General features: G+C 44.4%; 5 protein-coding genes and 1 long non-coding RNA gene across 55 annotated transcripts; 3 read left to right on the forward strand and 3 right to left on the reverse strand.

The window, feature by feature from the left end:
• Positions 1 to 5,322: 5,322 nt before the first annotated feature.
• Positions 5,323 to 43,835, forward strand: PISD (phosphatidylserine decarboxylase). Of its 9 annotated transcripts, XM_070628474.1 has the most exons (11): positions 5,323 to 5,452; positions 11,746 to 11,825; positions 15,435 to 15,610; positions 20,356 to 20,446; positions 36,933 to 37,182; positions 38,947 to 39,112; positions 40,504 to 40,740; positions 40,944 to 41,082; positions 41,347 to 41,493; positions 41,782 to 41,942; positions 42,537 to 43,835. In XM_070628474.1, the coding sequence occupies exons 1-11, from the start codon at positions 5,388 to 5,390 to the stop codon at positions 42,759 to 42,761; spliced, it is 1,737 nt and encodes a 578-aa protein (XP_070484575.1). In that variant the 5' UTR covers positions 5,323 to 5,387; the 3' UTR covers positions 42,762 to 43,835. The 9 variants fall into 9 exon arrangements, with proteins under 9 accessions (XP_070484575.1, XP_008532791.1, XP_070484578.1 ...); XM_070628477.1 differs by lacking the exon at positions 20,356 to 20,446 and having other exon boundaries at positions 5,347 to 5,452; XM_070628476.1 differs by lacking the exons at positions 20,356 to 20,446; positions 36,933 to 37,182 and having other exon boundaries at positions 5,347 to 5,452.
• Positions 43,781 to 133,964, reverse strand: SFI1 (SFI1 centrin binding protein). Of its 24 annotated transcripts, none has more exons than XM_070628441.1 (32): positions 133,655 to 133,964; positions 120,932 to 121,057; positions 113,283 to 113,456; positions 111,735 to 111,806; positions 103,655 to 103,765; positions 102,200 to 102,294; positions 93,561 to 93,678; positions 91,517 to 91,619; positions 81,612 to 81,768; positions 80,157 to 80,318; positions 78,235 to 78,305; positions 77,107 to 77,199; positions 74,986 to 75,083; positions 73,565 to 73,631; positions 68,057 to 68,187; positions 57,659 to 57,740; positions 57,157 to 57,335; positions 56,289 to 56,364; positions 55,700 to 55,795; positions 55,152 to 55,228; positions 53,914 to 54,016; positions 52,565 to 52,661; positions 49,647 to 49,807; positions 49,118 to 49,192; positions 48,455 to 48,529; positions 48,138 to 48,314; positions 47,798 to 48,060; positions 46,894 to 46,998; positions 46,505 to 46,736; positions 44,830 to 45,167; positions 44,091 to 44,202; positions 43,781 to 44,001 (listed from the first exon to the last, which is right to left on the reverse strand). In XM_070628441.1, exons 2-32 carry the CDS (start codon positions 120,952 to 120,954, stop codon positions 43,909 to 43,911), a joined length of 3,816 nt encoding a protein of 1,271 aa, XP_070484542.1. In that variant the 5' UTR covers positions 120,955 to 121,057; positions 133,655 to 133,964; the 3' UTR covers positions 43,781 to 43,908. The 24 variants fall into 24 exon arrangements, with proteins under 24 accessions (XP_070484542.1, XP_070484539.1, XP_070484558.1 ...); XM_070628438.1 differs by having other exon boundaries at positions 43,781 to 44,013; XM_070628457.1 differs by having other exon boundaries at positions 43,781 to 44,013; positions 93,561 to 93,617; positions 133,655 to 133,944.
• Positions 132,795 to 177,519, forward strand: EIF4ENIF1 (eukaryotic translation initiation factor 4E nuclear import factor 1). Of its 13 annotated transcripts, none has more exons than XM_070628463.1 (19): positions 132,795 to 133,195; positions 134,329 to 134,451; positions 147,336 to 147,409; positions 149,495 to 149,622; positions 152,203 to 152,489; positions 152,765 to 152,966; positions 157,239 to 157,414; positions 162,888 to 163,023; positions 163,230 to 163,409; positions 164,163 to 164,395; positions 167,166 to 167,237; positions 167,701 to 167,884; positions 168,840 to 168,919; positions 169,262 to 169,404; positions 171,988 to 172,072; positions 173,893 to 174,025; positions 175,373 to 175,717; positions 176,002 to 176,166; positions 176,776 to 177,519. In XM_070628463.1, exons 2-19 carry the CDS (start codon positions 134,356 to 134,358, stop codon positions 177,015 to 177,017), a joined length of 2,961 nt encoding a protein of 986 aa, XP_070484564.1. In that variant the 5' UTR covers positions 132,795 to 133,195; positions 134,329 to 134,355; the 3' UTR covers positions 177,018 to 177,519. The 13 variants fall into 13 exon arrangements, with proteins under 13 accessions (XP_070484564.1, XP_070484567.1, XP_070484573.1 ...); XM_070628466.1 differs by having other exon boundaries at positions 169,265 to 169,404; XM_070628473.1 differs by having other exon boundaries at positions 133,180 to 133,376.
• Positions 177,520 to 187,876: 10,357 nt separating this feature from the next.
• DRG1 (developmentally regulated GTP binding protein 1) lies at positions 187,877 to 208,674 on the reverse strand. Of its 2 annotated transcripts, none has more exons than XM_008542186.2 (9): positions 208,334 to 208,674; positions 207,446 to 207,569; positions 205,822 to 205,997; positions 199,979 to 200,048; positions 197,234 to 197,403; positions 194,318 to 194,448; positions 192,997 to 193,164; positions 192,393 to 192,515; positions 187,877 to 188,171 (listed from the first exon to the last, which is right to left on the reverse strand). In XM_008542186.2, exons 1-9 carry the CDS (start codon positions 208,373 to 208,375, stop codon positions 188,072 to 188,074), a joined length of 1,104 nt encoding a protein of 367 aa, XP_008540408.1. In that variant the 5' UTR covers positions 208,376 to 208,674; the 3' UTR covers positions 187,877 to 188,071. The 2 variants fall into 2 exon arrangements, with proteins under 2 accessions (XP_008540408.1, XP_008540410.1); XM_008542188.2 differs by having other exon boundaries at positions 208,180 to 208,493.
• Positions 208,675 to 237,786: 29,112 nt separating this feature from the next.
• On the forward strand, positions 237,787 to 255,323 carry PATZ1 (POZ/BTB and AT hook containing zinc finger 1). 6 transcript variants are annotated; one of them, XM_070628482.1, is made up of 5 exons: positions 237,787 to 239,066; positions 240,445 to 240,508; positions 246,199 to 246,370; positions 252,221 to 252,358; positions 253,812 to 255,323. In XM_070628482.1, exons 1-5 carry the CDS (start codon positions 237,796 to 237,798, stop codon positions 254,228 to 254,230), a joined length of 2,064 nt encoding a protein of 687 aa, XP_070484583.1. In that variant the 5' UTR covers positions 237,787 to 237,795; the 3' UTR covers positions 254,231 to 255,323. The 6 variants fall into 6 exon arrangements, with proteins under 6 accessions (XP_070484583.1, XP_070484584.1, XP_008540407.2 ...); XM_070628483.1 differs by having other exon boundaries at positions 253,815 to 255,323; XM_008542185.2 differs by having other exon boundaries at positions 252,286 to 252,358.
• Positions 255,066 to 266,311, reverse strand: LOC139084682 (uncharacterized). The gene is made up of 3 exons (XR_011542248.1): positions 266,226 to 266,311; positions 263,560 to 263,701; positions 255,066 to 258,563 (listed from the first exon to the last, which is right to left on the reverse strand). It is a non-coding gene; the product is annotated as an uncharacterized lncRNA (long non-coding RNA).
• Positions 266,312 to 278,422: the final 12,111 nt, after the last annotated feature.

A 278,422-nucleotide genomic window follows, 5' to 3' on the forward strand; every position in this document is an offset into this window, starting at 1 on the left:
GAAAAAATAGATAAATTAGACTTCATCAAAATTCAAAATCTTTGTGCTTCAAGGACACCATCAAAAACTAAAAGATAACCCACAGAATGGAAGAAAATATTTGCAAACCATATATCTGATAAGAGAATTGTATTTAGAATATATAAAAAACTCTCACAACTCAATAATAAGAAGACAAATAATCCAAGGTAAAAATGGCAAAGAATTCAAATAGACATTTCTCCAAGGTAGATAATGTAAATGGCCAATGAGCATAAGAAAAGATGCTTGGCATCCTTAGTCATGAGAGAAATGTAAACCAAAATCACAATGATATACCACTTCACATCCATTAGGATGGCTATTGTAGGGGCCAGCCCAGTGGCGTAGCGGTGAAGTTCACACGCTCTGCTTAGGCGGCAGGGGGTTTGCCAGTTCAGATCCTGGGCATGGACCTATGCACTGCTTATTGAGCCATGCTGTGGCAGGCGTCCCGTGTATAAAGTAGAGGAAAATGGCCACAGATGTTAGCTCAGGGTCAATCTTCCTCAGCAAAAAGAGGAGGATTGGTGGCAGATGTTAGCCCAGGGCTAATCTTTCTCAAAAAAAAAAAAAAGAAAAGGGTGACTATTCTAATAATAATTTTCAAAAGACAGAAGATAACAAGAGATGGTGAGGATGTGGAGAAATTGGAACCCTCACACGCTGCTAGTGGGAATGTATGTAAAATGGTGCAGCCACTTTGGAAAACAATCTGCCAATTCCTCAAACAAACACAGAGTTACCAAACAACCCAGCAATTCCTCTCCTAGGTATATATACAAGAAAAATGAAAGTATACGTCCATAGAATAATTTGCATATGAATGTTTATAGCAGCATTATTCATAATTGCCAAAAAGTAGAAATGACCCAAATGTCCATCAACTACGAATGAATAAACCACATGTGGTATATCCACACAGTGGAATATTGTTTGGCCATAAAAAGGAATGAAGATACGTGTTACAACATGGATGAACCTTGAAAACATTATGCTAGGTGAAAGAAGCCAATTCCAAAAGTCTACATATTATATGATTCCATCATATGAAAATCCAGAATAGGGAAATCTATGGAGACAGAAGGTAGATTACTCATTGCTTAGGGCTGGGGAGGTGGGAATGGGGGACGCAGAGTGATAGCTAAAGGGTATGGGCTTTCTTTTTGGGGAGATGAAAATGTTCTAAAATTCATTATGGTGATGGTTGCACAATACCTGTGGATATACCAAAAACCATTGGATTGTACACTTAAAATGAGTGAAATATATGGTATGTGAATTATATCTCAATAAAGTTGTTTTAAAAAAGGAAAGTAAATCAATGTAATTCTCCATTAATGAGAAAAAGACCCAATAATATATGCTCACCTTAATAGATGCCAAAACAAACACTTGATATACACTCACACATGATAAAAATTTTATACATGGGGGAATAGAAGAGAAACCTGTTAATTAGAAAGGGGACATCTGCTATAAACACCTACACCAAACATCTTATTAGATATAAGATCAAATGCAAATATCAAGCGTATTTCTTTATTCCAGCCACAAATAGAAATGAAAAACTTTAAACAGCTATATTCAGATATAGTTCACATACTATATAATTCACTCATTTTAAGTTGACAATTCCATGGTTGTTTGTAGCTTTACAGATACGTGCAATCACCACAATTTTAGAACATTTTCATTACCCCCAAAAAAGTCCTGTACTCTTTATTTATCCCTCTATTATCTCATTCCTTCTTCCTCAGCCCTAGGCAACCACTAATCTGCTTTCTGTCTGCAGATTTCTCTGTTCTGGATATTTCATGTCAATGAAATAATACAATATGTGGTCTTTTGTGACTGGTTCCCTTCACTTAGTGTAATGTTTTCAAGGTTCATCAATGTTGTAACATGTATCAGTATTTCATTTTTTACAGCGGAATAATATTCCACTGTATGGTTATACCACATTTTGTTTATCCATTCATCAGTTGATGGACATTTGTGTTGTTTCCACCTTTTGGCTTTTGTGAATAATGCTGCCACAAACATTCATGTACAGACTTTTGTGTGGACATATGTTTTCACTTCTCCTGGGTAGATACCTACAAGTGGAATTGCTGGGTAGTATGGTGGTAACTCAACGTTTAAGTGATGAGGAACTACCAGTTTGTCTTCCAAAGAGGCTGTACCTTTTCACATTCCCACCAGCAGAGTATGAGGATTCCAATTTCTCCACATCCTTATCAACACTTGTTATTAACTCACTTTTTTCTTTTTTAAAGATTGGCACCTGAGGGGGCTGGCCCCGTGGCCAAGTGGTTAAGTTCGCGCACTCCGCTGCAGGCGAGCCAGTGTTTCATTGGTTCGAATCCTGGGCACGGACATGGCACTGCTCATCAAACCACGCTGAGGCGGTGTCCCACATGCCACAACTAGAAGGACCCACAACAAAGAATATACAACTATGTACCAGGGGGCTTGGGGAGAAAAAGGAAAAAATAAAATCTTTAAAGATTGGCACCTGAGCTAACTGTTGCCAATCTTTTTTTTTTCTGCTTTATCTCCCCAAATGCCCCCGGTACATAGTTGTATATATCATAGTTGCAGGTCCTTCTAGTTGTGGCATGTGGGATGCCGCCTCAACGTGGCCTCATGAGTGGTGCCATGTCCGCGCCCAGGATCCGAACCGGCGAAACCCTGAGCCGCTGCAGCGGAGTGCGCGAACTTAACCACTTGGCCACGGGCCAGCCCCTGACTTTTTTTTTTAAATTGAGGTCATAATGGTTTATAACATTGTGAAATTTCAGGTTTATATTATTATTTGTCAGTATTCTGTATAGACCACATCGTGCTCACCACCAATAATCAAATTTTTATCCATCGCCATATATATGTGCCCCTTTACTCCTTTCACCCACTCACCACACCCCTTCCCCTCTGGTAACCACTAATCTGTTCTCTTTTTCCATGTGTTTGTTTATCTTCCATATGAGTGAAATCATACAGTGTTTGTTTTCATCTGGCTTATTTTGTTTAACATAATACCCTCAAGGTCCATCCGCGTTGTCGCAAATGAGATAATTTTGTCTTTTTTTTTTTGCCAAGTAATATTCCATTATTTATATATACACCACATCTTGTTTATTCATTTATCAGTTGATCGGCACTTGGGTTGCTTCCACGTGGTGGGTATTGTGAAGAATGCTGCAATGAACACAGGGGTGCATAAGTCTCTTTGAATTGTTGATTTTGAGTTCTTTGGATAGATACACAGTAGTGGGATAGCTGGGTCATATGGTATTTCTATTTTTAATTTTTTGAGAAATCTCCATACTGTTTTCCATAGTAGCTGCACCAGTTTGCATTCCCACCAGCAGTGTATGAGGGTGCCCTTTTCTCCACATCCTTGCCAACGTTTGTTATTTCTTTACCTGACTTTTTAAAAAATTGTGGTAAAATATACATAAAATTTACCATTTTAACCCCTTTTAATTGTGTAATTCAGGAACATTCATTAAATTCACAATGTTAGACAACCACTGCCACTGTCAATTTCCGGAACTTTTTCATCATTCCAAATAGAAACTCTGTACCCATTAAACAATAACCCCCATTCTCCCCTTCTCCCAGCCTCTGGTAACTTCTCTTCTACTTTCCATTTATGAATTTGCCTATTCTAGGTACTTCATGTATGTAGAACCATACAATATTTGTCATTTTGTGTCTAATTTTACTTACCATAATGTTTTCAAAGTTTATCCATGTTGTAGCATGTGTCAGTACTTCTTTCCTTTTCATAGCTAAATAATATTCCATTATATGGATATATCATTTTTTGTTTATCCATTCATCTGTTAATCCACTTTTTCACTATTGTGAATACTGCTGCTATGAACCTTGGTGTACAAGTATCTCTTTGAGTCTCTGCTTTCAATTCTTTTGGGTATATAACTATGAGTAAAACTGCTGGATCATATGATAATTCTATGTTTAACTTTTCGAGGAACCACCAAATTATTTTCCACAGCAGCTATACCATTTACATTCCCACCAGCAATGCACAAGGGTTCCAATTTTTCCACTTCCTTGCCAACACTTATCTTTCAGTTTTTTAAATAATAGCCATTCTAATGGGTGTGAAGTTGGTATCTCATTGTGGTTTTGATGTGCATTTCCCTAATGACTAGTGATGTTGAGCATCTTATTGGCTATTTGCATGCTTTCTTTGGAGAAATATCTGTTCAAGTCCTTTGCCCATCTTTGAATTGGGTTTTCTGTTGTTGAGTTTTAGGAATTCTCTATGTAATCCAAATACTAGACCCTTACCAGATAAGTGATTTGTAAATATTCCCTCCCATTCTGTGAGTTGTCTTTTTACTCTCTTGATAGTGTCCTTTGATGCACAAAATTTTTAATTTTGAGTAAGACCAATTTATCTTATTTTGTTCTTGCTGGTGCCTTTGCTTTTGGTGTAATAACCAACAAATCATTGCCAAATTCAATGTCATGAAGATTTCCCTTATGTTTTCTTTTAAGAGTTTTATTGCTTTAGTTCTTAAGTTTAGGTCTTTGATCCATTTTGAGTTAATTTTTGTATATGTTGTAAGGTGAGGGTCCATTTCATTCTTTTGCATGCGAATATTCAGTTTTCCCAAATGCACTTCATTTTGAAATAACATCCCCGCATGGTTTTGAGTTACTACTCTCAATTGAATAGTAAAATCAATTCTATACTTTTTTCCCTCAGATTTTTAAAAATCATAGAAGGAGGTTTCTCCCCTCCAATAGGAAACCTGACGCTTGTCAGGCTCCCCATAGGGGCTGGTTATGCCCTAGTTGAGCTTAAATAACCACACAAATAATTGCAGGCATCAGGCAACCTGGAGCTGCGTTCCTTCAGCTTGGGAAGGTAAGAATGAGACACCATGCATGCAAAGTGCTCAGAAGAGAGCCTGGCATTTAGAAAGCACTTAGTAAGTAGTAGCTGGGTTGTGGATGCTCTTCGTTTCCCCATCCGTAAAATGAGCGAATTAGCTCAGGTGATACAGTCTCAAATCTCGAATGACTCAGGTTTTCCAGGCGCACGAGGAAATGCACGTCAGAGGGAAGGCGGAACACTGGCAACGCTGGGCCCAGGCCCAGCTTCACCATAGCATGTGCCGCCACCTCCCAGGCCTACCTAACCCGGCTCTGCAGCTGCCGGAAACTTCAAGCTGGTGGGGCGGAGAGCAGCCTGAAGGAGTACCTTAGTCGGCTCCTCCCACAGCCCTCTCGCGTTCCTCATTGGCCCCGTGAACTCGAGGCTCGTGACGTCACACGCGTGCGCCCCGCGTGTGAAAGGGGGCGTGGCCCACCGGGAAGGAGGAGACAAGATGGCGGCGTCCGTGGGACGTCGGTGTCCGAGATTGCTGCGCGGGGTCGCGTCGTGTCGGAACAGGTACAGCTGCTTGGGGAGGCTGCCCCGGGGTGGGGCGCGGGGGGCGGCCTGGGCCAAACCGGGGTCGGGAGAGAGAAATAGTATTTCCATCGCGGGCTCGCTCTGAAGAGAGGTCGGGTGGAGACGGAGCCACCCACCTTCACCTCGAGCTCCGGAGCAGGTGCGACTGCCGCCGTGTAGGGCTGTTCAGGTTTAGTTAGCGTCAGGCCTAAGCGCTCAAGCTTTGCTCTGTCCAGGTAGGTGGAAGTGCACAAGGGGCACGCACACACAAAACAGATGGAACGTGTGCTCCCTAGTAGAATCGAGGCGGGACTGGACGCCTCTTTCTCGGGGATTCTGTTCCTGAGAGGGGCGGTGTGATGTGGGAAGAGCACTGGACTGGGAGTCGGGCGGCTTTCACATCGGATTCTTGGTTTTGAAGCGAGGGGGTTGGATTCGGTAGTTTCAAAATAGTCTGTTGTGGAATTGGGGTCTTGGTTACTCTGGTGACTTCCAACTCTTAGGTTCTTAGAGCTGGAAGAGACCTGAGAGGTCATTTAAATGCAGCTTTTTTGGAGTTGGCGAAATTGTGGCCCTGTGAGATGAAGGAGCTTGCTCAATGTCACCCAGCCAGTTAGTAGCAGAGCCAGGACCACACCCGGGTACCTCTCTCTCACGCAGGGACCTTTCCTTCGGGCTTCCCACCATGAGGGCATTTATTATTTAGAAATAATGTGGGAGCATTTGGACTCTCGGAAAATGGATTAAAATGTTGGTAGCTATGACTCAGAGTTGGTTGCTCCGTGTCATTTCAGAGTTAAGGTTTGACAGACCCACAATACTTTTGTGTTTCCGGCAGGGATCATTTTGTCCGCATTGACCAAAGCTTGCGCTGTGCCTGGAGGTGACTTATCATTGTAACTTTGAGAAGTAAAAGGGCACTGAATTTGTACGGTGAGGGAAAAGAAACTGTCACTGGCTTTGCCGTGAAAGCTTCACTCTTCCATCGTTAAGTGTTCAGAAATGGTGTAGCTCTCTCAGGAGGCCGCTCTGCGATGTGGTGGTAACTGTTAGTATTTGGACAGGAAGGTCTCTGTGGTTTCAATGTTATTACCAGGTGTGCTGCTTGTGAGTCAGCCATGAATTCATCTAAACTGTGTCACGAGATGGAGAGACTAAAAAATGACACTCCTAAAATATACTTTTTAAAATGGTGGTGAGGATATGTACCTCACTCACCATCATTAAAAAAGGAAAAGGAAAAACAAGTCATACTTTAGTACCAGTGTAGGTAGATAAGACTGGATTTAGGTGCAGTGGGTGGAAGGAATGAGGATTTGGGTACAATAAGAACTTGTAGTTTTCAAAGGTATTACATATCAAGATAGAAACTGTATCAATACACAAAAAAAACCAAAAAGATAACATTCCCATGAGTTTTGAGTAAAGTAGTGTCTGTGAGACGTATAGATGAAAGCCTTGTATTGCAGGAAAGTTTTTCAATAACTGGATGACGTGGGGCAGGTGATAGATCAAAGAGAAAGGACCATCTTGGGTGATAATTTAGGGCCGTGTTTCCCAAACTTGTTTAATCAGAGAATGGGGTGGGATAGTTATTAGAAATAGAGATTCGCTGATATACCCCCACCCTGCTGCCAAATTCAGGTTAGTAGTTGGAGCTCTGGCAACTATGCTTTTAACAAGTGCTGCAGGTGATTCATAGGTTCAGGCAAGTGTGGACATAGTGTCTAGGGAATGGTTGCTTGTGGAAGACTCATTCAGAAATGTTTATGACATCGTGCCAGGGACCATGGGGGAAATAGAAGAAAAGAGAGGAACTAAAAGATATATTTGAAATAGGCCTTGTGTTTAAGGAACTTTACAGTTTAGTAAAAAAGAGGAAACACTCTACTAAATATTCTAATACAAGATAGAATGTGGAAAAAGGTCTTGAAGAGGGAGAACTTTGACAGGTTTAGAAAGCAGGAGAGATATAAGGATTCTAGTTAAAATGTTACCGCCAGGGGTGATGTTAAAAATTTTATAACCAGGACAGTGTGGGCACAGACCAATCAGAGTGGACACTAGTCATAGATAGTTGATGTGGCCATCCCAGTATGATGAGCTGAATATCAGCTCTGTTACTTTTAATAATAGTAATAAGTAACTAGGTGCCAAGCCCTGGGCTTAGGGTTTCACATAATTGTCTCAGTCCTAATGTGGTAGATCCTGTTCTTAGAGATGGAGAAACTGAGGCTTAGAATTAGTTAAGGAATTTCCTAAGGTCCCACAGCTAATAAGTGGCAGAACTGAGATTTGAACCACACAGTCAGACTTGAGTTTTAATCATGCACTGTAATTGCCTCCTTGCAGAATGCCCATTTGAGTTCACCATGTGGAAGAGATGTCTGATTGAGCCTCTCCTTTCATCTCCCTGGGGCTTAATCTCACTGTTGAGGTTGAAGTCCACTGAGAAGACAGACAAACCGCTGTGTTCGTGGAGACATACAGACAGTAAACGAGTGAACATATGTAGCATGTCTTCATTTCAGGTAGTGAGATGTACTGTGAAGAAAAATAAAGGAAGGCAATTAAAGGTTGGAGAGTGCTTGAGAGGGGCCACTCTTGGGCATATGGTGGTCAGGAAGAACCAAACTGAAGAGCAATCATTTGAGCAGAGAACTGAATGATGAGGGAGTGAGCCACATAGAGGGGTGTGCCCAGTAGTGTAGACAGCACATGCAAACGTATGGAAGGGGGCAGAGGTGTGGTATGTAGCAGGAGACATGAGTGACGAGGAGAGGGAAAGCAGCAGGACATCTCATAGGTCAGCAGGGACCAATTACATAGGATCTCATCTTTCTGTTTTGAAAAGATCACTTGGCTGTTTTGAGGCGAATAGAATATGAGAAGGCCAAGAGTGGAAACAGGGAGAACAGGCTATTGCAGTCCTCCGGTCAGAGATCGAGTGGCTTGGGCTAGGGTGAGAGTGGTGGCCATGATGAGAAATAGGCAGATTAGGATATATTTTGAAGGTAGAGTCTTCATGCCCTGCCAGTGGGTTGAATGTGGCTGGTGAGAAAGAAAGGACTTAGGAATGAGTCCTAGGGTTTTGACTTGTGTAGCTGGGTGAATGGTGGTCCCTTTTTCTGAAATGGTATATTAATTATAGTAACAGTGCCGTCATAACAGGTAAACGCGAGCGTCTCAGTGAATTAATACAGTAAAAGTTTACGTCTTGATCTTGTAAAGTCCCAGTGGGTGCTCCTGATCTGTGGGGCAGCAGTGATTCGGGAACCTGGTCTCCTGCCATCTTTAATACATGGCTTCCCAAGGTCTGCATGTTTGCATCAAGCAGGCTGAAAGGGGAAAGCCTGAAGGGTCCTCACATTGGCTAGAACTCAGTTCTGTGGCCACACCCTACTTCAAGGGAGGCTGAGAAATGTAGTCTGTTGAGTGCCCAGGAAGAAGAGGCAGCTTTGGTAAACATCTGGCTAGTCGCTGCCGTAGATGGACAACTCTAGGGGAAGAGCAGGTTGAAGGGGGGTTCGGGAGGGTAAGGAATTCTGTTTTGGACAAACTCAGCTGGAGAGGACTCACAGTGGGGATGCTGAGTCGCCAGTTGGAAATACGGATCTGCAGGTCCCTGAAGGAAGGAATCATCAGTATCTGGCTATTTAAAGCCATGCGACTGGATGAGCGTTTCTAGGGAGAGAGTGTAGACAGAGAAGAGGTCTGAATCCTGGGCTTGGCAACAGTTTGACGTTAGACAGAGACCAGAGAAGTAGGAGGAAAATCAGGGTCCCAGAAGCCAAGCGAGGAATGTATTTCAAGCAGGAGAAAGGGTAAAGGGGGTCAAAAGGTTCAAACTTCCAGTTATAAAATGAGTCTTGGGGATGTAACATACAGCATGGTGACTATATTAATAATACTGTATTGCATATTTGAAAGTAGCTAAGAGAGTAGATCTTAAAAGTTCTCAGCACAAGAAAAAAGATTTTTGTAGCTATGTATGGTGATGGGTGTTAACTAGACTATTGTGGTGATCATTTTGCAATATATACAGATATTGAATCATGTTGTATACCAAAACTAATGTAATGTTATATGTTAGTTATACCTCAATTTAAAAAAAAAAGAAAGGGATCAACTGTGGCAAATGCTGCTGAGAGGCTAAATAACGTGATGGCCAAGAAATGTGTGTTGGTGTTGACAACATGGGGCTTGTTGGTGACGTTGACAAGAGGTGACATGATAGGAACAAAAGCCTGGTTGAGTGGGATTAAGAGAGAGTGGGAGGTGAGGAAGTGGCGACAGTGAACATAGCTCTAGAGCTTATTATGAAGGAGAGCAGAAAAGTTGGGTGGAAACTAGAGAAGGATATGTGGTGGACGGTAAGATCACTAAGATTGGAGAAAGTACAGCATTTGAGGATGGGAATGATAGAGTAATAAAAGACAAACTGTTGTGATGAGGCATTTGTTCCAGGAGCCGGCGCTCCAGCAGAGAGCCGAGCTCTGGGTTCTTGCGCGGGGCTGTGAGGGGGAACAACCATGTGCAAAACCAACCACCTGAGAGCTGTGCATCGGTTATGGTGGATAAACGATTATCTCCCGTTCGTCCCTCCCCCAGCCAAAAAAAGAAAAAGAAAAAAGCCTTATTCAACAGTCTGCAAACATTCTTTTAGTTAGGAGATTCAGCATTAATTCTGGAACACACAGTACAGCAGTGTGCAGAACATAACAATGCCCCCTTTAGTAAGTTTCTACACTTCTTATTCTGATTCTGTTTGGAAAGCAGGGTTTTAGGCTTTTAGCTTCTGTGGTGGGAGTATCCACTCTAAGAGATGAGCATTGTTCAATGCTGAAAGAATGTTCATATTCTGAAACACACCCTTCTTTGTGTTAATAGCTGTGCTGTCTATCTGTCTGGCCTTAGGGGTGGGGATTGTCATGGTCCCATGCTTTTTCTCTGTACAAACCTTTTTGCTTATTGGAGACTCAGATTCATCATATTAGCTGTGTTAGCACCATGCTGTGAGGGTGTTTTTAAGTCAAGGAAATTTCATGTGAAAAAATGAAGGTCCTAAATCTGGTAATGTTTACAGGATATCTTTATAAGACATAACCACTAAATATCCATGGAAGTAAGTATTATTGTATGAAAGTCATAAATGCAGTTGTATTTTCCACAAGAATAGCAATTTAGACATTTATAATAGAGTAAATCATTACATCATTAAAGGGTTCCAAGTTAAAAAGAAGTGCTTACTGACAAGGATATGGTCTCTTTACTTTAGATTTCAGGCCAATATTTGGGGAAGCTGAAGTGCTATCTGAATTCAAAGTGGGATGTTTGCTCCTTGATTAAGGGGAGATCTAGCCGCTAACTAAAAGTTCACTGATGCCTTTCTTGCTGGCATCATCGTCTCTTATGCCACTGGGATATGTCGAGTTTCCCTGGGTGAAGACGGAACAAAGAAGAGAACCAAACTGAATCAGATATAATATTTTTCTTAGAGCTCAAAAGCTGTGAAAATAATTGGTAATTTTTTCTCGGAACACTTGAAACCTCTTCACTCTGTTGAAGTAGCTTTTGTGGCAAAATAGCCATGAAAGATAACTCAAAAATTCTAAACCAGTTGAGCCTTCCAGACTTGAAGTAGATTAGAATAATTCAACATGGTTTGTTTGTGTCATTTTTTTCCAGGATAAACATTTAAAATTTAAAATTTCAGCCACCTGCACTATTAGATTCTTTAATGAGTAGGGGTTAGATATTTACAAGGCTTCCTACAACTCTTTTGTGGTACAGAAATATCTGGCTTTGTGTAAGAGTACTGGCTTTGTTGCTCGTTATGATCTTAGGTTTAATTAAGAAAAAGGTAACTTTTTATTGTGAAATCATTTCAGACTTACAGAATAGTTATGAAAATAGTACATAGAATTCTCAAATACCCTTTACCCAGATTCCCCACATGTCGACTCTGTTTGTTTTTTCATTCTCTCTCCCTCCCTCTCCCTCTCTCCCCCTCTCTTTCTCTCTTTATGTGTGCGTGTGTAAATATGTTTTTTTCTTAAATATTGGAGAGCAAGTTAGACTTGATACCCTTTTACCTTTAAATATTTCAGCTCTTTTCCTACAAGAACATTTTCTTACATAATCACGGTACAGTGGTCAAAACCAGGAAATTAATATTGATATAATACTGTTATTGAATCTATAGACTGTATTTAGATTTTGCCAGTTGATCCAGTAAGTTTGTTCTTAATTTTAAGAACAATGTTTAATGTTTCATTTTTGCTTGGTTATAGCCTTCTTCACTGTGAAAACACTACCCTGAGCCATTTCCTACAACCCATAAGGAAGCTGCCTCTCAGAGCCTTTTGCACAAGTAAGTAGCAATTAGAGTGATGCTGGCCTCTCTGTGTTTCACTTTGCTCATCAGTAAATTGGGATAAACTTAGCACCTATGTCATAGGATTGTTGTTAGAATTAAATGAAATTGTGCCTGCGAAGTGCTTAGAGTGCCTGGCATGTAGTTATCACTGAAGCGTTAGCTATTAACTCATCATTTTTACTGGCTGTATAGTATTCCATTGCATGGCTGTACCATTTGGTGTTGGACATTTAAGTTGTTTCTAGTCTTTTTCTTCTACAGACAATTCTGTTGTAATGTATCTTTGTGCATCTTCAGGATAAATTTGTAGAGGTAGAATTGCTGGATGGAAGAGTTTACATATTTTACAATTTGGTATTTAGACCAAATTGCTCTTCAAGGAGAGTTGGCCCAGTTTACACTCATAGGAGCAGGAAGTGCTCGTGAGTGCCTCACTTTCCCACACCCTCACCAACACTGTGGATTATGAACTTTTTTGATCTTGTAAACAGCTGTTTGAACCCATACAAAAATGTGTATTATCTTTATTATCTAAATATCCTTTTTATTCTAGCATACCAAAAGCTATTTTTAACTGCCTAGTAAGTGTACTTTGGGAATAAAATGAGATGGTTAATGAGGACACAAACAAAAAGCTTATTATGGTAGTTAATAGGAGCACATCTGGGTTTTACTTATTTAATGAGGACTTGCATGCTGGAACACGTAGCAATAACAAGAAGGATGGAGGAGGAGCCTCGGACATTGAGTCATAATCTGGATCTGCAGGAAAGCTGTGCTCTTGTGAAGTGACAGACCTAGCAGAGAGGTGGTCAGGAGTGGAAGGTTCACTCTACTTACTCCTTCCGCTTGGAGGGTGAAGTGAGCCTTTGAGAAGGCAAGAGAAAGAGCCCTGTGATCGAAGAAAGGACCAGTGTCCCAGACAGCATTCAGTAGAGGGTGACCAGTCAGTCTAGGATGCTGACTCAGTGCAGGGAGGGTACACCAGTTCTCTTGTCACCAAATATTTCAGAAAGAGAAAAAAAATGTTTTTTGCTTTTTGACAAGTCTTTCTTGGTCAGAGGTTGACTATTTAGTTGTTAAGTAGTAGGGTTCATTAGGAATAATTAGAAGATGGAAGAGATTAATGACATCTACACTTGCTCATTAAAAAAAAAGAAACAGTAGGGGGCTGGCCTGATAGCATAGTGGTTAAATTTGCCTGCTTTGCTTTGGCAGCCCAGGGTTCATAGGTTCGGATCTTGGGTGCAGACCTATGCACTGCTTATCAAGCCATGCTGTGGTGGCATCCCACATGCAAAATAAAGGAGCATTGGCACAGATTTTGGCTTAGTGACAGTCTTCCTCAAACAGAAAGAGGATGATTGGCAACAGATGTTAGCTCAGGGTCGATCTTCCTCACCAAAAGAAAGAAAAAAAAGAAAGAAACAGCAACAACTAAAACATGGAGGAGGGACAGTGATGTCAGAAGCAGGATGATTTCCTTCCTTTGGAAGTTAGGCATTGCTAAGGTTATGCTCTTTGGTTTTGCACAGGCTACTGAGAATTCAGCTCTTGAGATTTTAATAAGAGCTTTGTTGAGATAGAATTCGTGTACCGTAAATTCAGCCTTTTAATTATGCAATTCAGTGCTTTTTGATATATTCGCAGAGTTGTGCAACTGTCACCACTATCTAATTTTAGAACATTTTATTCCCTCCTTGTGCTGCCCTTGCTTTGCCCGCATAACAGCACTTGACCTATTAAACTGTCACTGTCCGTTTCTCCCTACCCCAGGACACTGGCAACCACTAATCTACTTTATGTCTCTATAGTATGTTTCCTGTACTGGACACTTTATTTGAATGGAATCATACAATGTGCAGTCTTTTGTGGCTGGCTTTTTTTACTTAATGTTTTCAAGGTTCATGTTGTAGCATGTGTCAATATTTCATTCCTTTTTATTATCAAATAATATTCCATTGTGTGGATGTATCACATTTTGTTTATCCATTCATGAGTTGATGGACATTTGGATTGTTTCCACTTTTTGGCTATTATGAATAATCCTGCTGTTGAACATTCTTTTGCGGAGTGGGGGGAAGATTAGCCTTGAGCTAACATCTGCTGCCAATCCTGCTCTTTTTGCTGAGGAAGACTGGCCCTGAGCTAACATCTGTGCCCATCTTCCTCTACTTTATATGTGGGACATCTACCACATCATGGCGTGCCGAGCGGTGCCGTGTCTGCACCCAGGATCCGAACTGACAAACCCCAGGTCGCCAAAGCGGAACGTGCACACTCAACCGCTGCAGCACCGGGCCGGCCTCTTGAACATTCTTGTACAAGTTTTTGTGTAGATGTATGTTTCACTTCTCTTAGGTATATATCTAAGAGCAGAATTGCTGGGTCATATGGTAATTTTACATTTTAACATTTTTGGGGGAACTGACAGTCTTTTCCAAGTGGCTGCCCCATTTTACAGTCCCACCCGGAGTATGTGAGGGTTCCAGTTTCTCCACGTCCTTGCCAACATTTCTTTGTCTTTTTGATTATAACTATCTTAGTGGGTAGGAAGAGGTGTCGCGTTGCTGTTTTGATTTGTTTCCCTGATTACTAATGATACTGTGTTGGTTTGCTAGAGCTGCTGTAACAAAGTACCACAAACTGAGTGGCTTAAACCGTAGAAATTTATTCTCTCCCAGTTCTGGAGACTAGAGGTCCGAGATCAAGGTGTCACAGGATTGCTTCCTTCTGAGGGGTGTGAGGCAGAATCTGCCGCATGCCTCTGTTTAGCTTCTAGTGGTTTGCTGGCAATCTTTGTCTCCTTCAGCTTACAGCGGCGTCGCCTAGTCTCTGCCTTCATTTTCACCTAGCACTCTCCCTGTGTGCGTGTCTGCCTCCCAATTTTCCCTTTTCATAGGGACACCAGTCATATTGGATTAGGGCCCACCAATGATGCCCTTATTTTAACTTGAGCACCTCTGGAGAGACCCTGTATCCAAGTAAACTCACCTTCTGAGCTACTTGGGCGGGCACAATTCAGCCCATAACAGATGTTAAGCATCTTTTCATGTGCTTATTGGCCATTCAGATATCCTCTTTGGAGAAGTGCCTATTCAAATCCTTTGTACATTTTTAAATTGGGTTATTTGTCTTTTTTGTTGTTGAATTGTAAGAGCTTATGAGATTTTGCATTTGAGAATACTAGTGTCCAATGAGAACTGGGCCTGGATTGTAAAAGTTAGAGAGCCTTGGGTGAGAAATGGTACCTGGCTCGCAGTCATGGACTGGTTGGTGGCCCGCTGGGCAACCTTGATTAGTTTTTTGACCTCTTTGTGATTCAGTGTTTTCATCTTAAATTCTGTGACTATGGTGGCAATTGAGGTGCACTGTAGTTTCACAGGAAAGATCCTTGTCCCTTACTTCTTGATAAAATTTGGTGACAGAAGGATCTTAGTAGTGACTTAGGGTTGCACCTGCTTGTCAGATTCCTTCAGGCTCCGGTCATCTTTACCGAGGGCTTCTAAGATGCGTTGACTCTTCTGGGCTCTCCTGTTGATGCTGTGTTTGTATGACTCGTCCCTTCTCCCAGGCTCAGAATTTTTCTGTTTTTTGTTACAGGTGCCAGAAAAGTCCACACTGCCCCTGCTCGAAGCTTGTTCCTGCTGCGCCCCCTGCCTGTTCTTTTTGTGACAGGCACCGGGTATGCAGGTTACCGGCAGTATGAGAGGTACAGGGAGCGAGAGCTGGAGAAGCTGGGATTGGAGATTCCACTCAAACTTGCTGGTCCCTGGGAGGTAGGATTAAGGTGGAACCACCTTGAGTTCTCATCCAGCACAACTGTCTGTCACTTTTTAAATTGCCCCAAAGTTGAAATGTTTGAGGAAGTGAAATGTGCTTTTATTGGAGCTCAGGTCTCTGGTGGGTTTTTGGCAAGATACAGTTGTTCTACCTTTGGCGTCACGTCAGGGTTCCCTTCTGTCTCCAAACCTACCTATGGTCTCCCCAAGGGCTCTGAGTAGAAGTTTCCTGATGTTGAAATCCTGAGTGTTCATGCCTTGTGTTGGGGCTGGCATCCTGGCAGTTCATGCCCTTCTCAGTGTGAGGATGAGCTGAAACAGTCGGACTTTTGTGATGTGGATTAGTTCTCACCACGAACCAGACTGAAATAATCAAATTCCTTTATTGTTATTACTCAAAATGCTCTCCCCATGATAGGGCCACACAATAGGGACATGAGGTATAATGCACTGTCTTATTCATCTGTGCTTCCGTTGGCCAAGGCGATACCTAATTCAGAGCAGACATTCAGTAAATATTGAAATTAAATATAAAGGGGTAAGTTTGAAAATTACTTTCTTTTCAGCCATAATTTAGCAAATGAAAAATCTGAAATATCAGTATACTCTGCTAGCTGGGGCAAAAGAGGGGGTGAAAGTAGAGATGCTATGGTATTTGGAATGATGCGTTTGGGTTTCTTCAGGAGCCACTCCATATTGGTAATCCAGCTCAGCTGAATCCAGTAGCCAGAGTGTCTGGGTCCTGAAGGCGAGTCCCAACCCTGCCCCTCGCTAGCTGTGTGAACTTGGACATGTCACTTTTCGTCTGGTCCTCTGTGTCTTCAGCACAGTGGGTTGGATTGGAACATGACTCTGCGATTCCTTCCTGCTCTAACGTGTACATAGGAATCTTTGTTGGCACTGGCATTACATGCTACATTATAGGTTTCCTCCCAAAATCCTGTTTTGTTTTGGTTTTGACTTTCTTCCTCCAATAGAATCCAGTGTAAGGATTTCACTTGATTTCCAAAAGTCCTATAAAACTGTGACTTAGTCAGCTGGCCATACAGATCCAGATGTGTCTGTTACCCTGAGAGGTGTCTGTCTGCGTGCCCATGTGTCTGCTCTTTGGCCTGTCCTTTTGGCTTGGACTTCATAATAACCTGGTAGTATATCACAGCATCCTTTTGGTGATTGGTAATTGTGTCATGTATGAGACACACTTTCAAAGTATGTTGTACTCCTTTATTTCCCTTGACGGTGGTGGTTTCCTCTGTAAACATATCCTCCTCTAGATTAGTAGAGTACTTGTAAGACTGTGATCATGTGACTCCACTGAAGCGTTAGACCTAAGCTGACTTCCCTCTGACCCCAGACATTTGTCAGGCTGACTCATCTTGTGACCAGCTCACATACTTTCAGGAAATTCCTACTCATTTCAAAGGTATCCCAAGAGAATCTATATTTGAAAGAAATCTGCTGCTTCCAAAATCATGAAAGACCGATGTCAGAAGTTTTTTTTAGCATCCACCATTTGTAGAACTGGTATTACCAGCATGAATGAGTCAAATACCTGAAAGATGATTGTTTGTAAAGAGGACGGGGTTGATTAGCTCAGAAGTTCTAGGGCCAGGACAGTGACAGGACACTGAGCAGAGTGTCCTAGTGCAGCATGAGATCTGAAGCCCCTGCTGGTAGAGAACTGAGCTTAAGTTAGATCCTGGTGTTTTGGTTGAGTAACATGGCCACAGGACGGCTCCTGGATTTCTAAGTTGGGCTCCGTCATTTCTGTCTGTGAAGAGGAAGTGGTCTGGACTCAGAGTAGACATTGTAAGGTTTCAGAAGAGGCAGCAGGCTGTGAGACGGAGAGTCCTGAACTGGCAGTCGGGGGCTGGGTCCCAGTCAGGCCCCTGGCCCCACCTAATCACCGTCATCTCATATGAAAACGAGTGAGGACCCCCGTCTGGCTGATCATCAGAATTATTGGGGCGCTTTAAAAATTGTGGATTCTCTGGTCTCTCTCCTGGAGATTTAGAAAGATTGGACAAGGCTCATGATCTTTGTTTTAAAAAAGCCCCTGGGTGATTCTGATGACAGCCAGATTTAGGAACCATGGACAGATGAGCTGTAAGGTTCCTTTCAGGGCTCCATTTTTAAGTGGCAAGTGAAAATTTCTGGTGGTGATTTGCTGGACTGTAATCCCTTGATATCCCTGAGGTCAGGTCTGGCATTTCCAGAGCTGAGAGAGAACACAGGCTGGTAGTTACTGCTGAGATGAGCCCCTGGGGTCAGGATGATTTCGTTTTACCAAATAGCATCTTCTGGGTTTCCGGAGATCGACATGGGTTGAGGGGCGAGGTAGCCTTCCCCACGCATGAAGCATTCCTGTTAGCTCCTACTGGTCAGTGTGCCAGCAGGAAGCCTTTGTTCCCCTTTCCCATCTTGTAAATTTCTCTTGTGCCAGAGAAACATCTGCTTATCCCTCTGATTCAGAACTCTTAAGAGAGTGGTTGTAATACGTTATGTTGAACAGCACTTCACAATTTGTTGAACCCTTTTCGTTACAACAGCTTACTGAGGTGGTCAGGGCAGATGTTAGAGTCATTTTATAAATGGAAAGACTAGTTGGTAGCAGAGTGGGTTTCAGAACAGAGATCTTTTTTTTTCTTTATGAGGAAGATTCACCCTGCGCTAAGATCTGCTGCCAACCCTCCTTTTTTCTTTCTTTCTTTCTTTTTTTTTGCTTGAGGAAGATTAGCCCTGAGCTAACATCTGTGCCAGTCCCCATGTACTTTGTATGTGGGATGCCTCCACAGCATGGCTGATGAGCAGAGCAGGTCCGCACCTGGGATCTGAACCCACAAACCAGGACTGCCGAAGCGGAGTGCATAGAATCTTAACCACTTGGCCACAGGGCTGGCTCCCAGAACAGAGATCTTTTGATGCCAGATCCCATATTCTTTGAACAATACCATGTGGCTAGTAAGAGGTGTTCTTAATACGGAAGTCAGACACTGATTGCAAGAGATGGAGGTGAGCTCCCTGTCCACTGGGGCTTGCTGTGTCCTTGTGGTACCTCCATTCTCTCAGGGCTCTGACTGTTTAAAATGTGAGTGAATGTGAGCGTACTGACTTGAGAAGTTGTCTGCCGTGTTGTAGGTGAACATTCATGTTAGACCTCCCTCCCCTAGCATAGCGCTCTTCAAGAATTTATACCCAGATCTTTCCTTTATTTTACTAGAATTTCTTTTTGTTTTTGGTAACAGTATGGAAGAAACCGTAACTCCAAAATCTATGCCACCTGCTTACTACCAGCTGTGCTCTGGGGTGTGGGGGCAGGGCTCTCACAGAGGGGCATGGAGGGCAGAGTGTTGGACAAGGTCTAAAGAGACTTGAGCTCTGGGCGCCATCAGCTGCGAGACCTTGGGCAAGTTCTTTTACCTTTCTGGGTTCTGTTTTTACACATTCAAGAAAATATTTCTAAGATCTTTGCCTGCTCTAAGATTCATGGTCTTTTTATGGTAGGAAAAAAAAAAGGCTCATGCAGTTGGCTGAGTAGAAATGAAACCTTTGTGTTTGCTGCTATGGGATTAAAGGAATCCTGTAACTAGCAACAGAGTAACCTGTTAAAGAGGGTGCTCCAAAGTCCCCAGAAGCTTGCAGAAGCATCTAGGGTCTAGGTTCTCTCTTTTTATATATATGTGGCATCACTTTCCCCAACGTGGAAATAGCTTTGTCCTTTATCTAATTACAAAGATGTGTTCATTTAAGAAAAATCAGAAAATGTTGCAAAATATGAAGACGAGAACAATGATGACCCATAATCTCAGAACGCACAGGAAACCACAGGTAACATTTTGGTGAACATTAATTAGCCCTTCCAGGCTTTGGCTGTGTTTAGGAATGTGTATTGTTAATTTAATTTTTATTTTTAATGAGGTGGTTTTAAAAATTTCAAATAAAATATGATCATATAAAAATTCAAATAGTTAAGAAGGGTTTACATAAAAATAAGTCTTTGACGGGGCTGGCCCTGTGGCCGAGTGGTTAAGTCTGCGCGCTCTGCTGCAGGCCTCCCAGTGTTTCGTTGGTTCGAATCCTGGGCGTGGACATGGCACCGCTCATCAAACCACGCTGAGGCAGTGTCCCACATGCCACAACTAGAAGGACCCACAACGAAGAATATGCAACTATGTACTGGGGGGCTTTGGGGAGAAAAAGGAAAAAATAAAATCTTTTAAAAAAAAATAATAATAAGTCTTTGATTCTCCACCTCATCTACTGATCACATCCCCACTCTCCAGAAATAAGCAAGCATTTTTAATATTTATGTATATCTTTCCAGAAAGTCTCTCCATACCTACATAGCTTTTGTTATTCAAAGTTGATTTAATTTTTTCCAATTTTATTGAGAAATAATTGACATACATCACTGTATAAATTTAAGGCATACAGTATGATAGTTTGATTTATATATATTGTGAAATGATTACCAACAGTAGTTTCAGCTAACATCCATCAACTTATTTAGATACAATGAGAAGAAAGAAGAAAAGAAAAGAAGAAAAAAAAATTCTTTTTGTGATGAGAACTCTTAGGATTAACTCTCTTAACTTTCCTATGTTTTTTACAGCGATGTTAACTATAGTCATCACGTTGTACATTACATCCCTATTACTTATTTATCTTATAATTGGAAGTTTGTACCTTTTGACCACTTCCTCCAATTCACCCTCTGCAGCATAATCTCTTCTCTTTTTTAGATTCCACATATAAGTGAGATGGTACAATATTTGTCTTTGTCTGACTTATTTAGCATAATGCCTTCACGGTCCATCCGTCTTGTCACAAATGGTAAGATTTCCTCATTTTTATGGCTCAATAGTATTCCATTATATATATACACACATACCATGCCTTCTTTATCTATCCATACCTCACTAGACACTTAGGTAGCTTCCATGTCTTGACTATTGTAAATAATGCTACTACAATGATTTAATTTTTAAGTCAGCTTTACTAAGGTATTCTTTACATACAATAAAACACACCCTTTTTAAGCATACAGTTCATTGGCTTTTGATAAATCTACACACCTGTGTAAGTGCTGCCACACTCAAGATGGAGAACGTGTGCCCCTTTGCAGTCAGTATCCACCTCTGGTTCCAGGCAATCACTGATCTGCTTTCTTTCACTTTAGGTTAGATTTGTCTTGTGAGAAATTTTATATAAATGGAATATACTCTGTTATATGTGGTTTATTTCACTGACCATATTATAGTATTGTTGTTGATGTCTTCTTTTAGTTCTGTTAGAGTTGCTTTACAAATTTTGGTGCTCCTGTGTTGGGTGCGTATATATTTACAAGTGTTATGTCTTCTTGGTGGAGAGTCCCTTTTATCATTATATACTGTCCCTCTTTGTCTTTCTTCACCTGTTTTGCTTTGAAGTCTACTTTGTCTGATATTAGTATAGCGACACCTGCTTTCTTTTGTTCATTATTAACTTGGAGTATTGTCTTCCATCCCTTCATTCTGAGTCTGTGTTTGTCTTTGGGGCTGAGGTGTGTTTCCTGGAGGCAGCATATTGTTGGGTCTTGTTCTTTGATCCGTCCTGCCACTCTGTGTCTTTTGATTGGAGAGTTCAATCCATTTACATTTAGAGTGATTATTGAAATGTGGGGGTCTACCGCTGCCATTTTATGTCTTGTTTTCTGGTTCTCTTCAATTTCCTTTGTTTCTCGTCCCATGGTTTAGTCTGTTCTGATGTAGACCTGCTACTCTCTGTTGTTGTCCTTCTACTTATCTCCTTTGCTCTTGGTTTTGTAGTCCCTTTCCTTTTTTTGATTTTTCAGGAATGAGGGTTTTCCTGAGCATTTCTTGAAGAGGAGGTTTGGTGGCAATGAACTCCCTTAATTTTTGTTTATCTGGGAAAGTTTTTATTTCTCCATCGTATTTGAAGGATATTTTTGCTGGGTAGAGAATTCTCGGCTGCAGGTTTTTGTCCTTCAGATTTTTGAATATATCATTCCACTCTCTTCTAGCCTGTAAAGTTTCTGCTGAGAAATCTGCTGAAAGCCTGATGGGGGTTCCTTTGTAGGTTAATTTCTTCTGCCTGGCTGCCGTTAGTATTTTCTCCTTGTCATTGACTTTTGCTAGCTTCTCTACTATATGTCTTGGGGTTGGTCTACTTGCATTGATAAAGTTTGGAGGTCTATTGGCTTCTGTCACATGAAGTTCCATCTCTCTCCCCAGGTTTGGGAAGTTCTCAGCCATTATTTCTTTGAATAGGCTTTCTGCCCCCTTCTCCCTCTCTTCTCCCTCTGGTATACGTATAATCCTTAGGTTGCATCTCCTAATTGCGTCAGATAATTCTCGGAGAGTTTCTTCATTTCTTTTTAGTCTTAGCTCTCTCTCCTCCTCTGCCTGCAGCATTTCTATATTCCTATCTTCCAAATTGCTAATTCTTTCCTCCATATTATCGGCCCTACTGTTCAGTGCCTCTAGATTTTTCTTAATCTCCTCTATTGTGTTCTTCATTTCCAGTATTTCTGTTTGGTTCTTCTTTATAGTATTGAACTCTTTTGTGACATAGCTCCTGAACTCGTTGAGTTGTCTGTCTGAATTCTCTTTTAACTCATTGAGTTTTTTAATGATGGCTGTTTTGAAGTCATCATCATTTAGGTTGTATATTTCATTGTCTTTGGGATTGTTTTCTGTGTGTTTGTCATCTTCCTTCTGTTCTGGAGATTTAATATATTTTTTCATATTGCTTGATGGTGTAGATTTGTGCCTCCACATAGAGATAGAGTTTAGTCACTGCTTCCACTTGTTTCTACTGGTGTGGTGGAGGGACAGCTGTTTATACTGCACCAACCAGGAACCCTATCAGCTGTTGCTAACTGGGCCTGGGCCCCTCCTCGTAGTCACAGTGGTCCTGTGGGTTCCCTCTTCAGCTGTGGGGGCCGTCACAAGGGGGCTTCAGACTGCTGGTGCCTACTGTTGCAGACCACCTAGACGTGCTCCCTCCTTAGGGTCTGCAGCAGTGTTATGGGCTTTCCCAGCGGCCAGGGGCAGGATCACTTATATTTGCAGCTCTGTCACTGTCGGCGCCCACAAAATCTCGCTTGTCCGCTATAGGTCACAGCAGAACTATGGGCATCTTCTGCAGTCTGTGGTTAGCTCACCTAGCATTGTGGATGCTGGGCGGGGCCTCTCTGATAATGGCCGGTAAAGACTCTGCCTGCTGCCAGGATGGAACTCTAGAGTTTCTCCCCTGGGCCGCGCACCCAGCCACTGGAGCTCCACCCAGCCCCAGTCCTCTCCCAGGAGATTTCTGGTAGTCCTGAGCCCCTCCCGGGTGAAAGCCTGGTCAGCGGAGCTGGTGGCAGCAGCAGCTGGCGGGCTGGCGCGCCGTTTGGGATTCTCTCCGGGAGCCCCCAAGCGTTGTGGGTACTGGGCGGGACCTCTCTGCTAATGGCGGGTAGGGGTTTTCCCCACTGCCTCCGGTATGTAACTCTGGAGCTTCCCTCTGGGCTCAGGTGTAATTGCGGGGGGCTTAGGTAGGGCTCTGTTCACCTGTTTCCACCGTCGCTCCTCTGGTGTACGCTCCCTCCTGCCCTTGGCATGCGGCGATGTTCTGGGGGCGTCCGCTGGAAGAAAGCTGCCCGCAGGCTCTAGGCTGTTCGGGGGTCGGGGTTGGAGAGTTTTCACCTATCTCCACCTCCTCCCGGAGGGAAGTCCGTCCGCCTTCCGATGTATAGCAGTGTGGGTCTCTCTGACGTCCTGAGATGCTACATAGATATCCTTTGTCAAGCGATGAATGTCCAATTAGTTGTAGATTCGAAGGGAGAGAGACAAAGAAGTCTGCTCACGCCGCCATCTTGGATCTTCTCCCCTTCACTGACGATAATGTTGAGATCCATCTATATTGCGTATATTGACAGATTGTTCCTTTTTATTGCTGAGTAGTATTTCATTGGGTGGATATACCACAAATTATTTTTAATCCTTTATCTGTTGGTGGACATTTGGGTTATTTACAGCTTTTGACTATTATGTATAATGTCTATATGAATATTTGAGTATAAGTATTTGTGTGGACATTTGTTTTCATTTCTCTTGTGTAAATACCTAAAAGTACAATTCTTTGGTCACAGGTATGTGTATATTTAACTTTATGAGAAATTACCACACTGTTTTGAAAGTGGTTGTACCATTTTGTGTTTCTATTAGCAATATAGAGAGTTTTTGTGATCTTGCTAAATACACTTATTCTAGTAGTTTTTTTGGTAGAAATTTTCATTGTAGAGACTCTTTTTCATTTTAGAAGTTTCAAGTGATTCTCTTTTATGTCTTCCATTTCTCTTATTATGCTCATATTTTCCTGTAAATCCTTGAGTGTATTGTACTTGTTTATGTAGCCATCTCAAAGTCCTTTTCTCCTAATTTCGTTATCTTCTCTCATTTCTGGATCTGTTTCTATTGACTGATTTTTTACCCTCTTCCTGATTGTTTTCTTGCCTTTTCACATGTCTAGTTATTTTGATTCAGTATACATTGTGAGTTTTGCTTTCCTTGAATGCTGGATTTTGTTGTTTTCCATTGAATAGTGTTAGATTTTATTCTAGCAGTCAGCTTATTTGTGGATCACTTTGATCCTTTTAGGTTTGTTTTGAAGCTTTGTTAGGATGAATTTAGAATAGTCTTTATGCTGGGCTGGTTTAGCCCTGCTACTGTACTAAGGTGTGACCCTTCTCGGGTGTCTCCTAAATGCCCTGAGTAAAATACAGTGAGGAATTTCTATCTGTCTGGTTGAAATGCAGATGTCTCCTGGTCCTGTGTGAGCTCTGGGAATTATTTGGCTTTCAGCTCTCACAAAGATTATTCTTTGCCAGCCTCATGGAATTTAACTCTAGAAAGTCAATGCTTAGTACTCAGCAAGGGACTCAGGGGAACCCCTCTGTAGATTTATGGAGTTCTTCTCTGCATGGCTCCCTCCTTTCTGGTTCTCAGCCTTAGAGCACCTAGCTCTTTATTGGTGTAAAGTCACCTGGATTTCATTACAAACAAGGAGGGCTAGGATTGCTGGATCATATGGTCATGCTATGTGTAACTTTTTGAGGAACTGCCAAACTTTTCCTCGGTGGCTGTACCATTTTACATTCCCACTGGCAGTGCATGGGGGTTCCAATTTCTCCACATCCTCACCAACGCTTATTTATTTATTTATTTTATCGTGGTCATAATAGTTTATAGCATTGTGAAATTTCAGTTGTACATTATTGTCAGTCACCATATATATGTGCCCCTTTACTCCTTATGCCCACCTCCCAATGCCCTTCTCCTCTGGTAATCACTAATCTGTTTTTTTTGTCCATGTATTTGTTTATCTTCCACATCTGGGTGAAATCATACAGTGTTTGTCTTTCTCTGTCTGGCTTGTTTTGCTTAGCATAATATCCTCAAGGTCCATCATGTTGTTGCAAATGAGACGATTTTTGTCTTTTTTATGGCTGAGTAGTATTCCACTATATATATATATATATGTACCACATCCTTCTTTATCCATTCATCAGTTGATGAGCACTTTGGTTACTTCCATGTCTTGGCTGTTGTGAATAATGCTGCAGTGAACATAGAGGCGCATAAGTCTCTTTGAATTGTTGATTTCAACTTCTTTGGATAAATACCCAGTAGTGGGATAGTGGAATCGGATGGTATTTCTATTTTTAACTTTTTGAGACATCTCCATACTGGTTTCCGTAGTGGCTGTACCAGTTTGCATTCCCACCATCCGTGTATGAGGGTTGCCTTTTCTCCACATCCAGTATTTGTTGTTTTTTATCTTGGTAATTATAGCCATTCTAAAATGTGTAAGGTGATATCTCATTATAGTTTTGATTTGCATTTCCCTGATGATTAGTGATGTTGAATATCTTTTCATGTGCCTGTTGGCCATCTGTATATTTTCTTTGGCAAAATCTCTGTTCATAGCCTCTGCCCGTTTTTTGAATAGGTTGTTTGTTTTTTTTGTTGTTGAGTTGTATGAGTTCTTTATATATTTTTCACCAACACTTATTTATTTTCGACAGCAGTCATCCTAGTGGGTGTGAAGTAGGTATCTCGTGGTTTTGATGTGCATCCCCTAATGACTAATGATGTTGAGCATCTTTTCACATGCTTATTGGCTATTTATATATCTTCTTTGAAGAAATGTCTATTCAAGTCCTTTGCTCATTTTTAAATTGGATGGTTTATTTTTTATTGCTGAGTTGTAGGAGTTCTTTATATATTCTGGATACTTAGACCTTTATCAGCTATATGTATTTGTGAATATTTTCTCCCGTTCTATAGATCGTCTTTTCACTCTCTTGATACTATCTTTTGGTGCACAAAAGTTTTTAATTTTGATTAAGTCCAATTTATTTTTACTTTTATTGCCTGTGTTTTTGGTGAAATATCCAAGAAATCATTGCTGACTTATTTGCAAAGATTTTCTCCTTTTTTCTTCTGAGAGTTTTATAGTTTTGTGTCTTATGTTTAGGTCTTTGATCGATTTTGAGTTTTTTTTATATGGTGTAAGGTAAGGGGCCAACTTCATTCTTTTGCATGTGGGTATCCAGTTTTCCCAATACCATTTGTTGAAAAGACTGTCCTTTTCCCATTGAATGGTCTTGGCACCCTTGTGGAAATCAATCGCATTCTCTTTTAAGTGACAGAGTTGATATAACACTGTGACAGAATGTTGGAAAACAGGACAGTCGTGATTCCCACCCCTTCTGACCATATGACTGCGATTGCATAATCATGGGCTTTATTTTTTATGCATTCACTTCCTGTCTTTGTGTCTATTTTTAAATGGATATACCTGTTTTGTATCTTGCCTTTTTTGCCTTATATGTATTGCTGTGTATGATGATTTTGCAACACCGCGTGAAAGCACTTTTAAGTGGCTCTACTACCACAATCGATTTTGGTGCACCAGTAGTTTTTTTTTTTTTTTTAAAGATTTTATTTTTTCCTTTTTCTCCCCAAAGCCCCCCAGTACATAGTTGTATATTCTTTGTTGTGGGTCCTTCTAGTTGTGGCATGTGGGACGCTGCCTCAGCGTGGTTTGATGAGCAGTGCCGTGTCCGCGCCCAGGATTCGAACCAACGAAACACTGGGTCACCTGCAGCGGAGCGCAGGAACTTAACCACTCGGCCACGGGGCCAGCCCCGGTGCACCAGTAGTTTTTGCCGTTGTGAATACTGTTGTAGAGCACATCTTTGCATATAGATCTTTTCCTCAGGGTGAATACGTACATGTGGAATTGCTGTCTGCAATAGTCTAGACACCTATGTGGTTTGTGATATGTATTTGGCTTCTAAAGCTGTTGTATCCATTTGTAGTTGTTGTTGTTGAGTACATGAACCACACTGGATGTCAGCAAAACAAAAATTGTCCTAGATGAAAATGATTCCTGTCTTCTTGAATTCTCTCCTTCACTCAGCAAATCTTTGAGTTCCTCCTATATGCCAGGCTCTCTTGAGAGGCTAGGGATCCACTAGTGAATAGAACCAGAGTTCCTGACCTTAGAGAGCTTCCATTATTAGTGGGTGAGATGGATAAGAAGCAGATAAACACGTGGACGTGTCAAGTGGTTGAAATGCCATGGAGAAAACTGAAACAGGTGAAGGGCACAGGTGTCTGGGACTGGGTAGAGCTAGGCTGCAACTGAGGCAGTCAGGGAAGGAAGGCCTCACTCAGTGCTGCGTGAGTGGGTGAGTGGAGACTGTAGGAGCAGAGGGCGGGCTGAGGGGCATCTGAGGGGAGAGCAGTTCAGGCTGAGACTTAAGATGGACAGAGTGTGTTTGTCACTGTTGAGGAAGAGCAAAGAACCCATGTGGCTGGAGGCACAGAGGGCAGAGAGGTAGAAGGGCTGGAGGACCCCATCGTGGGCCTGTCCTCTGAGTGAGAGTTGAGTGACCTGGGTTCTGGTGTGGCTGCTGTGGAGACAGACTGTAGGGGATCTGGAGTGGAGTCAGGGGAGCTGTTGGGAGGCTCTGACAATATCCCAGCAAAAGAAGGTGCTGGTGGCCTGGATCAGGGTGGGTGCAGTGGAGGTGAGGGGAAGGGACTCGATTCTGGGTGTGTTTTGAGGGAAGAGTGGACAGGATGCACTCATGGATTGGATGGGGGAAGGAGAGAGAAATGGAAAATGACTTGTGATTTTTGACGTGAGCAGATGGAGGGGTAGAATAGTTCTTTAGTGAGAGCTGTGGAGGAAATAGGGAACATCAAGACTCTGGTACCTTAATATGGTTTGTAATTTGCTTTTCTTTAAATGTGAGTCCACTTCAGCATTTTTCACATGTTTAGACTCTGTTTAAATTGGTTCAGAGTACTTAAATTGAACATTTAGATTGAATGGCATGGAACAAGGAATCCATGGTCCTCCAGAAACAAGGCTCTCAGTCCCGGTCAGACCACAAGGATGCCCGGCCCTTAGAGCAGGAGCTGTAGGCAGTCAGAGCACCGGGAGTAGAGGAGATGCTGCTACAGATTTCTTTTCAGGAACCCATGATGTCCTAGAAGAGCCCTGGGTTTGTGGTCAAAGTGCCCGTTCATTTGGACTGCCCAAGGCCTGGCGTTTGGCCTTAGGGAGGAGGGTGGTTGACATGGGGGCCTCTGTGGAGAGCTGGCTTTGAGTGAACAGCACAGACAGAGGATGGAGGGCAGCGAATGTGCCTGATGTTTCGTGTGTTCTGCGTTCATGTGCCAGTTGTGATTTCAGATGTGCTGTCCTTTTGTCCCCATAAGTCAGAAAGGGGGAACAAAACCTTCAGAAGTACTTAGTGAGAGGCATGGAAAGAGTGTAGTGTCTGTAAAGCTAAAGTTACCAGGTGATGTCAGATGGGCTGGGGGAGTGCACAGGTGTGCATCCTGGTGATTCTGGGGTTTCCTGTGAACTTCTAGGTGATTTGAGTTGCATGCGGGATGACATCTGGTGACAGACTCCCCTTGGTCTCTAGCATTCCCAAGGTGTCCTTTCTTCCTTGGCTGCTGGACTTGGGGACAGAGGCACATGTGGTGGAAAAGCTGGCCAGATGGAAATCATGGGCCCTTTGGAGTAGAAGTGGTCCACGCGGTCTTCCTCTTTCTGCAAGGCTCAGAGGGGACTCTGGAAATGAGAGGGCCTGTGGCTGCAGGGTGAGCTGTGGTTGGCAGCTGGCCTTTCCCGTCAGGCGTGAAGGGCTCTCTCTCAAACACCAGCACCCAGCCCGGAGCCGGGCACTCAGGGTGCTGAATGGACCTGGGCTGAGTGGACAGGAAATAAGTGGTTTGGTCCTGAGTTCCTGTGTTGAAGTAGCAGCAGTGGGTGATGGGGCACCCTGAGAGCGGGCCTGGCTTGTTCCGCCTTACCTCAGAGCAGGAGAAGCTCTGCGTGGGGAATGCGATCTTGGGTTTTTCTCCCCAGAAATAGAATTTAGAGGTTTTTCTGTTCTTCAAAGCAAAGTCTTCCAGTTCTTTTATTGTGAACACTTTTGAACAGAGTAAGAAGTTGAGAGAATAGAGTTACCCACGTGCACACCCCTTGATTGGACAGATCGAGCATAATAACAATGCAGATTTGTTGTTTTGGCCTGGCCATGGGGGCTTGTGGCGAGGTCTGAGGTGTTTGGGGAGCGAGCGTGTAGACAGGCCTCAGTTAGAAGCTGGCTTGCATCTCACTCCCTGTGACAGCACTGTTTCCTTATTTCTAACCTCAGTTGAGAATTTTAAAAAGTGTGTGGTGCACCATTCCGGGTCACGAACAGGAATAAAGAGATCAGCCTGTCCATTCTCCACATTGCCCCGCGTCCGTTCCTGCCCGCCTGCTGGAGCCCCGTGGGCCTGCCCTCAGCGTGCTCTTCTGTGCTCTGCTGTCCATGACCCTGAACAGTATTGAACATGTTCTGCACGTTTGTAAACTTCATGTAGTTACAGCTTTCTTATGCGTGAACAGGCTGCTATTAACTCCCTCCTCAAGTTGTTAAATGAGAGTGATGTGTGTGAATACCTGGTCTCGTGCTGGCAGGGAGTAGAGATTTGGGACGCAGTCTTTTACTTCTTACCTCCTAGGTGTTGAGAAAACAATGGTGGATGTTAAAATGGGCAAATAGGCAAGGTGGCAGGGAGGTGGATCTCCCGCCTGGTCAGGGGCGGTTTCCTTCCAGCCCAGCTCTGTCCTCAGAGAATCTTGGGCTCTTTGTAGGGCTCAGGGCTCCTCCTTCCCAGTGCCCTTAAGGAACTCTGGCAGCCTCTCCCTCAGGAAGCTCAGGCTGTGCTTGTCCCCTGCCTCCCCCAGCCCAGGGCCAGCTCTGTGCCTGTGCCACTCGGCACTGCCTCCCGTGACTTGGAGCAGCCAGCATGTGGAAGAGCAGAGGGCTCTGCCTGAAGATGGGAACAAGGAAGGCTGAGCTGTGGGGCTGGAAGGGGTCCAGGGTGGCCGACTCAGGCCTACAGGGCCCTGTGGGAAGCTTTCTGCTGGGCTTGCTGCACCTCAGAGCACTTTGTTTCCTTTATCAGGCTGCGGGCCAGCCCTCCTTGGTGCCTGGGCAGGGCCCTCAAAGAGCTGCTGGAGGACTCTGCATGGGCCAGGGGGCATCAGAGAAGTTGTGCGGGCTAGTGGGACTGAAAAACATTTGCAAATGCAAGAGGAGAATTTAATTTAGCAGGGCTGGGACAAGCTTGTGGATGAGGAATGGCCTGAGGGCACTTCATGCCTGTCTGGGCTCCCTGGCAGGCCTCTGTGAGGCTCCTAACCTGTCCGTGGGACACCAGCCATCACCGGTCTTCCTCAAGGGACCTCTACCAGCCCCCAGGGAATGAGAATTAGCAGAGAGCACCTGCCACCCCTGTCCTGCCACTACCCTCCGTCCCCTGGCACAGGAGTGCATCAGGTTACTCAGGAGGGAGCTACAGTGGGTTGACTGAGCGGGGAGGCCTGTCCGCAGGTGCTGTGGCCAAGTGGCCTAGAGCCTGCAGAGCCTCCAAGTGGCACTAGGTGGCACTCCCACCCAGGGGAGTCCAAACAAGGTCCAAATTGGACTGGAAGTTAAGGACCCAGAGTGGCCGGAAGGGATTTCATTCCGTGTGGGAAAGTAAACTTACCAAAGGGTTTTTTGTTTTTCCCAGAAGTCATTTCTTAACTATTGTCTGGAATCAGAAGGCATTTCCCTACTGAAACATACATGGCTGAGGTCAGGTTAGAAGGCAGGGAGGGCTAATTTCAGGGCAGACCCATGGTCGGGTTTATGCGTTTTCTAAATGCCAATCTGCCTGAGAGGCTTAGAATAGTTGTAAAGGAACCCTGGTAGACGCGGAGCAGCCCTGTTGCTCATTTTACAGGGAGAGTGTTGATGCTCCAGAGGCTGCTCAGCAAATGAGAACCTGGGCTTTTGATCCACACCCTCACCCCCAACCCCGGTCTACCTTGGGATAGGTTTATTCTATACTCAGGGGACCCTTGGGGCCTCATCTGGAAGTACTGGAGGCTTTGGGGAAGTCAGGATGGTCTTCTGGGATTTAGTGTTGCTAGGATTCTCTGTCAGCATCTTTAACTCCTTTTTATCCCATCTCACTTGGCGATTGCTTGGAGGTTAGAAGAGGACTGCTGTCCCACGGGGGCTGAGAATGCTGTGGGCCCAGGCTAGGCGACAGACAGTGAGGCGCAGGCTGCATGTCAGGGCTTCACCAGCCCCGTGGAAGAACCTGAGCCCCTTAGGGCTGGAACTCTGCTAGCTCACCCCTGCCTCCCTGTTCCTACTGGTGCATTGTAGGTGTCGAATATCATGGAAGTTCAAGAGGTAGGACCCCACCCATCTTCTCCCTGCTGTGGCATCCTAGGGCTGTATCTTGTCACGGAACACTTACTTGGGCTGGATCCAGATGAGGACGACAGGTGCTTTGGGCTGTGTCTGCACGCCACTGTGTCCTGTTTCAGGCTTCCTTGGCCCAGCGCCTGTCTCTTCACAAGGCCCACAGGCTCTCTTCCTGTTCTGAACACTGCTTTAGAAACTAAGTTCTCAGTGGGCAGAAGTAGCTGGGGTTGTATCCTTGTTCAGTAGCCCAGAGTGAGGTGACTGAGCCTACTGAGGCAAACTCACCATTGGGTGTGTGCTGCGTTGGGGCGTGACCTACGCAGATGCTGGTCAGGTTCCTGAATTCCACATCCTTTCTTTGGTTGAATAGTGTTCCCCATCAGACCATTCCCATGGTCTAAAAAATGTTAAGCTGGTTCCTTGCATCCCATGTTGACCGAGTGCTTGGTGGGGCATGGGGGTAGGGTGCTGACCCCACAGGCTGGGCTCTGCTGTCTAGTGGGGTAGAAAGATATGCCACAAGTCACCCCACAGGCTCTTCATCCCAGCTGAGGAAGCCTGCTTGCTCCTCCCGGGGTGGCCCTTGCCCACTGGGTCCTGTTTGCTAGTCTCCATCAGGGGATTTTGTATGTCAGGGTGTGTCTGCCTGGAGGAGACAAGGTAGGTGGGAATGGGGGCAGCCTGTGTCTTCAGGATGGGGTGTGAGAAGGAGCAAGGACTTAGATGCCTTCTGTCATTTCGAGGGCTAGAAAAGGTGGCTGGAGGTGGCTTTCTGCTGGGTCCACAGAAGCTGGCCCTCCGTGAGGTCAGCAGCACCTGGAGGCCCCGGGCCTGCCCAGAGGCCCGGATGGGATGGGAACAAGGGCATGTTTGTCAGGGGGAGTGGTGAGGGAGGCAACAGCCCAGGGAGCCCGGCCATCACTGCGGACTGAGGTCCCCAGCCCCAGGAGGCGTCACCGGGAAGTCCCGTGACCAGAGGGCTGGTACCCTCTTCCCGCAGCTCTCCCCCGGCTTCTCTGAGCCTGGCCCCTCCTCTTAAAGGGGCCCTGTGTACGGCGGCTGGGCCTGGCTGCCGCCCTGGGAGGGCAGAGTGCGGCTTCCAGCGGCTGGTGTCTCCTCCTGCCCCCGCCCCTGGGCGGTCTGAGTGGCTGGAGCCCGAGCCCCGCCCTCCTGCCCGCCCACCCGGAGGCTTCCGCCGAACGAGAGAGCAAGCGAGCGGGGGCCTCCCCAGGAGTCGAGTCGGCTACCCGGCTGCCGGCCGGGCGGAAGCAGAGCGGACCTGACCACCTGCTAGTGGGTGAGCCTCCCCGGGCCGAGGTGCGGCTTCTTGGAGCTGCCCTGCCCTGCCCCGCCAGCCAGAAGGCCTGTTTTCAGACGTGGGAGGGCCGTCCAGTCCCTGGGGTGTGGGTCACTGCCTTCCAGCGTGGGCCCCATGCTGTGAGGCCTGAGGAGCCCACCCCACAGTCTTGATGGAGTTGTGGGCTTCTCCTGGTCCCACATGGTCATGAGGTGGCTGGATGAGCTCACTTCCTTCACATCCTGTAGCATCTCCTGGCCTGTAAGGCCGGCCGCGGGGGAAAAGGGAAATGCTGGGCGTGCCGGGGGCTCTGTTCCCTCCTGCCCTGAGAGCTCTGGGCTCATTTCCTGAGCGCTGCCCAGAGAGCCTGGGGCAGCACCAGAGGGGGAGGGAAGTGGCACTGTTCTTCAGTGGGACCTGGAGGTGTTAGGACTTGTCAGCATGTCCCTACCTGAGGGGCGGGGAGGAGGTGGCACACTGCCCTTCGCAGAGCTCCAGTTGCCACTGGCACTGAGGATTGCCCGAAAGAAGATTCCTTTTCTTAGGGAGATTTAAGGAAGACCCATGCGAGTCCTGTCCCCACTTCCACTCACCCTGCCCTGGGCCCATACGCATCCCCGCCACTGACTTGAAAGAGGCACCTGTGGGCCCTTCTCTTTGCTTCCTCCTCTCTTGCCCAAGCCTTCCCCAAGATGGCTCACCTGTTTCACATGGGGAGAAGCCATTTCCCCATTCCCTACTTCTGAAGTTTTGTCTGCTTCTAGCTCTGGAACACGGGGGAGGAAGGGTTGGTGTCCCTTCCACAGGCTGGGACACGGCTGCCTGGCTTCAGGTGAGCTGGGGGAGAAAACGGCCCTGCCCTCCAGGTGGGAGTGTGTGAGAAAGTCAGGCCAGTAGACACCGGATTTGGGGGCCCTCGGGGTTTCTGCTGAAGCTTCAGGAGGGCACCGTGGCACCCAGTGAGATTTCCACTCTGGGAGCAAGAATAAATTCTCTGGTTGTCTCCGGCTCGACACATGCAGGCTGCAAGGCACAGTGTGCTGAGGGAGAGCTTGTTGAGGGGCGGACAGTCCTGACTCCCTCACTGGCTTCCCGGCCTTGCTGAGACTCGAACCTGAATCTACCAGGGTCCAAGGGAACCAGGAGGAGCACCGCCCTGCCCCCCCAAAACCTGTAGTAACTGGTAACTGGCCTGGGTCTGTCCACTGGACTTCAGTTGGAACATTCCATTCCACTGAGAGGGTATTGTTGCCCTTGTCCTGGGCAGTGAGGGGATGTTGCAGCACTGCTGGGGTGTGAACCCCTAGAACAGCACATCCTGACAAAGGTGACCCCCTCCCCACTCCTGGTCCTGCTTGGCCATTGTTTCCTACTCAGAAGAGCAGCCACTGCCCCACCATTTGGGCTCCTCTTCACAACTGGTGTCTCTGCCCTGTTCCTTGCGTCTTGCCAGTGGTAGCAAACCTCTGTCCTCCCAGGGTGTGGGCGGAGAGGGAGGTGAGGTCTCCTCCAGGTCTGGGGGGTGAAGCTGCACCAAACTCTTGGGTAGAAGTGAGGCGCGAGGTTTCTGAGCAGAGTTGTTCTGGGCCATGGTCACAGCTATGACCTGAGCCTCACGGGGCTGAGCAGGAGGAATGACTTCCCATTTTCCAGATGAGGAGACAGACCCAGAGGGCGCCTGTGACTTGCAAGGCCTTTCCCAGCTCCCTGGGGCGGGGGTGGGGGGGGGTGGGGGGTGGGGGGGGGTGGGGGAGGGCAGCCCGGATTGCAGTAACCAGATTGTCCCTGTCCTCCACCAAAGCCACTCTGCGTTCTCATATTCCAAGTGGGTGGCCATTAGGCCATGTAATGACTTTAAAGTCCTACTGGTCATAGCCCCAAACCCAACTCTACCGAGTGTCCTTGAGAGAGGGAAGCGTCTGCACTTCCCCGCTTCAGGATGCCCTCCTTGCAGGTTCCTTGTCTGGGCCTGAGCCCCCAGTGGCCCTCAGGGATCCCGAGAAGGGAGAAGGCTCTGGCTTGGGGTCCAAGGGCTGTCACAGGTGGCGAGGGCAGGTAGGGCTCCGAGATGGGGAGGCCAGAAGCACTCCTGGCCGAGGAAGTGGCTCTGTCTTTGGGAAGCGACAAAGAGGGACCTCTAGGGACCCTCTTCCCTCCATCCTGCAGCTCTGAGCTAGACAGAGGTTGCCTGTTTCCTGGGGGACAGGTGAATTCATGTCTGCTCCCTGGGGACCTTTTGGACCCACAGATGGTGATTTGGGAGAAGCCTGACACCTTGGTCTCTGTGCCCCGCTTTAAAAGAAGAGGTAGGGGAGTGACGGAGACAGGACTGTGGGGGTGAGGATCCCCTGCCTGGCCCCTCAGGGCAGTTCCTAGAGTCCTTCCAGGACAGCCACTCCTTGGGCTGGTCCCCCTTGAGCTCCCGCCACTGCAGGGGGAGGGGCGAGGGCCCTCCCTGCTCTGTTGGGCTACCTGGCCTGGCCAAGCCCCTGGATTGGAGGCCCTGGGGGAGAATGAAGTGCAGAGGTACATGCGGGAATCTGCTTTGAGGACCTGAGGGTTTGGGCCAAGCTGGGTTTGTCTGTGGGCTCCTGAATGTGCTTTTCTGACCCTGATGCGGTGGCCACCACCCCACATGGTAGGACAGTGAGGAAAACTGGCAGGAGGAGACTGGGGCTCCTGTCCCCTCCCACAAGGTCTCACTGGCCCCCACAGTGACTCCTGGGCATGCGCTCAGTCTGTGCTTTCTAGAGTTTCTGGAGTCGGGGAAAGAGCCTCATCCTGGCAGCCAAGCACCAGGCTCAACCCCAACTACCTGTCACCCCTCTGGGCCTGTCTCCCTGGGGAACTGACAGGAAGCCAGTGCCAGGCCTCAGGGCCTGGTGGGCTGGGGTGCGGTGAGATGTGTGCTCAGTAGGTGGGCAGTATGATCCAGGAGACCTGACTGTCGTGGATGGGAAAGTCAGTGGCAGGCTCAGCGTGGGCCTGGGGCAGGAGCAGGGTGTCTGTGGGCCCTGGGCCTGTCCTCGGGGCGGGAGGAGGCTTACACTACAAGTCTGCTTCTGGGTGAAGCCTGGGCAGTGGGCGCCCTCCTGCCTGGCACCCCGCAGTGAGCTGTTCTGCCACTCGGTGAGGCGAGTGGCCTGGGGAGAGCTCGGCTGGAGGGTCTGGAGTGGGCCAGGCCTTACCACCTCCTCAGCCAGGACTGGAAATCCGCACTTTGTCCAGATCTTAGTCAGCCTTGCCCCGGGGCTCCCGGCAGCCACGGCAGCCGCAGGGACTCACGGACTCTGCAGGCAGGTGCCAGGCCGGCATTCTCAGTGCCGTGGCTGAGGTGGGTGTGCCGGTGCGTCAGCCGTCCACCCTTGTCTGGGTAGAGTCATGTCTGAGCTGGGGCCTCTTGCTCTGTTGCAGTGCCTAGGCTCTGGGGGTGTCGGAGTTGCCCTGGGATAGGGTCCTTGGCTGGTCAGTTCCCTACCTTAGGAGCAGCAGTGGGCCCACATTTCTTTATCTAAAGGTGGTGGCAGGTGCCTGCCCCTTCCAGCCTGCGTTTGGGATTGGAGGCCAGGGGGTGGGCGACATCTCCGGGGCCTTGACTACTCTGGGCTGAGACAGCAACAACTGTGCAATGTTTGCTGTCCTCCTTCACTGTTATCTGTGAGGGCAGACTGTAGGGGCTTTGTGGAGGCTGGGCGTGTCCTCGCAGATGGCCAGGCAGGGCCCACCGGCCAAGTGCTGGCCACAGTGCTGTTTCGAAGCAGAGATGATTAGGGCAGGTGGAGCTGTTTGGGCTTCAGTCCGGCCTCAGCTCCACGCTGTTTTCCCTGAGGTCAGCCAGGTGCTCATCTTCTGAGGAGGCCTTGGGGGGTCGGTGCCAGGTATGGGGGCCCCCAAGGCTGGGGGTGGGGTGCAGTGAGGAGAGAGCCAGAGCAAGTCAGACGCCCAGGGTCTTGCTCAGTGTGCTCTCCTTCCCGCTCCCTCGTTCCTCAGATGCTACTTTGTCACCTGAATGGAAAATGGGTCAGGTCCTGGGGAGGGAGGGGCCACCCAAGCCGCAGACTGGCTGACGCTGGGTGCCCTCCTGGAGCGCAAGGCTCAGATTCCCACTGGTGCTCCTTGGGCTGAGAGGTTCCTGGTCCCCTCCCTGCCTTCGGCTCACTGAGCAGGTGTGTGACCAGTGCCTGTCTTTGCAATAGCCCTGGCCTGTAACCTACGCCCTGTGAGCCGCCGGACCGAACCAAGCCGGGGAAGCGGCCCGCCAGCCACCAGGCGGCCTGGCGGAGGCAGAGCCCGTGGAGCAGTGACAGCGCAGGAGCGCCTCTGGCTGGGGGGAAGGGAGGAAGGAGGAGGAACAAAGGCGAGTGTGCCTGGCGCCGCCCTCCCTGCGCCGCCTACCATGTGTCAGTCAGAGGCGCGGCGAGGACCTGAGCTCCGCGCAGCGAAATGGTGAGAAGCTGCCCATCGCGTCGTAACCCCACTGTGCCCCGCCACGACCTCCGGAAGGTTAGAGTTCATGTCCAGCGGCCCCGCGGTGGAGGTGGTGGCAGGGGGCTGGGGGATCAGCCCCCGCAGCTGGAGGGGCCCGCCCCGGGGGGCCTGAGTCGGAGAGCCCGCTTCAGGTATCTGGGGAGGCAGAGCAGGCTGGTGGCCCTGTGTCTGTGCTCACCTTAACTGCTGCTCCAGGCCCCCTCCCCTAGGTGCCCCCACCCCGCTCAGGAGGGTGGCAGCTCCTCAGGATTGGTTGCTGTGCTTCTGCAGAGAGCAGGGCTGGTGAGGGAAACCCTGCGGGAGAGCAGTGATTTCTCTGGCTTTGCTTGGTCCCTACTGCCTTCTGGACCTTTCTAAAACATGATGGGGGCGGGGGGGTGGGGGTGGGGGGAAGAGAATGAACCAGGGAATCTGGGCAGCTGTGGAGATGCAGCGCCTTCCATTGCCATCGTGGAACTGCGGGGCCGGCCGTCAGCTCAGCTCCGTGTTTTCTGCTTTAGTATCAGCTGGGGTGCCTCTTTGTTCCTTGGTTTGTTCAGCAACTGGGGCAGAGGACACGGCTTATGTGAGAGTGCCCAGGCACAGACGGGGCCTTAGATGGTCCAGTTGAATGCAGTCTTTTTGCAGATGAGGAAACTGAGGCCTGGGGACATTCTCAGAGTAGGTGGCAGTGTGCTCTCCTGATGGCTACACTGGGGCTCAAGAGCATTTTCTAGGGCCTAGGCATGTGACAGGGGGACTCGGGCCTCATAGTTGTACCTCTGCAGGCCAGGGTTCTTGTGGAAAGGCCCATCCCAGCCTCTGCAACTCCTGTGAGGCTGAGCCTGTGCTGAATGCAATGAATTTGGGCTGGTGGGGTCTGGGGAAAGGCCCACCCATCTTTGCTGAAAGGAGGGGCCTGGGTCAGATGTGCAGCCCCAGCAGACCTGGGAGGTGGCCTGCGGGTTGGGGAGGTTCCCCCTACCAACCTCTGGATCGGTTTTGGAGAACCTGGCCTGATGTAGAAAGTCCATACAGATGGACGAAGCAGTAGCCGTTGCTGGGGGGAGGGCGGTGGGGGGAGGCGTGCGTGTCCGTGTGCATGTGCCTGTTTGTCTGTTTTCCTTTGTGGTCTTATCAGGGCCAGTCCCTTAATTTATCAGGTGAGGAAAGGAGGCTTGGAGCCATGGAGGGGTTTTCCCAGATCCTGCAGTGGGTGGTAGCAGTGGCACCCGCTCTGCCGTGTGCTGTGCTGTGCTGTGCTGCGCTGCTGAGGGCTCAGGGTCATGACACTAGATCTCCCAGCGCCTCTGCGGGTGGAGCTGGCCAGGGAGCGGGGGCGCTGAGAGGCCGGCTCTGCACCCGGTCTTCCCCGTGCTGGGCCCAGGTGGTACTTAGCCCTGAAGGCCCTTGCTGGGGCCCCTCCCATGTTCAGAGGCTGCTCTGGCTGCAAGGTCCTGGGCCTGACCTGGTCTCGGCTGCCTCTGATTCCCGTTCTCCTCAGCTGGCAGGCAGATGGGAGAGACCGGGAAGTGAGTCTGCCGACCAGAGGCAGCCAAGCCTCCAACTCAGAATGGGATTGGGTTGAAGGGGCGCAGCCAGTGCTGCCAGACTCCATTGAGGGGCGAGCTTGCTGAGGGTGGGGCAGACAGGAATGGCACGGCCTGGGGTGGGGCGGGGCCTCCTAGTCACTCCCATACCCCGGCCACTGACCCCGGCCATGCGTGGACATATGCCCTGCAGGTTGCACTTCCCCCAGCTGGCACTGAGGCGGAGGCTGGGACAGTTGAGCTGCATGTCCAGACCCACACTGAAACTGCGCTCCTGGCCCCTGACGGTCCTCTACTACCTCCTGCCCTTTGGTGCCCTCAGACCGCTCAGCCGGGTGGGATGGAGGCCCGTGAGCAGGGTAAGTGTGTGCGCACTGCTGGCTTGGCCCTCCCCCCGGGCAGGCCTGAGCTTGGGGCCCAGGAGCTCGAGGAGACAGTTGTCAGATTGAAAGGCAAGTCAGTTGAGAAGGCTGGGCTGGTCAGTGGCCAGGTGGCCCGCAGACAGTTGACCAAGGGCTTGCTGCCCACTACCTGCTCTCCTTGCCTGCATTCGCGCCGTTAGGGGCTCTGCTTCTGGAAGGAACCTACACTGGGCATTCAGAAAATGGTATCTGATTTCCTATGTTCAGGCAGAGAGCTTAGAGGTGATTTTCAGAAGAATCCAGATTAATTCCTGGCTGCCGGAGGGTGGTTCAGGAAGGCTGGAACCTCTTGGGCCCTTAGGGTGAGGATGCCTTCCAGGACCTGGGAGCCCTGGGCTCTCTGGACAGGCTGACCACAAGGAGGAAACTGCTCCTGGGCCCTTGGACCACCCAGGTGGTTGTCTCGAGGGCTTGAAAGCTCAAGGGCATCTAAGGGGGCACTGGCCACTAGACCTGAGGTCACATGGCAGCCCTGGGCCGCTCCAGCGGATGGGTGTCAGCTGGGAGGAGTTGTGGGAGTCAGTAATTCAATACCTCGTAGAGGTGTTTAAAGTTGGAATGAAATTACTTTTACACCTTGGGGACTTGGTGCCTTGGTTGTGTTCAGACAAGCAGCTGCTGCTGATTAGAGGCAGGTTCCACTGTGGCAGCAGCACTTGAGATTTAAGAGGCTGCTCCTTCCAGGTCACCTGGCCCTGAGAGTTTCGGCTGAAGGGTCCAGCAGAGGAGCCTCAGGGGGCCAAGTCCCCTCCAGCTTTGTGGACTGGCCCAGTCTCTGGAGAATGCCTCTGAGCTCCCGGCATGGCGAGTCCAGGCCCTCTGAGTGCTGGCCCAGACGACAATGATACAGCGCATCTGCATGCAAAAGTCCCAACCCTGGGGAACTTGTGGGTGTTCTCCTTGCTTCCTGTTAGGATGAGCGTGTTTGCTTTGGCTTCGTAGCCTTTCCCATGCCCCCGGGGCCTCCTTTCTGTACCAGTCCAGGACACAGGCAGCAGCACCGCCTCCTGCCAAAGCTTCTCTCTGGGACGCGATCAGATCCCTTAATGTCCCCCCTTCAAGAAGTAAGAACGTGCTGGCCAGTCTTTCCCTGGGGACTAGGCCGGTTGCTATTCGCCCTCTGCATTAGACTGGAACACCTGAGTTGTAAGACGCCATGTCATGGTCTCGGCCTCGGCCAGTACTCAGTTTGTGAGAGTATTTGGGAAGCTCAGTCCAGTTCCTAGTGAGAAACAACCACATCACAAAGCCATCGTGGGGGTTGGCTGACTAGGGGGACGTGGGGTGGGCATGCAGTTTGGCCAACTCTGCCTGCCTGTGGCCTGCAGGTGGCCCTGTACAAGTCAGTGCCGACGCGCTTGCTGTCGCGGGCCTGGGGCCGCCTCAACCAAGTGGAGCTGCCGCACTGGCTGCGCAGGCCCGTCTACAGCCTGTACATCTGGACCTTCGGGGTGAACATGAAGGAGGCCGCCGTGGAGGACCTGCACCACTATCGCAACCTCAGCGAGTTCTTCCGGCGCAAGCTGAAGCCGCAGGCCCGGCCTGTGTGTGGCCTGCACAGCGTGGTGAGGCCCCGCCCTGCCTTCCACTCCTCCCTCCAGAAACGGGACTCCCGCTGTGCCTTTGGGAGCCAGTCCCAGCAGCCTCCACAGGTGGCCCAGTGGGCACCGCTCCCGGGCTGTGCCCCCAGGGAGGAGAGGGCCCTGCCTGTGTCCCCTCGCCCCGCCCCCTCCCCTCCCTGGCAGCAAGCTTCTCCTGGCCCTTCCAGATCAGCCCGTCGGACGGGAAGATCCTCAACTTTGGGCAGGTCAAGAACTGTGAAGTGGAGCAGGTCAAGGGGGTCACCTACTCACTGGAGTCATTCCTGGGCCCGCGCACCTCCACGGAGGACCTGCCTTTCCCACCAGGTGGGTCCTTGCCTGGTCACAGCCAGGCAGCCCTGCTGCAGTGTGGCTGGGCTGGACATCAGAGGATGAAGGACTGGAGTGGGTGGGGGAGGGAGGGGATGCTGGGAAGGCTATCGGAACTGAGGGCCGGCACGTGGTCCTGGAACTGCTGTGCCTGGAGCTTCGGGGCCTCCCTGGAGCCTGTGCCCAGACTGCACGCAGGTTCCATGCTAGGCGGCCTCGGGTGCTTGTCTGAGAGTCTGGCCCTGGTGTCTGCCCCCTCAGCCACCTCCTGTAGCTCCTTCAGGAGCCAGCTGGTCACCCGGGAAGGGAACGAGCTGTACCACTGCGTCATCTACCTGGCTCCCGGGGATTACCACTGCTTCCACTCTCCTACTGACTGGACCGTTTCCCACCGGCGCCACTTCCCAGGTATGCCAGGGCTGCACGTGGGTGGGAGCGGCTTCCCTGGGCCTCAGAGGTCCTCAGCTTTTTGGTGTGAGGGGACCCAGCCTCCAGATTTGGCTTGCCAAGGCCCAGAATTGACTATTTTAGTTTGGCCAAGCATGGGCAGTGGGGGCAGGGCGGGGTCTAGCCCGCTCTGCATTTGCGATGACATGGGGTGACATTGGGTCTTGGGCTGTCTCAGAGTGGACACACTGGCTGCGGGAGGCTGGTCCTCCTACTGGGTCGGGAGTGGCAGTGTCCTTGCCCCCACAGGCTCTCTGATGTCCGTGAACCCTGGCATGGCCCGCTGGATCAAAGAGCTCTTCTGCCACAATGAGCGAGTGGTCCTCACTGGGGACTGGAAACATGGCTTCTTCTCGCTGACGGCCGTGGGGGCCACCAATGTGGGCTCCATCCGCATCTACTTCGACAGGGTAAGCAGAGCTCAGACCCTACGGAAGGCCAAAGGCTGGGCCACTCATGGTCTCCTCACCCCATCTCCTATGTATAGTCTGTTGGGACTATAAATTCTAGGAGGGTGTGTCCCCTGCCAGGCTTGGCTCTGCTGAGCAGCTGCCCCGAGGAAGGCCTGGGCCCTGAGCTTCTGCTCTGCCTGGTGCCCCTGCTGCCCAGATTTGCGGCCACTTGCCCATCTGGAGGTGCCTGGAGAGGGAGGGAATTAACCTCCTCACCTGGCCCTTTGCTTCTGCCGAGAACCACAGAGGAGTACTGAGTTTGGGGTGGGGTGTACTGATTGGAGGCAGAGTGTGTGAGGGTGCAGCCAATGCCCACCCAGCCCACGGGGCTAACTTTCTTGGTGTTGGTTTGTGACCACCTCTTGCCCTCCTGGGTGCTGCAGAACAGAGATCTCCATGATTACCACGTTCCTCCGGGGCCCAGTTCATAGCCCATGGGCCGAGTCCCTGTCTCCACCTCCCTTTCCGAGCTGGGTTGGGGACAGGTACCAGATGAGTGTTCAAGGTACAGGGAGCAGGACTCCACATGCTCTGCCCCCTGACCTCCCCCAGGACCTGCACACAAACAGCCCGAGGTACAGCAAGGGCTCCTACAACGACTTCAGCTTCGTGACACACGCCAACAAGGAGGGCATCCCCATGCGCAAGGGCGAGCACCTGGGCGAGTTCAACCTGGGCTCCACCATCGTGCTCATCTTTGAGGCCCCCAAGGACTTCAACTTCAAGCTGAAGGCGGGACAGAAAATCCGATTTGGGGAGGCTCTGGGCTCCCTCTAGAGCCTCCTTCCTGGCTGTGGCTGCTGAGGAATCTTTTCCAAACAGAAATGTGAGGGTCTTTTTGAGGGAAATCTCTGCGGCTGTCCTGGGGAGGGGACTACCTTGGAGCCATGGGGTCTGACAGTGGGTGACTTCTGTCTCTGCTGTCCCAAGTGCAGACGACAAAGTCAGAGCCCGTCCTGCCCTAGACCAACGACGTCCCTTCCCACCTTAGAGAGAAAGAAAGTGCAGGCTGGGATGATCTCAGATTCCCTTTTGGAGATTTTTTAACGTACTGTATAAACATCTCCTGGCTGAGTGTTCAGTTGGTCTTGATTTCCATTTTAAGATGATAAGTGATAAATGTACCTTTTTGCTGCTCGTCCCATCACTGCTTTTTGGCCTTCTCCCTCTGCCTCCCCTGCACTGGGTGAGGTGCCTCCGGCACTGACTGGGTCTGCGCTGCCCCCTCAGAGCAGGGCCATACGGCCTTCAATGTGACAGCTTTCTGTCCCAAGTTTGCCCCACCCTGCTCGTTGGGAAAACTGTCTTTCCTCTTTGCACTCGTGGCTAAATGCATCACCCCTGGCTCTGCCAGCATCTTCTGCGGATGGTGACAATGGCATGGCACTTTGCAGGCCCCAGTGAATGACCTTCCAGAGCTGGCAAGTCCGCTTCCTAGGGGGCAAGACCAATTGCTGCACCCACCTGAATGGTGTCCAAAAAGTGAATGGGGCCGGGGAGAGCTTGTGTCCCCTCCCACGTCCAGACGCACAGAGACTACGGGAAAGTTGCTGCTATTGATTCAGGAGCTTGCGGTGGAAGCAGAGGAGCCTTGGTGTGTTTGGGGGAAGGGGTCAGTGCCTAGAAAACCTGTCCCCAGGTAACAGATGCACAGTCCTTGGGGAGCCACTGATGGTGGGGACAGGGCCAGGTCTCATGTTTCCTGGGGATGCTGTGAATTTCTCCTGCAGGAGAAGCCATTTGAACTTTTTCAACTGTATCAGTAGCACAGTATTTTTGTATGAAAAGTGGGAGACTTCTGAACAGTAATTCATTTAATTGCAACAATTTGAAATAAAAAAACTCATTGCAGCTCTGCGTTCTGTTCCTGGAGGTGGGCTGAGGCCTCCCGTGAGGCCCAGCACCTGCCTCCCCGGGGCGATGACTAGCACAGAGCCCGCCGCAGGGCCTGTAGGCGGGCGATGCCGGCGCTGATGGGCTGGCGCTGGGCCTGGAGCTCAGCGGCCAGCTGCTGGATCTGCAGTTCCACCTGGGGGTGAGAGGGACGGGCTGAGCTGAGAGGAAGCACAGCCTGGGAGCTGTCCCAGGGGCCACCTGGGGCCTCACCTCCTGCAGTTCTTCCTGCACCTGCTGCTCTGCTTCCTCGTCCTCAGGCCTGGGCTCCTCCCGGCTCAGCTCCAGCCACCGGCGCAGGCTCCTCGCTTGCCGCTGATAGGACCTGAGGGAGTGAGACACCTGCTGCCTGGCTGGGCCCGTGGCAGAGCCTTTGGCTCAGGGAGAAGCAAACAGCAGCTATTTGATGCAGGTGGAGAGAGGAGGGTTGTTCCTGTTCCTCTGCCAGCCTCCACCGCCCGCAGACAGCAGCTCAGGGGGCCCAGGCAGAAACCCTCCCTGTCCCTCTCCCTGTGCAGAGCTGAGTGTGCGGGACCTGCCCACTTCCCTTCAGCCTCCAAGGCCGCTGCTCGTGTGGACAGCCTCGAGCCTGAGCATGGGGGGTGTGGGCTCTGCACCCAGACCACAGGCAAGACAGGATGGCTGACTGCACCTGCGGCCCAGGCCTATCTTCTCCGCACCGTCATCCCATGTCATCATCAATTCCTGGGTAGACCACTGGCCTGGCTTTCACTTGACCCAGTCAAGTTTAAAGTTTTGCTCAGTTTTGTCCCCTGTCCCACAGGTAAGGCCAGCTGGGACCTTCCTGAGCAGGACTGAGAAGTCAAGGTGCCACCTGTCTGCGGGGGGCTGGCACAGTGTAGAGGCATCACCCCCAGGACCCTGGCAGCTAGCTCTGGGGAGACAGAGCTCCCCACTGTTCCCTGGGGACGGGCGGCAGCCTGAGTCTTACCAGAGGTTCTGCTTCGTGGTCTGGTAGTCCTGCAGTTGCTGCTGGATGCCCTCAAGCTCAGCCTCCAGATCGGTGTGGCCCATGGCAACAGGAGAATAAGCTTCATCTTGACCACCTTTCCAGCTGGGCCCCGGCTGAATGCAGGGAGCCCAGGTGCTGGGAGTGGGCCGAGTGCTCACTGTGCTGCCAGGCTTCAGGTGCACACCTGCAGTTTCAAAGCCAGGCCCATGTCTGGTGCCTGTGAAGTCCCCAGGAAGGAGCAGGCAGGGGTCAGGGACACTGGCTGGGGATGGAGAGGCCCGGGACATGAGCCCAGGGGTGGTTGGCAGTGCTGACACCTGTAAAGGAACGATGGAAACTGAGCAGGGAAGCTGAGAGGAAGGCCAAGGAGGGGGCACCGAGGCTGCCCACTGTTGGGGGACCAGGGTTAGGTGAGGCCCCAGGAGCTGGGCTTCCCCACACCCGCTGCAGCCAGCTCACCCAGTGTGGCCCTGCCCCTTCCTTCAGGACCTGACACTGATGGAGAACGTCCCACAAGTAACCCAGGGAGCACCCCACACCTTTGCAGTTAGGTCCCACCCCTTGCCCAGGGCCTGGCTCAGTACCACCCAAGAGCTGTTTGAGGCCTTACTGACCTTTCACCCCCGCCTACTCAGCCGTGACGTCTGTACTTCGGTGAGAAAAGTGGTCAGAGGCAACTGTTTTCCTTGTCCAACCACATACCTACAACCCTCCTCCATTCCCTCCTGGTGACAGTGTCTCTCCTATCACCCCCCCACCCCCTCACCACTCCTGCTTATCTCGCACTCTCTTCAGACACCAGCTCCTTGGGGTGGCCCAACCCCACTGCTGTCTCCTCCATTCTGAGCACTCATGCTTTCTCACAGCTCCCTGCCCAGACTCCTCGACTTTGGTGTCACGTGCCCCAGGAACTGAGGGCCCTCTTCTTCCAGGGCACCTCGTTGGTGCCCAGGGGTTTACCTTCAATCCGTGTGGATTCTCAATTTTCATCTCCAGCCCTGACCTCTTCCCTGAAGGCCACACTCACAGTCTTGCAGCTTTTCTCCCATTTGACAAGTTTAAGACGCACTCTTCATGCTTCACCCCAAACGGGTCCCCACCCCCCTTTTCCCTCTTTGAGTAAAAGAACTCATTATTCTCTGAGTTATTCAAGCCAGAAACCCAGGAGCCATCCTGGATTCCTTCCTTCACTCTCTTATCAAACCCATCAGAGCAAGTCCTGCCTACTCCGCCTCCCACTGAAGGTTTACAGCCACCAGCACCATCCGCTGGGCCATCGGATCACAGCCCCCAAACATCCTCCACAACTTCCTACAAATATTCCTCCAAATATTTCCCCAGGGCCCACACGACCCGCCATGATCTGCAGTCTCTTCATTTGTCTGCATTGGGGGGATTTCTTTAGTCTCTGCCACTGGGAGATAAGCTTCACGAGCAGGGGCCTCAGCAGGCTGTTCACCACTATGTCCCTCGGACAGTGGCCCCTACACTTGGTGCCACAATCATTGGTGAATGATTGAGTGGCCTCCTTGCATCTTCCTGAGCCAGGAGTGTCCAGAAGCAATGAGCACAGTTGTGGCTACAGCCCCGAGTGCATGAGAAAGAGCACCAAAAGGCCAGAGAACAGACCCCCAGGTACCCAGGGAGGACTTACGCTGGAGGGTGCTTCTGTCCCACGTGGCATGAAGGAGGAAGGGGGCAGCAGCTCTGGGCCTGTACTCGCTGTGGGGGGCAGCTTCAGGCCGGGGGGACTCAGCAGGGCCCTGGGCTGGGGCAGGGGGCTGCCTGGGACCAGTGCTGTCTGGGCCTTTGCCAGGAAGGGCCTTGTCATGGAAGGGCCCGCTGGCTGGGCCACACCTAGGCCACGCTCCCGCAGCACCTCCGGCCTGAGCAGAGGGAAGGCAGGAGCTGGTCAGGCCATAGCACCCTCCTAAGGAAGAGGAGGGAGAAGGGGAAAGGGGGCTACCCTCCCTCAGGCCCCAAATCACAGGCCCCAGATGGAGGGACCACCTGCTTTTGGGGGCCCAGGACCACACAACCTACCCCAGACCCCTGAAGGTGCCACAACCCAGGGGCCTCTGGCTCTGCACAGGCTCCAGCAGGAAGTCGGGGCGTCGAGGCTGCTTCCTTGCTGAGCGGGCAGCATTGCTGGGAAGAAACATGGGCCCATTCCTGCAGGCCGCTCAGGGGCTGCAGGGGGCCTGAGACCTCTGTAAGATGGGTCATCCAGTCTGACCCCTCCAATCTCACAGGGAGACTGAAGGCCAGAGAAGGAAAGGTTCTTGCCCAAGGTCAGCAGGTGAGCTGGGATGGGCCCGAACCACATGGAACTTCTAGAAATTCCAATGAAGCAGGCCTCATGCCATGGGGACGCTTGACCCACGTCGTCTCATCTGACCTCTACAGCAACCCAGGTGACATAGGTGCTCATCCCATATCACCAGGAGCAGGCTCGTCAGGGTTGGGCCCTTGTCAGGGTCAGGCGGTGAGGGAGGCAGAGCAGGACTGAGACCCAGGCCGGTGGCCCTCCCTGCTGGCCTCTCCCCCAGGCTCAGGCAGTGCTGGTCACTGTGGGAGCTCACAGCTACATCAGCATGGTGTGCGAGGATGGGGCAGGAGACAGGTCACAAAAAGTGAGGTTTCCTAGGGGGAGCCTGCTTCCCAGCCATAACGGGGGAAGTGGGGTGACTGGTAGGTCTAGGGGCAGGAGGGTGGGGCTGCCCCACACCCTATTCCCTTTGCTAACTGCATGTTCTCTCCCCCACACCCAGGAGGGACAGAGACTGTGGGCCCTCTTAGGGCCCGGCAGAATGGGAGGGACGGGATCCTGCTGGAGAGAGGGAGCAGTTCAGTTGTGACCCTCAGGGCCCAGTGTCCTCCCTCCAGTACAGTCCGAGCTTTGCCCCAGGTGGAAGCGAGGAGAAGCAGTGAGGGATGGGCTACTCACAGCTCCAGGAGTTGGGAGTCCCCGGCAGCCAGGGTCATGCTGCCCAGAGCTCCCTGAGGCCCATGAGGAGTCCTCAGCCTCTTGGTCTCCAGGGTGGCATCTCCAGGCCCCACAGCAATGCGGTTGGGAAGGGGACCCTCAAGTGTCACTCTCTTGCTGGGCATGGTGGATGCAGGTGGCCGAGGCTCCCTGCCCCAGCCCAGCACCTTCTGTTTCCAGAGCATGGCACAGCGATGGACCGCACGGTGGAGACTGTGGGCTGCCTGCAACCGGCCTCTGGTCAGGTCATGCTGTGCCCTGCCCACTCCCCACAAGAAGGGGTGAGGGACCCCGGGCCTACCTGCACCTGCTGCTGGGCATGCAGCTGCTGCCGAAAGGCCCTCATGCCCGCTGCGAACCGCAGGAGGCGGGTGACGCCCTCCTGGAGGAGCTGCTGGTGGTAGGCCTGCACTGCCCGCTCCAGACGAGCCTTCTTTCTCCTCCTTTCCAGCAGAAAGCCCAGCCACGCGGCCCACACCTCCAGGGAGAGGAAGTGAGGCCTAGCTCTCCCTGCTTGGGCTCCCCCCGGGGCTGTGCCCACAACCCGCCCTGCCCTCCACCAAGGCACCGTCTGCCTCTGGGAGAGGTAGGAGCAGTGGGATGCGGAGCCCCCATTACCTTTGCCTGTAGTGAGAAGGACCAGAACCACAGGGCCCGCGCTGTGCCCTGCTGCTCCCGCCTCTTGTTCACCAGCTACCGGCCAGAAAAAGAAGATGACAGAGACATCACCTTCAGGGAGGCTGCCCTGACCACACGGCCCTGGTCACACTCAGACCCCTGTACTCGGGCGCTGCCCCCCTCCACTAGGAAGGGCTCAGCCCTGCCAGGCCCTGAGGTGGTGGATCAAAGAATGATCTTTTGGAAAGAACAAAGGCAAAGAGCTCTGGGGGGGGAGGGAGCAAGTGGGAGAAAGGCTGGGGACAGCTCGCATTACAATCCAGAGAGCGAGAGGGACATGTGCATGTGGCAGGGACACGTTGCTGAGCATGATGTAATCCTGCCTGGTATTCTATCAAGGCCTCGGCAAAGACTTAAAATGCATCTAATACTAATTTTTGGATATCACCCTGATGTATTTTTCAATGTGACACTGTAGAAGCAGGGCCCTGACGTGACCTGGCCTCACGCAGGCACAGGCAGAAGGAAGCTGCAGTGCAGGGAAGTGACTGGGGGTGAGGAGCCCTGGAGGAGGGTGACATTAACAATGCTGAACCAGAGGCGTGGGCTCCAGAGGCAGTGAAGGGAGCGGGAAGGGAGGAGGGGCTTCTCTCTGGCTCCCACCTGCTGTCTCCACTGGCGGAAGCAGGACCGGCTGAGTGTCTGGGCACGGAGTCGGGTGCCCTGCCTCTGCAGGAGCTGGGGAGAGAGTGCCCAGGGAGCCACGTGGTGAATGGTCAGGTGCCCAATGCCCAGACCACCTGGGGGCCACCGCAGGGGGAGAGGCTCCAGGCCCAAGTGAACCTCCCATTGCCAGGAGGAGTCTTGGATGAAGCCAAGGGCCTCCCGCACCAGGTGGGCGTGTCTAGATGACTCCATAGGTCCCTGGCCCCTGACAAGCCATGGTTCAGGGTGAACCAGTTTCCCTGCTGAGCCACCTTCCACCTGCAGGAGACCTGATCCTGAGGCTGGCTTCCCCCCAACCTTCCCAGAAGGCTCCTGCAGCCTTGTGCCCACAGCACCCCAAACCACCCAGCACCCATGCTGGCTGCTGTGAGCTCTGCAGGAAGGACCTCTTCCTCCCCGGGAGGTGGTCTCCTGGCCTGGCCAGCCCCACCACTCAGGGGACCTGGGCAGCTGCCGCCTGCCTCACCCTCTTCCTGATGCAACACAGGTGGTGCGCCTTCCAACGGGCCATGCCCCGCAGCAACAGCCGCTGGTGGTCATGCTGCGCTGCCCTCTCCAGCTGGACTCTCCACTGGGCTGCCCTCTGGCCACGGTCCCGCCAGCGCTGAAACCAGGTCCTGAGACAGCCTAAGGCAGATCAGAGTCAGGGTTTGGTCTTTTGCAGGATTTATACAAATGACTACGCAATGGTGAAAGTTTAGAGAGTAGGGATAGAGTTGGGGGTGTCGGCCCACACTTGGTGAAACCACCACATAGGATGGCAGCCACTCTGTGGGGACAGCTCTGGCCACCTTCAGCAACTGCGAGGCCCTGGGAGACTGGAACCAGGTCTACTGTTCACTGTTTTGCCCCCCAAGGGCCCGCCAGAGCCACGAGTCTGTCCACAGCAACGGCAGGTGTGCCAGGGTCCCCTGCAGAGCCACCTGCAAGATGCTGCTGGGCACGCAGATGAGAAGACCCACAGTCTGAGGGAGTGGGAGGTCGCGGCCCTGTTTTGCCAGGGAGGAAACTGAGGCTCAGACAAGTCCAAGCAGCCTGAGCCAGGCCTGGGGAGGAGGCGCGGTGTCGGCCTGGCCGCATCCTGCGTTTTGTTTCTATCACCAGATTCTCTTCTGAGGGACCGAGCACTTTCTTCTCTTGATTTTTTCCTTTTGGATTTTCTCCTTTTCTTAGGCCCTAAGAGAAGTTTCTTTTAGAGACAATAGAAGAGGGTTGATACAGGGCACTGATGCCAAGATGGGGTGTCCTCCAGAACCTGGAGGGGGTGGGGAGGGCGGCATTCACAGGCCCAGAGACCAAGCGTTAGGACTGGTGCTGACAGCTCTTGGGTACTGCTTTAAGTGTGTCTACATTGTCTCACTGGATCCTCAAGACAACCCCAAGAGGCAGGTACTATTATGCCCATTTTACAGATGGAGAAATTAAGGCTCAGAGGAAAGGACTTGCCCGAGGTTGCACAGCCAGCATATGACCCCACCTGCACTTCTTAAGCATTCTCTTTAATGTGTCTCATGACACCTGCCTTTAATTCATCCTTCTCCAGCACCCGGCCCCCTCCCTTGGACTGACAAGGTGTGCCTGAGACACGGATGCCTTAGTTAAGCCAAGAAATGGTTCCACAGGCATTGACTGCACATCTACCGTGTGCTGAGAACACAGTGTCCTGTCACATGGTCTTCTAAGTCCTTTGTACCATCTGTAATGGACACGGCAATCCCAGGTCCTGCCACGTGTCGCCACTCCTTTCTAAGGAAAGCTGGCTGCCCCCTAGTCCTGTGGAGGGAAGCAGCTTCAGGCTGCACCTGGTGCCTGTCACCTCTAACTCCCTACCGTGGCCGCCTGCACCAGGCGAGGGCACCTGACCCAAACTGGTGAGGCCTCTGCAGCACTGGTGCCAAAGTGCTGTCCAAACAGGGACCAAAGGATGGGCGGAAGCCCTCGGCCTCTTTCTTGGGAGTGAACTAGAAACACAGCACTGGTTTCTGGGGTGAGGAACAGCTTGAGGACACCGAGAAGCACGTTAAGGGTGGAGCAGCTGCAGGATGCTGACCCCACGGTCCTGTGCAGAGGATCTGTGCTCACGAACACAAACTGCAGTGAGAACCAAACCAAAGCTGATTCATTTTTGTCCTGGCGCAAACTCTATGAAGCCAATGTACTAACTTGATCTGTTTTCTCTGTGGTCTGATTTAAACCATTTCCATTTATATTTTCACTTATTCTAACATGAGCTGTCCCCTCGGAGTGTCAGATTCCCCTGCTGCAGGGCCACGGGTCTCTGTTTCCATGTGTCTCTCAAGCAGAGGCTCCCATCTGGACTGTCTTCCCCAGGCTGTTTGTGCAGCAGGTTGTGAGACCTCCTGAGGCCAACCCTGCGCCGTAAACCTAGGAGGGCCAACTACGCAAGGAAGCGGGACCCTAACAGGACGGGGCTGAGCTGACGACCAGCAGCCACTGGAAATACTTTCTCATCAAAACCACCCCGTCCCAACCACCTTGAACGCCTCCATTCCAGCTTCATTTCTTTATTTCTCTGTAGAGCTCAAGGCCTGGCCTTTCATTTCATTTTCTTTTATTTTTTATTTTTATTTATTTTTTTTGAGGAAGATTAGCCCTGAGCTAACTGCTGCCAATCCTCCTCTTTTTGCTGAGGAAGGCTGGCCCTGAGCTAACATCCGTGCCCATCTTCCTCTACTTATATGCGGCATGCCACACGGTGCCATGTCTGCACCTGGGATCCTAACCAGCGAACCCCGGGCCACCAAAGCGCAACGTGTGAACTTAACGACTGAGCCACCGGGCCAGCCCCTGGCCTTTCATTTTAATGCCAACTGGTTGGCAATCAGTTGGGAACAGAATGCTATGATGTTCTGGATTGAATAGTTACCCCCTCCTGAATTCATGTACATCCTGGAACCTCAGAATTGATGTTATTTGGTAAGAGGGTCAGGATGGTGTAATTAACTGACATCATACCAAAGTAGGGTGGGCCCTTAGTCCAGTATGACTGGTGTCCCTATAGAAAGAGACATGGACACACAGGGAGGACAACCATGTGACGACAGACGTAGAGGCTGGAGAGATATGTCTACATGCCCAGGAACACCAAGGACTGCTGGGGCCACCAGAAGTTGGCAGAGGCAAGGAAGGATTCTGCCCTAGAGCCTTCAGAAGGAGCACGGCCCTGCCAACATCGAGATTTTGGACTTGGCCTCCAGAACTCTGACAGAACAATTTTCTGTGGTTTTCAACCTTCCAGTCTGTGGTAATTTGTTACCTCAGAAACACGAAACTAATACACATACGGAGGAGACAATGACTAAGGGGAAGCAAACGGAACACCAAGACGGTTCTGTGTCCTTCACAATCCTCTCCTCCGCTTACCCCTCTCCAGCACCTTTTGGGCCTCCCTGACGGCACAGTCCTCCTGCTGTCGGTAGTATATCTGCACTGATGCAGCCTCCCGCCACTGGACCAGGACCTGAGGGGCAGATGAAGAACACAGAGGTGATCACAGCACATCCTGACTTGCTGGGGACACCCCAGCTCTGCTGGCAGCTCCTTGTGGAATGAAGCCAAATGGTGGTCATATGGCACTCACACACGATGCAGGAAGCACCCACTATCCACGCAGCCCACAGGCAACAGGACAGAGCCCCAGACCCCTCACAGGAAGCCCAGTATCTCAGGCGATGGGATATGTCTACCAGAAGGAGTTAAACCACATCACACCACAAAAAAGTAAAGTCGTTATGCAGGCTTTCATTCTGTTATTGTTAAATGGAATCTATACATTATATGCACTCTTTCACATGTGAGACACATGAAATCACGGTAACAAAACACTTCAGAAAGAAGTCAAGCAGCCAGGGGACACCTGGTGCCTACTCCCTGAACAGTCGCGAACTCGATTCCCCTCCAAAAAGCCCTCTTCCCTTCTGAGCCCTGAAGCCAAGCAGGGTCCTGACCCTCCTTTCAGGGCAGGGGACACAAATGTTGGCCTCGGAGCTTTCCTGAGAAAAACTGGGCCTTGACCAAACATAATCATCGCTCATCCATGGGAGGCTTCAGCGTTGTCAGGACCAGCCCCCCACCCCCGGCCTTCCCGCAGGTGAAGTGCTGTTGCTCAGGGCTCCCGAAAGACTGCCTGCTACTAAAACATCCCTGAGTCCAGGGACCACGTCAGTCATTTCATTTCTGCACAGATCCCACGTCTTATTCCCACGGCCACGTCCTCCCTTGCTTATCATGGGGGACCAGGCCCCATCATGTGGCACTTTGGGGATATTTCCCACTGATGGTGACCAATGACCTCACATTCCCGTGATGCTCTATGTTTTCCAGAAAGCCTCCATGGCCACAAAACCTGCAAGGCCGATAAGCAGGAGCGAGCACCCTCTTCTGACAGATGAGGAGATGGAGGTGCAGTGACTTACATGGCTTGTCCCAGTGGAAAATTCCACGTGTAGAAAATACTGGTTCTGATAAGAACTAGTTCACTCACACGTGTTGTATTTTTGTTTTACTAGATATTGGTTCATAACTCAGTAAAAATAAATAAATTTTAAAAACCCAGCTGCTCACACAGCTGTATGTGTGCAAGCTAGAGAGTTGTCCCATATCCTAGGTTCCTCATTCAGTTCCAATCTCTGGCACCACCCCCCATGCCACTTCCTCAGAGGAACACGGTCTCAAACCCTCCTGGTTGACCAGCTGGCTTCCCCATGCCTCACCTTGGAACACATGGTCCTTCTGTAGTGAGCACTTGCTCGAGACGTTTTCTTTGTTTCATCCACACGGGCCATGGTGTTCTCTCTCCAGCAACGTAACACATCCCTGCAGGTGCACAGAGCGGGGAGAGGGAGTGACACCAGTGTGGAGAAACAGTGCGAGGTTTCTGTGAATCATTCCTGGTTCTTCAGCCCACTCCCGAGTCAAGGACTCCCTATGCCCAAGACTACTGTTTCACTGACAGCCATGTTTATGTTGATGCAGACACTCAATACATGGCTGCTGAGAACCTGCTCTGAGCCAGGCATTGAGGGGGCACCAGGGACAGCGCGGTGAACAAGACCAACACCACGTCCTCATGCATTTATGTGCTACAGGGAATAAGAGCCAAACCGGGCAATGGTGACAACAGGCGGTTCATGCCTTGAAAAGAGAGGTGCAGAGAGAGGGAAGCTGGAGGAAGGCACTGGAACCTCAGCGTCTGTGCTGCTGCTGAGTTAGTTCAGGGAGTCCCTCTTTCTTATTCTGCTCTGTCTAAGGAGCTGGACGGGCACTTTACGGGACCCTGAAGGAGGGACGGAGGTGTTCAAACTCCACCGCCCACAGGCAGCCTAGAACAGCACGTACTGAACAAATACAGAAGAAGGAAAAGAAAGGGTAGAATGAGGGAGGCCTGCTGGGAAGGAGTGAGTTCAGAGCTTGGCTGAGCAGGAGCAGGAGGATGGGCTGAGGGAGCCAGAGCCAAGGCAGCAGAAGTGACCTTGAAGGGCGTGAGAGATGCTGATGGTCCTAGAGGCTGAGAGATGGCTCTGGAGAGTCAGTGAAAGGCCTGGAAAGCCAAGCAGGGAGGTGACTGACTAGGAACTGAGAGGCAAAGGGAGTTACTGCAGCTTCTGGAGAAGGAGAGGAGATGAAATGGTGCCTCGAAAAGCTGAATCCTGCAGGTCTGAAGCAGGGAAGGAAAAGTGCTCAGAGGAGCAAGACAAGCAGGAATCTTGCAGACAGCCAGGGGAGAGCTGCTTCCCAGAGGCCCTGCTCTGTACACAGAAGGGGTTCAAGACGTATGAGGTGAACCAGTGAATGGAATGCTTGCTGTGGAAAAGGTAGGCCCCACTATGAGCAGCATGGGGCAGCCAGGCCCATCCTCTGCTGGGCCCGGGTCCAGAGCCCCCAACCTGCCTGGGTCTGGAGTTAGTCCCCTGATCCTCAGGCTGGGCCCAGGAGACACAGGGACACTCACCGCAGCAGCTGCCTCCTGTGCTGGCTCTCCCTCACTGCCACCTCTTGTAGGATGCTCCGCACCTGGCTCTGGTACGTCTGCAGGAGACCAGAAGGACTGGAGGCCACCCCTGGGCCCACATCTCTCACTATTCCCAGGCAGGTCTCAGAGGTGCCTTCTCAACAGGGGCTGTGATGCCCAGAGCACTTACCACAGAGGGTGGGGAGAGGCCAAAAGCCTCGAGTCCCAAGGCCGGAGATCACCCAGACAACAGGGAGAGGACTGTCTCGCCAGGCCCTCACCTAATATGTCAAACCACCGGGCTCCTAGACAAGGGGCCACTAAGGCTGGCACCTCAGCCAGCACTTGGTTTCATTTTGACGAGCAGGGATCGAAGAACTTAGCCCCGAGGCTGCAAGACCTCTGCCCAGGGCACTTGCTCTGTGTGAGGCTTGTGGAATTACTCTGCTTTGAGAGGGGCAGGAAGAACAACGAAGGGAAACAAAGTCTCCAGAATCCCCCCCCACTGCAACGTAAGGAGAGATCTGGAAGGAAGCAGCAGCTCCTACCCCCCAGCTCTGCAGCGCCCTGTGCAGTAAGGTGCGCTGGCGATGCAGGTCGGCTCGCATCAGCTTCTGCCGCTCAGCACGCCGCAGGGCCAGGCACTGCGGACAGAGGAGAGGGCCGGGCTCTGAGGGCCATGGGGCCAAGGGGGCGGGCTCAGCTTTGCCTCCATCTTACACACAGTTTGGGTGAGTTCAGGTAAGGTACTTAACCTGGGAGCTCCAGCTCATCTATGTCTTAGGAGTTTGTGAGGATCAAATGGGGCAAGTGCCTGACTCGGGGCAATGCTCAAGCAGGGTTAGCTTAAAGGTCCTTTACCCTGAGCAGCAGGAGGTCTGTAAATGCCGAAACTGGGAATTCTAGATTCAGTGAGTCAGAAGAGAACAGCCTAGCACCTAAAGAACGAGGAATTCTGAGCCACTCATCTCAGAGACCAGGTAACAGTTCTTCATCTGCACCTGGCCTCTTCCCTACGCTGAGGCAGGTGGCTTCCGAGGGACTGTGGAGGAGCCCATATGTCCCTCTGAGTCATGCTGACATACCACTCCACCTGTCCACAAGCCACATGCAGTGGGGCCTGTGCCAGAGCCTTACCTCCCTCCACCTGTTCCAGGCCCAACGCAGGAGCCATGCCGAGTGGAACTCTGCAGCCAGCAGCCTGTCCACCTTCCTACAGGGAGACAGGTGGAGCTCAGCGCTGCGGCCCAGACCCAGCCAGGGTCCTCTCGATGGACGCTCCTTTGCAGTCCCTGGTCCCTGCCAAGTGGTTCTTAAATTTGAGGGGGAATAAGATCCTCTCTGAAGAGCTGCCAAAGTTTATATGTGCACTTCTCTCCCCCTAGAAAAGTGTACATATAACCAAAGTTTTGCAGACAACCTCACTAGGCTTCCAGTACCACTGAAGCATATTCATGTGCAGGTGACTGAGAAGGTTAAATGTGGCCAGAGTTGGAGAAGTGGGGAGATCCTCAGGGCACAAAGAGGATATGGAAAGGCACCAAAGCAGGACAGTGTCTGTAGTAGACATGTGGGCTGCCTGCCCTGCCCCCAAACCACGTGGTGTGGTAGAAACTGCCACAGCTTGCCCCCTGGCCACAGCTGCTGGTCCTGGGCGGTCAGCTATCCCAAAATGGGCCTCTCGGTCTCTTTCCTGGCCATGGTCACTTTGAATGGGCCCTAACCAGGAAGCAGGATGTAGCTGATGGGACAGGACTGCAGATCCACAGAGCATGTCTGTCCCCAGTTGAGTTCCTGACACTGGGAGCTCCATGAGGTACCCCAGGATCCCGTCACTACAGCCCTGGTTTTGCTTAGACTGTTTCAGGCTGAATTTCTGGAACTTAAAACCAGAGTTTAGTCTAACATGACCCTCCGGATGAGCACTCAGAGCTGCCAGTGCTGCTACTATGGTCAAAGCTGCCCTGAGAGGGGTAGAGCTTCTGAGGCAGAAGCAGCCACTCACTCTGCTCTGAGCCCTTGGGCACGCTCCCTCCAGACACAGAAAGCCTTCCTGAGCCGCCCACGGCGGTGGTGGACACAGGCCACTGCTTGCCACTGCTGTTCCTGGCAACATGCTGCTGCCTGCTGGTGCCACATGGACCAGGACCTTCGCAGAAGCTGCCGCTCTGCATGAAGGATGGCCTGCGGCAGGACGGGAGGGAGAGAATTCAATGTAGGAGGGGGTACAGAAGCCAGGGAATAAGCTACAGGCCACAAACAATGACCAAGGCAAAGGAAATGGATGTTCAGGAACCATCCTGGCCCAGAAGCCATCTGTAAATTCCACCGACAAGGGAAACAGATGCCCCAGACCCTGCTCCTGCCTCATGAGTCCTGGTCACAGGCAAGACGCCCTCCAGTGTGGGCCTGGGTGCTGAGCGATGTCCTGAGGGAGGGAGGCAGTGAATGCCAAGGCCTGAAACAGGGCCTCTATCCCAGGCATCTCCTCAGGGACAGCCACTTACCATTCTCTCTGCCAAGCGGTGTTCTCGATGCTGAAACATCTTCTGCCACCAAACAGCAAACACTCGCTTCTGTAATGTCTCCCTAAGAAAAACCCAAATGAAGAATAGGAAAGCACTTAAAATAAAACAACTACAAAAGAACAAGAAGTTCCAAATAGTTGGATTCTTCCTCATATACTGTGCCATTAAGAGGCGAATAAGCTTAGATGGGGAGAAAAGAAAGGAAAGTAGACAATACCCCCCAAAACCACCAACAACCCAACACTTTCTGTTATTTCTGGTGTCAGCCCTGCACTCACACAGTATGAAAGACAGACTTTGAGACCCTGGTTCTTCAACAGTTCCAGGTTGAACTACCAACAGTGCTCAGTGGTCATTCGTGAAAGCCCTTCCAGTCCATGCTGACCAGCTAGGCTGCTGCTGTATAGATCCCTGGGGGAAGTGATTAAAAACAGATGCCAGGCCCCCAAGGCTGACCGTGCAGGTCTGAGCTGGGTCCCAGGAAACAGTACTTAAAACAAGTGTTCCAGGTGAGGTCAACAGGGAGAGAGGCCTGGGAACCACTGCTCTGCCACCTCTGCCTAGGGCTACCTGCTCATCATGACGACATCAAAGGCTGCCAAAGCAGTGCTGGGACAACTGGTCAGCAGCCATCACGGGCTGTGTCGGCCACACCATGGGGTAAAATCTGTGAGGCAACTGTTTCCAGGACCCTGGGCAACAGGCAGTGCAGACTGTGATCCCCAAGAGAAGGGAAACGCCCCAGGTGAGCCCCTTGGCCACCTAGGCTTACTGCCTGGGGGCACTTTCTGGACACTGAGGGCGGGGGAAGGGAGTCCAAGCAAAGCATGACAGTCTCACTGAGCTGAGGCACAGACTGGAGTTCAAGACTGTAGGAAGGACTGTGTGGACACATGTGGCCTTCCTAAGCCTAAGCAGGTGGAGACCTCACCCCTCCCCACAGGCATGCTCACAGACACCCTGCACACTCCACAAGGGGATACCCAGAATTCTACGTGAGGCTGCCCCAGGTCCTCTGATGAGGCTGCACAGGCAGACTCTCTGAGGCCTAGCAGAGTGGCTGCTGCAGGGCTAAGAGCTGAACAGAGATACCAGCGGTTGGAGAGGGCTGGGAGATGGAGAGTCAGCCAGCCCAGTCAGAGTGGAGAGACCTCACTGAGAACCTCAGAACTCAGAAAGGCTAAGCTTGAGGAGTAAGAGCCATGCCCTAACACTGAAGAAAAAATTTAAGACAACGCAGACAGAGAAAGAAAAAAACCACACTTGACAAGATCCACAGGAACCACAAGAACAAAAAGGAACCATGGCTGGCCAGAAAAAAATGCAACACCTTTAAAGGAAAAAAAGCTGTCAACAGAAACAGTGATCCAAATGTTGGAATCAGCAAATGCTTAAAAACAGCTATTATAAATAAGTTTGAGCACCTAAATGAAAAGATGAACAAAATTAGTTAGCAGACAGGGAATCTTAGCAGAGAAATAGAAAAACTTAGCAAAGAAACTACAAAAAGAACCAAATGGTTTGGTGGTTCCTCAAAAACTTAAAGATAGCATTACCATTTGATCCAGTGAATCAACTCCTAGATATAAAACCAAAAGAATTAAAAGCAGGGACTCAAATAGATGTGTGTACACCTATGTTCACAACAGCATTATTCACAATAATCAAAAGGTGGAAACAACCCAAGTGTCCATCAACATATAGAGGATAAATAAATCGTGGTATATCTATACAATGTAATACTATCAAGCCATAAAAAGGAATGAAATTCTTATACATGCTACAACACAGATAAACCTTGAAAACACGATGCTAAGTGAAATAAGCCAGACACACAGGACAAATATTGTATGATTCCACTTATATGAGGTATATTGTTTAATGGGTACAGAGTTTCTGTTTGGGATGACGAGAAAGTCCTGGAAATAGATACTAGTGATGGATGAATGCTGTGAATGTACTTAATGCCACTGAACTGTGTACTTAAAAATGACTAAAATGGTAAGTTTTATGTTATGTAGGTTTTTCCATAATTTAAAAAAAAATGAGAATTCTAGAAGGGAAAAGTACCATATCTGAGATAGAAAAGTCATTGGATGGGCTACAAATTAGAACCTGCAGAAGAAAGATGACTGAACTTGAATCAGATCAATAGGAAGTATCCAATCTGAAAAACAGAGAGAAAAAGAATAGAAAAAAATTGAACAGTGCCACAGTGACCTGTGGGACAATATTAAATAGTCTAACATTTGTAATTTGAGTCTCAGCAGGAGAGAAGGGAGGATATGAGGCAGAGAAATTATTTGAAGAAAACACAATAAAAGATTTCCCAAATTTGGTCAGGATAGGGCAGGACACCTCAGATCCAAGAAGCTCAGTGAATCCCAAACAGGATAAACACAAGAAAACGACACCTTAAATATATCATACTGTAACTGCTGAAAACCAAAGGTTAATAGGAACAACTTAGAAGCAACGGAAGAGGGACAGATTACATCTAGGAGAACCACAATACAAATGATGGGTGACTTTATATCAGAAATAATGGAGGTCAGAAGACAATGGAACAATGTCTTAAAAACATGTGGGAGTGAGGGGGTGGAGAAATCAAGTCATTGTTCTATATCCAGGAAAAGGTCCTTTAAAAATGAAAGTGAGAGTGAAATAACCATAAACAAAAGCTGAGATAATTCATCCCCAGTTGACCTGTACTTTAAAAACACCAGAGGATCTTCTTCAGGCTGAAAGGAAATGACATGGATGAAAACTCAAAACAAAGAACACCAGATATGGAAAATATGTGGGTAAAAACAAAGGACTATATTTTTTCTTAATTTTTTGAAAAGAATTGTGATTGTTTAAAGCAAAGTGACACTGTATTGGGTAAAAAGTATGTATTATAAACACAAAATATATGACAATAAATACCATTAAGGATGGAGGGGAAAGGGATTTTATAGGTTTTATGTTCTTACATTTAACATGAAGTATACAATAGTAATTCTAAATAGAACTGTAATAAGTTAATGATGAATACTGTAATCCCTAGAACCACATTTAAAAAATACAAAAGGTACAGAGTTAAAAAGTCAATGCAGGAAATAAAATGTAATATCAAAAATTTTAAATGAACACTAAACAAGGCAGAAAAGGAGGGACAGAGAACTTTTAAACAGATGTAGACTTCAGCCCAACCATGTCAACAATTACATTAAATATAAAGGAACCACACACTTTAATTAAAAGGCAGAGATTGTCACATGGGATAAAAAATTAAGACACAACTACATGTTGTTTACAGGAGACATGCTTTATTAGTATAAAGACACAAATAAACTAAAAGTAAAAGAGTAGGAAAGGTAAACCACACAAATGGTAAATATAAAAAAGCTAGTGAGGATTTATTAATATAAATCAAAGTAGACTTTGAGGAAAGAAATACTACCAAAAATAAAGAGGTTCATTTCAAAATGATAAAGGGGCAGTTCATGAGGAAGACATAACAATCCTAACTGCACATGCATCAAATAACAGCTTCCAAACATGAAATGAAACGGACAGTATTACCAGGAGAAATAGAAAAGTCCACGATCATAGTTTGAGATTTTTGACACTCATCTCTAGTAATTGATAGAACAAATAGACAAACAAAAAATCTGTAGGGATAAAGAAAATTTGAAGATGACTATCGACCAGCTTGACATAGAACACTACACCCAACAACTGTAGTATAAACATTCTTTTAAAGTGCATGTGGAATATTCACCAAAATAGACCCTATATACTGGGCCATAAAATGTGTCAATGCATTTCAAAAACTGAAGTTATACAAAGTATGTTCTCTAGCTACAATGGAATTAAGTTAGAAATTAAAAACAATAATAACTCAAGAAAATTCCTAAATATCTGGACATTAAATAGCACATTTCTAAATAAACCATAGGTCAAGGAATAAATCACAAGGGAAATTAGAATATATTTTTAATTGAATGATAAGAAAAATACAACATATCAGAATTTGTGGGATAAAGCTAAAGCAGAGGGAAACCTTATAGCATAAAATGCTTATATCAGAAGAGAGAGATTTAAAATCGACAATCTAACAAAAAAATTCATGCTCTGTGCTTTCACCTTAAGAAGGCAAAAAAAAAAGGAAGGCAAATTAAATCCAAAGTAAGTAGAAAGAACAAAATAAAGAGCTAAAATCAAATAAATAAAAATAAACCATAAGAAAATTAGCAAAGCAAAAGTTGGCTTTTTAAAAACACTGATAAATTCCTAGGAAGACTGATCAAGAAAAGAAGAGAAAAAACACAAATTGCCAAAATCAGGAATGGAAGAAGTCATGTCATCACAGATTCTACGGTCATTAACAGAATAATAAAGCACTTTTATGAACAGTTTTATGCCAATATATTTGACACCTTGGATAGAATGAAAAATTCCTTGAAAAACAGTTTACCAAAACTGACAAGAAAAGAAACTCTTAGTAGTTATATATCTACTTACAAAATTAAATCTGTAATCAAAAACCTTTCCATAAAGAAAGTTCTAGGCCCAGACAATTTCACTAGAAAATTCTATCAAAAATTTAAAGAAGGGGGTAGAGGTGGGCACAAAGGGTGAAGGGGTGCCTATATGGTGACTGACACACAACTACATACAACTGAAATATCACCATGTTGTAAACTACCATAACCTCAATAAAAACAAAAAACCTACTTTAGAACATTTAGAAAATACAAAGTAAAAAAATATAACTCCTATGCAAACCTATACCCAGAAAAAAAAAATTTAAAGAAATAATACCAATCTTACAAAGTCTTTCAGAAAATAAAGACAAAACATTACAAGAAAACTACAGACCAACATCCCTCATGAAAATACCTGTAAAATTTTTTTAACAAAACACTAACATATCAAAATCAATAATATGTAAAAAGGGCAATACATCACAACCAAGTGGAGTTTATCTCAGGATTATGAGGTTGATTTAATATTTGAAAATCAGGAAAACCACATGATCATCTCATAAATGCAGAAAAAGCATTAGGCAAAATTTAACCATCATTCATAATAAAAACTCCCAATAAACTAAGAATAGAAGGGAACAATCTCAATCTAATAAAGGGCATCTTGAAAAGTAACAAACTCAATGGTGAAATACTGAGTGCTTTTGTTTTCCCGCTAAGACTAGGGAAAAGTCAAGTATTACCAGCTCATCACTTCTGTTCAATACTTTATTGGACATCCTGGCCTGTACAATAAGGACAAAAAAGCATACAGACTAGAAGGGATAAAGTTGTCCTTATTTGCATATGACATGATTATTTACACAGACAACTCTATGCAATTAAAAAAAAAGAAAGAAAAGAAGGGAGAGAAGGAGAAAGAAACTACTAAAACTAATAACTATTTACAAAGGTCACGGAACACAAGGTATCAACTGCATTTCTATATACTAGGACAAACAACTGGAGAATGAATTTAAAAAATAATTCCATTTACAATAGCATAAAAAAATAAGATATTGGGGCCGGCCCAGTGGCGCAGCAGTTAAGTTTGCACGTTCCGCTTCTCGGTGGCCCGGGGTTCGCCGGTTCGGATCCCAGGTGCAGACATGACACCGCTTGGCAAAAGACATGCTGCGGTAGGCGTTCCATGTACAAAATAGAGGAAGATGGGCATGGATGTTAGCTCAGGGCTAGTCTTCCTCAGCAAAAAGAGGAAGATTGGCAGTAGTTAGCTCAGGGCTAATATTCCTCAAAAAAATAAAAAAGACATTTAGGACTTTAACAAAATACATACTAAACTTCTACACCAAGTTACAAAAAACAGCTGAAAAAATTAAAGAAAACCTACGTAAATGGTAAGGTGTCCCATGCCCATTTATTGGAAATTTCAATATGGTTAAGATGCCCTATCTACCCTAAATTGATCTGTACAGATTTAGTGCAATCCCAAACAACATCCCAGGAAGAAGAAAGCTGAAGGACTCACTACGGATTTCAAAACTTACTATAAAGACACAGTAATTGAGGTAGATGGTAATGAACAAGGATAAACAAATAGAGAAGTGGAACAGAAGAGAAAGTCCAGAAATAGATACAAACTTATATGACCAATTGATTTTCAACAAAAGTGCCAAGGCAATTCAACGGGGTAATGAAAAGTCTTTTCAACAAATGGGGCTGGAAAAACATGATAAACAGATTTAAAAAAAAAACAAAAAAACTTTGACTCTTATCTCACACTATACACAGAAAAAAATTCAAGATCATCACAGACCTAAACATAAATGCTAAAACTATAAAGCTTCCAGAGAAAATGTAGGAAAGTATCTTTTGAGATCTTGGAGTAGGCAACAATTTCTTACAGAGAACCCAAAAATCACTAATTACAAAAGAAAAAAATGATGAATTGGACTGTATCACAATTAAACACTCTGCTCCTCAAAAAATGATGTTAATTCATTTCAATATAGATAACCACCTACTTTGTTCTCAATAAAAAAAAATACTGTTAGAAAATGAAAAGGCAAGCCACATACTGGAAGGAAATATTTTCAATACATATATCTGAGAAAGGACTTGTATCCAGAATATATAAAGAACTTCTACAAATCAATAACAATAAAAGACACATAACCCAATTTTTTAAAAAGGTATGAAAAGAAGAACAGATACTTCACAAGAGAAGATATACAAATGGTCAATGAGGACATGATAAAGGTTGAAAGTGTCAAGACCTGCCTGGTATTCAAAGAATGAAAATCAGCTTAGACTGAAAAGAGTAAAAGCAGCCCTACCATTCATCAGATTGGAAGGACAGACAGATAAAGCCAGCTGCAAGGAAACATTGTTTCTCCCAAGTCCACATGGCAGTTGTAAAATGCCACAAGGACCCCCTCTTTGGCTTCCTTACCAATGATACCCAGACAAGCTTTGCTGTTTTCCTTTATTCCTGAAGATACCCACAACAGTACTCCCTAGTGTATCCCTACTTCTCCTCATCTTGCCTCAGAAATAGCAACCAATCCAAAACTGATCCCTGTTTCTCTTTGACTCTCCTCAGAATCCTTCAGTGGGAATCCAAACCTTACAAATTCCTTTCCTTCAGGTGGAGCAGCATTTCAGAGTTCCTCTCTGGAACTCCCTCCTTCAGAGCAATCAATCTGACCTGATAAAACTATAGGCGTTTGTTCCTGGCTGACTGGGCTTTAACAAGATGCTCAATACCATTAGTCATCAGAGAAATGAGACAGCACTCCACATCCACCAGGAGGGCTACATTAGAAAGACTGTCAAAAGCAAATGCTGGCGAAGATGTGGAGCAACCAGAATTCTCGTGTTGGCTGGTGGAAGTATAAAATGCTGTGAACAGCTATAACATTAAGGATATGGCCACCCTATGATCCAGAAATCTACTGGTAGGTATCTACCAAAGAGAAATGAGAACAGATTCCACCAAAACAAATGCTCATAGCAGCTTTATCCATAATGGCCTCAAATTTAATGGAAACAACTTATATGTTAAAATGGATCAAAATATTGCCTTATATTTATACAAGTAGTCAAATAAAAGACTGAACTATTGAGACATGTGACAACATGGCTGAATCTCAAAAACATTATGCTGAACTTTAAAAGAAGCCAGACATAAGAGGGGACATACTGTATGATCCTAATATATGAAGTTCAAAAACATGCAAAAGTAACCCAGGATGACAGAAATCAGAACAGTGGTTACCTATGGAAGGTGGGAACTGACTGGAAGGGGGCATAAAGGAACTTTCTGGGGTGATGGAAACGTTCTACATCTTGACTGGGGTGTTGATTATCCAGGTATATAATTTGTGAAAACTCATCAGTTTACTTAACATCTGTGCCTTGCACTGTATATAAATTTTAGCTCAATTAAAAAAAAAAAGACAAACCAATCTTGTTGCATTCTCAGTATAATATTTCACTGATGGATTAATAAACTACCATTTTTAGTCATAATTCATCAGATTCCACCATAGATTCTGTCCGTATTCTCAAGACATTAAAAAAAAAAAACAAAAAAACCTGGGCCAGCCTGGTGGGGAGTGGTTAAGTTCGCACAATCTGCTTCGGCGGCCGGGGGCTTGCAGGTTCGGATCCCAGGCGGGCACCTAGCACCACTCATCAAGCCACGCTGTGTCATCATCCCATATAAAATAAAGGAAGATTGTTACAGATGTTAGCCCAGTGACAATCTTCCTCAAGCAAAAAGAGGAAGACTGGCAACAGATGTTAGCTTAAGGACAAGCCTCTCACACACACACAGAAAAAACCTAAGAATTACGGAGAAATAGAATATACATATTTATTTGGAACTTTGATTTGCTAAACTCCAAACCAAATCTATGAATGTTAATTTACCGTAAGCGTCACAAATCAATTCCAGGGGTTAAGGGGATAGCTAATATTTTGTGCTGGATACTTAGCTTGTATTTTACATAGATTATCCCACTTACTTTCCATGACAACCCTCATGGTAAGGACTATTACCAAATCATCTCCATCCTACATTTGAGGAAACAGGCTCAGAGAGACTGAGTGGCTTGCCCAGGGTCACAGAGCTGGCAAGTGACAAAGCAAGGGTCTGAACTTGGGCCCATCCAGCTTCTGAATCCAGGCTCTCAATCACTCTGCTCCCTTGTGAACCAGGAAGGCAGGGACCTGAGAAACTAAGTTTTCTAAAAAGATACAACTAAACCAAAATGAGATCCAGATCAGGCCTTCGCCGTCCTTCAAGCCTCCTGGCTGCTCCTTGTCTCCAATTCACCCTCTACCCTTTCGTCTCAAGAGTGATAGCTGTAAAATCAGGCCTGCTCCCCAACAAGAATTTTTTTAGAAGCTCCTCTTGACTATTTTGAAGGTACCCTCAACTTTTGGTCCTCACGGCAGGCCAAAATACAAAAAAGCAATAGAATCAATCATGACTTGACTTGTAAAGAGAACAAAGTGGGTGTGAGCGTGTTTTAAACAGTGAAGCCACTTTTTGAATGAATGGCTTCTCTTTCTGCAGGAGAAGGGACAGAGGTGAGTGCTGTCCGCTTCTCAGCCTCCATTCCTCGTGGCTGACCCCTAAAAACATCTCCTCGGACTTTGTGCTGAGGAGCCCTGGAGCTCTGGCTGATGCCCTCAGACTAGCATTCAGAGTCCACCCAAGTCAAGATCACTGCGACTTCTCCCATGAGTGTCCCTCCCTCTCATCTAGCTGTCCTAAGGTGATGGACACCGTACTCAGGGCAATCTCCAAAACAGTCACTGTCCTAGTCGCATGTGCCTGTGCAAACAACTGTCCATCATCTATCTGAAGGATTGGGCAAATCCCTCGGTCTGGCCTTCCTCGTCCTGCCCACTCCCACCCTCCATCTCCTGTCCCTCAGTTCTCAACAAGCCTCCCCCAGGTACTTCCCTCAGCATTAGCTCCGAGTTCTAGAACTTGAGGCTGACATAATTGAGGACGCATGGGTCTATTTTCTTGTATTGTTCTTCAATTGTTTTTTGTCTATCAGTCTTATCTCCTCACAAAGATTTAACAGTTCCTACAAAGTCATCAGAAAGATCTTCCTCCTGATCTAGTAGAAAGTCCTTAGGCTTTGGAATCAGGGAGATCTGAATTTAAATCCTGGCTCTGCTACTTCTGGTTGTGTTGCATCGGGAGTCATTTATCATTCTGAACCTGTTCTCTCAGGACTGCTGTGAGAAGGAAGTAATTAATGAAGATGATGACGCCATAAGCGAATGAGCTTATAGAGCTGTTTCCTTTCTTTCATCACATCATGCCCACCACAGGGGCAGACACACAGTTAGCGATTAATAATTTCATCACATTCCACCAACACGTAGCAAGGACCTGCTATGGGCAAGTTTGACCCTGTGTGAGCTAAAAAGATGTAGCTCTGCTCCTTGCCTGTCCTAATTTTGTTGACGACTATAATTTCAAGACTTCAAAAAGCCAGCTCTAGCAGGAACCAAGCGTTTCAGGGAAATCACACTCAAGAATGCCTGCCAAGGCGATGCAAGGTCCAACCACGCTCTGGTCCAGAAAGCTAATGAATGGGCAGCTTTAATGGAGTTCACAGTGGCTTGTAATGAGGGAAGGGGCATAAAAGCCAGGCTGTTTCAAAAGCACTAGCAATAAAGATGGACAAAAGTTTTCCCAGGGGGAAATAATGGCTGTCTTTTCCTGCCAGATGAAATCAACAAGCCCACATTATTGAAAAACCAGGAAGAACCAGGGCCTATGGGGCTGGGAGGCTGAAAAGCAAAGCAAATGGCTGTGCAGGCAACAGAGTTAGACTGAAGACTCCCGCCCCAGGCAGACAGGAGCTGCACAGCATACCTGTGAAAGCGTGCTGCTCTTGCATTGAGGACACCTTTCTGCTGGTGCTGTTGCCAGAGTCTTCTCCAGGCCTGGAAGGCTGCAGGCAGGGCTCTCTGCTGGAAGTGACCGTCAGCTCTGGCCTGCAACAGCTAGAGTAAAACAATGAATGATCTTTATTTGTAATTTACATTAAAAAAAATGACCTTTCAGGGTCATACTTTCGAGGGAGGGTTGCTTCCTACAAAAAATTGAGAAAAAAGATTAACATCAATATTTTTAATGTTTTCCAATGTGACAGGTAAAAAATTTTCACTCTAATTAAAAGTGGGCTAAGCATCTTCATATACAGGCATACAGAGATATTGCAGATTTGGTTCCAGATCCCCCGCAATAAGGCAAGTCACATGAATTTCTTGGTTTCCCAGTGCATATAAAAATTATGTTTACTATACTGTAGTCTATTAAGTGTGAAATAGCATGTCTAAAAAAATAATGTATATACCTTAATTAAAAAATATTTTATTGCTAAAAAATGCTAACCCATCATCTGAGCCTTCAGCCTTTTTGCTGGTGGAGGGTCCTGACTCAATGCTGAGGGCTGCTGACTGATCAGGGTGGTGGTTGCTGAAGGCTAGGGTGGCTGTGGCAATTTCTTAAAATAAGACAACAATGCTGTTTGCCACATCGACTGACTTCCTCTCACAAACAATTTCTCCGTAGAATGTGATTTGACAGCCTCTGACTCACAACAGAACTTCTCTCAAAATTAGAGTCAATCCTCTCAAACCCTGCCACTGCTTTATCACCTAAGTTTATGTAATATTCTAAATCCTTTGTTGTCATTTCAACAATCTTCACAGCATCCTCATCAGGAGTAGATTTCATCTCAAGAAACCACTTTCTTTGCTCACCCATAAAAAGCCACTCATCATCCGTTAAAATTTTATCACGAGATGGCAGCAATTCAGTCACATCTTCAGGCTCCACTTCTAATTCTATTTCTCTTGCTATTTTCACAACTGCAGTTACTTCCTCCACTGAAGTCCTGAACCCCTCAAAGTCATCCATGAGGGTTGGAATCAACTTCTTCCAAACTCCTCTTACTGTTGATATTTTGGCTTCTTCCCATGAATCATGAATGTTCTCCATGGCATCTAGAATGGTGACTCCTTTCCAGAAGGTTTTCAATTTGCTTTGCCCAGATCCATCAGAAGAATCACTATCTATGGCAGTTATAGCATTACAAAATTTTTTCTTAAATAATAAGATTTGAAAGTCGAAATTACCCCTTAATCTACAAGCTGCAGAATGGATGTTGTGGTAGCAGGCATGAAAACAACATTAGTCTCATTATCCATCTCCGTCAGAGCTCTTGGGTGACCAGAGCATTGTCAATGAGCAGTAATATTTTGAAAGTAATCTTTTTTTCTGAGCACTAGGTCTCAACAGTGGGTTTAAAATATTCAGAAAACCATGTTGTAAACAGATGTGCTGTCATCCAGCCTTCGTTGTTCCATTTATAGAGCACAGGCAGAGTAGATTTAGCATAATTCTTAAGGGCCCTTGGACTTTCAGAATGGCAAATGAGCCCTGGCTGCAACTTTAAGTCACCAGCTGCATCAGCCCCTAACAGGAGAGTCAGCCTATCCTTTGAAGCCTTGAAGACAGGCATTGAATTCTCTCCAGCTACCAAAATCCTAGATGGCATCTTCTTCCAATATAAAGCTGTTTCATCTACACTGAAAATCTGTTTAGTGCAGCCACCTTCACTAATGATCTCAGCTGGATCTTCTGGAGAACTTGCTGCAGCTTCTACATCAGCACTTTATGCTTCACCCTGCACTTTTATGTTATGGACACAACTTCTTTCCTTAAACCTCATGAACCAGTCTCTGCTGGCTTCAAACTTTTCTTCCACAGCTTCCTCACCTCTCTCAGTGTCATAGAATTGAAGAGAGTTAGGGCCTTGCTCTGGATTAGGCTCTGGCTTAAGGGAATGTTGTGGCTGGTCTGACCTTCCATCCAGACCACTAAAACTTTCTCCATATCAGCAATAAGGCTGTTCCACTTTCTTATCATTCATCTGTTCCCTGGAATAGCACGTTTAATTTCCTTCAAGAACTTTTCCTTTGCATTCACAGCTTGGCTAACTATTTGGCACAAGAGGCTTAGCTTTCAGCCTATCTCGGCTGTCCACATGCCTTCCTCACTAAGCTTAATCATTTCTAGCTTTTGATTAAAAGTGAGAGACGTGTGACTCTTCCTTTCACCTGAACACTTAGATGCCATTAGGATTATTAATTGGCCTAATTTCAATACTGCTGTGTCTCAGGGAATAGGGAGGCCACGGTGGCGGGGGTGGGGAACGGTTTGTTGGTTGGTGGAGCAGTTAGAACACACACAACATTTATCGATTAAGTCCACTGTCTTATGGGGGCATGGTTCATGGAGCCCCCAAAAAATTACAATAGTAACTGATTGTAGTTAAAGACCATTGTCAAAGACCAATGATCACAGATCACCATAACAAATAATAACAAAAGTTTGAAATATTGCAAGAATTACCAGAAAGTGACAGAGACACGAATTGAGCAAATGCTGTTGGAAAAATGGCACTGATAGACTTGTTCAATGCAGAGTTGCCACAAACTTTCAATTTGTAAAAAAATGGAATTGTCTGCGAAGCACAATAAAATGCAGTGTGCCTGTGTGTATATTTGTATGTATATGTCTGTGTACGTGTATATATATCTAAACTTTTTTCCAACGGTCTAAATGTTCAGACCCATTGCCTGTTTCACTATCTGACTGTCAGCATTTCACTCAGGGATATATATGGGCTTTTTGAACCTTGAGAAATTTGCTAGTCCTCTGTCATGTGTGTTATCAATATTGTTCCCACCCTGACGGATCTTTTGATTTTGCTTATAATGTTTACTTGTAATACAGATTCTTTAGATTTTTACGTAATTATAAAAGGCCACTAATATTTCACTGATATATCACTAGAAAGACAGACAACTGACATAAGAATACATATGCCTTCATGATCCAAAACTTCGGAGGGAAAAGCATCTATGTATGTGTGGTGGTTTTTAAAACGGGACGGCAAATTCTTTGATCCTCCTTCACTGAGAAGTGGCCTATGTCCCTTACTCTTGAATCTGGGTGGGTCAGTGACTGCTTTGACCAATAGAGTATGGTGAAAGGGACACTATGTGACTTCCAAGGCTACATCATAAAGGGCATACAGCTTCTGTCTTGTTCATCGGAACACTCATTTTTGGAGCCCTGAGCTGCAAGAGAGGAAGTCTGACTATCCTGAGGCCGCCATGCTGTGAGGTAGTCCAAGCCTCTTGGAGAGGCCACATGTAGCTGCTCTGGTTAACAGTCCCAATTTAGCCCAGTCTTCGAGTCATTCCAGCACAGGAACCAGACAAGTGAGTGAAGAAACTTCTAGACAATTCCAACCCCCTGCCATTAGAACCTTCCCAGCTGAGGCCCCAGTAACCATGGAGGAGAGACCAGCCATCCTTGCTATATCCTGTCTCAATCTGTGACCCAGAGAATCCTTAAGCATAATAAATGGTGGCTGTTTTAAGCCGTTTTAAGCCACAGAGTTTGGGGTGATTTTTTTACATAGCAAAAGATAACTGAACAGTATGCATATGTGTGTGTGAATGTGAATACATTGGTACACACACTCCTACCCACAAGGAGGAAGAAAGATACCAGGTTTACTCACCAAATGTTATCTTAAGAGGCAAGATTATGGGTGTTTTTATTCTTTAAGTCTTCCTACACTTCCTAAATTTTCTATAATGTCTATATATTGCTTATGGGCATTTTCAAATGTAAATAAAAATGGAAGCAATAGTATAATGAATCCCCATGAACTTATCATCCAGCTTCAACGATTAGCAAACATTTTGCCATTCTTTATACATCACTTTTTTTAAAAAAAGAAACCAACGATAAGTAATATTTTTATTTCTCCCTAAAATAGAAAGAACTGATGTGCTCCTTGGATATCTAAACCAAGATATTACATTCAGACTGTCAGCTAAAGATTTAGAAAAACCCAACAACATGGGGCTGGCCTGGTGACATACTGGTTGGGTTCGGATGGTCCGCTTCAGTGGCCTGGCATTTGTGGGTTCAGATGCCGGGCGCAGACCTACACATCACTCATCAAGCTGTGCTGTGATGGTGTCCCACATACAAAAACAAAAAAATAGAGGATGATTGGCACAGATGTTAGCTCAGCAATAGTCCTTCTCATGCAAAAAGGGAAGATTGGCAACAGATCTTAGCTCAGGGTCAATATTCCTCATCAAAAGAAAAGGAAGAAGAAAAAAAAATCTAACAACAACTAAGCAAAGCTTTTACTATTTGTCAGACCTTCTACCACACAGGCCATGCTGGAATAGTGTGAGAGATAAGAACACTGACCCCTGACCTTCTGCCAAGGCTGGGTCCCAGTGTCAGGAACTCTCTTTTTACAAGAAGGAACTAAAAGAGACCCTCAGCTGCTTTCCCACTGTGAATACACACAACCTTTTGACCTTGGCATTCACATTCTTTTTCTAAAAGCTCGCTCTACATTCTCTTGAGATTGCATTAAATGACCTTAAGAGACCCAGTGGCCATGTCCTTTTAGAAACAGCCACATAACCCCAAAGGATGTCAAAGAAGTCAGCAATTCTAAGCATTTTCTAGATGTGGAAGGCCAGGGTGACACAAAAACAAGACATGCCTTGGGTTAATACCACCCAAACTCCAAGAACTGAGATGATCCTCGGGAGAAACTCTGAAGCAATCAACGGCAGTGCATTTGATGGTTCGTTCACTTACTTCTTCGCACCTACCTTTTGCCAACACTGCGCTGGGCTAAGAAGAAAGAGATAGGCTGTACCTGCAAGGAGCTCACAGCCTGGCAGGGAGAGCAGCCAGTAAACAACCATGTGATGAACCTTTTGATAAAGATATAGGGGCAGGGCAAGGGGAAGAGATAACACCTGGGCTGAAAGGTTATGAGGAACAGAGAACTGCAGGTACAGTGAGAAGCAGGAGAGCACAGAGGACACTCAGGGAAGGACTGACTGGCAGTTTAATGGGCCAGAGTGCAGTTGTGAAGGAACGGAGAGAGTGGTAACAGGAAAGGGTAGGGAAACAGACAAGGACCAGCTCCCACAGGAGTTTGTATGCCTCTCTAAAATATATGGATTCTATCCCAAAACTATGAGGGATCACGCAAAATCTTTAGATTCACGTGTTAGCCTCTAGCAGCAGATGGAGGTAGGGGTGGAGAGGCCAGCACAAAAATAACTAGGAGAAGTTTGGTCTGTGCCTTCACAGCAGATGAAGGAATGGGAGTTATGCCGACTTTCCAACATCACTCGAGGGACTGGGGGAAATACCTTTGAGCTTTTTACAGCACCCTCTCTTCCAAATCAGAACCTTTCCAAAGCAAATGGATCGAAGAATGTAAGCCAGCAGAGCTGTCTGCTATGAAGTACTCCATACCTGCTTGTATTGCCTCTTCTGAGTACACTGTAACCACAACTTGATACACTTGCATAGCAATGTTATTCTGAAATAAAACACAGAACACTAAGGTACTGTCTTCAGGTTTCAGAGGTTTTTTCAATTTTTTTTTTTGTTTTTAAGGCAGGTAATTTCGGGTGTAGTTACACCTTAGGCGTTAAAGGCACCCCACTGGTTCACTTATTTCATTCTGGAAGAAAGGGAAATAAGAATCTGATATCTAACATGAAATCTGTCAACCCTTGATTTTGGACTATGGTTTGCTCAAAAATTCTGACAACTGGGGCTGGCCCCGTGGCTGACTGGTTAAGTTCGTGCGCTCCGCTGCAGGAGGCCCAGTGTTTCGTTGGTTCGAATCCTGGGCGCGGACATGGCACTGCTCATCAAACCACGCTGAGGCAGCGTCCCACATGCCACAACTAGAAGGACCCACAACAAAGAATATACAACTATGTAATGGGGGGCTTTGGCGAGAAAAAGGAAAAAAAAATAAAATCTTAAAAAAAAAAAAATTCTGACAACTTTCTTGTAAATCTAATTAGACCACCAAGCACAGTGTCTCTGGAACTTAGGAAATATGTATGAAATTCCTCAAATATCCTTCTGATTTTATGGCCAAACTCTGCGCTTATGACCACCTGGATCTGTGACATGCTCCTTTCACACAGTGATTTGGAGAGTGAGAACCACATTCAGCTTTGTAAACCAAGTTTTAGAATAATGATATATCTTGATAACTCCAAAACGAGTCAGTTAAATATTGGGATTCTCAGTGAGCCACTAAGAAATGCTCCAAAATTGGACTCATAACTATGCAAAGTTGATTATACTATTGAGGAGGGGGTATACTGAACATTTCTGGCAGCAAGACAGTGAATAGTGGTTACCTCTGAAGAGTAAGACTAAGGGGTCAGAGGGAGGGATCCAGGCAGCTTTTATTTTTCACTTTATAACTTCTTTCCTATACATTCTGAGTTTTCCTCATGGACAAGTGGTGCTTTTATTTATTTACCTGAAGATTAACTCTAAAACACTGAGGACACCCTCTGCACCCTTGAGACCAAACCATAAATATTCACCTGGCCTGAGCCTTCTCTTTAACACTTTCGATGCATACATTTTAAGACATGAACAATGCTAAAGCCTGAAGGACTGAGGCAGTGAGCTAACACGCACATATTTAAGACTATGGTGGCCAAGAACTAGTACAAACATCCTCATTCTACCTCTCATCTCATCAGCCAAAAGAAAAATGCAAGCTCAAGAACCTCTGGTTTACAGAAGGGCCTTTATGAATCAGCCCCAATAACGCATGGAAGGGCAAATGATCACTCCTGGAGAACAGTGAGTTGATCACAACGTGTCCCTGGAGAGCTCGAGGAGAAGGCCAGAGTCCCTACCTGTAGTGGTCCCAGGCAGCACGCAGCAAGGGGAGCTGCTCTCTTTCCTCCCTCTGCTCAATCCGAGACTGCCAGAGGTTCCAGAACCTGTGCAGCAGCTGAAGCAAAACAGGAAGAACACGACAGTTTATGAAGGCAAAAGGTAAAACGATCTTTCTTAACCTGTTAGCAAATCCTTACTCCAAAAGACTGTAAGCTCCCCTAAAGCAGGAATTACCTTAGTTTGGACCACCCGATATATAACAGGCTTGCAAAATAATTATGGCTAAGCTATATGGAAGCCAGCCCTGGTGGTCTAGTGGTTAAGATTCAGTGCCCTCATCGCGACAGCCCAGGTTCATTTCCCGGTCAGGGAACCACACCATCTGTCTGTCGGTTGCCATACTGTAGTGGCTGCCTGTTGCTGTGATGCTGAAAGCTCTGCCACCAGTACTTCAAATACCAGCAGTCACCCACGGTGGACAGATTTCAGCAGAGCTTCCAGATTAAACAGATTAGGAAGAAGGATCTGGCCGTGAAAACCCTACGAATAGCAGCAGAGCACTGTCTGATACGGCACTGAAAGATGAGAGGATGGCACAAAAAGACCGGGCACGGTTCCACTCTGCTGTACACAGGGTCACTAGGAATCGGAATCGATCTGACGGTACTAATGACAAAGATATATGGAGCTATTCTGGGCCAATATAATGGCAAAAAGATGGATCTTTCAGTCTATGGAAATCAGAATGAAGAAGCTATTTCTAATCTGGGCCTCATGGAAGACAATGCCATTTTAGAAATTAAAACGGATCTTATCACACATTATTGTCTATGAAGCAGTCTTGCCAAAAAATGTTTCACTTCAATCTAATCAAGCCCTTAGATCTAACTTCTAGTTTATAGGAGCTACATAGAAAAAATGAAAATCAAATGTCATTGAAAGGAAACAAAACAGATAAATCATGAATACAGAACATTGTACAAAATAACTGGCCTTCCTTTCCAAAAGTCAATGACATTTTTAAAAAAGTGTACATTACGCTGAGTGAAATAAGCCAGTCACCAAAGGGCAAATACTGTAAATATGAGGTACCTAATGGTGGTTGTCAGGGCCTTGGGGGGAAGGAGAATGGGGAGGTACTGTTTAATGGGTAGAGTTTCAGTTTTGCAAGGTGAAAAAAGTTCTGGAGAAGTGATGGTTGCACAACAACGTGAAGGTACTTAATGTCACTGAATTGTATCCCTAAAAATGGTTAAGATGATAAATTTTGTTATGTGTATTTTATCACAATTAAAAGATAAACATGTTAAACAAAAGAAGTGGGGAGTGGGGAGATTGTTACAAAGAGTCGTAAGAGACAACCAAACGTACTGAGCAGTCAATCCTTAAGTGAATCCTGATTTTAAAAAAACAGCTATAAAACCATTTTGGGGGCAACTGTGGAAATTTAACTACGGGCTGCGTATTGGATAAAATTAAGGAATTACACGGTTCATTTTGTTGGGGATGATAATGATACTGTGGTTATGTAAGAAAATGTTCTTATTTTTGGGTGACATGCTGATATGTTTAGGTGTAAAGTGTCATGATGTCTATAATTTACTTTGAAATAATTCAACAACAAAAAAAGAAGTGAACATTAACAATTATTGAATATAGATGAAATGTACATCGACATTTATTATACTAGCCTTTATGTTTTTCTGTACCTTTGAATATTTTCATAATTTAAAAACAGAGAAAAAAATCTCATCCTTCTACACCCAGAAACGTAAGCTACAAGTCAAGATAGATTGTCTGTTGCCCTCAGGTAAATAAACCACTGAAGACAATAGATTTACAGTGCAAACGCGAAAACAAAGCCTCCTGGAATGCAAGACTTAATGTGTATTCCCTGGGTCAGGGTTGGAATCCACAGTCCTTGACCTCTGATTCAACTATCAATTTTCTTAGCAAACAGATAAAAAATGATTGAACAGGAAAAAACAAGTTTCCCTATCGGCAGGTATGGATTACTAATGAAAACGGACACTAAGGTTTCGGAGTCTAAAGGTCTGGACAAATCTCTAAACACAAAAGTTAAAGAAAAGAGAATGGCCCTCAGCACAGGTCCCTTGACACAGAAGATGACCCCTTACCATGACATCACGCTGCTGGTGAGCGAGATTCCTTCTTACTCGTTGGAGGTGGGCACGGGTCACATTGTCTTTTAGGGCTCTAAAGCAAAAGTGCTGTGAAATAAAGAAAGGACACAACTGTTACAAATCAGTAGTGTTCGTAAAAACAAGAGCAGTGCCCGGATCCAGTGGCAAGCAGCTCACTCATGGCTGTCCACAGCTGCTCCCATGTCCCTGAGAGTGTTTCTCTGCTTTGAGATTCAATTGGGAGCCTGATACGAGCCGGCTCACACAGTAGGCACTTAATAAATAGCTGTCGAACCACTCCCTGCTGTCCACAGACCCTGCACAGGAACAAACACACCTTCAGCTCTGATCAGGAGAGGTCCCGGTGACTCAGAGGGGAACGCTACAGACAAAGGTTAAAAACACCAACTTCGCCTCTCAGAAAACAGACTTTTAGCCTATGGTGTTTTGTTTTTTTACCATGTGGGGGTCAACGCATATAGTTACACAGTTATAAATGCAGTTTTACACAAGTAGACCGGAAGAGAAGGAATCCTTGGTGAGTGGGGGATTGCGGTAGGGTAGGACATGCGGCCTGGCTCCAGCTCTGTCAATAACGCCTCACATGCGACCTAAGCAAAGCCCATTACCCACCTCCTGGGCTTCAGTTTTCTGAGACAGAAGTGAAGCAAGTAGGCGTTCTCATATTGTGCTCTGTGGAACCCCAGAGGCTCCTGAAAGTGTCTGAAGACCGGCTCGTGTGGTGAGGGTGAGGGAGAGTAGCCGGTAGAACAGAGTAGCCGGGGACTACTCCCCGCACCTTGCTTCACCCTCAGCATCTTTACTTTGACCGATTTCACAGACTAGGTTTCCACTATTAAAAATGGGGCCCGTCATGTAAAAAACCCCAGGACTAGATCACCTCTAAGTTTCCCTTACAGCTCTGCACCCCCCTGACCTCACACCATTACCATCTCTGATCCAAAAGGAAAACAGGGACACCCACAATGAAGGAGGGCTTCATGACTGAAGCTAACCACATAACCAGACACACTTTAAGAGCATGATGTGGGTCCGGGTCCCCCAAGAGTGGATGCCTGAGCAAAGTTGACAAGAGGAGCCTTTCAAGGCTGCGGCTCTTACCAGCAAGCTGCACCTATGGTGCTCTTCTGCCACCTTCCACTGGGCAGCTTCTTCAGCACATAGCAGCACGTCTGCCATGGAGTTAAGGCCTCTCATCTCAACAAGGTTCCCATCCCCACACAGTGCGATCCTAGTGACCCATCGGAAGGGTCCTGGCTGCAGGGGGTAAAGGGCATACCAGGCGGGCTGATGTTCACCTCTGTTTCCTCTGATGACCAGATGAAGAGTGGGGAAAAGGGAAACCATGTGAGGCGCTTATCAAACAGCTGGCCTTGCCTTTCTCCCCTCTGATGCCTATTTCAGGAGAGGCAAAAAACAGTGGAGATGAATTGCCACCAACTGCAGTAAACATTTCAAAATCGCCATAACTAAAGCAGAATCTGCTTCTTCTCCTGCATTCTGTTTGGCATCACAATCCAGTCAGATGTTTTAGCTAAAAACCTTGGAGTTATTTTCAACCTTTTTCTCCTGCCACTCCTTCCATCTACTTGGTCGCCAAGTCCATCTGCTCTCCTCCTAAATCACTCCTGTTCCTCTGTCTCCGCCCCCAACACCCTGCAGTCATTTAACTTGTCCCTCACACAGACTGGTAAGAGAGTCTCCCCATGCTAGCTTCACTCCTATAGTCTAGACTTATCTTGTCTAAATTACAAATCTGCTGTATTACTTCTCTTGTTAAAAACCTTCAGAGGATCCCCAGTGCCATAAGGATAAGGCCCAAATTCCTGACCACCGCACACAAGGGCTCTACAAGCTGGTCCCCAGCCTGCCTCTACCTGTACTACCCAATTGCCAGCCACACCCCACAGCTCACTAGAGACCCATCACCATCCTTGGATGCTTTTCCTTATCTCTGCTTGTGTAAATGCCATTCCTTCCACCTGAAACGCCCTTCTTGACTTCTCTGCCTGGCGAACCTATCATCTCCTAAGACTTAAATTCAGCTCAAACATCACCTCCTTGGCTGAATCTCCACAGTAGCCCTCGCAAGACTTGACACAAAACTTGATGATAGCACTTATCACACCATACTGTAAAGACCCATTTTCAAGTGTATTTTCCCTACTGGGCAATGAACTACTATTAGTCTTTGAGTTTCCCCATATTCCTTAGGCAGGAATTTAAAACAAAGCAAGAGTCCGATGAACAAATGAATGTGTTCCTGAACACCCAGGGCAATCCAAATCACCACACCTGGGCACCAAGTGCAGCAGGGGCAGTGACTAAGAACATGTGCACCGGAGTCAAAGGCCTAGGTTAAAGCTCCTGGCTCTGCCAATGACTCGCTGTGACTTTGACAATCACTTAATCCCCCTGAATCTCTGTTTCCTCATGTGTAGAATGGAGATGGTAACACCTACTCCATAGGGTTGTTGCAAGGATTAAGGAGATAATACATAACGTCTGCACATAGTAAAAGCTCAACAAATGGAAGCCATGATCATAACGATAGAGCCACCAAGAACAGGCGGCTTTCTGAAACAGAAATGATGACACAAATTTCTGAAACAGAAGTGGCTGTGGCTACTTCTACTGCCTAATGGGTAGAGAAAAGCAATGAAATGATAACACAAAATTCAGGACAGCAGGATTACCTCTGAGGGGCAGGAAAGAGAATGCAACAAAGAGGAGCAGACAAGGGTGTTAGCAATGTTGTATTTTTTGAGTGGTGGATACATAGGTATTCTTTTATTATTCTTTATACTGTAAATTTATGTTGTATACACTCTTTGGTGTGACTGTTCTCAAACAAAAATTTTTAAGAAGTCAGCAGAGATCAGGACTTCCTAAACTGTTCAGTAATCATTTCCCACCTATCTCCTGACTCTTGTATTACAGGCTGCTGAGCTCATGCTGTCCTGGCTGAGCTCAGGCTGTCCCGGCTGCGGCAGTGGACAGAGCTGGGTGGTTGAAAAGGATACAGTGTTTCCAGTGAGTAAAGGCCCGCCACAGCACCATCCTCCTGGCCAGCCCCATCACACGTGTGTGGTGGGTGTACAAGCTCTTCCTTCGCTCCCAGGCCCACTGCCAATCACAGAAGTGTGTGTGGAGCACAGTGACACGGTGGAATTGCTGAGCCATCTCTGCAATAGAGAAAATGACTTACGTGCTGCCCCCGTAAGGTTGGGAGATGAGCTGGAAGCATCTTTAAAACAAGCCGAACCCCACTACAGGCAGACAGCAGGAATTCAAGGCTGCTCTCACAAAGAATCCTAGAATAAAAGTTTTCTAAACATGGTAGGGTTATTAGGAATCCCTTAGCTACATCTCTTCTCTCCAAGGAAAGAGAAAAGGGTTATATCAAAGAGCTGGGGCTCCTAGTTAGCTACTGATGAGCAGGAATGGCGACTGTTGCTTTCAAAGTCTTCGTTTTACTTTTGCCTTTTTACTGACGTCTCCCGGATAGGACTTTAGGGACTGAGTCAATGACACACAACTCATCAACATGCTGGCAAAGGCTTTTTTGAGCTTTCAGCCAGGCTGATCCAGGCTGCCAGCTTCATTTCCTTTTAACACTAATTAGCTAATAGCCTGATGAGCTTAAGTTCAGGAAGTGGAAGGGAATCGCTGCTGGAATTCAAATGCTGTAACTGGAGGCACCGTTAGTCTGCAGCTCATCATGGTGAATAGCTTAACGCCCTCACTTTCCAAGCTTGGACATCCAAACAGTTGGTCCCCTGTCACTATTCTCAAACGGACACATTCAAACTCTCCCAAGGGACAGTGTTGGCAGCCTAGGAGATTTCTGCAGGAGGCCTAGGTGAAAGCCGGAGAGCCTAAGCCAGTGTCTAGCACACTGCTTGACCCATTTCTGCGTAGGCTCAAGAGACCAAAACACAAAGAGTACCGATGATCACGACCAATGTATTAGTACTTCTGAACTCTCAATGGGAAACTAAACAATGAGAAGTGTTAAAAAAACTCAACATCATGAATCACACATATTTGCATAATTGGTGACAGACAGAAATAATCCAAATATCCATCAAGAGAAGAATGGCTGAGTAGATTAAGGTAAGCCATCCTATAAAAAACAATCATTAAGAAAGTAACATTTATGAAGAATAAAGACATAGGAAAGTGTTGATCAGTCGTGTGAAAAAAGCAAGGTACAAAATTGTATGTATCATATTAATCATAATCATCACAGATTTTACAGCATAATTAAAATCCCAATGAATAAAATACATGCATAGAAGAAAAGGTCAGAAGGAAATATCTTAAGTATGAATCAAGGATGATGCATTTTCCTCCGTTTTCCTAAATCTGTGGTGTAATATGGTTATATCTCTCCTAATAAATTAGTTTCACTGGCAGCAGGAGAGTGAAATTGTGACCCGACCCTCTGTCCCTAGAGCCCGGGACTCCCCGCTCACCTTTCCACTGTCTCTTCATTCTGCGGCCCTGCAGGTACTCAAGCCAGGCCTTCAGGGATCTCCACTTTTGCCAGTGCTGATGGTGTTTTACTGCAGAGACTACCTTCCTTCTCTCCCTCCGGACACATAGAAGTTGTTGTTGCCACTGTGACCAAGCCTGAAAACAGAGAAAAAATAACGATCGAAGGAGAGGCAGGAAAACAGAGGTGAAGAAAAGATGAGGGAAAAGGGAAACAGACAGACATACCCTGAAAAGGCTAAAATGAGAAATGAGGAAAGTGGCAATCCCCAAGCAGCACCATAAAGCTATGGGGATTTGGGGTGAAAAGACTTTTAAGAAGTACATTCAGGGCAGGCCTGGTGGCATAGTGGTTAAGTTCACGTGCTCTGCTTCAGCAGCCCAGGGTTCACGGGTTCGGATCCTGGGTGTGGACCTACACATCACTCATCAAGCCGTGCTGTGGTGACATCCCACACAGAAGAACTAGAAGGACTTACAACTAGGTATTGGGGCCAATCTTCCCCACCAAAAAAAGAAAGAAGAAAAAAAAGAGGAAGCACATTCAGCTTCCACAAAGTAATTTTTTTTTCTGGATTAAGACCAACAACAAAAAAGAGGAATAATAAAATCGATCAGTAGACAAGAAGCAGGGACAAGCCAAATGGCGATATAATTGATTCAGATTTGGGACAGTCGAGGATCTACCGTTTCTTCCAAAGTGGGAGGAAGCCTATTGTCAAGAGGCACACTAATTTCCCAGAAGCATACCTACAGACAGATCCCCTTAAGACTATCCATAAACACGCACCCTTAGGAAAGCCCTCGTGTGTGCTCAGCATTAATTTCCCAGAAGCATACCTACAGACAGATCCCCTTAAGACTATCCATAAACACGCACCCTTAGGAAAGCCCTCGTGTGTGCTCAGCATTAATTTCCCAGAAGCATACCTACAGACAGATCCCCTTAAGACTATCCATAAACACGCACCCTTAGGAAAGTCCTCGTGTATGCTCAGCAATATGCATGCCCTAGTTTGAAGATGGCTATCTTAGACAACGACTCCATACCTTCTTTTCTTAAACCTGTACCATCTCTTCTCCTTTCCTTCCTCTCAGCTGAATATCATTCTTCCTATTTCACCAAGAAAATAAAAGCAATCAAAACAGAACTTTCTCAAGCTCCCCTCCCATCTACCCACCCAGCTGCCCCAGGCTCTGCCCTCTCTCCTGTTCCTTTGGATAAACAGTTCATGCTGCCATCGAAGGTGCCATCCCCCACTAAGGGTACATCCCATCTTCTCTCACCTTCTCAGGTTTATCACTCTGGCAATTTCCCCCTACTGCATCATCAGTTCTCACTCTCTACTAGATTTTCAAAATCAGTATATGGATGGGCTATTACTCCTCCCATGCTAAAAAAAAAAAAGAATCCCTTTAGGGATGTGACAACCAAAAGGAGTGAGTGACTTTTGATTGGACCCGGGACCTGACACTAAAACTGCAACAATAAACAGTTCGAATATGAACTGTATTTTAGATATTATCATATCAATATTAAATTTCTGGGATATGATAATATTGTGGTTATCATCCTTCTTGTTAGGAGATATAAACTGAAGTATTTAGGGTAAACTTAATGACTACAGCTTTTCTTTTTAATTTATTTTTTGTGAGGAAGATTGGCCCTGAGCTAACAACTGTTGCCAATCTTCCTCTTTTCTGCTTGAGGAAGACTGTCACTGAGCTAACATCTATGCCAATCCTCCTCTTTTTTTTTTTTTTTTTTAAAGATTTTATTTTTTTCCATTTTCTCCCCAAAGCCCCCGGGTACATAGTTGTATATTCTTAGTTGTGGGTCCTTCTAGTTGTGGCATGTGGGATGCAGCCTCAGCGTGGCTCGATGAGCCGTGCCATGTCTGCGCCCAGGATTCGAACTGACGAAACTCTGGGCCGCCTGCAGCGGAGTGCGCGGACTTAACCACTTGGCCACGGGGCCGGCCCTTCCTCCTCTATCTTATGTGGGATGCCACCACAGCACAGCTTGACCAGCGGTGCTAGGTGTGCACCCAGGATCCAAACCTGTGAACCCGGGCCACCAAAGCAGAGCACGCAAACTCAACCACTGCACCACTGGGCCAGTCCCATGTCTACAACTTTTAAGTGGCTCAGGAAATGAAAGAAATATATTGATACTTATAGAAATAAAGCACATGTGGCAAGATGTTAACAATGGGTTAAACTAGTGAAGAGTATACAGTAGCCACCTTTTCTGTGATTTGGTATTTGTCAAAAACAAAGTCAGAGAAAAAGATTCTGTCACAAAAATACTACCTGAAAAGAATAAATCAGTGATTCCAAACCAACCAACCAACACCCCTCTCCAGGCCACATTTTGCCATCCAGTTAACATTTGAGTTGTTTCCTTTCCTTTCCAAACTCCTCAAAAGAGCTATTTTCTAACTTATCTTCAACCAGGCAGGCTTTCTTGAACTCTCTCCCCATCAGGCTTACTGAAACTGCTCTTATCAAGATCTCCACGTTGCTCAATCCAAAGGTCAAATCTTAGTCCTCACCTTTCTTGACCTGCCAGAGGCATCTGACACAGCTGATCACGCCCCCTTCGCCTGGCTTCCAGGATACCTCAGGTGCCTCTCTGTTCCCGTTGCTGATTCCCACCTCTTCACCTCACAGACTCAGTCCTGGAACCTGTCCTCTAGCTACACTCACCCCCTTTGTGCTTTCACCTAGTCTTGTGGCTTAAGAACCATCTGCATGCTGAGGACTCCCAAATTTACATCTCAGGTCTAGACTCATCCTCAATACCCTACACATATATCCAACGGCCTCCTTGACATCTCCTGGATACTCAAAAGGTCTGTTAGGCTGAAGATACAGAGCTCAGAATGGAGCTCTTCCTAATCTTTCCCCACAAATCTGCTTCTGCCCCCATCGTCCTCATTTCAGAAAACGGCAATTCCATTGTTCCAGTTACTTAGGCCAAAAACCTGGGCGTCATCTTGAGCTCTTTCTCTGAAACTTCACATCTTATCCATCCATTAGCAAATCCTATTGGCAATACCTTCAAAACATATCCAGAATCCAACATCATCTTGCTATCATCCTTGTCCAAAATCTCACCTGGAATTTTGTAACAGCTTCTTTATTGTTCTCCCTGCCTTTATCCTTGATCTTCTTAACACAACACCTAGAGTGGTCCTTGTTCACTTGTTTCGGTTGTTACATCACTTAAATCTATCCATGTTACATAACAATTTCCCTCTCTACCTTATTTCTCTTTCAGAATGTCACCAATTTGTTAGAGAAACCAGGTCATTTATCCTTTAAAATGTCCCACATTTTAGATTTGGCTGGTCATCTCCTTAAGGCTGTAATTCTCCTTGTCCCTGCATTTCCCATGAACTGACAGACTCATGTTAGGTTTGGTTGGAGTCATGTTCAAACTTTTAGGTAAGAACACTTCCTGAGTGTCACTGGGTACTTTCCATTCCACTGGGTCATGAGGCACACGATGGGCGGCTGCCTTAGTTTCAGCAATGCTGATGTTCAGTAGCTTCGGGTGGCATTAGTCTGATCCTTCCATTACACTTCTCCATCATCTTTTCAGCTAGTGATTGCTGCCTAGATCCATTTTTCTCATTGGGGGTGGCAAGATAGCAATTTTCTAATTCTAATACTCCTGCATTCATTAACTGGAATTCTACAAAGAAGGCTACTCTCTCAAGAACCCTCTGACTTCTCAGAGGGTTAATTAGTTTGTATGGAAAAGACAGGATAAATGCTTGACTTTTGTTTTCATTAATTTTCAGAGAATTAAGTTAATGTTCTAACAACCCAAAATTGTGACCAATGAGTTCCTTTTTTTCTCGTTATGAATGCATGAATTTTTATATGTTTGATATGTTTTCAATCCATTGCAGTCATTATTCTTTTTGACGCTCAAATTGTTCTATCTTAAGTCTATAGGAGCCCTTTTGAATTGGCTCTGAAGTCCTTCTGACACAACCCCATTAACCTTTGTTAATTTCCTCACTTTCCAGCACACCATATCCTGGGCTTAGGATGTCTATTTCATGCTCTAGACCTGGAATTAGCCATTTCTCCAAAAAGCCTCACTTCCTTTTAGTGGGAAATAGTTGAGACCACAACTTGGGCATTGGGGATGCTGAATGGCTATATTATGGCCACTGCTTCTAAGTCTTTAGAGTAAATAGAGTTAGAAATACTTTTTTGGGGGGTTAAAAAAATATCATGAGTTCATATTGATATCTACCTTTCCAATTTCAGATTACAGGGCTTTTATTTAACTTCTTTGATTTTATACCTGTAACCTTTTCTTTTACACTGAAAACCATGATTCCTAATGACACTGCCATAGTTATTGCTTTATCTTACAATGTAGCTTTAATAGTTTCAACATAATCATTCTAAACCTGCTACTAACAATAAGACTACTGAATGCAGTTCTAGATTTCTTAGCAGTCCTTTGCGTCCTTAAAATACATCCCACTAGGGATGAACAGTCAAAATATTGTATTTTAAGTTACTTAAAGTGATGATTTTCTCTGTGTAGTCACTGCCATGAACTTGATATGTTTTTTAGTGTGTTTTAAAATCCTAGGGAATGCTTTTCTCCTTTTTAATTTACTTTGTTTTTCAATTATGTAAAATATTTACATGGTTCCAAAGTTAAAACTACGTAACAAAGTAAATTCACAGAAGTACTTCGTTCCCACACTGTTCCCCCACTCCCACTATAGGTAATCACTTTTTGTTAGCTTTGGTTTATTTTTCCATTAGTTCTTTTTAAAAATACAAACACAAAATCTCATATCTCTCGCTCCCTCTCTTACCAAAAAGACAGCACACAATGAACCAGAGGGATCCTGGTAAGAGGGAGGTGCAATCATATCATTCGTCAGTTCAAAGCCAGCAGCTTCCCACCTCCCCTGGAATGAGAGCCAAAGCCTTTCTGGGCACAGCCTGCAAGGGCCTACAGTCTGCCTTCTTGTTACCTCATGACCTCATCCTTCCTACTCTCCCTCTCATGCTCATCATTACGTCACAAGAGATATCAAGTTCACGGACGGGATGACTCAGTATTGCGAACATGACAATATTCCCCAATCTAATGTAAAAAGTCAGTGTATTATAATAAAGATCCTAGTAGGCTTTGTTGTGGAACTTGACAAGTTGATCTTAAAATTAGTCAGAAAGAGTAAAAGAGAAGAGCCAAGACAATTTTTAAAAAGAACAAGAATAAAAAATATCCCTTTCCATATATAAAAACTTATGAGCTATATAAGTAACAGCAGGAATAGTAATAAACAGTTAGCATTTACGGAGCATTTCCATATTCCAGGCATTGCTCTAAGCCTATTATATGTATCATCACACTTAATCTTCAAAGCTAATAGGTGATGAGGCAGAATTCCACCTGGGAAGTCTGACTAGCGAACCTGTGCTCTTTCCTACCTGTTTCATTAAATCATAATTAAAACAGCGTGGTATTGGCTCAGAGACAGACAAACAGACCAATGGAATGGAGAGTCCAGAATAGATGAATAAATGGGACCTTGCTCTATAACAGAGGTGAATTAATAATCAGCATAAAAAAGAAGAGGGATGAATTAATCAGTAAATAGTGCTGCAGCAATTAATTATCCATATGGAAAACGACAAACTAAGACCTCGTTTCACACAATTTATAAAATTAAATCCAAGATGTATTAAAGACCAAACCATAAGATAAAAGAATAAATTAGCCTACACTGAAATTAATAACATCTGTATTAAAAAAAGGCACCATAAACAAAGCGAAAAAACAAGGTATAGGCTGGAAGAAAGTACCTGCAACGTACATAACAGTCAAAAAATCAGTAAGCAGAATCTACAACAATGTCCACAAAATCAGTAAGAAAACGCCAAATAACCTAACAGAAAAAAAGGAGTGAGGGATGTAAACAAGCTCAAAAGCAGAAATGGCAAATAAGCATCTACAAAGATGCTCACCAGGAATCAGTGAAATATAAACTAAAGCAACAATGAACTATCACTTCACATCTACCAAATTGGTTAAAATGACCAAGTCTGGTAATGTAAAGTGCCCGTGAGGCTGAAGAAAAGGGAACTGAAACGTCAGCACATGAATTAGCACAGCCCTGGAGAGCAACTAGGCAATACTTAATAAGGATGAAGAGATAAACACTCAATGACTCAACAATCTCACTTCTAGGAACTGGACTAGAGAAACTCGCAGACTCTTGCACAAGGATATATGTTTAAGAATGTTCTCTGCAGCAATGCTGTAATTGCAAAAAGAAGTCATCAATAGTCCACGAATAGTGAGCAGATAAACTGTGCCTTATTCATACAATGGCATATTATATATAGTTAATAGATCTCTATATCAACATGGATAAACCTCAGAAATACACTGCTGCATGAAAAAAGCAAGCTGCAAAGTAAATGTACAGTATGACATCATTCATAAATTTACTAACTACACAAAGCCAGAAGATTTATTCTTTTCTTTTAATGAGGAAGATTGGCCCTGAGCTAACATCTGTTGCCAATCTTCCTCTTTTTGCTTGAGGAAGATTGTCCTGAGCTAACATCTGTGCGAATCTTCCTCTATTTGGTATGTGGGACACTGCCACAGCACGGCTTGATGAGTGGTGTGTAGGTCCATGCCCATGAGCTAAACCCACGAACCCTGGGCTGTCAAAACGGAGCATGCAAACTTAACCACTATGCCAGCCGCAGATGATTTATTCTTTATGGATATGAATGTACACATTTTTTTTAAAAAAGACTGGCACCTGCACTAACATCTGTTGCAGATCTTTTTTTTCTTTTTTTCTTCTTCTCCCGAAAACCCCCCGGGGTACATAGTCATATATTCTAGTTGTGAGTGCCTCCAGTTGTGGTATGTGGGATGCCACCTCAACATGGTCTGATGAGCAGTGCCATGTGTGCACCCAGGATCCAAACCAGCGAAACCCCGGGCCACCAAAGCAGAGGGCACAAATTTAACCACTTGGCCACTGGGTCAGCCCCAAATGCACACATTTTTACAAGTAAAAAAGAATGAAGACATCAGTATCAGGGTAGGGGCTCTCTCTGAGGAGGAAAGGTGGCAGAAAGGAGGAATGGTAGGGCTCCAGCAATGTCCATTACATTAAATTCTGGGGCAAGTTTGGAAAATGCTAGCAGCCTTTAAATCTAGGCAGGGGTACTTGGATGTCTGTTAATACTTTTATAAATGTTTTATATTTAACGTTCCTATGTTTGAAGTACGTAAATTTAATTTTAAAAAATTTCACACATCTCATGATGCCTGCCCTGCCTAGTTCAGAGATGTTATGAAGATTAAGAGAAATGACTTAAGTGTAAGTTCTTGGTAAACCATATGGTACTTATCAGACACAAGGCCTTATTACTTATAATCCACACGATAAAATCTGGGTCTTAAGTGTCATACAGCTTTTGGTCCATATCAATATCATCCTAATTACTCATATTTTTCATTGGATTTGATTCTGAGTGACTTTTGGCTGTTTTATAAGGTTAAATCCAACCTCAAACCATGAAAACCTGCTATTACTAAAAACATTCAGGGGCCAGCCTGGTGGTATAGTGGTTAGGGTGGCGCACTCTGCTTCTGCAGCCCAGGGTTCACAGGTTTGGATCCCAGGCATGGACCTATGCGCTGCTCATCATGCCATGCTGTGGCAGCATCCCACATACAAAATAGGGGAAGACTGCCACAGATGTTAAGATTGCCACATGGGACCAGCCCAGTGGGACAGTGGTTAAGTTCGCATGTTCCACTTTGGTGGCCTGGGGTTCGCTGGTTCAGACCCTGGGTGCAGACATGGCACCACTTGGCACGCCATGCTGTGGCAGGCATCCCACATATAAAGTAGAGGAAGATGGGCACGGATGTTAGCTCAGCGCCAGTCTTCCTCACCAAAAAGAGGAGGATTGGCAGCAGATGTTAGCTTGGGGCTAATCGTCCTCAAAAAAAAAAAAAAAGTTTAAGATTGCCACAGATGTTAGCTCAGCAACAATCTTCCTCAAGCAAAAAGAGGAAGATTGGCAACACACGTTAGCTCAGGGCCAATCTTCCTCATCAAAAAAAAAAAAAAAGAAAAAACCAAATCTGTTGTTGCAAGCTTTGAAGACAACTGTCAAAAAGGAATTCTAAGTGTTCTGAGAAATAGTAGCATCAGTAGAACGAGTTTATAGGCTCTCAAAGTGGCTATGTGAAAGGGAAGAACACTCACACAGTTGTGGTCCATCAGTGACAGAAAATCAGTTTCGTTATGTTTCTATGTTTACAGCATTTTCACACTGCTCAGTTCCATCTCCCTCCTGAGATTACAAGTCTACTAAGGACAATGCAACACGATGGTTTAAATCCTGGCTCTGACGTTTGCTAGGTATATCACCCTCGTTAAAGCAACTTAACCTTTCTAGTCTCCTCAATAATAATATGAGACCAAAAAAAGAGAATCATGAAAACTAAATAGATAACACATGTAAAGCACTTAGTCCAGCACCCAGCCCAAGTAAGACCACAATAAAAGCTATTGTTGCTGCTGTTGTTACTGTTATTATTACTGACAAGACCTCTGATTCCTTGCTATTGCCTCAGAAGACCTTATAAGTTCAGCGGTCAGCAAACATTTTGTTAAAGTGTCAGACAACAAATATTTTAGGCTTTGCAGGCCATACGGTCTCTGTTGCAACTACTTAACTCTGCCATTGTAGCCTGAAAGCAGCCTTAGACAATACACAAATGACTAGGAATAACTGTCCCAATAAAACTTTATTTACAACAGGTAGTAGGCCAAATCTGACCTGTGGGCTAGTTTGCTGACCCCTGATCTAGATGACTATATGTGCTACTTGCATGTGATTTCCACAGACTGCATACATTTGCATGGATGATACAGTATGTTGTCAGATTAAAAAGACATTAGTCCTACATTTAGTAACAGGCACTTCTTTTTTTCCTTTCCCTGTTCTAATCTCTATAATTGACTTGGCAGCCCTATAAGTACCCAGCAGACACAAAAAAGTGACAGGAATTCAGAGAGTCTCTCAAAGGCCGTAAGAAAGCTTCACCACAGCATAAGCTGGTATAGATGTCAAGCCTTTATAGGTGACCAGCTAGTAGCTTCCCCAAATGAAATCTCTAAGATACACAAAATTATATGAGAAAAGAAGCCAGCTTTCTTTTCAGTCTTAGTTTCTTATCTGCCCTCCTTATTTTCTAATTTGCTATAGAAAAATAGTAATGAAGAAATAAAGAATATACTGCTGTTTCTTTAAACATATTTATAACTAATTCATAAATCCCTTTCCAGCTCCACCATTAGCAGATGCTTTCTCTTCTTTTTTTGAGGAAGATTAGCCCTGAGCTAACTGCTGCCAATCCTCCTCTTTTTGCTGAGGAAGACTAGTCCTGAGCTAACATCCGTGCCCATCTTCCTCTACTTTATATGTGGGATGCCTACCACAGCACGGTGTGTCAAGCAGTGCCATGTCCGCACCCGGGATCTGAACCAGTGAACCCAGGCCACTGAAGCAGAACTTGTGAACTTAACCACTGCGCCAGCAGGCCAGCCCCTAGCAGATGCTTTCTAAAAACCTCTGGTAATAACATCTAGCACATTCCTAATAGCAGCCTCTGTCTGTTGAAGAGCCCAGCCTTCCACGTTCTTCTGCCCCCTACCTCCTCATCAGACCCCTGAGCTACAGCAAGGGCCCAGCAGAGAGGCAGCAGCCTGATGGATGGCCTTCTGCTTGGGAGTCCTACCCCACCCTCTGTGGGTGTGCAGCTTGAGAGCACACCAAAATCCGAGTCTGCTGGACTCACCTGCAGCTGGAGGCGCAGGGCCCTGTGCTTCACAGCTGTGGCATGGAGAGCACGCCCTAAGCGGACCTGTCCCAGTCGCTGCCTCCACTCTCTCCACCGCACCCTGTCAAAGAGCAAGGGGAAGACAGAACCAGTCAGCAGAAGCCACCCCCAAAAGAGAAGGGCAGTGAGGCCTGGACCTCAGAATCTCAGCTCAAGTCCCTTTCCTTCATGGTGCCACCTCTCGACTGTCATCTGTTAGAGGCACTGCTGAGGAAAACAACTGAAAAACAGTCCCAGAGTTGCCAATTAAGGGTTAGAAACCGATAGTTCCTCAGGTCAGATGCGGCCTTAGACACTACAGACCTTCTCTGTTTGGCCTACACAGGTTTTCGCGGGTTTTTCTTTTTTAAATGAACTATTGCTAACATTTAAAAAATCAGGAGATTTCACAGAATAATTTGCAAAATAGTGGCTTTTCAATTTCCAGTCTTGATGGACCCCTTCCCTTCCTACCACCCTGGCCAGGCTTCATTCCAGTCTTGGTTTCCTTTCTGCCTATTGTCTAATTTGCTGTAGGGAAACAATAATGAGGAAATGAGAGTTTGCAACCTCTGCTTTACAGAAACATTCACCTTACCTGACCACTCTAACCCACCAAAATCTCTCTTTCCTCCTAACCTAGGACATGCTTAGCTGCAGCACTCACTCCAAAATCACAAGGTATCTTGCGTTATTACTTATCTTTTTAAGCACTTAGGGAATTATAAGTTCCCTGAATGCAGCCCCAGCACCCAGTATAGTGCCAGGAACATTTTAAGCCCTCAATAAACATACCCTGAATAAATAAAATTATGTAAAACTATCCCCCATAGGCTCCAGTAGAATTGCATACATATTAAGCATTTAAGAATATTTGCTGAGGGGCTGGCCTGGTGGTGCAGCGGTTAAGTGCGCATGTTCTGCTTTGGCGGCCTGGGGTTCACCGGTTTGGATCCCAGGTGCGAACATGGCAGTGCTTGGCAAGCCATGCTGTGGTAGGTATCCCACATATAAAGGAGAGGAAGATGGGCACGGATGTTAGCTCAGGGCCAGTCTTCCTCAGCAAAAAGAGGAGGATTGGCAGCAGATGTTAGATCAGGGCCAATCTCAAAAAAAAAAAAATTTGCTGAATACATTTTAAATAATTTAAAATTTTTTTATTTTAAATAACTTCTTTATGTCTATTGACGTTCTGGATACTATGCTAAATACTTCACTGACATTACCTTATTTATTTCCCATGAGAACTCTGAAAGGTACTTAATTGTGTGCCTATTTCACAGATGAGGAAAGTGAGACTGGGAGAGGTGAAATGACCCAATAATACATGTCAGAACAGGGATGTGAACCCAAGTGATCTAGCTGCAAAGCCTCTGCTCTTATCCCTACTATACACAAGGCCCAGCTCTTTTGGGCAAGAACTGAGCTTTTAATATGCTACCATTCAGGACACCAGCAGACCACTAGAGACAACGTACAGTGGAATCAGTCCCACTATAAAGTAGCTCATTGTTACGCACGTCCGGCTTTCCAAGTAGATTAACTCAGGTCCCTCCAATGTGCAGACAACACTGCTAAGACGCAGTGCAGGGCAACAGTTCAGAGCATGCACTTGGGCATCAGAGAGATGGGTGGGTGAGCCCTAGTCTTGCCAATTACAACTTACATGAACTTGGGCAAGTTACTCAATCTTTCTGAGACTTACTGTATAAGTATACAGTAATCTGTACAATAACAGTATTTTACAGTTTATGGTAAGGATTAAACGAGACACTTTACATTAAAAAATGAACACACAAATTTAAAACAGGGTTTAGAACACAGTAAGAACTCAATTAGTGTTACTTAGGATTATGTGAAACCTATCTTATAGTTGAACAAGTTATCAATAAATATTTATTAGGCATCAATTATGTTCGAAATATTGTTTTAAAATGAGTTTTTACGCTGCTTTACAGTAGTATAAAGCAAGGCTGAGGTAAAATGATACCTGCTGATCTGTAGGGCAATTGAGCGCACTCACCACAAAACACTCCGCTGCCTAAACTCCAGGGCAGTGGTCTGCATCTGAAGTTTGGTCCTACGAAAAACCACGTAGATCAACCAGGACTTCCAGGCCTGTCGCATCTTTTGCTTTGCGTCTAGATGCACCAAAGAGATTTTTCAAAAAGGGGTGGGAGGAGAGGGGTTACTCTGGGTTATGATAAAAGCTCAAGGGCTCTCCCTACGCATCCCTCCTGCGAGTATCTAAATTCCTCCAGCCTTCAAGTGCCCCCTGCTGGAAAAGCTGTGTGAAGCTCTACAAAACTAGTAAGGATGCAAGCGCATAGGAAGAATAACTGAAGACATTTACAAAACATTTAAAGGAAAATCAATGTACCGCACCGTTTAGAAATCTTCTAGAGGCCAGCCCTGTGACCAAGTGGTTAAGTTCGTGTGCTCCGCTTCGGCAGCCCAGGGTTCAAATCCTGGGCGCAGACATGGCACTGCTCATCAGGCCATGCTGAGGCGGCGTCCCACATACCACAACTAGAAGGACCCACGACTGAAAATACACAACTATGTACCGGGAGGCTTTGGGAGAAAAAGGAAAAGTAAAGTCTTTAAAAAAAAAAAAAGATAGAGAGAGAGAGAAAATATTCTAAAAAGAAAAGAAATCTTTTATTTTAAAAGCCCTTATTTTTTAGAGATATGTTCTGCAATATTTACAGATGAAATGATGTAAATAACAGAGGAAACAGAGAAGTGAGTGGGGATATGGATGTAACAAGACTGGTGTGAATTGATAATTGTTGAAGTTGGGCGATGGGTACATGGAGGTTCATTATTCTTTCTTTCAATTTTGTAGATATTTTAAATTTTCCATAACATAAAGTTGAAGTAGAAGAAATCATGTTATAAAACTTGCTGTTTGGAACAATAATTGTAAAGTCGAATACACAAGACAAAAGGAAAGGATGCTATCTGTATCTGTTTGGGAAACAATAAAAAGGAGCAGAAATGATCCTGGAGGAATGACAATTTACTAGATATGGGCAGTGCAAAGGTCAGCAGGTCTCCCTTTGTGGTAAATTCCATTTTCATTGTGAAAGTCATCACTAATAAAGTAAATTTCTTTTCCTTTTAGAACACAAAAGAAAAAATAAAAGTATGTAAATTATTTTCAAGACACTCCCCAAAATGTGGTGAGCAGGACTATAGCTATAACTTTATATTTCATAGCTGTTGACAAGCCAAAATAGGAGAATTTAACATGTAGCTTTCTCGAGTACCCCAGACCTCAGCAATCAGCACACCTCGAGCAACCAGGACTAATATGGTGCTGTGGTTTAGAGTTTGTGCTCCTGAGTATGACAAGTTGGGTTTCAATATTGACTTCGTCACTTCTTAGCTAAGTAAACTTGCACAAGTTCCTTATCTGTAAAATGGTGCCTCCTTTTGAGGTATGTTTGCAAAGAGTAAATGAGATTATCTATGAAAAATATCTACAATAAATGCAAGCTGTTATTTTCTGTGTGGAACCCAGGAATCTGCATTAACCACCTCTGCCATGATTCTGATGACAATTTGAGAACCATTCTCCCCTAGGCCTGAAAGTACTTGCAGACTTTTTATTTAGCAGAGCAAGAGTGAATGGACATTCCTTCGTGTCTGTGGGTAAGGGCTGAAACAGCTGTCATATGTCAGAAATAACTCTTATCTTAAAAATTCAAGTGACTTTTCCTTCTACTCTGTAGTATAGCTGTATTCCTTGTAACCATAAATAACAATATAAGACAGCAGAATGCACATTCCTCAAGTAAATATGGGACGTTTACAAGATAGAGTATATTCTGGGCCACAAAACAAACCTGAACAAATTTAAAAGAACTGAAATCATACTAAGTTTGTTCATCATAATGAATAAACTAGAAAACCAATAATAGAAGATATTGGAAAATCTCCAATATGAGACTAAACACACTTCTAAACAATCTATAGGTCAAAAAAGAAGTCTTAAAGGAAATTAGAAAACATTTTTTACTGAATGAAAACAGAACTGCAAATATTAAAATCTGTGGATGTAAGACCTGGCCCCACGTCTGAGTGATTAAAGTTCTGTGTGCTCTGCTTCAGCGGCCCAGATTTGCAGGTTTGGATCCCGGATGCAGACCTTACTCCACTCATCAACCACAATGCAGAGGTGTCTCACATACAAAAAATAAAGGAGGAATGGCATGTGCATGTCAGCTCAGGGCGACTTCCTCAGGAAAAAAACAATTTGTGGATGCAGTGAAAGCAGTGCTTAAAGGGAACTTTATAGCAGTAAATGCTTATGTTAGAATAAAAGGAAAGGTCTCAAATCAATAATCTCAGCTTGTACCTTAAGAAATTAAATCGAGGAGCCAGCCCCGTGGCCAAGTGGTTAAGTTGATGTGCTCTGCTTCGGCGGCCCAGGGTTTCGCTGGTTCGAATCCTGGGCGTGGTCATGGCACCGCTCATCGGGCGACGCTGAGGCGGCATCCCACATGCCACAACTAGAAGGACCCGCAACTAAAATAGACAACTATGTACCAGGGGGCTTTGGGGAGGAAAAGGAAAAATAAAATCTTTGAAAAAAAAAAGGAATTTGAAAAAAAAGAAACTAAATTGAATGCCACCAGGGTCACCAAAAACAAAAAAAAGAAAATAAACTAGAATAAGAAGAGCAAATTAAAACCAAACCCTGCAGAAGTGAGACAATAATAAAGATAGGAACAGAAATCAAAGAACTTGAAAACAGAAAAACAAGAGAATATCAATGATTTCAAAAGCTGGTTATTTGAAAAGATCAATAAAACTGACAGAGTTCTAGCCAGACTGACCAAAAATAAAAGACCAAAGACACAAATTACCAATATCAGGAAGGAAAGAGGGGCTACCTCTACGGACTTGGAAGACACTAAATTGTAAGAATGAAATACTTCAAATGACTCTATGCCCATAAATTCAAGAACATGTGAAACGGACCAATTTCTTGAAAAACACAACCAACCTCATTCAAGAACCTGAATAGTCTTACATCTATTAAAAAACTTGAATTCAAAGTTTAAAACACGTCAACAAAGAAAACTCCAGGCCCAGATGATTTCAACTGGAGAATTTTATCACACATTTAAGACACAAATAATTCTAGTTCTACAAATCTGAAAATAGAAGAAAATGAAACACTTCCCAACTCATTCTACGAGGCCAATATTACCCTGAACAAGAACCAGACAAAGACATTACAACAAGAGAAAACCATAAATCAATATCCCTCATAAACACAGATGCAAAAATCCTCAACAAAATATTAGCAAATTAAATCCAGCAATATATAAAGAGTGGCATCAATTTGAGGAATACATGGCTGGTTCAAACTGAAATCACTCTATATACTTCAACATTATCAACAAACTAAAAAAGAAAAGCCACATAATCACCTCAATAGAGAAAAATTATTTGACAAAATTCAACATCTATTAATGATAAAAATGCTCAGAAAACTAGGTATGAAAGAGAACTTCCTTAATTTGATAAAGGACACTTAGAAAAAACCTACAGGGGCCAGCCCCGTGGTGCAGCAGTTAAGTTTGCACATTCTGCTTCTCAGTGGCCTGGGATTCACCGGTTCGGATCCCGGGTGCGGAAACGGCACCACTTGGCACGCCATGCTGTGGTAGGCGTCCCATGTATAGAGTGGAGGAAAATGGGCAGGGATGTTAGCTCAGGGCCAGTCTTCCTCAGCAAAAAGAGGAGGATTGGCAGCAGTTAGCTCAGGGCTAATCTTCTTCTTCTTCAAAAAAAAACCCTACAGCTAACATCATACTTAATGGTTAAAAGACTGAATGCCTTTCCCCTAAGATCAGGAACAAGGCAAGGATGTCCACTCTCACCACTCCTGTTCAATATCATATTGCAAGCCCTAGCCAGTGCAATAAAAAGAATTTGGAAAGGAAGGAATAAAACTGTCTTTGTTTACAGACAACTTTCTGCATAGAAAAACCCACGGAATTTATTAAAAAAGCTCCTAAAACTAATAAATGAATTTAGCAAGGTTGCAGGATATATAAGATCCATATGTAAAACCTTAAAACTTTTAGAAGAAAACGTACGAGAAAATCTTTGTGACTTTGGGTTGGATAGAGGTCTTAGATACAACAAAAACAACAATCCATAAAACAAAAAATTGATATTTGAACTTCATCAAAATTAAACTTTTGCTCCGCAAAAGACACTGTTAAGAGAATGAAAAGATAAGCCACCAACTAGGAGAAAATATTTGCAAATCATGCTTTTGACAAAAGACTTGTCATTAGAATGTATTTAAAAAAAAAAAAAAAATCTCTTGGGGCCAGCCCCATGGCCGAGTGGTAAAGTTCCACATGTTCCACTTCAGCAGCCTGGGTTCACAAGTCTGCATCCCAGGTGCAGACCTGCTCCACTCATCAGCCATGCTGTGGAGGCATCCCACATACAAAATGGAGGAGCACTGGCATAGATGTTAGCTCAGGGCGAATCTTCCTCAGCAAAAAAAAAAAGAGGAAGATTGGCAATGGATGTTAGCTCAGAGCGAATCTTCCTCACCAAAAAAAAGGGGTTGGCCCAGTTGCATAGTGGTTAAGTTTCACGCTCTGCTTCACCAGCCCAGGGTTTGCAGGATCAGATTCCAGGCGTGGACCTACACACCACTTGTCAAGCCATGCTGTGGCAGCATCCCATACACAAAAAATAGAGGAAGATTGGCACAGATGTTAGCTCAGGGTCCGTCTGCCTCACCAAAAAAAAAACCACTTCTCAAAACTCAACAAGAACACACACAACTCAGTTTATAAGTATAAAAGATCCTGAACAGACACTTCACCAAAGAAGATATATAAATAGCAAATAAGCATAGGAAAAGATACTTAACATCACTAATCATTAGGGAAATGCAAATTAAAACTGCAATGAGACACCGTTACACACCCATTAGTATAGTTAACATTTTATTTTAAATGGCAATGCCAAGTGCTGGTGAGAACGCAGACCAAGAACTCCCATAAATTGCTGGTGGGAACGCAAAATGGTACAGCGGCTTTGGAACATAGTTAGCAGTTTCTTATAAAGTTAAACATACATCTACTATATGATCTAGTAATCCTATGCCAAGATAATCTACCCAAGAGAAGTTCACACGGAAACCTATATATGAATGTTTATGGTAACTTTATTCATAATTGTCTAAAACTGGAAACAACCCAGATGTCCTTCAACTGGTGACTGGATAAACAAACCTTGGGACATCCATACAAAAGAATACAATTCAGCAAAAAGAGAACTACCAACATATGCAACAACTTGGATGAATCTCAAATGCATTATGCTGAAAGAAAGAAGATAGAGTCAAATAGCTATATACTGTATGATTCCCTTTATATGATATTCTAGAAAGGAAAAATCTATAGTGATAGAGAACTGATCAGTGGTTTCTAGGAGTCAAGTATGGAGGGAGGGTGTTACAGAGGGTTAGCACAAGGGAATTCTATCAGGAATGATGGAACTGTTCTCTCTCTTGATCGTACTGGTGGTTACATAACCATGCATTCATCAAAAATCACAGAACTGTATACCAAAAAGAGTAAGTCTGTGCGTAAACTAAAAAAATAAACAACAAGGCAACATAAGTCACTTACTAGCTAAATACTGAAACAATGCATCTGGTGCTGTAACTAAGGGGCCTGGATAAGAGCTTCTTAAATTTTGGGAGCACAGACAAGGGAAGAAAGAATCCACTGTGCTGGAGGAGATGAAGGAAAGCTACATGGGGAAGGTGACACTGAAAATGAGCCCAATGGAGGAACTGTAGGGGTAAAGATGGAAAGATATGGAAGTGCACATTCAGTCTGGCAAAGGCGTAGGGTGTATGGGAAGGCACAGCAAGAGAGCAGGTGAAGACTTTGCCTGCTGTACCAAAGAGTGTTGACTTAATTCTGGAAGCAAAGAGGAGTCAAACGAATGTTTATGCACAGGAGTGACATGATCTTATCTATGCCCTAGCCCTCCTGTGTAGAATGAGGAGGAGGAGAAAATAAATGCAGGGAGATGAAAGAAGAAGTACTTAGTAATACTTTGGGAGAAAAAGAGGATTAATCTCAGGCAGTCGCAAAGAAAAGAAGACGAGTGCAGGTGACACCTCAGAGGGAGGTATTATAAAAGTAGGTAGCTGAATGATATGAGGCATGAGGAATGGACAAGCCATTCCTATGTAAGGCTTCTCACTTTGCCAGGAAAAGTAGGAGCAAGAGCAGGTCTAAATGGGGGGGAGTGGACAAGTTGTATTTGTGACTTGCTGAGTTTGAGGTGCCTGCAGGGCATTCATGTGGAAAGGCTAAGAGGCAGCTGCTAATGAAGGCTGCATTATCATTTTGAAACTTACTGCCTTTTTCCCTTAGACTCCCCACATGGGTTTCTGGGCTCAACTCACAGAGAAACCAGACACTGACCAGAGCTAAAGTGGCCACAAGATCACTAAGGGGCAACCTGGGCAAAGCAGATCAGAAGCGAGCAACACAGACAACAGTCCCAGGCACCATGGGAGAAACACTGCCCGCATGCTGCACCAGCAGGGCAGGAACAGTCAGTTCACACAAATTGTGCTTAAATGAGTTGTGGGTGCCAAAACCATGCCATATGGAGAAAACCACAGAGTTCTGATCATACAGGAGTCCCCACTCAGAGATCACATATTCTGGAAAATATGAAATGGAATAAAAAAAAAAATCTTCCCTTTGACCTAGAATAATTCTCTGTCAGAGATAACACGCTCATTCTTCCCAAGAGCTTCTGCAAAAGTAAATGTGGGTTCTCAGTAAACTAGGAAAAGAGGGAGATCTTCCTCAACTTGATAAAGAATATTTCCAAAAAACCTATATCATATTTAATGGTGAGAAACTCAAAGCTTTCCTACTAAGATCAAGTACAAGGCAAGGATGTCCCCACTCACTACTCCTTTTCAACATCGTACTAGAAGTTCTAGTAATGCAATAAGACAAGAAAAAGCAATAGAAGATACACAGATTGGAAAGGAAGAAATAAAATATCTTTGTTCACAGATGACATGATTGTCTACACAGAGAATCCAAAAGAATCAACAAAAAACTCCCAGAACTAATAAGCAATCATAGCAATGTTGCAGGATACAAGATTAATATACAAAAGTCAACTGCTTTCCTATATCCGAGCAGTAAACAAGTGGAATTTGGAATTTAAAACATAATACCATTTACATTAGCATCCCCCAAAAATGAAATACTTAGGCATAAATCTATCCAAATATGTACAAGATCTATATGAGAAAAACTGCAGAACTCTGATGAACAAAATCAAAGAACTAAACAAACAGAGAGATATTCCATGTTCCTGGATAGGAAGACTCAATCCATGAAAGAAAAAATTGATCAGCTGGACTTCATTAAAAGTAAAAACTTCTGCTTTGTGGGAGAAAATATTTCCAAAAGACATATCTGGTAAAGGACTGTTATCTAAAATATAGAAAGAAGTCTTAAACCTATCAACAAAAAAAGAAACTCGATTAAAAAATGGCAAAAGACCTTAACAAACACCTCACCAAAGAACATATACAGATGACAAACAAGCAGATGAAAAGATGCTCCATATCATGTATCATCAGGGAAATGCAAATTAAAACAACAATGAAATTCCACTTCACACACATTAGAATGGCCAATATCCACAACACTGACAACACCAAACGCTCATCAGGATGAGGAGCAACCGGAATTCTCATTTACTCCTGGTGGAAATGCAGAATGGTGCAGCCACTTTGGAAGACAGTGTGGTGGTTTCTTACAAAACTCAGCATACTCTTACTATACGATCCAGCAATTGCAGTCCGTGGTATCAACCCAAAGTAGTCAAAAAATTAATTGTGCAGAAAACTTTTGTGTAGAAAACTTTCCACACAAGAACCTGCACAAAGATGTTCATAGCAGCTTTATTCATAATTGCCAAAACTTGGAAGCAACCAAGATGTCCTTCAGTAGGTGAATGAATAAACCGTGGTCCATCCAGACAATGGAATATTCTTCAGCACCAAAAAGAAATGAGCTATCAAGCCATGAAAAGACATGAGGGAACTTTAAATGCATATTTCTAAGTAAAAGAAGCCAATATGAAAAGGTTATGTATGATTGCAAATATATGACATTCTGGAAAAGGCAAATCTACGGAGACTCTAAAAAGATCAGTGGTTGCCAGCAGTTGAAGATGGAGGCAAAGATGAATAAATGGAGCACAGAGGATTTTTAGGGCAGTGAAAATACTCTCTGATATCATAATAATGGATACATGTCATTATACATTAGTCCAAACCCACAGAATGTACATTACCAAGACCGAATCCTAATGTAAACTATGGACTTTGGGGAACTATGATGTGTCAATGTAGGTTTGTCAATTGTAACAAATATACCACTCTGGTGGGGAATGTTGACAACAGGGAAAGCTGTGCATGTGTGGAGGTTGGAGACATATGGACAATCACTGTACCTTCCCCTTAATTTTGCTGTGAACTTAAAACTCCTCTAAAAAAAAGTCTTAATAAAGGAAAGAAAAAGTAAATGTGGGCATTTTCTTTAGACATGCATTTCCTTTTCTCACCATGATCCTCAGCTTTCATGTACTTGTTCCTCATCTCCTGCTGCTGATGCACATAGGTCTTCCAGGTCTGGAACATCAGGTTGTACAAGTAATATCTGAGGAGTCAAAGAAGCAGATGGCATTCCTTTAAAACAAAACAATTCCTAATCTGACAGTCTCAGTCCATTCCATACTCAGAAGAAATTAACAGGGACACTTCTGACACAAAAGAGGCGTATCAACATCCTAAGCTAAAATTTCATTTCCTGCAATCACGGGGAAACCTATTTTCCTTCAGGGAGAATAGTTCTCCACACCTTACAGTATCACTGAGGGGAAAAAGGCTTGATTACTCCCAGAATAACTCAGCATCCACAAAGCTGTGATGTTTAGAATGACAGTCATATCTTAATCATCCACATCATGTAAAACATTACTTCTCCCCTGCATGAAAACATGGTCAATACCACTTTTTCCTTTGTCTTTTCCTTCTTGACACATACACTACACACATTAACACTGTCGATCCCTCCATATTTTCACTATCCCATTTCCTAAGATTTGATTTCATACTCTATCAGCTATTAGAACTATTCAATATCTATATTTTATCTGAAATATCCATAAATCAGAAACCCTATCCCAAAATACCTAAATACAGAGTGATTATAATGAGTGAATACCATTTTAAAGACATAAGACATACTTATTAAATGATAAAATATATTTATTAATTATTATATTAAATATGACATTTATTTTTTGAAAGGTCTAAAAATGTGTATTTGATATAATTCCCAATTTTTACTTTTTCCTCCACCTATCCCTGGGAATATGAATGTCAAGGATTAAGAGTGTTTTCTTTCTATTCTCTTTCTTTCTTTCTTTTTTCTGCTGAGGAAGATTAGCCCTGAACTAACATCTGTGCCAATCTTCCTCTATTTCGTATGTGGATTGCCACCACAGCATGGCTAACGAGTAGTGTAGATCCATGCCGGGGATTCAAATCCATGAACCTGGGCCACCGTAGCAGACCGCACTGAACTTAACCACTATGCCACGGGGCCAGCCTGTTTCTGTTTTCTTAATGTCCTATATTGGGCATATATTTTCTGCTATAATCCATATAAATTAAAACAACTTATTATTTTAAAAAACAGAATACTCTCAGAATTAGAAATGATAGAGAAGTGAGAGTCAGTGAGAAAACCCTATTCAAATCATTAGGGTGACCAACACACCATGGTTACTTGAATTAGAGGGGTGTCTCTGTGTGTGCACTTGTGCACAGGTGCACTCACAGGTGTGTGCGCTTGGGTTTAATTTAGGACTTTGATCTTGCTTACTCTAAAATGAATTTGAAGAAAAACAGAAAATGATTAAAAGCTTTTCTCCTTTTGACCAGAAACATGCCAACAAGTAATTATTTGATAATGTGCATCAGTAAAATTGAAGTAATATAACATGAAATCTGACCTGTAGTGACAGTCAGCTCGAACACAGAGTTTCCACTCTCGATGGAAAACCCACCACTCTTCTTTCCACTCCTCAAAGACCTTCTGTAGTATTCTCTGCTCATAGTAAAGCCTAGGGCAATGAAAAAAAATCAGGGAGAGGTATACGGTGATGCTGGAGCTGACATCTAGTCCCAAATCCCAGTTTCATATTGCCACTGCTTTCTCAGAGAAAAGTGTGGCTCACTATTTAGTAACACAGTGTGACTCATTATTTGGTAACAGTAAAATAGATTAAAAATAGACACATTTAACTTTTTCAGATCAAAACCTTAGGGCTACTTAAATTGGAAATGGGGCTAAAAAATTTCATACTACAGATCTTACCAACTAAAGATGTTAAAGCGAAATAAAAATCTGACTTTTCAGGGGCTGGCCCCATGGCCGAGTGGTTAAGTTTACGTGCTCCACTGCAGGCGGCCCAGTGTTTTGTTGGTTCGAATCCTGGGCGCGGACATGGCACTGCTCATCAGACCACGCTGAGGCAGCGTCCCACATGCCACAACTAGAAGAACCCACAACGAAGAATACACAACTATGTACCGGGGGGGCTTTGGGGAGAAAAAGGAAAAAATAAAATCTTTAAAAAATAAATAAATAAATAAATAAATAAAAAAAATCTGACTTTTCAAATACCATGAGTTGAGAACTATCATTTTCAATCTTTTTCATTCACCAAACTAAAAAATATTTTTGATTAGTAAAAAGTAGTAGCTACACTTCTCATTGACATACCTAGGAGATTAAAAGTTATAAAATAAGCAGATGCCTAAAGGTGTTCCTAATACCTAACAGGAACAGAGCATATTAGTTTAACTGAAGTCCACCAGGGGGTTATAACAACAAAAGACAAAGAAGAGAAAATAAAGAGGGTAAAAAGGTAATAAGAAAGAAAACAGAATAGCAGTGACAGATTGTGTTGACGCTAACAAAGCACACTGTCACGGTGGCTGATAACTTGAGATCTCTGGTCCTGTCAACCACTTTCAATTTCCTTTCATGGTTCTGCAGGTTAATATTATGTCCTCATCCTCACCTACTTATAGTTTTAAAAAACTGGCCTGCAAAGAAACATATGGGGAAATTTACCTATTATTCTTAATAATAAAAAAAGAGAGAGAAAATACCACAAACGCCCAATAAAACAGAACAGGTTACATTCAATCAGTGTCACACAGTCATTTTTTATGACTGAAATAGTGCTAAAGACACTGAAATGGAGAGATGCCCAAAAAAGTTGGTAGGTGAAAAAATGAAGTTACCTCATGGTTTGTATACTATAATATGATACCATTTTTTAAAAAATTAATAATTTTTTTTGCGAAGAGAGCAAATCATAAGAGTCTTCATCACAAGGAGAAATTTTTTTTCCTTTTTTCTTTTCTCCTTTCTTAATTAATATAACATACACCAAATATATATACATAAAATGTATGCACACACATACATATTTGTATATATACATATAAATGTGTGTATGTGTATTTACATATACAAATGATTATATTACACATGTTAAAAGTCTGGAAAGATCTCCAGAATACCATAGTATTACCAATGGTTCTCTCTCAGGTGGGATTATAGGAGACTAGTGTTTCCTACATTACACATTTCTATAGCTTGAAAGCTTTTTTAACAAGAGTTTTGTTCATAACTGTTAAAAATTTTAATGGAAAAGAACCACTGCCATTTGCACATGTACTTCCTTCCACTATCTACTTTTTATCCATCTACCTCCTTCCCTTCCCAAAACCCCACTAAAATAATAGCAAATACATTTCAAAAGGTGTAAGCCCATAAAGATAAGGAGAATAAGAACAACAATGATAGAAAAGAGATGTCAACAAATTTTAGACGATGGAAAGCAGGCAGGCAAGCGGCAACTGAAGCAACAGCTCAGAGAAGGCACAGGACTGAGTGGTTGGGGAGTCAGGAAGCAACCAGCTGGGGGCACAGACCCCAGAAAGGTGTGGGGACGAGAGGCATCAGGAAGAGGGGAGCCCTGGGTGAAGATGAAAACACAGGATAGTTCCCAAGCCTGTGTGTAGGAAGCAGTTAGGCCTCTGGATCCTGTTTCTCACCCAAGCAGAGATTCATGCTTATCTCTGGAGAGGCTGAACCAGAGGGGCACTGGACTCTAGAATCCAGGCAGAGCTCTGGAGAGGGTCCTAAACTGAGAGTCTACCTACTGAACAGTGAGGCCTACACTCCCTCTCCTCTGCTTGCAACCAAGCTTATAACCACCCTACTCCAGAAGGCGTTTGGAGGATTCCTCTGCTCTGCGGAAAACCGACCAACCTAAGGAGAAAGGCCGTCAGACACTGACAGCTGGAGGTGCCTCAGTGAAAGCGTCTGGTCTCTGATTTAAAAGCCTAAAGTGAAGCCCTCGTACAAGTCCCTATGCATACATATCAAAGCTTCTACAATTAGCGTTTTAATGCCTAATTCAAAGATGAACAGACAATAGAAGGACCTCTTGACATTTGAGGGAAGGTTCCAACATGAGGCAGTGAACACACAGAAAGCAGAAGCTCAGAAGAAAGAGACAATAGGAGCAGACAAAAATCTTAAACACAAACAAATCACTACATTATCCTCAAAAAATTATGAGTCTCCAGGATTCTGTTTTTTAATAAAAGAAACATTCACAGAACAAAAAAGAGCTCTTGGAAATTAAAAATGTGACAGCACAAAGGGAAAAAAAAAAGATCCACAGAGAGGTAAAACAAAAGTTAATTAACCTTGTAGGCCACAGTAAGGACTCTGGCTTTTACTCTCAGCAGTACAGGAAGCCCCACAAGGTCTGAGCAGAACAGTGATGTGACTTGATTTACTCAGACCACTGTTGAGAAGAGATCAACTAGGGACAAGGCTGGAAGCAGGAGACTAGTGAGCAGGTTAGTGGAGTCATTCAGGGGAGAGATGATGACAGCTTGGACCATAGTGATAGCAACTGGAGGTGCCGAAAAGAGGTTGGAGTCTGCATATATTTTGAAGGTTGAATCAATATAATTGGCATATGGCATTTTAAATTGGGGTGTGAGAGAACAAGGGGAGTCAATGATGACTCCTAGGTTTCTGAACTGAGTACCTAGAAGGATGGGAGTTTCCATTAACTAAGAGGTTAAAGACTCAGCAGGGAGCTTTGTGGGGAAGATCCAGATTTTGGTTTTGGACCTACTGAGGTGTGACATCTATTAGACACACAGTAGAGCTGTCACATATGTAGCAGTCTAAGTTTGAGGGAGGGGTCTGGGCTGGGTGTGTACCTTTGGCAGTCATGATGAGATTTGATGAGATTGCCACGTTTGTGAGGTAGATAGAGAGCCAGCGCAAGGACTGAGTGTGGGGTATTTAGATGTGGAAGAACCAACAAAAGAGTGTTAGAAGGAGCAGTCAAAGACGTATAAGGAAAACTATGAGACGATGGTAACCTAGCAGCTGGGAGAGGAAAGGGCTTCTTGAAGAAGGAAATGATGGACTGTCTAATGCTTGGCAGGTCAAGTGAGTTTAAGAATTCACCACTGATTTTAGCAAATTTAGTGACCTTAACAAAAAGTTTTGGTGCAGCAGTGGAATCCAAAGCCTCGTGGGACGAATTTAAGAGAGACTACAACAAGAGGTGCTGGAGACATTGACTATGGCCAGGAGATTCGATATAAAGGAGAACGAAGAGTTGGAGTCCTAGCTGCAGGAAGAAGCAGGGTCAAAGAGAATTTTTTTCCAGGACGGGAAAAACAACAGCATTATATGCTAGTACAAAAAATCTAGTAAAGAGGGAAAAATTGATGATGCAGAAAAGAGAAGAAAACTGAGAGTGATGCTCTGGAGTACAGGAATATAGTGCAAAAGTCAAGAATCTTGCCACAGATGAGAGCAGAGACAGTTCATCTGCCTAACAGATGACAGGTTACATGGCAACAGACGCTGGCGGTGGGGAGATGTACTGGAGGGAGCTTGTGGAGGTCTCTTTAGTTGTTTCTCTTTTCTCCAGAAAATAGGAAGCGAGGCCATTAGCTAAAAATGAGGAAGAAGTACTGATGAACTAAATGCTACAAACGGACAAGACTCTTTTATCTATTTCCCAAATTCGCCAAAAAATTTTTCTCAGATCTTCTCTTCAAAAAAATAGATGACTACCTCATATTTAAGACTGCCTTATATACAGACACGTACTGTATTATTTTTGACCTACTAATTCAATGGTCATTTTGGTTCAGTTTATTAATGACAAAACAACTCCAGTTTATAGAAGTTAAAACATTCTCCAAGAACATAAAAGCATTATTCTGCAGTTTCTGGTATGATATCATTCCTCTCTAACATTCCTGAAAGTGAGAAATAAATAATTCGGTATGGAAAAGACCAAAAAAAGCAAAGATCATAACCAAAGTAACAAATAATCCATTTTGCGATTTGAAAACCCCCACCCCATCACAAGTTTCTAAGTCAATGGAAACACAGTATGGAATTCTAATTCTGAGAGATGCTTAGAGAGCAAATGTTCTCACTCTCACTTTACAATTTGAGAAACTGAGGCCCAAAGCCATAACTTATCCCCAGATCAAGCAATTAGCTAGGGTCTGGGTTAGAACCCAAACTCAGGCCCCCAAAGTTCCATTCCAGGATTCTTTCCTCTATGTCCTGCTACCACTCAAGAGCAAAGAAAGTAAAAGAATATGACGTGAATGTTTTAAAGCAGCGCGGCAGACATCGGTCACCGTTAACCCAACACACACTGCCGAGCCTTTGCTTCCTCACCAGCATCCACTCCAGGGGACGGAAAGGTTGCTTTGCCAACCTCCTCTGTAGCTGAAGTGGCCAGTGACATAGCTCTGGCCAGTGAGGCAGAAGCAGAACGCAGCTAGGGGTTTCTAGGATAGTTTTGCTTTCCTGATAAAGAGACAGATTGAGCTGACACCACCCGTCCCCCGTTCTTCCTGTGTAAAGCTAGGACAGTCATCTTGCAACTATGCAGTGTGTCACCTCTGAGGACAAAGGGCCAATATAATAAGGATGATGAACTAGAAAGCTACTCAAAGCTTGACCCTTCGATGGCATCAATGAACAGCTGAATCAATACCAACCTCCAGACTGCTTGTGAGAAAAAGCAAATCTCAATTTGTGTAAGCCATTGTCAGACTTTCTCTTACTTGGAGTCAAATGTACTTCTAACTAATACATTCAGCATTTCCCAAGTACTTGGAATATAAGTAGGCATTATTTGAAAAGATGTTTCCAGTTAAATATGGGTCAAATATAATTTAAATAAAATAAGTAGGAAAAGGATTTGAGGAAGATAGTGGGGCAGCAGTATAGTTTTTCAATCTCTGAAGCCCCATAAAACACACAGAGCAACCATGAAGCAAAATCAAAAACTCATGTATCAATTATAACAAAACTAGGTGACAAGGTATCCCCACAAATCCAAAATGCAAGCAGGTAAAGAAAGACCACCCATAGTCAAAAGACCTGCATGGTACAGGAGGAAGGAGGAGCAATGAGGGTGGTATCTGAGGAACCGGAGAATGGGAAAACCTCAAAACAGACAAAAAGTCATCACTGGAAAATGCAGAAGCCCAATTCCAGACCAGCAGCTGAAATGGAAAGTTTGGTCCTATTACCCAGGCTCGCATACAAAGAACTGAAACAGCTGGAGCAGCCCAGCCCCTATCGTCTAAAACCTGACCCGCCAGGCTCCCTTCTGAGACAGGGCTTTCTACTGAGGAGAAATTTGCTGGGAGTAGAATGGAAACTGAGCAGGAGAGGGACTATAGCAACAAGGAAAGAGAGGATCAGACCAAGTGTGGTAAGGAGACAGAACCCCGACATCCCATAGATGCCACGAACACTACAAAAAAGACAGAAGAGGGAGCTCTGTGAAACGAGGAAAGCTTAACTGACTGCCTCACTCTAAAAGTTCAGAAAGCTTAATTTCACAGAAAAATGAGCAACAGAAAAGTATCTGAGGTCAAATCCTATACAGATTGTATGAGAAAAGAAAAGCAGCAGAATAACATGCCTACAGACAAAGAAAGTATGACAGAAAGATGTGCCCACAAAACAGAAACAAACAAACAAAAAATCCCCTATAACCTACTATCTCAAAATAAGCTAAAGGACTTTAAGAAAATGAATCCATGCCTGGGCATATCTCATTAAAGTCTTTGAAAACTAAGACAAAGAATGAATCTTCAAAAAAGCAACAATTAGTCTAACAGCTTACAAATGGAAGCCATCAGACAATGGAATATCTTCAAAGTGCTGAGAAAAAAACTGGCAAGCAAGATTTCTACACCTAGTGAAACAGCCTTCAAAAACAAAGGTGAAGGGCCGGCCCAGTGGCACAGTGGTTAAGTTCGCACGTTCTGCTTCTCAGCAGCCCGGGGTTCATTGGTTCAGATCACAGGTGCAGACATGGCACCACTTGGCAAAAGCCATGCTGTGGTATAAAGTAGAGGAAGATGGGCACGGATGTTAGCTCAGGGCCAGTCTTCCTCAGCAAAAAGAGGAGGATTGGCAGGAGTTAGTTCAGGGCTAATCTTCCTCAAAAAAAAAAAAAAAAAAGGTGAAATAAAAACATTTTTAGACAGACAAAATCTTAGAGAATTCATCACAGCTAGACCTACGCTAAAGGAAATGCTCAGGGATGTTCTATGACAGAATGAAAATAATCACAGATGGAAACCTGGAGATGCAGGAAGAAAAAAAGAGCAACAGAAAGGGTAATTATGTGAATAAACCTAAATGAATATTGGTTGTATAAAATGAGAAAAATAATGTTTTATAGATTTTAAAATATAAACAAAATTAATACACATTACAGTAAGGGCATACAAGTGGGACGGGGGCAAGGAGAGTTAGTGGTCTAAGGACTTTGCCTCATTTGGGAAGAGAGCAAAGGAACCAATTAACATTAGACGGAGAAATTAAAGATACATGTTATATTTTTTAAGGCAGTCAGTAAAAGAATAAAAGATATAACTTCTAAGCTAATGGGGAAAAATAAATAAGTTACTCAGATGAATAAGAAGAAACGAAACAAGAGACTTCTGATAATGGCAAACTAGGTAATTCAAATCAATTCTCCCACTGAGAACAAGAAAAGCAGGACAAAAGAAAAATTTATTTGAAGGCACTGAAGAGCTACTACGGCAGTGAAGAAGGACAGGGCCAAAGTCCAGGAGAAGGAAAAGCAGAGGTGAACTCTGCCTAGTAGCTGCTGCTGGGATGGGCCGTTGCCACATTGGGAGCTTCACTGGTAAAGACTCACAAAGGAGATTCACAAAGGAGACACACAAAGGGCCTCCCACAAAGAAAGACTTCAGAAAACACACGCAGGCCAAGTGTGCTTGAGAGACCTTGAACCAAGAGGCGTTGGGTAATGTTCCAGGTTAGGAACACTGTCAGAAAAATGAAACAGGAAAGCTTGTAGGTCAGGGAAGAGGGGAGGAAGTGAGAACGTGTAACATTTCCGTTTTTAAAAAACGTTTACATTCTCAATGGTTGCCAACCCTCCCTCTGAAACACACCCCACACTGGGCCCTTCTCTCCCACTGCATCCTGTACAGTATCCCTGACCCTGGTGGCTCTCCCTGCAGTCCACTCTGGGCGCTGCAGCTGAAGTGATCTTAACCAAAACCGCAGCAGCGGGTAGCGGCCTACACAAGTGAAACCATGGCAGAGCAACTTTCTCGACTAAAATTTCACTTCCCTTGCCAATGCCAAAGTTCCCCAGGTTCTGCCCTAGATCCAGCCAATTTATCAGTCTCACCAGTTCCCTGAAAGAGCTCATTTACTTCTCCTGGGCAAATGCTTTTTTTCCCAGAGGGTCTGGTTTACTTAAGATTCTTTCATATACTCATTCAGTCAAACTAATACACGTTAAGGTACCATTGTATTATATGCCTGCTGGAGGCTCAAGAGGCGCAGGGAAGGAAGGTAACACATGCTACAAATAATGAAGGTTATATATGGGCTTAATACAAAACAAAAACCTAGAATGAACTCAGCAGAAGCTTGATGTTCTGAGCTAATACTACCTGGCTTTAGAGGGAAATACTCTTCCAAAAGTCTTTCGAATCCACAAATACAAGAACTTTCTGGCCACACATCTGAAAGAAGGAAAGAAAGGATATACACATTTTAAAACTCCATTTGGCTTATGTCATCAATTTTCTGGAAAGGAAAGGGAAACTTTAAGGTCCCCGGGGGAGAAGTGCCAGTATGAGTCAAAAGGTGAATCATACCTGATCTTGCATCAACCAGAGCACAGGATGGGACAGATTTATAAAGCTAAAATCAAGCAGACCATTTTCTTTAAATACTTTCAACATAAAGTATTCAGTCAATGAAGATTTCAGAGTTGAGAAGAAGGAAGTACATGATAACGCTTTTGTTCATATCCTTCTTCCTGCTTAAAACATCTGGCAAATGCCCACCTACCCATCAAGGCTCATCTTCAATGCCTGCTCCTATGTGAAGCCTTCCTGGACCTTCCCCAACCCAAACACAGTGAGTTGCTTTGTACTCTCAGCACTCTGTCCCTGGTGTAATGTTATGACACTAAATCATAGTAATCGGCTCGCAGGGTGCCTGTTGTTCCCTCTGCACTGTGAGCCCCTGAGAACAGGAACCATGTCTTATAGTATCCCCAGTACCTAGCAGAGTGCCTGGTACACACACAAAAAGATGGCTTGTCTTGGCCAGTTAATCTCCAGGTTCAGTTTGGAATGCTCTTCTTCCTCCTGCCCTTTATCTGGTTTATTCTTACACTATCCTTCAGGACTCGGCTTAAACTCCACTTCCTCCAGGAAGTCACTGCTGGCTACACTAGTGGGGATGTTCTTGCCATGTGGGCCTATGGTACTGCATCCTTCTCCTCTTATAGCACTTATCAAACTTCGTTGTTGTGGCTTGTTTAAAAGTCTGTCAAGGCTACCTGATTTTAAGGTTTCATGAGGTCATAGACCAGGAATGTCTTATTCACCTGGTATGCTCAGCATCTAGCACAACACCTGGCCAAGTCTGTACCTGATAAATGTTTGTTGAATGAAAAAATGGACGGCTTTGATAGAGCTAACCAAAAGTAACAGAAAACGGTAATTTTTCTTGGATCACGTTTAGACTTTTTCTGGAAGACTTTTAATAGCTTACACAACGTGGGGCACAACTGGAGAACGTGAATGAAAACACTCATTAACAGGTTTTTACCTGCAGATTCCTGAATACAACCATGCACCACATAAAAACATTCTGGTCAACAACAAACTGCACATACAACGGTGGTCCCATTAGATTAGTACCATATAGCCTAGCTGTATAGTAGGCTACCATCTAGGTTCGTGTAAGTACAAGCTATGACGTTCTCACGATGATGAAATTGCCTAACGAGGCATTTCTCAGAATGCATCCCCGTCGTTAAGTGATACAAGACTGTATCCTTTTCTTCTGAACATTCTGCCATGAAGAGCAGGTATCAAGATCTCCAACTAACTGAGACAGGAGAATAAAAATCATGCCCTCATTTTAACCAACAAAGGAGAACAACAGAAACGTCACTGCAGACAGGTGACCACTCACATGCTCACCTGATGCGTAATTCTCTTAACCGGCCCCTTCGGGTCCCAGCATGTGAGGCACGATACTGTACTGGATGACCGGGACTAGGTATCTCACTCCGGATCACAGAGACGGCAGAAGACTTCTTGTTGGACAATATCTTTGGAGAATAAGGTTTCTTAACTGCACCATCCCTAAAAGACCTTAAATTTGAGGAGTAAGGGGGAAAGGAGAGAATCAAATTACCTCTGCCTGTGACGTAAATACATTTTAACATATAGATGAAATTAAATAGATAAGGTCCTTGAAACTGATGACAACCACGCTTCAAGGACAATAAGTAGCCCAGTCTCTGACAGAAATACCTGTCAGCCACTGGAGGTAGGTACTGCTGGGTTGGCTCTAGGCAGGAACTACAGAGTTGGAGGGTACCTTGGAGTCATTAGTCCTAACACACATTTTTTTAGTGTGTCATTTTAAGGGGAATGATTTATAAACTGGAAACAGGTTCCTTTATATAAAAAACAATTAGGAATGATTTTCAGATAATGTGACTTTTATATCAATATGAAACTACATACTTTACTAAACACTAAATTTCTGACTTTTAATCCCATTTCAGAAACAGTGAGAGATTATCTTATTGGTATGAATGCATGATTTTAAAAAAATGTACGTCAGACCTCTGCCTGCAGGAAATACCTAGAAGCAACGACATCCCATTAGCAATGAGCATACCCAGAGCTCAAATATTGTTTCTAAAAATTTTTTATTTTTCCTTTTTCTCCCCAAAGCCCCCCGGTACACAGTTGTGTATTTTTAGTTGTGGGTCCTTCTAGCTGTGGTATGTGAGACGCCAACTCAGCATGGCTTGATGAGCAGTGTCATGTCCACACCCAGGATCCAAACCAGCAAAACCCTGGGCCGCCGAAGCAGAGCGCGCGGACTTACCACTCAGCCACAGGGTTGGCCCTCAAATACTGTTTCTAAAATACCATTCTCTACTAAAAGGAACCAGTGCTCCTTGGAGATATGGCTGATTTTCAGGTCTGGGACAGGGAAAATAGAAAAAGGAGCCTGGAATATCTTATTGGGTCAGAAAATAAAGCAGCGTTCAAAGAATGATGGCGGGGGGTGGGTGTCAAAGGGACACAGTTGCCAGCTTGAAAGTGCTCCCACTGGTCAAATATGGGGCAATTTGAGCAGTAACAGATTAAGACTGACTGAATAAAATAGGAATCCATAAATCCATACTGATATAAGTAAATAAGTGAATAAAGAAATACACAGGGGAGAATGGAAAGCTCTACTTGTAGTAGAATGACAACTAATAAATTTAGAAGGAATGAGAGAATTAGAAAATCATCATTTAGGAACCATCATAGCAATAATTGATTCAGACAAGAACCATCAATGGATGCAAAAAAAATTGGGTGTTAGTTTGTGAGGAACAGGATATTAATGTAGTTTCACAAGTATCTCCCCAGGGACCAGCGTAGCGGTTAAATTTGCGTGCTCTGCTTCAGCGGCTCAGGGTTTGTGGGTTAGGATCCTGGGCACAGACCTACATCCTGCTCATCAAGTCATGCTGTAGTGGCGTCCCACATACAAAATACAGAAAAACTGGCACAGATGGTAGCTCAGCGACAATTTTCCTCAAGCAAAAAGAGGAGGGCTGGTGGCGCAGCGGTTAAATTTGCACGTTCCACTTCTCGGCGGCCCGGGGTTCGTCGGTTCGGATCCCGGGTGCAGACATGGCACCACTTGGCAAAAGCCATGCTGTGGTAGGCATCCCACGTATAAAGCAGAGGAAGATGGGCATGGATGTTAGCTCAGGGCCAGTGTTCCTCAGCAAAAAGAGGAGGATTGGCAGGAGTTAGCTCAGGGCTAATCTTCCTCACAAAAAAAAAGTAGGGGGGGAGATTGGCAAAAGATGTTAGCACAGGGCCAATCCTCCTCACCAAAAAAATAAAAAGTATGTCTCCACAAAATACTTATTTATTACTTTATAGTTGAGAAAACTGGCAGACATCATCTTAACCAAGTGATAAAAGTTAACATCAATGGTAATGGGACCAATTCAACATGAGGTATCTACTGATATTGATGCACTGAGAAGAACACAGCCTCACTTCTGTGATATTCCTGCCAAAAATACATAACCTGAACCCAATTATGAAGAAACTTTGAACAAACCCAAATTGAGAAATATTCATAGAAGGTAAGTGGTCTGAACTCTTCAAAAATGTTTACGTCATGAAAGATAAGGAAAGACTGAGAAAGAATTCCAAATTAAAGGAGACTAAAAAGATAAATGCAATATGTAATCCTGGACCAGAAAGGAAAGGAATAAAAAGAGAAGTTTTTCTTATATTTTATTTTCTTTTTGCTATAAATAACATTTTTGGGACAACTGGCCTCAGCTTACTCTCAAATGGTTCCGTGAAAAAAACTATAGGTCTAGGGGCTGGCCCCGTGGCCGAGCGGTTAAGTTCGCGCGCTCCGCTGCAGGTGGCCCAGTGTTTCGTTGGTTCGAATCCTGGGCGCGGACATGACACTGCTCATCAAACCACGCTGAGGCAGCATCCCACATGCCACAACTAGAAGGACCCACAACGAAGAATATACAACTATGTACCGGGGGGCTTTGGGGAGAAAAAGGAAAAAATAAAATCTTTAAAAAAAAAAATAAAAAAAAAAATGAATAAATAAATTAAAAATATAGGTCTAGACAAAATTGAGTCTTGTTTTGCAGTACTTATATTCTATAAAGTCACCATAAATACCAAATTAATGAATATACTGAACCATTGTCCCTAGGGGAAATACATAGTTAGTCCTGTAAACCTTTGAAAACATTTTCATCAATCAATCAATCAATATATAATCTTGTTTTACATGTCCTTCTGTTTTAAGACACCTTATTTCATACATATAGAGAGGTATGAACACTGAACTCATGGCCAACAGCACTATAACTCATGCCTGAACAGAGCTTATCTAACATACTTATTTTCTCCATAAGGTACATCACAACCTTCGTGCGCTTAGCAACACTAGATAGAACTTCAGCACTATGCTTGGGGGCCATTTTAAACAGCAAAGTCATCAACAAAGAGCACAAAACTTTGAAAACATGGCATTACATAGACTGTGACAAGGACACTTGTTCACAGTATGAGAGCTGAAATAAGAAGGCAGAGCATCGCCTTGTTAGACCTCAGCTGGGAACACGTGCACTGGGTAAGCAAAATTTTTTGCCCCTGTGCACATGTCCACAAATGACATGCAAATGTCGAAAGAGAGACAGAGACCGAGACAGACAGACAAATGTGGTAAAATGTTAATAACAGGAGAATCTTGGAGAAGAACGGTATAGAGTTCTTTGTCGAATTCTTGCAATTTTTCTTTAAGTTTGAAATTATTTTAAAATAAAGGTAAATAAAAACTTTAAAAATAAATAAGGCTTTCATCCCATCCACTTTAAAATAAAAAGAAAAAGGACCTTAAAAGGTTAAAAGCCCATGAAACAGCAAATTGGTGGGAGGTATGCTGGGATTTGAAGCCCTGCGACATAATCAAACAGGTAGGCAGCTCTCCACAGACTGCGAGCCCAAGCCTAAAGCCATCCCTGTCCCTCTGCTCTCTTCTCTCATCAGTCTCTCTGGGCTCCTCCTTACCAGCTAGCAATTCCAGCAACAGAAGAACTACCTACAGCTCTGGAAGTTTAAAAGCATAAAAATATCAACACTGGCGTAAGTCAGGTAGCCCCAGATATCTAAGTTATTCTAACAAAATCAAGACCTAAAGGAAGAGAACATAAACTAAAACTACATATTTGTCTATTTACATGTGTATCTATTTCCCTCAACCTGTCTGTAAGCCTCATGATGACAAGGACCGTTTTTATTTGCTAATATATATTCAGCCCCTAACACACTGCCAGGCACATAGCAGGTACTCATAAAAGCTTTGTTGAATTGTCAGAGGTAGGAAGGGCAGAAGGATGGAAAGGACTAAAGAAATACGAAATAGATGAAACAGAAGGAACTTTAAAAACATAACATCAGTAGGCCAAAAATCACGAAGAACAGGGTAGGAGACTGGCTTAATAAAAAACGTAGGAATACAATTACTATTTTTTTTAAATGTCAATAGGAAGAGTATTATTAGCCAAAAAATACAGAAAAATCGAAGTGAGAAGAAAGACAATTTTAAAATGTTCATCCAAAAGTGCCAAGGGGAAGGCATGCCCTGGCCAATTCATTTAACTATTTACTCGGCAGGTGTATTCTGCAGTGTGTTTGTTTATCCATCCAGTATCAAGGAGCTGCTATATAACCAGGAACAAAGTGAGGCCTGGGGATGCAAGGACAAATATGTATTCAATGTTAAGATGTCGTACAATGAGAAAACAAGATGTCAATAGCTTACAGTAGGTACAGGACACCAACACACATCCAATATCTATGCTCTCCTTCTTCCATATAATAGAATGTTTGGCTGGGCACATGGCTGCCCAGAATAAAGATTACATTTCTCAGGCTCTCTTGCTACTAACTTCTGAAATTAAGTTCTGACTACGAACATAGGTAGGATCATCAGGTGGCAGCTTCCTGTAATCTGCCTTAAGAGCCAGCACACTTTTTCTTCCTATCTTCCTCCACTGTGCTGCCTGGAATGGCTGTGAACTTGGACCAGGAGGACGAGGACCACAGCCGAGGATGGTGGAGTGAAGACGGGGAAGGTCCCAGGTCCATGAGGACCTTACTGGACATTTCAAGAAAGGATAATTACGTGTCAACCTCACTAATGAATACATAACGAAAGAATCTAAACAAAGTATTAGCTAACTGAAGTCAGCAATACAGAAAAAGGATAATATAACACGATGGAGGATTAATTCCAGAAAGGGAAGGTTAATATTAGAAAAATCAACCATCAAAACAATCATACGATCATCTCAATAGATGCAGAAAAGACAGTTGATTAAAATTTCAATATCCATTTATGAAAAAAAGTTTTAGCAAACTAGGAAGAGAAACTTTAATCTGATAAGGGATATCTATGAAAAACTTATAGCAGATACCATACTTAAGATGAAACATTGATAGCTTTTCTCTTTAAGATTAGGAACATGACAAGTGAGACTAATATCACTTCTATTCAACACTGTACTGGAGGTCCTGGCCAGCAGAGTAAGGCAAGAAAATGAAATTACAGTCATAAAGATTGGAAAGTGGGGAAAAAAGTGTCATTTTGCCTATGATATGATTATGCATGCAGAAAAGATGCAAAATAATCTACGGGTAAATTACTAAAATTTATAAGAGAATCTAGCAAGACTGTTCGGCACAAAGTCAACATATACACAGTCGACTCTTATCTGCAGTATTCATATTCTACAAAGTCACCCTAAACATTCAATTAGTGAATACTGAACCCATTGCTCCTAAAGGAAATAAGTATATATGTATACATATACACACATATATACACATTTCTCTCCATATACATATCTCACATAAATTATAACCTTAAATCCTAAAAACAACTCATCCTGTTAAATTCTATTTTCTTTATTTTACAAAACAGAAAATGAAGTTCAGAAATGTTAAGTGACTTGCCTGAATGTGTCTCACTACACAGGTGACAGAGCTGGGTCTCAAATCCTGTCCAGCTGGCCCCAGAGCAGGGGCTTCTCACACTACATATGCACTGTCTCCATCCTCTGGTCATCTCTGTATGAGGGCTAAAATAAGAAGGCAGAGCAGTGCCTTGTTCCACCTCAGAAGAGCTAATCTTCCTCAAAAAAATAAATAAATAAATAAACAAATGATACTGGGCCAGCCCCAGTGGCCTAGTGGTTAAGTTCAGAGTGCTCCACTTTGGTGGCCTGGGTTTGGTTCCCAGGTGTGAACCTACACCGCTCTTTTAGCAGCCATTGTGTGCCAGTGGACCACATACTAAAAAAGAGAGAAAGACTGGCATGGATGTTAGCTCAGCACAAACCTTCCTCAGCAATAAATAAATAAATAAATAAATAAATACCAATATTCTACAACCTCTTCCAGAGAATAAAGGAGGAAGGAAGACTTCCAAATTCATTCTTTAAGGCCAGTATCACAACCTGATACCAAAGGCAGACAAAGATATCACATACATACTAAATACATATCACATACACACCAAATATCCCTCATGACTCATAAACACAAAAATACTCAAAAAATATTAGCAACTCAAATCCAACATAGAAAAACCATGTAACAAACACCATGACCAAGAGGGATTTATCCTAGTAATGCAAGGATAGCTTAACACCTGAAAAATCAATTAATGCAATACATCTTATTAATAGAAGAAAGGACAAAAACGATATGATCATTTCAACAGACGTAGAAAAACCATTTGACAAAATCTAACACAGTAGTGATAAAAACTCCCAAGAGTCCCAAAGAAAACAGATGACATATTAAAAATAGGATAACTTGAGGATGGCGTATTTACAAAGGTGTGGGTGTCAAGGAACCACGAGGGACAGTGCAGGAACCTGAGCTGGTAAAAGCTAAGATGGTGCCACCTCTAGGCCCAAAGAGATAAGGGGAGGGAACAACTACCAGAATCCAGAAGGAGAGCCAAATAGAGTCTGCTGCCTTGCAAGGTGCTGTGAGCTTCAGTGGAGGGACACAGACGATGCAAGCCATCTTGAAGAAGGGAGCCAAGGGAATACAATCTGGCCTCATTCTCATCCCTCCCTCCTATCTCCTGCCAGGGCTCCTCTCTGGCCAAACCCAAGAGGAAGCCCTGGATGTCAATGAATGGAGATTAGATCTGGAAGATGAAATTGAAGCTATCCAGCACAAACAGGTAATTCCCTGCCACTTTGGAATTCTGAACCAAAGCCTTGAGAACTAGTACTGGTGTCTCAATGCTGTTAGGTCTTCCTGCTTCTCTCAGTGTGCTGACCTGCTTACCTGCTCTAGCACAGGCTCCCTGTTGCCTCTGCATGGTGGAGACTGCAACTGCTGTCACAGAAACCTCAGCATTAGGTGGGCCTCTCTCTCTACATGGCTGTCTCAGTTTAGAGAAAAACCTCTGATTAGGCCTATGAGGTCACACACCCACTCCTGAACCACTGTGTCTAGGGCAGTGGGATATTCATAACAGGCCAGCTCCAAGTCAAACGCCCACCCTTGTGAGTCTGAGGTTTGTTAGTAAACCACAGTTTCTCATAAATTCCTCCCTTTTGCCTAGGCTAGCTAGATTTGGATTCTGCTATTCGGAATCAAAAGAACCTTAATGCAGGCTGAAAGTAACCATGATCAAAAGTACGGGAAAGATACAATAGCCAGCCAGCCTCGATATTATAACTTCCATCCTCAGGAAAAGCATCCTCATTCCTACTTAAAATCAAAATTTTAATGATGGATATTTCCACATACTCAAAATGGTTTTTCACTGTAGGGTTAGGGTATGAAATGTACATTATACTCTATACTCTAGATGAGAAACCCAAAATATCAACATCAGAAATCCTTACCCAAAGTTCTTATGTTACCATTCATAATTTAGGAAAAAATTACTTTTTAATTATTATTTTTACACACAAAATGTTTACTGGCTTTTATATAGACTATAATTTCAGTTACTTTTTTTGTCAAGTCCCGTCACTCACCTGGAGTTAAACTTTCTTTCCATTCTCTGCTTAATCCCTTTTTGATGGAAATTCAACCAGTGGCTTGATACACTTCTTAATGAGCAGATTCTTCATGAATCAAAGTCTTTTATCTTCCCCTTCTTACTACAGGAAAAAGGGGAATAAAAGAGAAAGTAAATTATATGAAGCCTCTTAGGAGCCACATTTCTGAACAGCTACATGCCAGCTCCTAGTCTCCTGCCCCTCCTTCTTAATTCAACACTAGATGTACATGGGGAGTCTCTGATTTAAAATATTTAACTGTATTTTTTTTGGGGGGGGGGCGGGCTGAGGAAGATTGGCCCTGAGCTAACATCTGTTGCCAATCTTCCTCTTTTGGCTTGAGGAAGATTGTCCCTGAGTTAACATCTGTGCCAACCTTCCCCTATTTTTTATATGCAGGATGCTGCTACAGCATGGGCTTGATGAGTCATGTGTAGGTCCACTCCTGGGATCCGAACCTGCGAACCCTAGGCTGCCAAAGCAGAGCATGCAAACTTAACCACTACGCCACTGGACCAACCCCTTAATTGTATTTTTAAAAAGTTATTTTCTAAGAAAGGAAACTGAGAGGAGAATGAGCCACACTCAAAATGTTATGACTGGCACATTCTTCCTGTCCAGGTGATGCTCCAAAGCCTTACACTTCCCTTTACAAGAACACCAGTTAGGCCAAGATTTCTCATTTTTTCCCCAGATTAATTTTTATGGTTGTCAATGTTACCTATAAGAATCTTCAGGCAGTTTTTGATCAGTAATAGATTACTGTGTACAGTTCTCATTTTCATTTGGTGATAATCTCTACCAATAATATTCATTATGAACTGAATAAATAAAGCAGTTTTTGTGTATTTCTTAGTGCAAAGAATAGCAATTCTTTGCTATTGTGGGTTGAATCGTGTCCCCTAAAAAAGATGTGAATTCCTAACCCCTAGAACCTATAAATGTGACCTTATGTGGAAATAAAGTCTTTGCGGATATAATTAAGATGTAAGTTAAGATGAGGTCATACTGGAATAGGGTGGGCCCTTAACCCAATATGACTGGTGTCTTTATAAAAAGAGGAGCAGAGACATAGGGACAGATACACACAGAGAGGAGAATGCCATGTGGACACTGACACACAGGGAGAATGGGATGTGATGACGAAAGCAGAGACTGGAGTGATGCATCTACAAGCCAAGGAACACCAAGGACTCCTGGCAACACCAGAAGCTAAGAAAAAGGCATGGGACAGATCCTCCCCCAGAGACTTCAGAAAAAAGGATGGTCCTGTTGACATCTTGATTTCAGACTTCTAGCCTCTAGAACTATCAGACAATAAATTTCCGTTGTTTTAAGCCACCCAGTTTGTGGCATTTTGTTACAGCAGCCTTTGGAAACTAATATAAGTAGTAAGACAAAGGAGTAAGATTTAAGTACATAGTGGAGGAAAGCCAATAGAGCGGACATGTCCTATGTTGAGTAATTGTGATGCATTAATGAGACATTCATTCTAAAAGAATGAAATCACCCTTTATAGTCAAGGTCTCCCTTATAATCAAGATCACACATTTCAATGAAATCAAACGAGGAATTAGCCAGAAAAGAGAGTTTATCCATACAAAATGAATAGTCCTTATTGAGATCAAACCTATGTCCTAGTCTTTCTGGTACTGCACTCCAAGTAACAAAGGTCATCATTAGTGACTATTTCTGTAAATAAGTTAAATTGAAGGATGATTCAAATACGGATTTTTGGTGAAATACTGCTATAATAAATGGGTCACTACCTTGGGTTTATGTCTTGTTGCAACGAATCTACAGATTGTCATCTGTGGTCAGACTCCCTTTTGTTATACGCTCTGTGCCAACATTCTAACTACTTGCACAGATCTGTCTTTCCCACTAGAATATAAATTCCATGAAATCAGGAGCCATATCTGACCTTCTCATCACTACACTTCCAGCATCTAAAACAATGTCTAGAACCTGACAAGTGAGATATATAAATACTGGGAAGACTAGGACATAGGATTGATCTCAGTAAGGATATATATGAATACGAACTTGCTTCTGGGTTGGAATACACACAATGATAACCAAATATAAAAGACAGCCCAAGAAAAAATAAAGATTATTAGGTGTGGGCTCCCAGTTAAACCTACAGATTGACCTCCTAAGATGACAGTAAAGGATAAAAGGGTATAAACCATAAGGTCCAAGAGATGGGAGAAGAAATCATAGGAAATGAAAAGATTTCTACAAAGTTTTGCAACAAGAAAGTAGAAGGAGGAAAATAACCGACATAACAGATTTTAGGAGGTGAAAACCTGCAGAGTGGGATACCAAAGAAAAGCAGGCCCACAAAATCTCAGAAGAGCTCACAACTAGAAGAAACAAGGAATGGCTCCTAGAATTGAAGCCATAGGCCACAAATGAGGACACTGAATGGAAGTCTATATGGTGAGCATTTGGAGCCCCTGCTGTCCTCCCCAACCCTGCCAGGCCATGTACCCAGCTCTCTCCCCACAGAGGCACTTCTAGAATTCTGGTACCTCCCAGTCAGGAGACTGGAAGAGTCTCCTCAGAAGAAGCTAAGAACTAACAGATCTCCAGATTCTGACATCTGTGCTCACCTCCATCAATGAAAAAGCAGGCTTGTCCCCCAAGAGAAGCTCACAGACCTACGAGCCCTGCTCAGACACTGGGAGCTTCCAACTACTTTGGACACATTGTGTGACACGTTGCTGACACGTAAGTATGAATGGACAGTCAAGAATCACAAGACATTTGGAAATGGCTTCCAACAAGAAAGAGACCAAAACAAACAAACAAAGGAATACATCACCACTGCCAAAAACTGGAATCTAAGTGTCATCAAACCTCATCTAGAACTAAGTACCAACCTACAAAAAATAAAGGGGACAGTAAAAATGACTTTGCAATCAGCAAAATCAATGATGTAGGAAAACTTACAGGACAAATGACCCAATTACTTCAATAAAAAAACCAAAAAGGAAAGAGGGAAAAGCTTATACATTAAAAGAGACTTAAGATGCATATCAATCAAATACAATGTGTGAACTTTGATTTGGGATCTTGATCTTAAACTCACTACAAATCAACGGTCAAACAAAAAAGATGAAACAAGCAAGGAAATTTAAACTTTATTTTATTTTTTACTGAGGAAGATTTGCCCTGAGCTAACATCTGTTGCCATTCTTCCTCTTTCTGTATGTGAGCCACCGCAACAGTATGGCCACTGACAGATGAGTGGTGTAGGCCTGCACCCAAACCCAACACAGGGCACCAGAGTAGAGCGTGCTGAACTTAACCTCTAGGCCACAAGGGCTGGCCCTAAATTTTTTTAAACTTAAAAATGTTTTAATGAGTTATTAAAGAATTATCATTAATTTTTTGTTGTGACAGTGGTGTTGGCTGTTCTTTTAAAAGGATACCTTACCTTTTGCAGACTATACAGAAAAATTTACAGATAAATTTGAGCACCAAAGTAATTAAGGACAGTAATATATTATAACACATTAAATAAAAAGGGGATCTATGAGTTCAAGCTGATAAGAAGTAAACTGAAAGATAGATAAATGGGGGAGAAGGGAGGGCTCATCCTTACACAGAATGCCCACTGAGATACGTGGAGGAAACTGTAGAGTTGGAAAACCCCCATTTTGAACCATCATGGAGAAAACGATTAAAAAAACAGAAGGGGCAAAAAAGTTAAAAAGTGGTAAATGTAGATAAAGGTATATGGGAGATCTCCATATCATTCTTCCAACTTTTCCGTAAGACTTTATTATTATCTCAAAGTAAAAATTAAAACAAAAATAACTCAGTGGGGACAGAGTGGACAGAGGTATAGATGAAACAAGATAATGAGTTGATAATTTTCGAAACTGGGTAATAGGTACATATTATATGTGCTTGAAATTTTTCATTTAATAACAAAATGTTTTTTTAAAATTCTGGAGGAAACAAGGACAATATGGAGAACAGAAGAAAAACAAAATCAACAACATAAAAAGAAAACCCAATAGTTAATATCCTCAGAGAGATAAGAGAACATATCACATACCCATAGAATAAAATGAGGATATGATTTAAAAAAAAAAAAACAAAATAAGAACAAGAAACAGATAGGAGAGCCAAAACATTAGAATGTGGCTGATGAAGCTGAAGAAATGTCCCGGAAATAGGAAGGGGGAGAAAATGACAAAAAGAAAGAAAAAGTCAGACAATCAGAGGCTCGATCCACAGGACCAGATATACAACTAGCAGGAATTCCAGAGAGATAAGAGAATGAAAGAAGAAGAAATTATCAAAGAAATAAGAAGAAAGTTTCTCAAAACTGAAAGATGCAAACACTCAGATGAGAGGTCCTGCACCAAGGACAAATGTCAGCATAGATCAAACACTCTTTCCAACATACAAGGAGAAAAGCTTAAGATGTTCCTTTCTTGAGAAGTTACAAGAAAATTGGACATTGTTAAAATTAAAAACATTAGGGGCCTGCATGGTGGCGCAGCAGTTAAGTTTGCACATTCTGCTTTGGCAGCCCAGGCTTTGCCATTTCCGATCCCGGGTACGGACATACACACCGCTTAGCAAGCCATGCTGTGGCAGGCATCCCACGTAAAATAGAGGAAGATGGGCATGGATGTTAGCTCAGGGCCAGTCTTCCTCGGCAAAAAGAGGAGTACTGGCAGTGGATGTTAGCTCAGGGTTAATCTTCCTCAAAAAAAAAATTAAAAACATTTGTGCTTTAAAGAACACCATCAAGAAAGTGAAAAGACAACTTAACGGGAGAAAATATTCCCAAATCTGCTAAGGGACTTACATCTCGATTATATTTTTAAAAATTCCGACAACTCAATAACAAAAAGACAACCCAGCTGGGAAGTAGACAAAGGATATGACTAGACATTTCTCCAACGAAGATATATAAATGGCCAATAAGCACATTATAAGATGCTAAACATCATTAGCCACCATGGAAATGCAAATCAAACCACAATGAGATACCCATTAGGAGGGCTATAACCAAAAACACAGAAAGATAATAACAAGTCTTGGTGAAGACGCAGAGAAACTGAACCCCTTATACACTGCTAGTGTTAAGGTAAAATGGTGCAGCCACTTTGGAAAATAGTCTGGCAGTTCCTCAAAAAGATAAATACAGAGTTACCATTTAATCCAGCAACTCCATTCCTAGGTCTATATCCAAGAGAAGCAAAAACAAATATCTATACAAAAACTTGTACCTGAACGTTCATAGCAGCATTATTCGAAATAGACAAAAAGGGGAAACCCAAATGTCCACCAACTCATGGATGGATAAACAAAATATGGTATATCCATACACTGAAATACTCAGCCATAAAAAGAAATGCAGTACTGTTACATGCTAAGACTTGAATGAACCTTGAAAACATTATGCTAAGTGAAAGAAGCCGATCACAAAGGACTGTATTGTCATATGATTCCATTTATATGAAATGTCCAGAACAGGGAAATCTATGGAGTCAGAAAGTAAAGTGGTGGTTGCCTAGGGCTGGGAGGATTGAGGGAAAATGAGAAGTGACTACTAACAGGTAAGGGTTTCCTTTTTTGGGTGATGAAAATATTCTAAAATTGATTATGCTGAAGATTGCATAACTCTGTGAATATACTAAAAAACTGTTGAATTGAACACTTTAAGTGGGTGAATTGTATGGTATGTGAATCATATTACAATAAAGCTGTTAAAAGAAGAAGAAAAAAAGGAGGAAGAGGAAAAAGGAGTAGTTATTACAGGAAAATGTGCCCCAAAAACCAAGGAAGCAAACAAAAAAAAAAAAATTAAAGGGGATCTGGGCAACAGTGAATTCAATAGCAAAAAGGAGCAAATCCCAGGACAGACGTGAAAAGAAGTCTCTGGATTAGAACTAGGTACAGCAGGCACAAAGCCACCAGATCAGATTAGAGCAGAGGAGGAGGCCATCCAGGAAAAAGACGAAACTGATGGTTTAGAGAGAATGCAAAAAATTACTGACAGGCATGAGAGAAATGTTGAAGCACTTAGAAAACAAATTTAGTGATCTATGCATAGAATACTAGGCAAATGAGATAAGACAATTATTAATTCTAAGAAAAATGATGGAATGTACAAGAAAGGAATAGTTGCAGTACTCTACTTGGTTCAGAAGTGACTATTTGTTATATAATGTAAACACTACAATTTAACAACGAATTACCACATAACCAAGTTGGTGAGATGAAGGAAAGAAAACTGTGAGCTAAGCTCTTTTCTCCCATGAATAACAGTAAACACTTAACGTATAAAACTAACAAATCAAGAAGTATCATCTAAGGGAATACAGTCAATAATAGTTTAATAACTTTGTATGGAGACATATGGTTACTAGACCTGCCATGAAGATCATTTCGTAATGTATATATATATTGCATCACTATATTGTACACCTGAAACTAACAGAATATTGTATGTCAACTGTACTTCAACAAAAAAAATTTAAAAAAAGAAACATCACCTATAAGGATATTTACTTCCAACTTTTAATAACATCTGGAGAAACAGCTAGAAGAATGGAAATTAGAACTGGGGCATGGAGGCTATTTTCTATCACAAGCTTTTAAAATTAGGTATGTTAATTTGAAAAATATAAACCTAAAAGTATCTTAAAGAAGCTTCTACAGTATTTGCAGCTTCTAACAAGGACTGAGAAATGTATGATCCTACTAAAGAAAAAGAAATACCTAAAATTATATCTTAAGCCCCAGAAAAAGTTTCACCTACTTCTTGCAGAAAGCCTTCCCTGACACCTCCAAGTCTCATACCTTCATAGCACTTGGGCGAGTACCACGCAATCTAAAACGTATAGATTAGATTCAAAATAACATTTATGAAGCGGGTACTCTATGCCAGGTATAGCACTAAGGACTTCTCATTAATTACCTGCTTTTTAAAACAACCACCCCAACAGGTGGCAGCCATTTCATTTTATAGACGAAGTGCACCAGGTCACTAGCTAAGTGATAGAGCTGGGACTGGTACTCAGGTCCCTAACACCATTCATTCAACAAATATTTACATCGACACAGAGGTTAACAAGAAATCTGAACGGCCTCCCATCAAATAAAAACGAGCAGTAATGGCCCTCGGGGCTCAGGTGGGGCTCCCGAGATCTGTATACAGTAGTCCCCTGCCTCGCCACTCAGCAGCGATCCAGAAACCCCCGACTCGGATCCGCGCACACGAACGAGCCACGCACGGACGCGGGCACCGGCCCCGCCTGCAGGGTACTAGACTCGCGGGAGGGCGACAAGATGCTGACTGACGGACGAAAGGCAGCACCGGCGAAGACTACGCGAGCGCGGCGCCAGGCGAGGGAGGGGGACTCCGGGCGCCGTCCGAGCCACTCTTTTCACATCTCCTCCACCCGCCGACCAGAGCCCCGGGGGTAGGCAGCTTCACCGCACTTCGCGAGCAGGGGGAATCGGAGGCCCCGACAGGAGTCACCCGGCCCAGTTCGGAGGGACGTGCGCTTGCCGCTGGACTCCCACCGCAGAGGCCGAGCCACCCAGAGGCTGGGGACGATCGGACCGGGCCTCGTACCTGGGGAAGGCGAGCCTTCGGACTCGCGCCTCAGCAGAGCCTCGGCGGGAGACGGCGGACGTGCACCGACCTCCCGAAGCCCTCACAGCCCACGCGCGCCTCGCCGCTTCCCGCGCCTCTCGACGCAGGTCTCGCGCCGGCCCCGCCCCCATCTCCACGGCGACGCGGCGTGCGTGAGGGCGGTCCAGCCAGGGTCCCTGGAGTTCGCGCAGCCTCAATCCGGCAGGCGACACGCCTCCCTCTGGCCGCCGTGGAGCGCACGCAAGGCGAGTTGGCCCCGTGGATGACCGCTGTGTTTGTGAAGCCCCATCGAGGGCTCTCTGCCTCCGTGGCCCCCTTGCTTCTCTCAAAGCTCAGCCTCCTACTGCTACTCTTATTGGAGTGGGAGCTGTTTCAAAGCGGACTCAGAGTTAGGTTTCGCGCGGTAAGCACTAAGGATGAGGTTCCGTCTGGAGGCCCGCGCAGACGAAGACCCTCCTTTCGCACCTTCAGGCTCGCGCGAGAGCCTCTCTGGCTCTTGGTTCTCCTTGGTTCTCAGAGAGTGCAAGCCGGCCCTCAAGGACTAGGGCGCGCGCATGCGTGGACCACAGAAGTTGTCAGTCTGGACTGGGGTGCGGGTGCCACGTTCTGCAACCCGCAAATTAAAATTATCTCAGGCTGATGTGTTCTCAACTCTTCCGTTAAAATGTAATTAACAAGTACTACTTGTCAGTAAAGAGTTGTTAAATTTTTTTATTTAGGTCCACTCTGATCATTTAAAAAATAAGGGTAGGCGAGGGTCGGTGGGGCATTTTTATATGCTTTTCTCTTGTGCTTTGTAACATATTTGAGAGCACATGAGATTTCTGGTGGAGAAAGCAAAGGCTTGTATTATGTATGTAAATGCTTGAAAGATTTTTTAAAACATGAGGAAAAATAACTTGCGTGTCTTGGAATTAGAATCACAGGTAATTTGTATTTTTGCCCTATTTTTTACATATGTTAATTTTTATAATTTTTAAAAAATGTTTAAAAGAAGTTCCACTTTAGCAGGACACGGGAGCCAGTCTTTTAGCAACGACACTTCTGAAGTTACGTGGACAAGTAGTTTTAAAACAGTTTAATGGGTTTCAAGGTCCTAATTAACATTGTAACTAATATTTGCTTACTGAAAAATTAGCCTTTACTTTTATATAAATTATATACGTTTATATAAATTATGACAGATCCAGGATGATAAATCAATAAGCATTCTTTCTAGATGATTTGCTCATGCTTTCTTCCTGTCATGTGCATTTACCACCATCAGCTTTGACTAATTTAGAAAAGGATGAGGGGCTGGCCCGGTGGTGCAGCGGTTAAGTTTGCACATTCCGCTTCTCTGCAGCCCGGGCTTCGCCAGTTTGGATCCCAGGTGCAGACATGGCACCACTTAGCAAAAGCCGTGCTGTGCCAGGCGTCCCACAGATAAAGTAGAGGAAGATGGGCACAGATTTTAGCTCAGGACCAGTCTTCCTCAGCAAAAAGAGGAGTATTAGCAGCAGTTAGCTCAGGGCTAATCTTCCTCAAAAAAAAAAAAAAAATCAAAGAAGTGCCAGAAGGGGGTCTAGGCTCTGCAAATAATTTGCTGTGTGGTCTTCCAGAAATCTCTTAATAAGTTCTTTATAGTCCTTAACCTCAGTACATCATGCCACAAGTGTGAAACTGTTCAAATTCTATTTTCTTGGACCTAGGGATTACCCTTGGAAGAAGAAAAACTGAGTAGGAAAAAACTCTTTTAGAGAGGTACAGGGCAATTAAAGTGTACTCCCAACTTTCTGAGATGAGGCTGCTTTCAAAATTTCCAGGTTTCTGATACTTTCATTTGCTTCTCTACGTTCTTGGACTACTAATTTCCCCAAATGACTGAACCTTTGCGTCCCCTTATGACAAACTTTGAACAATATGAACGTAAACCAAGATCTTATATTTAGTAAAGAACTAGAATAAATCATTTCTCTCTCACTATCTCAAAGGGGTTTCCCATACTGATATTTGAAATTTCATTACTAGTTGCAAAAAAGGGCATTTAGAATTACAAATTATCATTCATGCCAAGGAGAATAACATTCAAAAGCTACAACGAAACAAGGATTTGCAAGTATCTAGGGTTTGCATGGCACAGATTAAAGAAGTTTACAGATCCCCTCCCTTAGTAAATTATTACCTTTATTCCTAGGTACTAATTGTCTTCTCCTTTCACAAGGATAAATTGAGGTTCTGAGAGGTAAGAAGTGAGTTGAGACCAGGGTTCCACAAGAGAAGAGCCTGGTGGAACAGCATGTCCTAACTAGGATAGACCAGAGGGCCTAAGAAATTAGCTCCAGGTGAGGAGCTAGCTCTATCATGCTAGCTACAATGCCTTGAGCAGATTGTGTGTGTGGCTTGTGGTAATTTAACAATATACCCACAAATTCTTCCATATTCCTCTCATATAAAGATGGAGTCTCAGTCCCCTCCCCTTGAATATAGGCCAGCCTTAGTAACTCCTATCTAAGGAACAGAATGTGGCATGCAGCGGAATAGACCCTGAGTGACTTGGAGGCTAGGTTAGAAAAAAAACTATTCAGCAACCATCTGGCCCTCTTGTTCTCTCTGCACAGTCACCCATCCAGCCACCACAGTGTGAGGAAGCTCAGGCCACAGAGAGAGGCCATGTGTAAGTGTTCCAGCCACAGCTCCAGTGGTCCCAGCTGACAGCCACCATCAACCACCAAATAAATGAATAAGTGAGTGATTAGATGATCCTAGCCCACAGCCTTCCAGCACCCCAGCTGATGCTGAATGGAGCAGAGACCAGCTATCCCAACTAGAACAGGCCCAAATTACAGATGTGGGTGCAAAATAAATGTTGAGTTAAGCCACTGAGTTTGGGAGTGGTTTGTTACACAGCAATAACCAAAAACACTGCTTTTAATGTTATCTTTAATTCCTCCCGCAAGTCTGAAAAGGACGTACTGCTATCCCTTTTTGACAGATGAGTAAACAGGTACAGAAAGGTGAAATGATTGGCTCAGGTTTCACACTAAGTGGCAGAGCCAGGATTGAAGAGCTTCAGAGAATGGGCCTTCTCCACTATTCCATAATGGCAAGGGGATCAGACCATTTCTTCAGCATCAGGAGTCTAAAAACAGCTTAGTTTTAAAAATAATAATAAAAACGGCCATTGTTTGACCACCTACAACGTGTCTCTGTATAGGCTTTAAAAACAAAAACAGCTTTACCGAGCTTGTATAAAACTTTTTACCTACCTTAGCCTATTTTAATGTTGACAACAGCCCTGTTGAGTGGGTTATCTTCTCAATTTTACAGATGAGATAACCAAGGCTAAAGATAAATGGCCTAATTCTCCACAGCCTGTAGGGTGTGGTAGAGCTGGGATGCAAACGCTTCCCTCTGCCTCTGGCCTGCAGAGAAAAGATAGTTTTTAAGAAACACATCTTATTCAGTATTACAGACGAAGAGAAAAACGTTTTCATAATTGTTTTCTCTCTTGCCAACATTCACAGGAAGGGGATTTAGTGAACACTCATTGTCCAATCCCCTCATTTCACAAGGGACGAAAGTGAAGCTCAAAGAAAGTAGGCCCCTTCAAAGAAATGTAGTCTTCGCTACCCTTCAACCAGAAAAATTACGTTTCCCTCCACGCCCATGTATCATTTCACACCAACCCTGGGCGGCCCCACGGGGCAGAAAGTGGGGCTCGTGATATTCCCGCAGACCGGGTTCCCATGTGATCCCCGGCAAACCTCTCCCGACCGCTCCTCCAGGGAGCAGCACTTATTCTCGTTGCTTAGAGAAGGGAAGTTGTATTTGCATTTCTGTGCCCCCGTCAGCCAGTCTCGGCACCATATACTAAGCGCTTGACAGTCGCCAGCTCATTTTCACCCGAACACACTCGAACTTCCCCTTCCCGTGCAGGCTAAGGAAAGATTCAGCTTACAGACGCGAAAGAACCTTTCAATAAATTTGTCAGTCACCCGTAGCTCAATCAAAAAGAACCATGGCAAATTTGGCTATTAATGTAGCAACGCGTAATCTCGTTTATTCCTCATAAATTTATAGAGAGGCCATTTGAGGAAAGAGAACAACGAAACTCAGAGAGCTCAGAGCGTTGCCCGAGATTACAGCACTAGTAGAAAGGAGCTGAGGTTCGAGCCCACACCCGGAAGGCTCAATAAGCCCCCGGTTCGCCTAACTCAGACTGGCAGTGCCAGGGCCCCAGGGTTCTCCGCCGACGCGCACCCTGGTCGCGCCAGGCCACGCTTCGCGGCCGCCGCCACCTTCCCAGGAAAGCTACCGAGCGGGGGTCGCGGGTTGCAAGCACCACCCGCTCCGTTCCGCCCCGCCCCGCCGCGCGCGTGGGAACGCGGCGCCCTCCCTGGGGCTGCCCACGACGACCGCCTGCGCGCACCGGGGACGGCTTCCACTGCCCCCGCCCTGGCCTCCTCCCAGCCGCCGCCATCTCCTCCCCGCCTCCGCCTCCCCGCCGCCGGGCGCACACAGGGGCGGGCGCCCGGGGAGTGCGCCGCGATTCTTCTCTTTTCCGTCCGGCACCGCGGCGGCCACCTCACATCCGGGCGCGCGGCAGCGCAGGCGGCGCTGGGGCCGGGGTGCGTGGAGGGAGTTATTAAGGGGGAGTGGGCCGAGGAGGAGGGGCGGAGGGCTGGGCCGCGGTTACGGCGGCTGAAGAGAGACAGCTCGAGCGGGTGGGGGGGCGAGAGCGGAGGCCGCGCGGAGCAGACCTCGGACCGGCACGGGTGGCGGGGAGGGGAGCGGCGACAGAGGCACCGAGTAAGGGCCTGGCGGCAGCGGCGACAGAATCCGAGGGACCGCGCGCCAGGGCCCGCAGGGAGAGAAGGGGCGCGGGCGCGCTGCTCCCGGGGTCGCGTGCGTGAGCGCGAGCGCTGGGGCGCGCGCGCGAGGTGGGCAGGGGCGCGAGGCCGGCGGGCAGCGGGCGGGCTGGCGGGGCCCGAGCCGCCGGGCTGGGGCGGACGGCGGTGGGCCTGCGCCGGCTCCAGCTCGGAGCGCCCGGGCCGGGGGATTCGGCCTCTCCGCTCCCTCCAACCTACCTCCCCTCCGTGAGTACCGTCCCCGCCCTTCTTCCGACGAAGGCCGCTGGGCCGGGGCCTGTGCGAGAGGCCGGGGGTTGGGGTCGCGGCCCGGGGAAGCCGAGTTTCGAAGCTGAAGCCGGCGCTCTCCCCTTCCTTGCCACGGGCGCTCTTGACATGACCACAGGTGCGGCTGGCCAGGCGAAGGGCGCTCGGGCTTGGTCCCCAGTCCCTGGCCCCCGAATAACAAGGGGCAGCTGGCGCCGTCCATTGGCAAGTGACAGGCACTTTACTGTACAGCTCGACTTCCCGGATCCCTGGCCCCAAACTCTCTCCTACCTGCCCCCACCCGGGAAACTTCCCCACTGCTGCCTGATTGGCCCCTATGGGTGACAGCGGCTAACCTTGGTTTCTTTTTATATTAAAGCTGCTTAAAGTCTGTATCCTGATTTGGGCACCTTCCGCTTCTGCTTTCCTTACCTTTTTGATGCTTAGAGCATTTTACTGTATGAGATAGCTAAGTACCAGTCGTTCTATTTCCAAGGGGGTTCTGGTTTATAGCCTCATTGTTGGGTGAGGCGTTGTTTTTTTAAAGGTAGTCATTTTAAGAAATACGAGTTTCAGTTTCTTAAATAGTCAGGACTTCTGAAAATTTATTGTTCTCCGTGACAGTTTTGTGTTGATTTATCTTTCAGGTGCAAAGAATTGTAGACCAAGGCGCCATGGATAGGAGAAGTGTGGTTGAAACAGAAAACGGAGATGCTTTCCTTGACCTGAAGAAGCAACCAGCCTCCAAATCCCCCCATCGATATACAAAAGTAGGCTTTGTTACTAATGAAGTAGTGTTTCTTTCCAGGTGGGGAGGTTAGTAACATTGTGTAGGTATTTCGTTAGTATTATCTAAAGTGGTAGTCTAACTCTGACTTACTATATGGACTAAACTAGATTTAGTAAAGCATTGCTTTGAACTTTTTCTGGAAGTGTGAATACCCAGAGTTTAAACTAGAATTTGCTTCTAAGTAGCTTTCAGGTGAAGGGACTATGGCTCAGATCCCATGTGAATGTGTGGATCAGTATATGTTGGCACACACATTCTGTAACAGCTGTGTAACTGGTGTCTTATTGACTCGCATGCTGTAAGGTAAAGGTTCCAGCTCTGGGATGCCTCACAAAATCAGTGTCCTGTGTGTTGATGTTTCCTTGAGAGGCGAACTCCCCAAAGAAATGCTCTTTGGTGTACTTAGCTAGGGTAACCAGATGTTTTAATTGTTTTTTATTTCCTGTTACAAATTGGCTATGGACTCACAAAAATAAGACCTCAGTCATATTTCCCCTAGCTTGTGGTGATTTTAAACTCATCTAGATACCTGCTTTTTCTAGTGGGGGAGCATATCACCTTACGGTCGTTTATTTATTGCAGCTATTGCTTTGGTATTTTGTTGCCTACTGAATGTTTCTGAAGAGGTTGACGGGACTCGGTGAGCTGTGAATTCATTTCTGGTTCCTTGAGATGTGTTGGGCTGGACTACATAAAGTGTGCTTGGGACTGTTGACAGGAAGGCTTATATTCTACCTAGGCCATATGTCTATTTCTTTAGTATGGACCTAATCAAGGACTCTAATGTAATTATTGTACCTGGCTTCCCAGGGTACTGAATGTTTAATATTTTGAAGTCCAGTCCTTGTTTGTATACTTGTTGTGCCACTACTCTTACCTGCTTGGTAAAGTATCAAATGCTGTCAAAGTAATATCCATTTTTAGCATTTAAAAAACTCTCTACAGGAAAAAAATGTTTTCAGGTGTAAAAGTGTTCTTGGTTAGTTGCTATCTTAGCACAGTCTGTTTTGGCATAATAGAATGTGAGTTGGTAGGAAGTATTTTACTTCATTCAGATTTGGTCTTCCCAAATGTTTCTCTCAAACCTAAGAGTGCTTTGAATAGTGTTTCACAACTTAAATTCATTATTTAAAATGTTGACAGGTGCATTCTGAATGGAGAAAAGCTTATTACATGAAGGGAAACTGATTTGAACTGCTTCTATAAGCTTATGTGATTTCAAATCTCCCAGTTCTTTTTGAATAAAAGTTCTGACTGGTACTTTACTTTGTAGAGTCCAGGCAGAATTTTGAATCACTTTCACACACTGATTAGAGTAGTATGTATATTTCATCTTTATGTATATATCTTTATGCATAAGTCATTTCTAGGAAAATATTGGTCTCTTTAGGATAGAACTTATGTACGTCTGCAGTAAAGATTAAGAATAAGAAGCTCAATATTGCCCATTTTTGACAGTCCAACCTCAGAATTCTGCCATACTTAGATAAGTGTGCCTTAAAGAAATGGTTAAGAAAAACATTTTTTAGGTGTTAATGACAGTAGAGCTTAGATTTAATGGTCTTCTCTACCAAATTTAGTTGGAAATAGGTTTACTTTCCACTCTATTGAAGAGGATTTAGTTAATCACAGCTTTAGGATCGTGTTTAGGCAGTGTTAGGGTGGTGCTTGCTTATTATACATTATTGCATTATATATACTGTACTATATATACTGTATTATATTTACAGTATGCAGGACTTGAGGCAAACTAAGCCTTTCTCCTTTTGAAGAAAGCTTGAAACAGTCCTGTGTTCTAAGCATTATTATAAATGGTCTGTTGGTTCCACAACTGAAATAATATTTGAGCCATCCTCCTCCCTGTCTGCATGCTGAGATCAAACTGTTGGAATAAATACAGCATTTAGTAATGTTTCTGCCACTTCAAGTTCACGGGGTAGAAAGTTTAGAAGCAGTAGAAGAAAACTATCCTCAGTGATTTTTATAAGTGATGTATTTTGTGAGAACTTTTGTAAATGTGGGATGTTTACTACAAGGTCAAAAAAAACCCATTGGCCGGATGAGAGGGCTTCTTAACCGTTGACTCTTCTTAGTCTAGCATTCAGTTTTAGGTGGGATAATATTAATAGTTCAGAATTCGAGGTTTTTTTCCGTAAAGGTCAAGGAGTCTAGATGTCTGGCCGAGTGCTTTTCAGGCTAACATACCAGAGTTTCCTTGTGTATTGGGACATCCTTTAGTCCACCTTTCTTCTCAAAGGTTAATGTGTCTGGCTATCACCTATGAATCTTGGTAAATTGTGAATTCTCATTGATAGGTCAGGGCTGGGCTTTTATGGTTAAAATGTGGCTTTTAACCAGCGCCCAGGTGGTGCCCATTACTGCTGGTCCACTGACCATACTTGAAGTAGCAAGACTTCAGTCTCCCTCAGAGAACTTGATAGATGGTGTTGATGTTTCAAGCAGCTCAGGTGCATAGTTACTCCTCAGCGTTCAGGTGGTGTCCGTTGTGCTTCCATGAATGTCTCAGGAGCTCAAGTTAGTCACATTGGATACTTTCAGGCCTTCCCCTAGCCTCGGTCATGATTAATTGGGATGACTATAAGTGAGTTTATTGTGTGCACCTGTTATCCTGAGGGTCTTGAGCCCTTAATTTATAAACCCACTCAGGCCCATTTTGCCAGACCAAATTCCTAAGGTATTTACATGTGCATTTATAAACTGATTGGATTATGTTGAAGGACTTTTGGAGGTTATAGAGTGGAGTTTCACCTCAAGGTCATGGACTGAAAGTGGTTTAGACAGTGGTTCTCAAAGTATGGTCCCTGAACTAGCATTTAGCGTCATTTGGTAACTTGTTAGAAATAGGAAATCTTAGGCCCCATCTCAGGTATTGAATCCAACTCTAGAGGTGGTGCCCAGCCATTTGCATTTAACAAGTCTTTCAGGGAATTCTGACTCTGATGCAAGTTTGAGAACCATTCTAGGAATAGAAGGCAGTGATGCTTATTAGTGGAAAACCCTTGGGACTCATTCAACTTTTTCTTACCTTCATCAGAGGTCCTTGTTCACCAGTTCTTGACGTGTAGTATCGCTAATAGAATACCATCTTCTGCTTGAATACAAAAATAGAAGTGCTTTGGACTATCCCACTATTCAGATCCAGGTTTTTTTCTTCAAATGAATACTGATCCTCTTTAGATGACAAAGTATACGTACTTTGTGCTGTTCCTCCTTTGCTCCTGTATTTTGCCACTGACTCCTTATTGAATGCTGTTACCTGCTAGTAGGACAGGGAATAAAAGCAGAGGACACTCAAAACATTCAGCTGGATACTGACCGCTGTTAATCATGCATGTGAAATCTACCAGTTAAAAAGTAGGTGTTAGATTATCTGAGATTCATTTCACATGTGCTCTTCATTGCCTTGACTAGTTCTGAATTGGGACCATTTTAGTCATCATTGTTCGTAAGCCAGCCTAATTTATGGTTGATGAGCAGTTGGTCACAGTGGTACAGCCATGTTTATGTCTTTGCTTTTTTTTTTAATTAAAGATTTTATTTTTTCCTTTTTCTCCCCAAAGCCGCCCGGTACATAGTTGTATATTCTTCATTGTGGGTCCTTCTAGTTGTGGCATGCGGGATGCCACCTCAGCGTGGTTTGATGAGCAGTGCCATGTCCGCACCCAGGATTTGAACCAACGAAACACTGGGCCCCCTGCAGCGGAGCGTGTGAACTTAACCACTCGGCCACGGGGCCAGCCCCTGTCTTTGCTTTTTTTTTTTGGTGAGGAAGATTGGTCCTAAGCTAACATCCGTTGCCAGTCTTCCTCTTTTCGCTTGAAGAAGATTGTGTGTGAGCATCTGTGCCAGTCTTCCTCTACTTTGTATGTGGGATGCTGCCATGGCATGGCCCGATGAGCAGTGTATAGATCCACACCTGGGATCCAAACCCGTGAACCCTGGGCCAACAAAGCAGAGCACACAAATGTAACCACTACACTACTGGCCAGCCCTTAGATCTTTGCTTTAAAACCATTAAGAAAATAGACAAGCAACTGAAGTGAACTGATTTGAGTAATCCTCCTAGCTTTCTGGGAGAGAATGTTGTGAGACTTGAAGTCAAGCCTCTGAAGAAAGAGTTCTGTGATTTAAATCTTAGGTTGAAGTCAAGAGTCAGATGGTCAGTTTTGCCTGTAGAAAGATCTCATTTGATAACTTAGTAGATATCTTTCATAAACTGAGTTGAGTAGTAACCTCTAACAGGTGGCATTTCAGTGACACACTTAGCTACAAACTTCTTAAGCTAGTATAAAAATAGGGATGCCTATTTATATTGGAGAAGGCAGGATTATAGTATGAAAAATCGTTATACAGTCTTAATGTTTCAGCTGTCCAGGACACCTAGCCAACTGGAAGTTCTTAGAGGGGGCTGGTTGGCAACACCGTAGGTACTGTCTTCTGACTGCTTTTTCCTACCTGTTCCAATTCTCAGTCATATTGAAAAATTGTGATTCATGACCCTTGCTCATGGCGGGAACTTCTAACTAGATTAGGAGCCAGTCGTTTCACAATTGGAACCTTTAATAGAAATTTGTGGGCAGGGCCTTTGATTCACGAAAGGGTGCTTTGGGCGGAGTCTGGCTTAGGGGAAGTCTGCCCAAGGAGGTGGCAGTTTGGCTCAGGATTCCCACTGGTCCCATTGGATAGAGACAAACTCAGCACTGAGTGACAGAGCTGTTGGGAGGGGTCATGCACCTTCCCTTGTCCTCTCGAGAAGCAGTAGAGAGGAGAGGATAAGGGCCGTTGAGCCCCACTGCCTCATTTAGGATCCCCCACTCTACCACTTAACCTATGTGACCTTCAGCCATATACTTAGCTTCTGTGAATCTCATCCTTTTCCTCTGTAAAATGCAGGTGAAACAGTGTCTACCAGGTAGGATTTCTGTGGGGAATAAATGAGAAAATGGACGTCAGGTGCTTAGAAAAGCAGCAGGCACACAGTTAAGTGCTAAAAACCACTTATGATTGATATTTGTAATAAGGGTAGGGAGTGCTACTAAACGATACCAACTTTAGGTCAAGATGCTTATTTGCTGAATGTCATGGTAACCATCTTTATTTCAATAAGAAACCAGAAAGCCCTACTGAAAATGTAATGCCCCCACCCTAGAAATGATTTGTTTCCTTCTAGTATTTATCTACCTGCTTACTTAATGTTTTACATTGTACATTTACATTACATTTTATCAGTTGTGTAAACACATTTAAAAGCCAAGTTTTATTATTATTGCATTGGCCAGAACAACAGAAAAAAACAAGCTTTCCTGGGGTTTTTTTCCCGGTCCCATTTTCTTAGTTTCAGATAAGTTCTTTCAGTAGAAGAAAATGTTTGCATCAAATCAGCTACCATTAGATGCTTGGGTGGAATCCAGGTGCGAAGTCCTGCTTATCAACTCTGCAGGATCCAATTTGAATCCTGACCCTGCTGTAAGAACTGTTCTAAATGGTGCCCCTTTAGCAATAAACCTCATGAATGGGCAGGTGGCGGGGGGTAGTGGAATGTATGCCATGTGCCCTATGTTGTTAGTTCACCATTACCCTGGCTATCCACTATGGATGCCATTACCCTATTGTGATCTATTTTTGAAAGCTTTCTAATCCTTTCAGAAAAGTCATGTGACTCAGTAGAATGAAATATCAGGTCAGTCAGCAACCATGTGAGAGCCTGATGGGCCAAACCCAATGCTAGTGGGTGTGTGGAGGGTGGGGACTGGGAGAGAAAGGTCAAAGGCAGACCCAACCCAAACACTGCTCCCCTGGACCTTTGCCTTTAGGAAGAGCCAGGTGCACACACAGGTGAGGTGCTAGGTCACTTCTAGAGTGCTTTGACTATTAATTAAATAAAACTGCAATTTTTTTTTTGTTTTACAAAATATCTACATTAATTATAAAAAATTGAGCTTTTTACTCTTGTGAATTGAATTCAGCTTACAAAGGTGAAGAATATTTCCCCTTTCGTCTCTTCCTGTAAGTGGCTTGTGTGAAACTTCTATAATGTCAGAATGTCATCAGAATGCATAGCTGCATCTGCATGGGATTTCTGCCGAAAGAAACAGGATGAGGATTTTAACCACTGTTGTTTGGGGCTTATACTCAGATTCATTTGCTTTCTACTTTATATTGATAATTAAAAGTTGGTGTCCATATTTGTAATTCCCAAATAGATTGTTTTGGGAAGCTTGGCAAATTTTCTTTAAGAAAGACTGCTAAAACTAAGGAAATCTGTTTATACTTCTTTGGGTGTGTGTCTCTTGGGCAATTAGCAGCTTGTTCCTGCCTGGTCAGGTTTTAGTAACCTGTACAAAAAGTAAGGTCTCAGATAGTAACTCTCCTCTTGTCCAGATGATAATTTTAGTGAATTTGTTCATGATCAGTAAGTTCCTATGGGTTCTCAGGATTCTACAAAAGGGTCATCTCACATTCCCCCCTGAAATACTCATGGAGAGGAGCACTCCCAGTTCAGACAGGGCACTTTCCAAGTATTTTGCTTTTAGCCAAAGTTGATTTTCTTTGAAAATATCTGAAAGGGGTTCCTTTCCAGGAATAATTGCTGTTAAGGGCTCTTGATGAGATGGCAAGTTCAAGAACACTTCTCTTGAGAGACTGGAGAGCCATGGGGCCAGAGACAAGAGTCATCTGCGTGTGCTAGACGCTACGCCTGGCACACAGGAAATGTTCTGTGGACAGTTACGAAAAGAGCAAACTTTGTATTGACTTAGCTTGTGGCTTCTCCCCTCCCCACTTAAATGGGGGATCCTCTTAGGCTGGGATAACATCTTATGCAACTTTAAACATTGCTGGAAGGCAACAGATTCAGCCCTCTAAATCCCATGAGGATCTCATTTTTTCTTACGTGTCCAGGTGGACCTTGGGCCATATTTTGAGAAACATCGGTTTAAAGCACTATTTCTTAACCTCTTTGTGTCCATTGGAGATCTTTTGAAGGTATGAACACCCACTACAGAAATTGTATGAATGCATAATTTTGTATATGACTTCAGGGGGTCTTCTACTCCTTGAGGCCATGAAACTGATTTAAGTAGTCCTGCTCTCAAGAACAGTAAGTTTGGTTTTACTGAGATGTTTCAAGCTATTCCCAGCAGCGTTTACAATCCAAGAATTGTTTTATTTTCCCAGTTCTCAGCCTATTAATGAAGAAAATGACTCTTCATCCTCGTACAGGTGGGTTGTGTTTTAGCCATTGCACTTGGTCCAGGTGTACCCAGGCACAAATGGTGCTGCTGGCATGGTTAATGCGAGTGTGCAACTGGCCTGCTGTTCTACCTTGTGCTCTTACAGGCCTCTCAGGTTTGTATAGATGGTCGCTTGAACGTTTATTCACACCTAGTATATGCCAAGCATATAAAGTCACAGGGAAAGCTGGAATAATAGAGGGAAAGTTAAAACATTTTTACCAACCTGAGTGACTCTCGTATCTGAGAGTCGTTATATTGGTAGTGCCGCTGAATCAGTTCCAACTCCTGGTGACCCTGTGTATAGCAGGAACAGACGGCCAGGAAAGGACCCCAGGCCTCGGCTGTGAGAGCACTGAATCTTAACCACTAGACCACCAGGGCGGGCTGTGTCTGAGAGTAGTTGGCATGTATCAGTCTGTGATTAGAGTAATGAGTCTGTAAGAAGAGAAATTAAATAAAATATTAACCTCTGGTAACTGAACCTCTTAGTTTAATTTACTTAAAGAAAATTTGTTTTTATTGAGATATGCACATACATAAAATTTATCCCTTTTAAAATGCATCGTTCAGTGGTTTCTAGTAAATTCGCAAAGTTGTATAACCATCACTGCTGTCTAATTCCAGAATATTTTCATCACCCCAAACAGAAACTCTACCCATTAGCAATCACTCCCCAGTTTCCCCTTCCCCCAGCTCCTGGCAACCATTTAATCTACGCTCTGTCTCCGTTTACCTATCTGAACATTGCATATAAATGAAATCCTACAACATGTGGCTTTTTGTGTCTGGCTTCCTTCACTTAACATAATGTTTTCAAGGTTCGTATTTTGGCATGTATCAGCACTTCATTCCTTTTTATTGCCAAATAATATTCCATTGTATGAATTTACCACATTTTGTTTATCTGTTCATCAGTTAATGGACACAAGAATTCTTTCCACTTTTTCTTGTTGTGAATAATGCTGCTATGAACATTCATGTACAAGTTTTTGTATGGACGTGATCTTTGAGTTCTCTGTAGTGTATGCCTAGAAGTGGAATTGCTGTGTCTTATGGAAACTAACTTTCTGAGCAACTACCACTGTTGTCCACAGCATCTGCACCATTTTACATTCCCATCAGCAATGTTAGAGGGTTCTAGTGTCTCCGTATCCTTGCCAATATTTTTTCCCCTTTTTTTATTGAGTTCATAATAGTTTACATCATCGTGAAATTTCAGTTGTACATTATTTCTTGCCTGTCACCACTTAAGTACTCCCCTTCACCCTTTGTGCCCACCTCCTACTCCCCATCCCCTGGTAACCACTGAACCGTTTTCTTTGTCCATGTGCTTGTTTATATTCCACATAGAGTGCAATCATATGGTGTTTGTCTTTCTCAGCCTGGCTTATTTCACTAAGCATAATACCCTCCAGGTCCATCCATGTTGTTGCAAATGGGATGAATTTGTCTTTTTTTCTGGATAAGTAGTATTCCATTGTATTTATATACCATGTCTTCTTTATCCAGTCATCTGTATGATGGGCACTTGGATTGTTTGCATGTCTTGGCTATTGTGAATAGTGCTGCAGTGAACTTAGGGGTGCATATGTTACTTTGGATTGTTGATTACAAGTTGTTTGAGTGGATACCCAGTAGTGGGATAGCTGGGTCGTAAGGTAGTTCTATTTTTAGTTTTTTGAGGAATCTCGATACTGTTTTCCATAATGGCTGCCCCAGTTTGCATTTCCCTTTTTTTTTTTTAAACAGCAATCCTAGTAGACATGAAGTGGTTATCTCACTGTGGTTTTAACTTGCATTTCGCTAATGACATGGAACATCTTTCATGTGCTTGATGGCCATTTATGTATCATCTTTGGAAAAAAATCTATTGAAATCTTTTACCTGTTTTTCGTTTGGATTGTTGTCCTTTTGTTGTTGAGTTCTAGGGGTTCTCGATTCTGGATACTAGACCCTTACCAGATACATGATTTGTAAATATTTTTCCTATTCTCTGGTTGTCTTTTCACTCTCTTGGTAATGTTTGAAGCACGAAAGTTTCTAACTTTGAAGTCCAATTTATCTGTTTTTTTCTTTGGTTGCTTATGCTTTTGGCATACTCTTAGTTTAATTTTACTTAAATTTTTTTACATTTTGAGTTAATCTTTGTATGTCATGAGGCAGAGGTAAACTTTATTTTTTAGAACAGTTTTAGATTTACAGTAAAGCTGGGAACATAGTAGACAGTTCATAAATAGCCCTCACACAGCTCCCTATTATTAATATCTTAGATTTGTATGGTACATCTGTTACAATTAACAGTGTTGATACATTGTTATTAACTGAAGTCAATACTTATAGTCACATTTCCTTAGTTTTTTTCCAGCTTTATTGAGAAATAATTGACATACATCACCATATAAGTTTAAGGTGTACAGCATGATGGTTTGGTTTACATATATTGTGACGTTTCCTTAGTTTTAAACTGATGTCCTTTTTCTGTCCCAGGATTCCATCCAGGATAGCATATTTCGTTTAGTTGTCCTCTCTCACTAGTCTCCTTATTTCCCTTTTTGAAAGGCTGTTTGTTGCCTTTGTTAAAATATTTTTTGATCCCCACATATAGAACATTTGGTCCTCCTACATGTTTTGCGGCTGTGTTAAAATGTTAGTCTTTCCCAATTAACTCCTAAATAAATAGATAAAATCATTAGAGTTTTAGCAAACAGGTGTAGTAGTAATAGAGAGTACTTATCACTTGGACTCTATTATCTTTTGGGGTTAAAAGTTTCAAACAAAGCCTCATTGTTGAGAAACTTTTGTATATTGAGAATATACATATTTAAGTATGAAATATATTGCTCTCAGTTTAGCAGTATACTAGGGTTCTTAGTTTAATATTTGAATTAGAGAGTAGTGGATATAAGAGAATACGTAATAATCTTTGGGTTGCTTCTAATAGCAAAAAAATTGCTTTATAGTGGTTTTTTCCTGTAGCGTATGTGTAAAAGTATTTCCTATATTGCAACGTCCTTCCTGTTTCTACTGGAAAATTTTAAGCCCTGCTGTCCTTAGGATTTCTGTATCGTAACATCTGCTGTCATCATAACTACTGTTGGTCCGTCCGCCCCCAGCCAAATTTGTGTCACCCCTGCACCTCTGACACCTGTTTACCCTGCAGATTTCACTGGACTCCAGTCTTTTCTGGCAATTTGTAGGTGGTATGTCAGTGCTTTGACGGTTTTTTTCAGAATTTTGAGCAGCCTCTAGACATTTTCTTATATTTGAAATTCTGTTTATCTCAGACTTCTAAATTTTTATAGGTATTTCTACACAATAAGACATAATTCATAAATAAATTCTAAATAAATGCAAGTGCCTGATTGATATTCTGGGTTTTAAAATTAAAACGTCACCAATCCTAGGGCATTTTGCTGTCATGGAGAAAACATTTAAATGCTTCAGGTAACCTGAGTGAATTCATGGCATGCTTATGTGCCGTGATTCGTGTAGGCTGAGAGAGTAAATCTATCCCTCCGTATTTACCCCAAGATACGGGAAGCAGTGATCAGAGAAGCAGCAAGCGTTGTATCTTGAAGCCTGTGTTGAGGGTATTCCAGAGGTCATGGCACAGTGGGATATGCTTTTTTACAAGGCAGTTGAAGCATTTTACTGGTACTGAAAGTTTAAGAATTGCTTTTTGTACTTTGTTATGAAAATGTTTTAAATGTGTATAAAAGGGGAGGCATTGTTTTTTGTGTGCATGCATCTTTAGGAACAGATGTGTATATATTAAATATCTGTGTATGTATATAATTGCATATATTTCCTAGTTCTGCTGAAAGGGCCTAGAAGCAAATGAGAATACCCAGTTCCCAGAACTTGGTTTCTTACACCATTCCCTCACTTAAAGGAACTAGGATTTCTCAGAGAAATGGCTGACTCTAGGGCTAGTTCTAGGCTAGGGCCAGATGGGTACAAGATAAGCCAGAAAGTAAGGAAGTACTTTTTAAAAAATGGTAGGGCGTGTCAAAGGGACATAGGAGCCAGCTTTAAAGAGGCTCCCAATTTGAGCACCAAAATAATTAAGGACATTAATGAATTATAGACCATTGGAAACTAGGAATCTGAGCCCAGGGTAATAATAAATAGGCAGATAAGCAGGGGAGAAGGGAAGATTTGTGTTTACATGGAATGCCAAGTGCTGACTGGTAACTGTGGAGAGAAACCAGAGAGGCCTAGAGTTGGAAAATCAAAATTGGTTTGGGCAAGAATCATCAATAGATGCTAAATTTAGGGGGAAATTTTCATGAAGACCAGGATATTTGCATGACTTGAGAGCATGTCCCCATAGATTGCATACTAATTGCAAGTGGGAAAGTAGTAACTGAACAGTAGAGAGACTGGAGAACACCTTGACCAAGTGGTCAGAATTACCATCAGTAATAAGGGACAGGTGGACATGGGCATCCAGAGGTGATGCTCTGAGAGGGACACAACGTTTCTTAAGTTAGTGTTCTGCCCCAGGGTTGCTTAGCCTCAGTCTAATCATGAGGAACATTAGATAAACCCAAAATGATAATGTTCTCTTAAACAAAAAATTAAGCTGTAATCTAGAAATCTCAAAGTCATAAAAGACAAAAGAAGTTGTAGAAATGTTGCAGATTAGAGGCCGAAATACATGACAACCAATATCTGATTCTAGACTGGATCTTGTGTTGGAGGCTAAAAAAGTAATATAAAGGACATTACCGGGTCAGTTGACAAAACTGGAATCCGGAGGGGTTGATTAGATAAAATATTATTGATAACTGGTTATATGAAACTGACAGCCCTTCTCTACCAGGTTCTGCAGAGAGGAGCCCTTATGCCCTAAGGCACCCATTGTATGTAATGGGTTTGCTTATCTCTTATCCATCTAAAATGATGTTGGCCAAGTATAATCCTTAGGAGAATGGAAAAATAGTCACTCAAATCATTTTCTGTGGGGCTTAAGTCTCTCGTGGAACTGGATAAGAGGCTGTGAAAGAATATCCTCATTCTTAGGAAATAGACACTGAAGTATTTAGGAGTAAAGGACCATAACTTATGCAGTTTACCCTTAAATGTTTCCCCAAAAAAGTTACATATAGAGAGCCCAAATGCTAAAGCAAATGAGGGGAAAATGTTAATGGCAGGCAAATTAGATAAATGGTATATGGATGTTTGGGTTGGTTTTTTTTTTCTGGCACTTTTACTATACATTAAAAAAAATCTAACTCCTTGTAAATTGGCATCTAATGCATTTAAGAGTGGTAAGATTAGCTGGAGGTTTTATGTAAGCCTGAAGCTTCCATGCCTTGATGAGCATTCCGTGTTGTGTAATATAACTATATTATTGGACAGTGATTTATAAGAGAATGTATTGTAGCAAGAAACTGATCACTATTAAGTTATTTGCCAATTCTGCTTGAGATCCTTGCCAGAACTTTGAGCTAACTCGAGTCCTTTCTTGAATATGTCAAGATATAAATAAGAACTGTGTGAAATGTTTAAGGTAGACACTCAGAATTACTGAGAACAAAAATAAATTGAAAGTGTGTGGCCTGAGAAATGTTATTTAAAATCACCATTTGATTTCTCTTTCTAGGAGGAGCTCTTGGATATAAAAGAACGCCCTCATTCCAAACAGAGGCCTTCATGCCTCTCTGAAAAATATGACAGGTATTGGTGGCAGGGGGTGTGTTTCTAGTCAATTTGTTGTTACACTAGACTTGGTAAATTTAGAATTGTGTTGCTTTGGAGTTTTTTGGTAGAATTTTGAGTGGGGAGGTTTCATGGGTAATGACATTGGGCTTCTGGACAGATACATTGCGGATAATGTATGAACATGACTAAATAGTGTGTCATTGCATTATCTTCATCAGTTTCATTATTAATTAGCTTTACACCAGTAATTCAAAGATTTGAGCTGCAGGGGACTCTAAGGACAACTAAACCAATTCCTTTTCAACTAACTGGTGATGGAATTAAAATTAGAAGATGACTTTATCAAAGGTACAGAGTCAGAAAGCAGAATTAAGACTTGAACACAAGAGTCCTCACCAGGGTCTTTTCTCTCTATCAGTGGCTTACACTGTGCCTTGAGGGTCCTTCTTCAAAGGGCCTGCTCCAAGTAGGCTAATCAGGACTCTGAGCCTTTTATCTTTGCCCCACCTCCTCAAACAAAATAACCCATTTAGCCATTTATATTAGTCCTTTTGCATCCTGGGCTCCTTCATAAGAAGTAGAAGGCTTTGTTTTGAGAAGATAGTAGCTAAAAATGGTCTGAAAATCCTTTATGATAACCCTGCGTTGCACTTCTAATGGTCACCTTAAGACTTTAAGGTCATTTCTTAAATGTCAAGGTAGATGGTTCTTTTAGTATTTTAAACATATAAAATATCTATTATGTTTAATTTCTTGGTTGAATAGGACATACTCGTATCATTTTGTGTTTGGACTGTTCAGAAGGTTGTTAAATCTGGACTGCTCACCGCTTTCCCCTGATGAGGGTGTTACTTGAATAATGATTATTCCAGTTGGTTAGGGTTTTTTGATAAGTCTCAGATAAGCTGGTTTTTTCATTAAAGCTGTAAAGCTTTTTTATGCCTCAATTTATGCCTCGAACTTTTTTGTGTTATATTTCTTCTTGGCATAAAATAAAGTTATCACTGGCGCACACATTCACTTTTTATTCTAAAGTGGAGACTTTGTGCCTAATAATAGTAATGAAAATGAGAGAGAAGAAAGAGTTTCTCATTCTTCTGTTTCTCTTCTCTCAGAGAATTAAAATTTGTTGGGTTCTTAAACTCCAGGCATTCCTCACAACACACTAGAAGATAGGTACTGTCTCCTTTATTGTGAGGAGTTTGAGACTGAGAGCTTTACCCACTTATTCAAGAAATTCAGCTGAAGCAAGGATTCAGTTGTTACCTACTATGTGGCAAATACTGTGTCAGGTGTTTATTAAATACTACCTTCATGAAACATTGGTCTGTGGAAGGATACAGTCAAATACTCAAAGAGTTGATCATTACCCGCATTACAGGTGTGAATTACAAGTGTGGAGTACAGTGCTAGTTTGTAGCGTGGCCTGGTCTGATCTTGGGGGTTGGGGAAGTCCTTTCAGCAGAAGACTGAAGGGTCCAGGATGTCCATGGTGGTGGTGGCAGAGCTAGAATTTGGTTCCAGATGATTGGGCTCCAAAGTCTCTGCTCGGCACACTGTACTACCTGCCACCCCATCGTTAGAGGGTAACGAAATAAAACTCAAACCACACATTTTAAGCTCTTAAGAACTGTCTGTTCTGCTTGTGGGAAAAACTGAGACTATGCATAGAAATTCTGGAAAAATACATACCAAGTGTTCCAGGAGCCACTTCTAATGAGAGGATTAAGGAGTTTTTTCCTCTCTTGTACTAATCTTCAGTAAACTGAGTAATCAGTATTTATGGAGCATCTTCTTTATGTAGGACAAGCATAGTTATTGTAATCCCTATGCACCCCAAGGTTTGTAGTCCGAATGTTTCATTTATGCACAGACCACTGGTTTTCAAGTGACTATTGGTATTATGTGAACAACAACAAAATTTTACTGACTTAATAGTTGTTTTTTGTTTTCATCTTAAAAGATATAACCATTCTGATAGCAACCATGAAGTTTTATATTGGAAAGGGGTTTCTGTAACTTATTACCTAAAGTTTAGAAATTAGACTATTTGTAGTTCATGGATGCAAGTGCTAACTGTGGGTACTCTTTGACCTTTAGTGATGGCGTCTGGGACCCTGAGAAGTGGCATGCCTCTCTCTACCCAGCTTCAGGGCGGAGCTCACCAGTGGAAAGTCTGAAGAAAGAATTGGATACAGACCGACCTTCCCTGGTGCGCAGGATAGTAGGTGAGCACAGTGTCACTCAGAAGTCGGGGCAGCAGTTTTGGAGACAGTGCTCTTTGCTGCTAGCTTCAGGCTTGGCTGTGAGAGTTTTACGCATTGGGGGAAAGTGTCATTATCAGGAAACTGATTTACCAATGGGATTTTTCCTGATTAGCAAAATAAAATCATAGATTTCCTGTATAGTAGTGGCAAGTAGACTATATTAGGTTACGTGCTTTTGAATTAAAAGTACTGATGTCTTTCATTGACATGAATAACTGAGTTAGATGTGGGAGGGAGCATAAAACTGTGTTATGCTTAGTATTATATATGAGACTAGTTGTCAGGTTTAAATCAGTTCTGGCAATTCTTAATTCGTATTGTATTATGATCTGAATACAGAGTTTGGGTATGGTTTGAGACTGGAGTAAAGTTTGATCCTCCATACCTTTATCCCTTTAAACTAGACAAGATATTGAAGAGTGAAATGGAGACCTGGCAATATAAAAGCGAGTCAAGGAACTTGTTGCAAAAGGAACTCCTTTTGAGATGAGAGAGAGACTCAGCATAAAATAAATTTGAAACTAAGCAAAAAAGATAGAGGTTGACTCTAATTTGAGCAATAAGACCCCTCAACACAGAGTGTATCAGTATACTTAGTGCAGTAATGTCCCCAAAGCAAAGAAATTATTCTAACGTAATCATTAAAGATGTGCACAGAGATTTGAATGAAATGATGCAAACTTAGAAGCAACCTAACTGTCCAGCAGTAGAAATGGTTTGGGTAAACTTCGGTATAGCCACATGTGGGAATATTACATTGTTCGGCTGTAAAAACATTGGAGTCGTGTTTACCAGCTCATACAAAACTGTCCACATTGTATCTTGTTGTTAGAAAAAACTGAGACACTGCTCGGAAATTGTGGAAAAGCACATAGCAAAATGTTTTAGGAACTGTTTCTGGTGAGAGTACTAAAAGAAGTTTTCTCACTTGTACTTATCTTTTCTGGTTTTTCTAGGAAGAATTTTTTCTTGTGGACATGTTTATTTTTCTTACACCTTTATTGAGATATAATTGACATATAATAGACTGCACATAAAGTGTACCATTTGATGTTTTGCCTTGTGTATACACCTGTGAAACCATCACCACAAAGTAATAAGCATTTCCATCAGTCCAAAAAGTTCCCTAGAACCCCTGTGAGTTCCTCCCTTTAATTCCTCACTCTTCCCCCCAGGGAAGCCCTGTTTTCTGTCACCATAGATTAGTTTATATGTCCTAGAATTTAATAAATGGAATTATATAATAGACATTCTTAGGGTAGCTTCTTTCACTCAGAATTAGTTGTTGTAAGATTTGTTCGTGTTGTTGGGTGTATAAATAGATTGTTCCTTTTTATTTCCTCGGGGTATTCCATTGTATGAATTTGCCACAGTTTATCCATTTATCTATTAATGGACATTTGGGTTTCCAGTTTTTGACTATTAGCCAAAACTGCTATTACATTCATGTACAAGTCTCTATATGGACATATGCTTTCTTTTCTCTTGGGTAAATACCTAAGACTGGAATCGCTGGGTCCTATAGTAGATGTATGTTTAACATTTTGAGAAACTGCCAAACTGTTTTCCAAAGTGATTATACCATTTTACATTTCCACCAGCGGTGTGTGAGAGTTGCACTTGCTCCACATCCTCGTCAGCACTTGGAATGGTCAGTCTCTTTGATTTTAGCCATTCTATTAGGTGTGTAGTGGTATCACATTATGGTTTAATTTACATTTCCCTAATGACTAATAATGTTTTCGTATGCTTCTTTGCCATCCATATATCCTCTTTGGTGAAGTGTCCAAATCATTTGTCCATTTTTTAATTGGATTGTTTTTTGAGTCTTTGAGAGTTTCATATATACTAGATACAGGTCGTTTTTCAGATAACATGCAAAATATTTTCTCCCAGTCTGTGGCTTATTTTTGCATTCTCTGAACAGTATCTTTCAAAGAGCAGAAGTTCTAAATTTTCGTCAAGCCCAGTTTATCATTTTTTTTTAAATGGATTGTGCTCTTGATGTCATGCCTAAGAAAATTCAATGTCAAAGATTTCCTCCTCTGTTTTCTTCTAGAAGTTTTATAGTTTAAGGTTTTACATTTAGATTTATGATAATTTTGAATTAATTTTTGTATATAGTACCAGGTAGGAATTCAAGTTCATGTTTTTTGCACATGGATAACGAACTGTTCAATACCGTTTATTGAAGAGACACTTTAATTTTTTATGTAGTTATTTTTCAAATAGTGAAACCTGCTATAGTGTATTAGTTGACAAAACATTTGCTAATTATTACATAGTTAAGGACTTAGTCAAATAAAGAGATTGTGGAGACTAATCATGGAAAATCACTCATTTAGAAGAACATTTATTGCTCCGAGAAAAGGCCGAAGGCTCAGTCTTATTTAAATATGTAATGTACGTATTGCTCTGTATCTGTTTTGGTGGTGACTCTTTTCCAATACCCCTCCCCACCACCAGTCATGGACAGACCACCTAAAGAGGAAAAATGCCCTTGTTGGTTTGCTTAACTTTCTTTTTCCGGCATCTTTCCAGATCCACGAGAGCGTGTGAAAGAAGATGACTTAGATGTTGTTCTCAGCCCACAGAGACGAAGCTTTGGAGGGGGCTGCCATGTGACCGCTGCTGTTAGCTCTCGGCGTTCAGGAAGCCCATTGGAGAAAGACAGTGATGGGCTTCGCCTGCTTGGTGGACGAAGGATTGGCAGTGGGAGGATAATCTCTGCTCGGACCTTTGAGAAGGATCACCGTCTTAGCGATAAGGACTTGCGAGACTTGAGAGACAGAGACCGAGAGAGGGACTACAAGGACAAGCGCTTCAGGGTTTGTCTTCTAGATCCTTTGGCACCTCATGTGCTTAGAAACTCGACATACGCTTCATTTGTACCAGGTTACTTTGCTATCCTGGGTGAACATAGCCCATTCTAAGCCAGATTAAGGAGGACTAGAGAGAGCTGGGGATGGGGAGGGGCTTCAGGTCTACAGCCTGGTATCTTCTTTGCACTGTTGAGCATTACTTCATTCATCAAGACTTTGATTGAGGTAGAAATGCCTTAATGAAAGTCTTATTTTTTATCTTGCATTATGTACTTTTCCAGAGGGAGTTTGGGGATAGTAAGCGTGTCTTTAGTGAACGTAGAAGAAATGATTCCTACACAGAAGAAGAACCAGAGTGGTTCTCTGCTGGACCCACAAGTCAGTCTGAAACCATTGAGCTGACTGGCTTTGATGATAAGATACTGGAAGAAGATCACAAGGGGAAAAAAAGAACAAGGCGACGGACAGCCTCTGTGAAGGAAGGTCAGCAAAAACTTGGGAGGGAAATTCGCTGTTCTAAAATAAAAGGTTCTTATAGTTGACTTAATTGTACACTTAGGAATGGGCAGCAGTTGTTGGGAGGTGGCAAGATTTTAATGTTGCAGCCTGATTTTGAAACTGCTTCGTAAGTGTGAATTTACTAGGTGTAGATTGTACTATCTCCTCAACTTGTTCTGCCTGCAGTACTAAAGAGAAAAGTCTCACATTACCCTATAAGAGTACTGTGTACAGGAAAGGGTTCCCCAAAGATAAGAAATGCATGGTAGGAATAATGAGGGGTCTAATTTATTGAGCACTTATGTCCTAGACATAGTGGTGAGTGTTTTGTCTATATAATCCTAACTTCTCCTAATAACCCTGTGGGGTAGGCACTTTTATGCCCATCTTATAGATGAGCAGATGGAGGCACAGGGCACTTAAGTGATTTGTCTGTGGGCCCTGAAGAAGTAATTAATGAAGTTGGGAGTTGAGCAAGACGCTTTTGTACTTTAGAGCCCACATTCTTCACCATGGTGTTAGACCTTCGTAGGTCTTTGTTTATGACTTGGCTTCTCCCAAACTCAGTTTTCTCAGCTATGAGGTAAGGTCAGGTATTTCCCTTACTAAACTGAAGAAGCCAGAGCTAATGTGTGAGAGGTGCCTGGTGCAGAGTGGGAGCCCATTAGTCATTTTCAGGCCAGTGACTTGGCTCTGAGGTGGCCAATCCTGGGCTAATGGTCTTGGGAAGAAGCAGTGTAGGACCATGCTGAAGAGCCAGGTGAGCTAGCCTGGGCTTGAGTATTGGGCTGCAGCTTAGAAAAAAGATAATCTTTGTAAAACTCTTAACAGGTGGGCCTATTTCTTTCTAAGGTGAAGACAGTGCCTCATAACTTCAAGGGTTACTTTTAGCATTGAAGATAAGACATATGCATCAGAACTCAGTCTCTTGTAGGCACTTATTCAGTAAATTCTGGTTCCTTCCAGCCTTCAGGTTTAGTTGAAAAAAATCTTTTGGCAGACACTAGGCAACAAAAGGGAAAAGCTATTTTATTTTAATATATGAATGTTTAACCGGTGCCAACTTAAAAGGCTAGGACATATTTAAGCAGAAATAAGCTAATGGAATCTAGGAGAAATCATATTACTTGTCTTTTTTTGGTATAGTCCTTAAAATGCAGTAGACATTACCATTATCTTTGTGCTGTTACACATTCTTCCCTAGCGTGATGCAGGAAATTGATGGGTAACTTGGGAGACTTTGCTATTAAATTGTCTTTGAGATATGAGTTTGTCTCATTCTCTGTTAGACTAAACAGCACCAGCAAGTGCAGTCTTTTCATCGAATGATAAGTATCAGGCTTCTGGTGAGAAAAGCACGTGTTTTCCCTAACTGAGATGAAATCTGAGTTTCAGCCATTCTTGTATCAACAAGTAGAGAAGCCAGAAGGAGTGAGATAGATCAGTAGTGTCACCTCTTCACTACAGATGCAAAGAGAGACAGGCCTGGAAAAAGGGGACAACCCAAGACCCTATCACGTGGGTTTTGTGGCGGAGCCTTGAGTAGCATCCAGGGGTCCTAGCTCACTCACCCCATTAGTTAATTGCAAAAGGTCCCTAGGCTGTCCTAGCTACTGTATTTGAGATAAACAGGTCCCCTGTAGTTTCATCTTGGCTGCAAAAATGAAAGGAAGGGTGAGTGCCTTTCAGTCCATTTTTGTGTCTCTATTCTAGCTTTCTACTGAACTTGTTATGTAGCAGTTCTCTGCAGGTACGGACTAGTACTGGGAGTATAGTAAATGAGCAAGACAGACGTGTTCCTTGCCTGCATGATTTTAAAACATATCAGTATCAAGTTCCCACTCTATACAGTGCTGGGTGATGAATGAAATAATTAGAATATGTGTTATACCAGAAAAAAATTATGTAGAAGGGGGAAATAGTTAAAACCCTCTATTGATAGAAAAGAAAGTTTTTAATTTGCATTCTCTCTAATGAAAATACATGTTCGGGGCTGGCCTGTGACTGAGTGGTTAAGTTCACGCACTCGGCTTCAGTGGCCCAGGGTTTCACCAGTTTGCATCCTGGGCACGGACTTAGCACCACTCATCAAGTAATGCTGAGGCAGCGTCCCACGTAGCACAACTAGAAGGACCTACAACTAGAATATACAACTGTGTACCAAGGAGCTTTGGGGAGAAGAAGAAAAAAAAAACATTGGCAATAGATGTTAGCTCAGGGGCAATCTAAAAAAATACATGCTCATTCTGAAATGTTATAAAACTTGCCCTTAGTTCTTTCCTGGGTCCCTGGCTTTTGAGTCTATCACAGTAAATGGCCAGTTGTGTTTGTCTGTCTACTAGTGCGTATTCCTACCCACTCAGACCCACTTTCAGTTGTCAGGCCCATTCTGCTTTCCAGAGAACTTGAAACTGGCATAGAATTGCATGCGGGGCACTCTTGCTGTTTGCAGCAGCTGTTCATCTATTAGGAAATGTCCCCATCTCAGCACAAAATAAAAGTGAATGGGAGAAATATTCGTTTCTTTTGTAAATGTATGAGCCAAGTACAGACTCTCTTCTGGCTCTCATCTCTAAATTGGGACACAAAAGTGCAGCAAAATGTATGTTGCTTGTCAGTCCTGAAGTGGACAGTCAGGTTCTGGTGGGTAAAATGGGTCGGGGAAAAGCACTGCTGTAGTGGAAAAGGACATGAACTTGGCATTGATTAGGTTATTAAGTTGTTTACTTTTCTAGGGCTCACTTTGTAACATGAAGATAATGAGTCTACCAAAGCAGTCATTTTAGTTTAAATGTCAGTCTTTAAGAAACAGCATTTGCCTCTGGTGGTTGGCAGTAAGCATGTACTGACCTGGAGAGACTGCCCATTGCCTTGTCCGTGGCTCACAAATGTCTATCTCACTGGTTGCCTTGGGCCCTCAGAAGGCTCAGCGTTCTTAGGTGGCAGGCATGCCTGTGGAGGAGCAGTGCTGCCTCGTATGCACAGCATGGTGCAGGGAGCATAGGTGGCCTTCCTAGGATTGAAGCTTCTGCCACGTGCTAGTATTGAGACCTTCTGTGAGCAAGTCACGTAACCTTTCAGTTGTAGTCTCCTGCTTTGCTGTCTAACTTTTTCCAAGTGTTATTGGGACGAAAGCAGGTGATAGCATTTAGCCTCTCTTGGTCTAGAATATGCTGGCTGATTAATAATGACACTGCAGAAATTGTTGAGGACTTTTGAGAAGGGAAGGCTCCAGGCTTTGGCGCTTTTTTTTCTCAGAGGACTTCATGTCTACTGTGATACTGAAACAACAGGCGCTCTTATATAGGTGCTTTTGTAGAGTGGGGCTTTGGGAGTTCTGTTCTTTGAATTAAAAAGTTGAATGCCTAGTATATATCTCAGTGCACATATTTAAAAGAAAAGAAGATTCTTTTTTTATCGTAAAGGATTTTGCTTTTTCTGTATTCTGGCTAAAACTAAGATGTTAGATTCCTTAAGTGTTAGCACTGGGTACCTTCACTTAAACCTTACCTTCTCATCCTAACAACAACCAAACATTACTGAGTTTTAAATGTGCCAGGCATCACAGAGTAAGACAAAGCTGATAGAGCAGGTTACCTGTCCTCAGGGAGCTCGGTATCACCGGTTACTAGAATATACTGTGATTAGAACTGTGAGAGATAACACAAGGATTATAGAGAAGGCAGCAATTAATTTTGCCAGATAAGGTAAAAATAGGTAGATAGGGCAGGCTTCCCAGAGGAGGTGACATTGGGGCTTTGCCTTGAAGGATGAGCTAAAACCAGTCTATAGGCAAGTGAAAATTGTCCTCATGCTAGGTTTCACATAAATACCTTAGGTTGTTGAACCCTGACTTAAAAGTGGTGGTGCAGATGCATGGGTGAAGGCAGAGCCAAATTAATTTGGTCCCATTTTTAAGCAGTAAGAGACTTAGAAAGACTATCTTTAAAAAAAAAAAAAAAATTCCCATTACAAAAAGAATCCACTACAGTGTAGAAAACTTGAAGAATGGGTGGAGGAGGGACCATAAGTCTTCCTCCATGTGTTAGGGTTCTGGCCTGTTGTTAAGGCTTTGTTCCTCCTCCAGCTCCCATAGGAAGGGAACTGTTTTACTGTTGCGCGTGCTGGACTGGCACAAGGAGTCTGCTTTTAAAGTCAACTGTGGCCCTTCTGTGTGTGCGATGATGGTTGAGGCCACAGAGTAAGTCTGGAGCAGTTCACTTGATCAGACTGTTTTTGTCCTGGTTTTGTTTTCAGGCATAGTCGAGTGCAATGGTGGAGTGGCCGAAGAGGATGAGGTGGAGGTCATCCTCACACAGGAGCCTGCTGCTGATCAGGAAGTGCCAAGGGATGCTGTCTTGCCTGAGCAGTCCCCAGGAGAATTTGACTTTAATGAGTTCTTTAACCTTGATAAGGTGCCATGCTTGGCTTCGGTGAGTGTAGCAGCACACTTATAAATGTGGATGAAGCAATTGTATGGTTAAATTTGACCTGAGTCTTTAAGATACCTCTTTATTCTTTCTTTTTTCTTTCTTTTTTTTTTTTTTTGAGGAAGATTGGCCCTGAGCTAACATCTGTGCCCATCTTCCTCTACTTTATATGTGGCAGGCATGCCATAGCATGGCTTGATAAGCGGTGCGTAGGTCCGCACCTGGGATCCGAACCAGCAAACCCCAGGCCGCCGAAGCAGAGCGTGCGAACTTGACCACTTCGCCACCAGGCTGGCCCAAAGATACTTCTTTTTAAAGTATTATTTTGCTTGATTCTTTGGGGTTTTTGGCTTTTATTCTTAAATATTACTTGAATTTTTGTTGGCTTTGTTTTGAGAGGCTTAACAGAAATGACTGAGAATTCTGTACCAGTTAACTCTTTTTCCAGGCTGGTGGCATTGGACTAAGAATTTTTCAGATGTTTAAGAACATTGTCTACTTTTATTTTTAAGTAGTTAAGTGTATATTGTGGTGGAGGTGGATTTTTATAACTGGCGATTGGAATCATTCTGATCTGCATTTTTGAGAAGGCTGATTGTGAGGTGGTACCTTTGTGATGGGATGGTTCCAAAAACCTTTAGTGAAAAGGAACTTGGGATACTATCGGTGTTGCTGTTAAACTGTTGAAGTCTAGTCTTTCTTGACTTTTAAAGTAGAAACAGTAAGACATCCCAGATCTTCACTTGCTACCTGCCCTTGCTCTTATCTCCTGTCAGCCGTTTAAGGATTAATATAGTTTCATCACATTTTTGGAGAAAAGCTGTAACTGTGGCCTATGTACACAGAAATGAGGCTTTCTGTGGTTGCTGAAAGAGTACACAGAACTATGATGAAATGGAATTTTAAAAACCGTTTGACCTAAAGCATCTCTGCATTTCATATGCCTCATTTATAGCAGCAAATACAGTAAGTTTGAGCAGTCCTTTAGAATTGGTGGTTCATGGAAATTAACTTAAATGACTCTACTCCTTGACTGTAACTCCTTGTTTGATTGTTGCATGAACAGACATAACTGGGCACGACAGAGCAGGCAACCTTGGCCTGTCTCCTTTGTCTTTTGCCTGCCTTCCCAACCCCCAAAAGATGGCCACACACAACAGGTGAGCAGACACTGCGTAGCCCTGATAGGTACAGGGCCGCAGGTGAGTTCTAGGGCAGTACTTCTTAAATTCTCTGTGGTGAGGGGCCAGACTTTATTTCGACTCCATTGAGGACTGATACTTTAGTATAAAAGTACAAATGTCATAGCAATGCCAAGTTGCTATTAAAGTTTCTAAACACTTAGTCTCACTCTCTGAACTTAACTCCATGTGGACCAGCATGGTCCAAGACCACACTTGTCTATAGCACTGTTAGGAGCGTGTGAATTGCAGTTTCAAATCAACTGGCAACTGCATGGTTTTGTTCCATAAGTTCTAGCAGCAATTTTAATTGTAAGTCTCATAGCCAGATACCTCACTCAACCGTCAGCTAGCCAGTAGTCCTTTGCTCATTACAAGCAGAAGGATTGCATCCAGATGTAATTTATTTAACATAAAACTAAGTGGTTCTCTCAAATTGTTAGCTTTTGAGGGGACAGTAATTTTTTATTTTTTACACCAACTGTGTTTGGTGACTTTTGTTTTTTGCATTCTCTTAGAAGACAGGTGACAATCTTACTCTAAAAAATTTTCCCAGTAAAAGGTCAAAATTTAGAGGCCTGCATTTAGCTCCAAATGTGATCACCTGTGAAACTTACCAGCGTACCTAGGCAGAGGAAGAATTCAAAACTAAACTTTTAGTAACAGGTAACATGCATACGGTGCTATTGTTTTAGGCTTTACATATAGTAAGTCATTCAATCCTCACAAAACCCTTAGAAGTTAGATTCCTACTGTTTCCATTTTATAGGTGGGGAAACAGGCATAGAGAGGCTTAAATAACTTGCTCAAAGTTACGCAGCTAGTAAGTGGTGGAAAATGAATTCTAATTTATGGAGTTTCAGCTAAGAGTCTTTGCTCTTAATTCCCCACAACTATAATGCCTCTAAAGCATAAAAGGGAGGAAAAGGTACTCAGCACCATCTTATCCTTTGGCCCTCACCCTCAATCAAAACTTGGCTAATGCTGAGCAGGAGGTACTAGGCTAGGAATATCTCCATGTTTTTCACGGAGATACTGCTCATTAAGGTGTGTATTCTATAATAGCTTCACTTAAAAGCAAAACTGGAATCAGTGAAAACAGATGCTGTGATTGTGCTATATAACTACCTGAACTCGAATACAATGCTCAAAGAAAATGACCAGTCAATTGGGAAAAATAAGTAAGAACTATATAGGATTTGAATATCTATTGACAAATATTATATAAAGTGCTTGAAATAGTCCCTGACACTTAGCTCCACAGATGTTGGGTATTAATAGGTATAAACAGAATTATACCTATATCTGTAGGCTGTGTTTACTGGCACTGCAATACATTAGAAGTTCACAGCCACAAAAATCTACACAAACTGAAAATTTGGATCACGTGCAAATAATTTCAGTTAAATAAATAATTTAAAATAAGTATATTTTAGATAATGCAACTCTTACTACAATGCCTGACACTTAACAGGTCCTTAAGTATGTTGAATGCAGAAAAAGGAAATCAAAATGAAAATCCTAAACTATTTAGAATGATGAACAGGAACATGACATAGAAAAACCTTGGTGGTTTAATCAAAAGTATGCTCAGAAGAAGGCATATAGCCTTAAATGCCTTCATTAGAAATAAAAAAAAAAACTAGAGTGAAACAAATACAAACATACAGAAATTTCCATAAAAGTGAAAAGCAATAAAAGAAAAGCTTTGATCAGTAAAACCTAGTAATTGTCAAAGGGCAAAAATATTTCACAACATCTGTTTGATAATGAGAATAATAATTTGAATCTTAGGATATGACTTGTCTAAATGACCTTTGTTTGAAGGACTGGGCTAACAGTCATATAGGTTGTGTTAAAAAATGCTATTAAAGGGGCCGGCCCCGTGGCCGAGTGGTTAAGTTCACGCACTCCACCTTGGTGGCCCAGGGTCTCGCTGGTTCAGATCCTGGGCACAGACACGGCACTGCTCATCAAGCTACGCTGAGGTGGCATCCCACATGCCACAGTGAGAAGGGCACACAACTAAAAATATACAACTATGTACCAGGGGGCTTTGGGGGAGAAAAAGGAAAAATAAAAAATAAATTTTAAAAAATGCGATGAAAAATCTAATCTAGTAAGAACAGCTGAAGCATACCAGAATACAGTTCACAGGCTCCTCTTCCCGATCAGCTGATGGCTGACAAGGATGTAGCAGAGGATGTCTTGACTAGAAGTCAGAGCTATGGGTCCAGGTCTCCATTTCCTGTACCAAGGTGTTGGAGGGAGGTACTGCTGTTAGAGCATCACAGCTTGCTCTGTGGTGAAGATGACTCTCTAGATAAACTCTTAGGATTCTTTTCAGGTTTAAAATGCTTTAGTTTCTTGAAATTGGCATTTCCAGTAAATGTGTGTAAAAGTAACTTTGTTTCTATTTTTTATGTTTTAGCTATAAAACTTAGCTTCTCTAACAGAAAAAACGTTGGTCACTGATCAAAATATGGAAATTCTTTCTCAACACTTACTGTCATATTTTGAGAAAAGGTCCAGATACTTTATATTCCTGTCCTTTACTTTTTTCATGTTCCTCCTGTGTATCTTCTGACTTTTTTCCTATACAATATGATCAGAAGAAATAAAAGGATTAAAATGCAAAGCCGTTTTTGCTATTTGTAAAATTTCAAATTCTTTTCAATGTTAAAATATTTTTAGTAGCTGTAGCTCTTAGTTACTATTAAAATAATTCCTACTACTAAGGTGGTTGTATTTTGGAAACAATTACCAGTTTTCACAGACATCATTCATAATGCTCTTAATTGCAAAATTAGTGCACTTGAAAGTCAGTGTTATTTAAGGTCTGAATGTCTACACATGGAATGTGATTGAAACTGAATAATATCTCAGAAAATAGAAGTACCACAAGTAATAATCAAATTAGTGTCTTGAGTTAAAATCCCTTATTCTTACATTCAAGAGAAGTATTTTGTGGCTTAACTTGGGTATGTGTTTTGAGAGAATTCTTCCAGACAAGAATGAAAGAATAATTCTAACCTTCCACTGCTGAACGTTGACTGGAAACTGGGTTCAAGACTTCAGATGAAACGGTCACTAACTCTATCATCCATGTACCAGTTTTGGGAAAAATCTGTTTTCTGTTTATCATTGGTATAGAAGTGAAAGTTCATGCCTTTCAAGGATGTGCCACATTTTTTCTTTTCTAAATATTGATAAAACACTGCATAAAGTTAATTTGGATATTTAACTAGATTTATGATAGTGTAGAATTGAAAAGTTCATTTTTAAAAAAATGCTTAAATCTAGTTTTTAAGGATTGGTAATAGAAATTACTGTTATGAAATGGTGTTGAAATTATTTCTGATTGCAGTGCGTCATTTAATTGCCCTTATTATGAAACCGAAAACTGTGGAGGTCAGATTTAAAAGAAAAACACCTGAGGGGCCAGCCTGGTGGCACAGGGGTTAAGTGCGAATGTTCCGCTTGAGTGGCCTGGGGATCGCCAGTTCGGATCCCAGGTGTAGACATGGCACTGCTTGGCAAGCCATGCTGTGGCAGGCGTCCCACATATAAAGTAGAGGAAGATGAGCACAGATGTTAGCTCAGGGCCAGTTTTCCTCAGAAAAAAGAGGAGGATTGGCAGCAGTTAGCTCAGGGATAATCTTCCTCAAAAAAAAAAAGAAAAAAACACCTGCAAATTCCCCATTAAGTTCAAACAGATATTGGTGATCAGTTAAAAAGTTCATCTTTCACATTCTGACATTTTTTAAACTTTGACTTGGAATTATGATCTTTATGAGTTCTACATTTTAGCTTTGGGCTTCTGAAATTGTCGGCATTGAATTTTATGATGATCATTACAACCTTGAGAATGTCAAAATTTGAAACAAGGGTTTTCTTTTATCGGCTCTCCATATCTGATGTTTAGTTGAAGGCCGTTCGTTAGCTTGGCAATGGAACGCTTTACTCTCGTCCTGATTTTGAAACTATGTGCTCTGAGAACATTCGGTAGTTTATGGATTTTCTAATGAGGTAAAGGAAACCAAAACACTCTCTGTGGCACAGAGGTTTTGCTTTCCATGCTTAGAAAGTACATGGTTGCTTATGCCCAAGTTTGGGTTACTCAGAAATGACCCACGAGGGGAAGATGTTCAAATCCTAAATTCTGAAGGTGTTTACCTTCAGGTCAGCAGCATCAAAGGAAGTTTCAAAGTAAGTGACCCTTCCTTAAAATTTGAACCTTCTTGTCCTTTTCACCCAGAAACTATTATCTTAACTCCTTTTGTCTTTCCCTTTAGATGATAGAAGATGTTTTGGGAGAAGGCTCAGTTTCTGCCAGTCGGTTCAGTAGGTGGTTCTCTAACCCCAGCCGATCAGGAAGCCGATCCAGCAGTCTTGGGTCAACACCACATGAAGAACTGGAGAGACTGGCAGGTAAAGTGGCTTCAGATTCTGGCCTTGGATATAGGCCTGAGCTTTCTCTGTTTTGATTCATTCTGTATTCATTAGAACATTGGCATTAAAGGGTGTGTAAATACTGAAAAAAGTCTTCAATTTGTGTCCTTTTAATACTGTTGAAAATATGTTCCTGTGCTGTATTTGGACCAATTAATTATGAATATATTTACTTTAAATATTAGGTCTGGAGCAAGCCATCCTCTCTCCTGGACAGAACTCGGGGAATTATTTTGCTCCTATACCATTGGAAGACCATGCTGAAAATAAAGTGGATATTTTAGAAATGCTACAAAAAGCCAAAGTGGATTTAAAACCTCTTCTTTCCAGCCTTTCTGCAAATAAAGAAAAACTTAAAGAGAGCTGTAAGTGTTTGTTTAGATATTTGAAAAAGTTTTGATGCTAAGTCTTAAGGCAGTTGGTTCTAAGATTCTGCTGTTTCATCAGAAGGCAAATAGATGATGGGTTTTGTTTAGTGTTCTTCAAAAAGATGTTTTTATTAAACAATACCAGTTCTTTGAGAATCTGGTAGTTGGGAGGTCATGGGCCCCATAAGAACTTTTCCTCCAAGTCCTCCTCCTCACCTGGAGCCTGATTATAACACTCCAGTGAAAGCTGGAGTCCTCCCAAGCCTAATTTGGTAGCCCCTCAGACCTTTGCCCCAATCTGCCATGTTTTTGCTTAGGTTATAAGCCCTCAACAGAAAACCTTAGTAATTCATAACTATAGAACAGGTGGTAACCTTGTGATGTTGGGCTATCTGGGATTCCTGTCCTTGGTAAAAAGTCTCCAGAAGATTCATTATAAAAGGCGCTCCTGCAGGACGTGCAGCAGGATCCTGTCAAGTCTTAAAGCATAGCACCCAGTGGTTGTGGTCCCCCAGTTTCTAGCCTCTAAACATTTTAAGTTTAGTTTATGCCATCTCTTACTAAATATGCAATTACAGCCTTATTCCCACTGAGCAACCATGATTTTAAGTGTCTTCAATGTGTCAGTCTTTTCTGACAACCTCACGTGAACTGTGAAATAAATTATTCTCACTTTAACTTGGTAGCCAAAGAGAATTCCTACCACATGTTCCTCTGCTTGGCTTAACCTGTACTTTTTCAACCTTCCAGCGCATTCAGGGGTTGTGCTTTCAGTGGAAGAGGTAGAAGCAGGGCTCAAAGGCTTGAAGGTGGACCAGCAAGTGAAGAATTCGACTCCCTTCATGGCAGAACACTTAGAGGAGACCCTGAGTGCTGTAACCAGCAATCGACAGCTCAAAAAAGATGGAGATATGACTGCGTTCAACAAGCTAGTGAGCACCATGAAGGCAAGTGGGACTTTGCCTTCTCAGCCCAAAGTCAGCGTAAGTATTTGGCACAAACCCCAACCTTTTCTCCTTTTCCCTCTTTCTATCCCACTTCCCACCATAATAAATGGATTTTTAAAAAGGTATTCTGAGTAAGTTGGAAATTCTTCAGTAGTCATTTGGTCTGTGACGCTTTTGTGTGTTCTTTAATTATTGCTATGCTATTTGTTACTAGAAAAAGTAGGCTTGTGGTTAATCTCCGTATTGTGGGTGACAGCATAAAGACTGAGAGATGCAGATGTAACTTTATTAACTTTAAGTCACTGCTGAAAAAAAGTGTAAAAAATATCTTTTTGGATGAGCGCCAGAGAAAGTTTTGTTTATTCAGCTACTTAAGTTAAAATAACTTACTACATTTTTCTAGTAAAATCTTTCTTGTCACACCTTCTAATTACACCCAGATACCTGTGATTACCTGCTTTCTTGATTAGGCAGTTGGCAGTTGTACAAATCATTTGTGAAGTATCTGAGATGGATTTTTCAAGACAGTTGCCTTCTGTTAATTTACTAATAGAAAAAGCTGTGACTCCAAACTTGTAAAACACTTTTAGGCATGAAATTGGGTTACAAAGTAATTGCATGTCAGTAAATGCAAGTGTGTAGCATATACTGGTCTTTGTCATAACACCTTAGAGAGTGGTTCTCAGCCATGGCCTGTGTGTCAGTATTGCTATCCCTTGATGATACAAAGTGATAGGGGAAGCAGGGTAAATCTGAATAATAAAAACATAAACATAGACTTATTCTAGTTGCTAAATTCTAGCAAATTTACCAAACTGAGTTTTGCCTCTTGTTTTCTTCTGACACCTTTTTATCTGGGAACTACAAGTTAACGACGGTAGCAATAGCTGTTTGATATTGTGTCTTGTACCGAGGGAAGGCAGCTGATTTTTGGTGTTTATCTGACCAGCGGTTAGCAACAGAGATTCTGACAGAAGTGCTGTTGTTCCTGGCCTTACTGCTAGGACTGACTCACTCAGCACCATACCATGCCGGTTATAGGGGGATGTTTCTTGTAAACTGCTTTAGAGTTATTTCCATACAGAGAATTATTAAGTAGAAATGCTTTCAAAGGAGGACCAGATTGAGATTGCAAACTATCCTGTTTTCCTTTCTTGTTACCTTTGTGTCTTGGTGATTGAGTGCTGACTGCCGTGGTAAGGGTCGAATATTGTAAGTAGCTTCTTTCCTTTAGTGTGACTAAGAAATGCGAGCAGGGGATTCAACAGTTTACCTGAACATTTTGTTTCAGATATGATTCTAGGGTTTCATATTAACACAGTTGACCCTGAGTTGAGAATAACTGGTTTGATGTTAGGGTTTCAGTGCTCTGAAATATGTCTGGTTTCAGCCAAGGGAATGAGCCTCAAACACCTGCATAAAGGGATGGATGATATAATTCAAGTTGGTAGGCAAAGAGTAACACAAATTCGATCTAACCTACAAAAGAAAGCATCAAGGAGAGTAATGTAATAAAACACACCAGGTATTGTCCCGAATTATTGCTTGATTTACATGTTGAGTCATGGTCTGCTTCTAAAATCAACTCTTGAATTACTATGACTGTGTGTATCATGTATACTATTTCTGATCTGCCTCCATACATTTACGTTCAACCATATTGTTTCATACCCAAAATAGGGCATATTGGTTGAATCTAAACTCCATTTCAAATTGAATTGTAGACTCTCTCTTCCAAATATAGTAAGCCATGTAATATAAACCTGCCTATTTGTTTTTGTTAGATGGAATTAAATGACTCTTGAAGAGATCTCTTACTAAAATCATCTGTGGTCAATCCCAATTCCAAAACCAACAATAAAACACTTGGATATCTTTGGGCTATTTGTCATGCCCGAGGATATTGCTGTGGACCTTGGCAGCTCCATCTAGTACCAGAGAAAGCACTTCAGGCAGAGCTAAATGAGCACAAGGATGATGTCCTGAAGTGCAGGAGATAATGCAAGTTGGATACAAAACATAACTGCTGCTCATTAAAAGAGCAAAAATTGAAGGATTTGAATTTCACTTTGTATATGAGACCCATTTTGGAACAGCTTGTTTAAAAATCAAGATTAAATTTTCTAAAATATGAGACTCTGAAATATAACAGTTCTGGCCAAACTGGCATGTTGTTTACTAGGTTTTTAGTACCATCTGTGGTCTCTAAATCTTGTTAAAGATAGTAGTAGCCAAGGTTGTCTCAGAAATTAAAATCTAGGGTCCAGTCCTGTGGCTGAGTGGTTAAAGTTCTGTGCTCCACTTCAGTAGCCCAGGTTCGCTGGTTCAGATCTCAGGTGTGGACCTACTTCACTCATCAGCCATGCTGTGAAGGCATCCCACATACAAAATGGAGGAGGATTGGCCCAGATGTTAGCTCAGGGCTAATCTTCCTCAAGCAAAAAAAGAAATGTTATGAATTATTAAAATTTCCTACTTGTGGCTTCTTAGTAAGTAAGTGCTCCGCTGTTTCACCATGTTCCTTTTCTCTTTTGGTCACAGTGTTAGAAACAGTGAAAATGGACTAGAGTTACTACAGGGAGGAAAAGACCTTGTCTGAGGGTCTCTGAGTGGACTTTGCATGCACATGTGAAGATTCTTTTCATTCCCAGATCTTTGGGACCTGTGTGATGAGAGAGTGGTACATCATCCTGCTATTAAGTGCCATCTCCCTGGGGAATTTTTAATGCTTTCTTGTGGTCCCCAGTTAATCTGCAAGATAAGTATGTAAGAAGGTTAAAACCAGTTTTCCTTTGACTTTTTTTAGCGAAACCTTGAAAGCCATTTGATGTCCCCTGCTGAGATTCCAGGCCAGCCTGCCCCTAAGAACATCTTGCAGGTACTTCACAATCTTCTACCAAGGCCTCGGAGCCCTAAACAGTAGTCCTCTGAACTGGTTGTGTGTAGTGGTCCACCTTTGGGCCTTAGAGAATGATCCATGTTGCCTGGCAATCAAGGATATGATGTCGCTGCCTGACATAGTTCTGTATCACTGTTAATCTCAGTGTGGGGTTGGGGAAGTGGCTAAAAAAAATGACAAAGTCAGCCCTTGATTTCCAGTTTGCAGGTTTGTAATTTATATGAAAACTTAAAGTATCTACCTGTATTTGTAGCACTAATTTAAAGCAGATGTTGCCAGCTGAACATTCAGAGAAATGTATTGCACGTACGTGTGCCAAGTCCTTCAGTGGAGCATGATGGAGATTCATTGTTGACTTCCAAAAGTCAATCCATAGTCCCTAGCCTCTGGCAAGGACAAAGAACTAGGTTTATTCAGGAGGATTTGACTTTTCTGCCTTTAGGAACTTCTGGGTCCACCAGTTCAGAGACCTGCTTCTTCCAATCTTCTGAGTGGCCTTATGGGGAGCTTGGAGCCTACAACATCTTTACTGGGCCAAAGAGCACCCTCTCCTCCCTTGTCACAGGTGTTTCAAACGCGAGCAGCTTCAGCAGATTACCTTCGTCCTAGAATACCATCACCAATTGGTAAATACTCTTGTGTATCGATGTCTGTCCATCTCCCCTCCCTGCCACACAAAGGTCTGTCCCCTAGAACTGGCAAAGTCTTCTTCATGGATATCCTTGAAGGGTTTAAAAAGAAATGTGAATTTATCATACTTTTTTCATGGAGTGGTGGGGACGCAAATGTGGAATATAGTTTATTATCCAGCTGCCCTTCTAGATAAATATGCTCATGTTATAGTCTTTTGTTTTTTTCTTTCTCTTGAGATTGATCTAAATTGGATCCAGCTCGTTAGTCTTCTTCCTTATTTTGATAATTTAATCCAAAAAGTTAATTTGGCTTCCTAGGTTTTTCCTAGATAGAAGAGAAGTCAAGAGTTAGTGGCTCTCTACCAACCAGATGAAGTTGGTACACAATCAGCTGTGAGGTCTTGTGGCTAATTCAGAATGTAAATGGAAAAACCACTTTCAGAAAGCTGTCTTAGCAAAGTGTTAGGCAGAATCTCATAGTGTCCCTGCCCCCCTGGACTACTTTAGGCTGCTGGCCACTCTGGCCCCTGCCTGTCATACCTTGAGAGGAAGTTTTTGTAATCTTCTTTCCACATCTAGTGAGATAGAATGGCAAGAGTGTGAACCTCAGAGCACTGACCTCTGCTTTGGTATCAGCTAGTTTTGTGATAAGGGGTCAAATCACTGGTTCTTCTCTCCTGGATAGAGTCAGCTCTGAAAGGGACAAAGCTGACAGCTTAGTGGGGAAGATGGATGCACCAGCAATTTGAGTCATTGAATGTGCTCTGATTAAGGTTCACTAGCCCACTGTGGGTGCAAAGAAGAAGAGGGGAGGGACATCATCAGCCCAGGAAGTCAGTACTTCCAGAAAGAGACGGTGTTCAACAAGGAGCAGCATGCATTAGTTATAATGCCTCTCTGATGGACGTGTGCTTCTTGACGCTCACTGATAACTGTAACTTCCCAACAGGTTTCACATCAGGACCACAGCAGCTACTCGGAGATCCATTCCAAGGCATGCGCAAGCCCATGAGCCCTGTCACAGCCCAGGTCCGGCTGAGCTCTTTCTCAAACTCAATCTGTAGCTTGCTTTTCACCCTTATTGTTGCTTCTGGGATAGAGAGTTAAATTGCTGCAATGCTTGGAAGTGGTTTTGAACTATAATTCAAGCTCAGGGAAGGTTAAAAAATTGGTGAACAATTGAAGTCATACTTAAATAGTTAAAATCTTGTTCAGTGGATGGCAGCACAATTTAGTTAGGTTTGCAGTATCTAATCTGTCTCAGCTGCTGTTTAAACATACCTTTCTAAGAGAGTGCAGAGAGACATTTGTACAAAAGTTCATTGACTGTCCTCGTTCTTCTGCTGATCCTCCTCTGCCACTTCTGTTCAGCAGATGAACCAGCTAGAATTGCAACAGGCAGCTTTGGAGGGGCTGGCCCTACCACATGACCTTGCAGTGCAGGCAGCAAACTTTTACCAGCCTGGTTTTGGCAAACCACAGGTAGACAGAACCAGGGATGGATTCAGAAACAGGTAAGTTACTAATCCTACCTTTGTGGGGATTTGCAAATTAGTTTTCCTCAGATTAGCAGATCAGTTATCCACAGTGTGATTCTGTTCACACTGATATGTTATACAATCTGTGATGAGAATTCTCTCTCACTCCAAATGGTCAGTAGAGGAAAATAACATGATTGAATTCTACTGCAGGGGCATAGATTTCTTATCCTGTATAATTTTATTTATATTCTCGATTTAAAGGATTTGTTTTTACAAATGTAACTAGCATAACTCCTTATTTGCAGTTGTGCTTATGAGATGATGAAAAGTAAAACTCTACCTGGCTTCTTCCCCAGCAGATTCCTTGTTGAGTTATCAAACTGTCCCTTGATGCAGGTTTGTTGATCAAGGAGCTGATGGGTCCTCTTTTTGGTCAGAGCTGTTAACAAATGATTACTGGCTTCACTCTCCTCCTGTTCTTTTCGCTAGTTGCAACAAGTAATGAAATGAACCATAAGATAGAGGAGAAAGAGGTAGCCATATTGTTTTTTGTTGTAAAATAAAACAGATACAGAAAACTGCATTGAACAAATGTCTGGCTTATTATAAGGCAAACTCGCTTGTTAACTACCCATGTGCCCTGTCCCAATGACATCCCTTTTCTCCCCCAGAAATGACCACTGTCCAGCCTTTAGGAGTAATCACCACCTTCATTTTTTGGGTTTTATCACCTAAATGTAGATCCCTGAACCACTACAGTTTAGTCCTGCCCATATTGTACTTGGTAATTAAGAAGTATTTGTTTTGACACGATTCTTAAAATCACGATATCAGTGTCTCAATGTTTTGCTCCATCTGGTTTTATACATTGACACTTTCAGAAAACATTGAGACCAGTAGGTACCCTGTACCTATGCATGAATGCATCCTATCTATAGTAGCCCTCAGCCTAAACAGAGAGCTCACAACTGGTCTGCTGAGCTCCCGTCACTGGATTTCTGTCTATAATATAATGTAGTTACCTAATATTCATTGACATGATTTGTTGACTTTCAAAGCACTGCTGATATCCAGAACTTTATTTGCTCTTGGCAACAACCTTGTGAGGTAGATGGAGTAAATAACTGCCTTTTACAGATATAGAAACTTAGGTTTTTAAAATGTGACCTACTAAAAACTAGCAAGGAGATGCAAGTCAGTGTAGTGGAGCCTTCATATTTTGGATCAAATGTCAGCCCCTCAGATCCTGCCTGAACACCCTATAAGTTGTGTCCCCCAACAGACATGACTTTCTCCTTGCCTTGCTTTATTTTTTTATTGTACTTATCATCTAGCACACCATTTACTTTTTTTCTGTCTCCCATAGTAACCCCTCTCTAGCCTGCACCACAAGAATATAACGAGGCCAGAGATTTGTCTGTTTGGTTTACTGCTGTATCCCCAGCACCTCAAACAGTGTCTAGCACATAGTAGTTGCTCAGATATGTTTATCAGAAGGAATAAGTGATAGGTCATGTGGAACCACCAGATTTGGGGTTTACTTCTTAGTCACTCCGAATACTACTGATCTGTCTCTCCCCTCATTGTCATACTCAGAGTCTCAGCGTGACAGCACTGAGGCTTGCCTGGTACACACTGGAAAGAAGCCGTGGGTTTAGAATTCCCATCTGTTTATATGAGTCAGAGAAGTTCCAGAATCACTGACTGTACTTGGGCTTTGGCTTTTGTGGTACAAGGTCTGACATGGCTGAAATGCAGTGAAGCCTTCATTAGCTAGTGAGCTCACATAATTCATTCTTCTCTCAGCCTGTTTACATCTTCATCAGCTGGTTCCTGTTTTCTTCCAAGTTAAGGGAGAATGAGTAGAAGTTCTGGGGAGAGAAGGGAGGTGTGTTCTTTTAAACTTTATTTGGGAGGCCTGTGATCAACCTTGTGTCTAGACCAGGAGTGATGGAGAGTACCACATGTAACTGGGTGTTAAAATAGCTGAGACTCTTGGCACTCTATCTGATTTGAACCAGTGTCTCACAGAGCTTCAGTTCTATGCAGGCACTTTGCTTGTCAGTGTTGCCTACCGTTTGGCACACAGAATGAAGGCCCTCCCTAGCCTCCGTCACTGCTATAGTCTGCAAGAAACTATACACCTTCCCTGGATATTCCTGCATTCCCAAGGCCTTCCCAAGGCCCTGTACTTGTTCCTTCTACCTGAATCATTGTTCTCCGTCTTGTAGCTTCTCATTGGTCACACCCAATTGAATGCAGTTCCTTCCCAGAGTCCCTTCAGTTAGGAGTATCCTGTCATTCCTTCTACCCCTCATTTTCCCATTAGACCTTGTTGGTACTTACTATCTACATGCCTTGGTTTGCCCTAGGTTACTAAGTGTCTCCCCCACTAGACTTACAAGTCCGAGGACCATGTTTTGTTAGGCTTTTGTCTTCCCTCAGAACTTAACATGTGGTTTTGCATATATTAGGCACTTATTACATGCATGGGAAATTGAATTGGATAAGGGAAACGGGATGTTAAAGTCCGAGGGTGGTCTTGAGTATTATGTGGTTTTAGGACTTGGAGTTTGAGCAACTTGGGGCTCACACTGATACTTGGTTTGTTCACAGGCAACAGCGAGTGACCAAGTCACCAGCACCCGTGCACCGAGGGAATTCCTCTTCCCCTGCCCCCGCTGCCTCCATCACAAGCATGGTGAGTGACCTTTGCCTTTGTGAATGACTTCTAGGCTTCTCCCCCTGTGGTTGTGCCTGTGTTGTATCACGGTACACCCTTAAATTGTTCTTGAGTGCCTTCCACGGGAATAACTGATTTAATAATCCTTCACACCTGCCTATTTATTAGGTCTTCCCCTTTCAGGATAGTCTCTTAGGATTCTAGTGAAGCCCCAACATTGGGCAAAGTGTGTTCCAGCAGATCTAAAGTATAGACCAGAGTACACAGGAGATACAGTGTGTTCAAACAAATGAACAGTGGGGGTGGGGGTGGAGACATGGACAGACTGGTAAAAGACAGGAGGTGAAGCGAATGGGCTAACTGGGGTCAGACCATGGGGAGTCCAGTGAAAGATGGTGGGGAGTTCACAAATTCAGATTTGTATCTCAATGCTATGAATTAAGGCTGGACAGAGGGGTTTGCTTATTTGTGGTGACAAATCTAGGTTTACAACTGACTCGTTTACCAGCATTATTTTTTTTTTAAGTTTCATTCCCCATACACCTTTATCACCTAGTTAGAGCTGATAGACAAGGGGAAGAAAGTATTACTCTGTGCTTCAGGACTCCAGGTGGGTCTTTGCACAAAGCACCTTGAAGGCAGCATTTAAAAGGAGCTTTTCTGTTCATACTTCATGCCCTGTTACCTGCCATCAAGAATTTGAGGTGGTTTAATGAGAAAAGTCATATACATAATAATTCAAGGCAGGGGGCTGGCCCTGTGGCTGAGTAGTTAAGTTCACGTGCTCTGCTTTGGCAGCCCAGGGTTCACTGGTTCAGATCCTGGGCATGGACTTACACACCACTCATTAAGCCATGCTGTGGCAGCATCCCACGTAGAAGAACTAGAGTGACCTAACAACTATGATATACAACTATGTGCTGGGGCTGTGGGGTGGGGGGGAGGAAAAAAGGGGGAAGATTGGCAACAGATACTAGCTCAAGGCCAATCTTCCTCACCAAAAAAATAGTACAAATTGACAGGAGGCGGAAACAAATGACCTCAAATGGTGAGTCGTAAGGACTGAGGAGACTATTATGATAATTAGGATTTCTGGTAGCCAACTTAAGATGGGAAATATTAGGGGCCAGCCCAGTGACGCAGTGGTTAAGTTCACACATTCTGCTTTTGCAGCCCGGGGTTCGCTAATTCGGATCCCAGGTGCAGACATGGCACCAATTGGCACACCATGCTGGTAGGCGTCCCACATATAAAGGAGAGGAAGATGGGCACAGATGTTAGCTCAGGACCTGTCTTCCTCAGGAAAAAGAGGAGGATTGGCAGCAGTTAGCTCAGGGCTAATCTTCCAAAAAAAAAAAAAAAAAGATGGGAAATATTAGGAATACAGGGAAATTTAGGTTCTGAGGTTGCCTCTGAAATGTCCTTTCCCAGATGGAAGGTCTATTACTCCAGGGTATACTTCTGGCAATGTTCTTCCCCTCTTTCTGGCCCAAGCTGGGGAAGTGGCTAAAGTGGAGGCTGCACAGGCAGGTCCCTATCACCACCCACACGGGTAGGTTGAAGTTCTGTGCTTTAACTACCTTTGTGCTAGAACTAAAGCTAGGTTTTGATGAAAGTGAGTTGTGAGCAAGGGGTGATGCACTTGGGACACCACCTGTTTGGCCCACCCTGTTTCTTTTCCTCCTGCAACTAGAGACAGAAATGTGGGAGTTGGCCTCTGCCATGTGTGGCCAATAAAGGGACTCTGCAGCTTGTTGAATAGTTTGTCCAGTTAAGCCTGCCTTGATTAGGGAAAAGCATTTAGAGAATGTGCTAATACTAATTGTTTTTCTCTGCAGCTTTCTCCTTCCTTTACCCCTACCTCAGTGATTCGTAAGATGTACGAGAGCAAAGAGAAAAGCAAGGAGGAGCCAGCATCTGGAAAAGCAGCTCTTGGTGACAATAAAGAGGACATTCAGAAGGCCAGTGAAGGTACTGCAGAGTTATACTGCCCAAGAAAGTATGTGACAGAGAGAGTATGGGCCTGAGTGCTGACCAGCCTCACCTGATTCTCTGCAAAGCCCTGGGCAAGACCCTGGGCTGCTCTGGACCACAGTTCTGTGTCTGACAGAAGGGTTGGACCAGCTCACAGTCGCTTAGCCACTTGAAATGCTGACCAATCTAATAGTGGTATGAGTGCTAGCATTAGGAAGAATAACCTTTAGTTTAGGGTCCTTATTTAGGCTTCAAAGTTGAATTATTGGTACATTTATTTGGCAGATTAATATAGTTCAACCAGTAGTACTTCTAAAAGGTTCTCTCCAGTCTGTGGTCACTGGAGAGAACTCCAATGGGTGAAGCATATAGGAGGTGTGGAGAGCCTTTTAAAAGTATATAGGGTATGTGATGGGCCAGCCCCGGTGGCCTAGTGGTTAAGTTTGGCACAGACTTATACCATTTGACTGTTAGCAGCCAGGCTGTGGCAGCAGCCCAGATGAAAAAGAAAAGAGATTTTTTGGCAACAGATATTAGCTCAGGGTGAATCTTCCTGAGCAAAAAAAAAAAAAAAAAAAAGAGTATATAGAAAATGTGAGAGAGGCTTTGGGATTAAGGACACTTGGGATTGTTAAGGACATGGTGAAACAAATTCTCCTAAATTAGGTTTACACAGGTCTAGAGTATTGATCTGAGAGCTTTTTGCCCAAGAGAAAGCTTCTGAGGGAAACAGAAGGAAATCCTGTTGGTCCAATTAAAATTTTAGGCCACTCTGATTTCTTCACCAGACTGTATTTGCTGTTTCAACTTTCTGTTCTGATGGATTTGCATAATTTTACTCACTTGATTTTTAATCCCAAGCAGCTGACTAGGATGAGACTCGTTCCCACAGGGATCCAGACCACAGCTATATGGGCAGAGCAAGGTGGCCAACTGAGTTAAACCACCAGACCTGACATGTCAGGTCACTTGCCCATAGCTATTCCTGGGTTGGGAGGATTATAAGAATAAAGACATGGGCTTTTTAGAGTTACGTCATGTATAACTTCAGAGCTTTTGGTCTTTTGGAGTGTAGCAAAAATAGACTCTGTTACAGAAAGGTGTTGCAAAACTGAAAAACTTCAGGTCTGGTCTCAGCTCTCTCCCTAACTATCCCTGTGACCTTGACTGAGTCTGTTCATAAGGCAAAGTGATAGTCCCTAGGATGCAATTCTCTGATTTGTTTAGGGGCTCAAATAAGGATTGTGAGCTTTTAAGAAATGAGATTTGCCGGATCATTGGGAGGACAAAGTGTTTGGGAGAAGATTGCCAATACTAAAATATTCTTTGTCTCAATCCTTATAGAGAACCTCCTGTCATCCAACTCTGTGCCCAATGTTGATCGAGACGCTTCTCCCATCACAAATCCCAAACTGTCAACGTTGCAGCGGTCTTCATGTTCGACCCCGCTATCCCAGACCAACCGTTACACCAAAGAACAAGATTATCGACCTAAAGCAACTGGAAGAAAAACACCCACCTTGGCAACCCCAGTTCCAGGAACACCTTTTCTCCGCCCTATCCACCAAGTTCCTCTTGTCCCCCATGTCCCAATCGTTCGGCCTGCTCATCAGCTTCACCCAGGGTTGGTCCAAAGGATGCTGGCCCAGGGAGTACATCCACAGCATCTTCCAAGTTTGCTGCAAGCTGGTGAGTTTCTGACCTGGCATGACAACAGTTGCTAAAACTGATGAAGTGCTATACTGTGAGAGGTTTTCATCCCTAGAAAGATGTTACTAGACCTTTATATCTCACTGATGAGCAGTGGATCCAATCTAATCTATCCTCCCTTAGTCCTTTAAAAGATTAGGAACCTAGCTTGAGCATTCTTTATTCTTAATTAACTTTCAGATCAGTAAAACTGTAAGTCAAGCTTGAAAATCTCCAAGTAGATTAAGATAACTTCTCACTAGTTTCTTTTTTCTGCCAAACAGGTGTGCTTCCTGCTGGGATGGACCTGACTCACTTACAGGGAATATCTGGCCCAATCCTGGGTCAACCCTTTTACCCTTTACCTGCCGCTAGTCACCCTCTCCTAAACCCTCGTCCTGGGACACCTCTGCATCTGGCAATGATGCAACAGCAGCTGCAGCGCTCAGGTAGGTTTAGGAATGGGCCAAGTGAGCTGAGGATGGGCTGCACAGGCTTAAAGCTTTTGGACCAGTTTCCAGGGGAGGGGAATTGACACTGATGATTCATTCTTTAATTTATCCTAGCAAGATTGGGATAAGGGTGTAACCAGAGAATAGGATGAAGTAAACCAACCTCTATGGTATGTGGAATTCCTGTTCCTGTAAAGATGGGGGGAGAGCCAAGTTTGCTCTGACATTTTTTGTGCTTTGCCTCTTAGGAGAGGCGGCCAAGAATCCTTCCGACAGAGGTTCAGCATATGGACTGCCCAGAGTAGACACCCTCTGACCAGCTAATGTTAGTGCTTCTGTGATGTGGCTGCTTGCTATGGGAAGTAGTGGTTATGTCGTCTAGGATGGGTTCTCAATATGGATGGCTTCTGAATAGCTCAGCTTTCCAAGGTGTTACTGTCTTCTGGCATTTTGCAAAGGAATTTCCTACAGAAGCCCTATGTGAATTATCTGGTAAAGAAGTCTGTTTGGACTTGTATGCATAGAGTTTGAGTGAAGCAGGGCCTGATATAGGACTACTTTTCCCCTGATACTCTGAATGATAATCCTTCCTTCCTATCCCCACAGTTCTTCATCCTCCAGGCTCTGGTTCCCAGGCAGCAGCTGTCAGCGTTCAGACGACCCCTCAGAGTGTGCCCAGCCGGTCAGGCCTGCCCCATATGCACTCCCAGTTGGAGCACCGCCCCAACCAGAGGAGCAGCTCCCCGGTGGGCCTTGCCAAATGGTTTGGCTCAGATGTGCTACAGCAGCCCCTGCCCTCCATGCCTGCCAAAGTCATCAGTGTAGATGAATTGGAATACCGACAGTGAGCAGGGCAGGCAGGCTCACCTAAGCCTAGACCCATGGTGGCACCTGGACAGGATTTCTGCTCCCTCATCTCGGGTTGGTTTACGGGCTTTTACTTTGGAGCATTCTGTGCGAAGCTCTTGGGGGTGCCCAGGCACCTGGTGTGGTCTGCATTATGACAGCAGGATCTTAACCAATCGAGTGGAGTCTAAATACAGGATGCACAGTATGGTCAATCCTGGAAACAGTCTTTTTTTGTAAGATATGTGAATGAAGTGTTGGTGTCACCAAGAGGTGGCACCTAAGGGTTCTGAGGAAATAAATGTATAGACCCTTATGTACAGACCTGTGTATAAACAACTTTTGTATATACATATAGGATAGCTTTTTTGAACTTATACAGCTGTACATAAAAGTAGCTGATATTAGTTAAGCCTGTGTCAACAGTTTGGATTTTTTTCACTTGTACATTTGGGACTTTTTCTTTGGTTGATTAAAGTTGCATATGCTAAGTGTGTGAATGAAGTGAATGGCATTGCTGTGTTTATTTCTTCTGAATCCCTTCCTCCTCGTTTCCAACCAGCTGTCCAGTGAGGCTCAGTAGGTTCCTTGAGGGAAATAATCTGATGTTTTTTCTTTAAAACTCATGGAACTGAACTCGTATCTCATCTAGAAGGAGGAAGTTATGGTCTTCTTTCTTGAGTCTTAAAGACCCCAGTGGGCCAGTTTACTGGCTGGGCTGACCCAATATGTAGCCTTACAGCTAATACTAGATTATAGAATGCACTTTGTAAGATTAAACCCACCTAGTGAAAACAGTTCATTAGGTAATCATGTATATGGTATTTTCTCCAAAACAAATCTACATTTACTGGGGCAGAAGTTAGTAGTTAGTTGGCATCCTGTTCTCCAGCTCAGAGTCCCCTATAGGGAAAAATGGGGCCTCAGAGTTCTGATTTAATCCATTAAAATCTAATTTTTTCCATATAGAACTTCCCTCAAGACTCTGATGCCTGTGTTAACAGACTCCTTGTATTTTGTATCTCATTTTTCAGCTTGAAGCCAGATACCTGAGAGGTACTGTAAATTTTAAACCAATTTGCTGGGGTGACTCAGGGGTCTTGAGGCTTTGTGAGCTTGTTTTGCAAAAGAAAGAGAATGCCTTCTTGGGATCAGGGAATGGCCCAACCTCAGCAGCCGCCCTCAGCAGCCAGCAGCCATTGAAGCCCAGAAGTCAGATTGCCCAGGGGCTTATCAGGAGTGACTCCATTGTTTCCCTGAAGCTCCTCCTGCCAAGCTGCTTAGCTCTGTAAAACCCCCCTGCTTTCTGTTCTTGGGGAGGTAGATTTGAGCAAACCCAGGCTGCCAACTACTCATTTTGGCCGATTCGAATAAATCTTTCTCCATCTCCAAGCACCACTGTCTCAGTGTTTGGCTTATTGCACATCATGCACACGAATTTGAGATTAAGCAGTTTGGTATCAAGCTCACAGTTATGTTCATTATTCACCTTAACTACCTGCACAGCATTGGCAAAAAGGATTCTGTCAGAATATAATAACTGTGGTCCTGAGTCCCCTTTCCTAACTGAAGGTCCTACTGACCTGAGGTGACAATACTTATTTCTCAGACTCCTCAGTTTGCCCTAGTTCTCAATATTTGTCCATTTAGGGCCATGAAAGCTACTTTGACTTGATGCTAGAGGGTCAAATAATTAGGCCATTCTGATTCACAGGTGAAGGGCAAGGTGGTTGGATTTTTTTTTTATTGACTTGATAGGTTATAATCTTGTGAAATTTCACTTGTACGTTAATGTTTGTCATTCGTGTTGTAGGTGCACCACTTCACCCTTTGTGCCCACCCCCCACCCCACCTTTCCCCTGGTATCCACTAAACTGTTCTCTTGGTCCACATTTTTAAATTCCTCATATGAGTGGAGTCATACACAGATTATCCTTCTCTAGCTGGCTTATTTCACTTAACATAATTCCCTCAAGGTCCATCCATGTTATTACAAATGGAATGATTTTGTTCTGTTTTGCAGCTGAGTAGTATTCCATTGTATATATATACCACATCTTCTTTATCCATTTATCTGTTGATGGGCACTTAGGTTGCTTCCATGTCTTGTCTATTGTAAATGCTGCAATGAACATTGGGGTACATAGGACTTTTGGGATTGCTGACTTCAAGCTCTTTGGATAGATACCCAGTAGTGCAATGGCTGGATCGTATGGTAGTTCTATTTTTAATTTTTTGAGGAATCTCCATACTGTCTTCCATAGTGGCTGCACCAGTTTGCATTCCCACCAGCAGTGTATGAGGGTTCCTTTTTCTCCACAACCTCTCCAACATTTGTTACTATTAGTTTTAGATATTTTTGTCATTCTAATGGGTGTAAGGTGATATCTTAGTGTAGTTTTGATTTGCATTTCCCTGATGATCAGCGATGATGAGCATCTTTTCATGTGCCTATTGGCCATCAGTATATCTTCTTTGGAGAAATGTCTGTTCATGTCTCCAGCCCATTTTTTGATTGAGTTGTTTGATTTTTTGTTGTTGAGTTGTGAGAGTTCTTTATATGTTATGGATATTAAGCCTTTGTAGATATATGACTTGCAAATATTTTTTCCCAGTTAGTGGGTTGTTTTTTTGTTTCAATCCTGTTTTCATTTGCCTTGAAGAAGCTCTTTAGTCTGATGAAGTCCCATTTGTTTATTCTTTCTATTGTTTCCCTTCTCTGAGAAGACATGGTGTCTGTAAAGATCCTTTTAATACTGATGTCAAAGAGTGTACTGCCTGTGTTTTCTTCTAGAAGCCTTATGGTTTCAGGTCTCACCTTTAGGTCTTTGATCCATTTTGAGTTTATTTTGGTGAATGGTGAAAAAGAATGGCCAATTTTCATTCTTTTACATATGGCTTTCCAGTTTTCCCAGCACCATTTGTTGAAAAGACTTTCTTTTCTCCATTGTATGCCCTCAGCTCCTTTGTCGAAGATAAGCTGTCCGTAGATATGTGGTTTTATCTCTGGGCTTTCAATTCTGTTCCATTGATCTGTGCACCTGTTTTTGTACCAGTACCATGCTGTTTTGATTACTGTAGCTTTGTAGTATGTTTTGAAGTCAGGGATTGTGATGCCTCCCGTTTTGTTCTTTTTTCTCAGGGTTGCTTTAGAAATTCGGGGTCTTTTGTTGCCCCATATGAATTTTAGGATTCTTTGTTCTAATTCTGTAAAGAATGTCATTGGGATTCTGATTGGGATGGCATTGAACCTGTAGATTGCTTTAGGTAGAATGGACATTTTAACTATGTTTATTCTTCCAATCCATGTACATGGAATGTCTTTCCATCTCCTTATGTCATCATCCAGTTCTCTCAGAAAGGCCTTGTAACTTTCATTGTATAGGTCCTTCACTTCCTTAGTTAAATTTACCCCAAGGTATTTTATTCTTTTTGTTGCGACTGTGAATGGTATTTTGTTCTTGAGTTCTTTTTCTGTTAGTTCGTTATTAGAATATAGAAATGCTACTGATTTATGCAAATTGATTTTGTACCCTGCAACTTTGCTGTAGTTATTACTTCTAAGAGTTTTCCAATGGATTCTTTGGGGTTTTCTATATCTAAGATCATGTCATCTGCAAACAGCGAGAGTTTCACTTCTTCCCTCCCTATTTGGATTCCTTTTATTCCTTTTTCTTGCCTGATTGCTCTGGCCAGGACCTCCAGTACTATGTTAAATAAGAGTGGTGATAGAGGGCATCCTTGTCTCATTCCTGTTTTCAGGGGGATGGTGCTCAGATTTTGCCCATTGAGTATGATGTTGGCTGTGGGTTTGTCATATATGGCCTTTATTATGTTGAGGTAGTTCCCTTCTATCCCCATTTTGTTCAGAGTTTTTCTCATAAATGGCTGTTGGATCTTGTCAAATGCTTTCTCTGCATCCATTGAGATGATCATGTGGTTTTTATTCCTCAGTTTGTTGATGTGGTGTATCACGTTGATTGATTTGTGGATGTTCAACCATCCCTGTGTCCCTGGTATGAATCCCACCTGATCCTGATGTATGATCCTTTTGATGAATTGCTGAATTCTGGTTGCCAAAATTTTGTTTAGAATTTTTGCATCTATGTTCATCAGTGATATTGGCCTGTAGTTCTCTTTTTTCGTGGTGTCCTTGTCAGGCTTGGGTATCAGCGTGATGTTGGCCTCATAGAATGTGTTAGGAAGTGTTCCATCCTCCCTAATTTTTTGGAATAGCTTGAAAAGGATAGGTATTAAATCCTCTCTGAAAGTTTGGTAGAATTCCCCAGGAAAGCCATCTGGTCCTGGGGTTTTATTCTTTGGGATGTTTTTGATTGCTGTTTCAATCTCTTTCCTTGTGATTGGTCTGTTCAAATTGTCTGCTTCTTCTTGAGTGAGCTTTGGGAGATTGTAGGAGTACAAGAATTTATCCATTTCCTCTAGGTTATCCATTCTGTTAGCATAGAGTTTTTCATAGTATTCTCTTATAATCTGTTGCATTTCTGCAGAGGCTGTTGTTATTTCTCCTCTTTCATTTCTGATTTTGTTTATTTGAGCTGTCTCCCTTTTTTTCTTTGTAAGTCTGGCTAGGGGTTTGTCAATTTTATTTATCTTCTCAAAGAACCAGCTCTTTGTTTCATTGATCCTTTCTACTGCCTTTTTCGTTTCAATAGTATTTATTTCTGCCCTGACTTTTGTTATTTCTCTCCTGCTGACTTTGGGCTTTATTTGTTCTTTTTTTTCTAGTTCAGTTAGGTGTAGTTTAAGATTACTTATTTGGGATTTTTCTTGTTTGTTAAGATGTGCCTGTATTGTGATGAATTTTCCTCTTAACACAGCTTTTGCTGTATCCCATATGAGTTGGTATGGCATGTTATCATTTTCATTTGTTTCCAGGTATTTTTTGATTTCTTCTTTAATTTCTTCAATGATCCATTGCTTGTTCAGTAGTGTATTGTTTAGTTTCCACATCTTTATGCCTTTCTCAGCTTTTTTCTTGTAATTAATTTCTAGCCTTATAGCACTATGATCTCAGAAGATGCTTGTTATTATTTCATTTTTTTAAAATTTGTAGAGGCTTGCCTTGTTTCCCAACATATGGTCTATCCTAGAGAATGTTCCATGTGCACTTGAGAAGAATGTGTATTCAGCTCTTTCAGGGTGAAGTGATCTATATATGTCTAGTAAGTCCAATTGTTTTAGTTTTTCATTTAGCTCCACTATTTCCTTGTTGATTTTCTGTCTGGATGATCTGTCCATTGATGTGAGTGGGGTGTTGAGGTCCCCTACTATTATTGTGTTGTTTTTAACATCTTCCTCTAGGTCTGTTAATAGTTTCTTTATGAATCTTGGTGCTCCTGTGTTGGGTGCATAGATATTTATAAGTGTTATTTCTTCTTGATGAAGTGTCCCTTTGATCATTATATATTGTCCCTCTGTGTCTCTCTTTACCTGTCTTATTTTGAAATCCACTTTGTCTGATATAAGAATTGCAACACTTGCCTCTTTTTGCTTGCTATTAGCTTGAAGTATTGTCCTCCACCCCTTCACTCTGAGCCTGTGTTTGTCTTTGGGGCTGAGGTGTGTTTCCTGCATGCAACAAATTGTTGGATCTTGTTCTTTAATCCATTTTGCCACTCTGGGTCTTTTTATTGGAGAGTTCAATCCGTTTACATTGAGAGTGATTATTGATGCATGTGGACTTAATGCTGTCAATCTGTCACTCATTATCTTGTTTTCCTGCATTTCTTTTCCTGTGTGCTTTACCCTACCCATTTAATACTGCAATTTCTTATGCTGGGTTTCTTAGATTTTTCCTTATTTACGTTTTGTGGCTCTGTTCTGTTTTTTAGTTTAGTGGCTACCCTGAAGTTTTGTATTTAGAATCTCATATATAATATAGTCTGTTCTCTGGTGGTCTCTTACTTACTTGGCCTAGACTGATTTAGACCCTTTGCTCTTCCCCTCCTAAATAATTATTTTCATTTCTTATTCCAACTCATGTTATGAATTTGTAGTTAGGGTGATAAGATCGTCCTTGCTTTGGTAGTTTCCTTACCTTTACCCTAATGCTATAGTTGAATATTTGCTATCCTGTTCTGGTTCCATCCATCTGTCTCCCTACTCTGTGGTTTGTGACCCCTTTCTCCCTTTTTTCTGTTTTCAGGTATGAGAGCCATCTTCAGGATTTCTTGTAGTGGAGGACTTTTAGTTACAAATTTCCTTAACTTTTGTTTGTCTGGAAAAGATTTAATTTCTCCCTCATATCTGAAGGATATTCTTGCTGGATAGAGTATTCTTGGCTGAAGATTTTTATCTTTTAAAGCTTTGAATATGTCACTCCATTCTCTCCTAGCTTGTAAGGTTTCTGTAGAGAAATCCGCTGAAAGTCTGATAGGAGCTCCTTTGTAGGTAATTCTCTTCTGTCTTGCTGCCCTGAGTATTCTTTCTTTGTCTTTCATTTTTGCCATTTGTACTACTATGTGCCTTGCAGTAGGTCTTTTTACACTGACAAATCTAGGAGATCTGAAATCTTCCTCTACACACATTTCTCTGTCAATCCCTAGATTTGGGAAGTTCTCTTCTATAATTTCATTAAGCACACTTTCTGCTCCATTTTCCTTTTCCACGTTCTCGGGAAATCCTATGATCCTTAAATTCTTTCTCCTCATTGAATCCACTATCTCTCGGAGATTTTCCTCATTTTTTTTTTAATTCTTAGTTCTCTTTCTTCCTCTGTCTGGAGCCATTCAAGCCTATCTATCTTCGATTATGTTAATTTGCTCTTCTATGGTGTCTACACGGGCATTCAGGGAATCCGTATTCTGTTTTATCTGGTCCACTGTGTTTTTCATCTCTAGTAATTGTTTGATTCTTCTTTATAATTTCAGTCTCTTTTGTGAAGTAACTCCAGAACTCATTGGCTTGTTTCTCTCTCTACCTCATTGAGTTTTTTGATTATAGCTGCTCTGAACTCATTTTCACTTAGTTTACCTAATTCCAAGTGCTCAGGACTTAATTCTGTGTTTTTATTGTTTTCCTTCTGGTCTGGAGCTTTTTATAAATTGCTGGATGGTAGAGGAGCGGTTTTTTTCACATAGTGGTAGAATTCGGTTGCAGTTACAGCCTGTCGCCACTAGATGGGGGTCGAGAGCCGCGCGTTCTGAGCTCTCTGCCTTCGGGCAAGATGGCAGCGCCCAGTGTGCTTTGCCAGGAGGGAGCGGCTGCTTTTCTCGTGCACCGATCTGGATTTGGATCAGTTCTGTTCTCTGGTCTCCCGGGGCCCTGGGTTTATGGGGTCCCTGCACACAGAAGCTTTCCCCTGTCAGCGGGTTTCCACTGTACCAGTGCAGGGAGTCCTGGATGATCCCCTGGTTGCGTGGCCCCTCCCCCACTCCTTCCCGGACCCACGCAGCAATCCCAGACTCTAGGGGAGGGTGCGAAGTTCTCTCCTACCCTATTCCGGCTACCTCCAAGGCCGGCAGCAAGATCTCCGTCCTCCGTCTTCTTGGTACTGTAGGTCTCTGACGTGTTGCCACTAGATTTATTATCTGAAATTCAGTTTTTCCAGTCCTTTGTTGTAGTTTGGAGGGGAGAGAGTCCCGGGTCAGCTCACCCCGCCATTTTGCTCCACCCCTTCTCCAAGGTGGTTGGATTTTGACCACAAGGGTAAAAACAGCCTGAGTCTTGAGTGTTAGGAGTGTTGCCAATAAACCTGGAGTTGCCCACCCTGCCCTATACTTCCAGGTACACAAGAAAGCAGGTCGTCTTTCAACAAAACCTGCCTTTGTGGAATGAGCATGAGGGCCTATCTCTTCATGGTACTTCAACTTCATTAATCCTCCCTTCCCCACAGTGTATTTGTTCTCAGTGTGATTCTTCAGCTTCAGAAATAGACCCTATGTTTAGAATTTCTGCCAATGCTTTGTTTCCACAAGTAGAAGCTAGAAAGCAGTCTCAAGTAACAATGGCAAAACACAGGCCTGAATCCAGTTCTCCCTTTCCTATGTGTCCTCTTTCACTTCTTTCCCCTTCGAATTAAACCAACAGTTGTAGGTGTAAAGTGGGGAGGACTGGGTTGGAGCTGTCAGTAAAGGATTCCTTTTCAGACTAGAAGCTAGTAGGACAGAAATGAACAAATGTAGGCACCAAGCAAAGGGCAAAGCCATCAGCTTTGGTGAGATGGAGCCAGAAGGAAATAAGGGAGTGCTGCTAAGAATAGCACAGAAGCTAGATGTACAGATTTTAAAACTATTTTGGTGCATGGGAGGGAGTAAAGGCAAAAGAGGACACTAATGCAGTCTTCCAGGAACTAAGAGCCTGATACATATAGGGTAAGGGCAGAAGGTAGTGCTATCTCAGCTAACAAGATGTCTCATGGAGTAACTTGGAAAGTCTAGAAGGCATGAGATGAGTTTAGAAGCAATTGGGGCTGGAAGGCCCTCCTTTGAAAATGAGCACAAACACAATCCAGGAACAAAGATAACTTAATAGGGGTAAACTGATTTTCAATAATTCTATTCCCTTTACCCCACAACTGATTCAAGAATGGACATGTGACCCAATTTAGGCCATGAGACAATAGGACAAACTGGCTGGGCAGCTTCTGGGAAATGGCTTCCCAAAAAGATTCAGCCCTCTTTATTATCCTCTGGATGCTGATGTAAAGCCTGGGACTATAGCAGACATTCTGTAACTGTGAGGGGAGCCAGCTGCCCAGCAAAGCCAACAAACTGCAGCAGAGTAGCTTGATGGAAAGAATTTGGATCCTCAGTGACATCACAGCTCCCACAAGCCCATCTGAGCTCCAGACAACTTACGTGAGAGACCAAGTTTCCTTCCATTTCAGCTGATTAATTAGGGTTTGCTGTTAAATACAGCTAAAAGCATTCTAACTAATTAATGGCACAGGACAGTAGGTCTGTCTAGTTGTGCTAAAAAAGATCATGAAAGAAAGAGCATATGTAACAGCACAGGAAATTCAAGCCATGCTGTGACAGCCAAACTACTATAGTCTTGGAGTTCACAGCGAAGAAAACCTTTAGCTGTAGGAATGCCCCCCACTTGGCAGCCCTCCCCTAGGCAGCATTCCTAACTCAAAACCATGCCCCTCTCCGAGAACTCCCAAGTCCGAGCCCAAAATGAAGCGAAAGGAAAAGTAGGGTAATGCTCTCCTCAGGCACCAGGGACCCACCAAGGGGGGAGGGTGTTCAATGATGGAAGGAAGGCCTATCCAAAGCATATTCTGAGGCCTTGGATGAACTGGATTTCAGCAACCTTCTCTCCCCAACATCCTGGCAGTACTAAATTCTTGCTCATGAAAGTGAATTTGAACATGAGGATTCCCCCAAAACCTAATATATGTTCTGGCTGGAGAGCAAACCTTGCTGGAAATCCCATAGCTCAGAAAGCCAATGTTTCTCCAAAGAGTTGGGGCAGGCTCTAGGTTATAGCCTCTATCATGAATGCACCAGTGATATCAAGGTCTATATCCTGGCAAAGTGAATAGGATACCAGGCCTGAGAGACTTATTTCCAGGGTCTGGGGACACTATAAGCCCAAGTTCCAGGAAGACTATTAGAAACACCTGTCACTAAGGAAGCAGGAGTAACAAGTACTGGAAAAGCTGAGTACGTGGATAATCCCACATCCCCATCCCTCCAGCTCTAGCTCATTTCATCTAAAATCAAACTGACTTCCTGCAAAATCTGTTTCCTTTCCTGATTTTCTCAAGGACAACCCTTCTCTATCATCCCTATAATCCATACTGAAATAACCTTTGACTTCTCTCCCAAAGAGCAACTCAGTCTGTTACCAAGTTTAGATTTCTCCTCTGCACCTATGTGCCCACACCCTCCCTCTGCCCATATTCCTACTAGCCCAGTCCACTGCACAAAGATTTTTGCCAATCAATTTCCCATTATCAGAACAATCCTTTTAAATTCCCTTACTTCCAGCCCCAAACCTTTGATTATGCCCTTAGTACCTTCTCAAATAGTCCTGACCCCACCTCTCCTCCTAACCTAACCTCCCACCTCAACATATACACATACGTGTACACACAAACCTGCTCTGATTACACTGGTTGCCTCACTTCAATGTTTTGCCTCCCTGCCTTAGCCCAGGTTATACGGTTGAGGCCAGGACTGCCATGGCAGTTCAAGTAGAAAAGCTGGGCTACAGGAAAGGAGACGCTTAATGGCCCAGCAGGCAGCATGGTTCAGCTCAACATTCAGCCCAACACTGAAATACAGCTGTGCTCTGACTAGGGCAGGCAGGGAGCCCTGGTAAAGGAAAGGGACTGGCGAGAACAACAGCCAACACTCACCAAGTACTTACATGCCAGATAGTGTGCTAAGCATTTTACATGTACGTCTCCCTTAATACTAACAATCTCCACTCTAAAAGGTAAGTGCTATTACTATCATCTCCATGTTACATGAGAACACTGAAGCTTAAAGAGACTGAGTAATTTATGCAGAGTTCTACAGCTAATTAGAGGTAGGCCTGCAATTCAAACTCTGATGTGCCTGGTTAGAATAATTTACTCAACTGCCACAGTACACTACCTCCCAAATGGGCTAGCCTTGCAGGGAACAATCAGTTAACACATCAAGTCCTTCCTTTCTCCAGTATCATCTGGGAAAGACCATTTGAAAGGACTGAAAACCACATCCAGTTGGAAGGGTCTCCCATGACTAAACATCACATAAGATGTTGCAATCACATTTTTATCCATTTCACACTCAGGACCAAGCTCCCAAATACCCCTTTTGCAGCTGCCTCATTGTACATACCCATCCTCATTCAGCCCATGCCAAAACAAATTCTGAAAATGACACATGAACTGCACATAGCCAACTCGCCCACAAGGTCCTTTATGCAGTTCAACACACAAGGTGACACCAAGTTAATACAAGTGAAGTTTGGGGACCTTCATCTCCCTCCCCTGAATCCTGATCCAGTGGCTGCCAAAGCCAGAAGGGTTTGGGGTAGGGTGCTTGGTCATGGGGAAAGCCGCTGTGGTTGGTCCGGCAGATGGGGAAAAGGGAAGGTTTCACTTCTTCACAATCTGAATGACATCCTCGTCCTCCAACGTATGGTCTTTACCCACTTTTTGAGGATTGTGTTTCACAGAGAGACCCCAGACCAGAGCACTGTATGGAAGGGAAAAAAGAACAGTCAGTGTAAATAATTACCTAACTTCTGCCCTACCTACCTGCATACCACATTTCTCCCGATTTAGCACTCCAGCTCTTAAGAGCTACAGGCCTGCAACAGCCAGGGTCCCCTCTCCCCAGTCACAGACCACACTCAAAGACCAGAGGCTTCAGCTTCCCCAGCACTGTGGCACACTGCATAGAGCCTTCACATACAAAGTGGCAAAGCTTTCAGAAATTGTGTGGTTCCTCTTGTTCCAGAGCCAGTTTAAGAGGGGCAAAGAGAAAAAATGCAAATGAGAAGTGTGACAAGACTAGTTTAACATTAAAAGGAGAAAGCATGGGTTTGATACAGAGAAATGCCCTGAAATAATTCAGATTGGAAATTGATTCTTACAGATAAAATGTCCTTTATAGACTATTACAGAAGACTAGTTTTTATTAATAAGGTCTACTGAAACCATTGGTGGGTACTGATAAGAAATGTAGGGCCACCCTCCCTATCAAGAAACCATACTGAGGGGCCAGTCCCATGGCCAAGTGGTTAAGTTCATACGCTCCGCTTCAGTGGCCAAGGGTTTCACGGGTTTGGATCCTGGGCGTGGACCTAGCACCACCCATCAAGCCATGCTGAGGTGGCATCCCACATAGCAGAGCCAGAAGGACCTACAACTAGAATATACAACTATGTACTGGGGGGCTTTAGGGAGAAGAAAGATGAAAAAAAAAGAAACCATAGTGATATGTTCTTCTGATACGATACATGGTCAAGAACACATATCTTCATAGAATATATGAAGGTAATTTTTATCCACATGCCTTAAATACTAAGATTATGTTGTGCGAGTAATGGAAATTAGTGAACAAGACATTGAGACTTGCCTCACAGAGGCTAAGAACTATGTACTAAAGGGTAGAAAATGGTGGCCATGTTGTTATGATATGGTCTTGCACCAACATTTCTTTAACAAATCTATATTCCAAACAGAAATAGTGAGATTTCACTTTTTTAAAAACAGATAAACAATAACAAGAACAGATATAACAGCATTAAAACAAATACAGTCATGTGTCACTTGACAACCAAGATACATTCTGAAAAATGCGTCATTAGATGATTTCATCACTGTGAGAACATCACAGACTGTACTTACACAAACCTAGACAGTATAGCCTACTACGCACCTGGGCTACATGGCACTAATCTTATGAGAGCACTGTCCAATATGCAGTACATTGTTGACTAGAATGTCATTATGTGGAGTGTGACTACATATACAAAAATTTTCAAATGCACTAACATGCAAAATAAATGCAAGGTGACCATTTTACTGTCTTAAACTAAAAAATCAGTTTTTAGCAGTCATACTCAACACCTGCAGTAAAGTCAGTGCCTTCCATTTTGTTGATAGCAACGTAAACAGGTTCAGCCCTTTTGGAAAACAAGGCAGCAAGACATATCAAAAGCCATATAATCATCAATTCTACTTCTAGATTAAATAAATAAAGGAAATGTGCATGAAGACTAAAAAACTATATAAAGTAGCAAAAGATAGGAAAAATATGGTTGTAAAATGATATATATGAATCTTATATGGTAAACAATCAAAGGATGTGTGTTTGTGGTCAAGGACACAAAGGGAATAGACAAGGGACAAATGTTATAATTAGTAGGCCTAAAGCTGAATTTTTCTCTATTAAGATAGCCAAAATTTACACAATAATTAAAACCAAAAACAGATAGTGACCAAATAAAATTCTACTTGCTTTGAAACATCTCTTCTCCAAAATATTTTTCTCCTATCTCATGTAACTCCCAGTTAATTTTAGTTCTAGAGGCTTTGAACAGTGTTCTGCCACCATGGAAGGCAGGAGCTATACAGAAATCTATGAAGTTTGAAAAAAGAAAATGTCTAACTTTTCCCAAGACTCTCCTTCACTAATTCAACTATGTGCCAAAATATAACGTTTTGAGAATCAGGGACATTAGCACCTACATGTGAAATACAGTTATTTTAGATAAAAGGAATGTGAAACTTAATAAAAGACTTCACTCTTTCTGTATTCTTAGGATCAGAAACCAGTATTTTTAGAGCCAGCCTCCATGGTCTAGTGATTAAGTTTGGCACACTCTGCTTTGGCAGCCTCGGTCTGGTTCCCAGGCATGGATCTACACCACTCATCAGCAGCCATGATGTGGCAGCAGCTCACATACAAAAAAAGAGGAAGATTGGCAACAGATGTTAGCTCAAGGCAAATCTTCCTCAGCAAAAAAAAAAAAAAGTATTTTTAAAATATCACAATTTCTATGCATTCCTGATTTTCTACAATTATTTTCTTTTGTTTTTAAAACAATTTAAGTTTCAGCCTGTGTAGATGAAAAGAGCTATTCAGAAATACTGTAATCCAATTAGTTAAAATATTTGTCACAGGATTATATCTCTCAACTCTGAACTACTTTATATATACTCTAGAATTAAATAACTAAGTAGATTATAGATAATGAGAGGTTTCTCACAGATGGAGAAAGAAGTTAAAAATAAGAAAAAGGGGAAAGTAGTGTTGAACAGAATCAGAGGTAACAATAAACTCATGATTTTTAAGATAGATAAGGATGGATGGATTGATAAATTAGATAAATTAGGACAAGAGAGAGAGAAATAAAGATATGTTTGTAAGCACAGGTTAGTATTCACATATTTATTTCCTAGCTCTGTCTGCTGAGAGGGCCTACAAGCAATGATAGCCCAGTTGAGCAAGCCTAGCACACCAATGCTGTAAACAAGAGCTTCTTGGAGAAGTGACTGATTCCAGGGCTGGTGCAGGGAAAATCACTATGAATGAGGAATATCCAATAATGCCAAAAAGTAAGGAAATGCTAAAAAAAAGATGTCAGCTTATCAAAAGAACACAGGAGCCAATCTGAAGGAGTCCCTAATGGCCAAAGCTGGAACAATCTAGGCAACAAAACAATGACAGTATTGGATTATACCATGGAATAAATATCAAAGGGCTCATACTGATATAAATACAATACGAATTAAATTAATAAAGAGGGGAGAAGTGACAGCTCTATCTCACAGTAAAATTCCAATAAATAAACATAAAACAAAAGAGGGAAATAAAGAATCATCATTAGGCAAACACAGCAATAAATATTGGCAGACAAGCTCCACTGATAGATGCTCAACTTAGCAGGCAAAAGTTTGAAGAGAAAGAGCATTGCATAGTCTCAAAGCTATCTCCCTCAAGATATTTATCAAAGACAAAGAGAAAAATACTATCTTTACAGTAGAGAAACCCAGCCAACACCAACTTAACCAAGAGATCAAAGTAAATATCACCATCAATAAAACATATCGCCATCACGAATCCTGTGATATGATACACTAAGGACATACCACTTTTGTGATATACTTAGCAAAAATGCATAACCTCATTTCATTCATGAGAGAACACTGGACAAACCCAAAGTGAAGGACATCCTAGAAAAACAATGATCAGTACTCTTCAAAATTGTCAAGGCCATCAAGACAGCAAAAGACTAAGGAAATATTACTGGGAGAATCAAACACTGGAAGACCAAGGAGAAGTAAAAACTAAATGCCACGTAGATTGCTGAAACACAAAAAGGGCATTGGTAGAAAAGGTATTAAAATTCAAATAGGATCTATAGTTTAGTTAATAATATTGTACCAGTGCTAATTCCTGTTCTTGGTAACTGTTCTATGGTTATGTGAGCTGCTAATGTTAGGAGAAGTGGAGTGAAGGATATAAGGAAACCCTTTGTACTATTTTTGCAACTTTTCTGTAATTCCAAAATTATTTCAAAATAAGATGTTAAAAAATTTTTTTAGCATGTATCAGCAGTGAAAAGTATGAGAAAGAGATTAGGGTGATTCTACCCATACTTCAACTTTAGAGAGGGACTCAATACCCAGTGGAGATCAGTATGATGCTGGCAGGAAGAATTAACGTTTGTGTTTGCCAAGAAGAGGGAAAGTCAGAGCCCCTTGTTACTGTCAGCCCTCTCAACCTGAAGAGGCTTCTAGAGCTCTTCCTGCTCCAACATGGCATGGTTTCAAGAAGACACTACAAAGTTCTTACCAAGCAAGCCTCCCTGATGTCCAACTTCTTTAATGCTATCCCAAGAATTGCTAGTTAGTGGAATCACTAGCTCACAGGGAAAAGAAGGCACCACACGCTCATGATACTTACTATTTAAATTCTTTGATGAGATTTTTGTGAATCTTCATGCAGAAATCCTCCACCGTGGTCCTGGAGAAAGGCAGCACCACAGGGGATGTGTAATCAGGCAACTGGCCTTTGGGTTTGGTGTAACTACAAGAGGGAGGAAGCAGAAGTTGCCTACTTCTTGGAATGTTTCATGTGTTGAATGCAAGTCAACCCTCCACCACCCCTGAGAAGATCAGATCCAGATTACCTCCAACTTGAGGAAGAAGCGCCCTCAATACGGCCTAGCAGATGATAGGAATTAATTTACAGTTGTGCGTCAATTAATGATGGGGTACTTTCTGAGAAATGCATCATTAGGCTATATTGTCATTGTGCGAACATCATCGAGTGTACTTACACAAACCTAGACAGTATAGCCTACTACACATCTAGGCTTTATGGTACTAATCTTATGGGACCACTGTTATATATGGGGTCCATCATTGACCAAAACATTGTTATGCAGCACGTGACTGTATTTATATCTCCAAAAACAGACAGATTATGTTAATGAGCTCCAGCAGGTTATCATTTTAGGACAGTCTGGTTTAATTTCTACAGCAATATCCTGTCCACTAAGACTTACATCCTCACTAGTTTCAGATAGTCCCAGATCTTTTCCAACAGGTCGTCAAAATTCCAGCGGTGATGGGCAGAGATAGGTACACAGTGAGGCACCTTATAGATGATATCCAATTCCTCAATGGAGATCTGATCAATCTTATTTAACACATAGATACAGGGGATATAAACTCTACAGAAGTAGAAGAAAAACAGGACATTAGTCTGGAGCTGTTGACAAGACTGTTAGTCTGATTATCAGCACCCCCTCACCCAGAACCCCAAATCAGAGACTCTCAAAGAGGTAGATCAGCCAAACAAACAAAAAAAGCTTCCCACCAAGATAAGGCAGAACATCCTAAAAGTGAACTATGGGTTAAGAAGTAACAAAACTCAGGCCCTAGGCCCAGTCATGTAGCTAATGAGTGAGAGCATGCTGCAGTGGAAAGAACACAGCTTTGGAGTCACACAGACTGAATCTACTCCTGGCTCTGTCACTTTCTAGATATGTCCCTGCTCAAGTTTTGGAGTAGATTTCCCATAAAGGTGTCTTATGAATTCTAAGAATATATTTCTAATAAAATATTTCATGATAATTTTTAAAGTATTAAAAAAAGACTTTTTTAACACACTATCTACCCGTGTCACAATCCTAATATCCAGTCAATATGGCAGGTAAAGTTACCAATAATTAGGCAAGATACAAGTTCTCAGGTTTCATCTGCCTCACTTATAAAATGCCTAACTCAAAGTATTGGCTTTTGTTTGTTTTCAAATGAGGATCAAATAAATCCATACAACAAACAGGGACAAGTGAACAGGAAAGCAACTAGAAAATAGTATATCGAAATGCCAGGAATAATTTTAACAGTGGTTTCAATTATTATTTAATTTCAAATATTAATAATAGTAGTATTTCATAGATTAGGGTTTTAGCTATGTACCCTTAGGTTGTCCTTAGAGAGAACAGAGCCCAGTCTGCTCTAAGTTCTGTAGGACAGCCTACAGGATTTCTCAGATGGATTAATTCCGCGAGAGCAGACTGAGAACCTACATACTCCCTTCAACCACCACATGACACAGAGCTTAGGGGACAGCCTAGTTCTCAGCAAGTAACTGAAATGGGGAATGTGACCATCATAATCCGATTTCAGAGCAAAGAAAAGTGTCAGAAATCAAGACCAACCCTTCATTTTACAGCTAAAGAAACCAAGGCCCAGTATTATTTGAAATAGTAGCACAAGTGGAGTTAGAATCAATGCCTGCCAGATTCACGATCCAATGTTGTTCCCATTACAAGGCTTCAAATTCAAACTCAGGCACCAGACTGCACACTCGATCAGTACCTATTTCCTTCCACCACATCAATGAGGTCATCCGCTGTGGCATCGCTACGCAGAGTCACATCAGCATTATGAATTTTGTATTCAGCCAGAATGCTCTTCACAGTTTCAGCATCCAGCTCACTCTGAGGGCACTGAATAGGCATAGAAGAAAATGACTGGTCAGAGAACAAAAAAATCTCCCAAGAATATGTATCGAGGTACCTGGATAATCCCAGCTAAGGTGCAAACTCATTCTAAAGACTGTTATCCTGGATGAAGAGTAACTCACTTTTAGTAGGAAATATTAAGAAACTAAAAATTTTTCCAAACTCTAAAGAAGGTGCTATGGGCTGAACTGTGTCCCCAGCCCCCCACCCAAATTCACATGTTGAAGTCCTAACCCCAGCATCTCAGAATGTGACTGTCTGGAGATAGATCTTTAAAGAGGTAATTAAGTTAAAATAAGGTCATATGGGTGGGCCCTAATCCAATGTGACTGGTGTCCTTACACGAAAAGGAGATTAGGACACAGACACACAGACAGATGACCATGTAAAGACACAGAGAGAAGACAGCCATCTACAAGCCAAGGAGAGAGGCTTCAGAAGAAACCAACCCTGCTAATACCTTGATCTCAAATATCTAGCCTCTAGAACTAAGAGAAAATAAATTTCTGTGGTTTAAGCCACCCAGTCCATGGTACCGTTATTATGGCAACCTTAGTAAACCAATATAGAAAGAATATTGAATGCTCAAATTCAAACATTATGACAGGATAATGGGAAAGATCTTTTGGGCAGGACAGCTTAAACCTATGCCAGTCAAATCCTCTGGACCTCTAGAATGTTCAATCTTACATGAAATTCTCAGTCTTCAATTATGACTTAGAAGCAGCATTTGACAGAACTGATCACTCTGAAACACTTTCTTTACTTGCCTTCCAAGATTCCAAACTCTCCTGGTTTTCCTTCTCCTTCTTTGTTTGAGAGGTCTTATTTGCTGATTCTTCCCATCTCCCAACCTCTAATCATTGAGGGGGCCACCACACTCAATACTTGAACCTCTTTTCTATTTACACTCACTTCATAATGATCTTAGCTAAGCTCATGGCTTTAAAGTTGATAACCACCAAGGGTATTATGCTAAGTGAAATAAGTCAAATGGAGAAAGACAAACACTGTATGATTTCACTCATATGTGGACTCTAAGAAAACAAAACAAACTAAGAAACAAAATAAAACAAAACAAAATTTATAGAGACAAAGAATAGATTAGTGATTACCAGAGAGGAATGGAGTTTGGGGGCATGTGAAATGTGTGAAGGGGGTCAACTGTATGGTGATGGATGGTACTAGACTTGTGGTGATGATCAATGTGTAGTGCATACAGATGTCAAATTATAATGCCGTACACCTAGAAACTTATATAATAAAAAACAAAGTTGGTAACAACCACATTTATATCTCTAGCCCAGATCATTCCTCATATGCCTATTTGACAGTAACACTTGGATATCTAACTGGTATCTCAAACTGAACATCCTGATCTTCCCCTCCCCTCCAAACCTATTCCACCCAAAGTCCTACCATTTTAGTAATGAGAGCCCATTTTTCAAGCTCAGAACAAAAAATTCAGTCATCTCTTTCTCTCACAAACCACAGCCACTACAGCTATAATTCCTGCCAGCTGCCAGCTACTTGCAAAATCTTTCCACAATCAACCACTTCTTGTCTCTATCACTGTTATAAGCCTGGTCTCAGAAACCATCACTTCTTTTTTTTTTTTTTTTTTAATTGAGTTAATGATAGGTTACAATCTTGTGAAATTTCAGTTGTACATTAATGTTTGTCAGTCATGTTGTAGGTGCACCACTTCACCCTTTGTGACCACCCCCCACCCCACCTTTCCCCTGGTATCCACTAAACTGTTCTTAGTCCATAATTTTAAATTCCTCATATGAGTGGAGTCATACACAGATTATCCTTCTCTCGCTGAGAAGCCATCACTTCTTAACTGGATTATTCAATAGCCTGTTAAATAATTTTTCTGCTTCTATTCTTCACCCATTTCAGTCTCTTCTCAACAAATAGCAAGACTGATTCCATTAAAACCTAAGTCAAATCATGTTTACTCCATAGTTAGGAACCAATAGTTTGGAGCCCAACCAATAGTTAACCATCTCCTGCAAAGCAAAAGTCTATATGGCCCCATGCTATGACTTCATCTCTTACTACTCTCCTACCTGCTCACTCTGCTGTTCCTCAAACATGCAAAGGCATGCTCTACCTCAGGGCCTTGCACGTGGGTATTTCCTCTATATGAAACGCTCTTCCCCAAGATATCCATTTGGTTCACTCCTTGATGACACCTCAGTAAAGACTTCTCTCATTAACCTACTTACAATGGCAACCCTCCCACCAACACTCTCCATCCCATTTCCCTAGCTTACTTTTGTCCTTAGATTTATCATCATCTAATATACTATATTCACTCATTAATTCTGTCTGCTACTTTCCACTATTAGAATATAAGAGCAGGGTTTTTTATCTGTCTCTCTCCCTCTTCCATCCCCGCCAGAGGCTAACACAACACTTGGCCCAGGGTAAGTGCTTTATAAATCTGTACTCAATGAATGAAAACACATGATATTGGCAGCCATCCACTTCACACAAGCATAAGATCGGTCTATACCCCGATACCATCCCAAACAGATAACCGAAAAGGGGAAATGAAGTTGCAAAGCTAAGGCTGAGACTGACTCTTGTCCTATTCTGATTCTTGTCCTACTCTGTCAGTCATTACAAGATCACTGTGTTACCTCAATTAGTGCTGGAAGAAGCCAGGTAATTTCCAAATGTCAAGGTCCCTGTACCTCAATCCACTCCTCACCCTAGTCCCTAGTTCAGCAGCCTGCCCCATATCACCATCTCCACTTACAGTGGCCGTGAGATTAATGCCTCCCTTATCCTTCTTCTTAAAGCCAATGTTGGGGGGTTTGCTGTTCAAGCGAATGCCAAAGCCTTCCAGTTCATTTTCAATTATCTTCTTATGCCCCAAGGGTTTCAGGACATCCAGAACAATCAGGATCAAGTTACACGTTCGGGCCACTGAAGAATTGAAAAAAAATATATATACCCAGGCAAAGCTCATTAAAGACTTAACTAATCCAAATACTTAAAAGTGGGAGGAGGGGTGGAGCTCCAACATTTAAAGAGACAAAGGATTTTTTTATAAATACGAAGATACACATGAAGTTCTTAAGGCTACCAAAGATTTATGCCAGAAGTCAATTTGCACCGTATGCCTTGTTTTCTACTAGTGTATCTAGTTTATCTAGAATGTGTCAACTTCTAGATAAACTAGCAGAAAAACAAGTCAGAATGAAGATACAAACCAGGCCAATAACCTAAATCCCTGAAAGAGTTTAGAAAGATTTAACACAGTAAGAATTCTAAAAGAATAAGATAATATGGTTAGTATATTTTTAGTCAACTTTATTGAGGTATAATTTATTAAAAACAAATTGTTCCCATGTTAAGCATGTGGTTTGATGACAAATATATATACCTGTGTAACCACCACAGCAACTGAGATACAAAACATTTTCATCACCTCCGAAAGCTCCCTTGTGCCCCTTTGTGATCAATCTTCCACTCAAATCCCAGTCAATCACTGATCTGCTTTCTATCACCATAGGTGAGTTCACATTTTTTAGAATTTCACACAAATGGGATCATACAAAGTGCAGTCTTTTGTGCCTAGCTCTTTTAATTTAGCATAATGCTTCTTTTTTTTTTTTAAAAGATTTTATTTTTCCTTTTTCTCCCCAAAGCCTCCTGGTACATAGTTGTGTATTTTTAGTTGTGGGTCCTTCCAGTTGTGGCATGTGGGATGCTGCCTCAGCATGGCTTTATGAGCAGTGCCATGTCCTTGCCCAGGATGTGAACCGGCGAAACCCTGAGCCACCAAAGCAGAGCGCACGAACTTAACCACCCAGCCATGGGCCGGCCCCAAGCATAATGTTTCTGATATTCATCCATGAATGACTTCTAACCTATAAATCTAAAAACAGCTAAATTAATAACTTAATACAAAGGTAGAATAAAAATACTTTCAAACATGAAAACATAGCAAAATTTACCTGTTATTCACCCCTCTTCAAGAATTTACTAAAGAATGTGCTTCAGCAAAACATGAAAATCACCCAAAAAAAGTAAGACACTCACTCTAGGAAATAGGGAATCCCATGACACAATAACACAGTAGAAAATCTCAGGATGAGAGCCATGCAAAAAGTTTAGAGCTGTCCACTACAGACTCCACTCACCACCTGGGGCTATTCAAATTTAAATTAAATTAAATTTAAAATGCATTTCCTCAATTACACTAGGCACAGTTACAGTGCTCAATAGCCACATATGCTTAGGGGCTACCATACTGTACAGCACAGATTCAGAACTTTTCCATTACTGGACACTGCTGGTGTGGAGAACCACCAATCCAAACCGAAGCATGAAGACAAAGGGTACAGGAGGGTACTGTCAGTGTTGAGGGGAGAGAATGAAATCATTAAGATTGTATGTGGAACTGTATTTAACAACCTACAAAAACACTGATTGAGGGGCTAGCCCCATGGTCAAGTGGTTAAGTCCACACGCTACGCTTTGGTGGCCTGGGGTTTCACCGGATTGGATCCTGGGTGCAGACATGGCACCGCTCACCAAGCCATGCTGAGGCAGCATCCCACACAGCATGACCAGAAGGACCTATAACTAGAATATACAACCATGTACTGGGGGGCTTTGGGGAGGAGGAGGAGGAGAAGAAGAAGAAAAAGAAGATTGGCAACAGTTGTTAGCACAGGTGCCAATCTTTAAAAAAAAAAACCATTGATTGATAGGCATTTGATCCGTTGGAACATTTGAAAAATATCAGCAAACAGAAAAGTAAACAAAACAAAACAGAACCAACTATTAACTCCATGAAAAACAAATTTCAAAAACAGATTTCAAGAGAAAAGAAACCAAGTCATAATATACCACCTATCTCAGCACTGAACAAAAGTTACATAGTCATTACATAATAATGTAAACCATGACTGACAAGTTAACTAAAACCTGTGATATAACTTCTTTAAAAGAATAGGAAAAGAGATATGGAAAATAAGAGAACCAATTCTCTACCATAACCAACAGAAAATATCTAAAATTAACTAATCATGAAATAGAAGCATAACATTTAAAAATCTGAAGGTAAGTAGCAGAAGGAACAGCTGAACAATTGACAGTAGCTGCCAATGCAGAATGACAGTAGAGGTGAGGGGAGGTGGGGTAGCAGATTGTTGCAATTTGATTAGCCTTTTACAACATTTTACTTTAAATAAAAAGAAAAGAAGGAAAGGCATGGGTGGGAGTCAAGAAACCTGAGTTCTAGTTCTGAATCAGCCACAAACAGTGCGACGCTGGACCATAGCACTTCACTTCTCCTGTCCTTAGTTTCTCCTCAAACAGGGATCTGGAATGTTACTGTCTGAGGTCCCTTCAAGTTCTGACATTGTACTTCAGTAAGAAGTCAGGTAAAATCATGCCCTGCAGTATCATCTCCAAGCCCAACAGTCCCCATCTAAAGGAACAGGACCCAGTAAAGGGATGATATCCCAAGAAGCGACCCTGGACCACTCACCTGCAATGACTTGACGGCCTCTACCCTTCCCATCCTTGGCACCCTCGATGATACCTGGGAGATCCAGGAGCTGACAATTAAGGACAGGGGAAAGGAGAGAAAGGAAAAAACTGTTATAAATCTGAATAGATCAAACAGAATGATTTATTTCTCAGGTATCCAAAATTTAGGAGCTCCAAATCCAATCTTCCTTGTAAGTGAGCATGTGAATATTACTTTACTAAGCATACAAATGTCAGATACGAGCTTTTTATAGACTTTATATAGTTTAAAATGCCTAACAACTCTGTGAGATAAGAATATTAGCTAAAAGATAGAGGTTAAGTGATTTGCCCTAGGCCACAGTCCTAATAAACTAAGTAAGATTATAACCCGTTTTTTGGGTCAAATCCTTTATTGTACATTAATTAATCGTTCAATATTCTCCCACTCTTCAGAAGGGTGAGCCTCCACACAAATTCTTTACTATAGATAATAGCTGGATCTTGACATTCACACATGATACTTACTGAGACCTTCACAAATCTCCCAAATTCCCCAATTCACAAAAATTTCTGCAATCATTCTTAACCAGGAAAGCACCTAAGAATCACATGTAAAGCCTTTAAAAATGCAGATATCTGAGCCCCATCCCTGCAGATTCTGATTTGGAAGGGCCAAAGTAGAGTTCAGATATTGATCTGTACTTCAAAAGGCTCCATGGGTGATTCTGATGTGTGTCCCCATTGAAAATGACTGCTCAAGTGCCCAGGAAATACAGTAAAGTAAACCTTCACAGACGTCATAGTCTATGGACCTAATAATGAGAAAATCAAAACCAACTCCATAGCACACTAATTCAAATTCACATCTCAGTAAAGTTATACAGTTATAAGCCCTTAAGAGTCTGTCAAAAACAGTTAAGACAGCATATATAAAATCGGAAAATACCAAGGGCCTACTGTATGTATGTAGGTATAAATACTGAATTATCCACATGAATGGACAGGGAACAGAGTTGCAGCTTATCAAAACATTATTTAAAACTAGCCTTTGCTATTAGTATAGCTGACATTATAGAAATATACTTCACATTAAATAGACCACCATGAAAAAGAACTAATTCAGGAGGTGCTTAGTTCAACTTTTCAGCTCAAGAACCTACTCAAAAGCTCCTCCCTATTCCTCAATCCATAATAAATCACATTATCTCCTCTAAGACTGATACAACACACCAAATTGAGTTACGCTGTGTCTTTCAAAAAACATAATTTATCTTGAATACACTGGCCTTGACACAGAAACTTTAGTAACATTGATTTAAAAGGCTACATGGGGAGTAGTAAGCACAGAGAGCTTGATTTCTAAACACTATTCTCCACTAAAATGAACTAGAGCTCCCTCAGAAGTGGATGATTCCAGGGCTGTGGCAGGGAAAATATAAGATTAGCCTGGAACATTATGTGGTGCCAGAAAATAAGGAAGTACCCACAAAAAGACAGGGGCTTATGGAAAGAACACAGGCCAATCTGAAGGAGTTCCTAATGGTCAAAGCTAAAACAACTTCAGTAATAAAATAATAATAGTACTGGATTATAACCCATAAATGAAGAGAAATAGGGACCGGCCCCGCAGCCAAGTGGTTAAGTTTGCACGCTCTGCTTCAGCAGCCCAGGGTTTCCCCAGTTTGGATCCTGGGTGCAGACCTAGCATCGCTCATCAAGCCATGCTGAGGCAGCGTCCCACACAGCAAACTAGAAGGACCTACAACTAGAATAAACCACTACGTACTTGGGGGCTTTGGGGAGAAGAAGAAAAAAAAAATATGGGAAAGAAATGTTACCTCAGGTGCCAACCTTTAAAAAAAAAAAGAGTGTCAAAGTCATGAAGGACAGGCCTGAGGAACTATTACAGATGGCAGGAGAATAAGGGGAAAGAACTAAATGCAACATGGGATGATCCCAGATAGAATCCTGGAAAAGTATAAAGGACATTGGTGAGAAAATTAGTAAAAATTCAAATAAGGTCTGTAGTTTAGTGAATACTGTTGCACCAATGTTAATCTAGCCCTGATAATTATTCTATGGCTACGCAAAATGTTAACATTAGGGGCAGTAGGGTGAGTGACATAAGAGAACTTCAAAATAATTATGTTGAATGAAAGAAGCCAGCCAAAAAAAAGAGAGTACATTTATATTTACTCACAGTCTGACTTATATAAAACTCTTAAGATGTAAACTAATCTACAGTGACAAAAATAAGTCACTGCTTGGAGAGGAAGGAGACAAGGAAGGACAGGAGGAAAAGGGCATAAGGAAATTTTGGGGGATGATACGTTCACGATCTTGATTGTGGCGGTTTTCACCAGTGTATAGATATGTCAAAACTTACCAAGTGGTATACTTAATGTGTAGTTTATTGTATGTGAATTAGACCTCAATAAAGATGTTTGAAAAAAGAGAACAAAACAATTCATCATTAGTTGTTCCTGGAAATTAAGTCTAGAGTCTCTCGCTTCAGTCCTCCCAAAGATTTTGTAATCTACTTTTACCACTTAATAAATCCCTTTCTGCTAAAAAAAAAAAAAGTATTTCATCAGCAAAGCTTTCACTGCATACTGAGACTTACTGCATACTGAGCCTGCCTAAGTGATGTCATCAAGAACTCGAAAATCCATCTAGATAATCCAAAACTTCTACATCTAGAATATGACTATAGTATCAAATAAAAGATTGTCTGAAAGAGAGAATATTTTACTGAGAGAAAAAAGCAAGAGCTTTTTAACTATGGCAGGTGAACACAGCGGGGAAATCTATTGAGGCTCCTAAAAAGTAAAAAGTTAAATTTAAATTTTCTTGAGAGGGAAATATTTTTAAAGTTACACTGAACTATTTAAATGTGGCAACTAAATTTCATTCAATAAAAATAGCCTATGCTGAATTTCATATTACAACCAATTAAGAGATAAGAAAAAATATTTCTTTAAATCATGGAATTGTAGGATTTTAAGGACTGGGTGTTAACAGACCTCAAACTCAAATTGTAAGATTTTTAAGGACTGGGTGTTAACCTACTTCAATCCTTTAGAGGTTAAAGCAGTTAACTTAAATGTGCAAGTCAATTACATAAAAAGGACAATAGGAATCCTAGGGACCCTGGCAAGCTGAAACACAAGCCCTGTAATTTTTAAAACACTATATATCCACTCTACAGGCCAATCTCTGCCTGTATGACACATCAGTTTTCATTACAACGTCCCTGGTAAAAGTGGTGGTTTAGCCACTACTTGAACACCTCCAGACACAGTAATTCGTTACCTCAAGAGGTACCATTCCATTTTTAGGCACCATTACTGTTAAAAAGATCTTCCTTCCTAAACAAAAACACCCAGAAATCTCCCTCCTTAATAATTCTTATTAAGTGGTTCTAATTTTGTACACCTCCCCCACCAAGTCATAGATAATTGAGTCTTCTGCCGCAAAACAGCCATTTAAAAATATCCAAGGGGCAGTCATCTTAATCTAGCTAAGCACATCTACTAGTATGCTTACTTAACTTGGTTTCTGGATAAAGTCAGAAGGGAAGGAAAAACAGGCAGAGGGCATAAGCAGAAAAGCAAGCACTATGCAAAAAAGGGTGGGGGGCGGAGAACAGAAAACACTGAAAGGCCAGGAGGCTGAAATGAATGAAAGCTTTGTGGGAAAGAGATGGAGAGAGAGGAGTTAAGTAGCTCTTCATTCTGACATACTCAGAACCCTTCAGAGAGGTGTTATTAGCATCCCATCAGGAAAGAGGTTACTCTCTGAGCTGGCAAAGCTGTGACTATCAACAAGACTCTGAAACTAGAAGGAATCAAGCAGTGCTCCAGATATGACCAAGTGTCCTCATTCTTTTTTAAAGATTTTATTTTTTCCCTTTTCTCCCCAAAGCCCCCCGGTACATAGTTGTATATTCTTCGTTGTGGGTCCTTCTAGTTGTGGCATGTGGGAGGCTGCCTCAGCGTGGTTTGATGAGCAGTGCCATGTCCGTGCCCAGGATTCGAACCAACAAAAAACACTGCCTGCAGCGGAGCGCGCGAACTTAACCACTGGGCCACAGGGCCAGCCCCTCCTCATTCTTGTTATCTACATTTGGACCTGGAGTCCCAGAAAGGTACATGTCCCAACACAGTCTCTGCATGGGCACCTACCCAGCAGGGAAAAAAGCCATTGAAAATACTACCAGGACACTGGTCCCTTCCTACTTCAGATTCTATAATAAAGAAGCACGACTGCGCCTCACAACTCACTGTGTAGCTCAGGAGGGAAAACAAATGCTTACACCAACAGTTCCCAAATGACGTGCCAAGGCACGCTGGGGCACCATGGAGAACTTAGGTGTGCCACTGGATAGTCTAAATTTTCAAGAGAAAGAGCAATTCATGATATATGTCAGGCACTGAGGGAACGACTAGCTCCAGGTAGCTCACAATTTCCTTACATCCTACTACACTGCTTTCAGTTACATCAGATCCAAATCTTCGGCAAGTTGGCTTTTTGAGCAGTTGCTATGGTAAAAAGCAAAATCACAAAATCCACACAAAAATCAGTGTGGAAAGGAAATAAATGTGGCGCTATCCAATTTGATTTCAAGGCTTGAGAAGTTATGTGGTACCCAACAGTGCTCATATCCCATTAGTAAATAACTGTGGCTATAAGAACATAAACACTTAAGTTGTTTGGACCTATTGAATGAAGAGAATCATTACGGGGTTTTTTTGGCCTGGGGCACCATAAAAAATGACTGGGACAAGAAAAGATGTCATGAAAAGATTGCTGAGACACTAAGGGTGCTGTGAACCAAGAAAGCTTAGGAACCTCTAACCTAGATTCAAATGTCATGGAATTCAGAACCTTGCATTCTTAGCTGTGCAGCCAACAAGAATATGTTCCATTATACTTTATGCACACCTTTCAGATCCAAGGGGACTCTCCATTTGGGAGCCCTAAATCTATCATCTAAGAAGAAATTCTCAGGACACCAACTTCATTAGGCCCCCCAAACAAGAATTATCTTCTAAAAAGGGTCTGATCATGTTACTTCTTTATTAAAAAGTTTCTGATGGTTCCTAGCTATGTACAAGGTACAATTCAACTTCTTTAGCAGACACTCAAGGCCCTTGATAATTCAGCTCCAGCCTACCTTTCCAGATTGTTTCTACCACCCTCTGTCCCACACCTAAACACGCAGCACAGCAGGCTGTTCACCATTACGACTGCCTGAAATTGCCCTTTACCTTCAATGGCTGGTGAAATTCTATTTGAACTTCAACTTTCACCTCCATTGTCAGTTTTCCCCAAGAAACTGTTTTTGTCTTCCAGACGTTCCCCCCCATCCTGAGGTGAAATAGTACTCCCTCTTTCTCTGCATTTTCACAGGCACTATCCCACTGCATTATTTTTTTTTTTTTAAGATTGGCAACAGATGTTAGCTCAGGTGCCAATCTTTCTTCTTCTTCTTCTCCTCCGCCTCCTCAAAACGCTCCCAGTACAGAGTTGTATGTTCTAGTTGCAGGTCCCTCTAGTTGTGGCACGTGGGACGCTGCCTCAGCATGGTCTGATGAGCGGTGCCATGTCCTCGCCCAGGATCCAAACTGGGAAAATCCTGGGCCTCCAAAGTGGAGCACACGAATTTAAACACTCGGCCATGGGACCAGCCCCCCCATGCATTACTGTCTTTATGTACTGCTCTATCTCCCCTGCTAGACAGTGAGGGCCTGGTATATCAAAGATCAGGCCTGGCACACACAGAGCTCCCAATAAGCGCTTTTTAAATGAATCAAAGAATGGATTTCTTCCCTTCCTTGGCCTGCAGGCCTGACTCACCTGGATCTTGGCACCTTTGTATCTGATGACACCAGGCACAGTAGTCAGAGTAGTGAACTCATAGGCTGCCACCTCGGAATATACCCCCGCCAGGTTACTGAGCAGTGTTGACTTCCCCACAGATGGAAAACCCACAAACCCAATTCGAGCATCACCTGTCTTGGCCACGTCAAAACCTAAAATATCAATAAATATCAAAAAGAGGATGAAAGTTACCCAAAACAGTGCTGAGATTCATGTAATTCCATTCACATTCTGGTTGCCTATCCCTCTAGGACCTATTGCTCCAACTTTTTTTTTTTTTTTTAAAGATTTTATTTTTTCCTTTTTCTCCCCAATGTCCCCCGGTACATAGTTGTGTATTCTTCGTTGTGGGTTCTTCTAGTTGTGGCATGTGGGACGCTGCCTCAGCGTGGTCTGATGAGCAGTGCCATGTCCGCGCCCAGGATTTGAACCAACGAAACACTGGGCTGCCTGCAGCGGAGTGCGCGAACTTAACCACTCGGCCACAGAGCCAGCCCCCTATTTCTCCAACTTTTTACAGTTCACCTCTAGAGTAGAACTTTGTTGTTGCTGTTGTTAGTACCCTCCAGTAGATTCTAAGTCCTTGCAACTCTGTATACAGCAGAGCAGAACCCTTTTTGCACGATACTCTCACCTTTCAGCACTGTATCAGACAATGCTCTGCTGCTATTCACAGGGTTTTCATGGCCAATTTTTTTCAGAAGTGAGGGCCAGGTCCTTCTTCCTAGCCTGTCTTAGTCTGGAAGCTCTGATGAAACATGTCCACCAGAGGCAACCCTGCTAATATTTGAAATACCTGTAGCACAGCTTTCAGCATCACACCACCACACAGCTGACACTGTGTGGTATAACAACGCACAGCTGGGTAGTGTGGTTCCCTGACCAGGAAACACAGTCAGGCAGCTGAGTGAGAGCACCGAACTTCAACCACTAGACCACCAGGACCGGCTTAAGTAAAACTTAAGCACGCAAAACTCCCCCTATAGCAATTCACAATGTCTAATAGAGTGTCTGATGTAAAACCTTTATTCTTCTATCACTAAAACTGTTATCTATCTTTCTAGTACCCATAGTATTTAAGGCCCAAATATTAGATAATAATTGATCTAAAAAATGGGTTTCTTTTTGCCTTACAAATCCTGGGAACTTGTGATTGACCAGGTTTTCTTTTTTACAACGGCTGGAAACGAGTTCAAAGCCAAATCTGTGGCCCTTCTCTAGGAAGTATACAGACTTTATGACATTACTTTTCGTCCTAATCTTATCTCTGTGGCTTCAGCTTATTCTTCTTAACTTCATTTCCCTCTGCAACAATTTCCTTATTTTTCACCTTGTTGACTGTATATATTTACATACTCCTATAAGCCAATGTAATCTATTTTGGAATCAGTACAGGATATACATAAATAAAACCCTCGTTCGCTTGGACGATATTCATCTGCCTTTAAAATGGCAGAAGGATATAAACACATTTCAAGAATTTTGGCTTAAAAAAATAGAAATCTACTCTGACAGAAATTTCAAAATCATTTTTAAACCATATACCTGTACTATTCTGATAGAAATTACACATTTAAAAAAAACGATGAAAAACACAAACCTTCTCCTGGCCCACCACCGCCACCACCTTTTGGAGTAATGAGTTCTCTGCGAAGCTTAGCCAGGCGAGCCTTCAGCAGCCCTAGGTGGTGTGCTGTGGCCTTGTTCTTCTGCGTCCGAGCCATCTATAAGAGAGGAATCACAGCCATAAATCAGAAGCAGTTCCTGCAGCGGAAGATATCCAGAATGAACGCTCCCCCAGCTCCGAGAGAGAACGATGTTTTCTTTCTAGGTCCTACTAATGTCAGTGTACCTGAGCAACAATCCATTCTCTCCGTCGCCCAGCCCATTCCCCTCATTCCAGAGCAAACTGAGGCCCAAGGAGAAGAGACATGACCAAGATCATTACAATTAGCGCCCACAGATTAGACTAACACAGCCGCTGACGTCTCTTCTACTGCTTGTACCTCGTACGCCCCGTCTGATACACGGTCACCACTTCCCCGATTTGGAAGAGCCCTGAGCGCTTTAGACAACAGAATCACACAATAATCCAGACAGAATCAACAGCTACCACAGGTGTCAATTTACTTCCAGATCCTACTCCCGGGAGCTATACTCTGGGAAAGACGGCCGTTAAGGTAGAGACTGGGGAGGGTGGGCGGGTGGTCGAGGGATGATAAGAAAGATACTGAAATAGATGAGCAGGTCGGGGCTGGAGTAGGAGGACAGGATTGGCAGAAAAGGAAGAAGAGACAGAGAAACAATGTTCGGACACTGGAAGGGGGTACCGACCAAGGTGCAGGGGGTGTGGAACGCGGGCCCGGACTGAGGGGAGCCGGGGAACGCGGGCCGGGTCCTGACGCGGCTGAAGGAAGCTCAGGCAGGAGCGACATGGCCCAAGAAGGAACGCTCAGACGCACAGTGAAGCGCCAGCTACGCCCATTACCTCGGCTTCGATTTCCGCGATCTTGGCTAAGGTGCTGCTCATGGTGGAGAGTCGCGGTGGGCGCAGCGGCCGCCACACTGACTGACCCCCTTCACACACCCGCCGGCTAACCAGCCACCGCCACAAGGCGCTACTGCAATACGCAAGCGCGGGACTTCCTACTTCTCGCGAGAGAGTGCCGCACGAGGTTCATCGCGAGATGTACAGCGTGGAGCGGTCTCCTCCCCCTCAACCAACCCCGCCCCGTCCTGCGAGCCTGCGCGGTGTCATAGAGCCCGCGGGAGCGGGGGCCAGAGAGGCCACTCAGGTCTGTACCTCCCCGAGCGCGCCGAGGGTCGCGCGCCGCTCGGCCCCGCCCCGCCGGATTTGTGCTCCGCGTCCGGCCCCGCGCCCGGCGCGTGGTGTGTGACGAGGGGCTCGTGGCTACAGCTCCTCAGAACCGCGGCCCTCAGACCCTGGGCGCACTCATGCCCTCCTGCCATCTTCCTCGCCGGCACCTCAGGGTCCTGGAGCCCCGTTTTCACAGCTGGGGAGACACCCCGGCGGACTCCTCAGCCTCCTGTGTTGATGTAGAGACCGATCTTACCAGCCTGTCTGATCTTTAGCCTGTCTTGCCCTCTTTGAAAAAGAAACTGCCCCCTTTCCATCACTCAAAACTGTTTTTAGATGTCTGTTTTGTTTAACCCCAAGCGCGAGTAGAGTGCGCGGCACATGGTGAGCCCACAATAAATGCATGATTGAATGGACAATTCCCGAAGAACCAGTACTTGCAACATAGCTTGTAATACTGAAAATCTTGAAACTGTGTTAACGCCTATCAGTAGGGACATGGATAAATAAATGATGGTGCCTCTTTGCTGTGAAATAACTATTTTGCCGTTAAAATATAGATCTCTGTGGTCTGACTGGAAGGATGTCCAAGACATTTAAAAAAAAAAAAAAGCAGAACCTCACCTCCGTTATGATCCCATTTGTTATTTTTAAAATTAGATGTTTAGGTGTACGTGTATGAAAGTGCATTGTTCAAAGGTCTGAATAAGAGGATACAATCTCAAACTCTTAAAAGTGGGATTGGATGTAAGGAAAGGGGGAGAAAGCCTTTCACTTGTTATTCCACATATTTCTGTTTCGTTCAAATTTTTTAAAACATGAATGTTTATATATATTATTTGTGTGATAATAAAATTAAAAATTTCAAAAGACCCCACTTGCCCAAGTGTCTTGTGAAGGAGCCAGGACGTCTAGGAGCTGTGCACTGGTTTTGAAAGCTTCTTCCTGCAAGATCAATGAATTCTTGTTGATTGATTGATCCATCGGGATTCAGCAGGCTATGCCTAACCCACACGGCTGGGCTCCACTCAGCCCTGAGAGGGAAGTTCATTTAGATGAATTTGTAAATAGAACAATTCCAACTTGCCATAGACAGAAAAGGAGGTTTTATCAGGCATAAGGGAGAGAATGGGGACAGAAAAGCTTTTACAAAGGTCCCCAAAGGGGCCAGGAGTTTCGTTCTTCTTTTCTTTAACCTCAGCCCTTTCATAAATAAATTAAGAGGTGATGAGGTAATTAGATCCTGCACCATCAGTAATGGAGGCGGGAAGAAGAGGAGAGGAAGTCCAGCTGGAATGGGATATGATCAAAGATCAGTCTTAAAAGACAGATAAAATCAAATCAGCAGGCCTTTCCTAACTTGGAGTACCTAAGGAATTAATTGGCTGACAATATCAAGGGTATCACTGCTCTGTGAGGAGGTTCTCCTTAGCAAATCTATCATAGGAGGCCTGCAGCTAAGTTAACTACTTCATTGCTCAAAGACACCCCAGGACCTACCTTGGGGGCCCCAAGCTGTCAAGAGTATGCCAAAGGGTAATAGTCATCTCCCTAGGGTCCTGGGTGGCCATCGTATTCATCCAACGAATATTTACTGAGCTCCGACTGCTGCCTGGCCCTGTACCAGCACTGGGGACAGAGCAGAGAGTGAATCAGACACTGTCTCTGCACTTATGAAGTATCTAGCTTGGGAGGCCAATGCCAGACCTTTAAACTCAGCTCCTAAGAGCCATAGCTAGCCCAGGTCTGCTTGGTACTAAGCAGAACAGAGGCCCTGTTTTGCCGTATGGCTAAACCACTAGTGCCTTAGCACTGTATTTCTTAAAAAAAGTTAAAAATGAAACGAGGAAAGACAGAAAAGCTTCCTCTCTTGCAGGGACACTCCAACCATTCTGAAATAATTGCACTTCTACAAATGTGCAGTTCTCTGACACTCATTTTTTATGCTCAGCATACTCTTCTCCCACCCTTTCCTTCACCACCCACATCTGGCTAACTCCCTCATCCTCACAGTCTTCTGGTCCCTATAGTCTTTGAGAAGCATTCCTTGGTACTCAAGATTGGGTAGGGGACCGCCTCTGCCTTCCCCAATCACAGGCTCCCACCCCATCAGAGCGAAATCACTCTGCTTGTTTACTTGTCTGACTAGCCATTAACCCATGAGCCAGTGAGGGAGGAGCAGTATATTTCTCCAGCCTCAGCATGGGAGCAGCTACAGCAAACTCTTGAAACATATTTATTAAACACATGGAAATAAAAACAAGGATACAGAAAAAAAAATTAAGGAAGAAGCAGAAGAGGTATTTAAAATTTTTTTTTCTAAATGAGCATTTATACCTTATTACAGACACCATAGTAATTGAGAGCTAAACACTTGCATCTGGTTGATGGAACGAGCAGTAGCAGGATAATGATACATGAAAAATCCATGTTACCACTTTTTCAAGCTTAGCTTCTGAACAGATCAAAATTCCTGGGATACTGTAGCAGTAGAGAGTGGGAAGCCCTGGATGAAGGAGAGTTTTTAAGATCATTAGTGAGTGATACACGTTTTGCTTTTAGAAAGGGGATTCTCGAGAATGTGCACATCTAGGGCACAATGAGGGCAATTCTTCTCTACAAACGGCAAAAAATAAAGGTACACAAAAGTCTTCACTATGCATAACTAGAAGGACCTACAACTAGAATATACAACTATGTACTGGGGAGGGAGGGGCTTTGGGGAGAAGAAGAAAAAAAAAAGTCTTCAGTAAATCAAAATCTGCTTCTTTTGCTATTCAAGTGGATGATTCCTTAATCCATATAGTACATTCTAGTCTTTTCAGTTCAGTATGTATTATCTGCCAGGGACTGTGCTAGGCACTGGGAATTCAAAGACAAGATACCTTCCCCTGTCCCCTCACTCCCAGAAGAAAAGAGGAGAGAGGTGAAGGTATGAAAATACCCAAACCTCAGTAATACAAGGCCAATGAATGAGGTAAGTGTCAGAGAGATATAAACAAGGTACATTGTAGGGGTCAGAGGAAGAAGCGCTCGCATCTGGTTTGGGTCAGAAAAGGGCTCTGAAAGAGATGGGCCTGGGAAGATGGAGAAAGATGAAAGAGAAAAAAACATTCCAGGCAGATGAGCAAAGCCAGGGCAGAGGAAAGCACAGCACACGTCTGCAGCCTCCACCAATGCCCCTAGGCTGGAGGGAGAGTGCACATGCTAAGGACATCCTGAAAGAGAAAATTATTCTTGAACATCAACACACATCTTGCTCAACAGAGATCATGAATATGGTCAGCCTGGGCAGTCTTTTTTGGGGTAGAAAGCAAATAGCACTTTGCTGAAAGATAATTCACTTTCTGTCCTTAGCCTTCTTCCGAGAAAGTTGTAAAAATGTCCAAAAACTTGTATTATTTGTTCTAAGTAAGTATGCTCCAAACAGAAGAAATGAACTAAACAGAAATCTAATTAAAATCCTGAACTAGAAATGTCAATCTAGTTTAGCAAAATCAAGGTATTGAGAGGGGGCAGAATAGAGAAATACAAGTATTCTAAAGGCTTGGTCATTATTTAATTGTGGTATGTTAAATAAATATACATTTGATTACAATGTTGGCAATGGGAAGGTAACCATAATAGAATTGAAAAGCTTAGTAGAGCTTCTAAAATAAAGGGAGATGGAGATGGCCCAGTGACTTAGAGGTTAAGTTTGGCGCACTTTCCTTCAGCAGCAGGGGTTCACCAGTTTGGATCCCAGGTGCAGACCCTCACCACTCATCAGCCATGCTGTGGCAGTGACCCACATGCAAAGTAGAGGAAGACTGGCACAGGTGTTAACTCAGGGCTAATCTTCTTCAAGCAAAAGGAAACAAAGAGGAAGATTGGCAACAGATGTTAGCTCACGGCAAATCTTCCTCAGTGAAAAAATAAAATAAAATAACAGGGGGGATGGGGAAATTTGATTAAGGCAGCAAAAATAAGGAAAAGGAAAAAATAAAGTAGAATAAATAGTAAACATAAAATAGTATGAAAAGAATAACATCCAATATATCCATTATCACACAATAAACAGGCTGAATTCCCCTTTCAAAAAAGGATTGTCAAATTGGATTTTTAAAAAATCTAGCTGAATCTTAACAAGGGAAAAAAACACCTAAACAATGTGACCAAGAATAATTAAAAATAAAAGAATAAAAAGAGATAGATGGCCAAAGATATATCAGATAAATGCAAACAAAAAGAAAACAGCATTATTCATAATAGGTGAAAAGTGGAAATAATTCAAGTGTCTATAAACTGATGAATGGATAAATAAAATGTAATGTGTCCATAAAATGGAATATTATTCAGCAATAAAAAGAATGAAGTACTGATACATGCTACAATATGTATGAACCTTAAAAACATTAAGCTGAGTGAAAGAAGCCAGTCACAAAAGACCATATATTGTATTATTTCATTTATATGAAATGTCCCGTATAGGAAAATCTATAGAGACAGAAAGTAGATTTGTGGTTACCTGGGACAACACTGATGGTGGGATAATGACTGCTAAAAGGTATGGGATTTCTTTTTGAGGCGATGAAAATGTTATAAAATTGACTGTGGAGATAGATACACAACATTGTGAATATACTAAAAAACACGGAATTGTAGTAAAAAAAAATACAAGAATATTTTTTAAAATCTTCTAAATAATCCAAATAGTAGAGATTACATAGGCTGCATTCTCTGAACACAATCCAATAAAACTAAATATCAGCAACCAAGATAGGAGGAAAATGTAACCATTCAGAAATTAAGAAACACTCTCCTAAATAAAAAGAAAAAGTGAAATTTCAAATCATCTATAATCTTATGAATAAAACCATGCCCAAACCATAAGGATACTGCTAAAGCTTCACTCAGAGGAAATTATGTAGTCTTAAAGGTTTTTATTATTTTAAAAAAAGCTGAATGAATTAAATATTCAAATTTTAAAATTAATACAGGAACTATATAAACCAAAATAAAGTAGAAAGAAAATTCTAAAACAAATTAAAATCTAAAACTAACAAAATAATAATTTGTCAAAAATAGTGAAACGATTTAAAAGGGCCAATAAAATAGAAAGGAAAAATATCCTGGCAAGTCTGAACAAGGAGTAAAGGATAGAAAAAATAATAATTAACAGTAATCAGGAACAAGAAAGGAAATATAACCACTAATAATAGAAATTAAAAGAATTACAAAATGTTATTATGAGTAACTCTACGCCAAATAATTGGGAAATCTGGAGGAAATAACAACTTCCTGACAAAATAAAATAAAATGCTACAATTCCCCCAAGAAGAGAAAGAAGGCCTAAATAGACTGATAACTATAATAGAGATTGGAAAAGTAAGCATCGATCATTTTAGAAGTACCAGTTCAGATGGTTTTACAGCTGAGATGGCTTGAATTTTAAAGAACAAGAGGAAACTTGGGGATGATCGATATGCCCATTATCTTCATTTCTTCATTCTAGTGATGGTTCCATGGGAATATACATAAATCAAAACTCATCAGTTGTACCCTTTAAATATATACAATGTATTCTATGTCAATTATACCTCTAAAAAGATGTTTACAAAAAGACAGAGAAAGAAGGACTTCCACCTCCAATGATGAGGAACTAACTAATCCTCTAATCCTAAACAACTATAAAACTGGATGAGATCAGAGGTGATGGAAAACAGCAACACAGACTAGGAGCCTTGAGAAAAGGGAAATAGACAAGATGGGCCCCATGTTTGTCCTGGCTTTCTGCCTGAGGACAATTTCCCAGCTACAGTGGAGAGAGGTGGATCCCAAGCAAAGGAGCAGTCTCCCTGAGCTGAAGAGGCAGAAATCGGTATTTAGGGCTGCTGAAGCAGCAGGACTCACAGGTCAGGGTACAGAAGCGGAGGGAGTACCACAACAACGGGTGGGAGGAGGGAGTTTACACGGGAATTCTTCTTGAGTCTTTGGCCAAAGAAGGCTGGGCTGTGGGCTGTGTGTGTACAGAGTGAGACTCTGTGAGTTTTAGCAGAGAACAATTGCTCAGGGCTGAGAGCTAACAGACACACCAGAGTTTGCTCAATGTTGGAACATGCTGGAGTTCAAGCCCAGCCAGAGGTGGATGTGCTGAACATTTTGGGCCTTCAGCTGAGATCCCCAAAAGGCTATGCATTAGGAGTAAGGACTAAATCCTAAAGCAAGGGCCATGCCCTAGGACCAAAGACAAAACCAAAATAAACCCTCCCAAACAAAACTGAAAATCAAACCTGATAGGAGCAAGAGGCTCCACCAGTGATTTAACCACCCACTAGAATTAAACTCAAAACCCTTGAAAAGAATGAAACAAAATCCAAACTGTCTACAATGTGTCATTCATGTTTACCATACAATAAGGCAAAGATTCAGGAAAATGAGATACACAATCTAGAGAAAAGTCAATAGAAAAAGACCCTAAGAGGACCTAGATTTTGGAATTAGCAGAAAAGAATTTAACACAACTATTATAAACATGTTCAAGAATTTAAAGGAAAAAAAATGGACATAATGAGGGAACATAGAGAAATGGAAAATATAAAAAATGGGATTTCTAGAACAGACAAGTACAATATCTGAAAAGAAAAATTCACCATATGAAGTTAACAAAAGATTAAAAAGTGCAGGGTAAATGAAAACTTGATGGATCAATAAAAATTATCTAAATTAAAAAACAGAGAGAAAACAGTTGGGGAAAAAAATGAACAGAATCTTTGTTTCCCGTGGGCCAGTATCAAACTGTAAGTTACGTGTAATGGGAGCCCAGAAGGAGAGGAGAAAGGAGGGGGTAGGAAAACTACGTGAAGAAGTAAGGGCTAAAATTCCCCAAATTTGGCAGAAAACATTCTACGGATACAAGCAGCTCAGCAAATCTCAAGTAGGATAAATACAAACAAACAAACAAATAGCTAGGGACATAATATTCAAAGTGCTGAAAACCACAGATACAGAGAAAATCTAAAGAGCAGCCAGAGGAAAAAAGACGTATTTATATACAGGAGGAAAACATACAAAGGACAACTCACTTCTCATCAGAAACAGATGCTGGAAGACACTGGAGCAAGATCTTTCAAGTGCTGAAATAGAAAAAGTGTCAATCCAGAATTCTATCCAGTAAAAACATCCTTTGAATATGAGGGTGAAATAAAGACACATTCAGATAAACAAAACCTGGGAGAGTTCATTGCCAGTCATAAGGAATGCTAAAGGAAATTCTCCAGGCTGAAGGGAAATGATACCAGATGGAACTCAGATCTGCAGTAAGGAATGAAGAGCGCTGGAAATAATAAATATGTAGATAAATATTTTTAAAAATTATATCTCAATAAAACTGGAAAAATTTGTCTTTTATGTTTTCTTATTTTCTTTAAAAGACAACTGTTTAAAGCACAAACAGTGATATTGTATTGTGAGGTTTGTATATACACATGAAATATAAGATTATAATAGCAGAAAGGACAAAATTGGGAGTGTAAATGGAATTGTATTGTTGTAAGAGTCTCACATTTTACCTGAAATGGTACAATATTAAATCTTTTCTAAAAGGCCACAATTAAAAGTGTTAGAAGAAATGTTAGGAAAACATTTATAAAACCTTGGGTGAGACAAGCCTTCTAAAATAAGGCAAATCCAGGGGCCTTGGCAAATTTAGCTACAAGAAAAACCCCACATATTTTTGGACTGCAGAAGATACCAAAAACAAAGTCAAAAATAAATACCAATTGGTAAAAAATACTTACAACACATATGAAAGACAAAGGTTTACAATTCCCACTATACAAAAAAGCCTCTACAAATTGTTGTGAAAAAAAGATAAACAGTCCAACTGAGAAGTGAGCAAAGGATATGAACAGGCAGGGGCGGCCCTGTGGCCCGGTGGTTAAGTTTGCATGCTCTGCTGCGGCGGCCCAGGGTTTCACTGGTTCAGATCCTGGGCGGGGACATGGCACCACTCGTCAGGCCACGTTGAGGCGGTGTCCCACATGCCACAACTAGAAGGACCTGCAACTAAGATATACAACTATGTACTGGGGGGTTTGGGGAGATAAAGCAGAAAAAAAAGGATATGAACAGGCAGTTCCAAGAAGAGGAAACCCGAATTGTCAATAAATGTGAAAAACTGCTTACCGTGTCTACTGACCAGGGAAATTCCAATTAGAGAAACTACGACAGAGCATTTTGTCCTATCGTATTGATAAAAATAGAGAAATGACATCCAGTGCTAAAAAGAATGTGGGAAAAAAAGGGCAATCGCATTCCTTGCTACTGGAAAGGTGAATTGTCACAATCCTTTTGGGGAATAAGATGATAACATTTACTAAAATTTAAAACATACATGCCCTTTAACTCTGCATTCCCACTTTGAGGAATCTATCCTATAATTCCTGAATAAGTACAAGAATGTTTACGGCAGTATCGTTTATAGTTAGCAAAAAGATAGTAAGGGGCCGGCCCAATGGCGCAGTGGTTAAGTGCACACGTTCCGCTTCTCGGAGGCCTGGGATCCGCCGGTCCAGATCCCGGGTGTGGCCATGGCACTGCTTGGCAAAAGCCATGTTGTGGTAGGCGTCCCACATATAAAGTAGAGGAAGATCGGTGCGGATGTTAACTCAGGGCCAAGCTTCCTCAGCAAAAAGAGGAGGACTGGCAATAGTTAGCTCAGGGCTAATCTTCTTCTTCTTCATAATCAAAAATAATAATAATAATAAAAGTCAGCCCTGATGGCCTAGTGGTTAAAGTTCGGTGCTCACTGCTTTGGTGGCCGGGTTCGCTTCTGGGGCACGGAACCACACCACCCATCTGTCAGTTGCCATGCTGTGGTGGCAGCTCACACAGATGAACTAGAACAACTCACAACTAGGATATACAACCTTGTACTGGGGCTGTGAGGAGGGGGGAAAAAAAAGAGTCTGAAAAGCCTGAAACAACCCTATGTCCACCAGTAGGGGAACAGCAGAATCCATTATATATATGATCAATATGGAATATTACATAGCTACTAAAAAAGAATGAGGAAGATCTTTATTATTTTACTCAGAGGGATATACATGTACTTTATTTTTAGGTGGAAAATCAATTTATAGAGTAATATGTACAGTTTACCTAATTTTGAAATAATACAAACAAACAGGAAACCTTATATAAAATCCTATAGATACAAGCACCCAAGGACCAAAGCTGGGAAAACTTGAGCAACAGGGTAAATAAAGAAGTATTGGATTATAACCCAAAGTATAAATAAGAAATATCCATGAGTCCATACTGATATAAATGATTGAATAAATACATAAATGGGAGAGAAGAGATAAATCCCTGTGCAGAAGAATTCCAAATGATTTATATAGACCCTCCATCCACAAGGAAGGGGAGCGTAAGTCCCCACTACTTAGGTGTGGGCTGTACATAGTGACTTCCTTCTAAAGAGTAAAGTGCGCATGGGGGGAGTAACTCGACAGTGGAGAACCCTGATGAACACTATCTTAGCCAGGTAGTCAAGGTCAACATCAACAGTAAGTCGTGTAGATAGTATATACCTTTGATATGACATGATGAAAATGACACTTTCCCTCTGTGGTCTTCCTCCCCAAAATCCATAACCCCAGTCTAATTATGAGAAAAACATCAGACAAATCCCAACAGAAGGACATTCTACAAAATACCTGAGAAGTACTCCTCAAAACTGTCAAGGTTATCAAAAACATGGAACGTATCAGAAATTGTCACAGCCAAGAGGAGCCTAAGGAGACATGATGATTAAATGTAATGTGCTATCCTGGATGGGATCTAGGACATTAGGTAAAAACTAAGGAAATCTTAAACTGTGGATGTTAGTTAATAATAATGTATCAATCTTGTTCAATAATTGTAGTAATGTACCATACTTATGTAAGATGTCAATAATAGGGGAAAGCGGGTGTAGAGTAAATGGGAACTCTCTATCGCCTCAGATTTTCTGGAAATCTAAAACGGTCCTAAAAAATTAAAGTCTGTGTTTCAAAAACCCTATATATACATGTAGTTATATTTACCCATAAATATGTGTAAGAGTGTGGGCAAAGAGGTAAAAGTATAGATACTTAGGCTGCAACCCTGGTCACGTCAATGGGGTATAAATGGAGGCAGGTGGGAAAAGATTATTAAGATTGGTTTCACCTGTTAAATAAGTCTGTACACTATTACTTCTGAAATTTAAAAATATATATTAAAAAACAGTAATACAAATAGCAATGGAATATAAGTGTGTGCCTTAAGGAGTGAGTTAAAATGAGAGATTTTGATACGACACCTCTACGGATGGTCTCATGTTGCCCTTCTGTGACAAGCGTGAAATCACACGACCATCACCTAACCATCCTCTTTCCCAAACCTGTCGCCATAGGAACACAAGACTTCATTGAGCCTAGAACCAACAAACGAAAGCATTCCTGGTAAAGGTGGGATTCTTTAGTTCTTTGTTCAATTTCTATTTATTTATTTATTTTAAATCATATTTAATTAAAATTACATTTAAATTATTATAATTTAAAAATGTCCCCTTGTAGTCAGTTGGCAACATACACAGCATAAGGAAAACAATATAAAACACCTACAGCTCCATCACCCACTATTGTTATTTTTTGCACATTTCCTTCTAGGCCTTCTTTCAATGCACATGTACTAGTTTATATTTAAACTTGTTTTCTTATTACAAAAATAATAAATACTCAATCAGAAACTTCAGAAAACACAGATCTACAAAAAGAAGAAAATGAAAATCACATATAATCCCACCACTGTTCACATTTATACATGTATCCTGCGGACGTTTTTCTCTGCATTGACTTTTTTCCCAGACAAAATTGGGGGTCGTTCTTTATATCCAGGTTTGTACCTTTTATTTCTTTGAACTCAGTATTATACTATGAGCACTTTTCTGTCCATTAACAATCTTGGTTTCATTAGAATCCCTCTGGGGAAATACTTCTGGAGTTGAACTTTCATTCAAACAGATATTTTCGGAGCACCTGTTCTGTGCTACAACCAGAAACCAACCCAACAGATTGCCTGGCCTGGTAGAGTTTACACTCTGGTGGAGGAGGCAGAAAAAAACGCAAATGCACAAATCAATATGTAATCACAATTTGGAGAAAGTGTTTTGAAGGGAATAAAGAGGGGGTAGTGATAAAAACGATATTGGGAGTGGCACTTGTCAGGGTGGTCAGGGGAGGCCTCTGTAAGGAGGTGGCATTTAAGCTGAGACTTGAGACCAAGAGGAGGTGGGGTAGGCTCTGGAGTTGGCAAGGAAATAATCTTATAGATTTGTCTGGAACCTGGTGAGGTAAAGATACTTAATCAAACGTCCCACCAAAAACGGAACACGAATCCGAACTCCCCATCCAAAGCTCTCCGCCCTTGACTGCTGCCCATTCAGTGTGGGTTCCACTGTGCTGGAGGAGGGGGCAGCCACCAGCTGGCATCATGGGTCTGCAACCTATGCAGTCCCACAGGGTCCCTCACCCAGAAGGGCTTTGTACTTGCTGTCACCATCTTGGAATTCTTAATAATTTTATCTTTGAACTGGAGTTTTGTAAATGAAGTCCCATGGGACAATGGAGCAGAGGAGATAAGCACCATATGTGTGTGCCTAAGTGTAGGTATATATGCTTGTATATCGAAAATGTTCCTATCATTCTCCACGTCCCATGAGCACAGAATTCCAGTGGACCCCCGCTGCATGGGAGTTCCAAGAGATCAAAGCCAGTCTAAGGTAAATGGGTGACTCTAAGACTGAGTAAACGGGGGCACAGCTCTGAGAGGCCATGCCTTCCATTTGAATCAGAACTTGCATGAACACAGAAAGAAGACACTAATGTTCTAAGAAACATGAATGACCAAGGAACCTTATCATGTTCTTTCTTACTTATGTGCCTTCTCTGTATTAACTAACTACTTACGCTGCAAATGATGACAGAAGAAAAGGGAAAGATAGGGCAACCCACAGTTCCTTTTCCTTTCAATCTTTCCTTACTCATCACTAGGCTGAGAGAGAGAGAGAGTGTTGGAGACTGTCCATGTACCAAGAAGTGAAATAAAAACAGTTGAGCTTGTTTGGCGCAGCATTTCCACTGCCGCAGCAAGAAAGAAATACAAATGCATGTACAAGTTATAAAATGCAAATTGTGTAAATTGGGTGATTCCACACACGAGTTAAGTTCTCTTATAATTTTTGCATTTAAAACTGGCATTGCACAATACAAACATGAATGGTAAAATTCATGCTAAAAGTTTAAAATTTTGTTTTTTCTTTCCTTAGAATGACATTAAATAGTAAATAACAAACACCATGTCAAGTGGAGAGAGAGATTGCGGAAGAAAGGAAAAGCTTTACATGTTAATACTTTCAACAGCACTTTTTTCTCTGCTTTTTACACAAGAAGCCCATGTTTTCATTTTGCATGGGGTCCCACAAATTATATAGCTGGCCCTGGCAGCAGCCAAGAGAGAAATCCTAGAATCTCTGCTTCTGAGTGAGAGGCTCGAGGTAGAAAGAAGAGAAAAAACCCAGCTGAGACAGTAGCACTGTTTGCTTAGCTTTAGGACAAGATGATATTAGCAGCAGCATGTGCCTGGACATGTTAAAAGCTGATAGGCAACTTCTTTTAATTTGCCTTTGTCCATTTAACTCTGTTTTAAAATTTAAAAATCATAAGAGAAACACAAGCTGTCTGTAGTTAATTCAGACAATATCTAATGAAGCAATATGTGAAAATTTCCTTTCGTTGCTCGTTGAAATCCCGGCTCCTCTGGGAAGTAACGGCAGCTAGTTCGCGGTTCTGTGCACCTTTCCAGGGAGGTGATAACTGAGGCTCAGAGACGGGAGGTGGGCCATCCACAGTGACCCAGCTAGTAAAAGGAAGAATCGGGACTTGCGCCCAGATGGGTCTGCCTCCCACACTGAGTGTGTTCCCCTCATGCCTTCAGCAGAACCACTAATAACACGACAAGCCGAGGCAGACGCTGGAGCGCATCACGAGTGTGTCTGGCCCAGATTCCGCTCCATAATGACAGGCCTCCGCGGCTGCTTGGGAAATCCCAACCGGATATTAATTTCACCACTATCAATGGCCTTCATAATATTTTTGTTTTAAAAAATGATGATTCGGAGTAAGGAGATCAAGTACATTATTAGTTCCTGTGATCTCAACTCTCAGATGAATTCATGCAATTTAGTGCCTCCTAATGCAGTCAGATGAAAGTTCCAAAGCAGGCAGTGTAGGAAATAACAGATTTTTAAATGAGCTTGACTGATATAAACACAATATTGGGGGCCAGAGCAGGATCTACTGAGCAGAGATAATATCTGACCATCTCTGGACTGTCAGGTGCCTGACACGGTGTCTAGCTCAAAGTAAGCGTTCAATATGTTAGCCAAATTGAATTAGTCAGTGTGCATAAAAGTTTCTAGTCCTGATGTCCTTAAAAGGAAAAGACACCTTGGTTTTTTGGGGGGCTTCAATGAAAGATAGCGAAGCCAGCCCCTCATTTATGAAGATGCTTTCAAGCTTAGCAGCCATGACACAATGTAATTGCATCAGGAAGTGCCCTCATCTTGTGAGGTTATGACCAGTTCATAACAATCCACATTTTCCAAGAACTGCCCTCTCCTCACAGTGTGGGCCAGGGTAGCCATTTGGTAGGACAGGACCCTGCTCTTTCTCGTGGCCACAGGGGATGGCACCAATGTGGCTGGGATGAGGAACATGATGAAATTTGGAAAAATTTTGAGAAAGCCAATCTGTAGAGGGCAAGGATGCTCAGGGGAAAGAAGAAATGAGGGCTGGCTCTTGGCAGCTGTGTTTGTACCATGTGATCCCGCCTTTAACCACAGCTGAGTGGACCCAAGTGGCAGCAGATCCAAGTCTGGCCAGTTAGTTCTTCCCCCAGGAATTTGGTGAGAGGGCCAGTCTTTCTGTATGCTGGAACTATACATGTGACACTGGGGAGCTGAGGAGCGACACATTCTGCTCCCCATCAAGGCCAGAGAAGCAGGTCTGCAGCCTGAGAAAAGCATGTCAAAGACAAACGATGGAGAAAAGGACTTTCTTGGTCCCCAGAGTGCTCTTCTCCATCCTTCTGGGCCTGCTGGTATTTCTTTTTGGGTCCAGGAGACCCCCCTATATCTTTCAAATAAAGTCCTTTTTTTTTTTTTTATGAGGAAGATTGTCCCTGAGCTAGCATCTGTGCAAATCTTCCTCTATTTTACTTTATTTTATCTTTTTGAGGAAGATTAGCCCTGAGCTAACATCTGCTGCCAATAGTCCTCTTTTTGCTGAGGAAGACTGGCCCTGAGCTAACATCTGTGTCCAGCTTCCTCTATTTTATGTGGGACGCCTGCCACAGCATGGCTTTCCAAGCAGTGCCATGTCTGCACCCGGGATTCAAACCGGTGAACCCTGGGCCGCCAAAGTGGAACGTGCACACTCAACTGCTGCACCACTGGGCCGGCCCCAATTCCTCTATTTTATATGTGGGATGCTGCCACAGTATGGCTTGATGAGCAGTGTGTAGGTCCACGCCCAGGATCCGAACCTGGATGCTGAAGCAGAGCATGCAAACTTAACCACTACGCCACTGGGATGGCCCCAAATAAAAGTCTTTTCTTATTTACAGAGCTTGAGTTGACCTTGTTACCTGCAACCAAAGAGCTCTGATTCTCAGGGCTCCTGACTCCTTCCCATCTCTCGTTCCAGGCCTCCTGAGGCTCCGTTACTCTAGGGTTCAGTGAGATGTGACAGTGCCCTTTCCGAAAATTTATATTCTGTTCACTTAAGCTAGTGTGAACAGCTCTTTGCTGTTTGCTTCCAAAAGAGCTTTGACTGAGACAACACACGCTTGTATCAGTGAAGGTATGGACATACGCCTGTGTGGATGTGGAAGTCAACACTGGACAAAGCTCCCCCAGCCCTATTCAAGATGTTGCTTCACGTCTATGTTTTTCTCTGGTCTCTCTGCCCCATGCGCAATCTTTCGATGCCACATGTGCATGGCCAGGAGAACGCAGGAAGTGACTGAGGGGTTTCCCCTAAAGAGGCAAAAACAGGACTTGGGAGGATCTGGGAGTCTTGGCTCCATGCCTTAGCTGTAGACATTGGGCAAGTCCTAGACGCCCCTCTAACCTCAGTCTCTGCATCTCTAAAACGGGAATAATGGTCCTCACCTTCCTGATCACCCAGAGTTATTGGACGGTCAAAGAGCATAAGGGATTCAACAGTGTAAAGAACTGTTATTTTATAATGACTACAAGTTGAATAAATGGTTATGTGGAAAATTCTGAAAATGAAGAATAAAATGAAAAGGGAAGTAGAAAAAAAATTCACTTGTAATTCTGCCCCCCACCAAATACCACTAGTAAGATTTTGCTACATGTCTTCAAATCTTTTTTCTATGTCTACCTTCTTTTTTCCTGACAAAATTAGGATGCTACTGTTTTGTGGGAAGTGGTAACTTACTCTTTTTTTTTTTTAAAGATTTTATTTTTTCCTTTTTTCTCCCCAAAGCTCCCCAGTACATAGTTGTATATTCTTCGTTGTGGGTCCTTCTAGTTGTGGCATGTGGGACGCTGCCTCAGCGTGGTTTGATGAGCAGTGCCATGTCCGTGCCCAGGATTCGAACCAACGAAACACTGAGCCACCTGCAGTGGAGTGTGCGAACTTAACCACTCGGCCACGGGGCCAGCCCTGTAACTTACTCTTTTAACTCAACAACAATTTCTGAAGATTTTCCAGAATTCTTCTACTTCGTTTTTACTGGCTGCATAGTATTTCGCTCCATAGATTAATTTTAATCTTCACAACCAGGGGCTGGCCCCGTGGCCGAGTGGTTAAGTTTGCACGCTCTGCTGCAGGCGGCCCAGTGTTTCATTGGTTTGAATCCTGGGTGTGGACATGGCACTGCTCATCAAACCACGCTGAGGCAGCGTCCCACGTGCCACAACTAGAAGGACCCACAACAAAGAATACACAACTATGTACTGGGGGGCTTTGGGGAGAAAAAGGAAAAAATTTTTTTAAAAATCTTTAATCTTCACAACCATTCCCCCTTCATTGAAAGACCCCATGCTGGGCATTGTGGCAGTTTAATGGCAGGAGAGGTCGAAGATGCTGGGGTAAAGGCTACAGATCGAGAAAGACTTCATTCCACGTGAACTTTGAATGTGTTTGTGAATGTATTACCTATTCAAATGAATAAATGGATGAAAGTCTTCAGAGAGGACTTGAAATCTGAGCTGACTGTCAAAAAAGAAGCAGGATTTTTTTTTTTTCAGAAGTGAAAAATGTAGGGAAGGGGGAATTCCTAATAGAGGGACAGCATAAGCAAAGGTACAGAGGCAAGAAACAGAAGGGGATTATGGAACAGATTTATTTATCTAGAAAAAGTCCTAACATCAGGAGCTTGCAAGCGACAAAGTCAGGATTTGAACCCAGGCCTGTCTGGCTCCTAAGTGCTCACTAGTAACCACTGTCCCTTTTGCAGACATTTGGGTTCTCCTGGATTTCGGCAAATTGCTTCCCACTCTGGGTCTGTATAATGAAGGAATTGAAGTAGATGATACTTAAGGCTCAGTCCAGGCTTACTTCCTGTGAATCCAGGTTCTGACTTATCACAATTTGTTTGTCGGCCACCCTGGGTCTGGGGAATCAGATGAGACTGCCAAGGGTGGGAGACCCTGAGGGCTTTCTAGGAATTTCTAAGAAAGCACTGAGTTTCTAGGAGGGTACCAGGGACTTGTCTCAAGGCCCAGGCTCCATCTCAGAGTGCTTCTGTGGTGGGGTACAGCCTGCAGGCTCAAAGCATTTGACCTCACTGCCCAAGGTCATATATTACATCCCACTGGCAGAGAAAGGCCCACCCGGGAATCCTGAAAGCAATTTCTAGTCACATAAAATGGCAACTGTGAGTCAGAGGACTCCTCTGAGAACAGCCATTCCAGGGATGATAAACTGGAGGCTTGAGGCCCACTCTGGCCCACTGGCCTGTTTTATTTGGCCAGCACAACATTTATTGAAAAGTTGGGATGAGTTGTCAAACATTTAAAAATGGGAGATTTCCAGATTTCTAGATTGTTCTGTAAAATAGGAAGACCCGACAACACTGGGCCCACATACCCACAACTGGCTGGACTCTGGCTGCCCCTTTGCTGCGATGCCTTCCTCGGCCCTGGAGTTCCCACTCAGCCTCCTCACCTCACCAAGTTACCCTGGGCCCTGGAGCACACGATTTGAGACCCTTGATCAAGGTCAACTCTCTCATTTTACAGGTGAGGGAACTGAATTAGGGTCACAGGGCCTAGAGACTCCAGCTAGTTTCCAAGGTCCAACTCCCAGTCCTGTGTTTTTTTTGAGCACAAGCCATGCACCAGCAAACCAGGAATCATCATGCCCAAGGTGAAGACCGAGAGCCTACTCTGTGCCAGGTGCCTCACACAGAATGGAATAGCAGTTCCCACTGGGGGCTGGTGCCTCCAGAATCTCGTGTAACCCACCACCCCCTCCCACTTCTCCTCCCCACTCCCATCCCAGCCAGGTTTAAGAATCACCTGGCGGGGCAGGCCCAGTGGTGCAGTGGTTAAGTTTGCACATTCTGCTTCTCGGTGGCCTGGGGTTCAGCGGTTTGGATCCTGGGTGCGGACATGGCACCCCTTGGCAAAAAAAGCCATGTTGTGGTAGGCGTCCCTCATATAAAGTAGAGGAAGATGGACATGGATGTTAGCTCAGGGCCAGTCTTCCTCAGCAAAAAGGGGGATTGGCAGTAGTTAGCTCAGGGCTAATCTTCCTCAAAAAAAAAAAAAAAGAATCACCTGGCATTGGGATAGACCTCAGAGAGGTCTAGCTGCCAGAAAAGAAAAACTCTAGGGCCTTTCTTCTTTACAACTCAGAATTTGTCCGTGGCTTCCTGTAGGAAGCCTGCCCTGATCCCCCAGGCTAGGTTCCATCATCCCTGATGGGAGTTCTAATCCTTGCACTTCTCTCATCACAGCATTTAACACTGAATTGCAAACAACAACAACAAATTAATTAAGCATTTACAACATGCATAATAATATTCTCATGAATCTCTGTAAGAACCCCTTAGGTTCTGGGAAGTAGAGGAAATTTACCCCAAATCTCACAGCTGGAAGTAGATTCAGACCTCTTTTCTGACAAGAAGCTGATGCTCTTCCTATTGTTTGGTATCTCAGTTCCTAGAAATGGATTTTCAGAATCAAGTGAGACCTAAAGGCCTGAGGATGTGGGTTTACTCCATCACGCTGACTTTCCAGGTTCTCCACATGAATCTTGCAGTGACAGGTCTGCACAGATGGGAGAAACCCAAGTAAGGAACCCCACGGGGCTTGGCAGTGTTTCTGTAAATATGGACCGTGGATCACAAGCTTTTGCTCATATCCCCACCTACCCCTCACCCCAGCCCCGGTCTGAGGTGAATGACCATTAGCCTGTTTGGATTGATGCCCCAAATTCCTGAGCCAGGGTGGACCTGAGGCTCATTTAGCTAAACTCCAGGAATTTATATAATAATTTTTATTTTAAAATCTAAGTTTTGGACTTCTGAATAAATTTCGGGGTTTTTTGGTGTGTTTTTTTTGTTTTTTTTTTTTGAGGAAGATTAGCCCTGAGCTAACATCTGCTGCCAATCCTCCTCTCTTTGCTAAGGAAGACTGGCCCTGAGCTAACATCCGTGCCCATCTTCCTCTACTTTATATGTGGGACGCCTGCCACAGCATGGCTTGCCAAGCGGTGCCATGTTCCGCACCCAGGATCCAAACCCGCAAACCCAGGGGCGCCGAAGCAGAACGTGCGCACTTAACCGCTGCGCAACCAGGCCAGCCCCAATTTCGGTTGTTTTAAACCCCCTGTCCAAATCTATTCATCTCCCACCCCCAGTAGAAAACTCCTTGTGAAAACACCATTGGCCCCACAAACTCTCTATTTCCAGTCCAACGTGCTATCAAATTAGATGATCATTTTAAGATTTCTGCTACATTTGATGTGCAAAGATTTCATCTCAGTGTTGACTATAACAGCAAAGAAAAAGAAAAAGAACACAACCTAAATGTCCAACATAGAAAACTGATTAAGGAATCAAGGTGCAACCATCTACCCAGTAGGAAAGCTCTGCAGCCAATGAAAATAATATTCACTTATTTTATCTGTAATGTTTATGTAATGACTTGATAAGCACTCATGATATTATGGATTCTTTATTGCTTTCCAAATTACAAAAGTCATCCCTTTTTATTATAAAAATAAAATAAAACACTATAGAAGTGTTTGGGTGAAAATTGAAAGAGCCCCACAAACATACCTACAGTATGTTAACCGTCCCAGTGTTAACATGCAATGTATTCATGATATACTGATGGTACGTTTAAGAAGCAGGATAAAATTGTATACATATTAGTATTTTTTTAAAACCTATGCATTGGAATATAAAAAAAGGCTATTTGTATACCCACGTTCATAGCAGTATTATTCACAATAGCTAAAATGCGGAAGAAACTCATGTGTCCTTCAATGGATGAATAGATAAGCAAAATATGGTCTATACACACAATAGAATATTATTCAGCCTTAAAAAGGAAGGAAATTCTGACATATGCTACAGCATGGATGAACCTGGAGGACATCAGGCTAAGTGAGATAAGCCAGCCACAGAAAGACAAATCTGTTCGATTCCACTTATATGAGGTACTTAGAGGATTCAAAATCATAGTGACAAGGTAGAACCGTAACCACTGTTGCCAGGGGCTCAGGGGAGGAGGGAATGGGAAGTTATTGTTTAATGGGTATGCAGATTCAGTGTTACAAGATGAAAAGAGACGGATGGTGGTGTGATGGTTGCACAATATTCGGGATGTATTTAAAACTATGGAACTGTACACTTAAAAGTGGTTAAGGGGCCAGCTCGGTGGCACAGCAGTTAAGTGCGCATGTTCCGCTTCGGCAGCCCCGGGGTTCGCTGGTTCGGATCCCGGGTGTGGACATGGCACCGTTTGGCAAGCCATGCTGTGGCAGGCATCCCACATATAAAGTAGAGGAAGATGGGCACGGATGTTAGCTCAGGGCCAGTCTTCCTCAGCAAAAAGAGGATTGGCAGCAGATGTTAGCTCAGGGCTAATCTTCCTCAAAAAAAAAAAAAGTGGTTAAGATGGTAAGTTTTATGTTATGTGCATTTCACCATAATAAAAAAAAGAAAAAAAGAAGGCTAGACAAAAATATACCAACATTTTAGCACTTCTGTTTGGGTGGTGTAGCTGTGGGTATTTTTTTTTCTTTTTCCTTCTGCTTTTCTTCATTTTCCAAATAATCCTTTATGAAAAAAATAAAGACTAAAAATAAAAGGGATGGGGCCTGCCCAGTGGTGGAGTGGGTAAGTTCGCGTGCTCTGCTTCAGCAGCCCGGGGTTCTCAGGTTCAGATCCTGAGCCAAGACCTACACACAGCTCATAAAGCCATGCTGTGGTGGTATCCCACATACGAAAAATAGAGGAAGACTGGCATAGGTGTTAGCTCAGCAACAATCCTCCTCAAGCAAAAAGAGGAAGATTGGCAACAGATGTTGGCTCAAGGCCAATCTTCCTCCCCCAAAAAACAAAACAAACATAAAACTGAAAACGAAGGAATCTTTTCTCTTTCTTCATCTTACTTAATCCAAGGATGAGTGCTAGGGCCAGATTCAGTTTGTGTGGAATTTGGCTGCATCCAAGCCAGGCTGACTACCTCTGTGGTAAACCATACTAATGATAGTACCATTTTTGAGCTAGCTTATTGGTAAGGAAACTGAGGCTCAGAAAAGGGCAGTGCTCTGAGAAAAGCTGAGATAGAGACCCAGCATGGACATCCATGGGAGGTCATGCTTGTCCATGTCTTGTGGTCTCTCCACTGAGGTCAGTTCAGTTCAACAAACATGAAACGTACTGAGTACCGACAGTGCACCAGGCTCTGTGTCCTGTACCAAGGGCTGGGGAACAGGAGCGACCCTGGGACCATTCTGCCTTCTCACAGTCTGCTTGTGCGGACTACAAAGTGCTCAAAAGGAGCTGCTGGTTGGACCATACACCACCCCGGAATCTTCAGCTAAAAGCTTAATTCAACCCAAGCACCATCACCTTTGTTCATGCAACCAACCCCCACCGTTGGACATTGAGAGGGTTTCCAGTTTTCATTGTTAGAAACAGCACTCCAGCGAACATTCTTGAACCTACATCTTGGAGCACAGCTGTCCTTATTTCATCAGATTCCTACAAATGAAATTGCTGGATCAAAGGGTAAAAGTACTTCCTAGGCTTTTAAAACATATTGCCGGACAATTTCCAGAAAGTTACACCAATGTATGCTCCCAGCAGCAGGGTACGAGAACACTGCGTCCTTCCCGGCCCTCGCCAGCCATAACGGCAGTTAGCAAAATATTTGACAATTTGATAGCCAAAAATGATTCTTTCATGTATTCATTCAACAAATATTTATGAGCGCCATGCACTGTGCTGGGCAATAGAGATACTGTGAGGACAACACAGCAGGGGTCCCTGCCACTGGGGCCTCTGTCTAGAGAGAAAGAAGACAATTTAAGAGGTAATTATTACCTTGAGGAGTAGTGTGTCAGAGGTGTTGTGAAAGAGGAAAGGGAAAGGTTAGGGCACTATTGGAAACGTAACAGAAGGATTTAACTACTTAGGGTGTGTGGGGCAGCCTCTTTGAGGAAGCTGCATTTAAACAGAGACCTATTAGTATGTTGGAAATAGTATTTGGTTTTTATAGGCCATTCGTATTTCCTCTTTTGAGAGTTACCTGCTTGTGTGTATATTTTTTCCTTTAGGGTATGCTTTTAAAAATTTTCTTTTTCTTTTTCTTTTCTTTTGAGGAAGATTAGCCCTCAGGTAACATCTGTTGCCAATCTTCCTCTTTTTTTTGCTTGAGGAGGATTATCCCTGAGCTAACACTTGTGCCAGTCTTCCTCCACTTTACATGTGGGTTGCCGCCACAGCATGGCTGACAAGTGATGTCGGTGTGCACCCAGGATCCGAGCCGGTGAACTTGGGCTGCCAAAGCAGAGTGTGCCAAACTTAACCAGTAGGCCACAGAGCCAGGCCCTAAAAAATTTTTTTTTAATTGAGGTAAAATTCACATCACATAAAATTCACCAGTTTAACCATTTTGAAGTGCACAATTCAGAGGCATTTAGTACATTCACAATGTTGTGCAGTAGGGAGTTCTTTTTTTAAGTTTATTTATTTATTTTTAAAATCTTCTAATTCACAGAATGCTTAAAAAGCAATAAAAGAAATAATATACCCTAATTTTCAAGGTGTTTATTTTTTAATTGATCTTAAGAACTCTTTCTAAACTCTATTAAGATATTGACTCTTTCTCTGTCATATGTAGCCAGTTTTCTTCAGTTGGTCATTTGCGTTTCACGTGTGTATATGTGCAGGGTTGTGGTGCATGTGTGCCATGGTTTATCATCTGCCACGTTTCCTGCCCCATGTCACCAGGGCCACCCTAACTCTCCTTCAGTTAATCAGGAACAAAAAAGAAGTCCTCATAGATTTGAATATAGAAATTATAAAACAGTGGCCGGCCCGGTGGCTCAGCGGTTAAGTGCGCACGTTCTGCTTCAGCGGCCCAGGGTTCGCCAGTTTGGATTCCAGGTGCGGACATGGCACGGCTTGGCACACCATGCTGTGGCAGGCATCCCACATATAAAGTAGAGGAAGATGGGCACAGATGTCAGCTCAGGGCCAGTCTTCCTCAGCAAAAAGAGGAGGATTGGCAGCAGATGTTAGCTCAGGGCTAATCTTCCTCAAAAAATAAAATTAAAAATAAATAAATAAATAGAAATTATAAAACAATTGCATATGAGGATATTTTTCTTTTTTGTTCCTGGTGAACTGAAGAAGAGAGAGCTAAAGTCCTGCTGGTGACAAAGAGGCAGGAAACACAGCTGCTGATAAACCAGGGCCCACAAGGTCCCTGTCAGGCCCTGAAGACCACAGCACAGAGGGGCCGAGATAACTCGGTTGGGGGCGGGAGGCAGGAAGTCCTGAGCCTGCGCCTCTTGAAGGATCCTTGATGAAGCTCAAAGAGCTGGGCCTCCAGAACAGGCAGAGGGCTTGCACCTTCTTCCCAGTCACAAAGGAAACCCAACTATCAAGAAAGAAAAGAGGCCCAGGGTTTGGTGGAAAGAGCAAGGCTGTTGGAGTCAGGGAGGCCTGCGCTCAATTCGGACCCCACCCTTCATGGTGCGGGCTTGGACGAACCACCTAACTCCCCCGTTACCTCACCTATGAAAAGGGGGCAATGGGGCTGGCCCAGTGGCACAGCAGTTAAGTGCGCATGTTCTGCTTCAGCAGCCCGGGGTTCGCCAGTTTGGATCCTGGGTGCAGACATGGTACAGCTCAGCAAGCCATGCTGTGGTAGGCATCCCACATATAAAGTAGAGGAAGATGGGCACAGATGTTAGCTCAGGGCCAGTCTTCCTCAGCAAAAAGAGGAGGATTGGCAGCAGATGTTAGCTCAGGGCTAATCTTCCTCAAAAAAAAGGGGGGGGGGCAATGATCCTACCCTCAGAGGAAGGCTGGGGGCACTAAGGAAACTTCTGGCACAGTTCACCCAAAGCTACACTGTTAGCAAGGGTCAGAGCCGGAAATCTGAACTCAGGTTTGTCTGGCTCCAAACCCTGAGCTCTGCTCTCGCACAAGGCGCCTCAACTGCTCAATGAATGATCTCGTCGCTCTCGTTATTTGGGAGGCAGACAGCTCTGCACTGAAGAGAGTCAGCCAAGCAGCTGGGGTGGCTTCACATGCTTTATAAGCAAGCTCGATAAAGGCAATGGGATGGTTTCTCGTTGTCTGGCAGAAATGAGGATGACCCTCTCCCCTGCCTCTCTCCATCACCTCCTCCCATTGGGTTCCTGGTTCATGGCCACTCACTCAACAAAGCCTGGCCTGGGTTGGTGGGGAAGGCCTCAGGGGCAGGCCGAGGTCCAGGTGCCCCTCTGCCTTAACACGCTTTGGGCCATCCCCGTCCCTTCCTCACCTGGCCATTCCTCAGTTTCCTTATCTTTAAAATGAGAATCCCAGAATAGGTACCTCATAGGAGTGTTTTCAGGATTACAGAGGGTAAACCAAGGAATGCTGTGAGCACCACGGCTGGCCCAGTGTTCAACAAATGTTCGTCGTTATTATCAACGTTCTGTCCCCGCCCTGGGAACTTTGAAATGTGTTTGAGGAAAACACATTGTTATGAGACAAGATTATAAAGCAGTATGTAAAATAAGACTCAGTTATGTTAAAAACAAAAACATTATACATATGTAGAAAGGGCAAAAGACCAGAAGAAAATATTGGCAGCACTTAATTCTCGGTGGTGAAATTATAGGGGAATCTTTATTTTTCTTTGTGTTCTCACATATTTTTTACATTTTCTGCAATGCACATATCACTTTTGCCATCAGACCAAAAAAAGGAAAATGTGCCGTGAGAGCTGAGAGGAGCTATCACTTGGATCTGGGCTCGTAGAGAGCATGAGCCCCAGGGGAAGTGGAATTTGAGTAGGGCCTGGAAGGATGGGAGAATTTGAAGAACGGGGAAGGGGAGCCTTTTTTATTTCTTTGTTTTTTTATCTGTCTCCTCCCCTAAGCCGTGGGCTCCTTGAGGGCACAGTCCATGGTTTAGCTTGTTCACTGCTGTATCACTGGCATCTAAAGCAAAAACCAAAGAAAACCCCCCCAAAAAGCCTGGTGCTTAGTAGGTGCTCAACAAATATGGATCTAGTGAGTGAATAACCTTGACAGCTCCACTTAGCCTGGGAGACAAGGATGCTCAGTTCGCTGTCCAGCTGGTGCACAGCCAAAAGGGAGGTGTGTGGTTGCCATGGCAACAGAAGAGGGCCAGTGGCAGGAGGCAGATGCAGGGATTGTGAGCTCTGCATCTTTCCAAGGTGCAGACTGGAAATTGGGAACATGGCGATGAGTTCTTTCAACAGATGTTAAGGGAAAAGAAGGAGCTTCATAAACATGATTAACTTAGTTTTTCACTGGATAGGTTTGTCAAATCAATCAATAAAAGCTCAGGCAGGTAGTTCAGGTCTTTGAAGGAGGGTGGGAGGCTCGTAGCGGGTGTAAGGCCAGGGACTCAGGAAAGTTTGGTTCTAGCCTGGACCCTGCTGTGTGACCTTGGACAAGTTACTTAACCTCTCTGGGTCTCAGCATGTTCATTCATAAAATGGGAGGTTTGACTAGCTCTGAGATTACTTATAAAAAGACGTGTGAGGTAGGAATGTAAAATGGTGCAGCCACCGTGGAAAACAGTTTGGTGGTGCCTCAAAAAGTTAAACAGAATTACTATATGACCCAGTCATTCTACTGGTAAGTATATACCCAAGAGAATTGAAAACAGGTACTTAAACAAATACTTCATAAAATGTTCATAGCAGCAGCATACACAATAGCCAAAAGCCACCAATGGATGAATGGATAAAGAAAAGGTGGTATATCCATACACTGGAATTCAGCCATAGAAAAGAATGAAGTGCCGATATGTGCTACAACGTGGATGAACCTTGAAAATGTTATGCGAAGTGAAAGAAGCCAGACTCAGAAGATCAAATATTGTATGATTCCATTTATATTAAATATCTAGAACAGGTATGTCCATAGAGACAGAAAGCAGACTGGTGGATGCCAGAGGCTGGAGGAAGGGGGAAGTGGGGAGTGACTGCTAATGGGTACAGAATTTTCTTTTTGGGTTACGAAAATGTTCTGGAACTTGACAGATGTCTTGTTTGCACAACATTGGGAATGTAATTTGTGCTACTGAACTACAAACTTTAAAATGGTTAATTTCACACCATGTGAATTTCACCTCAATCACCAAAAAAAAAAAAAAGGTGTATGTCCTGTAAGCATGCCTTGTATCCCGAAATTACAGAATGGAATCCTGGGAGCCTAAGAGATGGATGGGCAAGACTGAAGGTATGGTTACGGATGAAGCTGAGATCACACGCCTCCCTCATAATTACACGGCCAAGGTGTGAAGCACGAACAAAACTCCCACCTGGGGTCAGAAATGGGACCTGGATCTGTCTCTGGCCTCTTCCCAAGGGTGGGATCCTGGGCCACCCACTCAAGCCCCCTGAGCTTCAGGCTTCCTATCTGCAAAATGGGGCTGATACACCTTCCCTGTTTTCCTCAGAGCACTGTGGATGAGGGTCCTGAGAGCACTCTGTGAACCCATCTTCACAGGGTGAACCCTCTGGGATGAAGCCTCTGCTCATCATAGCACCCTGTTTGCAAAGCACGGCAGGTTGAGAGCCAGTTTCTGGTTCACATGGAGCCACTGAGGAAGTTCAGAAGCCACTGGGAAGGAAGGGGCACACTACCTTAATTTCCAGTTGACCGGTTGGATTCCTGGCTCCACCACTATCTGTGTGGCCTCGGGCAAGTCACTCATTTTCCTGTCTCTTCAGCGGCAGAGTAAGAAAATCTATAACTTGGAGAGAGGATGTGTGTATAGCACAGGCACTCAATAATCAGATCCCTTTTCTCCTTCTTTGTGGCTCCTCACAGCAGCACCCACCGAACACAAAACTGCGGTTCCAGGAATCTGCCCAAGAAACTTAGAACTTTCCTCAACTCTCTAAGCTTCATTTATTCTCTCCAACAGGCGTTTAGCACCTACTACGCTCTAGAAAGGGCGGAGCTGTGTAAGGAGAGAGACCCGGCACAGAATCAGGTGCTGTGCAGCCATGGCCTTCGAATCCTCCTCACCGCAAGGGACAGGTGTTGCTGTCTTAGGTGTACGCCTTAAAAACCGACTGTTTAACTGAAGGTCAGAGAGGCCAAATGACTGGGACCAGAACACAAGACCAGAGAGCCGAGGTCTGGAATTCGAACTCGGGCCCTCCTGCGGCGCCACGCCCGGAAGACCCCCGGCGCGCGCGGCGCAGCGCAATCCAGGCGCGCGGCGGTGGGAATCCCGAGCGGAGTTGGAAGCCAGGCCCGTTCATTTGCATGCTAATACCCAGAATGCTTTTCCCCCGCACACCGCTTCTCTTAATGGAAGCGCTCAGTTTGGAACCGTGGAAAGTTTGGAACAAATACTTTGCTGCCTCTTTGCAACTGTGGGAACTTCCCGCCCGCACACGCGGTGCCTGCAGCCCAGGGCTCCAAGTAGAGCTGCCCGGCGGAGGCCGGCAGCGCTTCACGAGAGGACGAACCTCGGTGTCCAAACCGCGCGCTGCAGCATCCCCGGGCCGGCCGGGGACAAAGCGCCCCGGCCTGCCGGCAGGGTCCATGGCCTGAGCGCTCGGCGACTCGCTGCGCTGCGGGCGCTGGGGATGCTCCCGGCCTCAGGCGGCCGAAGGGCGCTCCCCGGACCCCGCGGTACCCCCACTTCCCTGGGGTCTGCGGGGGACCCCTGCTCCTGTCCATCGCCCTTTCCTCTAGTTGTCGCCTCCCTGAGCTGGTGACTTCCCGCTTCCCGGGGCACAAAGCTCGGTGGTGGTTTGGGGGAGAGGCTGGACGATGGCCTCATCTCCCCAGCCCTCTCGGGCCCGCAGCCCCTTCGGTTCGGTCAGGGCGTGGGGGGCACAAGCAGCTCCCGAGGTTCGGCTTGCCCCCAGCCCAGACCCAGGGCCGCTTCTGGAGCTGGGAACGGGAAGGCGGTCACAGGCGACTTCTGGAGATTTCGCGCATCAAAGGGGATCCGAAGGGTAGCCGACGCCCGCTCGACTTACGGGTGCGCATCGCAGGCTGAGGCTTGGGGGGGGCCCAGATCTGCACCCCTCGGTCCCTCAACCCCCCGCCCCGTCTGCTCGCCGCCACTCTCAGCGGGGAGGGAGGGGCAGTGGGAACTGGTTTGCTGGCTTGGCGCTTCGTTTGCATTGGTCCGGGGGGGTTGAGACTGCAGCCCCCGGCCCTGCGGGCGGGGTGGGGAGGCGGGGGCCGGACGGGGGCTCAGTCTGCGCTAGCATTGGCGGAGCTGGGGAATGGGGAGGGGGGGCAGGAAGCGGGGGGAGCGGAGCTGCGGGGGGGGTGTATAAATAGGGAAGGGGGGACGTGCATCCCCGGCTGGGTGAGGGGGGGGCGCTCGGCACAAAGAAAGTGGAAAGTTTGCAGCGCGGGGCGGCCCGGGCCAGGGATCCGGGTGCGCACGTGCAGGGCTGGGGGCGCCGGGGGGCCCCCCACGCCGAGCTCGCCGTTTCTTTTTTTTTTCTGCAAGCGAGAGGGGGGGTGTTGTTGGTATCGCCCCCTCCTTCTCCTCCCCCCAGGGGTGAAAGTGCAAGAGGAAGTGCAGCCGCTGCCATCTTTCCTCCGCTCCGAACACACGGAGCCCGGGGCCGCAGCGCCGCCGCTCCGCCGCCGCCTTCGCCCGGCCCGGGAAAGGGCCACCCTGCCGCCGCCGCCTTCGCCCTCGCCCGCCCGCTCCAGCCTTCGCCGCCGCCATCGCCCGCCAGGCTTCGGGAGCCGGCCCGCGCTGCCGTCCCCGTGCGCGCCCCGCCGCCGCCGCCTTCGCCTTTTGTTTCCTCCGCTCCGGCGCCCCCGCCCCGGCTCGCGCTTTGCAGGGGACGCAGCGCGCGCCCCCAGCGGACTCGGGAAAAGCCGCGGCGCGCGCGCGCGCGCGCGCCTGCGCGGCAGACCCCTCCTCCTCCTCCCCCCCTTACTCCTCCCCGCGCGCGCCCCTCTCTGCTGCGCGCCGGCGCCGCCTGGCGGGCGGGAGGGGAGGTGGCAGGCGCGTTTCCAGGAGGGGCGCACCTCTTTGCTCGCGTGCCCCCCGGAGGTAGACCGAGAAGGGGAGGCGGGCGGGCGGAGAGGAGAGAGGAGCGCGCGATTCAGCAGGGGTGGGGGTAGCTATGTGGTGGGTGGTGCGCCCTGCCGTCTAGACAGTCCTATCCAGGCAGGGGGCGTGTGCGCTCCGCGCACCTGTGAGACTACAGAGCCCCGGGCCGGCACGTGTGGGGAGTGTAGACACGTCCTCTGCGCCCGGCTTCTCGCTGCCTAGGGGAAGGGAGGGGGGCGGGCAAGTGCCGCGGCCCGGTTTGTGGGGAGGGGGCGGCGGCCATGGAGCGGGTGAGCGACGCTTCCTGCGGCCCGTCGGGCTGCTACACCTACCAGGTGAGCAGGCACAGCACGGAGATGCTGCACAACCTGAACCAGCAGCGCAAAAACGGCGGGCGCTTCTGCGACGTGCTCCTGCGGGTGGGCGACGAGAGCTTCCCAGCGCACCGCGCCGTGCTGGCCGCCTGCAGCGAGTACTTTGAGTCGGTGTTCAGCGCCCAGTTGGGCGACGGCGGAGCTGCGGACGGGGGTCCTGCTGACGTGGGGGGCGCAGCGGCAGCCCCAGGCGGCGGGGCTGGGGGCAGCCGGGAGCTGGAGATGCACACCATAAGTTCCAAGGTGTTCGGAGACATCCTGGACTTCGCCTACACTTCCCGCATCGTGGTTCGCCTGGAGAGCTTCCCCGAGCTCATGACAGCCGCCAAGTTCCTGCTGATGAGGTCGGTCATTGAGATCTGCCAGGAAGTCATCAAACAGTCCAATGTGCAGATCCTGGTGCCCCCTGCCCGGGCCGACATCATGCTCTTTCGCCCCCCTGGGACCTCGGACTTGGGCTTCCCTTTGGACATGACCAACGGGGCAGCCTTGGCAGCCAACAGCAATGGCATCGCAGGCAGCATGCAGCCCGAGGAGGAGGCAGCCCGGGCGGCTGGGGCTGCCATTGCGGGCCAAGCCTCCCTGCCTGTGTTACCTGGGGTGGACCGCTTGCCCATGGTGGCTGGACCCCTGTCCCCCCAACTGCTGACTTCCCCATTCCCTAATGTGGCATCCAGTGCCCCTCCCCTGACTGGCAAGCGAGGCCGGGGCCGCCCAAGGAAGGCCAACCTGCTGGACTCAATGTTCGGGTCCCCAGGGGGCCTGAGGGAGGCAGGCATCCTTCCATGCGGCCTGTGTGGGAAGGTGTTCACTGATGCCAACAGGCTCCGGCAGCATGAGGCCCAGCATGGTGTTACTAGCCTCCAGCTGGGCTACATCGACCTTCCTCCTCCAAGGCTGGGTGAGAATGGGCTTCCCATCTCTGAGGACCCCGACGGCCCCCGAAAGAGGAGCCGGACCAGGAAGCAGGTGGCATGTGAGATCTGCGGCAAGATCTTCCGTGATGTGTACCATCTCAATCGGCACAAGCTTTCCCACTCGGGAGAGAAGCCCTATTCCTGCCCCGTGTGTGGGCTGCGGTTCAAGAGAAAAGATCGCATGTCCTACCATGTACGGTCCCATGATGGGTCCGTGGGCAAGCCCTACATCTGCCAGAGCTGTGGGAAAGGCTTCTCCAGGTGAGGAATGGTGCCCTTCCCCATGACCTGTCCCATTCCTGGCTCATGGGACAGGTCTTTGGCAAGGTCTGGGGATGTGGGGTTTGTGGGGGTCCCCTGACGTTATAGGGCCATGTCAGGTATGGGGGAGAGTGTTTTAATGGCCCTGATTTTGAGATGGTGTGGCCTCGAGCTGCTTTCTCTTCCCTCAGGGAAGTTCTCTGGCACTAGGTGTGCCCTACTGTCTCTGCCTCGGGGCCTTGTGGGAAGGGGCCGGATTCCTCAGGCCACAGCCACCGGGCCTCACCATTCTTCTCCCTGGGCTCCCTTTGTGTTTCCGGCACCAGGCGTGGGGCCCCCTCTGGGGGCGGGAGGCTGGGCTCCTCCAGCGACTTTCCCCGCTTGAATGGCTGCCGAGGGAGGGACTGAAACAAGTGCATCTCGGACTCTACACTCTTATGCCACCAAATCCCCCAGCACAGAGCACTGGCGGTATCGGTAGACTTAGCATTGCCCCTCACAGCCCCGGGATCACAGGGCACCTAGAGTCTTCTCTTAACACCGAAACCTTTGCTGTGCTCTGACCTGGTGGGTCCAGAGCCTAAGTGCACCCACAGATCTCCTTTATGTTCTCAGGAGAGAGAGGAAGGGGAAGCAAGACGGCTCTTTAGATTCACTTTTTAGTGAGCCTGATAGGGAACTGAGGACTTGTCTGGGAGCGGAGGGTGGTTTTGTTTCTCCTCTTAAGAGACTATTCAGAAGAAAAGGCTGGTTTTAACTTGCCTGGATACTGAGGACCTTGTGTGTGTGAACCTAGGGATGGAGAACTCCCTCAGAGGGGCCCCAAGCAGGAACTAGTCTTACCGGTCAGGCAGCCCCTGCCCACCTGCTCTGGCGGGCATCTGGTTTACCAGCCCAGCTGGGGATTTAAGGCTCCATCCCTTGGCCTCTGGGGACTGAATTCCATCTGGGTGGCATTCATTGGCTGCCATGGCGGGAGAGGCTGGGGGAGGGGAATACTGAGTTTCTAAGGGGCTTTAGTCTGGACAATGAATCTCACATACCCCCTCCCGGAAAGGCTGCAGCAAGGCAGCCCTGTCTCGTTCTAAAGCCACCTCCTCGGGTCCTAGAAATCACGGAGTTTCTGGGCGGTGGGTCAGTGAGCAAGGTCAGAGACAAACGCTCCCTTCCCTTCCCCCTCTAGAGAAAACCAGGGCAGGGAGGCCTGGGCCTGTGGAGCCAGAGCTGGGTGGGAACTTTGTCTTTGTCATGCTGGGTGAGGGGGAGAGAGTCCTCTTCAGCAGGGCGTGTGAGGCCGTGGGTTGGGGGTTTGGCCAAGTTTGTGGCCCCATCTTTTGAGGTCTAGTTTTAAAGTCTCTTTTGGTTCTCTCTCTTCCAGGCCCGATCACTTGAACGGACATATCAAGCAGGTGCACACCTCTGAGCGGCCTCACAAGTGTCAGGTAGGGGCCGGGCCAGGGCAGAGGTGGGCTGAAAGAAAATGCTGCTGTTCTCACAGCCGTGGCCATGAGCCAGCTGATGTGTGTGCTGGGCCGGCTGACTGACCACCGCTTTGCACACCTCCCCCTCTATCCCTCCACCCTCCGTCTGCTCTTCTCCTTTGTTCTTTCCCCTGGCCCTCTCCCCCCCACCGCTGATGTCCCCTCCTTCCTGGTTGCTGGGTCCTGGTTCCCACCCCATCTCTGTCTTTACTCTGTTGCTTGGCTTTCCTCTCCTGGTGTTTGCCAGCTCCTTGGATGGTGGGCCACATTGCACAAGTGTCGTCTTTTGGGGGCACTGGCACCCCACTGGGCCCGGCTTCTGGTTCCCAGCAGTTTGTAGGGGCCACTGTGGGGAGGGAAGGGTTTGTAAAGGGCTCCTGGTAGTCCAGCCAACAACTCTGCCCCTTGTCTGCCAGGCACCCTGACCTGAGCTGGAGCTTCTCCTGGGTCCCCTCAGCTTAGGGCATGAGGCAGTGGCGGGAGGGAGGAGGGACATGAAGGAGGTAGGGAGTGGGTGGGCTCATCTCTGAGCACTGGCACCTGTTTAACCCATCCTGAGCCACATGAGCAAACAGCCAGGGCTTCTGAGGCCTGGAGAGCGAGGCTGTTTCCTCTCCTTGTGAGCTCTTTGTGTAGCAGCAGGTAGGGAAGGCTGGGCAAGACTCTCCCCCTTGGTCTGTCTGCTTGAACAATACCTGGGAGCCCTGTGGTCCCCAGAAAATTGAGTTTCCTCTCCTGGCCACTGAGCATTCCTGTGTGGATGGAAAACACGCTTTTGTTTTCTCCTCGGTTATCTCCCCTCTCCCATGCCAAGTTCCCACCATCTGAGGGAGAGAGGGGGCTGTGGGCTGCTTACTTGCAACCTCTGGTAGAGTAACCTGCTTCTCTTTATCCTGTTGGTAGCAAGGAGGGAGGGTTCAGAGAGACCTGCAGGTAGGGCAAAGAGCCCCCAGGGGCCAGATGTGCGCGGTGTTCACAGACACCAGGCTAGGTGGCCTACTCCGAGGACAGCGACCCTGGGGTGGGCCTGCTGGGATCCATCTGTGCCTCACTGCCTTCTCTCTCTGTCTCTGATTCTCTCATCACGGAGCACATTCTGACCCTCCCAGGTAGTGTGCAGAGCAGCCTGGCAGAGTAGGAGGAGCCCAGAGGGCAGTGGGGGCGTGCCCGGTGGCCTGGGGGGGTAACCTGCACTCTCTGCCCTTTTTCCAGGTGTGGGTTGGGAGCAGCAGCGGCCTGCCGCCCCTGGAATCTCTTCCTAGCGACCTGCCATCATGGGACTTTGCCCAGCCTGCTTTGTGGAGGTCGTCCCATTCGGTTCCTGACACCGCCTTTTCCCTTTCTCTAAAAAAACCATTCCCTGCCCTCGAAAACCTGGGCCCAGCACACTCCAGCAACGCTCTCTTCTGCCCAGCCCCGCCGGGATATCTGAGGCAGGGCTGGACTGCCCCAGAGGGCAGCCGGGCCTTTACCCAGTGGCCTGTCGGCTAGCCTGGGCCTCGCCAGAGAGGGTTTTCTGTGGAGGGGAATGGGAGTGGCAGTTGCTCTAAGACTCCTGCTTTTGGGAGAGGCCAGCAGATGGTTCCTGCCCACCATGCCCAACTCCTCCCTGTGTGGCTTGGAGTTTTACCCAGTTCAGGGACTCCAGATGGGGGTAGCAGGGAGCTTCTTTCGGGGTCCCCCCACAGCCTCTAGGTTTCCTTCTGGGCTCTCTTGCCTTTTTTCCCCCCTTTAACAGATGGTACCCCTGAGTGTCTGTCTTTGCCTAGGTGATTTTGGAGGTTGGTGCTTTCCTGGGAACTAAGCCACCGGCTTATATGCTTCTCCTCCTCTGGCATCAGCTCCCCTAAGGCGTGAGGTTTCTAGAATGGGGCCTGGCCACCCCTCCCCCTACTCTAGGAGTGACTACCCCTCCAGAGGAGACTCTGGTCCAACTCCAACTGGGTCAACCTGTGCTGCCCTCTCCCCTTCCCACTCAGACAGGTCCTGCTTTCATTTCTGGCTACTGAATTAGACTTTTGTGTTTTTGAGGTTTATTAGCAGGTCTGCTCAGGAACTAGACTAATCAGTAGCTTTATTTTGGGTCACCCCGATATGTGGCTTTGGGGGCTGATAAAGCAGATGTAGACCCTTCTTGGATCCCAGTGGTGTGCCCTTTAGCCCTTGCAGGCTCCATGTGGATAACAGGAGTGATGATAAAAGTTTTCATTCTAACATTTGAGGCTTTGTGTGTTTTGTCCTTGGTCTGTGTCATAATACTGACATCACTGTCCCTTGGTGTACTAGCCTGATCCTGCCCTGCCCCTCAGCACACACTCTCGCAGACCTCCGGGCCCCACCTCCAGCCCCATAGCCAGAACTCTGTAACGCTGACCCAGCAGGTGAAGACATGCTGGCTCTCATGCTCTGGGCTGGCCAGCCAGGTGTGCCTGGGCTTGGTTAAACAGCGGGGGCATCTGTTTTGCATGGTGTGTATTCTGAAAGCATCAGAAGTGAAGAGACAGCTCTTTGGGGGTTGGTTCCTTGGGCCCCTGGCAGAGCTGGGCACGGGCTATACCTCTCAGCCCCTCCTGATGTCACAGAGGACAAAAGGGGCAAGTTACAGAGATTGGTGCCACAGCTGGAGTGAAAAGGCCATACAAACGTTGGGGCATGAAGCCTCAGTGACACACAGGTCTCCTTGGGGCTTGGCCCGAGTGTCGATTGGCCCAGATGCCCCAGGCTAGACCTATGAGTGCAGTGGGCTGGGACATTTCCCCTATGTGGAATTCAGTCTGAAGCTGAGAGGCTAGAGCAGCTCAGACCTCTCCCATTGCTTCCCGTGGCCCCACTTCTCAAGGGCGAGTTGGGGTGGTTTGGGCTGGAGGGATAGCACATTAGAGAAGGAGTGAACTGAGGTGGGAACAAGGGAGCTGACACCCTCAAGAAGAAGGTGGCCAGCACGGCCCATGGCACTGGGCCTCCGTGCATTGCCATTAGACCTTTCCAGGGCTGTGGAAAAGGCTGCTTAAGAAACCTCCTGAGGCTACCAGACTTTAAAGGCCACCAGAGTTTGGGTGTGCATGCGTGTACCTGGTACCATGTGGGCCCCATTCATAACCCGCTCAACCCTTGGGAAGAAAAACTTTAGGAAGTCTGGGACAAGGAGAAACTGGCTGGGGAGGGAAGGGAGCATGACTGGGGCTCAGTGTTGAATGCTGATGACCAGAGGTGACCCAAACTCAGGGTGGCTGGCCTGGGACCTCACAGGCGTGCCTCCTAACAATAGTAGGCTGCCCAAGCACAGAGCCATGGGCAGGTGGCCATTCCGAGCACCACCAGCCATCAGGGCACGCTTCCACTGGCTTGCTCTTGTCCTGCTGGGGTCCTTCTGTCCTCTCCCTGCCTCCAGGATGGGAAGCACCTTTCTCCTGTGTGGCCCCAGCATGGAGGTGCCAGCTGTCCCCTGTTTTGAGATCTGTCTCCTCTCAGCCATTCTTCTCTATCCCTTCTCTCCTGGGTCGTGTGACCAGGCTCTTTATGTTCTGTGTTGTCTGAACTTCTGGCAGGCCTAGGCTCGCGCTCGTACACTTTCACAATTCTTCCAGAAAACCTTGGGGACTCCAGCCACAAAGGGTCAATTCTGGCATAGAGAAGCCAACAATCACTTCAGCTTGGCTTTGTAACACAGTGAAAGTTTTTGTTTTGTTTGTGTTTTTTTTTCCCAGCAGCAGATTTACATCCCTAATTATGTTTGCTCAGGCTAAAGTTAGCTTTCATTCCTTGAGAGATAATCAATGGAGGACAGGGTGGGGGAAGTCAGCCCAGTCTGGGATTTTAATTTTGCTTAGCTAATCCTCCAAATGGATAATCCACTTGTGGATAATTCAGGTTTGGCTATCCATTATCTTTAGGTGGCAAAGTGTGACAGGCAATGCTTTAAAGGACAGATCCCAAAAGAAGGTTGGCAAGAGAAACATGGCATCTCTTTTATATCCCTCTAGTGGTGCCCTCTCCCAGGGACCGTGGAAGATGGATGAATGTGTGCTTTCAGCTGCATTTTCCTTACACCTGGTCCATAGTTGATTCCTTTGAGATCTGAGACCTAGACCACACTGCCTCTCATCATGGGAGGGTGGTTCTCAGGTCACTGGCTGCAAAGTCGGCTCTTATTTCCAGACAAATCCACAGGTGCACTCCTTTCTCCTGAGGGTGTTTACGGCAGCCCTTGTTCTGGTTTACAGGCTGGTGGGCTAGGTGGAAGGTCCAGAGTTTTTCCCCCCACAGTAACCTGTGATTGGGTCATGAGGCCCCTGACTGAGGTAGGGCCCACCTGTGGCCATGGGACCAAGTACCCATGATGCTTTCTGAGTCATCTAAGTGCTTGAGTTTCCCTGCACCAATCCTGTCACCTCTCCCTATCAGGGGAGTCCAGGCCACCAAGTAAACTGTGGTAACAAGTCTCCGCACCTTTCAGTCACGAGAAGCTGCCCTGACTGAGTCTGGAGGTGGTCAGAGGACACACACATAGAGAACATAAATGTCAAACTTGACTAGAACCCCTGAAACACCTCCATGGAACCAAAATAGCTTGAAAGTCACTGGATTCAACTCTCCTGAAGGCTTTCCCGACATTCTGTGACCCCCAAGGCTGGGGTACCTCTGCGAGCCCCAGCTGAGGAAGAAATGTTGTGGGGAGATAGGGATGGAGACTGAGTCAGGTCCTCAGGTACAGCAAATGCCTGGGGATCTGGGCGGCCCTCCCAGGGAGCTGGTGCTGACCTTCAGCTCCTGAGTTGTCCACCCCTGAGAGTGTGTGTGTTGGTGCTCAGACTACAGCTTTTTATGGCCACAGTCTCTTGGAGGGTGATCACATGGCCTGCCTCAGGGCCGCTGTAAGGAGGGATTGCATGAGATAAGCGCCTCCAAAAGGCTAAGCGTGGTGCCTGCCTGGCACAGAATGGGTGCTCAGTCACCACAGCGTAGTATCATCATCCTTGTTATTACCAGCACTTCCCCAACTCAGTGCTTCACAAATGCTCCCGAAGCCTCCACCCTTGTTCTCTCTGCTAATTCTCACGTTAGCAGGATTGATACTATCATTTTATCAGTTGCTTTTTCAATACAAACTCACAAGAATATTATGAAGAGTAATCTCTGTGCTTTGTCCTGCCCTTCCTTTCCATTTCCTTGTGACCAAGACTAATGTCACTTCTGAATACAGTGAATCAATTGAATTCTTTGTATAAAGCAACGAGGGGAAACCCAGGATAGAGAACAGGAAGACTGGTGTTTATATGCCAATAACCCTTCTGTAAATTCATGTATGGTCAATGCAACTAAAGTCAATTCTTAGTGTTTGGGAGTGAACAAATGCCTAATCTTCATTTTGTAGAGGAGCGTAGAACTTAGCATGCTATGTTCTGGGCATGTGGCAGCAGCCACTTGGAACCAATAATTCTAACTCAAGCGTCCCATGAGGAGGCATCGTGGGAAATAAGAGTATCTACTTGGCATTCTGGGGAGAAAGGCTGGGCCACATTCTAAAATTCTCCTTATACAGGGAATCCATGTGTTGGCTGGAAACGGATTTTGCTTCATGGTGTGCTTGGTGGGGACTCAGATGTGGAATGCCAGTTGTCACCTCATCCTGTTTTTCTTTCTGCTCTCAGACCTGCAATGCTTCTTTTGCCACCCGAGACCGTCTGCGCTCCCACCTGGCCTGTCATGAAGACAAGGTGCCCTGCCAGGTGTGTGGGAAGTACTTGCGAGCAGCGTACATGGCAGACCACCTGAAGAAACACAGCGAGGGGCCCAGCAACTTCTGCAGTATCTGTAACCGAGGTAATCTGCCTGCCGTTTCCTCACTTCCAGAGGATGGGCCTGAGCTCATATGGGAAGCCGGGGGGTGTCTTGACCACCCTGCCTCAGACTCCACTCTTTGCACAGCTGGGCCTCCCTTCCCACTGAGTGATAAACGCCTTCATCGCCCAGCTAGCTATTTGCCACCCCTTTCTTCCCAAGCAACTCGGGGTGCTTGGACTGGGAGTTCCCAGATCAGCAAGTGGGAACAGAAGGAGAGAGTGTTGTTCCCAAGCTTGGGCCCGTAGCACATCTGCTGCTCAGGTGGCAGGATGGATGCATTTTGTAGATACCACTGAACTACTGAGGTTGGTGGGAGAGTCACTAGGCCCCAAGCAGTGGGAGAAAAAAGGGGTCCTGCTTGAGAGCTTTTGCTGGCTGATTCACTGGCATGTGAAATCCGGCAGCCAGGGAAGGTTTACTCTGGAGACGGACAAGGGGCAGAAACTTTCTAACACAGATGGTCAGAAAAGAGCCCAAACCCAGGTAGACTGTGGTCTTGCCGAGAGAGGAAAGTGGAAGGTGCTCTGAGCAAGGCAGCGTGCTTGCGGCCGAGGTCGGCCTAGGTGGCGTCTGGCTCTGTGCCCTCGGTGTTGTATTGGATGAAGTCGGGCCTGCCCCTGAGCTTCTGCCAGGGCTTGTTGGCGGTTGGAAGGGCTGGAGTTTGTGTTTTGCAAGCACAGTGTCAGTGGAGGAGGCTTGCGCCGTATCTGTGCTGAAGGTTGGGACGGCTGTCTGTGGTGGGCCTGAGGATGCTTCTGCACGATGCACTTGCTTTGGCCAGGTGGGGACATTGCTGGGAAGTCCTATCTCCTGGGACACTCTTGTCCCAATGCTTCTGGAACTCTTGAGTGTGGCTTCGTGGATTGAGCATTGAACCAGGAGTCGGGGGACCCAGGGTTTAATCCCAGACCTATCTCGCCCTACTATGTGACCTTGAGCTCTCCCTTCCCCTCTCTTAGTCTCAGTTTCTTCATCTCTTAGATGGGGTTAAGAACACCCCCCTTGCCCACCTCACAGGGTTGTCGCGAGGATCCCGGGAGACAAGGTAGGTGAAAGTTCTCTGAACCCCACATGGAGCTGCACACTTGGGAGGCCCCGTTCTTACACTTTGTGACAGTGTTAGGAAGGACACAGCTTGCTGACACTCTGGTTTGGACCAGGCACAACACCCCTGCAGTCCTTGGCTGAAATCTCTGGGTGCCTGTGCTGTCTCTCTGTGCCCTGAGGTCGCTGGTGGAGGGAGACTGCTGAGTACCTGGGTGTCCTTGGTGCCCTGGAGCTGGGTCTTCCCCCGGGACTGTACTCCTTGGGTTTGCCTTGAAGGCCACTGGATGTCGATGTTTGTGCCACCAGGAAACCAGCTGTGAAAGCAGGGAGGTGGTAATAAGAGCTGCTTAAGCATCTGTCCTATTTTCTGACATGTCAGTAGAGCCCTTTCTGGCAGCAGCTTCCCCCGGGTCATGCATGCAGGGAGTTATCAGGCTGTAGCTGACCATCTTGACATGGCTGCTCCAGCTCTAGAAAAAGGTGGTTTCTTGTCTTGCTTCATCCTCGCCTGGCTTCCTGACAGCACCCCCAAATTACTCTAAACCTGCTGCAGCATGCCATGAGCAGGCATTTTGTCAAGTTTTCAAGGTTGAAGTTCTCAGCTTGAGAACTAGGGTCAGAGACCAGAGGTGGGAAACCAACGAGAGCGGAGAAGGATGCTAATGATGAGATTCAGAAAGCCTGGATCAGATTGCAGAGTGGGGCGAGAACTGGACGGGAGACTCAGGGCACAGCCCCTGGGGGCCCAGCTCAGGAGGAAAGAAGAACTGAGAGCAGCAGGGAATAGCAGGGGAAGTCGACCCAGTTAGCAGACAGCTGATGTGGCAAAGCCAACAACTTGTGTACGTCAGGATTTGTATTTCCCAGGGCTGGTAAAGAGGACTGGGGCAGCGGCCACAGGGCATGACTGGGGTGAGGGCGCCAGAAGAGTCAAACCAAAGCCCACCTTTTCTCAGAAAAGCCCAGCCTAGATCTGGATCACAGGCTAAACAGCTTTGGGTCCCAGAGTCAGAACAGGAAGTCCCATTCCTCCCAGAAGACAAAAGAGGGCTCTGGTCCAACCCACCCTGGGTACTGAGAAGGAAGAGAAGATAATTTCCGTCTTTATCAGAAAAGAAGGAGCAGGATTCTACCTCTGGACGCATTTCTTGGGCAGAAATAGGAAGAGACTCCTCCCCCCCCTCCCCCCCCCCAAAAAAGGAGGAGGAAGGCAGTTCTTCCAGGAAGAGGATAAGGACACCAAAGACACTGAGACAGGAATCGGAATGCAGAGAGTTCTGGGACATCCGTGCCCTGCCTGCCACCAAGGCTGTGAATGCAGGACGAGCTGCACGAATAAATGAATGTTCTTATCTCTACAAGGACTCAAGCAAAGGCTGCTATCAGCCAGCTGGTCAGATGGTTGAGGTCGAACCAGGTGAACTTCCAAGTGCCCTTTGAGATCCTTCAGTTCCAACAATTCTTAAGCAATCAACTTAACTACCTATTAGATCTGCCTCTTCTCAGTCTTTGCCACACAAACGGCTCCTGCCCGTGAAGAATGGGAAAGAGGGGAGGCAGCCTGGCTGCCCTGGCCCCACGCTTGAGACAGATGACTTTGTCTTTGTCCTAGAGACATAACAGGACGTGGGTCATACCATCTGTAAAGGAAGATAATTTGCAGTGGAAGGAGTATGATGGCTAGAAAAGCTTGTTCCCTTATTTTCAAGTTGAGTTGAACAGTGTGAAGGAGGCAGGACCTGGTAGATCACCGTGATTTTCTTCCCTCCTTTTTAAATTTCTGTAGCAGTCTTTGTATATATGCCTATGTACTGATATGAGGAAGAGGGATAGCTTTCTGCCTTTGACGGAGACAACATTTGAACTCAAACATCATTGCTTAAAGGGTAGAGGAAGCCTTCTGCCCAGTCAGAAGTGAGCGCACAAGTTGTCACCAATGCCAGTCATGGATGCAGACAGCCTACCATTCCCTGGGACTGAGCTGACATAAATCTACTTAGTGCCTCCCCCAGCACAGCTCAGTTGGGCATGGCCCCACCGAGGTTTGGACAAGGAGAAAGCAGTCCCCGACTCCTGCATGGATGTGAAGCTTGCAAAAGGAGGATTTGCTTCTGGAGTGCAAATTGCAGCATACTAGGCAAGAAATTGCAGTGGAGGAACAGTAGCCTTTTGGTAATAAATCCTTCGTCTCTGGAGTGTGAGGGTGGGTGGCTTGTTGGTTGTAGTGGAGTCATATGTGTGCTCAGTGTCTCCAGCATTCTGGTGCCTGGATCAAGCTGCCTTTTTGGTTAATCAGTGGTGAATGGGCAGGTGAGTTCAGAATTCTGGCTAAATATTTCTGGCTTCAAAGATGTGTTCTTCTCAGAAACTCAGCTTCCGTGTTATCCCAACACTTGGCTGCTGAGTTGCTCTGTGTTTAAATTCTGGGCTTTAAGTGGCAGCTGTGGATCCACTCCTAGCACCCCACTGTGTGGTTTTGCTATAGATAGTACAGTCTGCAGCTTGGGTAAAGTCAAGAAGACCCAGCCACGTGTTTCTCAGACTGTTTTTCAGGAAAACACAGCAAGTTTTCAATGAGCATCTGCTGTATTCCCCCGGTATAGCTCTTCCCACAAGGAGTAAATATAATAATCCTGGTGCTCCTTTCCTGTCCCCTTTGATTGCAGTATACCTGCCCCAGTACTCCATAGAGAGGCCTTCATACCACTTCAGAGGCCCCACAAGGGATTAAAAAACAAAGAAAAAATTCCCTTCTAAAGTGGCATCATGATATCATCAGAGTCCTGATATCTCCTGCTTGTTGCCAGGGGCCACAGCCCCAGTCACAGACACAGAGCTAAGATCCTCTTTTCCATTAGCCTCGTCTACTCATTCCTGACTACTGCCTCCCTCTTAGGAATATTTATATGGGACCCTCTTAAGCCAGTCTGTCTCCCAGTAATTGGTCCCAGGCAGACCTGGTTACAGCATAGGACAACTTGCTCTAGAGGCAAGGCAAGACACCAGCATCTGGTCTAGGCAGGTCTGTGGAGTAGCTGTGTCAGGAAAGGACGGAAAATTCACCCAGTCCCCCCATTTCCCTCCAGAACCACCAGCTGCTACCGTCAGGGGAATGTTTGTTAAATAAGCTTCCCACAGGTCAGCCCCCTCTACCAGCAGCTTTGTTCTCATCCACCAGTGTGGCAGAGAAATACATGTGTGTAAATGGTAATAATGAAACCCACTGCAAAAGTGCAAGGGGTGTCTGTAGGGCCAGGACCAAGACACAGGAACCATTAAAGAGTCTGCCGAGTAGTTAAGGACCAAGTTCTGGTGGCACGTGGTCCTGGGGTTGGAGTCCAGGCTCCGCCATTTAGTAGCTGTACGTGTGACTGCAGTTACTTAACCTCACCAAGCCTCTTGTCTCTTCAACTATAAAACGGAATCATAATTCCCAGCTCACGGGGTGTTTGGGGGAATTCTGCAGAATAATGCATGCAGTACCGTGGGCACTGTTGCCCCATCATCACTCGCTACAGGTGAACCTTTATTACAATTCCAGCAGCAGTCAAAAGGCCATGCCAATTTGGAATTTTTTTTAAGCAAGTCTTGTGCAGACATTGCACAGTTCTCTCCAGCCTCTGACCGGTTAGTAGTGGGTCCCACTGTTAGCCTGTGACTGTAATTTAAAAAGGGAATCAAAGTACCTGAGACTGTGTCAACCAGATCTGGAGTGGATTAAAGGGACACCATCAGGGCACTGGCGCCCCAAGTGGGCCTTACACCCAAATGCTTTGTTTCCTGCTGAAGGCGTTTTCGGATCCTTGACTGTGGTGGGGTCCGTGTCACAGTTCCTTCCTACGAAACTCAAGTCAGAATCCTTTGACCGGCCTGCCTGGTTCCATATCCTCGGACTCGTGGCTCGCATGGAAGTTGGCCCAAGATCTCCTCTTTCAAGCATGAGATATCTCACAGCGCAAAGTGACCAGAGCATCTGGGTTGGGCTGTAGCAGCTCCGAGAAGGCTGGATGGCCTCTCCCCCAAAATAAAGACAAACAAAGATTGTCCCTGTTTCTTCCTTAAGAGAACTGATGGATGCTCCAAAACTGAACCAAAAAGACTACCATGAATAAGAGATGACTACTCCCCTGTAACATAAGTTCCTATTTTTTGTTGTTCTTCAAAAGGTCTAAACAGTTACTAAATCCAGTAATTCTGAAGGTGAGGAAGTTAGCAAAATAGAATATGTCCTAATAGACAGAAGAAAAGGGACTCCTGGAGGCATTCCTCTGAGATTTCATCTTGCCTCCATCTGGTGTGTTGTGCAGTTTACCTTTACACGTGTCGAGCGGGCATTCTGCTGGCCGGAGTCCCATGGCTGCCCTGGAGCCCCATATACTTTTCTCACTACATTTCTAACCTTAGTCCCTGCAGCTAACCTGGGGCTGTGGGATTTCGCTCAAACCACTCATTACTGAGGCACCAAGCAAGCCTGGAGGCATCTGGCCTCTGCCCTGGCAGGAGCAGGATCTCAGGCCATCTCTCCAGGCAGCTGGCCTGGGCCCTCCACTGCAGCCTTGCAGAGCGGGCTCTGCAGAGAAGCTGATTCGAGGACAGTGCCACCTCCCATCCTGAGCCAGGTGGCTCCTGTGGTTGAAGCTGTTTCTGAGCCAAGGAGGGGGCCCCTTCTAGGTGCAGCTGACCCGGGAGTGCTAGCCAGAGCGGCCAGAGGAGAGGCATGGGGGAAGCAGAGAAGTATCTCTGTGCTGGCCGCGGGATCTCATCTCCTTTTGTCTTGTTTAGGTTTCTCCTCTGCCTCCTACTTAAAGGTCCATGTTAAAACCCACCACGGTGTTCCCCTTCCCCAGGTCTCCAGGCACCAGGAGCCCATCCCGAATGGGGGAGCAGCGTTCCACTGCGCCAGGACCTATGGCAACAAAGGCAAGCGACCCCTTGCTCTGCACTTTGCTTCTCTGCGCAGACTGTGTTGTGGGGGCGCTGGGCCGGGTGTGGGGAGGCAAGAAGACTGCCAGCTGGCTGGCTGCCTCGAGGAGGCTCGGAGAGTGGCAGTGGCCTCCAGGACAAAAGTCACAGTGGGTATCTCACTCCAGGGCAGTGAGTGAGGCTTCAGGGCACTGCCAACCTCGCCTCCTCTTCCCAGCCCTCCCCTCTTGCTCCTGGCCAGCCCCACTGTCTGAAGCCCTGCAGGGATGCCCCGGGCCCAGGGCAGGAAGAGGAGCCCTGCATGATGAGTCATTCTGGGCCTGTCCATTGCCTGTGGCCCTTCAAGGACGGTGTGGAGCTGCGGCCGAATGCTCTCTTCTCCTTGGTCCGTGTGGGCAGGGGGAGCCAATGGAATGGCTGGCTTCCTCCTCAATAGGGGTGACTGGTCGCTGTGAGCAGTCCTTTCTGGAGGGCCTCTGGCTGCATTTGTGAGATGCATGGCGATAAATGAGCTACCGGACTGCCTCTGACTTGAGTTGGTTTGCATAGAGCTCACTAGGCCCCACCTTCACTTGTTGATTCAGGTTGTTCTTGGTATTTCAAGTTGTTGTTGGCTTGGATGAAGCCAGGGGCTTGGCAGATGGCAGAGATGGCATGCTCCACGCTCCCATCACAGACCTCCCTTCCTGGCATGGCTCTCTGAACCCAGACAGGAAGCTGCTGATTGGTGGAGGACTCCAGTGTGGGCCGGGCAAGGCAGAGCAGGGAGTTGCCTTGAGGCCCAGCTTATCCTAGGCCCTGCGTGGGGACAGCCAGCTGACTGAGTTGTTCACAGTTGCTTTTAATCTCTGTGCTTTGGCCGCTCTGCCCTGGAAGGGTTTTGGCAGGAGGAAGGTGGTAAAGGTAGGGCTTGTGTTTGCAGCACTGGGGAAAGGACTGGCTTCTGTCGCAGCCATCGATGGCGTCTGCCCAGGTTAAGGACCTCGTGACTCTGGTTCTGCCTTGCTAGGGTGCAGCTAGTCTGGTGCGGAGGTGAGGCCATTGACATACCCGCTCAGCATCCTCAGAACAGCCATCTTACCCTCAGAGGCACCCAAGAGAGTGCCTAGGAGTTGGAGGTTTTTGAGTTGTTCTCAGCAGAAGCAGAGGAGGTCCCCTCTCCGCACCCCATTCCTTGAAGCAGGCTGAGATGGTGGTGAGCGGTACAAGTGCACCTGCATGAAGAGTCCTCGGCGAGGGAGGCTGGCAGCCCTCGGGCCCTGCTGTCTCACCCCTGTAGGCACACCAGGCTCCCCGACTGACCAGCCGAACCTCCGTGGGTCCAGCCAGGGCAGTGGCTGGCCATCAGCTGCCCTCCACAGGCCCGTGAGCTGGCCCCTCACGACCCCTCCAGGAGGGGGCATCTCCAAAGCCTGGCCTCATCTCTCCTCTTTGTTTTGTTTTCTCCTAGAAGGCCAGAAATGCTCACATCAGGATCCGATTGAGAGCTCCGACTCCTACGGTGACCTCTCGGATGCCAGCGACCTGAAGACGCCGGAGAAACAGAGCACCAATGGCTCCTTCTCCTGCGACATGGCAGTCCCCAAAAACAAAATGGAGTCTGACGGGGAGAAGAAGTACCCCTGCCCTGAATGTGGAAGCTTCTTCCGCTCTAAGTCCTACTTGAACAAGCACATCCAGAAGGTGCACGTCCGGGCCCTCGGAGGTCCCCTTGGGGACCTGGGCCCTGCCCTCAGTTCACCTTTCTCTCCCCAGCAGAACATGTCTCTCCTCGAGTCCTTTGGGTTTCAGATTGTTCAGTCGGCGTTTGCATCATCTCTAGTAGATCCTGAGGTTGACCAGCAGCCCATGGGGCCTGAGGGGAAGTGAGGTAGATGCTGTGTCCCCACAGAAACAGCCATCCGGGGACTGCTGAGAAATGCTGTGAATGCGGAGGGAAGTGATGTCTTTGGGTTGGTTCTGTAGCTGAGAGATTTTTATTCGTTTTTAACTCCCCCCCAACCCTATCACCCCGTCTCTCTCCACCACCCATTCCCCCAGTGGCCTTTAGAAATAGGTTCTCATCAGATACTCTGCAGAAATATCTGCGAGACCCAGTATGGGACAATGGCAGAAAACACTACATAGGCCTCCAAGGCAACACCAGTCTCAGTTTCTCTAGTGGGCAGAAGCTGGAATTCCTGGTGCTCAATTCTTAGTGACCCCAATCCCAAACCCATACCTGATGGCATTCTAGGACCTCAGTGATTTGGTCCCCTCCCACTTCTCCAATCCCTCATTTCCCCTTCTCATATCCTTCAAAAGAAACCACAGTAGGGTCTCCACCCACTTCCACAATGCTGATGCCCAACTGTTTTTAAGGAAGCTGGAAGCCTACAGCATCCCATGGACCATGGGGTGAGTGTCCTCCGAGAGCCCCCTGAGCTTGACCCTGGACTTGGAGGGCCCCAGACCTTTCTGAGCCCTGCTTGGAGGCTATCATTTTGCTACTAGGACAAGCTTAGCTATTGAGGACACCCCCACCCCAAATTCCAGTTCTTATGTGATTTTAACCATTCAACTTGCTGTTGGGTTTTAATTCTCTAATTATTATTATTATTGTTATTATTTTTTAGGACCAGTTGTAGTGATTGCTACTGAAAGCTATCCCAGGTGATACAGAGCCCTTTGTAAACCGCAGTCACACGTTAGGGTTAGTATTAAACTTTGTTTAGATGTACCATAATTAACTTGGCTAGTTGATTGTTTGAAGTCTATGGAAGAAATAGTTTTATGCAAAATTTTAAAAATGCCAGTCTGGTCAGGGAGGTAGGGGGTTCAATGCTGTCGGGAGCCAGAAAGTCAGGAGAGCTGGTAGGTGGGGACATTGTGTACCTCGGTTGTGTCACACGTGAGCAAGCCCAGGTTGACCTCGTGATGTGAATTGATCTGATCAGACTGTATTAAAAACGTTAGTACGTTACTCTCCCTGCTCCCCTGAGTCCGGTTTTTCAGCTGTGGGGGTCTTTGGGACCCAGAGGGTGGGCAGTCTACCTGCACCTGGGGGGGAGGGGTAGGATCACAGGAGACTTCTCTTCCTCTTCATTGCATCAGTTTCACTGCAGTTGAAGGTGGGTGTTCACACTGAGGACTCAGATGCCAGCACTTACCCATCATTCAACAAATATTCACTCCTTGTTATCTTCACTGCTATGTGCCAGGCCCAGCCTTAGACCCTAGGGACACAGTAGTGAACAGGACACCTTTGTGGAGGGAGCTTAATGGGGGAGACAGTTAACATGTAAGCAGATTTAACCATGAGTTCAGATAACAAGAAATCCAAGGAGAAAAACTAGGCAATAGGTGGGGATAGTGACAGCAGGAGGGTAGGTCCGGTGGTCCAGGATGGTGAGAGGCAGGGGATGGGACTGAGAGAGAAGGCCTGGAGTTACAGGGGACCCAACATACGACCAGCTAGGATCTAAGGAGGGACATGGGCAGGGAGAAAATCCTCATGGCCACAGGGCTCCAGAAGCCCAGCGACTTGAATCTGTCCAGCCCCGTGTTACCCACAGGGTTGAGTAAAAGGTTGTTCCACCCTTAGTGGCGAACGTATGAAGAGAAGGGGAGAAGAAAACCAGGAGGCAAAAAGTGAGCACGATAGAGAATTAAGGGGAGCAAGAACTGGAACAAGACAGGACAGGCAGACGTGGCAGCCCAGGTACCTCGAGAAACCTCGGGGAAGAGGGAAGCCCTAAACTAATAGAATAGCATTCAACCTCCAAACAAGTAGAAAGGAAGAAATGTGATAAAGGAAAGAAAAATAAACATATAAAGCACAAAATGATTTAGACCCACATTGATGTCAGTAATTATTTTGTTCTGGTTTAAAGGCAAAGACTGAGCTGGAGTTTTAAAAAACCCTCTAAGCCATCTACATGAAATCTTGTTAGTTGCTGGGCTCTGTCGAGTGTGTGGGATGGAGACTTCGGCCATTTGGTGTAAGTATAGGAGGAAAGGGCAGCCCTAGAATGCTGAGGCCCTGTGGACATGTGGCCTTGTGACCACCACAGAATCTGCTAGCTGGTGACACCCACCAGGCATTAAAGTGGAGAACCTGGCTTGAACCGAAGGCTTGAGACATTCTCGGTCCTGTCCCCCAGAACCCCTGGTCACGTCCGTGGACAGGTAGGACCACGGTTAGGAAGCAGTATCTGTCACGTGGCAGGAGGGGAACGACAGAGCAAGCAGGCTGCCGCTTCTTCCAAAGCGTTACTCACCTGGATGCCTGAGCAGCCCCTGCCTGCCCCCTCACCTCCGCGTCTCCTCTGTATACTTGTGCCCTTCAGCCACGGGGAGAAAAGCTGTTCAGAACATGCATGCATACAGGCAGAATGGCTTCTCTTGCCATGGTCAAGGGTCAAGAACCTGAGCTTTGGCTGTCCAGCTCCATCATCTGCTCACTGCCAACTCTGGGCAAATCTCTGAGCCTCAGTTTCCGCATCAGTAAAGCAGACTCTGAAGACTAAGGGAGGCCACTGTGAGCTAACGTTCTCTGTGCCTAATTCTCAGCACGACCTGTGAGTCGGTTCCATTATTACCCTCTCCTGCACATGAACAAACAGGCTCAGAGAGCTGGGCCCCACACCCCATCCCTGCCCTGAGTCACAGTACATGGCAGAGCCAGGGTTCAAACTCAGGTCCGTCCTCTGACTCCAGAACCTTCATTCCCGAGCTCTAGTGACAGTGCTTTTACACACATGTAAATGCCCACTACCGTGCTTGGCACAGTACAGGTTCTGTAACCCTGCCAGGCCCCCAGGACAAGGGCCTGCACAGCACAGCAGAAAAAATGCCACAGAGGAGCTCAGGGTCAGTGCCAGAGGGAATGTGCAGAGACCCTGCATGAGAAAGCACGCTCTTCATACCCACACTGACTCTCTGGGGTGACTTGCACCAGCAGCAGCCTGGTGGACTTGGTCTAGCAGAGCTGTCACACCAGAGAGCCCATCCAGCCACTGCCTGAGGGTCTGGGCCAGGACTGGGCACTGGCCTCCTCTCCCGGTGATGACCCGTCTCTGCCCCTAGCAGAGGTGAGGGAGGCCTCGTGGCACCAAAGGACCCCGGTGCGTATGGCAACAGGGACATTTGACCACTGACAGCCAGGAGTGGGGCCGGGACCTGGGGGCCAGGCAGGTCTGGGGCTGTGGCCAGTCTCAGGATCCGCTTTCTGAAATACTTTTTACAACACTGGCAGTTCTTCAAGCCTTGGCTTCCTCATCTGTACAGTGGGGCTGACAGGACGACTTGGGAGGGTTGTAGTGAGGATTAACGATGTCCCTCAGGAGCTGGGCCCAAAGCCAGGCTCCCCACAGGTGTGAGTGAACTTGAGCCCCTTCCCTGGCCCCCTCTTTTTCTACTCTCTGCCTTTCTCCCTCGGCAGCGTTGGGGATCCCCCAATCTAACCTTCCTCAGCAGCTTGCCTCCTCTGGGTTTCCCCGGCTCCAATCCCACACATCTTACTTGGTGTGCCCCAAGCACAGGTCCCCACTTGTGCTTCCATTTTGTGTGTGTCAAGCCTTTTTAATGCCAACCTTCAGTCACATCCTGTTCTGAACAACAATAACCATAATAATAATGACAAATGCCGTATTTACTAAGTGCCAGGCACCCTTCTACGCACTTTGCACGTATTAATTCAGTTCGCCCTCACAGTCGCCCGAAGAGGTAGATGCTGTTTTTACAGTTAAGCAGCTGGCCCTAAACACACGGCTTTACGTGGTGTCATGAGGCTCTGAACCCAGGCCCAGTCTGTTTCTTCACTGCCACCCTGCACTGGGGAGTGCCGTGGCTTGACCCCAACTGTCTGTCCAACCAGAGCGCCCAGGCTCAGCTCCTCCCATTCTCAGTACGCACCACCCACTCCGAGCCCTGTGTCTTCACCCATGGAACACCCTCCACAGCTCTGAGCACCTGAATCTTACCCTTTTCATCGTCTTCTTCGCCACAGCTCTCCTCCGACCTTCCGCAGCACTGCACCTGCCCTTCCCTGGGTCGTCGTCACTGTGCCCTGGTTCATGACGGTCTCTGGGGAGAGCCCGCTGGGCGCCACCACTTTCTAACTGGGTGACCTCTGGCAGGTGTGTCTCCATTTCCTCAGGTAGAAGACGAGGATAACAGTTCTTATTCACATGGCTGCTGTGAGGATTACATGGGCTGGCACCTGTAAAAGTAAGAGTTCCCTTTTAGTTTACTGCATTATCTCCTCCACCACTCTACCTGCGTGAAAATGAACAAGAGTAGGGACAGGCAAACTTTTTCTGTAAAGAGCCACAGGGTAAACATTTTCAGCTTTGTGAGCCATACGGTCTCTGTCACAGCTACTTAACTCTGCGTTGTACAAGAGCAGCCAGGCACAGACAACAAAAGAATAGGCATGGCTGTGTTCTGATAAAACTTCATTAATGGACAGTGAAATTTGAATTTCACATGATTTTCACGTTACAAAATATCCTTCTTCTTTGGATTTCTTTCCAACCATTTAGAGATGTAAAAACCATCCTTAGCTCACAGGCTGTATGAAAACAGGTGGCAGGCTGGATTTGGCCCCCAGGCCGTAGTTTGCTGATCGCTGCACAGACCAGCTCCTCCTCCTGCTCCTCCAGGCCCTCCCCTGGCTTCAGATCTTGGATTTCACCCAGACTCTGGTCCCAGCCTACCTCAGGCTCTTGGTTCATGTGAGTTAAATTGATCTGACACCCAGAGCTTGTGATTTCTTGGTCTGCCGATCAATCCATCTATCCACAGAGAGTACGACACCGTGTCCCCCAACCGAGGTCATCCCGGAGAACTCACAGAGCCCACACAAAGAAGTGCCTAGTGTGCTCAGAACAAGAACTATTTGCCCAGTTCACGTATCCTGTGTTTCTGGTCATTTTGTTTTCATTCATGTCTCCTTTTGAGGGGAGGGGCAGAAGAGGCAGGACGCAGGGAAGACAGTAGGCAGGGAGCTGGCAGAAAGGAGTGGAGGATGTGGTAATGAGGCCAGTGACTGAATCTGCTACCGTCTGCTGGGGACCCTCCTGGCTGCTTATCTACCTCTGCTTTCTGGCTTTCCTGAGAGGCTTGTACTTGGAGGCACCAGGGATGCAGTGAGGGCTGCCAGTTTGGGCAGCGACTTCAGAATTTCACAGTCCTCTTGAGTGCCCCTTGCAGGAGGAAGTTCCACAGTTACGCTCTCTCTTATATTGAGCGACGATGGTCAGCGCTCACCCTAAAGTTAACTAAAACTTGCCCCAAAGTTATCACCGGAGTCTCGCAAATCCCTCCTGGCCCTTGGAGGAAGCAGGCTGGTGCGATTCGCTGCAGTTTACGGTATCAGGCCTGGCCACCGAGCACCTGGCAGCAGGGCCTCCAGAATTCCAGCCCTTCACACTGTACCTCTCCCGCTCCTCTCCACGGCCACCGGCCCAACCCTCCTCTGGACCTCTCCAAGGGGGAGGGTGCCTGTTAGACCCTGGGAAGCCTGTCCCACTGGAGGTGGGGAGGAGGAGGGCAGAACAGTTAATGTCTGGATCTGCATCTCTTGCTAAACTGCTGTGAAAGGAAATGCCAAATATTTATCTAAGAGACTACTCCATCCTAACAAAACAAGTTTCCTTTGAGGACAAGGCAGTGTGGAGGTAGGCACCTCTGAATAAAGCTTCTTTGTATCGCTGTGGATGGGCACAACAGGATAATAACTTATTTTTGCTTCAGGGCAAGTCTGCTGCTCTCCCTAAGTCTGGTGCTCTACCCTGTGGCCAGTCCCTACCAGGCCGAGGTCAAAGCCTGTGGCAGCAGTGGAGGAAAAACTGCGTGATTATTGACATCTCCCTCCCTCCTTTAAGGGCATTCTCTTCTGATTTTCTCCTCTTCCGAGTTAAAATCTGTACCCTGAGCCTGCCGAAAGCTTTGGGGTCCATGTTAAGGGGCAGAAACTCCATGAGTTGGTGGGGCCTCTGTTTAACTTTTTTAATCTTTTCTTTGGCTGGCGATGAACTGTTTGCTTATTCACATAGTTTCCTCTGCCTGTAAAGTCCTTATCTCTTGTCTACCTGTGGAATTATTATTCAAAAGCTCAACTCAGATGGCCCCTTGTCTACTCACTTTCCCTGCCCTCTGCAGAAGCGAGACAGCTCTCATTTATTACATCACTACTACATGCCACACTCCATGCCAGGGGCCTTATGTAAATCAACGACCCTGTGGGGTAGGTACTATTTTATTCTCACTGAGGCCCAGAGAGGTCAAGTAACTGCCAATGTCACATAGCTGTGAAGTGGCAGAGCCAAGAGTCGAATCCGGAACTGTCTGACCATGGAACCCAGTGGGGTTTTATCACTGTTTTCCTCTGTGCCATCTCCCTATTCTGCACATATTTCTACTTTTGCATCATCTTTTTATGGATCTGTCTCCCCATATGAGATCAGGTGTCTTTGCAAATGGGGCTCATGCAAAGATAACTCATCTCTGTATTCCCAATACCTGGTATCACGCTTGGCACTTAGCAGGCACTAATTCATTTAACAGATATTCTGAGCGGCTACTGTGTGCTAAGAAAGACAATTCCTGTTTTCAAGGAGACTGAGTACAGAGTTGCACAGGACATGGGACATACACACAAACAGATGTCTGTACCACAAGAGAGAACATGACGTGAGAAGTGAGGGAAAATAAATCCTCTGATGTCTGGAGAAGGAGGGGATGCCAGCCAGGTCTGAGAAGGTGGTGGCATTAGAGCAGGGCCCTGGAGCACGCTTAGAACTTGGCCGTGTAGGGGAAGCAGGGGTGCCCAGAGAAGGGAGGACGTGGGCAAACTTGCCCTTGAAGTCCAAATACCAGCTGACGACCAAAGTGACAAATCTCTTCATGTTACTGAGGGAGAAAAGGTCCATTCAGACTGTGTAGGAGCTGCTGGAAAAAGTTGGTCAGCCAGCAGACTGAGAAGAAGAGCTGGTCAAGGCAGACCGTGGTCGAATGTGGGGGCGAGTCTGGGTGACTGAACAAAGACAATTTCTGAAGAAGAATTCTGCAGCCAGCTTTTTAAATAACAAACTTTCTCTCATTATGATAATAACTACCACCATTTATTGAGCACACAGGTCTTCTGATTCCCATGCTCACGACAGGTGCAGCTGTCTCCATTCCACAAATAAGAAACCTGAGGCTCATAAATCTAGCACCGAATAAACAGCCTGACATTTAGAGTCAGAAGATCTTGGTTCCAAGATTCACTCTTACTTTCCTGTACTGATGGCAGAATTTTTATGGAAAATAATTTATTAAAAATCTATCAAGTCTACAAGAACATACAATGGAGAAAAGACAGTCTCTTCAAAAAATGGTGCTGGGAAAACTAGACAGCCACATGCAAAAGAATGAAAGTAGACCATTATCTCATGCCATACACAAAAATAAACTCAAAACGGATCAAAGACTTGAAGATAAGTCCTGAAACCATAAAACTCGTGGAAGATAATATAGGTAATACACTGTTTGACATTGAACTTAAAAGGATGTTTTCAAATACTATGTCTTCTCAGACAAGGGAAACAAAAGAAAAAATAAACAAGTGGGAGTTCATCAGACTAAAGAACTTCTGTAAGGGAAAAGAAACTAGGATCAAAACCAAAAGACAACCCACCAATTGGGGGAAAATTTTTGCAAATCATATACCTGATAAGGGGTTAAGCTCCGTATAAGGAACCCACACAACTGAACAACAAAAAACCAAACAGCCCGATCAAAAAATGGGCAGAGGATATGAACAGACATTTCTCCAAAGAAGATATACAGATGGCCAATAAACACGTGAAAAGATGTTCAACATCACTAATCATCAGGGAAATGCAAGTCAAAACTATACTAAGATACCACCTTACATCTGTTAAAATGGCTATAATCACTAAGACTAAAAATAACAAATGTTGGAGGTGTGGAGAAAAGGGCACCCTCATACTGTTAGTGGGAACGCAAACTGGTGCAGTCACTATGGAAAACAGTATGGAGTTTCCTCAAAAAACTAAAAATAAAAACACCATATGACCCAGCTATCCCACTACTGGGTATCTAGCCAAACAACTTGAAATCAACAATCCAAAGCAACATATGTACCCCTATGTTCATCACAGCACTGTTCACAATAGCCAAGACATGGAAACTATCCAAGTGCCCATTGACTGATGATTGGATAAAGAAGATGTGGTATATATACAATGGAATACTACTCAGCCACAAAACAGACAAATTCATCCCATTGTGCTTAGTGAAATAAGCCAGACTGAGAAAGACAAACATCAGGTGATTTCACTCATATGTGGAATATAAACAAGACACGACAAAGATAACAGGTCAGTGGTTACCAGGGGAAGTGGGGTGGGGGTGGGCACAGGGGGTGAAGGGGAGCACCTGTGTGGTAACAGACAAGAAATAATGTACAACTGAAATCTCACAATGATGTAAACTATTATGAACTCAAATGAAAAAAAAATTTATCAAGTCTAAAAATGTTCATATCCTTTAAGCCAATAATTCTACTTGTAGGGAGCTATCTAACAAAGTAATCCTAAAAAGATGTACGTCAGATGTGGAAGAAGCCTAAGTGGCTGGTTAATATATAGCCATTTAAAAATGATGATTACAAAAAATGTTTAATACCATGGGAGGAAATGTTTATATTAAAAGTGGTTATGAGAAAACAGCAGGTCATGAAAAAAAAAAACTGCCTAGATGGTAAGATCAGAACAGTGGTAAAAAGATGCGTGGAAAAAAGACTGGAAGGAAATGCAATTGCAACTGGTTTACTGGGGCATCTCATTCTGTATAAATGTGAAGTTTTTTGATCTTTTCAACAGCTGCCCTCGGTGACACTAGGTCAAACCCCTTTTTCTCACTGGGTAGCTTAATGATAGATGCCACAGATTCCTAGCTACTTTCAGAAATTAGAATAGTCTCCTTCTGGTATTTAAGAGTAATTTTAAATGTTTACACATATAAAAATATTCATTTTTAAAATGTCCACCTTGAGCTCCCCTTAAAGCTTTTGCCCTGTCCCCTCCCGTGGCCCTGGTGGTTTGAGGGGAGGGTGGGGGAAATGTGCCCTGTCCTCCACTACTCTCCTACCGGTTCCTCTCTGAGGAAGGGCTGGGGACAGGGCTGGGTAGGCAGTGTCCTTCTACCTGACAGCCTTGGGGAAGCAGTGGTCTCTCTGTTGGTTGGCTGCTGCTCTTCAAGACTAACTGGCTGTTGTCTTCCTCTGTGTGGCAGCATCCAAAGACTGGCTCTCTTGTGCAGAGCCTTTCTGAATCTCGGCTTCCTTATCTGTAAAATGGGAAGGAAACAAACTACCTAATGTGGGTGATGGGAAAACAGAGTAAGGTAATGTATGTGGGAACACTGTCAACTGGAAAGCACTATGTAAACATCATTAGCTATTATTATTATTCCTTTGAGGAGCCTATTATTTGAAATGTCTACTATTATTTGAAGTAGATACCTCCACTTGGTGATCAAATTGGTGTTTCACTTAATAGGCAGAAACAGAACTGGTGAATTTTCCCTCAGACCTGCTCTTCTCCCAATCTTCCCCACCTCAAAAAAACCCATGAGGCTGGCCCAGTGGCTGCGTGGTTAAGTTCATGTGCTCCACTTTGGCAGCCCGGGGTTTGCCAGTTTGGATCCTGGGCACAGACCTACACACCACTTATCAAGCCATGCTGAGGCGGCATCCCACATATAAAGGAAGATGGGCATGGATGTTAGCTCAGGGCTAGTCTTCCTCAAAAAAAATTAATTAATTAAAAAAAATTAAAACGAACAAACAAACAAAAACCCATTCTTCCAGTGACACAGGCCAGAACCTTTGGAGGTAGCCCTGGCCCTCCCTTTCTCTCACACCCCACACCCATTCCATCAGCGGACCCTGCTGGCTGTACTTTTAAACCGTATCTACAAGTCAATTGCTTCTTCTCACGTCGACAAGTACCCCATCCAAGCCTCCTCACCTCTCTCCAGTCACCACCCTCCCACTGGTTTCCCTCCTCCACCTTTGCCTTCTGTGATCAGTCTCCACACTGCCCCCAGAATGAGCCTTTTCAAACATAAATGGGTCCACATTACTTTTGGCTCCAAACCCTCCAATGGCTTTCCCTCTCACTCAAGGCGAAGTCCAAAGCCCCTGCCAAGGTGTGCAAGGCCCCATATGAGCTGGCCCTGGTTCCCTCGCTGACCTGGCTCCTACCATACTCGCTCTCACTCACCCAGCTGTAGCCACATTGGTCTCTTTGCTGTTCCCCTACAAGCCAACCGTGCTCCTGCCTCAGGGCCTTTGCACTTTCTAGTCCCTCTAGAATACTCTTTCTCCAGGTAGTCACAGGGCTTGCTCCCTCACCTCAACTGAGTTGTTTTCCCTGACCACCAAATTTAAAACAATGCACTCCTGCCCTATCCCTTTTCTCTGCTTTTTCTTCTCTCTTAGCACCCCTGACATATTACATGTTTATTTGTTTACAGTTTGCCTTCCCCCATTAGAATGCAGGACTTTGCCCACTGCCAGAGTCCCAGCACCCAGTACAGAAATGAGTTCCTCAAATACTTCTTTATAATGACCATTTCATAGCCATACCTGCCCAAGTCCAAGGGCGATTTTCACGCCCTGAGGTTCTTCTGGATTGGGTTCTCTTCCCTGTGTGTTGGGGAAAGTCACGTGCTTACCTCTGTGTCCTGAAGGGGAACATTTTCCACGTTCATCTTTAAGTGGAATTACCCTGGCTCTTGGGGTTTGGGTTGGAGAGAAGAGGAGGGGGTCTGCCTTTAGTGTCTGATCACCTTTAGCCCTCTTACTGATGATGCCTACAGCGGCTGGAGTCTGGCGAGATTCATTCTGCTACAGCCTGCTGTCTGGGGAATTGAATTGTGGAGAAGACAAATTTGTGTAAACAACCGGGAAATGTGATCTAGGGGGTGGGCAGGTGTGGGGAATTTATTTGCAGAGGGTGAAGGGTGGAGGCCCCAGCAGAATGTCCACCCAGAGCTCCACAGAGTTGTTACTGGTCTTGCGAGTTGGGAGATGGGGTCATGTATCCCACATAGGATCATAAACTCTGGGGATGCTTCCATCTACGTTTACCACCAACCTTGCCTCAATTTTCCCAGGAGGCCAAAATAAACTCTGCAGCCACTCTGCCTGCATGGTGACTATGTCTGACCCAGGCCACTCTGTCTTAAGGGGAGAAACAGCTCATCTCTGTTCTCAGTATAGGGTCTGATCACATAATGACCAGCTTGTTTATGGGCCCGTGTGGTCACCACACTCGTGGTCTTCCAATGCCGCAGGCCCCGACCCTGCCCTCCTGACTTGAGCTGGCAGTGGGCCCCCTTCCCTGCCCTTTACACAGAAAGCTGCACTTCCCAGAACTGTTTTCAACAAGCTGCTGTCTTCCTCCTCAGACCTGCCTGGACTAGCTAGGGCACTCTATAACAATGTTCTATTTTCCCTTTGCACAACTTGCCTCTGGCTCCAATCCTTTGCCACTGGAAGCATCTATATGCAACTGCCCAGGAGGGACCAGCAGGGGGAGCCAGAAAAATTCAGATTCTTCCGGAGACAAAAGGGTCAAGGATAAAAGCTATTTCTCAAGAGGCTCAGGTAATTTTCTCCTCATTTAAGATACACAGAAACAAGAGCACTGTTAAAACAGCCGATTGTATGGTTCAGGTGAGCGGAAAGCCAAGTGGAATTCATCCAACAGTCATCAACAACTATTTATTAAGTACCCACTACATGCCAAGCTAGACACCGCATACAGAGTAATTAAGAAGACTGTTAAAGTCCCTAAGCTCGTACCTTAGAGTTGGTGAACTGAGAGAACTGGTGAGTGGAGGTCTAGGCACTTGGATCAAAGTGAAGACATGTGACAGGTTCATAGGACTCTGGGAGTGGGAGACACAAAAGAATAGAGTTTGAGGCCAGAACTTTCCTGTGATTCTACCAATACAAAAAAACTGCCAGAGAAAGAATGTCTGGCTTAGCAACAAAATGAAAAGGCAACCTACTGAATGGGAGAAGCTATTTGCAAATGAGGAGATGATATCCAAAATATATAAAGAACTCATACAACTCAATATCAAAAAAACCCAAACAGGGGCTGGCCCCGTGGCCGAGTGGTTAAGTTCGCACGCTCCGCTGCAGGTGGCCCAGTGTTTCGTTGGTTCGAATCCCGGGCGTGGACATGGCACTGCTCATCAAACCACGCTGAGGCAGCATCCCACATGCCACAACTAGAAGGACCCACAACGAAGAATATACAACTATGTACTGGGGGGCTTTGGGGAGAAAAAAGGAAAAAAATAAAATCTTAAAAAAAAAAAACCAAACCAAACAATTGTATTAAAAAAATGGGCAGAGAACCTGAATAGACATTTTTCCAAAGAAGACATACAGATGGCCAATAGACACATGAAAAGATGCTCAATATCACTAATCATCAAAGAAATGCACATCAAAACTACAATGAGATATCACCCTACACCTGTCAGAATAGCTATTATCAAAAAGACAATAAATGACAAATGTTGGTGAGGATGTGGAGAAAAGGGAACCCTTGTGCACTGTTGGTGAGAATGCAAACTGGTGCAGCCACAGTATGGAGGTTCCTCAAAAAATTAAAAATAGAACTACTATATGATCCAGAAATTCCACTTCCAGGTATTTATCCCAAGAAAATGAACACACTAATTTGAAAAGATATATGTACCCCTATGTTCACCGCAGCATTATTTACAACAGCCAAGTGTCCTTCAATAGCTGAATGGATAAAGAAGATGCAGTATATACATACACATACACCCACACACACACACTGGAATATTACTCAGCCATAAAAAAGAATGAAATCTTGCCATTAGTGACAACATGGATGGTCCTAGAGGGTATTATGCTAAGTAAAACAAGCCAGACAAAGACAAATACCATATGATTTCATTTACACGTGGAATCAAAAAACAAAACAAATGAACAAACAAAACAAAACAGAAACAAACTCATAGATACAGAGAACAAACTGATGGTTGCCGGGGGAAGGGGAGAAATGGGTGAAATAGGTGAAGAGGATTAAGAGGTACAAACTACCGGTTATAAATGTCTCGGGGTACCATGTACAGCATAGGAAATATAGTCAATAATATTATAATTACTTTGTATGGTGACAGATGGTTACCAGACTTGCGGTGATCATTTTGGAATGTAGATAAATGTCGAATCACTATGTTGTACAACTGAAACTAATATAATATTGTATGTCAACTATACTTCAATTTAAAAAAAAAAAGAATGAATGTAAAGAAAAAAAAGAACAGCAGGTTCAATAAAACTACTAAAAGCAATCTAAATGGGAGCACAACCCAGTATCTAAGGGAAATAGCATCAAGAACAAGTACAAACTGAAGACTTGATCAATACAGTGACTTTGGTTTAAAATAATCCAGTGGGGAGAGGGAGGGAGTGAGGGTAGAGATGAAACAAGATTGGCCACGAATTGATGTTCCATAAGCTGGGTGACAGGTACCTGGTAATTTATTATATTATTCTCTCTACTTTTGCATATGCTTTAAATTCCCGTAGGAAAAGTTTATATATATCAACAACTTGGTCAATAACCATGACGGCCAAGTTTCACAGAGGACACCCTACTTGTTATGGGAGAAAACTGAGCATCTCTGCTCATCCAAAATTCCTAAAGCATTCAGAACACACTGAAGCTGTGGACGTTTCCTCGCCTGTCCCCTTCTCTCACAGATCTGTTGCCAGAGCCTATGATCTTGATCCTTTAAAGAGTGGCACAATGTATGCAAGTTATTTACTGGGGCTCCTTACCTGCATTATTCACAAGGACAGGGAAGAAGAACCTCAAGACGTCCCTTAGGGGAAATACTAAGATGTGCATTCTATCTTCTGTTGGTAGGAAGGAAGGTTTGGTAACGCGGATGAGAAGGGAATCCGCGGGCGCAGGGGACGAATTCTGTTCCTAGTAGGACAGTGAGGTCACTGAGCAACCTTGAACAAGTCCCATAATCTCTGGGAGCTCCTCCTTTCTAAAGACAGGGACTACATATGGAAACACCACTTGTAAATGCTTGTTTTAGCAGCATGAGAGAAGTTCAAAACACAGGTTCTTTCCCACCTGTCTCCTCCTCAGTATGCCATCTCAGGGAGAGTAATTTACAAAAGAGCATGGAGAAGGTCGTAAGGCTGGTGCCACTCCTGACCTCTGGAGAGCTCTGGTTCAATACAGAGGTTTTCCTAGCAGGCTCCTACCCCAGGAGTTCGATCCATAACTGGCAGACATATTGGATCTGAGCTGAGGCAGATGGGAGTAGTCAGTTTCTGGGAGGATGAACCAAAAACAGCAGCCAGAATTCCCCAACATCCAGGGGTGTGGGGCTTGATAGCTAATGAGTCTGGGTCTAGAACAAACAGTGCAAACAAAGCCATCTAGAATGTGAAAACCAACCCAGAAAACAGAGTGAAATAAGAGCTTGAAAACCAAGCACAGCACAGGAAGGCAATAAAACAAACACTTCATAATTATTTTAAATGACAAATGTGCTGATTATATAAATGATCCACACAGAAGTACATGCTCCAGAAAAAGTGAAAGGAAAATACAAAATATTGATCATAATCCACAAATGTCCTAAAAATCAGAAGCACGTTTGGAGTAATAAGAGTAGAGCATTTGCAAAGCTACAGTAATCAAAATGGTATGGTACTGGCATAAGGATACATATATACATCAATGGAATGGAATTGAGCATTCAGAAATAAATTCATACATCTACAGTCAATTGATTTTTGACATGGGTACCAAGACCATTCAATAGGGAAATTGTCACTTCAATAATTGGTGCTAGGACAACTGGATATACACATGCACTATGTGACACCAAAAGCACAAGCAACAAAGAAAAAAAGGATAAAATTAGACTTCATCAAAATTAAAAACTTTTGTGCATCAAAGGACTTTCAAGAAAGTGAAAAGATAACCCACAGAGTAGGAAAAAAATCTCATATATTTGATAAGGGTCTAGTATCCAGAATATATAAAGAACTCTCACAACTCAACAATAAAAAAGACAAGCCAATTAAAAAATGGGCAGAGGACTTCAATAAATATTTTTCCAAAGAAGGTAAACAAATGGCCAACAAGCACATGAAAAGATGCTCAACATAGTCATTAGGAAAATGCAAATCAAAACCACAATGAGATACCACTTTATACCCACTAGGATGGCAGTAATTAACAAAGGGGAGGGGATAACAAGTGTTAGCAAGGATATGGAGAAATTGGAATCCTCATACATAGCTGGTAGAAATGTAAAGGTATAGCCACTGTGGAAAACAGTTTGACAGTTCATCAAAAAGTTAAACACAGAAATACCCAGTAGGGGCCGGCCCAGTGGCACAGCAATTAAGTGTGCACGTTCCCCTACGGCGGCCCTGGGTCCACCAGTTCGGATCCCAGGCCCCAGATCCCCATTCGGACATGGCACCGCTTGGCAAGCCATGCTGTGGTAGGTGTCCCACATATAAAGTGGAGAAAGATGGGCACGGATGTTAGCTCAGGGCCAGTCTTCCTCAGCAAAAAGAGGAGGATTGGCAGCAGATGTTAGCTCAGGGCTAATCTTCCGCAAAAAAAAAAAAAAAAGAAATACCCAGTAATTCCACTCCTAGGCATATACCCCAAACAACCAAAAGCAGGTATTAAACAAAAACCTGTACATGAATTTTCATAGCAGCATTATTCATAGTAGCCAAAATGTGGAAACAACCCAAATGTCCACCAACTGATGAATGGATAAACAAAATGTGGTATAATCATACAAAGGGATATTATTCAGCCACAAAAAGGAATGAAATACTGATACATGCTACAACACAGATGAATCTTGAATACATTATGTCTAGTAAAAGAAGCTGGACACAAAAGGTCAATGTAGTATGATTCCATTGATATGAAATGTCCAGAATAGGCAAATCCATAGGGACAGAAAGTAGATCAAGGGTTTCCATAGGATAGGGGGAGGGGAGAACAGGGAGTGACTGCTAACAGGCAGTAGGTTTCTTTTTGGAGTGATGAAAATGTTCTGGAACTAGTGTTGATGGTTGCACAACCTTGTGAATACTCCAAAAACTGCTGAATCGTGCACAGTAAAACGGTGGATTTTATGGCATGTGAATTATATAGCTCATTCAAAAAGTAGAGCATGAAGTTCTTTTGTTGTTAAATTACTTAAATTCATTAAATTTTGTTTTTAAATGTGTCTGTGTCTTAATGGTGCAGGGAGTTACTGACATCTGAAGGCTTGTGTGCCCCTCCCTTTGCAGACTTATTTGTCACCATCAGTTCCCACGTCATCCTCAGTCCCCAGCTGCATATCAAACATCTGGCCATTACCCGAACATCTACTGCCAGGCTCTTTCACACTTCAGCACCTGTGCTCATGCTGTTCCTCATGCCTGGAAACTTGCACCCTCTGTCCACCTCACCCAATCCTACCTTGTCTTTCAATACCCAACCCGAACGTCACTGGGGCCTGGAAGCTTCTCCAACTCTGCCCTGCCCCAACTCAGAAAAGGTTACATTCTCTTACCTCTCTCTGTACGTTCCTCCTCAGTGGCATTTCTTATACTATATTGTAATGGTTTGATTTCACGTTTGTCCTCTTCTTCTCTCTTCCCTCTTCACCCAAGACTAAGACGCCAAGGAGGCACAACTTTCCTGTTCCATCTTGAGCACCAGTGCAGTGCTTAGCATAGAATAGGAAGAGAAGAAACTAACTGAAGGCCTAACAAGCACACAGCACATAACAGTGAGGCTTTCAACCATCCTGTGAAGTGTATATTACCGTCCCTGTTAATCAGAGGAGCAGACTGAGGTTCAGGAAGCTTGAGTGACTTTCCTAAGGGCGTTCAACTTGTTAAGTGATGGAGTGGAGGAGTTGAGATCAGAATTGGACTTGCGCCTCTCAAATCCAGGGTTCTCCCTGGCCGTCCCGGGAGGTGGTTATTAGCACAGGCTGTGGGATCAGACTGCCTGGGTACATATCCTGGTTCTCCCACTCCTTATCTTTGGGGATTTAGGCAAGTTAGCCTCTTTAAGATTGTTTCTTCATTTGTAAAATGAGGATAATAATAGTGTCTGCACATAGGGGTTTTATGAAGAATAGACGAGACAGTCTACACAAAATCACTTAGAACACAAGCTGGCACGTACAAAGCGCTCAATAAATGTTAGCTATGATGTTTATTACTGTCGCGTGTTGAGCTAGCATTCCGTAAACTTACTGGATGGCTGGATAATGTGTACGTCATTCTAAGCAGAGATTGCTGGATTATCCAGCCCACTGTCAAGACAGGACCAGACTCTCTCAGGAATCCAGAGTGCCGATGTTCAAACTCGAACAAGTAAAAATACTAAGGTGATAACACTTTGGCCTTTTTAAGACTCCTTGAGCTGACATTGGCCACAAAATTGAGAGGAAACCAAGTATGTTCAACCCTAATTCCAGATAAACTGGATTTTCTTAAGCCACTCAGCACAACAAAAGCAAAATCAGAGGTTCAGCTAGGCTCCGGCTTCTGTTACTAGATGGTGGCAATAACAACAAGAACAATATTAATAATAGCAAAAGATCTTAATATGTGTTAGGCACTCTTCTAAACGCTTTTCACATATTAACAATCTAATGTTTATTGGAGCATGTTTTTCTACTATATCCAAGAGAGCAGAAACTCAGAGCAAAAAGCACGCTACTGGCTGATGGCAGAGCGACTGCAGAAATGGGGAGAATTTCTCATAAATCTGATGACCCATGAAGGTGACAAAAGGTTAGGCCACTCAGTGTTGGAGAGGACAAGATCCTGGAAAGTGGAAATGCTCCACCATTGCCTGGGTAGCAACAGCCTGGCTGCAACTGGGCAGAATTTCTATTTCTAATGCCAGGATAATAAGGAAGCCATTGCCAATGCTGCAGAAAACTCAAGAACACTTAGCAGCGATGGCTGACTTCCAACTGAGCCATTAACGTAAATGTAGACGAAAGCTCCAGGTAGAAAACATTGGGAACTCAGAGAACACACTGAGCGTTTGAAGCAGGTACTTAACCTCCTATTATTGAATTCATGGTTTTGCCATGCTGGGGACAATCTGAGTCCATTTATGACACCGCCCATAACACTGCTCATTTCTGTTATCTGGGCTTCACAGAGGGTGAGAAGGGCAGCAATCAGATCTTACGGCTGGGCCTTATAGTAATAAGATGTTGATTTCTTTTGTCCTTGAATTTCCTTCCACCCACAATCACTCTATGATTTCATTTGGAATTCTTTTTTCTTCTCTCTCCATTATACTGTAACAGAGTCTGGAGAATATATGTAACATTTACTAGTATTTCCTGACATACACATGCTTTAAAAAATATCTCTTAAGAGGAGAAGGGATGGAGCCAACCATAGGAAAAGATGGATAGAGAAAGTCTGAAGGAGAACGGTCCACAAGACAGAGCAGAATGGGAGAGACAGGCAGGAAGGAACTGAGATGATAAAAGGAGAAGCAGTCCCTGACACGGAAGGTACTCAAGAGCCATTTGTTGACTGAAATAGTAATAGTAGAAAGAAATACTAGGATTCTAAAGGGGGAACAGTGATATTTTCCCAGCTACCTTGTTGTTCTCCCAGCCAAGATATATTTAATAGATAAACATCTGATTTACGTATTGTTTACGTAAATACAAATGCTAACTATAACCGTGTATGATAAATTAAAAGAAATTCATGTCAAACACCACAATCAGGGCTGGGCGCACCTGAAATACACGGATGAGTGTTTTTACATTCTGAAGACAGCAAAGATTAGGGCAAAAGCAGTGCGTTCCTAAAGTTAAGGCACAGGGCTCATCATGCCATGTGACTGCCTAGACGAGGCCTAGTCTCTGGCCACGGTCAATTGCTCCAACTCCAAACCCAGGACTTTCCTCTCCTGCTCCCTCTCCTTGACAGCTTAGAACTCCTGAGCTCCATCTCTGAGCTCCCCTGTCCATTGCAAATGCTCTTTATAAGCTATGAGGTCTGGATTTGAGGCCTGGTTTCTTACCTCCATTTTAAGACTAACTTTCCAGCCCACCAGTACCTGGCTCCATGGAGTTCACAGACTCTCCTTGTGATGATGAATTCTAAGCCTAGACCCAAAGCTCCTTTGTGCCTTCTTGCCAGCCATCCTGTGTTCTGGTACCTCCTAGTTGATCCTCACTCACCTGAGTGTTACTCTGATTTTCTGTCCAGTCATCTCACCATTAGTTTCGTGTCAAACTGTTTACTGGGCATTTGTACATGCGCACCTTGGCTTTACATCAAATTCAAAACCAGTGAGGCCAAATCCATTATTTGTCCCCAGATCAGCTCCCCTTCTTAACCTCCCTGGCATCGCTACTGACCAATTAGAATGCATGCACAACCACTCAGAATGTCACACCCAGCAGGCCAAATCAGTTTATTGGGTCCGGTGTCAGCCCTGTCCATAATCCTTCCAGCCACTTCCACTCCTTCACAGCTAAACTTCTTGTCTGTTCTCACAGTCTCCCTTCATCTTCTCCTTTTCCTTCCATAATCTACACATTTAGCTACGCCCTGCCTCCCCACCCCCTAATTCCTCCTTATAAAGTCACCAATGGCCTTCTTTTTGCTAAAAACCAATGGATTCTTTTTAGCTCTTATCTTACTTGACTCTCCTGGTACATTTAAAATACTGACCACTCCCTCCTTCCTCACTCTCTCCCCTTAGCTTCTCTAACACCAGACTCTCCTGGTTGCAATCCACCCACCTTTGGCTACATTTTCTTAGTCTTCCCCATAACTGCTCCTCCTCCACCATCTGCTAAGCCCCCAAACCAGAGACCAACTTCCTTAGCTCCTCCTACTTGCTCCTGACACCCCCTTGGTCATGGAGTCTTGCCTGTTCTTCCTCCCAGATAGTTCGCCTCTCTTCGGCCTCATTGCCTACATTTATGGAGCACTTACTATGTGCAGCCAGGTGTGTTCCACGTGCTTCCATCCTCACAACAAGCCTCTAAGGTAAATTTTATTATCGTCTCCAGTTTTCAGATTAGGAAATAGAGGCACATATGGTTAAAAGGTCACAGAGCTCCTAAGTGGCAGAGCCAGGATTCAAGCCCAGGTGGCCTGACTCAATTCTGGATCCAGGTTACTATTCTCTCACCTAGATCATTGCAACAGTCTCCTTGCTGGTCTTGTGGCCTTCTGTCTTGACTTTCTCTAGTCCTCTCCACCCTGTGGCCAGAGTGATCTCACCAAAACAGAAGTTTGACTCTTGTCACTCTCTTGCTTAAAACTCTTTACTGGCTCCTCACTTCAAGATAAAGTCCACACATGGGAACCCTTCATAACCTGGTCAGCAAGCCTGTACCTCTTCGGCTTCATGCTTTTGTTTTTTGGTCTCATTTTAATCCCCACCCTAAATGCTCCACTAACCACAGTGATAGCCTAGACTTCCCGGCTTCTACACATTCCAAGAACCTGACCTGCCAAGAACACTGACTCCTACCCCCTCAGATTTTACTTTTTCTGATAAGCATTTTGGGACCTCCTAAAACCAGGCCATACGCCCCTCCTGTGAGCTCCCCACAGCCACCAGTACTAATCTCGCATTAATAATCACTAATTAATAATCACTAATGTAGCATTGCACTGTGGTTTTTTGCCTTCTACCATATCTGGTCTACCACAAGACTCTGAGATTCTGGAGCACAAGAACCTTATGGAGTTCCCTGTTGTATCCTCCGTACCCAGTTTAGTAGCCTGACTGGTGCACAGGACACATTTAAAAAATAATCATTGAATCAATAAACCTTTATTGACTGTGTCACACTCTTTAATACCTACTTACATAATGCCCTATATTGTTTTTATTTTCATATGTGTTAGCCTGATCTTTATAAGCAGATTGTAAGTTTCTTGAAGATAGCAAATATACAGATATTCCTCGACTTAAGATGGGGTTACATCTCGATAAACCTATCATAAGTTAAAAATAGCTGAAGTGAAAAATGCATTTAATACACCTAACCATCCAAACATCATAGCTTAGCCTAGTGTAGCTTAAATGTGCTCAGAACACTTATATTAGCCTATAATTAGGCAAAATCATCTAATACAAAGCTTGTTTTATAACAAAGTGTTGACTATCTCGTGTAATTTACTGAATACTGTACTAAAAGGGAAAAACAGAATGGTTGTATGGGTACAGAATGATTGTAAGTGTACCGGTTGTTTACCCTTGTGATTGCATGGCTGACCGGGAGCTGCAGCTCACTGCCCAGCACCATGAGAGAGTATTGTACTGCATATGGCCAGCCTGGGAAAAGATCAAAATTCAAAAATCAAAGTATGGCTACTACTGAATGTGTATCGCTTTTGCACCATTGTAAAGTAAAAAAATCATAAGTTGGGTCATCATAAGTACCTTCAAGATAAAGTCCACACATGGGAACTTCTAAGTACTCAGTACTGCTAAGTTAGAGGCTACTCACACAAAAACTGACACCGTTAACATTTATTCAGGGCTCAATGGAGGGTCAACAATCCAATGATATAGATATTATTTTTATCTCTTTCTCCCTCCATATGAGGAAACTGAATCAGAGAGAGTTTAGCATCTCGTCTAAGATGACACAGCTAGTAAGTGACAGAGCTGGGATTTGAATCCTGACATTGATGCCTGTACTCTTAACTGTAACTATACTATAACAGCAGGCTAAGGAAACTTAGAATTATAGATGCTAAGTAACTCATCCAAGATCATACCATAGTGCTGAGACTGGAACCCAGGTCTTTCCAAAGCCGGCACTCTTTGTTTTTTGGTGAGGAAGATTGGCTCTGTTGCCCATCTTCCTCTTTTGGCTTGAGGAAGATTGGCACTGAACTAACATCTGTGCCAATCTTCCTCTATTTTGTATGTGGGACGCCACCACAGCATGGCTTGATGAGTGGTGTGTACGTCCGTGCCTAGGATCCGAACTCATGAAACCCAGGCTGCTGAAGTGGAACCTGTGAACTTAACCACTATGCCACTGGGCCAGCCTCCCAAAGACAGCACTCTTATATTTGACATACTGCTTCTCTTGCTTTAAATGTCAGTGCTAAAGCTCATACCGGATGTTGATAAACTTTAAAAGCTGCAGATCCAGTTTACTGAGAGTGGAGAATATTCGATCCCCTTCCTAAAGAGCCATAATTGTAGCTTACTGGGTTAATTTACCTTAAATATCGATAGCCTAGTTTCACCAACCAATGAAGTTTATAGTGTCTAGCGTTCTCCCTGTGACACTGAAGACTGTGTTCATTGTGAAAGCCATGTTTTCTAAGGCTGGCCTCTAAGTCAAAATCCACTCTCATTCAGGAATTTACTCTTCCTTTTATTACTTAAAACCAGTGACGTGAGGTTCTCAAGCTCTCTGCTTTTGTGGCTCCTCGGTTCCCCAGTGTGGAATGTCTTGTTTCTGAAAGTAAGTTGTGATCCATACGCCTTCTTGGCTGTTTTATTATTTACCCTTAGAAAAATCCTATTCTCTGTGGACTCATTAGACTCTTTTTCCTTACATGGTATTCTGCTTTTCCCATTTCAAATATTTATTAAACACTTAACTGTACCAAAATGGAAATAACCTAATTTACAGAAGGCCATACTTTCAAAGAAATGGCCTTGGGGTTTAGATATTTTGACTGGAATATTATTTCCTTAACAAGCTTCATAAAATCATCCTCTGCTCAGTTTTCAATTATACACCCAAATATCCTTCAGCACAATCTCAGTGGCTCCTTCTAGAGCACATGATGGGGAGAGAATAGCTGGAGCTAATTCATCAGATCTTACTCCAAAGATTTTTACCAATACCTTGGCCCTCTTTTGCTGACAAAAAGGATTCTGAAGCCTTTTAACAGCTTTATGGCTTCCTTATTAGAGCTCTTCCACTAATGTACCCCGTTATCCAAATGAACTACCCATCCTTCTGGGGAAATTCTCTGAAGGCAATTTCCTGAGTTCATGGTATGGCTTCATCTCTCTGGGTTAGTACCGATTTAATATGAAACAAAGGGTCAAACATCCCTGAAATATTCAGTAAAATATGAGTGTTATATTTCACAATGTTGTCCTCAGGGATATAAACAATCCAAAATGAGTATTTGAGTAGCGCTGTATTAGAGTATTATTGCAGTAATATTTACAGAAGAAATCTCAAGTTTGGAAAAACTATAGGCCATAAAATCTGGCCATATAGGACCAATACACGAAGCAAAGTTCAAATCTGGATCATAAGAAAAAGACCAAAATATCATCAATGACGGTGACAGGCACATCTCTGAACAAAATCTGATTTCCTTGAGGAAGGAAGGTACTGAACCTATTATAATAGGATATGCCTACGAAGAACTGGGAAACAAGTCCTTCATTTAAAAAAAAAAATCAAATCACGCAGCTGAATGTCTTAGTTACAGGGGAGGAAAAGCAGAGATGACTAAGCTGAAAGAAATCTCCTCTGGCCTGTCTTATATCTTTTCTAGGCAGTGCTGTTCCTGATAAAACACATGGCACAAAATACGGTTTTACTGTATATCAAGGTGTGTAAGTTAGGGATGATAGCAGTTTTTTAAATAGAAAAATAAGGTGACAACAGCAACAGGTAAGGAAGCTTTGAACTTCTGAGGGAGCAATATTGGCACCCCTACATGGGCACAGCAGATAATCTTTTCATGGTACAAGTGCCAGCCTGTGTTAGCCCGTCTCTATCAAAGTCAGAAGGAAAAGTATTATAATTCAGCAGAAGTGGCCCCTCAGAGTCTAAGGAGGAGCATTTCATCAGACATTAATTGAGCACTCAGTGGATACAAGGGCAATAGGTTAGGTACTGAGGGGTCAATCCATAAGAACCCCTGCTACTCTGAAATTAAAAACTGCCCTCTCTTTTCTC

The sequence above is a fragment of the Equus przewalskii genome, chromosome 7, assembly GCF_037783145.1.
Source record: "Equus przewalskii isolate Varuska chromosome 7, EquPr2, whole genome shotgun sequence".
Classification (NCBI taxonomy): Eukaryota; Metazoa; Chordata; class Mammalia; order Perissodactyla; family Equidae; genus Equus; species Equus przewalskii.

Excerpts from the sequence above, each read along its gene's own strand:
- PISD (XM_070628474.1), top strand. The coding sequence starts at position 5,388 with ATGGCGGCGTCCGTGGGACGTCGGTGTCCGAGATTGCTGCGCGGGGTC. Across the intron at positions 5,453-11,745 it reads GTCGCGTCGTGTCGGAACAG|CCTTCTTCACTGTGAAAACA; the intron begins GTACAGCTGCTT and ends GCTTGGTTATAG. Across the intron at positions 41,943-42,536 it reads TCCGCATCTACTTCGACAGG|GACCTGCACACAAACAGCCC; the intron begins GTAAGCAGAGCT and ends GACCTCCCCCAG.
- SFI1 (XM_070628438.1), bottom strand. The coding sequence starts at position 120,954 with ATGGAAAGAAAGTTTAACTCCAG. Across the intron at positions 57,741-68,056 it reads AGAGCAGCACGCTTTCACAG|GGAGACATTACAGAAGCGAG; the intron begins GTATGCTGTGCA and ends GGTTTTTCTTAG. Across the intron at positions 48,061-48,137 it reads ATGCCCAGCAGCAGGTGCAG|GCAGCCCACAGTCTCCACCG; the intron begins GTAGGCCCGGGG and ends GGCCGGTTGCAG.
- EIF4ENIF1 (XM_070628463.1), top strand. The coding sequence starts at position 134,356 with ATGGATAGGAGAAGTGTGGTTGAAACAGAAAACGGAGATGCTTTCCTT. Across the intron at positions 152,967-157,238 it reads GACAGCCTCTGTGAAGGAAG|GCATAGTCGAGTGCAATGGT; the intron begins GTCAGCAAAAAC and ends TTTTGTTTTCAG. Across the intron at positions 167,238-167,700 it reads CCCCTAAGAACATCTTGCAG|GAACTTCTGGGTCCACCAGT; the intron begins GTACTTCACAAT and ends TTCTGCCTTTAG.
- DRG1 (XM_008542186.2), bottom strand. The coding sequence starts at position 208,375 with ATGAGCAGCACCTTAGCCAAGATCGCGGAAATCGAAGCCGAG. Across the intron at positions 207,570-208,333 it reads TCGCGGAAATCGAAGCCGAG|ATGGCTCGGACGCAGAAGAA; the intron begins GTAATGGGCGTA and ends CCTCTCTTATAG. Across the intron at positions 193,165-194,317 it reads GATGTGGTGGAAGGAAATAG|AGTTTATATCCCCTGTATCT; the intron begins GTACTGATCGAG and ends CTACTTCTGTAG.
- PATZ1 (XM_070628482.1), top strand. The coding sequence starts at position 237,796 with ATGGAGCGGGTGAGCGACGCTTCCTGCGGCCCGTCGGGCTGCTACACC. Across the intron at positions 239,067-240,444 it reads TGTGGGAAAGGCTTCTCCAG|GCCCGATCACTTGAACGGAC; the intron begins GTGAGGAATGGT and ends TCTCTCTTCCAG. Across the intron at positions 240,509-246,198 it reads AGCGGCCTCACAAGTGTCAG|ACCTGCAATGCTTCTTTTGC; the intron begins GTAGGGGCCGGG and ends TTCTGCTCTCAG.